The sequence below is a fragment of the Choloepus didactylus genome, chromosome 12 (genome assembly GCF_015220235.1).
Source record: "Choloepus didactylus isolate mChoDid1 chromosome 12, mChoDid1.pri, whole genome shotgun sequence".
Taxonomy (NCBI): Eukaryota; Metazoa; Chordata; class Mammalia; order Pilosa; family Megalonychidae; genus Choloepus; species Choloepus didactylus.
Genome location: NC_051318.1, coordinates 78,614,919 through 78,903,276, shown reverse-complemented (window position 1 = coordinate 78,903,276; position 288,358 = coordinate 78,614,919).

The following is a 288,358-nucleotide window of genomic DNA, read 5'->3' as shown; positions in this document are numbered from 1 at the left end:
AGTACTGCCTTTGCTGCATCCCACAGGTTTTGATATGCTGTGTTCTTGTTTTCATTCATCTCTCTATATACCAATATTTACCAATTTCTCTTGCAATTTCTTCTCTGAGCCACATTTGTTTAGGAGTGTGTTGTTTAACCTCCATATATTCTTGAAAGATCTGGTTCTTTGTTGATTGTTGTTTTCTAGTTGCATTCCATTGTGGTCAGAGAATGTGCTTTGAATAATTTCAATCTTCTTAAGTTTATTAAGACTTATTTTGTGCCCCAGCATATGATCTATCATGGAAAATGTTCCATGGGCACTAGAGAAGACTGTATACCATGGTACTTTGTGATGTAACAATGTTTATATGTCTATTAAGTCTAATTCATTTATCACATTGTTTAGGTTCTCAATTTCCTTATTGGTCCTCTGTCTAGTTCTAGCTATAGAAGACAGTGGTGTATTGAAGTCTCCCACTATATTGTAGACATGTCTATTGCTCCCTTCAGTTTAGCCAATGTTTGTCTCATGTATTTTGGAGTTCTTTGGGTGCATAAACATTTATAATTGTTATTTCTTCTTTGTGAATTATCCCTTTTATTAATGCATAGTGTCCTTCTTTATCTCTTATGACATCTTTGCATTTAATATTTTGTCCAATATTAGTATAGGTACCCTAGCTTTCTTTTGATTGCAGTTTGCATGGAATACTTTTTCCATTCTTTGACTTTCAGTCTCTTTGTGTCACAGGGTCTAAGAAGTGTCTCTTGTAAACAGCATATTGCTGGGTCATATTTTTTGATCCATTATACCAGTCTATATCTTTTAATTGGAGAGTTTAATCCATTCACATTCAAAGTTATTACTGTGAAGGGAGTTTAAACCAGCCATTTTATCCTTTGGTTTTAGTTGTTAGATCTCTATACATTTTTTCCTTCTCTCCTTTTTTCCTTTAAGTTACCCTTACTAATAACTCTCCAGTTCTGTGCTCTTCTCCAGACCTCTCTCTCCTTTCTTTTTTTCTCAGTGGGTAGAGCTCCCTTTAGTATTTCTTGCAGAGTAGGTCTATTGTTAACAAATTCTCTCAGCATTTGTGTGTGAAAATTTTAAACCCTTTCTCAATTTTGAAGGACAGCTTTGCTGGATAAAGAATTCTTGGCTGGCAATTATTTTTCTTTCTGAACTGAAATATATCATACCACTGCCTTCTTGCCTCCATGGTGTCCACTGAGTAGTCAGTATTTAGTCTTCTATTTCCCGTGTATGTGGTGAATTGCTTCTCTCATGCTGCTTTCAGAAGTTTTTCCTTCTTTTCAGCATTTGACAATCTAATCAGTATGTGTTACAGAGTAGGTTTATTTGGATTTATCTTATTTGGAGTTCACTGGGCATCTTTAATTTGCATATTTGTCATTTAGAAGGGTTGAGAAGTTTTCCCCAACAATTTCTTCATATAATCTTCCTAGCCCTTTTCTCTTCCCCTTCTGGAACACCAATGATTCTTATATGTATGCACTTCATGTTGTCCATCATTTCCCTGAGCTCCATTTTAAATTTTTTGATTTTTTTCACCATTCTTTTGTGCTTTCACTTTCCTTGAGGTCGCTAATTCATATCTCTGCTTCTTCAAATCTAGTGTTATGTGTCTCAAGAATATTTTTTATTTGATCAACAGTATCTTTTATTTCCAAAAGATTTGCTATTTTTTTTTGTTTACTCTTGCAAATTATTCTTTTTGCTCTTATAGGATCTTCTTCATGTTCTTTTATCCTGAGCCACAATATTGATGTTTGTGTGTAATTCTTTTATTAATTGCTCCAAATTTTTTGTCTCTTCTGGCTCTTTAATTTGTTCATTTGGCTTGTCCATATCTTCTAGATCTTTCAAGTGCTTTGTAATTTTCTGCTGGCTGATATTTGCGTGTCTTGATAGGGTTATTTTGGGAAGTGCAGAATTAATTGAGCATTCATATATAATTTGGTTTGCTGGAGTGCAGTTTCCCAATCATACCAGCCAGTGGCACTCTTGAGGTACAGCTTGCTGGATTGCTGTTTCCCTAACCTACAGCAGGTGGTGCTCTTGAGGTACCACTTGCTGGAGTACAGTTTCCCTAACCTGCCAGCAGGTGGCACTCTCAAGAAGGTCTTCCCCAAACTTCTCCTGTGTGGTAGGTGGAGTCCAAATTGGGTGGGGAACCAAAAAGTGCACCGGCTCTCTGTGCACTCTGGGGAATCCCTGTCCTGGGGCTGCAACATGGGCCCTGAGCAGGTAGGCAGGGAGCCTGATTAAGGGCACCCTGCAGATGGAATGTAGGCCCTGCCTGCTGGTTCTCTGCCTGCCTTGGGCCCACGAGTCTGTGTGGTATGGAAGGGCCTCCTAATCACTGGTATGGTGCCTCTCCCTTCCCCACTTCTTGCTGCTGCACCCCCACCCCGACTTCTGCGGGGAGAGAGCAATTGCAGCCTGCCGGGTTCCTCATGGGAACTCCCCACTGTCTGGCTGTGAAGGATCACCCCCAGCAAACTGTCAAGGTAGATGCATGGGAGCGGAGAGCCACTGCTCACTCCCTTGCCCAGTGGCAATTTTGTTCCTGCTGGCCTGGGGGGCAGGGAGTGGCAGTCCAAACAGGGAACACACTCACTGTGTCTCTCAAGCTACCATGTCTCCTCCATTTTTGTCGGTGTCCCCTCCATGTACTGTGGGACGCTCTGTGGCCAGTCACATCCTGGAACTGCAGTCCCTGGTGTCCTCCAGCCCCTTTCTAGTTACTCTGACAAAGGATAAGCCTGTTCCATCTCACCTACTTCTCCATCTTTCAATAGGCTTTTAATATAAGCTAAATAAAAAGCAGTGTCTGGAGAATGGACAAATTGTCTTGATATGAAAAAGGGATCAGTGGAAGTGGAGAGTGAGGAGAAATGTGGGTTGCTAGACTTCATAAAAATAGGGAGAAGATGCAGGGTAAATTGCCTGGGCAGGCAGGGCACTCGTGATCTGAAAAGAGCCTGATGATGCTCAGCCCAACCCTGGCTTGGTCCCTGTCTGGTAATCTATTGGGAGAGCTCTCATGTAGCACACCAGGAATGGGGAAACCCTATGTTTGGGAGTTCTAGTATTTACACGGTGGAGACAGAGCAGTCTTTGTTTTTAATTTGGTCTTTTGGACTGCAAAGGGCTGAGATTGATTTGTGATCTGGCCATTTCAGTTTCCTTGACATTCAGTACATTTTTCACCACTGACTTTATCCCAGGGAACTTCCCATTGATTACTGAAGTGTCCAAAATGATTAAATTGGTCATTTAAGATGCTTCAACTCAGTAATTTATTTGATTTTCTTGAGATGAGAAAGTGGTCAATAACTTATTGGGCAGAGGTTAAGGACTGCATTTTATCTTTATCCTTCCATTAAACCATCTACCATCACTACTATTATAGAAACAATTAAAAGTCATTTTCTTTAATAAACTGTCATATTTTCCATGAAACATGTTTCTGAAGAAATAATCAAAAATTGACTAGATTTAAGAAAAGTGTTTAGTTTCAAAAGAGTTTTAGAACAACATAGAGTCTAATGTTTTCTGTCAATATTTATTTGTGGCCTGACTGGGGAACCTAGAGTTTAGAGTGTTTTTTTGTTTGTTTGTTTGTTTTCACATATTAATCTATTTATCTAAATGGTAACAATATGTAAACTAAAAAGATGTAAACAATTTAGGGACTATTTGGGATTTTAGGTAGTCCAGTTAGAAAATATGAGTATTGTTTCTATTTAATTCACTTGCTTGTATGGAAATACGTGCTTTTTTTTTTTTAAAAAAAAAATCAGTTTTACTGAGATATATGCACATACCATACAGTCATCCACTGTGTACAATCACCTGTTCACAGTACCATCATATAGTTGTGTATTCATAACCCCAATCAATTTTGAACATTTTCCTTACTCCAAAAAGAATAAAAATAAAAGTAAAAAAGAATACCAAAAGCATTCCACCTCCCCATCCTACCCTATTTTTCATTTAGTTTTTGTCCCCATTTTTCTACTCATCTGGATAAAGGGAGTGTGAGACACAAGGTTTTCACAGTCACACTGTCACATTATATAAGCTACATAGTTACACAATCATCAAGAATCAAAGCTACTGGGTTGCAGTCTGACAGTTTCAGGTATTTCCTTATAGCCATTCCAATACACTAAAAACCAAAAAGGGATACCTATATAAGTGCATAAGAATGCCCTCCAGAGGGACCTCTCAATTCCATTTGAAATCTCTCTGCTACTGAAGCTTTATGTTGTTTCATTTTGCTTCCCCTTTTGGTCAAGAATATTTTCTCAATCCCATAATGCCAGGTCCAGGCTCATCCCCTGGAGTCATGTCCCACACTGCCAGGGATATTTACACCCCTGGAAGTCATGTCCCACATAAGGGAGAGGGCAGTGAGTTCACCTGTGGAGTAAGATGAGAGAGAGAGAGAGAGAGGGCCACATCTGAACAACAAAGAGGTTCTCTGGGGGATACTCTTAGGCGCAATTATAAGTAGGCTTAGACTCCCCTTTGCAGTAACAAGCTCCATAAGGGCAAGCTCTCAGTTTTGTGAGAGTATCAGAAATAACCCAGGTAGAGAAGTCCAACATTTCCGTATTTTTCCCCAGTTCCTCGGGGGGGGGGGGGGGGGCTGCAAATATATTTTTATTTTCTGCCCAAATTACTTTGGGATTTGTGCAAGTTAGGGATTTCACAGTAACCTGTACAAACCTACCAGATCTCACTTCCTATCTAAAGTTCCATGTAATTATGGTATTAGAAGAATCTGACCATACAAGTTAAATTATTTAGTGTACTGCAGAAAATATAGATCCTGTGCCAAATAAATATCTCTTCCCTTGGTCTCACACAGAAGTTGAAGTTTTAAAACACAGTCATTATCATCCTTTACCCTTTGGCCTGATTTGCCTTAGTCCTAACCAGATCTGCTGCATTAATATCTCTAATTGAAGTCTGAACTCTTTTTCATCTTTTTTAACAGTTGCTCTGTGAGGTAAAACTGACCTTCATAGCTGCTAAGCTCTAACTTTGAGTTTCAGGTGTCACACAGATACTCAAAGTTCCAGACACTGACCAGTTTATAGACAAAGAGCTCAGCATCTCAGAATTTGGAGATAACCATTACAACTCAGGAATAGATGTGACTGCTGTAAGAGCTTATAATTTAGGGACCATTACAATAAGCATTCCCCTGATAAGAAGGTATGCTCTAAGATTCAATTCTCAGAGTTTCCACATGATAGTCCATATTAGTGGGGCATTATAATGTTTGTCTTTTAGTTTCTGGCATACTTCACTCAAAATGCCATCCTCAAGATCCATTCACCTAGTGTTTCTCACAGTTTCATTCATTCTTGCAGCTGCCCAATATTCTATTGTACACATACACCACAGCTCACCATTCTGTTCTTCAGTTAATGTATACTTAGGCCACCTCCATCCATTGCAAATTGTGAATATGGCTGCCATAAACACCAGTGTGCAAATGTCCATTTGTGCCCCTGCTCTAAGATCTTCCAAGTGTATACCCCATAATGAGCTAGCAGGACCTTAGGGCACCCACATAGCTTCTTGTGGAACCACCACACTGTTCTCCAGATAGCCTACCCCATTCTACTTCCCCACCAACAGTGAATAGGTACATCCCTCTCTCCATGTGTTCTCCAACACTTGTATCCCTCTGTTTCTATTTTTCCCTGCAATTTTTACAGAGCTATATACACATACCATATAATCATCCATAGTAAACAATCAGTTGTTCACCGTATTATCATATAGTCATACATTCATCACCACAGTCAGCACTTGAACATATTCATTACTCCAAAACAATTTTAAAAAAGAATAATAAAAAAGATAAAAAATTAAAATACCATACAATACAATATAACAAGGTCAGACAAACAACATCCCCAAGAATCCCGTATCTCTCCCTTATTATCCCTTTCTCAGACATTTAGCTTTGGTATATTGCCTTTGTTACATTTAATGGAAGCATATCACAATGTTACTGTTAACCATAGACTCCAGTTTGCTTTGATTATATTTTACCCCAATACCATCCCTTTACAACACCTTGCAAGGATGACATTCATTTGTACTCCCATGTGTAAAAACATTCTTATATTTGTACATTTAGTTACCATCATTGACCACTCTAGGATTCACTAAGTTATACAGTCCCAGTCTTTATCGTCTATCTTTCCTTCTGGTGTCATACTTGCCCCTAGCCCTCCTCTTTCAGCTTTACTCACAGACATTTTTGTTCAGTGTACTTACAATATTGTGCTACCATCACACAGTGTTACGCTATCCGTTTCTGGATTATACAATCAATCCTGTTGAACAGTCTATACTCCTTCAGCATCAAATGCCTGATCTCTAACCTCTTTCTATCAACTGATAACCTGTGTTCTCAGCTTTTAACTCTCAAAGTTTGCTCATTAAGGTTAGTTCATATTAGTGAGACCATATAGTATTTGTCCTTATGTTTCTGGCTGACTTTGCTCAACGTGACATCCCCAAGGTTCATCCAAGTTATTATATATTCCGTGACTTTGTTGTCTCTTACAGCTGCATAATATTCCATCATGTGTAAATACCACAGTTTATTTATCCACTCATCCATTGATGGATATCTGGGTTGTTTCCATCTCTTGACAATAATGAATAATGCTGCTATAAACATCAGTTTACAAATGTCCGTTCCTGTCTTAGCTTTCATTTCCTCTGATTACATACCTTGTAATGGAATTTCTGGATCATATGGCAGTTGTATACTCAGCTTCCTGAGGAACTGCCACACTGTCCTCCAGAGTGGCTGCACCATTCTACATTCCCACCAACAATGAATAAGTGTGCCTCTTTCTCCACATTCTCTCCAGCACTTGTAATTTTCTGTTTGTTGTTGTTGTTGTTGTTTTTCATAATGGCCATTCTGGTAGGTGTGTGATGATTTCTCATGGTTTTGATTTGCATTTCTCTATTAGCCAGTGAAGTTGAGCATCCTTTCATTTGTTTTTGAGCCATATGTATTTCCTCTTCAGGAAAGTGTCTACCCATGCCTTTTGCCCATTTTAGAAACTGAGTTGTTTGTCTTTCTGTTGTTTATTTGTAGGATCTCTTTATATATTCTGGATATTAAACCATTATCTGATATGTGGTTTCCAAATATTGTCTCCCATTGCATATCTACCTTTTTATTTTTCTGACCAAGTCCTTTGATGTACAAAAGGGTTTAATTTTGAGAAGACCCTTTTTATCTATTTCTTCTTTGATTGCTCATGCTTTGGGTATAAGGTCTAGGAAACCACCTCCTATCACAAGATCTTTAAGGTATTTTCCTACCTTATCTTTTATCTTCTAAAATCTTATTTTATCTTCTAAAATCTTAGGTCTTCTAAAAATCTTAGGTCTTAGTTCTAATGTTTAGGTCTTTGATCTATTTGAGTTAATTTTTGTATAAGGTGTGAGACAGGAGTCCTCTTTCGTTCTCTCGGATATGGATATCCAGTTCTCCAAACATCCTTTATTGAAGGCTGTTCTGTCCCAGTTGCTTTGGCTTGACTACCTTACCAAAGATCAGTTTCTGTAGATGAAAGGGTCTAATTCTGAACACTTAATTTGATTCCATTGGTTGGTATATGTATTTTTATGCCATTACCTTGCTGTTTTGACCACTGTAACTTTGTAGGATGCTTTTTAGTCAGGTAGCATGTAGACCTCCCACTTTTGTTCCTCTTTCTCAAGGTATTTTTAGCTTGGGCACCTGCTCTTCCAAATAAATTTAGTTATTGGTTTTTCCGTTTCGCAAAGTAAGTTGTTGGGGCTTTAATTGCTATTTCATTGAATCTATAAAACAATTTATGTAGAATGGACAAGCTAACTATATTAGTCTTCCAATCCATGAACATGGTATGTTTTCCATTTTTAGGTCCTGTTCAATTTCTTTTAGCAGTTTCTTGTAGTTTTCTCTATATAGGTCTTTTATGACCTTGTTAAGTTTATTCCTAAATACCTGATTCTTTTCTTGCTGTTGTAAATGGGACTTTTTACCTGATTTTCTCCTCATTACTTGTGTATAGGAACACTACTGATTTTTGCATGTTGATCTTGTAGCCTGCCGCTTTTCTGTATTCAATGATTCACTCTAATAGCTTTACTGTAGATTTTTCTGGATTTTCTACATATAGAATCATGTCATCTGCAAACAGTGAAAGTTTTACTTCTTCCTCTCCAATTTGGATGCCTTTTATTTCTTTTCTTGCCTAACTGCTCTAGCTAGAAATTCCAGCACAATGTTGAATAACAGTGGTAACATTGGGCATCCCTGTCTTGTTCCTGATCTACAGGGAAAGCTTTCAGTCTTTACCCATTGAGTATGATGTTAGCTGTGGGTTTCTCATATACTGGCCTTTTTCATATTGAGAAAGTTCCCTTCTATTCTTATTCTTTGAAGTGTTTTCATCAAGTTAAAGATGTTGACTTTGTCAAATGCCTTTTCTAAATTGATCAAGATGATCATGTGTTTTCTTCTGCTTTGATTTATTGATGTGGTGTATGATTTTCTTGTGTTGACCAGCCTTGCATACCTGGAATAAATCCTACCTTGTCGTGGTATATAATTCTTTCAATGTACCAGCAGGTGGTGCTTGTCAGCCTACTGCTCCCCACCAGTGTAAAGAGTTGCCAGAGGTGTCTTTAATTCTCTGCAAACCCTGTCCTGCCAGTGGGTGTGGCTGACACAAGCTGGTTTCTGTTTTCTAGCCCCTGGGGTCTGAGTTCTTCGAAGGAGGGCCACCACTTGAGCCTGGGCCCTAGCCCCCCTTTCTTGGGGGAAGTTATGCTCTTTAGGGAATTTTCTCCCTGACTAGACTCATTGCTTTATCTCTAGACCTGTCTTAGCTCTGCCCTTGCCTGGGTCCAGCAGCCAATTGCAAAAGCTGAGGCTTTCTGTAAAGAGCTATTAGAATAGGTATTTTTTAAAAAATCCCTTTTCCAGGCCTTTTTCCCAGTCTCCTAAGTTTTTCAGCACCAGTATAGACTATTTAAGATATGCCCTTTAGGCTATTCTTTTTTTTACCTGAATAGTTACTCTCAGCTTTAATTCCTTCCTTGCCTGGGGCAGGTGCTGAAGCAGGATCTCTAGGGGCTTTGAAGAGTAAAAAGATAGAGTTGGAAAGCAAGAAAAGAGAAGAGAAGGAGGAGGAGGGGGACCGAGGGGGAGGAGGAGGGGGAAGGGTGGAGTAGGGTAGGGGGAGGGGGGAGGACAAAGAAGGAGGATAAAGAAGAAGAAACTCTTTTCAGAGCCAGACCCCAGGTCCCCGGGTTTGCAAAACAATAGTCCGAGTTGGTACCTATCTGTGTGTGCCCCTTTTTCTTGGAGCCCAGCCCTTTTCCAGTCTTCTGAACACCCTGAACTCCCAAAGTCTCTTTTTTCCCTGTTGTTTTTAGCCCTGCCTCCTCTCTGCCATCCCAAATCCCTTGCGTTACTTTTGTGCCTGCCCTTGGTTTATCTGCACTTGGAACTTTTACTCAGCAGTCCTAATTTGTTAAAATTCTGCATTTGGTGCTGATGCTGTGCTTGTGTTGGCTGTGCTGTGCATGGTCTCCAGTTGGTTTCCATTGTTCCATACTGGCTGTGCTGCAGCTCTACACTCAGAGCTGCAAGTCTGAGGCACTGACCACGGTGGGGATAGGGGGTGGATTCTGCATTTGGTTCTGGTTTGAGCCCCCCTCCTTGCTCTCAGCACAGATTGTTTTCTTTGTCCCTTGGGGAACCATCTCCAAGACAGTCTGCTGTGCCTGGGGGCCAGGGAAACTTACAGTTCTTGGCTGTGTTCTCAGCCATTCCACCAATTCCAGATTGGTACATGATGCATGACTGGTCACAGAGGACCTCAAAATGGCTGTTTCATACAGTTCCTAGCTATTTACCAGCTGTCCTAGAGGAGTAACTAAATTCCACACCTCACCACTCCGCCATCTTGCCCTGCCCCCTTGAAATATAGTACCTTTTGAACTTGAGTTTACTAATGGTGGTTTGGTGTTAATAATAATTCGGGTAATTTTGTGATTCTGTCAGCTACTTGCAGTATAAAACTGTAAAAACAAACTTAAAATGGTTTTACAAGCTGTTACAAGCATACAAGAGGCATTTATTTTTGTGGTTCATGAGTCTGTGGTTGGTTCTATGGGCTTCTTCAGGGGTTTGCTCTGGTTGCAAGCTGGTTTAGGTGCTGGGTGGAAGAGGCCATGTTCTTCTCATCATGGTGGCAGGCATTCTAGGGCCAAGCCAGGTTATGTAAGTCTCTGCTCACATCAACATCCACTAATGTCTCACTGGTCAAAGCAAGTCGCATGGCCAAGTCTTACTCTGATGGGAGGTCAGCAAAGTCATAGGCAAAGAGCCGTATGTGTTATTCTTCAGTAAAGAGGAAGTGAAGACCTTAGAAATAATGAAAATATATACCACTTTTAGGATAGAGGGCAGTGGGTGCTAGTGCTCCCCAAGTAACTGGCAGCTAAACCTAATCATTGTGTCTTCTCTGAATTGGACTGAACTGGGAGTTACCTGGAGTTGACTAAAAAGAACTCCATGTTCTCTCCAGAAATGGGGAACATCTTGTAGATATCCCCAAGTCTTGTATATAATGCTTATTATGTGTCTGTGTACAAACACACATGCACACACACAGAGACACACATGCTCCCACATACACATGCAACCAAAGCCTAGTACCAGCCATTTTAAATGCCTAGCCTAGTACTCTGCTTTTATAATAAGGAGAATGTTTGGTTTTTAATCCAGAGATTTCATGGAAATATCTTAGCAGAAATAAAGAATGAAGATACCCTGTTTCCCAAAAATGCCTTTAATTTTAGGTAACCTTGACTTGTCTTCCATAATTGACTGTTTCTGAATGCTATTACAGTTGGTTAGCAGCCTGTCCAAGACTGAATCCCTTGCTCCAGCTGGCTTGATCAGCCTCCTCCCTGTTTTTTCTTGGTTGGATGAGCAGTTGTATGACATACTTAGACTAACCAGTGAATAAAAGTCAGGGGTCATTCTGAGTGTCAGTATTTTATTTTTATAAAAACTATGAAACTATGTGAACTGCTAGAGTTGTTGGGGTGAGGGGCTATGGACATCTTTGTTTTTCACTATTAGAGCATGTCTCTGAAATCCTTTATCTCAGCTGCACCCTTAGCATTGGAAATCAGCCCAAGACTGGCTTGAGGAAAATTATTTTAAGTCAAAACCTTTCACCAATATTTACAATCCAAAGCCATAACAGGCTGGACTCCACCTCTGCAGACACTTTTCATATTCTTTTCCTGTTTATATGAGAGGTATGTGGGATATTTAGATTTTGACATCCTTCTAAGAGTAAACCCAAACTTGCATGGTATGGAGAGGAGCGCGTAGGTAAAATCCTAAGTGTGGATTGAATCCCTTGGCTTCCAGGTCTAAAGGAGACTCTTATCTTCTGCCGTAATGAGCAGGAGGCTGGGGGCTCAGTGAAAGGGGTAGGTATTTGTGAATTCCAAGTCTCAAGTCTAGTCCTGTTCAGAAGCAGTGGAATGTTGGTATCACTGTATCACCAGCTTTTTGACAAAGTTCTAATTAATGCTCAGCTGATTTTACAATTGACTCCAACTCCTGGAGATGCTGCCATCAGCAGGAAGACGCAAAGTCCGGGGTATGGAACTGGAGCACATGTTGGGTGGTTGATGTTGTTTTGTGCCTCTGAGATTTTGTCTGTGAGCCTGTTTTCTTGAACCTTTGTACATTTAATCCCCCTCGGAATCTATCTCTTTACATAGATTCTATCTAGAGAATTTGATTCTTTTGAATCAAGAATTTACCCCCAAAGTGAACCTGAATTTATCTAAGCTCATTTTGCAAGTCTAGACTTGAACCCAAATGCTTTTTATTAATTGGAAAATAAGTCAAGGCTTGCTTTCTGAGGCTCCAGAGGGCAGAGCTTTATTATTTCCTTCATGTGTATTTGTAAGATGCAGTTGAGGCAGTCGGGGTAAAATCAGAGATCACGTGCATGGAAAGGACGCCAGAAGGTTTTAGTTTAATATGAATTTTTCCCCTTAACCATTGTTGAGAGCAATTGGCTACTCATTACAATTTTCCATAAATGTACATTTGACTATTTTCCTACGGAACTAGACTACATTATTCATTGAGTTTAGACCTTAAACTGATTTTAACTAAAATTTCCATTTGTGTATGTAGTCAAGGAGGGGGTATTCCAAAACTCCATGCAAAAACCTCCAGTACAAAATCTCCTCAGCTAACAGAAGTATAACCTCTGGCCCCGGATGCTGGGGTACTGGGGTCTGGTTGGAGCTCTCTCTCTCAGGACAGTCTGTCCAGTATTCCAGGCCCCAGCCTCTTGGTGACATTGTGTCTGCCTTTGTTCTAGGGGATTGCTCTAGGATGGTGCCATGGAGGTCATGGGGCTGGCAGGTTTTCTCTGAGATTTAGTTTCTGACTCTGCCATTGATTGGAGCATGTGCAAGGAACACAGACTTGGTTTCCTTAAGGTGACCTCTTGCTTACAATCTGTGGTAGACGTGAAATGGTAGAAGATGACATAAGTAGAGCAGAAATATTTGAAAGTTGAAATGAATTGAAGAATATTAAGACAAAAGACCTCATTTTTCTTTCTTGGATGTAATAGTCTTCTGAGGGGTAGTCTCCTGATTTTAATTTCTTCCTCTTTATTCTCTTCTATTGTATTCAGAAGGCTCCTCCAACAATGTAAATCTTCAACCTTTGATTCTCTGATTTAAAGCTTCAATAGTTTTCATTACCTTTAAGAGGAAATCCAAATTCCTTACCATAGTTTACAAGACTACCCAAGAATCACATCCTATCTAGCACCGTTTCCTGTTCATACCCTTCCTCTTAAATTCTTTGTTAAGTATACTAAGTTTATATCAAGTCCTTGAACAATGCTCTTCTTCTCAACTCTGGAATCTCCTACATAGTTCTCCCTTGTCTTCTATCCCCACACTTGCATCTGTCTAAATCCCACTTATCATTTGGGATAAGTCGCTTTATTAAAAGCATTACGAGCTCCTAGGAATACAGCACCAGGTAGTTCTATCAAAACACACATCACAGTTTACTCTGCCTTTCCTGGCATATTGTAAGATCTGGGAGGTTAGAGTCTATATGTGCCTTGCATACTGCTGTATTTCCTATATTTAGGTCAGTACCTGGCACATTTGAATGAATAATGATGACCTGAGATTGATCTTATAATATCATCTCCTCTTATCTCTAAAATAAGTCTTGAATGAAATGATCTTTAAGTTTATTTCATCTCTAAAATTCTATAATATTAATTGTATTTATGTAGCATGTATGCATTTCACATGCCACAAAATGCAAGTGCAGATAAAAAATACTATTAAAATTAATTTCTGTTCTTGAGCACCCATTCTATCTGATGCAGAATAATATTTGTATTTACCTTAGCATTAGCATACATACTTTTGTAAGCCATATTCTATAATGTTAGCTCATTGACTACTCACATAGTATAAGGAAATCACTGTTATTATTCCCAATTTATCTATGAGGAAATTGAGCACAAGAGGTAATGTGACTTACCTAAGGTCACACATCAAATAAAAAGGCAAAGCTAGGGTTTCCATCCAGACGGTCTGTTCCTAGAGTCAGTGCTCTTAACAATGACCACTTAATTCACTATAGTTAGAAAACTTTATTTAGTCAATTTCAATAAACCCAGTGGAATAATTTCATCAATCATTTAAGTTTAAACTGAATCAAAGTGGGGAAGGAGAGGAATGTGGAAATTCATCATCTGGAGGAGAGAGGCTATCTTCTTTGTTAGAATTGATCTAAGTTGTATAGTGATGTTTTTGCTGTGTTCTGGTTGCTAATGCTGCCCATTATGCAAAATACCAGAAATGGACTGGCATTTATAAAGGGGGTTTTATTGGTTACACAGCTTACAGTCTTATGGCCACTTGCTGAATATCAAAACAAAGGCATCAATGGTAGGTAGTACCTTCACTGAAGAACACAATGGCATCTGAGAAAACCTCTGTTAGCTGGGAAGGCATGTGGGACTGGCTTCTGCCTGCTCCTAGTTGCATTTCAAAATGGACATTCTCCAAATGTCTCTCTAAGCTGCAGCTGCTTTAGGTCCTTCTGTTTGTGAGCTTTTATAGGGCTCCAGTAAACTAATCAAGACCTACGCTGAAGGGGTGGGGCCCATACCTCCATGGAAATAATCTAATCAAAGGGACTGCCCCACAGTAGGGTGGGTCACATCTCCATGGAACAAACCTAATCCAAAGATCCAACCTAATCGACACTAATATGTCTGCCCCCACGAGATTCATTTAAGATTGTGGTGTTTTGGGGTACATAATACATCCAAACCGGCATAGCTTGGTAAAGCTGATGAAATGCAATGTACCGATGGACTGGCTTGTAACTGGATTTATTAGTTTACAAGTTTACAATTCTAAGGCTTGAAAATGTCCAAATTAAGGCATCCACAGGATGATACCTTCTCTGAACTGTTACTGGTGAGCTTTGGCTTTCTGTCAAATAGCAAGGCACATGGCGACCGTCTGCTGGTCCTTCTCTTCCGGATTTCATTGCTTCCAGCTTGTGGCTTTGAGTGGTATATCCTCTCTCACCCTCTGTGGGGGTGTCCTTGCTCTCTCAGCTTCTCTGGGGCTTTTTCCATGTGTTTCTTTATCCTCTTTGTAAAGGACTCCAGTAAGAAGATTAAGACCCACCCTGAATGAGGCTGGGTCAACATCTCACATTGAAATAACCTAATTGAAAGGTCCCACCTATAATAGGTCTATACCCACAGGATTTGATTAAAAGAACATGATCCTTTCTGGGGTACATCCTGCCTCTAAACTACCATGGGTGAGATGAAGTTCATTTGTGTGGATCCTCCTCTATTATGCCATTGTGTCGTAGTACCTTCGCATCTGACCTCGGCAGAGGTCAAAACTGCATCATCCAGTGCTAAATCTATGACAGCCTTTGGGGACCTGAGGGCTCTGTTTCCAGATAACTTTCATACTCCTTTGGAGGAGCCATGGAGACTTTCAGATGCTCTCTCATTCCACTCAGGCACCATAGGATTCAGGGGTTGTCTCTAGCTCTCTAATTCCTAGACAATCAGCCATGCTACCAATTTTACTCTACTTCTACCATACTGTGACAGCTTGAGTGGCTTCCACAGGAAGGTGCAGCCCCCCTGGGATTGACTAGGAAACAAGGCACAGGACTACCCAACTACAGTTTTTCAACATTGAGAAAGTTCAATGGTTCCCACCTCATCCATGACTTGACCTGGGTTTGTTAATTCCACGGCACAGCCTCTCAAACCCAACTCACTTCCTTTCTAAACTCTCTTTCTACTCCTCTAAACTGAGCCTTCAGCTGGAGGAGGGTGCCAGAGACTGGTTTATCAAAATTTCTCCCCAACATCTTTATCTAACGCTAGTATTGTGACTTTTGAATTTGAAACCAAGACTGAAATATCTTGAAAACCAAGATATTGTCCCTCTACCTGCTTGTGATAATGCCAGTCTTTAGTTTATCAGATTTACAATTGAGATTCAGAGTTGGAAAAATAAAAACTCAAGTGGATTTCTAAGCCAAATGTGGGATGTGTTACCCATGCATCCTTGTATTTTCAAAGTCAGTCTTGGTATCCGGTGAAGATGGTTAGTTTCCATATTTTCTGGAATCAACTCCATTGATGTCAATCTAAAAGCATTTTTGAGCAGTCACTTTTGCTACTGCTGGGATCATAGAGCAACTATGGGGCCTGTAGCCCCAGCTCTTGACCCCCTGGCAATGCTTCTTAGATGTTAAGGCCTACTCTAGTTTGTAAAAACAAACTGCTATGTAGAAGCACATTGCCAATTCCATGCAATATTTAAAGTAAGGTCTAAAGTATATCTTAAGCATAAAAATAAAAACATTGCATAAAGCAGACATGTAGTTCGTGTACAGAGAGGCCTAAGGCTGATAAGAACTAAATATCTGATCTCTGAAATGATATAAACTGAAGTGTTTGGGGAAGCTTCCAATCTATGAAAGATGGACTTGGGAAGACAAATGGGAAAGTCAGTCACAAATCAATATGCAAGATAGCAAATACATCAATCAGAGGCCCTGGGAACTTACTGCTCCAGAAGAAAAAAAAGCACACATTGTCAATAAGCAATGCAAATGAAAAATAAAGCCATGCATATTTCTGTAATATGCTGATTTAAAGACGAAAAATTGAATCTCAAGGTTTTTATAAAGGCCATCAGGATTCAGAATATGCAACTAATCTAAAGCTGAAAACCAAATATGTATATATATATATATATAAATATATATATACATAAACACACACATATATGTGTGTGTGTATATATGTGCTTGTGTTTATTTGTGTGTATAAAAGACCAAACATTTTTCAAGTCAAAAAGAATGCAAACCAGTAATAACTTGTTTTGAAACATTAAAGCCAAGAGATTTGCATTCATCCATTGTGAAATGAAAATAGAATTTGTCAACTGTTCATGAATAGGACATAAATCTTTATGCCACCTACATGGCAATGATATACAATGCCATGTCAAGTAATATCATCTGGTGGTGGGCAGATGTAAATAGAAAACTAGAGAAGGGAGAAGAGAAATTCTTATGGGCTTTTAGGTATAAACTTGGGAAATGGGATATGAGCTTTAACATTATATGACCAATACTCTATTATATTGTGAAATATAATTTGGAGTAATGATTTGCCACCAGGCACAGAGAATGATTGTTTATTTTGAAGAAATCAGGAGGAACGAGCTATACTCAAACTTATTTTTAAAAACTAGCAAAAGCTTCTGAGAACGTTTCATTTCCTGACAAATATTTTGGAAATAAACACTAAGATTATATAACTGCCAAAACACTTGTGGGCATATTATCTATATTCCTGTAGAGGAAAACTGTGATTCTCAAATGTCAAAACATCCTGTGTATTTCACTGGAAAACAGATGTCCTGAAATATTCCCTGTTGTTTATGACACAGGAGAATAGGGTCTAAACATTCTAGAATCAGTTAGTACCCCTCACCTGGTTCAGCAATATGTGTGAATGGCAGGCAGATCACACCATTATTTAATTTCTCCTGCCAGAGGACATCTGCTGGAAAGAAGGAAACTGATTTGAACAGATTAAAATAGACAAAGAGTATTAAGGGTCAGTCCTGTTTTGTCACCCTCACATTTATCTTGCTTTTTGTATGAGGACCAAATGTGGACAATTGTCTTAATGGTGAGAAGGGCAATCTGTCCTACTTTTTAGGTCACAGATATTAGGGTTTCACACAACCACTTTGTCATTTGAGGTGAGCTGCTTAGTGCTATTGAGCTGGTTTCCTTTTCCATTAGCCACTCTGATGAGAGGCTAGTCCAAATGCATCCCTGCATAAAATCTCCCGGTGGTGGCAGCTGGAGTTTTGAAAACTGTGGTCATTAGCCACCCTGGTCTAAAAGGCCCAGCTGGCAGCTTACTAATTACTTGGCAGTTCTGATCTGTCCCATTTTCCTCAAATTAAAATTGTGTTTATATGATTAGATTCTATTAAGTGCTTTAAAAATTAACTATTGCTGCTGCCTTGAAAACTCCTCAAAAGGCCTTGATTTTAGTTAGCTCCCTTTATTTCCACCTTATGTTCCTTTGGATGACGGAGACCTTTCTTCAAACCGAGCTGTTAAGACTGTTCCTTCCCACTACTTCGTTAAGTAGCAGTAGGTTAGGATCTGTGGGGTCCACTGAACTGAAAACTCTATGGTCTGTACTATATTTTATGACACTTTATAAAGATCATATTCATGGCCTCAGATAAGCTGGAGTTTAAAGAACTTTTATGAACATATCAAAGCCTGACATTTATCACATTCTTTTCTCAGTTTGTCTATGAAATAATTTAGGAACCAATTCATGTAACACAAATCCATTATATTGTACTCACTATTGGAAGAGGGGAATCACCAAAGAAAGTGCTAAAGTCACATAACCTCTACATAACTCTACAGAAAAATATTGTGTGCAACCTGGGGCTGTCAGGCACTCACCGGACTGTGGCTTTAGTGTTGTCGTTTTCTGGTGGTGGGTTGTCTGTTTTTCTTTCTTCTTATTCCAATTCTCTCTCTTTTTCTCTAAGTCCCTTTCTTAAACAAATACAATGTCAAAATACATAAATAGAAAACTATACAAATTGTGAAGTCATACTCCCCTTGAATTTATCCCTGGTTGGAAGCTTTTTAGAGTAGGTCTTCTTGACCTTTTTGACCAGTGATCAGCAGCACTGATGACATTCACTTTATGGATTTAGGACATCGTAGGCAAGATTGCATTTGGTGTGGGTTTATGCATATGTGTCTATGCTCCATTTCTCATAGAGGGTTCATTTATTCATCCTTTCATCCAAAATATTAAATGAGTGCCTATTATAAGCCAGGTGCTGTCCAAGCACTGGGCATGGAGCAATGGCAAGATGCTGTTTCTTCTCCATGATGTGGTTTACATTCTGGTGGAAATTACAGCTCCTATCAGATATTCAAAGGGGGTTTGTAATACATACCCCCAGACCGTAACTGCTATGGTTTATAGTATTATGCCCATTCCAAGTAAAGAATGTTTAGCAGAACGACACCTTTGGGATTTGCCTTCAATGTATATATTTTCAGGCTAAAAAAAATGCACTCCGTTAATCCAAGGACATGTTTATAGTGTATAAAATATCTCAGAGGGATCACAAATTCAACTCTGAAATTGAACTCAACCTGTTTACTCTACAAACCTGCTTTTCAAGGGTAGATCCAGGTTTTGTGAGGCTTAAACCTTATACAATTGTTGGGAGCCCTCTTTAAGAAAAACAATACAGAATTAGGTGTGGAATTGAATATTGGTTGTAACTTTTCAATTGTTAACTTTTGCAATTTCTTTTCTCATTCTAAATAAATATCACAAATGCAGAAAAATATCGGTCTTTTTTATTAAGTTTCTGATGGGCCTATATAATAAATTTTCCCATCTTTATTAGTACCCACACTCTGGTGACTTCTTCCTATGACAATGATTTTGTAATATAATTTTTATAGAGAGAATAGAAAGATAATTCAATCTTTCCTTTAGCCTGGTGGAGTGATAATTTACAAAATTTATTTGGTTCCAATTGTTATTGAAAAGCTCATGTGAATTTTTAAACTTGTTGACAAATTTTGAAATCTTCTCTCAAATTCTTTTCATATATTAATTGTACAATTTCTGAGCATTTAAAATTTTGTTATGCAGTGATTAATCTTAATACTCCTTGAATCGGCAACACTCATTAGCTGGTGTGGTTGTGAGTATCTATGTCGGAATACTGAATCATGGATTTATATTATCTTTGTCAATAGCAATATTTCATGTCAAATCAACCAGAAATTTAATATCCTTTCCATGTATTCAGATGACTAACTCTTCTACATTATTTGTTTATCAAGTAAAGCCTATCCATTACCTTTATTTATACTTTATATCTTCTTCTTACTGAATTTACGCTTTGGGTATGATCCAAATTTTTCTGTTACGTCACTTCTCAATGTTAGAACAATATATATTATCTGTTGATTTCATTAATCAACTTTAGCACTTTCATTTATATTCCATGATTATTTACCTAAATTTTAATAAATTTAAAGATGAAAAAGTACAATTCATAGATGTCCAAATAAGGAGACTGTTTTTACTGAAATGTTTCCAAACATCTTTCCAAGTTCTGAATAAATAACATATTCTCAACTCAACTTCCTCTTAGCAGAAATGCTCACATCAACACCATTTGACACCAGGAAAAAAAGGTGACAGGGCGGTTATAACAGAAAGAAATCAGTAAATGTTCTTACTGATTACAGTTAAAATATCTTTATTTCACAAAGTTTTAAACCATATGATTATGTGAACATTTTTCAAGGCCCCTACTTGAGCCTTGTAGGGGACTGAGGAAATGGGGGCTCTGAAGCTAAACGTCACTGGCTTTATGTTTAATCTCCCTTTGCAGCATTTCTTTCTCTTACTGCAACCTCAGAGAAGGATGGCATCATCCCAAACTTTAGATGCAGTTATCAGGTCACCTTAACTCATTATTTCCCATCTGGGGTGCTGCAATGACCTCCTTAATTGTCTGTCTTACCTTCACTCTGCCTGTGAGACTAAAGTCCATATTCCTTTGCATCCCATGCAAATACTTAGTTGATCCATGAGTTGGGATATGTTAGGTGTAGAACAGTAACAAACAACCCAGAATCTTAGCAGCTAAAGGCAACACAGGTACATTTCTAGCTCATGCTACCTCTTAGATGAGTGCATGTATGGAGGGGTGGGGGATGCTAACCAAATCCTCTACTAACTCTTAAAGTCTTCCACCACAAGAAGGATAAAAGCACGTCTACTCTCACTTCACTGCCTAAAACAAATCACTAGTTATGTTTTATCACAAAAGAGGCAGGGAAGTGCAATCCTACAATGCTCCTGGAAGAAGGAAAACTGGCATATTAAGTGAACAGCATTAAGGACTGTGGCAGATAACCTTCAGTGATCTCCGTGGACAGGCTAGTGATCCCCAAGCCGGTCACCTCTAAGAATGGAGACAGTTTATCTGAAGCGGGATTTTTAGTTGTGTACCAGGACTGGACCTTCGAGTTGTAAAATATTGAACTATATCTGTGTCAGTTGTAAGAAAGCAAGTACCTTGATCTTCAGAGTGAACCCTTTAGTTCCCAGACCATCATTAACCTTCTCTGCACTGTTTACATCTCTCCACGATGCTGTTACTACAGGGTTAAAGGTGGGAGAGGGGCTCTAGGACCTGCTGTCTGGTTCCACAGCAGATCTCTATCTTGATAGGTTGGTGGCCATGCTAGAGCAATTATAATATTTTACATATTCTATTGTAATATTATTGTACTGTCTGCATGCCTTTCTTCTTTAGATTTTTAGTTTTATTGAGGACTAGGATTTTAACTTTCATTTCTAAATCTTTGTTATTTAGTAATAATTCTGAAACTTAGGAGTTGTTCAATAAATGCTCAGTAAATGAATGTCCATCTGATTTATCTCTTCAATGAGGAAAAGTAAAACCCAAAGCAGTCTTATTAGAATGTGAGGATCTACAGATTCTACAGTTATTAGGGGGGATGTTGGCCTCATTATGACTTAGGAAACATCTCCTCTTCAATTCTTTGGAACAGTTTAATCAAGATCGGTATTAATTCTTGTAATGTTTGGTAAAAGTCACCAGTGAAAGCCATATGTCCTAGAATTTCTTATTGGGAGGTATTTTATTACAGATTCAATCTCTTCACTTGTTATTAGTCTGCTGAGATCTGTGTTTCTAGGATTTTTTCCATTTCATCTAGGTTATCTAATTTGTTGGCATTCAGTTGTTCATAGTATCCTCATGTAATCTATTTTATTTCTGTGGGGTCGGCAGTAATGCCCCCTCTTATTTCTGATTTTAGTTATTTATGTCCCTTCTCTTTTCTGTTTGTCAGCCAAACTATTGTCAATTTTATTGATCTTTTCCAAGAACCAACTTTCAGTTTTATTGATTCTCTCCGTTGTTTTAATATTCTCCATTTCATTTATCTCCACTCTGGTCTTTGTTATTTTCTTCCTTTTGCTCACTTTGGGATTAGTTTTGCTCTTCTTTTTCTAGATCTTCAGTTGTGAGGTTAAATTTCTGATTTGAGAACTTTCTTCTCTTTTTTAATGTAAGCAGTTAGAGCTATGAATTTCCACTCTCAGCTCTGCCTTTGCTGTGCTCCATAAGTTTTGATATGTGTTTCCACTTTCCTTTGTCTCAAAATATTTCCTAATTTCTCTTATGACTTCTTTGTCCTATTGGTTGTTTCATATTGCATTGTTTAATATCCACACATTTGATAATTTTCCAGTTTCCCTTTGTTCTTGATTTCCAGTTTCCTTCCATTGTGGTCCACAAAGATAGGTTGTATGATTTCAGTATTTTTTTTTAATTTATTGAGACTTGCTTTGTGACATAGAGAACAGTATTCTTGAGATTGACCCATGTAAACTAGAGAAGAATGGTCTTTTTGCTACAGTTGGGTGAAGAGTTGTATACATGTTTGTTGGTTTAGTTGGTTTATAGTATCATGAAAATCTTATATTTCCTATCCATTATTGAAAGAGGCATATTGAAGTATCCTACTTAATGTATAAATTTGTTAATATGTACCTCATATATTTTGGGGCTATGCCATTCAGTGCATGCATATTTATAATTGTTTATGTCTTCTTGTTAAATTCACCCCTTTATCACTATATAGTGACCTTCTTTGTCTATTGTAACTATTTTGGCTTAAGGTCTATTTTATCTGATATTAGGATAACTACCTCAGTTCTCTTTTGGCTACTATTTGTATGGTAAAATTTTTTCCATCCTTTCATTTTCAACCTACTTGTATCTTTGAATTTAAGGTGACTCTCTTGTAAACAACATATAGTGGGTCATTGCGTTTTTTATTCATTCTGCCCAATCTTTTGCTTCTGACTGGAGAAATTAATCCATTTACACTTAAAGTAACTACTGAATAATGCATGACTTTCTTCTGCCACTTTGCTATTTGGTTTTGTAAATCATACTGTTTTATTCCTCAATTCTTTGTTAATGCCTAATTGCATACTTACTTGATTATATTGTAACATTTTGAGTCCTTTTTCATTTCTTTCTGTATATACTTTTCATTTATTTTCATTTTGGTTATCATGGGGCTTAAATTTAACACCCTATGTCTAAACAATATTATTTGATTTGATACCAACAAAACTTCAATAGCCTACACATATACTGTTCCTATAACCCTTTGTCTCCCCATATTTTCTGTACTTAGCACAAATTATATCTTTGCACACTGTATCCAAAACCATAGAGTAATCATTACTTTTTATGAATTTGTATTTTAGCAACTGTAGGAAATAAAATACGGAGTTACATACCAAAATACTATAGTACAAAAGTATTGGCATTTTTAATTATCTATGTAGACTATAAAGACCTTTACTGGAGGTCTTCATTTGACACTTTGATCCAATGTCTCGAGTCCTTTTCTTTCCATCTGAAGAACCCCCTTTAGTAATGTTATAGGGCAGGCCTACTGGTGGTGAACTCCTTCAGCTTTTGTTTTCCTGAGTATATCTTAACCTCTCCCTCATTTTTGAAAGACAATCTCACTGCATACAAAATTCTAGAGTGGCAACTTTTTAATTTCAACTTTAAGTATTTTTGTTTCACACCCTTCTTGCCTCCATGGTTTATGTTGAGAAAGTGGAAATTAATCCTTATTGGCACTACTTTGTACATAACACATTGCTTTTTTCTTGCAGCTTTTAGAAATCTCTCCTTGTCCTTGACAGTTTGGCAGTTTGAATACTACATGTCTGGACATGGTTCTCCTGGAGTTTAACCTGTTTGGGGTTTTTTGGAGGGCTTCTTGAATGTGCATATTTGTGTTTTTCATTAAATTTGGGAAGTTTTCTATCATTATTTTTCTGTCCCTTTCTTCTCCTTGTGGGGCTCCCATAATGCATATCTTGGCATGCTCCATGGTATCCTGCATGTCTTTTAGGTGCTGTTCACTTTTTTTTTTCCACAAATAACTTATTTTTAATAAAATACATCATTCTGTTCACATGAGCTAAACAATCTAAACCTTCTAGATATTAGGTAGTGCAGGTAGAGGGGAATGTTTGATTCAATAAAATGTGTGTTAATGAAAAACAGATTCATAGTGAAAAATCATGAATCTGTTCTCACTGTACTTCATAAGACTATCATTTAAACAAGATCAGCCTAGAGGAAACAAAAAACTCCCAAACTCAGTAAAAAAAACCTTAATTTTAAAATTTGTTTAGGGAAGTTTAGGAAAAAGACTTGGTTCCATGTAAGTTAGCTCACTTAACTAAACTTTTAAATTGGTTTCTCAATTTTCTTACATATAAAATTATTACATAAGGAGGCAAAATGTGAAAAGGGGTGCATAAGGGGTGTTTACAGTAAAAATTATTATTATATATAACTTCTTAGATTACTTTCTTTTTACCTTGCACCTTATTGAAGTATTACACCCAAAGTCAATTTTTCTGTGTCTCTTATATTTCTTTGTTTTGCATTGCAGTTGTCTTTTAAATATTAATTATATAAGTAATACATGCTGATGGTAAAAATCTTTTACAATCTGTAAGTAAAACAGACAGGCAGTCTGCTTTAACCCCTGATTACACTCTCCTCTCCAAAGGCAGTCACTTTTAACATTTTAGAATGTGTTTTTCTCTAAAAAGTTGTATGCATTTTTGAACAAAGATCTGTGATGTGATTGGTAAGTGATTTTTTTAGTCATTCATTATATTTCATGCTTGAACATAATTTTCAATTGCTCAAAAACATGACCTGCTAGATTTTGTCTGTAAATAGATATAATTTTTCAAATATGTAGTCAATTCCCCAACTGTTACGTGATTCTTCAAAAGTGTCAACCTCCTCAAGACAATATTGCATTTTGTGCCAAACAACCTGCTAATTTGAGTGTCTGGAATATAAAATGGTGGGCCTGCATGCTTACTTGGATCATAAGAAACAACAGATGTTAGGTAGTGGGACCTACCTTGTTCTTGTTTAGGAACAACATTATATCAACATAATGTTTTCAATCACCTGGATTAACAGCGACTAAGGCTCCTCTATCCCAAATTCTGTCAAACTTGCCAATAGTTACTCTGAAAAGATAAAAAATGCTGCAACAGTACAGTGAAATATTCCCTGAAGAACTCTTAAATACTTTGGCTCCAGGATTTTCAGCAATTGGTTCTGAGTAAGAAAGATTATGTTCTGTAAAAAAAATTCTCGAATCCCAAGTTCACTGATCTCCACACCAACTACACTGTGTCCCAGGTCTGCAAACCTTCTCATCTCAACTGCTTTTCCACAAAGGAAAAAATATCCCGAGTTGACTCTTGCCATTAAGAAAAGTATCCAAATACTACTTTAATAGCTGATGCCCTTGTTCTTGATGAAATGCAATGTTGTAGCTCACCCACTTTTCTTTCCATTCTTCCAGAGTTAGTACTCAGTTTTTCTGTAACTCATTATCAGGGTACTCTTTAATTTCAAGTAAAGTTCTTGCATCATTCATAGTTTTGTAGACAACTTTGCCTCACAAGCAGATATCTCCAATGCCTCTTCAGCTACCTGCCGCTCAGGTGCTGTTCACTTTTTTAAATTTTGTTTTCTTTCTCTTCCTCAGCCTGAATCATTTCAATTCTCTTGTCTTTGAGTTCACTGATTCTCTCTTCTGCCAGCTCTAATCTGCTGTTGAAACCCTCTAGGAAGTTTTTCATTTCAGTTATTGTGGTCTTCAACTCCAATTTTTCCATTTGGTTTCTTTTTAAAATTTTTATCTCTTTAATGAGATTCTCCTATTGTTCATTCATTGCTTCCCTGATATCCTATGTTTTCCTTTATCTCCTTTAGCATAGTGAGGATTTTTTAATGTCTTTGTTCCGTATGTTCAAAATCAGTTCCTCTTTCTTGATGGTATCTGGATTTCTATCTTGTTCCTTTGGAGGGGCCATCATTTCCTGTTTCTTTGTTTGTCTTGCAGTCTTTTGATGTGTAGCATACATTTTAATATTTTAAAGTGTTCACTCTGGGATTTGGTCCCTGAGCTTTCGGTTCCTTAAGTTTGTACACAACTGGTAATATGACAGAGATTTCTGTAAGTGCCAAGACCTAACAAATGCAAACCAACCAAAGCAAAAACCCACCTTCCACAGTCTTTGCAAATTTGCCCTGCTTTAGCCTGTACTGCCCTTCAGACTTAACCTTTCCTATCAAGAAGATCAGCCTGAGGTGAATGTGAAGTGCAGAGTCCTCTCCATCTTTCATGAGCCTACATCTTGTCCTAGGCCTGTGCTCATTCATGGCCTTAGGAATTCCCCCATTCACAGGAATTCATATGCCCCCTCGACTCTCTATCAAATATACTCCCCCCTCACTTAGGTGCTCTATTGTATGTCTTAAAGCATGCAGTCCTTTCCTCCAAGGCCACTTTGACGTTTTAATTTTTTTTTTATACTGCTTTAGCTGCCTGCAAGTTGCTTCTGCTTGCAGGGCGAGTTCCATGAGGGTGAGCCAGAGTTTCCTGCTTCAGCTTTTCAAGCTGCCATTTAATAGGCTGAAACCCAAGTATGTGCATAGTGCTTACTCTGCTCCCACCAGAACAGGGCCAGGGACCCACAGTGGGAGTGCATGGTAGGTCTACACCATGCTGGGGAGGTGGGGGACAGTTCAGTCAGGGTACTCCAAGTCTCTCCTAATATATTTAAAGCTGCATTTTCTTGATTCAGCACTTGCCAGTTACTGCAACCTTTAATTCTTTTCTGGTGTTTTGAGGAAGATGGTTTTGCCAGTTTTTGCTTATTGTTCTAAGATTCTGTGGGTAAATAGCACCCTAGAACATCTTATGCTGCTATCTTGGTCTACTAGAAGCCCCTTTCCACTGTCTTCATTTTTTATTTCTTTTTAAAAATCTATATGTTATTTATATTTTTTTCTTTGTAACATGAAGATTTGTAGATTTTTCTAGATATCTTTCTATTATTTCTGAACTTATTTTATATTCAGGAGACATCCGGTACCACTTAAATTCTTTTAAATTTAATGAGATTGAATTTATTATTTTATGGTCTATCTTGATGAATGTATATTCTTCAGTTGTTGAGTGGAGTGCTGTATAAATGCCAATTAAATCAAGAAATCTGAATGTACTGTTTAAATTTTTTGTATTCTTATTAATTTTCTATCTCTTATTCAATGAGTACCAAGAGAGGAATGTTGAACTCTCAAATTCTAATTGTGGATTTATTTATTTCTCCTTTCTGTTCTGAAGTCAACTTTGTCTGATATTAATATAACCATGCAACTTTTCTTAATATCAGTATTTGCATGGTATACATTTTTCCATGCTTTGTCATCTGTCTCTTTGTGTTTTTTTGTAGAAGGCATAGGGTTGAATTTTTCTTACCTCTTTCAATTTAATGCAATTATGATATGATTGATACAACTGTATCATCGGCTCTTTGTTTACTAATGGTATCATCTGGTATTTGTACCTTTTCTCTCCTTCCTGATATCTTTTATTTTTTAAAACTCCATATTATGTACACTCTTGGCTTATTAGCTATATCTGTTCTATTTTTTATTAATATCTCTAGGGTTTATAATAGCCATCTTTACATTATCAAAGTCAACCTTTGATTATATTAGGCCACATTATTTATAATATATCCCCTTTTCCATCTTTTATGCCTTTGTGATCATACATTGTTTTTGGTATATGTTATAAACCCCATAATATATTGTTACTTTTGCTTTAAATAGTCAAGTGTTTTTGAAAAGGCACTTTAAAAAAGTTAAAGGATAAGAACACACTAAAAAACAATTATCTATATATTCACCATTTTCAGGACTCTTTGTTTCCTTCTGACATTTTCCGTCTCTCACACTTTTTTGCATGAAAAAAATATCTTATTTTACCTTTACATTTGAATGATCATTTTACTGGTATAGAACACTACACCAACATATTTTTTTTTTTTGTCATTAAGTTGTCATCCCTTTGTCTTCTGGCTTTCAATTGGTGATAACTCTATTGCAGTTGTCTTTGTAACTGTATAGGTATTATGCTTTTTTATCTGGCTCATTTTAAGTGTTTCCCTTTATTCATAGTTTTCAGAAATCTGATTATGATGTGCTTGGGGTAGTTTCCTTGTGTTTATTCTGCTTTGGGTTCATTGAAATTCTTGTATCTATGGGTTTAAAATTTTCATCAAACTTGGAAAAAAAATTTCAACCCTTTGTTCCTTTGAGACTCCAATTATTCATATGTTAAACTGCTTGATATATTTGATATATTCCTACAGATCACTGAAGCTTTGCTCAGTTTTTTAGTGTTTTACTCTGTGCTTTGTTTAGCATAATTATGTTGCTATTTCTTCAAATTCATTTACATTTTCTTCTCCAGTGTCTAATCTGCTTGTTAAATTAATCCAGTGAAATTTTCATTTTTTTTTCATTTCTAGAAACTCCTTTTTTGTTAATATTTTACTATAAATCCTGAGCATATTAAGTATGTTATATTTAACTGCTTTTTTCAATATCTTTCTTGCTAATTCTATTATCTCTGTAATTTCTGTTTCTCCTGGTTTGTGAGTCACAATTTCCTGCTTCTTTATATGCCTGGGAACTTTTAATGGATATCAGACATTTTGAGTTTTATGTTGTTGAGTGCTAGATATTGTTACATTTTAAATGCGTATTAGAATTTTTTCTGGCAGGTGATTAAGTTACTCATAAATCAATTTAATCCACTTCAACCTTGATTTTTTTAATTTTAAAGTGTGAATTTTGAATAATCTTCCCTATAGTGTTATTTCAGTCTCACTACTAAAGGGTGACTCTCCTGGGATCTCCATTGCAAATTTTAATGAGATCTCTTCCATCTGACTCAAACAAATATCAGCCCTGAGTGAAGTCTAGTAATTTTTCACCTTACAGTTCCCTGGATGCATGAAGCTTAACCTATGCAGATTTGTGCATCTCCAGATACAAGATTTTTCAAGCTCTTTCTCTGTGTATCTCCCTCTAACCAGTATTCTACTCCACAAATTTTAGCCACGTTGCCCTCCCCAGACTTTGTATCTATCCTCTCAACTCAACCAAGTCACTTGGCTCTCTCTGGGACATCCTTCCCAAGAAGATGGTGGCACTCACATCATTTGTTTCCCTTTCCTCAGGAATCATGCCTTCTGCTGCCTATTATCCAATCATTTCATATATTTTGTCCAGTTTTTGGTTTTGTTTGTAGTGGAGGGAAAATTCAGACTCTATTACTCCCTGAAGTTTGGAGAAGGAAGTCCTTATTTTTTAGGATAATGGTTTCTTTTTAAACTTGAATATCATCATTACATCAATTTAAAAGAGGATTTAAATTTTCCTAATGACTGGTAGAGATAAAGGCAAAAACAGAATATTATATAATTATAAACAAAGCACAGTCTATATTTAGGAAAAAAGGATGAAAATCATGTAGAAAATATCAATGAAAACAAAGTATAAAGTTAGCAAATGAATAAAAACCATGAAAGTAACTGGTTCTTTCCTGAACAATCCTGACTCTGTGTGTATCTGTGTGTGTGTGTGTACCAGGTGGTGGTGGTACCAGGGTCTGTGTTTGTTTGAATGCACATAAAGAAATAAAGACTAGAAAAATATACAGTGAAACAAAGTGAAATTACCTCACTCCAGTACAAAGTCACTGAATACCTGTTTCAGGGTCTTTTGATGTTCTTCACAGACTGCTGGGCTGGAAGAGTTTCCAGATCTGCGCCAAGTTTCTTTTTGCATTCCTAAGCATAGGTGAATAAAATAGAGTGCATAAAACTTGGATTTTAAACAGTCCTGTTTCACTTCCTTATTGATAAAAATTGACTTAGACACTTAGTCTCCAACCTGAACCAACCTAGCACATTCTGATGGTTCTTCTTATTAAAATAAGCTCTGGATGAACACATGTATTTAAGAAATTCTAACTAATATAATGATATGTATTTGTAAGTCCAGTGATTTACTAATTATATCCCTATACCTTTTACCGCATACTGTCTCAGATTTTGCCTTCAGCTTTTATTTGTGCTTATTTTATATCCCCAACTAGATTATAAGTTCTTTGAAGTTAGTATAGTTCAGTCTGTTGATTTGAATTCTGTTTTTAGGTTTGATACTTTTGATTCTAACTAAAGTTGTGATTTTGAGCAAGACAACTTCCCTGACCTCAATTTCCTCATCTCTACATCATGCATATATTTTTTCTGTTTTTCTTTTTCAATGTATTACATAGAATTTGGTACCATGCAATAAGAATAGATCCAGGAAAATGGGGGTGGGGGGGATCCTCAATTTCTTTGGAATGCTAGTACAGTCCAGATATCAACACCTGACATGCACACATGGAGAAAGAATATCAAATCTAATACATTTACATAAAATCTTACATATAATTAGTAATAAATGAGAATAAGTATGAATATATGAAGATCAGAAAATAATTCTTAGATGGATATGCGTAAATATTCTTGAATGGAAAGATTTCTTATAAATTCTAGTGCCCATATACATTAATTTATAAATATAGTGATTACAAATAAAACTCACAGAACAATATTAATTAAACAGAAAAAGTATTCATTTATCAGAAAGAATAATCACAGGACAATAGTCACAAACTACCTGAAAAGGAAAAATTTCTGTTGCTAGGGCTAAAATAATTGAAACTCATACTACTGTCACAAGAAACTGGTAAAAAACAGAGAACAAATAGGTAATAGATAATTCAGGAACAGATACAAATAAAGCATGATATCAAATGATTGGGTAGTGGATAGACAAAGCAATAAATGGTATTTTGTCAATTAAACATTTGGGGACAAAATAATAAATTACTTCCATATCAAATATCATACAACAAAATTATTTCAGATGAATTAAAGCATTAAAGAAAAACATAAAATTTTAAATACTGGATAAAATTTTGGGTGGCTAATTATCCAAGCTGTATGAGGGTGCCTTAAAGCCTCTGAAAGAAACCATAAGGAAAAAAAATTTAGGGATTGATCTACATAAAAAATCTAAACCTCTGTAATTAAAAACAGAGTCATACCAAAAACAAAATGGTGAAAATAAACTGGGAAATATTACTTGTAACATATTTGACAGAAAAAGGTGCCTTTAATAAATTCTTTTTTATCAATAAGAAAATATATCATCAGAAAAAAAAAAAAATGGGCAAAGGAAAATAACTAGGCAATCCCAAGAGAAGAAATAGTTAACAGATTTAACAAATGTTCAGTCTTTTCTAAATAGATACAGCTATAGGAATTTTGCCAAATTGTCAAATATTAGAAGCATAATTCCCATTGCAAATAAACATTATTATATGTAATTTTACATTTTGCTATTGGGGATGTTAGATGTATAACCTTCTGCATAAAATATGGTAATATACATCTAAAACTCCAGGAAACGCGTATCTTTCCACACAGTGATTGTTAGAATTCTCTATAAAGCAATGGCTTAGAAAGTGTTTCAAAGACAGGGTGGTGGGAGCAAATGCTCAGTGTGCTGGCAGTAAGGAGATATATTGTGTGTAGAGAATTTACAACAATACTAAAACTGACTAAGTCAGTTTGCTTTTTGTTCTCACCATGCACAGGCAATTTTAAACAATATCAGGGATTTAAATACCCCTCCCCATCAGGTTGTGCTGCTTCCACTGCCTGACCTTGGTTCTCCACTGTTCTAAGGCAATAAGAATACAAGTGTGCAAAAATATTTAATAGCATTCATGCTAAAATAAAAAAAAAAAAAATCTATCCTTAATGCCTAATATTACAGGATAGTAAAATACACCATGGAACATTTATATTTCACATCACTGAAAATGATGATGCGATTCTGTACTTATTCACCCATGGTGTTTTGTTAAATGAAATGAAGTACAGAACACAATTTCTGCTCATGATCTATTCTTAAACATATTATTTATATTATATGATGTCCAGTAGATTGTAGAATAATTTTAGTCACAATCTGATTTTAAATTATTTTTAAATGGTGTAGGAGAAAGATACCAGGAAAGTTTAACAAGGATCTATAACATCTGACCCCCCCCCCCCCCCCACCGCCAACACACATAATGACATACTTATTTTCACTGGAGCAGTTGTTCTCAAATTCGGCTACTAATTAGAATTTCCTGTGGAGGTTTAAAAATCCTAATACCCAGACTACAACCCTACCAATTTAATCAGAATCCCCTGAGATGGAGGAGGAGACACAAGGTACAGTCTTTTAAAACATTCCCTGATGGTTTTAATGTGGAGCCAAGTTTGGAACCATCCCCTAAACCCTGCTGCTCAAATGCAGTCCACGAACCTGCTGCCGCAGCAACCAGGGGAGAAGAAATGTAGTAGCTGGGTTCCAGGCCAGACCATTCTACATTTTAACTAGATCCTCAGGTTAAGAAGGTCTTTAAAGGTCAAGAATCACTGATAGAGTGCTTCTGCTTCTGTCTCTTCAATACTAGATTTCACGGAAGGAAAGAATCTTGAGGTACAAAAGAAGTTTGAAAAATACTGGATTGCTAAAGTCCTCTATCTACAAATTCTGTGACTTCTAATCATTTCTCCTTCCTTTGTCTAGAAGTGAGAGAGGATCATTTTTATTAATTCATATTCAATAAGAAAGTAAAGCAACTAGCAATTCATTGGAAACGGGTTTGGAAGGCACTGTTTCTCCTTGTTCTCTGTTTAAAAGTAAAAGACATTTCTGGACTTTGATTTCAGTATTAATTCATACTATTGTTTTTTTGTAGAGCCTTATGAGGCAACTAACTTTGTAAGCTGAACATTAATAAATCTGTCAAATCGCTGGAGAAATTAGGTGATATGTCGCTGGCCCAAATCAAAAGAACATCTGAATCACTTAATGTCATTCTAATCCCAGCCATTATTTAAGTAACAAACTGCAAATGTGTAAAGTTCATAAAAGAAAAAAAAAAAAATCCAAGCTTGGGAATGGTATTAAACTGAGACAAATATTTCAATTGAAAAAGGAATTGCCAAATAAAGTTTTTCGTGTTGGGAGTAAATTTACATAATGGAAATTCAAGGCAACCAGAATCAATGCAAATAACCCCAATGCAATAACAACTTTTAAGATAACAGCTTTATATATATTGAAAATAAAGGTATTTCCCTCAGCTTTGAAATAGTATTCTCCTAATAGAAACCAGCATTATCAACTGTTCAGTAGCAGAAGAAAATAGCTGATATACTGATGTGTCTTGTATTAACATATTAATGCAAAACTAGTTTCTTAGCAGTTCCTGCTATAAATATCACTACTGTTCTATATGATGAATGAAAGTTTAAATTGAATGCTGTACTAGAAATTTGATTAGTGCTTTAGAGCTTTTGAAGAAGTTTCATTGAATCCTCATCACAATTCTATAATTCAATGTTGTCTGCATATTAGAGATAGAGAAAATAAAATTTGGAGTTCCAAAACATATCCATGTACTCATCAGGAAGTGGTAGAGCTTACAGTCAAACCTAAATCTTTCAGTCTAAGTTTCTGCCTTATCATAGCTTTTGATTTAATTTGATTTCTTGCAATACTTAATTTTGTTCATTATGTTTTGAGCAAGTTTACACACACAATGCACACACATATATACCTATGCATACATACACCCCCCACACACAATTTCAACTAATCATCACCAAAATCCAGGACATGGGTGACATGTTAAATAAACACACTCAAGGAAGTTGACTTTTTCAGATTCCAATGGTAGTCACAGATCTCCAGGCATATAGAATATAAAGGAATAGGGTCTTGGTTTCTCCCGTTGTTCTGAGAGTCGGAGCTAACTTCCAGCTCGTATTCAGATTATTCTCAGTCACTCTTGCTCAGACTAGCTAAGAAATAGTTAAGAAGAAAGTGTTATTGATCATTATGCAATGTAAAGTTAATTCTTCACTAAATTTTACCTTTTTTTTTTTTAATAGGCCACATCTCTTCATACATACCTGAACACTCCTCAATACACACCCTGTTTTAATTTGAATGTGATTTTATTAGTTTAGAAGCTGCCTGGCAAGTATATTTTCACAGTACAAATACAACACTCTGAATTGATTATAAATATTGAGAAAGCAGATTTGAGTTTATTTAAATAATAGTCATAAAATTTCTCATTTTACTTTCCTGTAAGTCATTTGGATAGTCTTCTAATACATTAGTTCACTTTATTTGCTTCCTTTTATGCCTGTGTTAAGCATTTTCAAACATATCAAAATGAAAGAAAATTTTTAGAAATTCTAACAAATCTTGATATCAATATTCATTTATTTAATAGTTTTGTATTTAATGAGATCTTAACAAAAGTAAGAGATAGCAAGGAGAAAATAATGGGAAATAGATACTAAAACATTTTCTGAATTGATGCCAAATACAACGTAAACAATTGAACTTCAATTCCAACTAATTTCTATTCTAAAGAATTCATTAGGAGTCATCCAATCCCATTTTATTTTTATTCAGCAAGCAGTAAAATTTCCAATTTTAATAGGGATACCTTTGGGATGTTATCATTATTAGTAGAGTACATTGTATCTTCCCTATTCTTTAAAAGTAAATGTTCACCAACTCAATATATAACTGAAAATTAAGTAAACAAACTTTAACATATCTAGCTATTTGAATATTTGGATGTTTTTCTTAACTACACATTTATGCTGCTGATATGGATGTATTTGATTCAATGGCAGATCAAACTAAATTTTGAATCTAGCTCATGCTTAATAACATATCTTAGAAAGAACAATAAATAATTTTCCCATGTACATTGTGAGGCTTAGAAAATCACATATTAATCAACTTAAAAAAAAAAAAGGAAAAGCCGAAGTATTAAGCAAGCCACATTCATTAAATTTAAGGAAACCTATTAATTGCAACAGGAAGAAATTTAATTCTGTTGTAGTTACTTTTTAAATAATGACCCCCCCCCCCCCAATGAACCATGACTCCTTGTATTCACTCTCATATGTAGCCCTGCCTCCTTGAATATGGGCCAACATTATGACCCACCATGTTGTAAGAAACTCAAGATAGCTACATGGAGCACAATAAAATGACTTGTGTTTTCTGCAACTAAATTTTGAAGTGATTTTTTATGTAGCAGCAATAAGTAATAGAAACAACTTAAATTATTTCTTAACATTCAAAACCAGATGTAAAACTAATTAGCTTGAGATAAAAAGTTATTCTACTTTAATGCATAGATACTATGGTCCAAGTCTGCAAATGGTAAAGTTCCTGAAAAAATACTATTCTTCATGGTTCATCATATTCTTTGAACAACATTATGAGATAAGATATTTTAATAAGTAGAAGGAGCAATTTTCCTAACATAAAATTTAACCGCTATTAATATGCAATATAAAGTCACAACCACAAGCAATCTTGTCCATCAAAGAAAAAAAAGCAGTTCCGGAACTAATCAACTGTTCCTAAATTGTTAACATTAATGTTCCTTTCTTGTTTTCCTTTTCATGCGTTAAAATTTATTAGCAAATAAGTGTAGCTGAAGCTGAAAGTTTATGGAAAATATCAGGGCAAAAACAAAATTTGAAAAATTAGCAACTTATATCTGTAAACTTTCATAAATAAGAGATAACTTCTTTATACCTATTTGAGAATTAGAAAAGACTGGTGTTTGTTTTTGGCAGTGTAACACCCTGTCTACTTGCCGAACTGATGTATAAATGTTCTAATTAATGAATTTTTGTCTTGCCAGTAGAGCGTAAGGGAGAATTAAATAATAAGTCACCTGTTATCCAATCTATTTGACAAAATTATGTCTGGATTTAAAGAGTGGTTTCTATATGCTTTTATGAGAACTAAGTAAATCTTCGCAGTCACCATACTATGAAAAGCCCACTAATTTGTAGGTGTATGCTGTATGCTTAAACTCCACTATTTTCTCAGCTGAATGAGAAACATTCAAATAAGCAGAGAAATTGGACAGAGAAAAACCTGGTTTTATTTCTGGCTTTGCCACTTGTTGTGTGGTTTCAGGCAAATTGTATAACCAAATGGAGCCTTTATTTATACATTTATAAAATCATATCTGTCTCAAAGAATCATTTTTGAGGATGAGCTGTTATAATGAATGTAAAAATTTTATATTCAGTAATTTAGCAAGCTATTATTTCATGGATTGTTATACAAAGTCAGTTCAATACTACATGAGCTTGAGGGAAAACCAAATCTCTTTCTATTCCAATTACCGGGAATGTTCTTTGCATGATCTAAGTCCTTAAGGAGTAGTAAGAAGTCACTATTTTCAGTACATTCAGTTACTCATATGCCATAAAATGCAAAGATGTACTGACTGACAAAGAAATTGGAAACCAAGTAGACTTAGATGTCCATTTGGAAGCTGGCAAAGAAAACATAATACCAACAAGGCATAAAGTACCATACCAAATCAAAATTATCCAATTCCTATTCAAATTTCACATAATAATATTAATTAGGGGTTATATTAATGGTTGAAAAATCCCTTACACATATTTTCTTTCAATTAATTTTCTTAACCAAAGGAATATTTCTTTTCTTCATTTTACCAATAGTGATATTGAGGTAGCAAAGAAGGGAAGAGTAAAGTTTCAAAACCCTTTTCACCATCTCCCTTGGTAAAAATTAGATTTATGTATGTCAACTCATGAAGAAAGAGACAGTCAGCTAGCTTTCATTTGAAAAAGGGAAATGAAGTTGCATGAAAGTGGTAATTCTTGATAGGCTTAATATCTTACCACTTGTAGAGACACATTAACTTTTGAGAAAAAAAAGTTGCTTACTTAAAGTTATTAAACACTAACTGTGGAATGTCAAACATTAGCAAAAGCCTAGTTGTGCACTTACATGTCTCACCTGGTGTGTCTCCAGGAAAGCTGGGAGGTCACTGTGCATGATCGATGAGTTCAATAAGTTCAAGGCATGAAAAACAGAAGCTGAAAGTAGCTCCAACTGAGATTGGATGCACAAATGTACAAGATAACAACCAAATAGTGAAACCAAGTAACAAGAGTTAAACTGGAGTGGAGGGACAGACTCATAGGCAGACACGATGGCAAGGATTAGTTGTAGTGTGACCATTGAAAGTATGCATGGGGGGAGTGAGAGGAAGTATGAGGATGCAAGGTGAAGTTAGAGAGACTATAGGAATAGAATCAAACACGTAAACCTATTGTGTAAATTAGCACCATAAAAGTTTTAGTTATTATTAGCTATTTTTAGCTAATTGAATTTCACAATATGGTCCAAATTCATCTCAGCTTTTTTCAAAAATATCTTTTTTAATTCCTATTTACACCAATATCTTCTCACCCAAATTCTTTTTTTCTTTATTGAACATTTCAATTCCTGCTCACTTCTCAACCCACTCCTGCCTAGCTTGCAACCCGATTACCCTATATGACGAATCTCCATCAGGTCCACAGTGACTTTCAAGTGATTTAAACCTATGGGTAGTTTTTAGTAATGATCTTACTTAGGTTTCCACAATATTCACTCCCTTTGAACACTCCATCTTTGTTCAAACACTCACACCCTGACTTCTGTGATATCACTTCTGGAATTTCCACTATTTTTCTGGATGCTCCTTCTTTCTCCTTTACTGACTCAACTTTCTCTACATGGTCCTTACGTGTCAAATCCCTTCAATCCTTTTCTTTATCACCCCTTGTGGGGTTTCATTCATCCTCAGTTCCTAGTCATATTCCAGGGACTTCTACAAGTAGTCCAGACGCTTCTCAGCTTCAGGCAGATATAACGACTTCACGGAAATCTTCACTTGTATCTTCCAGAGATACCCTTGAACAGCCAGTTCAAAGCCAAATTCCAGAGATTTTCATCAATCCTGTAGCTTCATGTAATTTATTCTCCACACTGCCGTGAAAGCGTTTTTTTTTTTTGTTGTTGTTTTTTTTTTTAATAGAGTAAGCTGACCAGCTATTTTCTCTACTTAAATCTCTTGAGAAAATGTTTGGCATCTTTAACTTAATGTACAGGGCCCCAAATGATCTGTGGCCATCTCTCTCTTTTCTTTCACACTCTTCCCTGATGAGTTCTTTGCTCCAGACACCCTGCATTGCTTCAGGTGCACAAAATCACTGGGCAGCCTCCTGCCACAACTTTGTATGTGCTGCCCCCGGTGCCTGGTGCTTTCTTCCTTCTCCACTTGCTGCTGCTGCCTAAATTAGCTCCAATTTATCCTTTCAATTTGGCCCCTAAGCTATTCCCTCTATCCCCAAACACACAATGCCTAGTCACCTGCACACTCGCACAGCACCCTGAAGCCTCCATATATAGCACATGCCACAGCGTGCAATTATATAGCTATTTGTGTGACTGCAAAACGGAGGAAGGGACGATGCTCATCTTTGCTCATCATTGCAATCCCAGCGCCAAATACAGCAGCTGTCACAGGGTAGGAGTGCAGCACTATTTGTTGAGTGAATAAGTGAATGAACTAGACTGATGGGGAGAATACCTTCTCATCTCAAGGCTCTCTAAGGCCTCTGCAAATGAAATAGTTCCTCCTCCAGGCTCATGACTAACTGCTTATGTTCCTTTCACATTTATCACATTCATGCTTTGAAAAGTGTCTTTCTTCCAACACAGGTTGTGAGTTGCTTAGAGGCCTTGAGGTTAGAAATCATGTCTGTTCACGGTTGCATTCTGGGGTCTCACAGCACTGGGCAAGTCACAGACTCTCATAAGAGGAGGGAATTGAAGTATTGAAAAAAAGATGAACTCTGCTGACTTTACGATTTCACTTGGCCTTGCTTCAGCCACAAACCCATTTACAGACAGGAGGTGAAGCCAGGTATTACTGAGGAAAATTGCTTAATCTGCTCTATATATTACAGCTAATGCCCAGAATCTGCTACCAGGTCCTGCCAATCTGCTGAGTTTGGAATAACTCAAAGCTTGCTGCTGCTGCTTTTTAACTTTTAAACATAATCCATGTATTAAAACATCATTGCCCTTTCAGGACAAACAACACACCTCATGACAATTTCATATACCTTAGGAAAGGGTAGACTTTAAACCCAAAATAGGTAGGGGTTTTTTACATTTAAAATAAAATATTAGTTTACATGACAGGTGATCAACTTTTAAAGCTCATTATCCACATGATTGTGCTAGAGACAGAAAATAAGAATGAATTTTATTTTTGAAGGGGTTGATTATATTTATGAGTAATAGAATCTTGAACTATTACTAGGACAAACTATATGCAGTTAACCTTTAAAAATCATGTTAAAAAGAAATACTGTGTCCTCTCATGACCTGTCTCTTGAGGAATTTGTTGTCATCATAACACTTGACACAGTGGGCCCTTGGCTCTCACCTAGTTTGTCAATTGCTACTTTATATACTGTGTTAAATATAACTGATACATGTATTTTGAATTTTATTTTTAATAACTAACAATCACAAAGTTTAGAAAAGAAAAAAAAGAACATTAGCTTATTCTTCACTTTTCAGACTTGAAGGATTACCATTATGCAAATTAAGTGTTTTCAATATGCAGAGCAATATGGGGCACCACCAGTGACACAGATAATGGGATTATCATGAAAAAGATAGGAATAGGAGGCTTTGAAGTTTTTAGATAATGGTCTCCTAGATAAGGAAACAGTGACTAACTTTAGTACCTAAGCAAATCATCAAAGCAAGAACACACTAGAAGGAATGCCTTGCGTATGATTCAATGAGTAACATTTTAAAATAGACATTACACCAACATCTCATCCATATGTATCAGCTGATATGCTTATTAGGTGTTACTAAGCTTATTGGAAAGAATATTTCCCAAAGATCTTTGTCTACTGGTTTAGGTTAACAGATTTCTCACACCTAACTGCAGAGTAAGATAATAATAGAACATATTAACAGATGGATGTTATTTCCTATAATTTTACACTTGTTAAAACTAGTTATAGAAAATTACATTTTTTTTACTTTTAAAACAATTTATTGAAATATTCATACAATAAAATGCACCCAACTTTTAAGTGTAAAGTTTTAGGAGTTTTGACAAATATATACAACTATTAAACAATCACTTCAATCAAGATAGACAATATGTGAGACGTGGATGTACAATTTGCTGGTAGACACACAGGTTTTCAGTTTGGGGCTATTATGATTAAAGCTGTGATGGACATTCATATGCAAGTATTTTTTGTGGAGTTTTTTTCCATTTACCTTAATAAATTGGAGAGAAACTGAGTGATAAGGTAGGTATCTATTAAATTTTATAAGAAACCACCAAACTCAAAGTACAGTTTAATTAATAATATTCATAGGTATCAAGAGGAAATAAATGTATATCCAACATGCATTCAGTCAATGAATATTAAGTAAGCAATCATCTATTATGTGCCAGCACATAGGTTTGGGCATTGGGTATTCAGAAATTAAAAAGACCCAGTCTCTGCTCTGAAAAAATTCAGATAATATGGGAAGCAACTCCTCTTTATGTTATGTATAGAGAGACGTCACTGTGCGCAGTGTAGTAGAGAAAGGAACTGTTGTACAATCGGATATGCTAAATCCCAGGTCTGCTCTGCTATCATATTGTTATTTGAGAAGACACTTAATCTTTCTAGGATTAAGAGATCTCTAAAAAGAGATAGGATTGAAATAATCACTAAATTCTTTTCAGTCTCTAAAATCTGGAAATTTGCTGTTTCCTTTCACCTTCATTAAAAATTATAAAGTTGATAATGGAAAGTTTCTGATATTGGAGTATTTTCTAGTTTTGTTAGAAATTTATGAATAGTGTGAGTCTAAAAAATATGAGCAACATAATCATTTCTTAAAACATAATAGTTTCATTGACTCAGCAATTGTATGTGAAATCCCATCAATAGCAAGCCTGAAACCCTACTCGCCACTTGATCCCAACCAATCTGAATTTTTAAAATGAAGTTAAATTGCAGCAAACGTAACAGAAAATGGAATTGAAAAAGAAAAGCACTAAGCTCCCACTGGCTTCTGACATCATAATTTCCAGTTGTCACATTTTAATGCTCTGGATACCAAATAAACTGAAAACTGGTTTGCCCAGCAGCTGTTAGTGAGCTCTCTCCCAGCAAGCAGTTCACAAAATGATGTCTTTTTTTTTTTTTTTTTGGAAAAATCAAAAGTCAAGTATCCAAACTTCTGTAGGAAATAGGAATATAACAGTCCCTGTTATCATTAAGGGAGATATTCTATTTAAACTTAGAGTTTTATAAGGAAGGAATTTTTATTTCTTTCAAGACAATTTAAAGACCTTGAATGAAGAGAGTTTGGTCTTATTTTGTTTTGCTTTGTGGTGCTGATAATATTCTCATCTGGCATTAACTCTGGCATCTTGTCACACTAACTCTCTAATTGCTAGAGGCCCTCAGCAGTTGGTACTGCAACCCCATACTCAAATAACAAAGACTTCAAACACACAATTCTTTTAGGGACTTGAGGATTCAGTCAACAGTACAAAGTAGTAAGTAGAAAAGATTCCTTAGGGGAAAAGAATGAAACTGTCTTCTCCGAGTATTGAATAAGCATGGAGCTCGACACTTGAGTCACAAGTTACCAGACAATGAATATATTAAAATGATGAGGGCCTGCTTTGGAGGTATTGGAGAGGCAGTTTATATCATGGTACAATCAGAACTGGACCCAGATTCAAAACTAAATGAATTATCGGTCTACCTTAACCTCCCATAACCAAGTCAGTTATGATTTTTCTATGCCCCATTTCCTCTATCAGAACAGTGTTGTTTTTTAAAACAGATTTATAATACTCTATTATATCCTTATGTAATAGAGAAGTTTAGCAAATGATAAAGTGAGGTATTTTAAAAATTAAATACTGTGTAAATATAAAATAATTATTTTATTGTCATATGCTTCTTAGGGTTATAGGAATTTCCCTGAAATTTCTGAACTTCAAATTTGAGCCTAGGAGTGAGGCTAAGTTTTCCGTCATCCCTGGGACTCATAAAATGGTCCCAAACTTTACTATCTGTATCAATCATGAAAGGCTTAGGGGCGATATTACATGCATATCATAACCTGAATCCTTAACTTCACACCTATTTCCCTTGTGATCAGCACAGCACCCTTCCTATCATGAGCCTTTCTATTAAGAGGCTTTAAATGGGAACTTGGTGTTCATATAATCAGTTGGGAATCATAGCAGAATGCTTAGGAGGCTGGAGAGGCAGCTGAAGAGCCTGGCTCTGGCTTTCAGTTTTTTATTGAAGTACTGAAGGACTGATTTACCTTAGCCTATTGTTGCCCATCCTCTGTCATTGATGTTGTAGTTCTCTGACATGGTGGGAGCTAGGAGAGAGGAGGCAATACTAGAATAAATGCCCAGTGACATAAGGCTACCAAAAAATAACTAACATTGTCTGGGTTGAAAACAAAAACAGTCTGGAGTAAACTTGACTCTGATGGCATTTGGTCTCTTCCGTACATTCAGAACCAACATTAAGCCTATGGCTTATTAGGGTTAGCTGAGGTCAGTAGAGTCACACAACCTTTCCCTATCCACTAGCCTTTCCTAAACAATAGCCAATCCTGCCCGCAGCCCTCTCACATATGTATAAAGCCATTTCTCTTTTGTTTTAATCTGCCTTGACTTTTCCTCCTAAGAGAAACATAAAAAATGACCATTCCTTTAATAGTAAGCCATGGTAGGTAGTTAGTTATTGGGCTAAGTGAAATAGTTGGCTCCTTAAAATTTTTTTTTTTTTTTAAATCAGGTTGACACTTGCAGAAACCTTGCCTTTTACAGTTTGCTGCAACCCTTTGGTCAATAAAGGAGTGAAGGTGGTCACTGGCTTTCAAACACCAAAATTATGAACTGTAAAAATAGTAAATGAGGCTTAAAAACGTGTTCCTGTAGTATCTACAAACAGTGTGCAGTCCAAATGGTTTCTAAAAAAGACTTCTTGTTTCTTAAGATGTTGGAAGATGTTCTTAAAAGGAAAACAGCATCTTACTGTTTTATCTCTTTCTGCAAGAATGCTGAATTAGTTGGTTGATTTGGGATGTTTCTGAATTCAGTTGTTGGACTTCTCTTTCATTGTTAGATAATTTCTTACATCGGTTTTATGCACTATACAGATTTCACAGAATCCAGTGAAATTTAAATAGTAATGTTACATAAATTTAGAGACCTTTAGAAATACTGGCCTATTTCTTTCCATTTTGATATACATAAAAATGAGAGTAAGAATATATATAAACATAGTATGATACAAAGCATCCTATTTAAATGTATAGTTGAACATTATTCTTCAGAATTAAATCTCACAAATAGGAACATGGCCATATAATTACACAAACTACTTTATTTTGGAAAAGGACATAGTCTATTTTTACTCCTTCAAGAGCTTTCTGGCAGTCATCACCAAAATTGCATCTGTTTCATTTGATAAGGACATGGTTAAAAGGTGGATTACTGAGAAAGAGTGAGTCATGAACGGATGGCTTTATGCTTAAAACACAGAAAATCTGAACAAAAGCAAGAACAATGGAATCTGGCTTCTTTGGTTTAAGTCCTGGATCTCTTCTAGCAAGAAATAGCCTGACCTCAGAATAAATTACCTGGGAGCAAGTTGAGGAAAAATAGGACAATGGATATGAGATACCAAGAAAAGAAAATAAAAGCTAAAAGGGACTGTGATCTGTAAATATTCTGTACATATTAAAAATTCACTTTTCCTTTACCTACTAGAAGAGAAACTTAGACAATCAAAATGCCATAATTTAGAGAATTTCCTTATACTTAAAATACTTTGAAAATCAAATGTTTAATTCTAGTTCAGTATGCCAACTATATGTCTTAGTTTCTAAATTCTCTATAAAGTGAGTAAGAAATAAGTAAATAAATAACTGTGGTGAGTGGGGTAAAGGAAGAAGCATGGCAAGTTGGCTAAAGATGACTGTGGTACCTTAATTTTGCTGCTCCAGTATTTAAAAAAAAATAGAACTCAAAGTTCTAGAAACAGAACTTAGTCTGGATATAGATTAAACACTTAAAAATGCATAGGCAAAAACTGTAGAAATCTCTTTAAGGAAGCCATTAACTTACTTGGTAGACTAATATGACCCAAAACAATTGCTAGGAGATGATAGGGTTTTTGATTGAAAAACGAGATGGAGCCAAAGGCTGAAGTTTTTCACTAAAGTTATATTCATGGTCCAACTCAAATCCCAGAGATGAGGCTCACAGCCAATATTGAAATAAATGACATTCTATCAAAAATCTGTTTTCAACCTTATGCCCCTTTTGCTACATCCTGTATAAATGAGTTTGAATATCTTGAAGACCCAAAACGGATGTGGAAAACAGAATTCTCTGAAGGAATAAGGAGAAGGTCGTGAAGTGGAAGGACAAACTGACACTTTCCTCAAGAATCTTAATCTGTCATACCATATTTCAATGCTAAAATGTTTCAAAGTAATCTATTGTATCCCCTTTTCTCTTTCTTCTTTTTTTCTAGAGCCCCTCTCATCTTCTCTGCTTGGCTGTTCTGCATCAGCATTGAAGTGTTGTTTGGCATTGCAGGGGATTTTCAAAGTTAGTGCTAAAGCTTGAGTAGTAAAGTGTGATCATGGAAACTGGGCTTTTTGTTGAATCAGCAGCAGCACTAACATTATCATCATATCATAGTACCTTCAACATCATAGTACCTTATTATATGTAATATTTTAATACAATCATAGTATACGTAGACTCTTCAACATATACAATATCTGAGTATCAGGATAGTACTGTACTAAATAGCATAAATAGATAGCTCTAAGTATGTTTATAAATGTACTGTACTGGAAATATCCATGTTTCAAGTGAAGGACAGAAAGTTTTAAATTCCCTATATGCTGATCAATATTTGAAATGAACAATTAGCTATAACCCAAAAATAAATATCTTGGCTTTTTACATAATGTCTTTCCTTTGTACCCAGCTAATTGCTTTAAAATGCATCTGTAGTTTCCCTATCACTGGGGATCCAATTTTGCTTATCTCACACATAAATTATCGGCAACTTGGAATCAGCAAGACACAATGTAGGACTTAAATTGTGGAAAATGAGAGCAGTGTGGGAGACCATGGAAAAGCTAAACGACTAATTGGCTTAATTGTAGTGTAATATATCACTAAACATGAGTTGGATGAAAGAGAATAGTCAAGAGCCACCCTTCTAGATATTTCATATGGAATGGGTAGAGTAGGCCCAATTGAGAGAAAATTGTAAAAGCCATCATGCTTTATGGCTTTATAAAACATTTGAAAAGTTTGATACCTTCAGTCAGACTTGGGAAGCTGTATTGTGTGCTTTGCTCTCACAGTAAGAAGTCTTGATATTTTCCCCATTTGTTGATTCCCTATCTGAGTAAATGGCATTATCGTTCTCCAAGTCAAAAAAACTAAAAGTCACCGTTGATTTTTGCCTTTATGTCAACCCTCATATCTAATCCTTACTAAATTCTGTCAGTTCTACTTTCAAAATATATCTCAAATCTATATTCTTTTCTCCAACTCCATTACCACCATCCTAGTCCAAACTCATATTGTCTCTCTAGGAGTTCCACATTAGCCAACGAATTATTCGTAAGTACTCTATTCTTGTCCACAATGAAGTGGTTCTCCTCAGAGTAGCCCAATTCATTTTTTTAAAAAAGAAATCAGAACATGTCAGTCTCCTCACTGAAATCCTCCAGGAGTTTTTTTTACTGCAGCTAGATTAAAAACATTTTCCTAACCTTGGCCTCAACACCCTCAGTAATGTCATTTCTACCTGCTTCTCCCACGTCGTATGACTCAACAATCTGAGAACACCCACTTGTTTAACTGCTTATTTTTTATCCCTGTTGGAATGGTGTCATAAGACAGCACAGTTAGAGGATTAATGCCAAGCAGGGGTCTTGACTGTCTTGTTCACCACTGTGTCTCAGTTCCTAGTAAATTTATTGAATAAATGATAAAATGAATGAGTGCAAGTCAGACTGCTCTCTGCCTGCCCTACAGACCCTCATGATACCAAAACAACTCCAAGGGAAGTGCTCAGAAACCACATTTGAGTGAAAATCCCTTGTCCACAACTCCACTCCAACCCACAACTCTGTAGACAAGATTTGACTGAGTTCTGTACCCATTCCACTTCTCTACTGAAGTGTTTTATCATCACAGTTGGCCTGCAATATAACAGAGACTAAATACCATTCTTTTATTTTGACAGATGAGGAAACAAATCTAAAGCATGTGTTAGTTAAAGCTACATATTTGAGAAATTTGGAGATAATATATCTTTGAGAGTATATTCATTCATTCCACAGAAATTGATGAGTTGCTAACATGGGGTACTTCCAAATTTTTATGGGACCTGAAGCTAACAAAATTGGAGTAAAGGGTCCTTAGGAAAAGTAATAACAGAAATAGCCTTACTTTTTCAAGTTTAAAAGATATGATCATGTGAGCACATATCTAGGTTTCCTCCCAGGGCCTTGGAAAAGGCCTATGCAAGTGAGGAAGCCTGAGAGTTAATTTTAATGCACTTGGTGGTAAAATGGTGCTCTGAGAACCTATAAAACATTGGACACAGTCATGAAAGACATTGCCCCTGCTCCAAAGGATAGGGTGGATATGGTCAAAGAAGCAGAAGTATAATAAATATCACAATTTCTGAGATCAAGCTAAGCCCCAGATGTTTGGGAAGCACTTGCAAGGTGTGGTGGTGGTGGCAGCAACTCAGGAAAGGCATCTTGGAAGAGGTAATACTATGGCTAAGTGTTGAAAGGAAATTGAGACTTGGCCAGGTTAGGGGAGCTATCCTGAGTGGTGAGGGAAGTGGATGGAGAGTGATGAAAATGAGGTTGGGACAGCAGCAGATTGGGGCAATAGCCTTGCAGAGGCATAGAGAGAGAGTAACAGGCATATTGGGCTGTCAGTATTTGGATGGTACTGGATGAAAGCACCAAGCAGAGATGAGGCAGAAATAAGTTCAGAAAAAGCCTTTGGAGTCACATTAAGGAGACTGTGAGTTCTCCTGAAAGCTGTTGAAGGTGTTTAAAGAGGGAAATGGTGTATGAAATACATGTCTTAGTAAGATTATTTTCTTGGTAATGTAGAAAATGGAGTGGAGTGGACAAGATTGGAAGCAAGGGGCAAGACAGAATGCTATTTGTGTAACCAATGAGGAGGAAAATGATGAGGGCCTGAAATTAGAGGTTGGTAGGATGCCTGCTTCCGGCCCGTTTCTCATTCAAAGATGAACCATTTAAAGAATACAATGTATGCAATGGAGATTTTACAGGTGTCCTGGCTAGTTGTCCCTGGCATGCTATTGCTGGCTGTTCAGGCCTTGACAATTGATTAAACCTCAGTTTGCTCATCTGAGAAATGGGGAAACTGGCCCAGATAATCTTTAAGGCTCCTTCATGATTCTAAAATTCTTTGGAAAACACAGTCTCTCCATTTCTATCATAGAGCTGTTACTTACTCCTTGTTTTGGCAAGTAAGGGGAAAAAGTGAGCTCATTAACGTGGAATTAATCCTCCAATGGCACTTTCTTATATCTAGAATGCCAAACATTGATATGGACTTTTTAAAACTAGTTATTAAAACACAGTTATCTTTATGAGAAAAGGTTCATTAAAGGAAGAGTCTAATTTAAATATAAATTCTAAATTAAAAGTTAGATTTTTCTGCTGTTATTTATGTCACAGGAGAAAAAATGTATCTTTCAACCTATCATATAGTCTTTATTTTGAAGTAGCATAAATTAATAATTATGTACCACCAGGCACCTCAAAAGCCCATGCTTGTGGTTAAAAACTAAGTTTAGGCTGTCTTAAATAATTTTACTAGTTAATTTAATTACAGTTGTGCTAGTATGCCCCAGTTTCTACATTTGAGTCAGGACCCTGGAACCAAGCAAGTCCTTGCCTGCCGTTTGCCACATGGTCACAAGTAAGTAAACCATTTAAGCCCTCTAACACATACACTCAAATATAAGGGCATTTTATTTTACTTGGTAGGTGGAACCATTTGGAACTGCTTACATTTGAACATATTTGACCCCCAAAGGTGTAATTTTATATGGTTCATCTTACTACTAATATGAGTCATTAAAAATTGACCTCTTTTTCCAGGAATTTCAATTCATCACACACCTTTTATGGGATATTAAGATGTTAAACCAAAGCAAAGCAACTACATTGTGAAAAGGGCACATTTTCAAATTTACCAGAAGCAAACTTGAAATTTAAAACTTGAGCCCACATCATTTTTGGAATTTTGGACTGAGTTGTTCACTCTGCCTAAAGCTTCATGAGCACTAGATGCTCTACACTGGGTGTTTCCAAATCCTGTATATGGAAGGGGAGAGCAATCCACACATGCCAGAGACTTGACAGAAGTGGCCTGGAACTCCAGAGTGCATGTCTTCAAAGCAGTCAGAATGGAAAAAGAGTGGTTTCTGTTTACTCACAGGTGGCAGCAATGTCAATCAGATGATTTTGTTAATTAGGGGAAGTTAAGTATTTTTACAAACAAGTTTTCAAAAGCTGCTCTGAGGCACTCAAGTTAAACTGTATTAGCAAGAGACAGATGGAGGACCAGAAGTGACACGGTACCGTGAGCTGACCTTGTTCTAATAGTTGACCTTGTTGTGGAAGGATATTGGGGAGAGTAAAGTAAGATAAAGAGGGGAAGCCTTCAGGACTTTAGAGAAGAGTGGATCCTTTCTTATCATATAGTTCCTTGGCTATATGCCCCTGCAAAGTACTATTTCAAAACTACAGGCCCTCAGAGGCTGGATTTTCAGTGCTAAGCTTAGTGTTTGCTCCAATAACAACCACCACCACCACCCTGCCCTATGGCATATTGAAAAGGTAATCATGAGAAGGTAAACTCCACCATAGACTAGTGTGAGCCAAAGGAAAACTTGAGAAAATAGATGGGGAAATGAAACGCTCACCTGTGCTATCTTGGAACAAAATGAAATTAGGCAGAGATTCGTGTTGCTTTGGAGTTATTGAGGGAAGATATTTAGAGGCTCGTTTTAAATTTTATTTACTCTGATTAAGATCTAAAACTACCAGGAATGCCTGACAATCAACAGGATGTAGACAAGAAACCTAATAAAATAACAATTAAAAGATAGGATTAAGCTAATCACAGAAGAGGAAATGACAATGCAACAACACATGTCCAATATCACTAGTAATTAAAGAACATCAATTAAAACAACATACTCCTTTACACTCACAGATTGGCAAAAATTAGAAATTCAAGTAACTTCAAGTGGGTAAGGATGTGAGGAAATTGGAACCCTCTTGATCTGGAGACAGGAGCATAAACTACTGCAGCCATTTGAGAAAGAGATCTGGAAGTTTTTTGTAAAATTTAGTACACTATAGCCTATCATTTGTGACCTATGATCCATTCCAGTCCTTGATATAGTGCACAGATGCTTTAGAAAAGATATAAAGAGACCCTAAAAGAATATGTTACTGGAGGCAAATCCCTAGACATCCATCATTTGGAAAATGGAGACTCAATATGGTAGAGGTATAAGCTAAAATACCACATCATGCAGCAGTCAGAAGGACTGAATTATCTCTTTCTAGAGTAACATGGATAAAGCTTAAGACTTAATACTGAGCAAAAATAACAAGAAACAGAACAAGATTTATAGCTCAATGTTATTTATTTTTAAAACACACGTAACAATACTATATATTTTTCACGGAAAGAGCATAAAAGCGAAGGATTGTATGGAAGGGGACTTGAAAGACTAACTGAAAACCCAGAAGTGAACGCCTGGGGTACTGAAGGGATGAAGGGATTGGAGAATGATGGCTGCAGAGGAAATTAAACAAACACATACAAATAGACTTTACACAAGGAGTCCACAACTGAGGAGCAGAGTTAGTTCTATGTACTTCTGGCAATAAATAAATAAAAAAAAAAAAAGAGCACCTCCCTTTGAAACTGACTTGGGTTATATTTGTAAATTCTCTTCCTCAAGCCCATGCATATTTTTATCCTTATCTCTATTCTACCATGAACATTCCTAGGTTATTTTCTCCTAACAAACTGTCATGTTTAGCCTTAGACATTTTTCTAGTGGTTCCAAAGTTTCTAAACTTCAGTTTGCTACCTATACTAAGGGGATAGTAGAACTCAGACTAAATGAAAGAACATGGGTACAACAATATTTGGTGCATAGAAGGTGCTTAGGTTTTAATAGCGATTAGCTCTGCCTCCTCCTCTGTTGTGTTAGTCTCCTAGAGCTGCCCTAACAAATTATCACAAACTCTTTGGCTTAAAACAACAGACACTTATTCTCTCACAGTTCTGGAGGTCAAAAGTCTGCAATCAAGGTGCAGCAACGCCAACCCCCCTCTGAAATCTCTAGGGGAGAATCCTTCCTTCTCTCTCCTAGCTTCCAGTGGCCCTTGACTTTCCTTGGATGGTGGCAACATCACTCCCATCTGTGCCCGTCTTCACATGGCTGTCCTTCCTCTGTCTTCCTTATGTATCTGTGTGTCAAGTCTTCCTCTCCTTTCTCTTATAAGGCCCCCACTGGATTTAGACCCACCCTAAGTCCAGGATGCGCTCCTCTCAAGATCCTTCACTTAATTATATCTACAAAGACCCTTTTCCCAAGTAAAGACACATACCCAGCTACCAGGGTAGGGCCTTGGATGTATCCTTTTGGGGACACAATTAAACCTATTACATACTTTGTCCTTCATTTTTCATCCTCTTCCATTTACCACCAAAGTGTCTCCAGATTTTTAACTACTCTCCCTGCGATATGACTTTGCAAATAATTATTTTTACACTGCCTAATATGTTCTCACGTGTTTGTGTCACTCATCACTGATCTTATCAAATTTTCTCTCTTTTTCTAGTAACTACTATTGCTTCTAACAAAAGCTACACTCTGGTTTACAAGTTCGGTAAAGGATATTTTAAGTAACTCATGACACAAGTAATTATTACTCTTCTCCTTGGTAGAGAAAGGTAGAGAAAGGAGATACTGGTTGGCTTTAGGTAACAATAGAAAATTATAAACTTAACTAAGTATTTTAAATATTGAAGGGCAAAGACCAAATGAATAAATATGGACTACAGAACTTCAAGCTGTTAGAAGGAAATAAGGAGAATGAGGTATTCTTGACTAATATAACAGGAGTAGTCAAGAAAAGAGAAAAAGAAACAGTTATGAAAAATACAAAACAATATAAAGATAGATATAAGTAAATTTAAAGGTAGAAATAAATCTTATACTAGTGACAAAAATAAATACAAGCAAGTTAAAGTCATCTATTGAAAGATAAAAGATACTCCAATTGAAAAAACAAATGAGATTCAACAGAGAAACACTGAGGAGGGAATACTTAAAAGAGATTGAAAATAAAGTGGTGTCAAAAGCTCAGGCAAATTTAGAACAAAAAAAGTCAAATATTAATGGCAGAATAAGTAAAATTTAAGTTGAATAGCATGTTATATGTTAAAAAGGTAACAGTGTTATTCTGTTAACAGAATTTACTAAAATAAAACACAAATGTATGAAATTAACATCATGTCTTTCAGTACAACTAACCAATATGTTGAACAAGCAATGCACCTTGATTGTGTTACCAAGTGTTAAGAAGTAACAAATAATTGTAGTCACTGAATTTAAATCTATATACATGCCTTAACTTCTAATATATTGTAGAATAGCTAAACTGCTAAAATTTGCTCAACTGTAACCTAGATGTATGTTAACCATTTAATGTAGCCAAAAGGCAAACACTTATAACTATTGTAAACTGCTGAACAATAGTCTTGATGTCTGTTAACCATTTGGAGTAGCCAAAAGCAAATATTTGCAATGGGTAAAACTCACTGCACTGTAACCCAGATACCTTGATGCTTTGGTGATGGTGCCTTATTGAGTAACTCTATAATCTTTACCTTGTAACTGTAAAGCCTCTTGATAACTCGTGACTGGCTCTGCCTGTACCCTCTTATCTTGTTTTATAATGTTGAAGTCTTGCGATCATGGAGACAGCCCCTTAATGTTTTTTAATGAAGTAACTTGAATCAGCCCAGTGCTAGTCCACCTCAATTCCTAAGCTATCTTACTAGAAAAAGTTAGTTCCAGCTGGAATTGGCCCACCTGACATGTACAGTAGCTTAAACTTTAAGCTAGAGGTAGCCTATACCTCATTATAATACTAAAAATCATGCCCATCATCAAGCTAAAGACGCCATTTTCTTACATACATTCTGTGACTAAGCATGTAATCAATCTGCGAATGCCCAATAATTAGACTATCTTTAACTTTGTCATCTCGAGCCATTATACTCAATATCCTAAACCTGCCTGCCTTTGTTTGAATACTATAAAACTCAGAGTTTCTGCAGTTTGGAGAGAAAGATCTGAGGTCTTAACTTCCTGTTTTCCTTGCTTCTTGCATTGCAATAAAATCTCTTTCTCTCTTTGAACTATTGGTGTCTTAGGATTGAACACTGGAATGCATCAGGGAGTGTACCTGTATTTTGGCCAGCGTCAATTTGGTGACCCAGCTGGGACCGGAAGGCCCGTAAAGAGTCTGACTGCCTGAGGTTCTGGAGCCCTGGCTGGACGGGTGGGCATGCTGAGTGAGTCTGTGGTGGCCGCCAAGACCCGTGAGTCTAGAGCCTCCACGGTTGAGTTTGCCCTACCAGCTCTCCAGACTCGTTGGTGCTTCAACATTTCAAAAGGGAAAACAGTTCCAAGACCAGATGTCAAATTGGGTGAGTAGGTTACCAAGGCACAAGGAGACTGGAAAGAAAGAAAAAGGGTTAGAATTCCTGGACCAGGTTTGAGACTTAGGGTCCTGCGACCAGATTCCCCCTTGCTCTAACCACTGTATGCAACAAGAGGGTTATTAATATCAGTTTTATCTTTAGTTTGTGCTAAAAGATTATTTCATCAGGAAATCTAGCACTATTCCTGAACATAGCCCATTAGGCTGCATCTTGAAAATTTTGGGAGGTTTTTTGCTTATGCACCTATGAAAAAGCAGACAATGGTTCATTACTGTAACACTGTTTGGTCTGAATACGAGTTAGAATCAGGAGAGAAATGGCCTGAGAATGGGACTGTGGAGAAGGTCACTCTATTGCAATTAGAACTATTCTATAAAGGGAAAAAGAAATGGGAGGAATTGATGTTTGTTGACTCTTTTGTCTTTTACAAGCTGTGCACTTAAGAAGTGGTAGCATCTTGCCTATAATGCCAAAAAGGAAGAAAAAAGTGTCCTCCCTGATTCAAATCCAGAGGACCCAATAGAATCTCTATTAAGTCTCCCATCCTCTCCTCCACCGCCACCTTGCAACTAGGAAACTGAGGGACCAGGAGAAGGGGGAGTTCCTCCTCTACCTCCTTCCCCTCCTTCGTCTCCTTCCCCTCATTACCTCCTCCTCCCCCACCACCATTGTACCCCGCTTCCCCCTTTACCAGAGGTAAAGAAATCGGAAATAGAGATGATCTGCCTCTCCGATACCTGCCAGGGTACCTCTCTAAAACCGGCAGCTGAGATAACAAGAAAACTTCTTCCCCTCATGCAAGTAACCACAGAAACAGATGAACAAGGGAGCCCGAGGGGATGTGTATATGTACATACCCCATTCTCCACCTCAGACTTATACAATTGGAAGAATAACACCCCTCTATAAAGAGAAGACCCAAGGAAGATGGGAAGTTTAGTCTTCTCAATATTTTCAACACATAATCCTAACTGGGCAGATAGACAGACTTTACTAATAAATACACTAATAACCTTTTTGGAAAGGATTTATAATACCAACAGTATACTGACATAGATCTGGAAAGTCCAGAAAATGCCAGAAGTATAAACATGACTTTTACTACTCTAGCTTCCCTGGTAGAAGAAAGAAACTGCAAAAACTAGACAGTGGACTAGGATTACCGAACTCCAGGTTGGTAGAAATTGCTTTTAAAGTCTCTAGTAACCGAGATCAAGTCCATGAAGAGTGATACCTTAAGAAACAGTCAGCATTAGAGGACCAACCCCTCCAAAGGCAAGCAGCCCTCATTGGAGCTGTGATCGACTCACGGTGAGCAAGACAGGTAAGACCCACAAAACTGAAGTCCCTAAGAGGTTAGGGATCAACCAATGTGCATCTTGTAAAGAGAAAGGGCACTGGAAGATTCACTGTCCATTTCCCTCAGGGGAAGACCCAGAGGAAGACAGGACAGCCCAAATTTCAGATGCCCCAACAGGACCACAGACAAGACAGCAACCAGGAATGAAGAGGTCCAGGGGCTCCACTAGAGGAAAGGACCCTCCTCTCCATTTCCCACCTGGAGCCTTGGGTCACCATACAGGTGTGAAAACAATTAATTGACTTTCGTGTTGATATAGGAGCCACATATTCAGGCTGAATAAGAGACCTAATGCTATAACCAGAGTATCTGGTAAAAGCACATGGAACCCGTTTCTATAGCCTCTAGACTTTTTATTGGAACAAGAATTTAAAACATAGTTTCTTATACATGCCTGAATGTCCAGTTCCCTTATTAGGAAGAGACTTGTTAACCAAGCTTAATGTTCAAATAACTTTTTCTCCAGAGTGTTTATCATTAGAAGTGTCTCCTGGACAAGGCTGTGTATTGCAAGCTGCCCTGATTGTTCACAGAAGAAGAGAGGATCATCATCCTTTTACCAAATGAGATCCATAAAACTGTAAATCCTGACGTTGGTGGCAATGGGAGGCCTGGACAGGCAAAGACTACAGTAGCAGTTCTGGTAAAACTTCAACAACCAGGTACTGCAAGGAAAGTTAAACAATATCCATTAAAATTGGAAGTCAGAGAAGGGATTGCTCCACTAAACAAAATCTTCCTAAAATATCAGCTAATACAGCCTTGTTATTCTCCTTACAATACACCAATATTTACCAACACAGGAAACTGGTATGTTAGATAAGTTACAATTTGTCCAAGATCTCCGAGCTATTAACCAGATAGAAGATATCCATCTTATAGTGCCTAATCCATACACTTTACTTACAACTTGATCTGGAGATCTCTATTTGGAGAAGCTTTAGCTAAAGATGTAAGAGAATTACAATTACAGGAAGGAATATTATCATAATATGTGGATAATATTTTAATTGCAATTATACTAAAGAAGCATCCAACAGGAATATAATCCAAACTCTAAATTTTCTAGCAGATCGAGGCTATAAAGTTTCCAAAAAGAAAACCCAGATTTCAGAACCATTAGTAAAATACTTGGGCTTTAGATCATTAACAGGACAAAGGGATGTATTGCCTGATAGAAAAGAAGATTTAGCCCATCTAGCAGAACCAATTACTGAGAGACAGCTTGAGAATCTCTAGGAATGACAGGATTTTGCAGAATCTGGATCCCTAATTTTTGACTCACAGCAAAACCATTATTTGAAGCTCTAAAGAGATCTGAACAGGAACCCTTAGAATGGACTGCAGAATGTAAAATGCCACAGCTTTAGGGCTCCCTGATCCAAGAAAACCCTTTTATTCCTGAGAGAAAAGGGATCAGATTAGGTGTACTTACTCAAAACCTGGGAAACATCAAATGCTGTGTAGCTTACTTCTCTAAATACCTAGACAGTACCATGCAAGGATTGTCAGTATGCCTCAAGCTGTAGCAGCCACATTTGACATCCTTAAAGAAGCTGTAAAAAATTCCTCAGGACAACCCACCACTGTGTGCCACCTTTATTAGAACAAAAAGATGCATGTTGGCTCACTACTGGCTAATTTGGTGAATACCAAGCCATTTGATTAGATAATCCAAATGTTATTTTAAAAGCCTCCTCCTGTTTAAAAGTTGTGAAGAGGAACCTAAATATGATTGCATACAAATAACTGATGAAGTTTATTCCAGCTGACTAGATTTAATTGTTCAACCTACAGAACATCCTGATGTGGAAATGTACACTGATGGAAGGAGTTTTATAGATCAAGGACTTCAAAAAGCAGGGAAGGCAGTTGTAAATCTTCGAACAGTATAAGAAAGCAGAGCTCTTTCAACAGGTATGTCAGCACAATAGGCAGAACTTACTGCACTCACCAGAGCCCTGCACTGTGGAGAAGGGCGATGAGTGAATATATACTGATTTTAACTATGACTTCAATAAAGTACACGTTCAGGGAGCCATTTGGAAAGAAAGAAGAATTTTGATATCTGGAAGAAAGGAAATCAAACATGTAGACATAAATTTACCCTTATTAAAAGCTGTAATGCTGCCTAAAGAAGCAGATATAATGTATTGCTACAGTCACCAGAAAGAGGAAATAGAGTCCATCAGAGGAAATCAAAAGGCTGATTTAGAATCCAAAGCAGCAGCTAAATAAAGAATTCAAGAATCGTCATTAATACTTTCCCTTATATCAGATATAGAATTAAAGGATTTTAAACCCCACTACTCAACTTATGATTTACTTAGAGCAAATGAGTGGGGCTTTGCTTTAGAAGTAACAGGTTCTAATTATCAACCCTGTTCTCCATACAATGAAACAAAGGAGGGATGGATTTTTAACAAAGAGGGGATAATTCTCATCCTGAGCATCTGATGGAAAATGTCCTCACTTACTTACATCAAAGAACCCACCATGGAAGACATGACACATATCAGTGGCTAAAAAATATCCAAAGACCAGGCTTCCACCCCCTAAAAAAGAGTGCAAGCAAGAGGTGTTACTTAGGCGAGGACTGATAGATAGATTTTACGGTTATGCCTAAAGCTCGTGGAAACTAAATACTTTATAGATACATGTACAGGACAGATAGAAAATTTCCCTTTCAGGACAAAATGAATTTCAGAAGTTGCCAAGCCACTCCTAAAAGAAATAATCCCATGTTTTGGACCCCCGTTTTCAATACAAAGTGACAATGGTAGAGCTTTTGTATCAAAAATTTCACAATTCCTATCAGGAGTCTTAAGTATATGCTGGAATTTACATGTGTTGTGGAGACCCCAGTCTACAGGGAAAACAGAGAGAGTGAATCACACTTCAAAAAAGACAATAGTGAGAGGGTGGGGCAAGATGGCAGATTGGTGAGGTGTAGGTTTTAGTTACTTCTCCAGGGCAGTAGGTAGAAAGCCAGGAAGTATGGGGACTGGACACTGCAGACCAATTTGACTTTGGGCATACAACATACAACACTCACGAACACATGGAACAGCTGAGAGCAGCGAAATCTGGAAGTTCTTGCAGCCAGGGGACCTGTGCCCCTCCCTGCCAGGCTCAGTCCCATGGGAAGAGGGGCTGTTGGTGCTGGGAACAAGGAGGGAGCTCTGATTGAAAACTCAGACTGTGAATCAAAAATTCCAAACATAGTTAGACTGAGACCAGACATAGTTAGACTGAGACCAGACAGACCAGTCAGCCTGGCAGAGGGGAGAAAGGGCTAGCAAAAACAGCAAAACAAACAAACCAAAAACACCCCAAATAAAAACAGAGACTTTTTGGAGTTCCCCTGAACATAAAACAGAGATGAGCAGGGCTCAAACAGAATCAGAAGCATATGTAAACCCAGAGGGCCAGGACCCTTGTCTGAAGAGCTGGTTTCTCTGCTTTCTTGATTGTTCTTTAATAGCCCTAAACTCCTTATCTTTTAGCATTTCAATCACCTATTATATCTTCAAGGAGGGCCCTTCTTTTTCTTTTTTTAATCTTTTTCTCTTTTTCTAAAACAATTACTCTAAGAAGCCCATTACAGAAAGCCTCAAAGACTTGCAATTTGGGCCCAGGCAAGAGCAGAGCTAAGACAGCTCTGATAGACAAAGCAATAAGTCTAGTGTCTGAGAAAATTTGCTAAACACCATAACTTCCCAAGGAAAGGGGGGCATCCCCTTACAGCTGTCTTCCAAGGGGGCTGGGAACACTCCTGCCTGGTGCCAGCACCAGAGCCACCCCAAACAACCCAGTGTGATGGAAAGTGTTCCCAGCAACACGCTCACATGCCACAATATCTTTTACGAATGAGTGACTTTCGCGCACCCTCAGCTAATTGTCCTAGAGCTGGGAAGGTGGAGATATGTGAAAAGGGAGAAATTAACATGCCCCATACAGCCATCCTTTCAGCAGGCTGGGAAGGCCTTCACCTGGCCCTGTGGCCCAGAACTTCCCTTGGGGGACGGCACTCACTTGTGACATAGCACAGTCTTCCTTCAGCAGAGGCCCTGGGAGGGCATGGCTTGGAAAAGGGACCCACTTGGAAGTCCCAGGAACCATACACCAATACCAAGGATTTGTGGGTCAGTGGGTCAGTGGCAGAGACGAGCTGTGATGAAATGGAACTGAAGGATTAGACTCTTGCAACAGCTTTAAATCTCTAGGAACACCTGGCGGATTTGATTACTAAAGCCGCCCTACCTCCCTAATTGCTCAGACACATGCCCCACATTCAGGGCAGGCAGCACCAACTACACATGCAAAATTGGTGCACCAATGGGACCCCCCCCAAGACTCAGACCCCCACTCACCACAAAGACAAAGTTGGGGAGAACTGGCTTGAGGGGAATAGGTGGCTTGTGGATGCCACCTGCTGGTTACTTAGAGACAGTGTACTCCACCAAGTTGTAGATCTGACAAATTAGAGATAAGTGTTTGAATCAGTCTACATATCCTAAAAGAACCCTATCAAGTTAAGACATGCCAAGAGGCCAAAAACAACAGAAAATTTGAAAGCATATGAAAAAACCAGATGATATGGATTAACCCAAGCCCAAACACCCAAATCAAAAGATCAGAGAAGACACAGTACTTGCAGCAAAGAAATAAAGGCAAAGAATGAGAGCATGGCACAGGATATAAAGGACATGAAGAAGACCCTAGAAGGGTATAAAGAAGGAATTGCAAGAGTAAATAAAAAAAATAGATGATCTTATGGAAATAAAAGAAACTGTTGACCAAATTAAAAAGATTCTGGATACTCATAGAACAAGACTAAAGGAAGCTGAACAGCAAATCAGTGACCTCAAGGATGACAGAATGGAAAAATGAAAGAACAAAAGAAAGAATGGGGAAAAAATTGAAAAAATCAAAATGGACACCAGGGATATAATAGATAATACAAAACATCTAAACATAAGACCCATTGGTGTTCCAGAAGGGGAAAAGAAGGGTAAAGGTCTAGAAAGAGTATTCAAAGAAATTGTTGGGGAAAACTTCCCAAACTCTCTAAACAACATAAAAACACAAATCATAAATGTCCAGTGAACTCCAAGTAGAATAAATCCAAATAAACCCACTCCAAGACATATTCTGATCAGACAGTCAAATACTGAAGAGAAGGAGCAAGTTCTGAAAGCAGCAAGAGAAAAGCAATTCACCACTTACAAAGGAAACGACATAAGACTAAGTAGTGACTACTCAGCGGCCACCATGGAGGCGAGAAGGCAGTGGCATGACATATTTAAAATTCTGAGAGAGAAAAATTGCCAACCAAGAATTATTTATCCAGCAAAGCTCTCCTTCAAATTTAAGGGAGAGCTTAAAATTTTTTACAGACAAACAAATGCTGAGAGAATTTACTAACAGGAGACTTGCCCTACTTGAGATAATTAAAGGGAGCCCTACCAACAGAGAAATGAAGAAAGGAGAGAGAGATATGGAGAAAGGTTCAGTACAAAGAGATTCAGTAGGGGTATGTTAAAGGACATTAAGAGAGAGAGGGAAAAAAATATATCTGACAAACATAAACCAAAGGATACAATGGCTGATTCAAGAAATGTCTATACAATAACAACATTGATGTAAATGGATTAAACTCCCCAATTAAAAGATATAGGTTGGCAGAATGGATCAAAAAATATGAACCATCAATATGTTGCATACAAGAGACTCACCTTAGACACAGGGACACAAAGAATTTGAAAGTGAAAGGATGGAAAAAAATATTTCATGAAAGCTACAGCCAAGAGAAAGCAGGAGTAACAATATTAATCTCAGATAAAATAGACTTTAAATACAAGGATATTATAAGGATAAAGAAGGCCACTGCATACTAGTAAAAGGGGCATTTTAACAAGAAGAAATAACAATCATAAATTTTAAAGCACCCAATCAAGGTGCCACAAAATACATGAGACAAACACTGGCAAAACTAAAGGGAGCAATTGATGTTTCCACAATAATTGTGGGAGACTTCAACACATCACTCTCTCCTATAGATAGATCAACCAGACAGAAGACCAATAAGGAAACTGAAAACCTAAACAATCTGATGAATGAATTTGATTTAACAGACAAATATAGAACATTACATCCCAAATCATCAGGATACACATTCTTCTCTAGTGCTCATGGAACTTTCTCCAGAATAAATCATATGCTGGAACATAAAACAAGGCTCCATAAATTAAAAAAAAAAAATGAAATTATTCAAAGCACATTCTCTGATCACAATGGAATACAATTAGAAGTCAATAACCATCAGAGACTTAGAAAATTCACAAATACCTGGAGGTTAAACAGCACACTCCTAAACAATCAGTGGGTTAAAGAAGAAATAGCAAGAGAAATTGCTAAATATATAGAGATGAATGAAAATGAGAACACAACATATCAAAACCTATGGGATGCAGCAAAAGCGGTACTGAGGAGGAAATTTATAGCACTAAATGCATACATTAAAAAGGAAGAAAGAGCTAAAATCAAAGAACTAATGGATCAACTGAAGAAGCTAGAAAATGAACAGCAAATCAATCCTAAGCCAAGTAGAAGAAAAGAAATAACAAGGATTAAAGCAGAAATAAATGACCTAGAGAACAAAAAAACTAGAGAGAATAACACCAAAAGTTGGTTCTTTGAGAAGATCAACAAGATTGACAAGCCCCTAGCTAGAGTGACAAAAATCAAAAAGAGAGAAGACCCAAATAAACAAAATAATGAGAAGGGTGACATTACTGTGGATCCTGAAGAAATTAAAAAAAATTATAAGAGGATACTATGAACAACTGTATGCCAACAAACTGGATAATGTAGAGGAAATGGACAATTTCCTGGAAACATATGAACAACCTAGACTGACCAGAAAAGAAACAGAAGACCTCAACCAATCACAAGCAAAGAGATCCAATCAGTCATCAAAAACTTCCCACAAATAAATGCCCATGGCCAGATGGCTTCACAGGGGAATTCTACCAAACTCTCCAAAAAGAACTGACACCAATCTTACTTAAACTCTTTCAAAACATCAAAGAAAATGGAATACTACCTAACATATTTTTTGAAGCTAACAAATCTCTTCCAGTTTGCTAATGCTGCAGAATGCAAAACATCAGAGATGGATTGGTTTTTATAAAAAGGGCGTTTATTTGGCTACACAGTTACAGTCTTAAGGCCATAAAGTGCCCAAGGTAACACATCAGTAATTGGGTAACTTCACTGGAGGATGGCCAATGGCGTCTGGAAAACCTCTGTTAGCTGGGAAGGCACGTGGCTGGCATCTGCTCCAAAGTTCTGCATTCAAAATGGCTTTCTCCCAGGACGTTCCTCTCTAGCAAGCTTGCTCCTCTTCAAAACATCACTCACAGCTACACTGAGTTCCTTCTCTTTGAGTCAGCTCATTTATATGGCTCCACTGATCAAGGCCCACCCTGAATGGGTGGGGCCATGCCTCCATGGGAATATCTCATTAGAGTCATCACCCACAGCTGGGTGGGGCACATTCCAAGCAAATCTAATCAGCACCAAAACGTCTGCCCCACAAGACTACATCAAAGATAATGGCATTTGGGGGGACACAATACATTCAAACTGGCACACAATCTAATACCCAAACCAGGCAAAGATGCTACAAAAAAAGAAAACTACAGGCCAATCTCCCTAAAGAATATAGATACAAAAATTCTCAACAAAATGCTTGGAAATCAAATCCAAAGACACATTAAAAAAAAATCATACACCATGACCAAGTGGAGTTCATTCCAGGCATGCAAGGATGGTTCAACATAAGAAAATCAATGTATTACAACACATTAACAAATCACAAGAGGAAAATCAAATGATCATCTCAATTGCTAAAAAAGCATTTGACAAAATCCAACATCCCTTTTTGATAACAACACTTCAAAAGGTAGGAATTGAGGGAAACTTCCTCAATATGATAAAGAGCATATATGAAAAACCCACAGCCAGCATAGTACTCAATGGTGAGAGACTGAAAGCCTTCCCTCTAAGATCAGGAACAAGACAAGGATGCCCACTATCACCACTGTTATTCAACATTGTGCTAGAAGTGCTAGCCAGGGCAATCTGGCAAGATAAAGAAATAAAAGGCATCCAAATTGGACAGGAAGAAGTAAAAGTGTCATTATTTGCAGATGATATGATCTTATATCTGGAAAACCCCAAGAAATTGATGATACAGCTACTACAGCTAATAAACAAATTTAGCAAAGTAGCCAGATACATGATTAATACACAAAAGTCAGTAATGTTTCTATATGCTAGAAATGAACAAACTGAAGAGACACTCAAGAAAAAGATACCATTTTCAATAGCAACTAAAAAAATCAACCAAAGATGTAAAAGACCTATACAAAGAAAACTACATAACTCTACTAAAAGAAATAGAAGGGGACCTTAAAAGATGGAAAAATATTCCAGTTCATGGATAGGAAGGCTAAATGTCATTAAGATGTCAATTCTACCCAAACTCATCTACAGGTTCAATGCAATTCCAATCAAAAATTCCAACAACCTACTTTTCAGACTTGGAAAAGCTAGTTATCAAATTTATTTGGAAAGGGAAGATAACTTGAGTTGCTAAAAACTGTCTAAAAAAGAAAAACGAAGTGGGAGGACTTACACTCCCTGACTTTGAAGACTATTATAAAGCCACAGTAGTCAAAACAGCATGGTTCTGGCACAGAGATAGACATACTGATCATTGGAATAGAATTGAGAATTCGGAGATAGATCCCCCCAGATCTATGACCAGCTGATCTCTGATACTTCCCCCAAAGCCACTGAACTGGGACATGACAGTCTTTTCAACAAATAGGGCTGGGAGAGTTGGAAATCCATATCCAAAAGAATGAAAGAGGACCCCTACCTCACACTGTACGTAAAAATTAACTCAAAGTGCATCAAAGATCTCAATATAAAAGACAGTACCATAAAACTCCTAGAAGATAATGTAGGGAGACCTCTTCAAGACTTTGTATTAGGAGGTCACTTCCTAGACCTTACACCCAAAGCACAAGCAACAAAAGAAAAAATAGATACATGGGAACTCATCAAGCTTAGAAGTTTCTGTACCTCAAAGGAATTTATCAAAAAGGTGAAGAGGCAGCCCACTCAACGGGAAAAAATTTTTGGAAACCATGTATCTGACAAAAGACTGATATCTTGCATATATAAAGAAATCCTACAACTCAATGACAATAGTACAGATAGCCCAATTATAAAATGGGCAAAAGATATGAAAAGACAGTTCTCTGAAGAGGAAATACAAATAGCCAAGAAACACATGAAAAAATGCTCAGCTTCACTAGCTATTAGAGGGATGCAAATTAAGACCACAGTGAGATAACATCTCTCACCAATTAGAATCTCTGCCATTAAACAAACAGGAAACTACAAATGCTGGTGAGGATGTGGAGAAACTGGAACTCGTATTCATTGTTGGTGGGACTGTATAATGGTTCAGCCACTCTGGAAGTCAGTCTGGCACTTCCTTAGAAAACTAGATATAGAGTTACCCTTCAATCCAGCAATTGCACTTCTCTATATACCAGAAGGTTTGAAAGCAGTGACATGAACAGATATCTGCACACCAATGTTCACAGAAGCATTATTCACAATTGCCAAGAGATGGAAACAACCATCTTCAGCAGATGAGTGGATAAATAAATGTGGTATATACACACTATGGAATACTACGCGGCTGTAAGAAGGAACAATGTCGTGAAACATATGAGAACATGGATGAACCTTGAAGACAAAATGCTGAGCGAAATAAGCCAGGCACACACAAAAAAGAAATATTATATGGTACCACTAATGTGAACATTGAATAATGTAAAATAAATGGTTTATAATGTAGAATGTAGGGGAACTAGCGATAGAAGGCATTTAATGAAAGGGAAACGGTAATCCAATAAGAACAGATAAGCTATCATGGGTAAGTAAGTTTAATGTTCTGGGAATGCCCAGGAATGACTATGGTTTCTTAATTTCTGGTGGGTATGGCAGGGACAAGTTCACAGAAATGTTGCTATATTAGGTTATTTTCTTGGGGTAGAGTAGGAACATGTTGGAAGTAGTTATTTTAGGTTAGTTGTCTTTTTCTTACTCCCTTGTTATGGTTTCTTTGAAATGTTTTTTGCATGTTTAAAAAATTTTTTTGATATAGTTAATAGTTAATTTTACAAAAAAGTTAATTAAAAAAAAACAAAAACAATGGAAAAAAATATGCAGAGCCCCCTGAGGAGCTGGGGGAGAATGCAGGGGTGTTGGGCTTCCAGACCTTGATGGTTGCTGATGTGCTCACAGACATAGGGGACTGGTGGTCTGATGGGCTGGGCCCTCTACCACAGGACTTGCCCTTGGGAAGACTGCTGCTGCAAAGGAGAGACTAGGCCTGCCTATAATTGTGCCTAAGTGTCTCCTCTTGAATGCCCCTTTGTTGCTCAGACATGGCCCTCTCTCTCTAGCTAAGCCAACTTGGCAGGTGAAATCTCTGCCCTCCCCACTACGTGGGATCTGACACCCAGAGGAGTAAATACCGCTGGCAATGTGGAATATGACTCCTAGGGAGGAATCTAGACCCAGCATTGTGGGATGGAGAACATCTTCTTGACCAAAAGGGGGATGTGAAATGAAATAAGTTTCAGTGGCAGAGAGATTCCAAAAGGAGCCAAGAGGTCACTCTGGTGGGCACTCTTATGCACAATATGGACAACTCTTTTTAGGTTCTAATAAATTGGAATAGCTAGCAGTAAATACCTGAAACTATCAAACTACAACCCAGAACCCTTGAATCTTGAAGAGCACTGTATAAAAATGTAGCTAAGGGGTGACAATGTGATTGGGAAAGCCATATTACACTCCCCTTTGTCCGGTGTATGGATGGATGAGTCAAAAAATGGGGGCAAAAAAAAAAAAAAGGCTCCCAGTGTTCTTTTTTACTTTAATTTTTATTCTTCTTATTTTTGTGTGTGTGGTAATGAAAATGTTCAAAAATTAATTTTGGTGATGAACTCACAACTATATAATAGTACTGTGAACAACTGAATATATGCTTTGTATGACTGCATGGTATGTGAATATACCTCAATAAAACTGAATTAAGAAAAAATAATTTTTTTTTTTTTTAAAGACAATAGCTAAGCTCTGTCAAGAAACAAATTTTTCTTGGGATAAGGTGCTTCCTTTGATGTGGTAACATCAGTGCTCTTTTTGAGCCCCTTTGAAATGATATATGGGAGATCATTTCTAAAACAAGGAAATATATATTCCAGGACCGAATAAAGTATATTTGATCATTATGAGCTAAAAGAAGCAATTCACAAATATGTCTCCAGCAGGCTCTCTCTTCCTACTGATGTCCCTTTACATCATTTTAAGCCAGAGAACTGGGTTCTTCTAAAGAAATGGAAATATCGACATCCAATCAACCAATTAGAACCAAAATGGGAGGGTCCATATGAAATCCTACTGATCACCCACTCTTCTGTTAAACTTTATTAGCATGTATTTCTGGCAATATATATTCATTCTATATCTCTAATACAATATAGTCCAGGAAGCTATATAGTCCAGAAAGACTAATGTCTTTCTGCATACTCTTATGCAAACTCTATGAATCAATCAGATTGTTGGGAATATTGTCCACTACCTATTTCTAGTATCTCTGCATTACCCTGGTAGATACCCCCTTTCCAGGGAACTGATTGGACAGAACTAAGAAAATTTATTAAAAAGAAACCAGAACAGAATGGGATTTGTATACACTATAGATATTACAAATGCTGGTGCCCAGAAATGGCCCGATTTAAAGACCCCAGGGCACCGAATTTCTTTTTCTTATAACGCAACCATAGAAAAATCCATCCAATATGTAAAGATGATTAAGCAGAACATTTAACTACTAGAAGAAAGGAAGGACACTCACAACTTTGGGATGGCATTGTATGGTTAACACCAGAATAGGGGCAATTAAATTAATCTGGGAATAAAGAAACCATTCCCAACAACATAATTCGTATAAAACAAGAAACACGGCATAGTTAATAACTAAGCAGTGCCTCCAAACTATAATTTTAAAAGACACTGGTTTGGAACAGACTGACATAACAGACCTGGTATTTACTGGGTTGCTCCTAAGGGAACCCAGTGGATATGTGGCACCAGTTTGTGGTCTTGGTTGCTGCTGGGCTGGAGGGGCCAATGTACTCTAGGCCTACCCTGGACCCAAGGATGTACATGTAAAACTTATCATCAGCACCAAACCTAGTATTATTAAAAGCCCAGTGGGCCCAATCAGTGTTTCACTTGTATTATCATCTAGCTGCTACATTTTTATCTTCACCAGGCATTTAAGATGTTATACATAGAAGTTTTAAATGTATTTACACAACATGCTTTAAATGATAGTATATGTAGTATATGTCTCCTTAACACTGAAATGACCTTGCTGCAAAAATCTATACTTCAAAATAAAATGGTTTTGGAGGATCTAAGATGGTGGCATAGAGAGGAGTGGAAGCTAAGTAGTCCCCCTGGAACAACTAAAAAAAACCAGAAACAACTAGTAAATAATCCGGAATAACTTCAGGGGGACAGACGTGACTGTCCACTCATCATACACCAACCTGAATTGGGAGGAATGCCCGAGAACACAGCATAAAATCTGTAAGTAAGAACTGCAGATCCAAATCAGGAGACCCCTCTCCCAGAGCCCAAGTTACAAAGCCTCATGGTGCCAGAGAGAAGTTTTCTCCCAGCCAGCGAATATAGCTCAGGTGAGCTCCAACTGGGGTTTTAATTAGCAAGTGTGAACTGCTCACTACGAGGTACGAATCCCCAACAAGTAGACAGAGGCTTTGGGTGACTACTGACCTTGGAGAGCCAGAGGGTCGCCTCTGACTAGCTCTGTTCCTTTTTCGACTCAGTGGAGAAAGCCTCAGCCATTTTCAGTGCTCAGTTCTGTGACCCAGACAGGGGTGTTGCACAGGCAGAGAGAGACCATTGAAATGCTAATGACCTCCCCCTAAGGCGTCTATCTTCTCTAAGAGGAAAGGGGTGGGGCCCAGCTCTACTACCTGCCTTTCATTCAGAACTTATACCAGTCAAGAATTATAGGCTAATCTTTGCATCAGGCAGAGAGTGCCCCTGCACGGCCAGGGGCTTCCCTTGAGGGACGACATGCACTAGTGATGTAGCACAGCCTTCCTTAGCAGAGGTCCTGGAAGATCACAGCTGAGAAGGGGGGCCCGCTCGGAAAACCCAGGGACGCTACATCAATGCCGGTGGTTTGTGGGTCAGCAACAGAGAAAATCTGGGGCAAAACTGAAATGAAGGCTTAGATTCTTGCAACAGCCTTGAATCTCTGGGAACACCTGGGAGGTTTGAATATTAAAGTGGCCCTGCCTCCCTGACCACCCAGACACATGCACCACGTTCAGGGCGGACAGCTCCAACAACAAACCCAAACTGAGTTCATCAACTGAACCCCACAAAAATCATTCCCCCACACACCACAGAGACAGAGTTGGGGAGAACTGACTTGAGGAATATAGGTGTCTCGTACACTCCATCTGCTGGTTAGTTGGAGAAAGTGTACGCCACCAAATTGTATTTCTGAAAAATTAGACTGGTATATATATATTTTTTTTTACAACTTGAACTAACCCTATGAAGCAAAGCAAATGCCAAGAGGCCAAAAACAACAGAAAATCTTAATGCATATGATGCAACCAGATGATATGGAGAACCCGAGCCCAAACACCCAAATCAAAATATCAGAAGAGACACAGTACTTGGCACAATTAATGAAACAATCACAATCGAGTAATGAAAACATGGCATAGGATATAAAAGACATGAAGAAGACCATGAAGCAGGACAAAAGGGACATAAAGAAGACCCTAGAAGAGCATAAAGAAAAAATTGCAAGATTAAATAAAAAAATAGAAGATCTTATGGAAATAAAAGAAATTGTAGGCCAAATTAAAAAGTCTCTGGATACTCATAATACAAGATTAGAGGAAGGTGAGCAACGACTCAGTGTCCTAGAGGTCCACAGAACAGAAAATGAAAGAACAAAAGAAAGAATGGAGAAAAAAATCGAAAAAATCGAAATGGATCTCAGGGATATGATAGATAAAATAAAATGTCCAAATTTAAGACTTATTGGAGTCCCAGAAGGGGAAGAGAAGGGTAAAGGTCTAGAAAGAGTATTCAAAGAAATTGTTGAGGAAAACTTCCCAAACCTTCTACACATGGATGGAGGACAGGAGGCTCAAAGGGACACAGTTGAGACATAAGGAAAAGGAAACATAGAATGTAAGCTTTGTATCGTTGTTGAATCTCTTGTACTCCTTAGCTGTGCTTAATGGGATTGCATAAAAGAATGTTCTTGTTCATGGGAATTGTATATGTGAATTATAGTGTTTGTTCAAGGATGTGTGCAGCTAGCTCTCATAGGTTCAGAAGACAGAGCAATAGATGATGGATGATAGATAGGGAGAGAGGGAGAGAAGAGAGGGAAAGAAATAGTGGTGTGACAATGTTAAAGTAAGTGGATCGGGGTATTGGGGGGGTCAGGGAATGCTGGAGTTCTGTGTATGTGGTTTGTATTCTTTTTGCAACTGTTCTTATAATTTTGAATATATTTCAAAATAAAATGTAAAAAAAATAAAAAATAAAATAAAATGGTTTCATATATTCTAACAACTTTGCAAGAAGGAACCTGTGCCATAATAAAAACTGAATGCTGCCCATACATGTCAGATGACTCTGGATATGCAACAAGAAACTAGATCATATGAAAAATTAAATCAATGCACTAGACTCTAGCCCTCCCTCCTTTGAAATAGTTGATATATTTAGCTGGCTTCCTTCAGGATTGCATCGTGGTTCCATATTAGAAATAGAACTAATAATCATTAAGTTAAGTATACTTATCTTTAAAACCTGTCTTTGCCATTTATTTCAGCCCTGTAGAAACAAAGTACCAGAAAAAGAACTATTCCTCCAATCAGCACCAGCATTCCAGCTGAAGCTTGCAATAAAAGAATATATACAACTATGATCAGAAAAGTTCCATTCCTCATATTCTTAAAATCAATGCACCTTTGTCAGACCGAAGAAACTAAAGAGGTCACCCAAATATTCCTCAAGCTTGAGAAATGGACAAACAAAAGGGGTAATTCTTACTGAGTATTAAGAATTAACAAATAATTACAGTCACTGAATTTATATCTAGATAGATGCTTTCTTAATTTTTAGCATATTATAGAATAGCTAAACTGCTGAAACTTGTTGACTGTAACCTAGATGTATGTTAGCCATTTAATGTAGCCAACTATTATAAACTGCTGAACAATAGTCTTGATGTCTGTTAACCATTTGGAGTAGCCAAAAGCAAATACTTGCAACGGGTAAAACTCACTGAACTGTAACCCATATACCTTGATGCTTTGGTGATGGTGCCTTATTGAGTAACTCTATAATCTTTACCTTGTAACTGTAAAGCCTCTTGATAACTCGTGACTGGCTCTGCCTGTACCCCCTTATCTTGTTTTATAATGTTGAAGTCTTGTGATCATGGAGACAGCCCCTTAATGTTTTTTAATGAGGTAACTTGAATCAGCCCAGCGCTAGCCCACCTCAATTCCTAAGCTATCTTACTAGAAAAAGCTAGTTCCAGCTGGAATTGGCCCACCTGACATGTGCAGTAGCTTAAACCTTAAGCTAGAGGTGGCCTATACCTCATTATAATACTAAAAATTATGCCCATCATCAAGCTAAATTCACCATTTTCTTACCTACATTCTGTGACTAAGTATGTAATCAGTCTGTGCAAGCTCGATAATTAGACTATCTTTAACTTTGTCATCTCAAGCCATTATACACAATATCCTAAACCTGCTTGCATTTGTTCGAATACTATAAAACTCTCAGACTTTCTACAGTTTGGAGAGAGAGATCTGAGGATTTAACCTTCTGTTTTCCTTGCTTTGTGCATCACAACAAAAGCTCTTTCTCTCTTTGAAATCCCAGTGTCTCACGATTGAACACCAAGTGCATCAGGCAGTATTCCTGTGTTTTTTCCAGCATCAATTGTGATCATAATGCAATTTTCTTTCACTGTCCCACTTTCCCTTTAGACTTTTTCAATAATAAATTTTACTCTTGCTTCTGGATAAAGAATTGTGCTTACTTCTTTCCTCAATCATAAGCAATAGATATATTGCCACCTTATATAGCAATCATGGTCTTCAGAAATTAAAATGCATATAAACACTAGTCAAAATTCTAAATTTGCTTTAGTATTACTCTCTCCCTTCCCCCAAACTTGGGGGTTGGAAACCTGCCGTGGGAAAAGCGGGGCTTCAACTCTACTCTGTCCTTGTTTACCGTTCTTCCAGACTCCAACTGTTTTTTTTTTTTTTACCCTCTGCAGGAGGCCTAAGAGAGAAAGGGAGTTAAGGGCCTGGAAAAATTCTCACTTGGTTGCTGGAAACTCCCTAGCCCCTAGAAACCTGGCACTTCGTGTCACTTCTGCTGATTAGATTGGACCTTGATGATTCCTGCCTTTCCCCCAACTCAGGCTTTTTCTCATTCTTGGTGATCAGGAAACCTCCACTGCATACCTTGGGAGAGCTGCCCAATCCAATACACAACATCACGCTTCTGGCCTTGCCATCAGAGCAATTATACATCACCCTCACACCCTCCATATTTTCTGGACAGGAGTCAGATCTGATTACATAATCCATCAAGGTTCCTCCGGCATCAGCCCTCTGTATCTCTCAAATGCCCAGAAAGTTTCAAAATTACTGCGTGGGCTATGTAAGTCCCTCCACCAGACTTGAGATGAGGGACAGGAAGCCCCTCACCCTGCCCGCCGTCACCAGCCTCAGAGCTGGGGAAGGACTCCGAGCACTCTCCAAGACAGGCCCCCCCAAAACCCCCTCTTCTCCACTTTCTAAGCCCTCGTGGGTCCTAGAAGGGGATGAAGAGGTTCAAAAGTCCTAGGACAGATTCTGAAACACTGTCTTTCAAAATTCTCATATTGTAACTTAGAATTAACATTTTATAACTCTCTTTTGCACCTACTCATCGCTTAAATTATAACATATTACATATAGAAAAAGAAAACAAAATAAAGAGAAATTGATCATTATGGGATATTTTGAAATTCTTAGAACATAAAGTGACTAAACAAGGATATAATAGATTTTTAAAAAAACATTAACAGTTTCAAACTAACAGCTAAATAGAAAAACAGGTAATACAAAGGCTACACATTCTTTTGAAATTCACTGGGGACATTTATAAAGTGTCCACGTGTTATTTAGGCCACTAAGGAGATCTCAACAAATTCCACATTCTCTGATCACAATGTAATAAAATTAAAAGGCAATAACAAAGGTATAGTTAAGAAAAACCTATGCATTTAGAAATCAAACTCTACTTTTAAATCACTTGTGGGCTAAATAGGAAATAATAATGGAAACTACAAATTTAGGACTGATCAACAATCACAATGAAAACAATATATATTAAAAGATGCATTATGGCTAGGGAATAAAATTTATAGCCCAAATACTACTTTTTTTTAATATTTAAAAGAATATATTCAAGCATTTGATTTGAAAAGATTAAAAACAAGGTAATAAAAGGAAATAAAGATTAATGATGAAATAAGAAATTACTGAAGTATAAAACTACTAAAAAATAAAGATGATCAACCAAAACCAAAAATGTTTCTCTAAAAAGACTAATAAAATATAACAAGCCTCAAGGATGAACTATATTAACAATGAAAAAGGCATAGCCTAGAGATGCACTAAAGATATTTTAAATTCTTAAGTAATTTAAACATTTTCTTACTAAATTTGGAAAATGTAAATGAAATGAACAACAAATACAAAAGGACTAATTTGTAAATTTATAGAAGTCCAGTCAGAAGTGCCCCTGCCCCACAAAAGATACAGGCCAAATGATTTTACAACTGACTTCTCACAGCCTTTAAAGTACAAAGAATGCTTAAATTCCTCCAAGTGCTCTAGAAACTGGGAAAATAAAGAAACTTGCCCAATCCTCTTATGCATCATCTTAAACCTGATTCAAAATAAGGACAGAAACAAGACAAGGAAAGAAATTTGTGAGTTAATCTCTCTTTTGCTGTGAAATGCAAAATTATTAATCTTCCTCTTAGAAAGTCCAACAAATTTTCTATAAGGAAAGTTTCTTGGTAAGACAAAATGCTCAGGATATTTGTTAGTTTCTCGAATCTCGCTTTTAAAAATTCCCAGGGATGTGAAACGCAAATATCAGTCTTTATATCTAAGATATAAAACAAATTCTTTGCCTTTGGCTCTTTATATGCAAGTTATACTGTAATGTTCAGATTTTAAAAGGTTCTTATGTAGATTTATGTGAGTCTATTTAGCAACTTTTTGAAGGCCTTGGAAGATAATTTAATGGCAATAAGAAAACACAGTCTCGAGGGAAGAGAAGGAGGAAGTTTCGGGTTTAGGGTAATGAATGAGATAATTACATTATAAGTATTATAATAATCTCCATAGATATCCGGAAATAGTTTAATAAAATTCAATTTTTATTCTAAATAAACTCTTAGCGGTCTAATAAGAGAAAAAAGCTTTCCTGACTTCAGAAAGTGCATCTGTCAGAAAGCAACAGCAAAACATCATATTTTGCAAAAAGAGTAGACACATTTCCTTTAAAAGCAAGAACAAAAATATACTATCACCACCATTATTCAATATTTTTCTGGAGATCCCAGCTACAGTATGTAGGTAAAAAAATGAAATGTGCTATGAATATTTGCAGAAAGAGACTAAATTGTCCTTATTTTTTGACAAATTATTTTTTTCCTATAAAATCCAAGCAAATCAACTGAAAAATTGTTAGGATTAGGCTGTCAAAATAATATTGCTGAGTATTTCATGTTTGGAACTGAGACCTGAAAGATAAGAGGCTCTTTCTAACAAAGACCAGGGGTGCGTGTATGTGTGAGTGTGCATCTCTATGTGTGTGCTTGTGTGTTGTATATGTGTATTTGTGTATACATGCATGTCTGTGTGTATGCCTATACATATGTATTTCTATGAGTCTGCGTATGTATGTGTTTCAAATGTGTGCCTATGTTTGTGTGCGTGTGTGTGTGTGTGTCTGTGTATAGGCCTGTGTTTCTTTAAATATGTGTACCTGTGTCTGCGTTGATGGATACAGAGAGTGAGAGAAATCCCCTGGAGAAACTCAGCTGGCCTTTCTCATTGTTGCTTGTAGCCTCATGGTTCTCTTTCTCCATCTTTCTACCTTATGCTCCTGCAAACAATTAGGATAGGGACAAAGTGCATCTTGTATGTTGCATATTGAAACTACTCCTTGCGTATGATAAGTACTTAACAGATACTAAATCACTGGCTTCTGTATATTACAAGAAATGAAGAACTAAGCCTGAGTTCCTGTCAGATCCTAATCTCCTCTGATCTCAGGCCCATCTTTTTTCACCTTTTCACCAACATAAACCTTTATTAAGAACAATAATATAAACCTTATGACATGTTTATTCAACTTGCATACCACTTTCACTGGGCAACATGTACCAAGTCCTCAGACGGAAAATTCTTCCTCTCATTGAACCAACCTGGACAACTCCAATTTCGATCTGAGGTGCTAATCAATCAAAGGAAAGTGACGTTGGTCCATCAAAATATTTGTCGTCCTAGTATTTCTGATTCTCCTTGAGGGTTGACTAGAAAAAAGGCACTCCCAGTGGAAAAAGCATAGTAGTTACTTAACTCTTTGCTGAGCTCTTTCTTGCCTTCATTTTTCCTCTCCCTGACTACCCTGCCTTGTTTTGAGTCTCCTGTAACTTTTTTTCTTCTAAAGGGAGGGTTCCTGTCCCTGCTTACAACATTTCTGTACCTGTGTCAGGAAATTAAACCAAAGGTTCACAAAGTGACAGTGGCAGAAAAATGACCCAATGAAGAGATACCTTTGGGTAAAGATGGTGAATAAAATGAAGTCTATCATTACATAGGAAATAATGCACTAGAGGATTTACCACACCATCATACCATTCAATAATTTCTAATGGTAAAAGAGGAAGACACAAAACAGCTTCAAAATTCAAAATTAATAAAACAGTATACTGATGTCTGTGGCTTAAAATTACCTTGGTTTTGGATTTGAGAAATATAGTAATGTAATGGAAAAATTAACATAAAAATACACTTAAGTCAATAGAAAGTACGGTTTCAAAAGTAGCAATCATCTATCAGGAAGTGAATGCTTAAATAAATAAACAACATGCATTATATGGACTATTATTCAATCATTAAAGTGTCAAATCTATATGTACTAATGTGGAAAGATGCTCACAAATGAAAAAGCAAGCTACAGAACACAAGACATAAAAGCATTTGTTTACACACACACACGTATATGTTTATATATATGTATTAAAAAACAAGGAAGAATACACAATAAATTTAACAGCAATTTCCAATTATCTTTGGAAAGTAGGATTGCCTGGTGTCTAGAGAGGTCAGATGGACTTATGCATTTTTCATTTTTCACACTTTTGTTTTAAATTAGGGAGGAAGGCTGGAAAAACACATTTCCACACATGGATGTATTTTATTTTAGTTAAGCTGGGTTAAGAATATTAATAAAAGGTTACCTGATGCTTCCCCTACTATAAGAAAATGTTATCATACCACTGACGCCTCAACTATATAAGAATTATTTTTGGCACTCTCTTCTGTATTATTTTTACCCTTTTAATGTATTATTCCCATAGGCATACTAACATGACAAAATATACACCATATATAAAAAATTCTCTCTCTCACATTCTTCCAGTGATCATCCCCATTTCTCTGCTCATTGTTTACTACTTCTTTACCTCTCATTATCTCTTTAATCCCTTCCAATCAGGTTTTTACTCTCATCACTTCTTTTGTGCATATCTCCAAAGACCACCATCTTGCCAATCCAGTGGTTACTTCTCTGTCCTTCTCTTTCCTGACTGTTCAATAGACTATTATAGAATTGACCATTTCCTTGTATTTGAGATTTTTTCCCCTTGGTTTCCATGTCATTATATACTTGATTTTAAGGCACTGGCCACTCCCTTTTGGCCTCCTTCCTTGGGTGTCCTAGCTGAGCAGTGATCACACTATCTTTTAATGATTGTGTTCCTTGCACTTCAGACCTTTTCTCTACTTATGCTTACTCCATATGTGATGACATCCTTCTCTATGAATCTAAATACTACTGGCCATAATTTAGAGTAATGCTAGCTCTATAGCAAGCAAACCTCCAAATTATAGTAACTAAACAAACTAAAAAGTTACTTCTTAATCACTTTGCAATTCCATGCAAATCTTCCTGACATGTGGTCTATTATCACCAAAGAACCAAAAATCTTATGATCAAAAGATTTTTTTTATGACCTCCATCCTCTCTCCGTCTTCAACACCCAATCTTACTCTAGGAACTTGATGTTTTTAGTCATTCTTTGGAAATTACAGCATTATTATTGGCATTAAGGCTATCATTATAGAGGGGTATGTTTCCACAGGAACACGTGCTTACCAGCAGACGGTGTATGTGCAACATATGAAGGTTTGGTGGCTGGTGAATTGGACAGAGCTCACAGAAATAAGTAAATTCACTGGGAAGGATGTAGTTTGTTTAGGGATACCATGTTAGTATATCATCACTGAGAAGCTACTTTTATTTAAGACAAGGCCAAAGCTCTTGTGAATGAATATTCAAATCCATCTGATATACTCACAATTTTTGCCAATTTCATAGGTATAATTGGAATAGAAATAGCATATGAATTTCAAACACATTTGTCAGGAAAGTAGAGAATGTGTATTATTTGGGAAAATCACTGAAGTTCAGATGGTATAAATTGAAAAGGCATCTCAGCAGCTGAAAAACTGTTTAATCAACTTATTCCATGGCAAAACAACACTAATCATGGTAATAATACTTAGCATTTAATATATGCCAGACAGTAGGTGCTATTTATCCATGAACACATTTAATCCTGTTAATATCCCCCTTACACAGATAAGGGAATGAAGGACGGAGAGGTTACGGGGCTTGTTCAAGTTCCACAGCAAGCAACTGACATCCCAATTCAAATCCAGGCAATGTTCGTCCAAAGTCTGTTATCCTAACTACCATGGCAACTGCCTCAAAAACATTAGAACCATGCATTTCCAAAATAGGAAAGAAGAGGATTGAAACTTATAGCAGCTACAGTCAGTATTACACTCTTTCTGAACTTTACAAAACTAATTTTTAATACTTATGTCACTACACATCAGATTGCAGATAGTTAAGAAAAAAATGCCTCAAATGAAAATTAAGATTTAAAGAAAAAGAAACTCAGTTTCTCTTCTTGGTAATGGAAATAGTTGGAAATATTTTCAGTTGCTATGTTAATAAACCAAAAAATTATTTGAAACCATTGAATATGGACTGGTTAGTTATAGATTAATCATGGAATCCTAACATTATCTATTACTATTATTACTATTAAGACAACTCAATGAAGAAAATATCTTTTCTATCCAAGTTAATATATCTTACCAGGGAAAGAACACGTATAAATTCTTGTTTCTAACACAGAGTGAAAGCATAACTATGAGGCAGCATAACAGAATGGTTAAAATAGCGAAATGAAATCAAACCACCATCATCTTCTTAGCCAATGATGCTGCTACCAGCACAAATTCTACTGCAGGTGTTGTCCCTGAGACAGTCCTGCTGTCTGCTTGCTCTACCTCCCCCAAGGAAATTAAAGAGAAAAGAAAAAATTCCTTGAGTTATCTCACTTTAATTGTAGACTCCTTATTACAGGACTGAGTTCCTGAGTCAAGAAGACACTCTGACTAGCAAATGAGTGTTTCTATCCTGACACATCCTTTTTCTCCATTGTTGTAAAACTTCCTGCCTCAGTATTTTTCAGAAGGCTTGTGAATGCCAGTGGATTCTTGGTGAGCCATTCCCAGCTCTGCAGACAAGTCCATATGGATCGCATCCTGGCGTGATCACTGCTTGGCTAGGACACACTACTGTTTCTCACCTCACTATCACTGGATCTATTATAGCAAACACCTCATGTGCAGTGTCCAGAGTGTAATTTTGGGTCTTCTCTGATTATAGAAAAATTTGAAAAACACAGACTCCATTGAATATTTCTTCCTCAAAATAAAAAAGCTGTCAATAATTCTTATTGAGAAAATTTGGAAAAATACTGAAAAAGTGAAAAGAAAATAAATTTCATTGCTCATTATTTACCAGTTATAAACTATTCCATATGGTTTTCTTCTAAAACTACTGTAATACTTGAAATCTCAGTTTATTTTTTTATTCTATTCTTTCACTCAATTATTAAACTTAGCTGAGAAAATAATCTTAATGCCATTATCATATTCAATTGCTGGATATACTATATCTTACTTAGTTCTTCCATTGTTGGGCATTGATCTCATTTTCATTGGTGTAAATAAAACTGTGTGAACATCTTTGAGTATCAATAATGGTCTTCCTTTCCTTTAGTGTAAACTAATAGTGTGGAATTAATAAGCCAAGGAGATAAACATTTTTACTTTTGTAAACCTTTTGATACATATCATAAACCTGTGCTCTGGATAGGTGGTATATACTGCTGTGTGCTCTCACTTGTAGGAATGTGCAAGTGTCCACCTACCAAAGCATCATCACCATTATGCATATCCGCTTTTACATTTTGGTGATTTGATAAGGGAACGTGGTATCTCATTCCATGATCTCAAATCTATTTGATTACCCCTGGTGAGAAATGATTTTTCCTTTTCTATTATTTTTTTTTTTTAATTTTGGTGTATTCTGTTCATAAAATACAGCCTACATAATTTCTACTTATCATTTCTAGAAATATTTCCTGAGTGCTACAGGTCAACTCCTTATTGAGATAAAAAATAGCCACTCCATTTCCTCTCATATAATGTTTTTACTTCAGAGCATTTAACACCTGTTAGTATTTACATATTTCTTAGCTTATTAAATTGTTTATAATGTCTCCCCTAATGCTGTTTGCTCCATAAGGATAGCAATCAGGGTGTCTATTTTGTTCATCAATGCATTCCCAGAAACCATGTTTTCATTTGGAGAATGAAATAAATGAAGAAAATGCCTATGTCTATGGGGCAGCGGTGGGGAGGCTGGGAGGAGGTCACGGAGAGAGGGGAGTGATGAAAGGGCTAATGCTAATAGTAAACACACTCAAGGGGCTGAGTTGAGGAAAAAGTCAATGTGAGTCATGAAAGCGAAATTGGTGTTGCTTGAATTGCACTCTTGGTCCAGACAAGCCAGGGGAATAAGGCAGAAAGCTGCAGGCTCTCCACACCAACTTCCTGACTGGGTATGCTCTTGCATTTCATACGGCAAATTGTATATAGAACATGGATTGATTTTTTTGGTTTGTGTGCCTGTTTGCTTTGTGTATGTTATTGATGATGACAATGTTTCATTTTATAGTGCTCGCTCGCTCTCTTTCTGTCTCCTCTCTAAATATATTCACTAGCCTATAAACCTTCCTTCAGGACTGTCAATCAGTAACCTATAATAGTAGGTCTCATTGTTTCAAGTTTTTTTTTTATCCTTTTATGTAGGTTTTCACCAGCTTTCATGAGGCCTTAATGAAAATTTTGGAGAGGCTGCATTTGGGATATCTAGTCAAACCCTGTTTTGATTTGAAATCTAGTTGCTACTTCTTGTAATTGTTAGGCTCTTGAGATAAGATTTCAGTTAATGTGTTTTTCTCATAAGCACACACATCAGTTAGAGCACAATGTCTCTTTATTCAGCAGCTTGCACAAACACTTTATTATCAATGAAAATAGAAAAATTCATTTTAATTTGATCCGTGAAAAAAATTTCTATAGTAGAGGAGGTGTCATTGCTTGTTATCACCCTTTATTTGTGAAGTACAACAGGGAAGGGGTTGATCTAGGAATGGAATTTTCAAACCTTTCTATAAAGAATCACCACATTTACTACCGATTATGACAAGACAAACCTTTTAATGATAGATTTGTTTTCTGAGGGCACATTTTTCTTCTAGTGTAGGCTGACATTCTCACCCTTCTTTTCCTGAAGAATTATCACCTCAGCTTCAAGATCAATCATAAACATTACCCTCTCAGTTTTCCATTTCTCAAGATAGGGTAGGATTTCTTCTCTTCTGTTCTACTCAGAAAGCTTTTTATATCTATTTATATCACTATAACCTACTTTCCACATTACAATGTATTTAATTGTATGATTTCTCCAACTGGATTTTGAACTCTTTGATAACAAGGAACATTATTATTTATTTGTACAACCTCAGTGGTAACCAAAATGCCTTAGTACATAGGAACACTCAATAAATATTTGTAATTGGAGGGAAGGGAGAAAGGAAGGGGCAGAGGAAGTGAAGGAAGAAGAGAGGAAGTGAAGAAAAGATGGTTGAAATAAAAATAGTCTGAGAATTTGATATTGTAAGAACGGGCACATGTGTGTGTGCGTGTGTATGGCAAGCAGGGATGGACTCACAGAACAAGTTGAGATATGAAAAGATTGATGTCTTCTCATTCTCCTTCAATTCTTTTGAAAAGGTAATAATCTTCACCAAAGTACTCTCGTCCTTTCTAGAGGAGCAGTTTTTGCTATATCTACCTCATTACTCCTCACAATTAAACCTTATTCACTTTCTTTTTCTGTCTTATCATCCCTCTGAAGAAAGGCATAGAAGAATGAATACATATTTAATATTAGTAACTGCACAATAAATATCTGCTGAATAAATCAGTGAGTAAATGAAGGAATACCTAGGAATGAATGAATAAATAAATACCTAAGGCAGGAAGTTAAAAATAAAACCTTGTGTAACTCCTCAGAATTTTTTTTGGAATGTGCTTGAAATACTTTAATTGCTTAGTGAAGTGATTATTTATGCTGCAATATAGAGAGGTACATTTTCTAAGCTTTGTTAATTAGATGGGGACAAACTCACTATAATTGTCCTTTGTGTTCAAAGTGGAGGCTGTTGACAGCCATGTCCATATCTATTCTAGACCAATAACTTTCTAGTCACTGTTTTGGCTCCACTGTCTTAAAAGCAGAGGAGTTGTTAATTAGCAAGTGAGAATAATACTTGATTGACTCCACTAAATTACATTTTGTTGACCTGCCAAAGTGAATTTGTCATTAGCGTTTATTAGAAACACACACACACACACACACACACACACACAAATCCTCCTAAAGGGTTTAAGCATCTTAGATTGTTAGTGGTATTTTCACTAAATATTAGTGTAACTGAAAAGACAGACCTTTGGAGTCAGAGGCCTGTGGAAAATTTTCAGCTGTTTATCTTTCAACTACAGGATCTTGGCCACATTGTTCAGCCTCTCTGAGCTGCAATGTTCCAATCTATAAAAAAGGTGATAATAATGCCTTCTTATAAAATTGTTATGAGAATAGAAAGAAATAATAATTTGGAAAGCCTGCCTGTACTTAATATCATGCCTGATGTTTACTGGGTGGGTACAGGTTAATCTTTTTAAACAGAATCTTTTAGGATTAATCCTGTCATTACCATAGCTTTGAAGTTGAAGCAAGTTTCCTTGCTAGTACCGTGAATTCATTTACTCAGTGTATATTTATCCACACAATTTTGTATGAAAGATCTGTAGCTGATAGACAGTGAGATATTATAATTTCTGTCTTCAAGAGACTTATGGCTCATTCAGGGAGATAAAATATATGCACACATACCTAAAGAACATGTAGGATATGATAAATGGTTTCGGTGTTTTTTCTTTGTTTTTTGGATACTTATTTCTACAGCTGGGTCTAAATGTCTCCCCCAAATTAGTCTAGTAGATTAATTGAATGCAATTACTTAAATTAAGGGAACAATATTTGATTAAAAAATAATTTAACAGAATTGACAAGCCAAGTCAGTCTAACAGCACATATAATAGTTCTCCATTGTAGCAATAACCTTCCTTTCCAATCCTTTTTCTATGTAAAAATCCAAAATTTGTAAGCATATTTTAGATAGCTATCATTAGTTTGTTGGTAAAGTTGTCTTCCAATTCATAAAAAAATTGCCATTGTGGTAAATAAGTAAAAAGGTCTCCAAGTAGCTTTGCTTACTGTGTTTTTGTTTTCGTGTTCTTTTCTCCTGGAGCCAAATTAGTACCATGGTGCATAAAGAAAAGAGATGCACATTACTGCTGGGATGTCAGATTGTGTTTTGTGAATTGGACCCTTTGCTACCAAAAAAAAATGAAATGGAAACTAAAGACTAGGGATTGGGAAATGATAAGTATGAATAGAAGCCTGAGGGTGTTGGATAAACTAAGACTAAGTGGTGTCAGCTGAAGACACGGATGAGGGATAAACATATTAACTCATATTTGGGAGCTTATGGCACTGATCTTTCTGTAGGAATTGCAGTATGTCAAATTAACAAAATGTTAAAGTTCTGTAAGACCTAAATATTTGTCCCAAGAAAGACTGCTTCATGCTTTAGGTGTAACACTATCATTCAGAGATATTTTGCTAATAAATTCAGTATTAATTATGATGAATCATATTTATCTCTCTATTAACTGAACAAGTGAAAGCTATGCATTTATGTGGACTTTTTTTCTAAAAATGAATAATATGCTTCTTAAGCAGAAATTAGACTATCATTATATCTGGACAGGCTCCCATGCTTTATTTAGGAGTGTAATATTTTAGTTATTCTCTTTACCATCCTCTATAACACAACTCACTAATGCTGTGCACTTTTAGGAGTTATTTAACTTACTGAGTCTCAGTGTCCTCATTTGTAAACTTGGCTTGTTCAGCATGAGATAATATGAAGTATTGCTGTCATTAATATTACCCTTGTTTGCTGTTCCTTTACTCTTTTCTCTACTTGCCATTAGTAACAGCTGTCTGATCCAAATCCAGTACTCCGCAGAATATCAAATTGAATAAGTATGATTATAAACCAGAGCTCCAGAGGAGAACTCATTATAAAATTAGAAGTTTGAAAAAATAGAAAATACAAAATGGGACAGGAACTATTTTTTATTAAACTTTGGTACTCTCTGGTTCTTTGATAATAAATAATTAAAGTCAAAATTTAAAAAAAGATATGCAGGGCAGAGCCATATCAGTTTTAATGTTTGGGTGTGAATCTACTCTGGAGCTATAGAAGATAAAATCATTAGTGTAATACATGTTCTAAGGCCAAAATACACATTCTGTACTCTAGGGGGACAGTAGCAAGTGATTTCAAGCTATGAAGTTAGCTTGTAGTCAAGGAAAATATAACTTTAAAAAATATAGAAAATGAGATTTAACGAGTAGAAAAAAGTGCTTGATAAAATGTTTACAATTTTTTTAGCAAACGGAGTAAGAACTGTTCTAGGGATGAAGAAAAGTATTTTTGCTTATGTAATACCTACAAGTTTGTGTAATGATATTAGTGATCTTACTTGTGATAGTTCCCTCAGAGAATCAATAGTTTTATTTACATTATCAAAGGATACTGTTAGTCTTTTAACTGCAATTGATACAAATGGAGGTCTATTCCTCTGTGGAATAGTTCTAAAAGTCTTTCAGCTTTATTTGCCTTTTAACTTCATACAATCTTGTGAACTGAGAGGCAGCTTTAGGCAAGATACAGGCATATTGTTAAAAAGCAAAAAATAAAGTTGGGAGGCAATAGGAGCATATGTATGTTTTAGAGCTTGAACCAGGCTTATCCACAAAGCAATAATAATCAAGTGTTCATGGCCATTATTGCTAGAATGCAAAGTATGGCATGGGCTAAGGAATAGCACCACATAAATAAACCAACCCTTTGCAATCACAAGCACAGTTCACAAGAAATATCCAACCCTCAAATATGCAATGGACACAACAAAATATGACAAAGAGATCATATGTATTCTGATTACTGAGGTCGGCTAAAGTATCACTTAACTGGTACAATCTCAAAGATTCTCCTCCAGAGTGAGGAAGCAATTTTAGCCTGTATAATCAGCACTTCATTTAAGTGCAGAGCTTAAGAGGGGCCTCCCAGTGGAGCACCTCACATGCCCTGGGAGGCCTTGCTCTCCCTCTGCTGCTGGCCCCAACCAATGACGAAGGAAGAGAGGCAGGAGTCAGTTTCAGTCAAGGTTTGCTATCTCCTCAACACCCCTTTAGCCCTCCTGAGATGGCTGCAAGAGCCAGAAGCATCACAGGAAAAAAGTAGCAGCAGCAGTAAAATAAGATCCCTAACTGCTCTGGTCTACAGTGTACTCTGCAAGGAACTGATTCGATATCCAAAGAGGAAAACATGTCTTCTATTTAGAAATGAACCTGCACTAGCACCTTATCCTGAAGAAACTAATTTCCATTGAGCACGTCCCTAAAAATCCTCAAACAGAAAATGGTTGCATATTTTCAACACTATATATAATGGCTATCCATTTATCCATTTATATGATTCCTAATCATTATTGCTGTAATTGTACGGCTCTGAAGAAAGCACAGGCATGTACATACATACAAAATCCAGTAAAAAAATTGGCTTCCATTATTATATGTCTGTAATTACTATTAAGGAAGTGCTATCATTATTACCATATGTTAAGATATAGATAAAATTGGGCCAGTCATGTAAAAGACATAATTCACTGTGACAAGAGCTAATTTCATTCATTCATTAAAAATTATATTTATTGAGAGCCACTCATGTGCAAAGAATGCCAGAATCTATCACTGGTATTGTTCAGCTCTAAGTAAAACACATGCATAAACACACATACAATGCCCTGTGAGAAAACAGCCTCCATTATTATATGTGTGCATTCTCTTATTATTGGAATAATACTGGTATCATTATTCTATTATATTAAAAATTGGCATATGTGGGCCTTTTAGGGTAAAGATATAATTCACTGTGAAGAAAGACAGATCTTTCATTCATTCATTCATCCATTAAAAAACTGGTTAATGAGAGCCTCTAATGAGCCCAGAGCAGCATGCGGTCCTAGAGAAAAAGACAACATAGAGATAAAAGCAGCCCCTGCTTGTATGGAGCTAACAGTGCAGAGGGATGGCCAGAATTAAACCAGCATCTGCTCTTCGTGGGGTTGAGTGTCAGACAGAGGAAGCAATGGATGATTTGGAAGTACTAAGGCTAGTGAGGATGTATCAGAAAAGATGTCCCCATTGGGCTTGATATCTGGTTTACCAGGCAGGTGGGACAGGTTTTAGGTAGAGGGAGCAGCATGTGTGAAAGCCTTAAGGAAAGAGAGAGTGGCTCCTTTTAGGAACAGGAGAAAATGTGGATTTGGTTAGAACAGAAAGTGGTCAGAAATGAGGCAGAACAGATCAGCAGGGGCCAAATTGGGAAATTCAGTTATTCTATGATAGGGGGTTTGAATTTTATCCCAAAGGCTAGTGGACTCAAGAAACTCAAGCATTCTAACTAGTTGAGGGACAAGATTAGATTGTTATTTTATTTCTCTGATTATGAGTAGAGAGTAGATTTTAGGAAGGTGGCCCTAGAATCATGGAGATCCCAGGTGAGGAGTCTTTTAACATATTTTCATCAGTAAACAAGAGTGACCTGACTTAGAGTAGCTATAGAGTGGATGAGAGAGGTATATGGAAAGGAAATTAGAAGGCAAAATCAACAAGACATGGATAAAATGCACACAGAAGATAAAGGAAGAGAAAGAGTCAAGGATGGTACCCGTGTGAATTGGAAAACTGGGTGGACTGTGGTGCGAATTGATGAGACAGAAACACGGGAGAAGATGTAGGTCTGGGGGACCAAGGAACATAATAAGTTGTATTTTAAATGTGTTGAATGAATATGAATAGAAGACATCTAAATAGAGTTATTGAAAAGGCTGGTAGTTATATGGGTCTGGAGTCAGGAAAAGAGGTCTAGGTTTGAAATATAAAATTGAGAACAGTCAGTGCAATCAGCTATGTGATATCACAGAGGGAGAGTTTGAAGGCACAAGAAAAGAATACTAAGGAACACCAAAGCTTTCAAGAGAAGAGAAAGACTCAGAAGCAAATGCAAAAAGCAAGAGACATGGTATAGCAGGAGGAGAGAGGTGCAGTTTTACAGAAGCCAAGAAAAGACATTGTTTCAAAAAAGGAGGAAGTCATTTACATGTTCAAATCTGCTCAGAGACCACAAAATCTGCAAGAAGCTGAATATGTCCACTGTCAAGGACGTAATTTCTGGTGTCAGTGAAATCACTTCCAGGGAGTGGCTAAATATAAGCCAGAGACAAGGGTTGAGGAGTAAGTTGAATATGGGGAAATGAAGGGTGGGTTCTTTTGTCATGTGCTATTTAAAAGAAGAGGTGTTTTTCTCAGACAAGATACTGGAACTGAGAAACAAAACTAGGTAAGAAGCATAAGCTCTTTTAGATAAGGGTCCTTGGTCTTATCTTTGAAGGTGCCAATAGGTTTTATAAAGAACTCCTAGGGACAGATTTTTAGATGAAGTCCAACCCCCCCCCCCTGCCCTGGCCCTGGCAAAAGACCATGAGTTAAGATATTAGAAGCTCAAGCAAAGCTTTTGGAAGTTTTGCATTCTCTTTGGAATGATACATTTCAGGAGGGAAAGTGGGTAGGATGGAAAATGGGACATTGTTTATGTTTCCTCTATCCTTTATATTCTTTATCCTTTTACTATTTTATGGTTTTTTTTTTTTTAATTTCAGTTTGTTGAGTCAAACTGAATATTAATGGTATAGAGGAATTTTAAGAAAAAAAAAATTATCTTCTTGGGACAGAGCTCTGAGGAACAAAAGTACCTTCAGTGGAACCCCCCATGTTGGAGGTAAGAGGAATTGTAGTGAAAGCGAGGGAAGGGAGAAGTGAGCCCTAAGAAGAGAGGGTTTCTTTTCTTTGATAGTCTGTTCTCTCTCCACCTGTAGATACTCCTTCTTGTGATAAAACCTGGGAGTTTTAGATTGGTTTTTGTTAAAGAACTAACATTGGCATCGTCAATTTTCACATCTTATTTCCTGTTTTGCATTTGAGACTAGTATTTCTACCTCATTCTCTCTAACTTGCTTCCAATGCCCCCTTCCTTAGGTTGATATATCAAACAGGAACGATTTAGTAATAGGAGAAAAATATTTTGGAAGAGGAGAAAATTCTCCACGGATCTCTTGCATTTCTACATATCTTACACTCAGAGGTGCTGACTGTCCTACGTTCTAGGCATTGCCAGGATGTTTGTATAGAAACAACCTCTGATAATAGGAAGAGTCTCTCCCTCCACAGCAAAGGACAGTCACGCTTACCGATCATTCTGAGACTTGGGTTGATGAAGCTCAGGACATCTCTCCTGTAACACAAGAGACTGCATGTGTAGGTGTCATCTGCCCTCTTCACATTATATTCTCCTTGCAGGAATTGGGGCTCAGGGAACTGGCACAAGAAAATGCTGATAATTTTGCTACTGCTGTTATCATGAATATAGAGTCCTTTGGCTCTGACTTAAGAGTCTTAGGTCTTCTGTCAGCGTCCATGGAACTGTGGTAGGTTAACTTATTACTTTCCAATGATAATAAAAATCTCAGATCCTTTTGAGATTCTTTAGAGGTCTTAGGAACTCAAAATTTGCACCTTTGTTATGGCTTTGCTTAGAACTTTGACTTTTTTATGACTTATGCTACCTAAAAAGCCAGAATGAAATCGCAACTGTAAAGAGAAAGGGCTTAGTGTTTTATGTTGAATTCTCTCAAATATATAGTCAACTTCAATGTAAGCTATAGAGCAGCAGCATAAATTAGGAAAATAAGACTGTCTCCTGTACACTACTGACAAGCTTACAGTGTGAATATTTCCTAGTTCTGCATTTCGGCATGTCACTTAGAGTACATATTTCCTGGTTATGTTCACTCTGCACAGATATATACAGGGAGGGCTGCAGTGCTGTCATTTTAATGCCAAGTTACCTATATGACACAGACATATGATTTTGGTAAAACGCCGCTGGGTGAATAAATTCTGAATGATGGAATCTCTTTGGAAATGCCTTATAATTCTTTAAAGAATGGTGCCTAATCTAAAGAGGTTTATTCTTTTTTTTTTAAATTGAGATATAATGGACTTCTTCAAGGGATCCACTAGATTCCAAGTATGTCTTGTGTTACATTCAATACTGGGTGAATTAAAGATGGCCTGAATTGAAGCTCTTTATGCTGACTGGGAGCCTAGTTAGTTAAAGCCAGTTAAAGTCTCCTTTCAATTCATTTTAATATATAGATCTCTCAATACCTTTCCATACATAGTGTTCCCTTAGAAAAGTATAGACCCCATCAGGTTCAAAATAACAGAAAGCAAAAAGAGCATGTCACCCTATATGTAACCAAATATTAAACAAACCAAAAGTCATTGAAAACAAAATGAAGCAAAAGGAACAAATGCAGAAGGGGCACGTGAGTATATATTTAGACAAACAGAACATAATCATCAAAAGAAGAAACTGTCTTATTGAAATCGTAAATAGCAGAGCAGATACTCCCAGGCAAAAACTCACAAAAAGATGAAATATTTGTATTCCTTATTATCTACTGAGATAATCATTAAGCATGTTCTTCTCTTTCTAACAGATAGGATGTATATCAGATTTGACAAGGAGGGATAAGTAATGAATGAAATATTTCAGATTAAGATTTGGGTGGGGGAGAACCTAAGATTGCGGCTAGGGGAGACAGGGCAAAAAAACACCTTCATGAAAAAACACTAGATAAAAGCAAGAAAGTGACCCAGAACACCAGTTCCAGTGATGCACAAGCTGGACAAGGTCTGCTAAATCCACAGGGACCATGCATTTCATGAAACCGGAAGTCTGCATTCTGAAACAAGTGAGTGAGCCAGCTAAAAGTCCGGCGGCTGAGCTGCAGTGTGGGGAAACCATGGGTTGGCATTTGGAGATGGACTATCTTTTTCTAAAAAAAAACCCAGGAGCGGCTGTGGTTATGATGGTGAGAACCGCGCAGTGAAGCATGGCAGGAGCGGGCTGTGCCAATGTCTCAGTGTCTGGGTGGAGGATAGCCCACTGCTGATTGTCTCGAGGCCAGGGGGGCAGAGGGGAGCCAAGAGGAGAAAGAAACCATGCCCCTTGCAGCCATCTCCCGGGTGGGCTGGGAATGCTCCTGCCTGGGGCCGGAGCTATAGCCCAGAGCGGCGCCAAGGATCCCAGTGTGACAGGGAATGTTTCCCGCAGCACCGTGCACATGCCACAATATTGGCTGTGGACAGTGGCCATTAGTGCACCCACAGCTAACTGTCCCAGAGCTGGGAAGGCGGAGTTGTGCAAAAAGGGGGAAATTAACACGCCCCATTCAACCATCTTCACAGCAGGCTGGGAATGCCCCTGCACGGCCAGGTGGCCCAGGGCTTCCCTGGAGGGCCGGCGCGCACTTGTGACATGGCACAACCTTCCCTCAGCAGCGGTCCTGAAAGAGCACGGCTGAGAAGGGGGACCTGCTCGGAAACCCCAGGGACCCAACGCCAATACCAAGGACTTGTGGGTCAGCGGCAGAGACAATCTGTGGCAAGACTGAAATGAAGGCTTAGACTCTTACAACAGCCTTAAATCTCCAGGAACACCTGGGAGGTTTGATTATTAAAGCTGCCCTGCCCCCCTAACCACCCAGACACACGCCCCACATTCAGGGCGGACAGCACCAACAACACACCCAAACTTAATGCACCAATTGAACTCCACAAGAATCAGATCCCCGCACACCACAAAGACAAAGTTGGGGAGAACTGACTCGAGGGGAATAGGTGACTTGCAGACGCCATCTGCTGGTTAGTTAGAGAAAGTGTATGCCACCAAGCTGTAGATCTGACAAATTAGAGATTGGTGTTTTTCATATCCTGAAAGACCCTATCAAGTAAAGCAAATGCCAAGAGGCCAAAAACAACAGAAAATCTTAAAGCATATGATAAAACCAGATGATATGGAGAACCTGAACCCAAATACCCAAATCAAAAGATCAGAAGAGACACAGTACTTGGCACAATTAATCAAAGAACTAAAGACAAACAATGAGAGCATGGCACAGGATATAAAGGACATAAAGAAGACCCTAGAAGAACATAAAGAAGAAATTGCAAAAATAAATAAAAAATAGAAGATCTTATGGAAATAAAAGAAACTGTTGGCCAAATTAAAAAGACTCTGGATACTCATAATATAAGATTAGAGGAAGTTGAACAAAAACTCAGCCTACTCGAGGACCACATAACAGAAAATGAAAGAACAAAAGAAAGAATGGGGAAAAATTGAAAAAATAGAAATGGATCTCAGGGATATGATAGATAAAATAAAACATCCAAATTTAAGACTCATTGGTGTCCCAGAAGGGGAAGAGAAGGGTAAAGGTCTAGAAAGACTATTCAAAGGAATTGTTGAGGAAAACTTCCCAAACCTTCAACACAATATAAGTACGCAAAGCATAAATGGCCAGTGAACTCCAAATAGAATAAATCCAAATAAACCCACTCTGAGACATATTCTGATCAGACTCTCAAATACTGAAGAAAAGGAACAAGTTCTGAAAGCAGCAAGAGAAAAGCAATTCACCACATACAAAGGAAACAACATAAGACTAAGCAGTGACTACTCAGTGGCCACTATGGAGGTGAGAAGGCAGTGGCATGACATATTTAAAATTCTGAGAGAGAAAAATTTCCAGCCAAGAATACTTTATCCAGAAAAACTCTCCTTCAAATTTGAGGGAGAGCTTAAATTTTTCACAGACAAATAAGTGCGGAGAGATTTTGCCAATAAAAGACTTGCCCTACTTCAGATACTAAAGGAAGCCCTACCGACAGAAAAACAAAGAAAGGAGAGAGAGATACAGAGAAATTTAACAGACATAAATAAAACATTACATCCCAAATCACCAGGACACACATTCTTCCCTAGTGATCACAGATCTTTCTCCAGAATAGACCATATGCTGGGACATAAAACAAGCCTCAATAAATTAAAAAAAAAAAAATGAATTTATTCAAAGCACATTCCCTGACCACAATGGAATACAAATAGAAGTCAATAACCATCAGAGACTTAGAAAATTCACAAACACCTGGAGGGTAAAAATGAGGGGGAGATGAAAACATTCCCAGATAATCAAAAGCTGAAGGACTTCATTACCAGTAGATCAGTCCTATAAGAAATGCTAAAGGGAATTGAGCAGGCTGAAAGGAAGGGACACTAAACAATTGACTGAAACCACATGAATAAAGATTTCCAGTAAAGATCACATGGTAAATATAAATACCAATACTACTGTATTTTTGATTTGTAACTCCACTATTTACTTCCTACAGGATCTAAAATACATAAACTGTAATGATAAATCAGTGGTTTTGGACTCAGTGTAAACTATGTAATTTTTGACAAGAACTACATAAAGTTGGGGGAACGGAGGAGTATAGGAACATAGTTTACCTGTCCTATTGAACTTAAGTTGGTATCAAAGAAAAACAGGATTGTCATAGATTGAAGAGGTTAAATTTAAGCCTCGCAGTAAACACAAAGAAAGTATCAGAGAATATGACCATAGAGCTGAAAAGTAGAGTATGGGTTATGAGAAGTGGGGGAAGGGGCAATGGGGAGTTAAGAAATGAGGGTAGGGTTTCTGTTTGGGGTGAATGGAAATTTCTAGTAATGGATGGTGGGAAGGTGATAGCATTTCAACATTCTAAATGTGATTAATCCCACTATTGGAATGCTAGGGAGGGGTTGGAATGGGAAGATTCAGGCTGTATATATGTTTCCACAATTAAAAAAAAAAAGACAGTCTAAATAGATAATGACAATTAAATGCCAAGGATGATGCTGGATGGGATCTGAGGATGGAGGACAGGAGGCTCAAAGGGACATAGTTGGGACATAAGAAAAAAAAAAAGGAAATATAGAATGTAAGCTTTGTATCAATGTTGAATCTCTTGAACTTCTTAGCTGTGCTTAATGGGATTGCATGAAAGAATGTTCTTGTTCATGGGAAATGTATATGTGAATTATATTGTTTGTTCAAAGATATGTACAGCTTGCTCTCATATGTTCAGAAGACAGAGCAATAGATGATGGATGATAGGGAGGGAGGGAGGGAGGGAAAGAAAGAAATGGTGGTGTGACAGGATGTTAAAGTTGGTGGATCGGGGTATAGGGGGAGGGGGGTCGGGATATGCTGGAGTTCTGTGTATGGGGTTTGTATTGTTTTTGCAATTGTTCCTGTAAGTTTGAATTTATGTCAAAATAAAATTAAAAAAAAAAAGAGGAGGGAACATTTAAAAAATCATATGAAGCTCCAGGAAATTCTAGGCATAATCACTACTGGAAGCATTGTCCTGAATTATAAGTAAATTCTCAAAGATAGTACTAAACACAGGTAATGTGAACAGCCCCTATACAGGGAAGTCACAACTCTGGAACAGACACATTTAGGACATCCAAGGGTTCCAGTGTTTACTTTTATAAACATTCTTTTTGGAATGAAGTAGTTAAGTGGGATAAATTTCTACTCAATAGGATCTGAGCATTTCCTATAGATGCTGAGAATACCAGAATCCTGGAATATCTCTGTTGGTCATCTGAACAGAAAATAGCATTTAATACACAATATTGCCAGATAATTACTCATCTTCAGATTTGATAATTTTCCTTTATTATTAAAAATCTACTGTTGTGGCCATATATGGAAATTTTTTTCTAGGAAATCAAATAACACCTCCAAAATGCCCACAGTCCTTTCTAAACTCCCAAATAGTAACTTCCAAAGGAATGAATCAGTAAGAGAAACATTTAATGATCAAACTTAAGGTAGGTAACAAGTTGAAAACTGATTCTAGACATAAGACAAGTTATCAAGGAAGTGATAGCTATTCTGGCATCTTTTAGAAAATTATTGGCTTCAGTCTACAGGTTGCAGAGAAAAGGACAACCTAAGGATGACATTGATAGAAGCTTCCACTTCATTTCACCTGTGACAGTCTCAAGTGGTTCAATTACTTAGTATGTGTGTGCCAGGAAGTTAAAATCTCTGCCTTACTGTATTGAACAGACAAGCAAAGTATTCAACTGCTGCTTCAGCTGATAGTGCAGTCTGCAGAATCACACCAAAAAGTATTAGGCTTGCTAAAATCATAAGAAACTGAGTAGTGCAATTTGTTTCTGTCCCCCTTGCCCATCACTGAGCACTGTTCTGAGTAATAGGCAAGCATCACCCACCCAGAACTAGCAATCAGGGAACTGCTACGGTTTACCATCATCCATTAAAAAACGCTGTGCTAAACGTTCTGTTTGCATGTATCTGTGTGAGAGTTTGGGTGGTATAGGTGTGAAGGAAGGAGCAAAAACAAAAATCTATTTTCATGGGTGTGGAGAGAAGTGTATGGGAAAGCAGTTAACACACCTGAAAAATCATCTGACAATCTTGAAGCCTGGACTATATCTTGGATCATACCATCCTCCAAACATAGTGTATTTTTTTCCTGTATTTTTAAATCTTCAGAGAATAACCATCAATGCTTCCACTATGATGTTTTCCATCTGGTAAATGTAAGATTTTTATCCCCAACTCTAAAATCCTCTATTATTTTATAGGCTGTGCCAATTTGGATATATTATGTCACCCACAAAAGCCATAGTCTTTAATGCAATCTTGTGGGGGCAGATTGATTAGTCTGTTGATTAAGGTGGAACCTTTGATTGGGTTATTTCCATGGAGGTGTGGTTCTGCCCATTCAGTGTGAGTCTTAATTAGATCACTGGAGTCCTTTAAAGAGAGCTCACACAGTGAGCAGAGAGGACAAAATGCCCCAAGATAAGCTGAGAGAGACATTTTGGAGAGAAGCTAAGCGCCAACGCAGACTCTGACACTTGAGATGCTAAGCTAAGAGGTGAAGCCCAGACTTTGCCCTGCAGAGGCTAACAGAGGACCTCCCCCTCCCCCCCACTCACTCAGATGCATAGAGAGAAATGCCCTGGGAGAACAAGCAAGGATGCACAGGAGCTGAAACACAAACTGTGACAAACATGGCTTCCCAGCTGGCAGAGGTGTTCTAGACACCATCGGCCTTTCTTCAGTGAAGGTATCCTCTTCTTGATGCATTAGTTTGGACACTTTTATGGCCATAGAACTGTAAATTTTAACCTAATAAATCCCCTTTGTAAATTTTAACCTAATAAATCCCCTTTATAAAAGCCAATCCATTTCTGGTATTTTGCATAATGGCAGCATTAGCAAACCAGAACATAGGCATACCCTCTTGTCCTGACCTCCAGAAAACTAGAGAAAAATTATTCAGCATTGCCATTAAAATATACTTGTACATTTACTCATATCTAAGTTATCATTGACATGGAGAGACAGTATGTTATAATGGAAAGAATACTGGAGTTGAAGGTAAAAAAAGCTGGGTTTAAATCACAACTCTGACACTTACTAAGAGAACTGGGGAAGTCACAATCTAATTGAGTCTTTATTTTCTCAGCTATGACTTGGGACTGCTAAAATCTCTATTTAGTTACTATGAATAAAAATGATTTCAAATGAGATAGAGGTAATGATAAAGTTCCTAGAGTCCTATAAAATTCAGTCTTTCAGCATAGAGGCTATAGCACTATTCCAGGCAAAGCTGGCTTTCTCATTACATAATTAAATTAAAAATACTCTTTCTTACAAAGTTGTTTTAAAATTGTAGCGAATATAATATAAAGTAGCTTTCCTCAATACTAGTGACATAGCAGGATCCAATAAGCATGTGGAAAGCAGTTGTCCTGATACTGATCAGAAGTTGTGGGTTCTCTGCCTGAAATGCTCAAAGGACCAATTCCTGAGACACTGGGGTTTCAAAGAAAGAATGACTTTATTGCTGAGCATGAAGCAAATCAGACAGCCTATTGACCTAAAAATCTGTCTCCCCAACCTGCAGGAACTCTGAAGGTTTTATAGTATCAAAAGATGGGCAGGTTTTAGGATAATGAGCACAATAGCTTGAGATGACAAAGTTAGAGATGATTTAATTATTGAGCAAGGACAGATTGATTACATGCTTTGTCACAGAACCATATGTAAGAAAATGGTAGCCGTAATATGATGATGGGCATGATTTTTAGCATTATAATGAGGTATAGGTCATTTATAGGTTAAAGTTTAAGCTACTGTGCATGTCAGGCGGGTCCATTTTGGTTAGATTCAGCTTTGTTTATCAAGATAGCTTTGGAATTGAGGTGGTTTGGTTCTGGGCTGACTCAAGGTCCTTCATTAATAAACATTAGGGGCTGTCATTAGGGATCATAAGACTCTAAAGTTGAAAAACCAAATAAAGGGGTACAAGTGAGGGTCAGTCACAAGGTTTTTACAATCACAAGGGCACAAGTTAAAGGCTATACAGTCATTTTCAGAGATCAAGGCAGCTGAATTACAGTTCAGAGACTTCAGTTATTTACCTCTGTCTATTCTAATATACCAGAAAGTAGAAGGAATATCTATATAATGATTCAGTAATCATAATCATTCCCTAAATTCTAACTTCTCAGCTACAGTCCCAAAACAAACACATAATAGATGCTCAATAAACAGAAATTATAGCTTAAAAAGTAGTACTAGAAGTAGTAGTAGTGTGTCTACTCAATCATTTGTTTGCTTTATTTATAGGAGAAAGTATGGGAACAAAAGATATACTGAGTGCCCTGTGTGGTGGTCACTTTATATCTGATATCACAGCTGTGAATCACCATAACACCAAGAATCAGATATTGGTTTTCCTTCTTCTGTATATGTATGAAGAAATGGAGATTCAGGATGGTTACATAACTTTCCAAAGGCTCAAAGCTCAAATTAAGTCATGTTTAATTCCAAAGTTGTTTGCATTCAAGTACAATCTATTACCTCCTAAAAGTTCAGAGTTAAGCCTCATGCTCTTAGAAAAGCATAGCTCTTGCTGAAAAAATATGCATACCAGATGGAAATCCCCTTCCTGCAAACTTTTTACCTATTTGCATAGGCTTTAAAATTTTTAACAGCTATTCTCAGTTTCTGATAACACAGGAAGGGATGAGAAAAAAAATGTTACTTTTTGTTGAATAGAGCTCTAAGAGTTTGATTTCTCTAATAAATATGAAGAATTATAGTAATGCATGTAATTAAAATATCTTTTCTTAAATTATTCAATTACTGTAATACATTACTTTCATTACGGAGCACTACATTTTCTTCTACATTTTGGCATATGTGACCCTATCTGTGTTTTGCCATATCCTCATTGTTACTATTACCCTACTAATTATATTTAAAAAAATATTTCTCCCCCTAAATAGCCCACATTTTAAGAATTAAATAGCAACATCCTTGGAGTCTTGCATCTTAGGATATTGCTGGTCATTTAAATTTGAAGAAATACTGAGATTGTGATGCACATTGAAAGCTGTGAAGATTATGTCAGGACCACTTCCAACAAAGACAACAGACTTGATTCTGGTAATTCTAATTCTCCTAGTATCATATTTCTGGAGATCTTGAAGTATATCTGTTTTATAAATGTTTTATGTTTGTGACTAACATAATGATATTTGTATTTATCCTTTATCCTTATTATTTTATCAAGCCTCCATGGCTGTAGATTGTTTTCAACTTTCTTTATAAACCAGCTCAGTTCTTTTTACATTTTACATACCATATTTGAACTCCCAAGCTTCTAATATGTATTTTGACTAGCAACTTACCATTGCAATTCCTGAATAAAACATATACTTTCAGACCATTCAAATGTAGTCTTGCTGCAAATAGCAATGGAAATGCATTTATTGAAAACAGTATGTTAGCAAATTCAATTCAAAACAATTCCTTTGAAATCTAACCAAGGAATCTAATTACTTATTTTAATATTGATTCTATAAGAAAACTTGTAAAAGAAAAAAAAAATCCTCTATTTCTACTCTCTCTTGTTGGTCCAATCCATACTAGCTTGAACTCAAAATCATTATAGCTTCCCCTGCCCAACTATTTCACCAATATGCACTATTTCTTACCACTGGACCCGTTTTGATTTTGTTTTATGTTCCATTACAGAATCCTGTGATCTGAGGTGTCCATTACCCTTCTTTTAGCATCTAACCAGACACACTTAAAGACAGAAGCAGGCCGAGTTTCAGACTACACCACAGAAACTTGAACATTCCCTATGCACTCAGGTCCCTTGAAACTGCTGACTCACATACGTGTATGCATATTTCTAGGGCCAACAGCAATAGGGATTGACTCATGCTCAGGGTTTCAGTGCCCAGGAAATCTGAAGTCAGCTCCCATTACCTCAGGCTATACACCTTCTTCAAAAGGCAGAGACATTAAAATATCAAGTTGAAAATTTTCATGAATAAACATGTAAACATTCTCATTCATGACCTACACAAGTCTCTTCTGGGAAAAGAGGGTAGGTAAGAAAGAGGTAATGTTTATGCAAAAAAAAAAAAAAAAAAAAAGAAAGTAATAAATCAGAATGGGACCACCCAAAGTTATCTGGGGAGAAGTTGGCATACTCAGGATGAATTCTTTTTTTAAATCTGCATAATACTGTGAACATCTTCTATAACATCTGTCATATTGCTTGCATTGTAGTTACTTACGCATTTGTCTTATTTCCAGAATTATCTAAACATTCAACCAAGGTGAGCAGGAGTCTCAGATTCTGTAATGACTGGAGCTCCAGGATCCAATTCTTGCCAGCAGCTTTAGGACATGAAGCAAGAGGAACCAAAATCTATTCAGTGAGAGTGGGCCCAAGATGAAAGGAATGTCCAAAACACCATGTCCAAAGGTTGAGATCAAGACTCAGAAAAAAGAAGAGGTAGACTCAGAAGGCAGAACCAGGCCAAGGTTTCTGGTGCACTGGAGAAGGACACTTTTGCTGAGTTCCACTGATGTTCCTATGGGCAGGCAATCATTTGTTATGGACCTTGATACAATTCAGGTAGTTTGCAGACTGTACACTTTGAAATGCCAGGAATGCTATATGTCTTACTCATCTTTCAAAGACAGCTCAATTGTTACCTCCTTTGTGAAAGCTACTCTGACAGATCCCAATGTTAGAATCAATTTCCTGCGCCTTTGTGCTCCTATAGCATTATGTTTGTACTACTGGAATTGTCCTTACTTCTCTATTTTATGGCTAAATGCTTATTTTCTGTCCCTACAGCAGAGTTTTCTGAATGCTGAGACCATGTTTTATTCATATTTGTATCTACTGAACATTAAAAGGTTAGCATACGGTAGACCCCTAATAGATACTTGTTAAATTGAATTGTGGCTCCTGTCATACAGAGGATTGTGGGAAAATTTAATTACATTAGAATGGAATGAACTAAATAAAGTAAAATAAATTGAACTAAATTGAATGTGTGCCTGAGTCCTGAGAGAATTAAGATACCAATACCAAACAAATGTAGATCAGTTATGGATCTTAAAGAAGTACAGCACACTGTTGAGAGTATTGTATTTGGGGAATGAAGCAAAGGTGGAAAAGATAAAATTAAGACTCTTCCACTTAGAGGTAATGATTTAACCCATGGGAACAAATTAGATCACCAAGGGAAAAATAATGAATTTAATGCAAAGGACAAAACTATGAAGATTGCTCATGGGGTGAAAGGAAGGAAATTTCCAGTGCATGAGGCAAAGACAGAACCGGAGAATTGGGAAACAAAATAGAATAGCACCCAATTAAGGAAGCCTAGAAAGGATTTCTAAGAAACTCCAAGGTCATAAGTGCCATAATGAAAGGCGGTGCCCCTGGAACTCTGATGCTGGAAGGCAACAAGGTGGATTTGAGATTATAAGCTGAAAAGGGAGCAATACAAGTGGAAAAAGTTATTGAGCCTTAGTGGGAGAACAATTATTGTAAAGAGGTATGAACAGTATAAAGTCTATACTGTCTGAACTTGCCATCAAATGAAAGTAAAGAACGAACCTGGAAGATGGCGGACTGGTGAGCTGTATGTTTTAGTTACTCCTCCAGGAAAGTAGGTAGAAAGCCAGAAACTGCGTGGACTGGACACCACAGAGCAATCTGACTTTGGGCATACTTCATACAACACTCATGAAAACGTCGAACTGCTGAGATCAGCAAAATCTGTAAGTTTTTGCGGCCAGGGGACCCGCGCCCCTCCCTGCCAGGCTCAGTCCCATGGGAGGAGGGGCTGTCAGCTCCGGGTAGGAGAAGGGAGAACTGCAGTGGCAGCCCTTATCGGAAACTCATTCTACTGATCCAAACTCCAACCATAGATAGACTGAGACCAGACACCAGAGAATCTGAGAGCAGCCAGCCCAGCAGAGAGGAGACAGGCATAGAAAAAAAACAACACGAAAAACTCCAAAATAAAAGTGGAGGATTTTTGGAGTTCTGGTGAACATAGAAAGGGGAAGGGCAGAGCTCAGGCCCTGAGGCGCATATGCAAATCCCGAAGAAAAGCTGATCTCTCTGCCCTGTGGACCTTTCCTTAATAGCCCTAATTGCTTTGTCTCTTAGCATTTCAATAACCCATTAGATCTCTGAGGAGGGCCCTTTTTTTTAATCCTTTTTTCTTTTTCTAAAACAATTACTCTAAGAAGCCCAATACAGAAAGCTTCAAAGACTTGCAATTTGGGCAGGTCAAGTCAAGAGCAGAACTAAGAGAGCTCTGAGACAAAAGGCAATAATCCAGTGGCTGAGAAAATTCACTAAACACCACAACTTCCCAAGAAAAGGGGGGTGTCCGCTCACAGCCATCATCCTGGTGGACAGGAAACACTCCTGCCCATCGCCAGCCCCATAGCCCAGAGCTGCCCCAGACAACCCAGTGTGACGGAAGTGCTTCAAATAACAGGCACACACCACAAAACTGGGCGTGGACATTAGCCTTCCCTGCAACCTCAGCTGATTGTCCCAGAGTTGGGAAGGTGGAGCAGTGTGAATTAACAAAGCCCCATTCAGCCATCATTTCAGCAGACTGGGAGCCTCCCTACACAGCCCAGCAGCCCAGAACTGCCCTGGGGGGATGGCACTCACCTGTGACATAGCACAGTCATCCCTCAATAGAGGACCCGGGGTGCACGGCCTGGAAGAGGGGCCCACTTGCAAGTCTCAGGAGCCATACGCCAATACCAAGGACTTGTGGGTCAGTGGCAGAGACAAACTGTGGCAGGACTGAACTGAAGGATTAGACTATTGCAGCAGCTTTAAAATTCTAGGATCACCAGGGAGATTTGATTGTTAGGGCCACCCCCCATCCCTGACTGCCCAGAAACACGCCCCATATACAGGGCAGGCAACACCAACTACACACGCAAGCTTGGTACACCAATTGGACCCCACAAGACTCACTCCCCCATTCACCACAAAGGCTAAGCAGGGGAGAACTGGCTTGTGGAGAACAGGTGGCTCGTGGACGCCACCTGCTGGTTAGTTAGAGAAAGTGTACTCCACGAAGCTGTAAATCTGATAAATTAGAGATAAGGACTTCAATTGGTCTACAAATCCTAAAAGAACCCTATCAAGTTCAGCAAATGCCACGAGGCCAAAAAACAACAGAAAATTATAAAGCATATGAAAAAACCAGACGATATGGATAACCCAAGCCCAAGCACCCAAATCAAAAGATCAGAAGAGACACAGCACCTAGAGCAGCTACTCAAAGAACTAAAGCTGAACAATGAGACCATAGTACGGGATACAAAGGAGATCAAGAAGACCCTAGAAGAGCATAAAGAAGACATTGCAAGACTAAATAAAAAAATGGATGATCTTATGGAAATTAAAGAAACTGTTGACCAAATTAAAAAGATTCTGGACACTCATAGTACAAGACTAGAGGAAGTTGAACAACGAATCAGTGACCTGGAAGATGACAGAATGGAAAATGAAAGCATAAAAGAAAGAATGGGGAAAAAAATTGAAAAAATCGAAATGGACCTCAGGGATTTGATAGATAATATGAAACGTCCGAATATAAGACTCATTGGTGTTCCAGAAGGGGAAGAAAAGGGTAAAGGTCTAGGAAGAGTATTCAAAGAAATTGTTGGGGAAAACTTCCCAAATCTTCTAAACAACATAAATACACAAATCATAAATGCTCAGCGAACTCCAAATAGAATAAATCCAAATAAACCCACTCCAAGACATATACTGATCACACTGTCAAACACAGAAGAGAAGGAGCAAGTTCTGAAAGCAGCAAGAGAAAAGCAATTCACCACATACAAAGGAAACAGCATAAGACTAAGTAGTGACTACTCAGCAGCCACCATGGAGGCGAGAAGGCAGTGGCACGATATATTTAAAATTCTGAGTGAGAAAAATTTCCAGCCAAGAATACTTTATCCAGCAAAGCTCTCCTTCAAATTTGAGGGAGAGCTTAAATTTTTCACAGACAAACAAATGCTGAGAGAATTTGCTAACAAGAGACCTGCCCTACTGGAGATACTAAAAGGAGCCCTACAGACAGAGAAACAAAGAAAGGACAGAGAGAGTTGGAGAAAGGTTCAGTACTAAAGAGATTCAGTATGGGTACAATAAAGGATATTAATAGAGAGAGGGAAAAATATGACAAACATAAACCAAAGGATAAGATGGCTGATTCATGAAATGCCTTCACGGTTATAACGTTGAATGTAAATGGATTAAACTGCCCAATTAAAAGATATAGATTCGCAGAATGGATCAAAAAAAATGAACCATCAATATGTTGCATACAAGAGACTCATCTTAGACACAGGAACACAAAGAAACTGAAAGTGAAAGGATGGAAAAAAATATTTCATGCAAGCTACAGCCAAAAGAAAGCAGATGTAGCAATATTAATCTCTGATAAAATAGACTTCAAATGCAGGGATGTTTTGAGAGACAAAGAAGGCCACTACATGCTAATAAAAGGGGCAATTCAGCAAGAAGAAATAACAATCGTAAATGTCTATGCACCCAATCAAGGTGCCACAAAATACATGAGAGAAACACTGGCAAAACTAAAGGAAGCAACTGATGTTTCCACAATAATTGTGGGAGACTTCAACACATCACTCTCTCCTATAGATAGATCAACCAGACAGAAGACCAATTAAGGAAATTGAAAACCTAAACAATCTGATAAATGAATTAGATTTAACAGACATATACAGGACATTACATCCCAAATCACCAGGATACACATACTTTTCTAGTGCTCATGGAACTTTCTCCAGAATAGATCATATGCTGGGACATAAAACAAGCCTCAATAAATTTAAAAAGATTGAAATTATTCAAAGCACATTCTCTGACCACAATGGAATACAATTAGAAGTCAATAACCATCAGAGACTTAGAAAATTCACAAATACCTGGAGGTTAAACAGCACACTCCTAAACAATCAGTGGGTTAAAGAAGAAATAGCAAGAGAAATTGCTAAATATATAGAGACGAATGAAAATGAGAACACAACATACCAAAACCTATGGGATGCAGCAAAAGCAGTGCTAAGGGGGAAATTTATAGCACTAAACGCATATATTAAAAAGGAAGAAAGAGCCAAAATCAAAGAACTAATGGATCAACTGAAGAAGCTAGAAAATGAACAGCAAACCAATCCTAAACCAAGTAGAAGAAAAGAAATAACAAGGATTAAAGCAGGAATAAATGACATAGAGAATAAAAAAACAATAGAGAGAATAAATATCACCAAAAGTTGGTTCTTTGAGAAGATCAACAAGATTGACACGCCCCTAGCTAGACTGACAAAATCAAAAAGAGAGAAGACCCATATAAACAAAATAATGAATGAAAAAGGTGACATAACTGCAGATCCTGAAGAAATTAAAAAAATTATAAGAGGATATTATGAACAACTGTATGGCAACAAACTGGATAATGTAGAAGAAATGGACAATTTCCTGGAAACATATGAACAACCTAGACTGACCAGAGAAGAAATAGAAGACCTCAACCAACCCATCACAAGCAAAGAGATCCAATCAGTCATCAAAAATCTTCTCACAAATAAATGCCCAGGGCCAGATGGCTTCACAGGGGAATTCTACCAAACTTTCCAGAAAGAACTGACACCAATCTTACTCAAACTCTTTCAAAACATTGAAGAAAATGGAACACTACCTAACTCATTTTATGAAGCTAACATCAATCTAATACCAAAACCAGGCAATGATGCTACAAAAAAGGAAAACTACCGGCCAATCTCCCTAATGAATATAGATGCAAAAATCCTCAACAAAATACTTGCAAATCGAATCCAAAGACACATTAAAAAAATCATACACCATGACCAAGTGGGGTTCATTCCAGGCATGCAAGGATGGTTCAACATAAGAAAATCAATCAATGTATTACAACACATTAACAAGTCAAAAGGGAAAAATCAATTGATCATCTCAATAGATGCTGAAAAAGCATTTGACAAAATCCAACATCCCTTTTTGATAAAAACACTTCAAAAGGTAGGAATTGAAGGAAACTTCCTCAACATGGTAAAGAGCATATATGAAAAACCCACAGCCAGCATAGTACTCAATGGTGAGAGACTGAAAGCCTTCCCTCTAAGATCAGGAACAAGACAAGGATGCCCGCTGTCACCACTGTTATTCAACATTGTGCTGGAAGTGCTAGCCAGGGCAATCCGGCAAGACAAAGAAATAAAAGGCATCCAAATTGGAAAAGAAGAAGTAAAACTGTCATTGTTTGCAGATGATATGATCTTATATCTAGAAAACCCTGAGAAATCGACGATACAGCTACTAGAGCTAATAAACAAATTTAGCAAAGTAGCAGGATACAAGATTAATGCACATAAGTCAGTAATGTTTCTATATGCTAGAAATGAACAAACTGAAGAGACACTCAAGAAAAAGGTACCATTTTCAATAGCAACTAAAAAAATCAAGTACCTAGGAATAAACTTAACCAAAGATGTAAAAGACCTATACCAAGAAAACTACATAACTCTACTAAAAGAAATAGAAGGGGACCTTAAAAGATGGAAAAATATTCCATGTTCATGGATAGGAAGACTAAATGTCATCAAGATGTCAATTCTACCCAAACTCATCTACAGATTCAATGCAATCCCAATCAAAATTCCAACAGCCTACTTTGCAGAGTTGGAAAAGCTAGTTATCAAATTTATTTGGAAAGGGAAGATGCCTCGAATTGCTAAAGACACTCTTAAAAAAAAAATGAAGTGGGAGGACTTACACTCCCTGACTTTGAAGCTTATTATAAAGCCACAGTTGCCAAAACAGCATGGTACTGGCACAAAGATAGACATATAGATCAATGGAATCGAATTGAGAATTCAGAGATAGACCCTCAGATCTATGGCTGACTGATCTTTGACAAGGCCCCCAAAGTCACTGAACTGAGCCATAATGGTCTTTTCAACAAATGGGGCTGGGAGAGTTGGATATCCATATCCAAAAGAATGAAAGAGGACCCCTACCTCACCCCCTACACAAAAATTAACTCAAAATGAATGAAAGATCTCAATATAAAAGAAAGTACCATAAAACTCCTAGAAGATAATGTAGGAAAACATCTTCAAGACCTTGTATTAGGCGGCCACTTCCTAGACTTTACACCCAAAGCACAAGCAACAAAAGAAAAAATAGATAAATGGGAACTCCTCAAGCTTAGAAGTTTCTGCACCTCAAAGGAATTTCTCAAAAAGGTAAAGAGGCAGCCAACTCAATGGGAAAAAATTTTTGGAAACCATGTATCTGACAAAAGACTGATATCTTGCATATATAAAGAAATTGTACAACTCAATCACAATAGTACAGACAGCCCAATTATAAAATGGGCAATAGATATAAAAAGACAGTTCTCTGAAGAGGAAATACAAATGGCCAAGAAACACATGAAAAAATCTTCAGGTTCACTAGCTATTAGAGAGATGCAAATTAAGACCACAATGAGATACCATCTAACACCGATTAGATTGGCTGCCATTAAACAAACAGGAAACTACAAATGCTGGAGGGGATGTGGAGAAATTGGAACTCTTATTCATTGTTGGTGGGACTGTATAATGGTTCAGCCACTCTGGAAGTCAGTCTGGCAGTTCCTTAGAAAACTAGATATAGAGTTGCCATTCGATCCAGCGATTGCACTTCTCGGTATATACCCGGAAGGTCGGAAAGCAGTGACACGAACAGATATCTGCACGCCAATGTTCATAGCAGCATTATTCACAATTGCCAAGAGATGGAAACAACCCAAATGTCCTTCAACAGATGAGTGGATAAATAAAACGTGGTATATACACACGATGGAATACTACACGGCACTAAGAAGGAACGACCTCGTGAAACATATGACAGTATGGATGAACCTTGAAGACATAATGCTGAGCGAAATAAGCCAGGCAGAAAAAGAGAAATATTATATGCTACCACTAATGTGAACTTTGAAAAATGTAAAACAAATGGTTTATAATGTAGAATGTAGGGGAAGTAGCAATAGAGAGCAATTAAGGAAGGGGGAACAATAATCCAAGAAGAACAGATAAGCTATTTAACGTTCTGGGGATGCCCAGGAATGACTATGGTCTGTTAATTTCTGATGGATATAGTAGGAACAAGTTCACAGAAATGTTGCTATATTATGTAACTTTCTTGGGGTAAAGTAGGAACAGGTTGGAAGTTAAGCAGTTATCTTAGGTTAGTTGTCTTTTTCTTACTCCCTTGTTATGGTCTCTTTGAAATGTTCTTTTATTGTATGTTTGTTTTCTTTTTAACTTTTTTTTCATACAGTTGATTTAAAAAAGAAGGGAAAGTTAAAAATAAAAAAAGAAAAACAAGGAAAAAAACGATGTAGTGCCCCCTTGAGGAGCCTGTGGAGAATGCAGGGGTATTCGCCTACCCCACCTCCATGGTTGCTAACATGACCACAGACACAGGGGACTGGTGGTTTGATGGGTTGAGCCCTCTACCATAAGTTTTACCCTTGGGAAGACGGCTGCTGCAAAGGAGAGGCTAGGCCTCCCTATATTTGTGCCTAAGAGTCTCCTCCTGAATGCCTCTTTGTTGCTCAGATGTGGCCCTCTCTCTCTGGCTAAGCCAACTTGAAAGGTGAAATCACTGCCCTCCCCCCTACGTGGGATCAGACACCCAGGGAAGTGAATCTCCCTGGCAACGTGGAATATGACTCCCGGGGAGGAATGTAGACCCGGCATCGTGGGATGGAGAACATCTTCTTGACCAAAAGGGGGATGTGAAAGGAAATGAAATAAGCTTCAGTGGCAGAGAGATTCCAAAAGGAGCCGAGAGGTCACTCTGGTGGGCACTCTTATGCACACTTTAGACAACCCTTTCTAGGTTCTAAAGAATTGGGGTAGCTGGTGGTGGATACCTGAAACTACCAAACTACAACCCAGAACCCATGAATCTCGAAGACAGTTGTATAAAAATGTAGCTCATGAGGGGTGACAATGGGATTGGGAAAGCCATAAGGACCACACTCCACTTTGTCTAGTTTATGGATGGATGTGTAGAAAAATAGGGGAAGGAAACAAACAGACAAAGGTACCCAGTGTTCTTTTTTACTTCAATTGCTCTTTTTCACTCTAATTATTATTCTTGTTATTCTTGTGTGTGTGCTAATGAAGGTGTCAGGGATTGATTTAGGTGATGAATGTACAACTATGTAATGGTACTGTGAACAATCGAAAGTACGATTTGTTTTGTATGACTGCGTGGTATGTGAATATATCTCAATAAAATGAAGATATATAAAAAAAAAAAAAAAAAAAAAAGAACGAACCTGGGACAATTTGAAAGGAATTTTCATCATTAGACGGAAACCAAGTTTCAGTTAAAGGGCATCATGTAGGAAGAACTGGTTTGAGTGATGTAAGCAACTATTAGATCAAATTGATGGTCCACGTGGTACAGCAGTGAAAGGGGTTACAAAGGCAGTTACAGGGAGTAGGCATGTGAGTAGGAATGAAGTTATGGAGGGAGAAAGGACCAGAGTGATGTGAATTGTTGTCTTTGGAGGTATGTGAGTGTTCAGATTCCTTAACCTTCTCTATATCCGTGCTCTTTGCTATGGGGCTTTTCAGTTCCTCCCACTAAGATAGTGGAATATATTTCACCAGTCTTGATTTTTTATTTCACCCATTTGACTTCTGCCAGTTGAATGTTGGAAAGTGTAATGGGACCAAAGAGTTGAGAATCATGAGCTGTTGGACTTACTCTCCTGCACTTATGCCATCTTCAGGAGAAGACTATGCCCAGGCAAGCCCTCTGGTTTCTGGAGAAAGACACCAAACTCATGGAGCAGGGGCATCACCAGATGCGTGAGGAGACCCAGCCACGGACAACGGGGGCACTCAGCCAAGCCCAGCTTAGAGCAGCCACCCTCCAGCCAGTCCTGAGCTACATGAACTAAATATACGATCATTGTCATATGATGATCAGCAACTGAGAATTTGTTGTTTTGCCACCATACTGTAGAAATAGCAAACTTATTTAGAAGATTAAAACATAATAGTCAATATTTATTGAGAAACCATGTGTCAGTTGCTGTGTGTCAGGAACCACTTTATATGCATTGTCTCATTTTACCCTAAAACCGACGTAGGAAATAGACATTGTGTCATGACCATTGGACAATGATACACTCAGCTCCATCCTGCTATCAAGGAGAGAGGTTAAGAATCAAATTCAAGCACTCTGACTCCACAAACCATGATTTTTAACCACCATGCTTTCCTAACTAACACTGCTGAAAATATTACTATATAATTAAATATTACTATTGCTATATTAAAATAAATCATGCCATCTACATGAGTATCACTAACTAAATATGAAATGGATTATTGGCTACATTTTCCCTGGCAAGTGCAAGACTTTCTGGCAAATGGTGGAATATGGAGAAAGTGACTTAGATTCAAGGTCAGAGTTGGATATTATATATCCTACCCTAAATCTCAATCTTGAAATGCTCATGCTTAGGTTTGCATGCACAGTGAGAGATGACTAGTTTTATAGAGCAGGCTTAGAATCCTTCTACCTGACAAAACAAACAAAACAAAACAACACAAAAACATAGAAAATTTGACAGATTCGAGTCACTCTTCCAGTCATAGATGGAAATAGCAAGAGACAGGAGAATGACAGGCCAACCCCTTGTAGAGCAGCACTGATGTACTGGATGATGTGGTTTGCTGCCAAGATTCCCCTTAAGATCCAAGGTACTCACTGTCTTCACCAACAGTAGCATTTCTGGCAGTTTACAGCTGAGTCCCTCTCTGAGAATTGCTCTTGGTCAAAGGGAGTTGGCTTGCTCAAGATTGTGCCATCCTCCCAGTAGCCCACATCCAATGACTTGCTGATACAGAAGTACAAAGGTCCACCTCATTGCCTGGATGGGAGACAATTCTGAAAGGCCATTCCAGCTCTAGCTCTGCCAGAGGATCAGCTGAGGCTTCTGCAGCAACCATATCATAGTTTCCGCATTTCCCTCAGCCCCGTCCTGCTTCCCTCACTCCCTCGCAGATGTGGTTTCCAATGAAACTCCTTTGTCTTGCAGTCTATTTTTCTAGAAATCTAAAACACCAGGGCACACTTAACACATGGAGGTGACAAGAGTCTGGGAAGAGCATAGGACCCAGTCTTTAAGTTAAAAGAACCTTCTGCTATAAGCACATCCCAACAAATAACATGTTCTTTCCAGATTAGCAACTGTCTACCAAAGAGAGCGATCACTATGGGGGGCATACGATAAATGACTAAAACCCAAGAAAACAAGGAAGGTCTTCCAGCTAGCAGTTAAAAATCAGGATACATGAAGTACACAATCAATAAAAGAATTAAGTTCCAAAAGTATAAGTGTAAATCCAATGTTTAAAATTGAAAACACTTTCCTAGGGGAGCTCGCTAAAGCCTTTTTAAACTCATAATGTGTAGAGAGTATGTTGCTGCCCCAAGTGTTAAAGAACCCAATTAATAAATGGAACAAAGTTTCAGTAGGGAACACATTCAAAAATTTCTAATTTGGGACACCAGATACATATCTCCCAGTCCATGATGTTGGAGCTGGCCCTTCCCATCAGCCCAACCCCTGCCTGTCTGAGAGTGGGGGTGGAACCTCTTCTAGAGCTAAGCCTGTAGGTGTGGCTTTAGACAAAGGATGGGGTTGGGGTCAGAAAATTTTCAGGTATTTTTACCAATGTTACTTCTTGGGGGAAGGCAACTAATTCTCAGCCACCTCTGTTATTTTGGCAAATGCAGAAAATGGCTTTTCTTCTTCATGTTTCGTGCCATACACTGTTCCGTCTTTGTAGACTTCAGGTCACCTCAACAAACATTCCCTGAGAACTTATAAAGGACAAAGTCCTGTAACAGATTCTGTTTCTGTTTCTTTCCTTTTTTGAAGCACTGGTAAATAAAATGTAGCTTCCCATCGTTACATATATTTTCATATCCTTGAAGAACCACATAGTATTTTTGAAGTTTTCTAAGATATTTTGTTATTACCAAAAGAAGAAATAGACAAATAGATGAGGGGTAAAACAGAAATGTGATTAGGATCAGATAAGGATCCTGATACAATTACGATTAGGTAAGGAGACACAGGAAGATGAGGATTTTGAGGCAAAGGATTTGAAAAATCTTAAGGCACAAACTGTCCATTGATGCTTTCCATGGAAAAACTATGGCTCTTCAGAAAGTTCCTGTAATGAACAATCAAGCCATTTATCTGAACAGGAAACTCCTGGAAGATGTTAAGTCTTTAATGAAGAGAGTGGAGTAGCGAAGTCATGTTAGTGCAGACAGTAATGTGTTGTTTTTGGTTCTCAGTGTCCAGGTTTGAAGATTGCTTCAGTCTTCATAATCAATATGCTAATAACCCTTTTGGGGGCTCAGACTATATAAAATATATCTTTGTACCCTGAAAGCCTAGCATGGTAGGTGCTGCATAAATGCCTATCAAATAAATAAAATTATTTATTGCTACAGATGATAGTTTAGCTTAAATAGAAGGGAAGCATGTTAACATCATGTTGACATGTTGTTTCTTCCATAAAAGACAGAACTTAAATCAGCCTGGTTAAATACTGATCAGTTTCTTATAGAAATAACTTTTAAAAAAATTTTTCAATTTGTATCAGGAGGCATGTCTTTCCTTCATGTCAATGCTTTCAAAAAGTTAACTACTTTTTTCATAAAAATATGTCTTTTTAATAAAATTAAGAAAGGGAATTTGAGTGAGTCTCTTAATTTCTAATAAATGTGATCCATGAATAAGTTTTAGAATGTTAAAAACAAAACGAACAAAAAACCATCTGCAACTACCTAGTTACAATTAAGTCAGCTGATTTACAGATACAGTTAGAGCCAAGAAGATTTAGACCAGTGACTTGTCCAACTCGAGTTCCTTTTATATGACTGTGTGAAGTATAAATGGTCGGCCTTCAGGGTCCAGCCATGTTTCTCCAGTCGTTAATTCCTTCTATTTGGCTCTCCCTAACCCCTCACCTCTGCTTTAAACAGCCTTAACTTCTAGCACTTCCTTCTTTCTCCCTCCCCTCCACCCTTCCAGGCCAGCTTTTAGAAGAAAAGGAAAGAAGTAATATTGGTCATCCTTGCAATAAAATATGACTTTTTTTTCCAGTTATTATTTCTCCAAGAGTATATGCAGTTAAATCATATCATAATAGTCAATGAAAAATACTATCTTTTGGGTGAGGTTTTGGCATACTGAGTGGCCTTTCTTAAATTCCTAATGTCATACCCACTTTGCTATGGTTGACCCTGGTCTTCCTTCAATCTACTTTTTTAATACAACTGTATATAGAGAAACAAGGAGAAGAAATCAGAAACGTACTCAGGAAATGGACCGTTACTCTCACTGCTTAGGATATTTCCAAATCTGTAGATGGTAAAATAATGATAATGACACCACTGAAAACAGTGATGGCAATAACATGACTAATATTATTCAGTACTCACTATATTTCAGGCAGTGTAGAATGTGCTTAATATCAATTATCTCATTTACTTCTCACCACAATCCTATAAGATAGGTGTCATTAGTATCTACATTTGATAGGAAATTAGGGTTCAGAAAAATTAGATAACTTGATGTGGCTAGTATGTCACTGAACCAGAATTTGAACAGAAGGATTTTATCAGACTCTGGTGACTGTGAGATCCTGAGATCAAATATTTACATCTCATTATGTCTATATCTTAAGAATTAGAACAGTATTTAACATGTGTTAAAAATTTAGCATGTGTTTGTGAAATAAAGGCTATTTTTAAAGGAATCACCAATAATATTATAATACAAAAATAAATTTGCAAATAGAAGAATTAAAATACTGGTAAATACAGAAATGCTTATTTCTCATATAAGTGCTGGAAGAGATTTCTAGAAGAGTTTTGCCATCTTCCCTGCCACAATATCAGGTTAGGTTGGCTAAAATATTTTGTGTGTGATATAGTAGTATCATATCAGTTATATTTTCCCCTAATATTTATCACAAAAGGTGGCACTGTGTGTGTGTGTGTGTGTGTGTGTGTGTGTGTGTGTTTTCATATAATGGGAACATATAAATCAATGAAACACATCAAGACAGGGTTGGTCTTATCTCAAGGCAAAATGAGTCCCTCTGGTTGTAAAGGCTGTTTTGTGCTCAGAACGTCTCATGGTGAGTTGAGATTATTCCCTTTGCATTTGGAGATTATGGAAAATGAAAAACTTATCAAATAAGTTGAAATATCTTGTCAGATATGTAAAGCTCCTTCTAAAGTAAAACGACAACCACCCACACAAACTGTGAAGTAAAAAATAACCCCTATCCCAGGCTGGGCCCAGGACATATCACACCCATGCAATCTTTCAGCAAATATCAAGCAATGTTCAAATAACAGACTTATCAAGAAAACAAATATCCCAACAGACCAAAACAGATACCTTGTTAATAATGGTCAAACTGCCACATCTGTAAATTTTATCCTTAGGTTTCACTAAGCTTATGACAGTTCTCATTCCATTCTTTGTTGCCTTAAATGTAGTAGACCATACTGGGAGGTTATGAGGAATTATATAAATATTAAACATCCTTGTCAAATTAAAAGAAAAGAAAGTTGAAGAGTTACTATCCATAGTGGTTTGGAACTGTATACACCCCAGAAAATCATGTTCTTGAAGCTAATTCATTCTTGTGGGTATAAACCTATTGATAAGTAAGACCTTTGATGAGGTTACTTCAGTTAAGGTGTGGCCCAGGGTTAGTCTTAATCCTCTTACTGGAGATCTTTATAAATGGGACGCACACAGAGAAAGAGAGAAAGCCACAGGAGCAAGAAACTGAAATCAATGGGACCCAGAAGAGATGGGTGAGACCAGCAGATGCCGCCATGTGCCTTGCCACGTGGCAGAGGAGCCAAGGATCACTGGCAGCTGGTTTGGGAAGAAAGCATCTCCTTGATGCTGTCTTGACTTGGACATTTTCACAGCCTCAAAATGAAAGCTAATAAATTCCCATTGTTTAAAGCCAACTTGTTTCATGGTATCTGCTTTGAGCGGATTGGGAAGCCAAACCACTATCTCTTATTAATGGTTTTTAACTATCTTTTCTCTCTCTGTGCTGAATGAAGAGGGTTGGCTGCACAACGTTTTATTGCTGTAACTGTTTGCCTCTTATAATCATTTTACAATTATTGAAAATAGGCTAATAGTAAGTAGTAATAATTTAAAATATGATATAATCTGTCTTTACAAATTTTTCCATGGCATCTCTTTTTGGCAAATTATACAAATAGAAGTGTCAGGACACGGTACATCAGTCTTTGAAATACATTATAGACAAGGGCCAGCCTTAAGAAGCCTTGGCAATGACTAACCATTGGCAGTGGCATATTTAACAGAAAGCTTCAGGGCCATAGCCCTGTAGCAAAGGAAGGAGAAAAAACCCTCATTGCCTCCCATCTCTAATGTAGTAACTTTGATTCATTCATTCAGATCATTTATTCAGTTCTTGCAATAAATTCTTTCATTTGTTCAGTTCTTACAACAAATATATATTTGTTATATTTATTGGTTACTAGATGCCAAGATATAATGGTGAACAAAGAAATAATAATAAATAAGTAAATTGAGGTTATCCCTACAGTCAAGAAGCTTAGTTTTCTGTGTGGAGTGGGAGAGGGAGAGAGAATTGATGGTCAGGCATCTATTAAACACAAACAAATATAAGAGAAGAGCTGTGATTAGGGGGGAGGATTCAGGGTAGTAGGAGAACATCTGATAAGGTGAGTGAGTGTCAGGGGGTCAGGCATGGTGCCCTGAGGGGGTCACGATTGACGTGAGATCTGAAGGAAGAGGAGGCGCCAACTAAACAAAGTTGTCTGTGTGTTCACAATAAAAAAAAGCATTCAAGGCAGAAGGAAGAGCATTTGTGAGGGTTCTATGTTAGAGGAAGTAGGCAATGTTCTAGGAACTGACAGGAAAGGAGGCTGGTGGGGCTTGTGCATAGAAAATTGGAGGGGAATGGAGCTGCATGATGTTGAAGGGGCAGTTAGAAGCCAGCCCTCACACTGCCTTGGAGTTACAGGAATTTTCTTTTAATCCTAACAACAATGGACATCCACTGATGTGTTCTAAGTTGGAGGGAAGGGACATGCTTGAGTGTATGACATGATCCAACCACATTTTTAAGATTGCTCTGCAGCAATGTGAAGAATAGATTGTATTGAGCACAAGTAGATGCAGAGAGAACGCTTAAAAGATTAGTGTAGTAGTCAAGTGGATGAAATGACTACCCCTACTTAGAATGGTGACAGAAGAGATAGATAGATATGAATAGATTTTAGACCATCTATGTATTTATCTATTTTAGATGATATAAGAGATAGGACATAGCCTGAATATGGAGATAAGGGAGCAAAAGGTGGAGAAGTTGCTCAGTAGGTGTCCAGATTTCATTAATGAGGGAATGGCTGTACTGTTAACTTAGATAGTGAGATGTAGGACCCTGGAGAGGACCAGATTGGAATTTGGATGTTTAAGTGTGGAGCTGACTTGCCTTTAAGACATGCAGTGGAGACTTCAGGTAGGAAATTAGTTATGTGCATCTCTAGCTCAGAGGGGCAGAGGTCTGGGATGGAATATACTTTAAGCAGTCATTTGTGTACAAATAAGAATTTGGGGGAATATTCCGTGCTTTGTGTTCTGGGTAATGATCAATAGGCAGGTTTTTTTTTTTTTTAAATAGCTTCAGTTATTATACACAATTTATAAGTCTAACATTTATCATTTATGTACAGTTAATTTTACTTTAATCTAGAAAAAGCTAACTCTTTCTCTTCTTGTGCAACTCCTTTCAAACACCATTAAGTGAATCCAAGCAGATAGGCATTTGCAGGCCTGGGGGGTGGGGAAGCTGTAGAGCTGCACTGGCCCAGAGCAGGTACTGGAGCCCAAGGGAGTAAGGAAAGCATCTAGTGTGAGGGATAGTGGTAGTTGTGGCCCTTATGGGGATATCAGAACACACCATGGTGGAGAGGATGTGGCCCTAGAATGGATGTCAGACCCCAAGAGGGATGAGAAGGATGTCTGCATGTAGAGGGGCAGAGTGGCCCTGTGTGGGGTACTAGAGCAAGACAGTAGTAAGGAGGGTGTCATCATAGATGAGGGGTGTGGGCAGCCCAACACAAGTTTACGGAGCTGAGTGGAATGCAGTGAGTGAGCACACCAGGAAAGGGGCTCAATGGGACACCCTAATAGCAAAGGAGGGCTCCTTCAAAGGATTGCTCGTTCCAGGTAGGGGCAAAAAGTGTCTACAATGAACCTGGAACATAGTACGATGCCAGAAAATAAGGAAGCGCACGCAAAATGATGAAAATGCCAAAGGACAAAGAAGAGATCTTGAAAGAAGACTTGGCCAAATCTGGGATAATTTGATCATCAGAAGAAATAATTACGCTATTATTCAGAATAAATGTTATAGAATAAGTACATTAATTTTCAATTCACTCTGACAGAAATAAATTAATACATTGAAAGTTGAATAAGGAATGGACCATATGCACAGTCTCAAGTTTCTTCCCACAAAATGCTTGTTAATTACTGAAGGACTCAAAGTAACTTTACCACGGAAAACCCTCCTAGATGTCACCTTAAATCAAGTGAGCAACATTAACATCACCAGTAAGGAAGCAGATAGAAATCATGTACCAGTGATATGATTAAAAGTAAAGAACAAAATGTTACCTCTGTGATACTCTGATATTCCTAAAAAAGATGCATAATTTCAATTGTAATGTGAGGAACTATCAGAGAATCCCAAATTGAGGGTCATTTACAAGATAACCGTACTGAAATTTTCAAAAGTGTTGACATCATGAAAATGAAGGAAAGACTGAAGAATTGTTCCAGATTGAAGATGATTAAAGAGACATTACAGCTAAATGCAACATGTATATTAATTAACTTGTTTATTCTGCTTTATAAAGGATATTATTATTATTGGTGTAAGTGGCAAACAATGAATGGGGTCTGAGTATCAAATAGTAGTAATGTATTAGCATTAATATCCTAATTTGTTGGTTGTATTGATACCATGTAAGAGAATGCCCTTGTTTGTAAGAAATATACAATAGCATAGTCAGGGTGATAATCATATCAGCAAATAACTTCAAATGGTTCAGGAAAAATAAATTGGTACAATAGTTCCAACTTTTCTCTAAGTTTGAGCTTATGTTTAGTAAAAAGTACCAAATCTCCCGCAATCTATATGAAACCAGTTGTGAAAGACAGATTTCTGTTTATTCTCAAAGGAGAACAGAAAATTCATCAAACATTATCTGCATGAAATAAAAAAGTATTGTGCTTCTATACTTTATTTGTCCTACCTTTTAATCAACAGTGCTCTTGAATTAATTTTAAAACACAAGATTTGAAATTAAGAAGATGATGGATAAAGGAACAAGACAGTCAAGTCATAGAAACACAATCCAAAGGCAATAAAACATAATGTACTTGAATCTATCCTTGTGATCTCAAAAAGTTGCTATTAGCATTTCTTAAAACTGAAAATCAATAATACCATGTTACAGAAATCCCTACCCATCTAAAACTTTGCCCTCCCCTTTTGAGAGCCTCTGAAGAAAATAGGTTAGCCTCTTCCAAAGACAGATTATTCATGATCTGAAAAAAGTATTTACTAATCCGTGCTGCCTTTAAACCACTGAATGAAACATTAGGCTTTAGTAACTTGAAAGCTCTTCAATATAATCTCTTAAAAATGTAATGTGCCATTTCCTTTTTTTTAACCCAAGTTTTACTATTGGAAATTTGACTTTCTAAAAGATAGACTGTAAATATTTTGAGGTACTTTTCTCTTCTCATAAATATTGATTACTTGATTTCTACCATTACCCTCAGGTAAACAATAAGTTCAACAGGGTTAGGATCCTGAAGCTTCTGTTGGAACTTTACGTACCACCAAAGAACTTACGGGCTGGAAAAAAATGATGAAGTAGTTGGCTACCCAGTAAAACGTTACTCTCTAACTCTTCACAGCATAATCCTAACACTTCACTTCATTTCACTACAGAAAAGGAAGGCATGGAGGGAGGAAACAGAGCAGGGAAAAAAAGACTTAGATGGAATTCTTAAAAAAAAAATCCACTAACAATTTTAAAATGTAAAATATATGCTAATCATGGTACAGCTCAATTACCATAATTAGATCAATAAATCTGCCTGTGGCTTTTTGATTTCACAGACAGCATTAAAATAACCAGGTATATAACTTCTTTCTGACATTAAATAATGAATAGCACAGAGAGAAAGGAAGAAGCTCAATGTGTAAATTGTGTTTCCTTACACCACAGCAATGTTATCACGATTAATGGTATCATCAATAGTTATCTGTCTCTGGTCAAAGCCACTAAATTACTAGAGATTGAATAGCCCCTTTCCCCTCCTTAGCCCCCACAATTACATTAGATGTCCATGAGTCCACATAAACAAATCCACTCTGCTTCCATGTGGTACCCATCATTTTCCCCAGAGTTCTGCTTGAACTCTCTTTCTTGATGCCTACCATCTTCAAAGACCAAGAGGCCCCTGGTCATTCCCTCCCCTAAAGCCTAGAGTTCAGTGCACCCCTACAGGCTTTAACTCTCACAAGTAATGAAGCCTTGGATCCTTCTAAGGCCCTGAAGTCCCCAGAAGTTTGCTAGGACTATTGCTACCTCCTGCACTGAAGGTTTGCTATGCCTTTAAGATGACACCCTGGCTGAAACTGCAGCGTGATCATGGCAAGAGCCCTTGAGATGTCAGGAAACCACTCATGCTTTCTTATCAAGGAGGAGGGAAGCTCTTTTGTCTTACCTTTGTGTTACTGCATCACTTGGATCTCATTAAATGTCTGCCATGTACTTCAGATGCCAATCAAAGTGGTTTAGTGAAATTGCGTTTTAAGGTTGTATTCACCACCCTCATTCCCTGAGGACAGGAGGAGGGCTATTAGGATCAATCTGAATGATGGTGTTCTGCTATCACAGCTATCCCTCTTCTCTGAATACTGAACACTGTGATTGGAATAACTGTGCATGTGTCCAATCTGACCCATCCTTCCTTTTGGATGATTTTTTTTCCAAGAAAGTTCTGTTTTAGCCAGCTTACTTACTTTCCTAGTCAAATTCACACATGTATTAACCCTAAGCAAGCAAAGCTTAGTCTCGAACTGAAGACTTCCTTTATGCACAAACGCATACAAAGGTAATCATTACCTGCCAAAACCTTATAATTAAATTAAAATTAGCAAACTTTGATGGAGAGCTGTGGTAATTAGTGTTTCCTGCCACAAGAGGATGATGTTTTATGGTTTCAGGGCATTCATTCATTTATTCGTTCATTTATTCACTCAACAACATATGTTATTATATGCTCATTATGTTCCAGCCAGACATGTATAATAATTGCAGTATAGTGGGTTATAGGCAGTAGTGGTTTGGGCCAGGCCATGGAAGTACAAAGGAGAGCATCATCAGTTGTGCTTGGTTGAGTTAGGAAAGCATAAGAGAGAACACATGTCAGACTTGTCCTTGCAGGATGAAAGTCATACAATCTATCAGGAACAACAAGGAAGAACGTCACAGGCAGAATGGGAGTTTGTGCAAGGTGTGAAAAAATGAGGCTTGTTTAGGGAACTATAAATAGTTTCATATACTCAGAGAGTCCAGACACTGGTGTCAGAAAAGCTGGATTTGATCCTCAGCTGTGGCACTTGCTATGTGTGTGACTTAGGGCAAGGCAAGTAACCTTTCAACTCATCAGTTTTATTCGGTTGAAAAATGGGGATAATAATAGTATTCATCTCCTAGATTCTTTGTAAAGAAACTAAAATGTGGCCTATAGAGCACTTGGCAATGTTGCTGGCACATGCAAAATACACTATAACTGCAAGCAGTTGTAGAGGACGTTGTCATCATGCTTGTTGTTTCTGTTAGAAGAGAGGAGGGAGGAGGAGATAAAATTGAAGAGGTGAGAAGGGCTCAAGGAATAGAAGACTGGATGTTCTGCTAAAAAATATAACCAACGGATTTTTAAGTGGTAATTGCATTAATGATAATGTTTTACAAAACTGAATGAAATTCATCCTTAAATCTTAACAACCTTTACCTGCACAGTTTAACCCTCTGGTATATTTCTATATCAATTTTCAATCCCTTTACTGAACCCTTCCTTGTCATACATTCTTTCAACTGTCATTTTCCTGTTATGGTTAGCCATGTAATTTTAGGTATTTTCCAAAGATGCAAAAATTTAATTTTCATTTGCATCTTCACTTGTAATGATTTCTGTGAATGAGAAATTAAACTTGTAACTTGACACTTATATCTTAAAATATTCCAAACCTCTTTCCATCCATCTCCATTTTCTCATTAAACTCACTAGCGTAGATGATTGGCAGCTAAGAAAAGGGAAACATACTCTCCACATGCTTTAATGGAACCACAAGATTGACATCACTATATTAATCATGGACTATTAATAGAGCTTGCATTATATATAATCAAAAACTTGTTATTTAAAAATTATTTATAAATTAAAAACATAGATCACTTGGTTCAGATCTGTTGGTTCGAACAAAAAAAAGAGAAGCTATGTATGGAAGCTATCAGAAAGATATGTATATGTGAAAATGAATTTGGGTCTGAATAGCACCCTGTAAAAGTATATGATTTCCTCCATATTTCAGTGTAGTCATTTCCATAACTCTCACCCATGATACACTTACAATGCCAAATCCCTCCTACTGAACTAGCAAAAGCTGAAACATTCATCAGCCATAAAGATGTTTGGAGAAAAATATATCATCTCAAGCAGTTACACTATGAAAGCTGAATGTGCCAGAATTCTACCTTTAAATTTTTCTCATAGTAAAATCATTTTTAAAATGTTTTTTTGAAAATAGCATTTATGTGTGCTTAAGAGGAATGTGAATATTAAGGAATTTGTAAAGTAGGGAAAATGTTAACATCTTTATTGAGATTTAATTCACATGCCATAAAATTCATCCATTTATAATTCTACCATAAGAATTGTGCAACTACCATCACAATCTAAGTTTAGACATTTCTATCACTCCAAAAGCAACCCTGTACCAATTATAGTCACTCTTCATACTCCTACCCCAAGCCATGGCATCACTAATTCACATCTGTCTCTATGAATTTGCCTATTTTGAACATTTTATGTAAATGGAATCATACAATATGCGGTCTTTCATGACTGGCTTCTTTTATTTAGTACAGCTTTTCAAAGTTCATTCATTTTGTGTCATGTATCAGTAATATATTACTTTTAATTGCCAAATGATATTCCATTGTATGGGTATACCACAGTTTGTTAACCCATTCATCAGTTGATGAACAGTTTGGTCATTTCCACTTTTTGCATATTACCATAAATGTTACTATTAACATGCAAGTATAAATTTGTGTCTATATATGTTTTTATTTAACTTTGATATGTACCTAAGAGATAAATTCCTTGGTCATAGAGTAATTCTATGTTTAACATTTTGAGGGACTGTCAAACTGTTTTCAAAATTGACTGCACTACTCTATATTTCCACCACCAATGTATGTAGCTTCCAATTTATTTGCATGCTTGTTATCATCTGTCTTTTTGATTACAGCCATCATAGTGGGTGTGAAGTGGTGCCTATGATGGTTTTTAATTGGCATATCCCTTATGTCTAATGATGATGAGCATCTTTCATGTGTTTGTTGACCATTTGTATATCTTCTTTGGAGAAACATCCATTCAGGCCCTTGGCCCATTTTAAAAATTGGGTAATTTATCTTTTTATTATTGAATCTTAAGAGTTCTTTACATATTCCAATACCAATCTCTTATCAGACACATGATTTGCAAATATTTTCTCACTTTCTGTGGGATGTCTGTCACTTTCTTGATGATATCATTTGCAGCACAAAACTTTAATTGTGATGCAGCCCAATTCATTTTATCTTTTGTCATTTATGCTTTTGGTTCATATCCAAGGAATCATTGTCTAATAGAAAGTCACAAAGATCTACTCCTATGTTTTCATCTATGAGTTTTATAGATTTATCTCATAATATTGTATCTATGACCTATATTTGAATTAATTTTTGCATGGTCTGAGGAAGGCATCAAACTTCATTTTTTTTACATATGGATATTCAGTTAACACAGCACCATTTGTTGAAAATACTTCTTTCTTCATTGAATTTTTGGTACATTTCTCAAAAATTAATTGAGCATAAATGTAAGGTTTTATTTCTGGACTCCAAATTCTATCCCATTGATCTGTATGTCTATGCTTATGCCAATACCATGCTGCTGTCTTAACTACTGTAGCTTTGTAGTAAGTTTTGAAATCAGGAAGTATGCATCCTCTAACTTTGTTCTTCTTTGTCAAGTTTGTCTTGTCTATTCTGGGTTCCTTGAATTTCTATATGAAGTTTAGGATAAGCTTGTCAATTTCTGCAAAAGAAAAAAAAGGCAGCTGGGATTTTGATAGAGGTGGTATTGAACCTTTAGATAAATTTGGGGAGTACTGCCCTTATAACAATATTAAGTCTTCTGATCCATGAACATAGGATGTCTTTCCATTTATTTAGAATTATAATTTCTTTCAACAATTTAATATTCAGAGTACAAATCTAGTACTTCTTTTGTTAAGGTCTTCTTAGGGATTTCATAATTTTTGAGGCTATTTTAACTAAAATTATTTTCTTAATTTCCTTTTGATTATTAATTGCTAGTGTGTATAAAATGACTGATTTTTATATATTGATCTTATATTCTGAAACAGTGCTGAACATGCTTATTGGTTCTAAAAGGTTTTAGTGAATTCTATATAACTTCCCATATACAAGATCATGTCATCCATGAATGGAGATAATTTTAGTTTCTCCTTTGTCATATGGGTGTCTTTTATTTCTATTTCTTACCTAATTATCGCTGGATAAATCCTCCAGTACAATGTCAAACAGAGATGGCTAGAGAGGACAGCCTTGTCTTGTTACTGATGTTAGGGGGAAAATATTCAGTCTTTCACCATCAAGTATGATGTTAGCTGTGGGGTTTTTGTGAACACTTGTGCTGGTTTGTATATTTATGTCCCCCAGAAAAAGCCATATTCTTTAATGCATTCTTGTGGGGGCACACGTATTAGTGTGGACTGGATTGGAACCTATTTGTTCAGTGTTCATGGAGATGTGACCCACCCAGTTGTAGGTGATAACTCTGACTGGATTAATTTCCATGGAGGTGTGGCCCCGCCCATTCAGTGAGGGCATTGTTTAGTTTACTGGAGCACTATAAGCTCAGACAGAAGGAGCTCATAGCTGACTGGAGCTGAGACACATTTTGAAGATGGCCATTGGAAGCTGATGTGCATTTTGGAGAACGCCATTTTGAAATGCAACCTGGGAGCAAGCAGATGTACAGTACGTGCTTTCCCAGCTAACTGATTTTCTGGATGCCAATGGCCTTTCTCCAGTGAAGGTACCCTTTGTTGATGGACACTTTATGGCCTTAAGACTGGAACTGTGTAACCAAATAAACCCCCTGTTCTAGTTTGCTAATGCTGCCAGAAAGCAAAACACCAGAGATGGATTGGCTTTTATAAAAGGGGGTTTATTTGGATACACAGTTACTGTCTTAAGGCCATAAAGTGTCCAAGGTAACGAAATCAGCAATTGGCTACCTTCATGGGAGGATGGCCAATGGTGTCTGGAAAACCTCTGTTAGCTGGGAAGGCATGTGGCTGGCATCTGCTCCGAAGTTCTGGTTTCAAAATAGCTTTCTCCCAGGACGTTTCTCTCTAGGCTGCAGTTCCTCAAAAATATCACTCTTAGTTGCTCTTGGGGTATTTGTCCTCTCTTAGCTTCTCTGGAACAAGAGTCTGCCTTCAATGGCCATCTTCAAACTGTCTCTTATCTGCAGCTCCTGTGCTTTCTTCAAAGTGTCCCTCTTGGCTGTAGCGCCTCTTCAAAATGTCAGTCTCAGTTGCAATGAGTTCCCTATGCCTGTCAGCTGATTTATATGGCTCCACTGATCAAGGCCCACCCTGAATGGGAGTCACGCCTCCATGGAAATATTGCTTCAGAGTTATCACCTCCAGTTGGGTGGGGTGCATTTCCATGCAAACAACTTAATCCAAACGTTCCAACTTAATCCCCACTAATATGTCTGCCCCACAAGATTGCATCAAGGAATACGGCTTTTTTCTGGGGGACATAATACACTCAAACCAGCACACCCCATTTTATAAAAGCCAATCCATTTCTGTTGTTTTGCATTCCGGCAGCATTGGCAAACTAGAACAATACTCTTCATCATATTGAGTAAGTTCCCTCGTATTTCTAGTTTGTTGAATGTATTTTTCTGAATGGGTGTTGGATTTTGTCAAGTGCCTTTCATGCATGCATTGAGATGATGTTTGGTTTTTTTGTACTCTTTTCTATTAATTCAGAGCGTTAGATTGATATAGCATCAGATGTTAAACCAACCTGTATTCCTGGGACAAATCCCACTTATTCATGATGTATAATCCTTTTTATATATTGCTGGGTTAGTATTTTGTTGAATATTTTTACATCTATATTGATAAGGACTATTGGCCTGTAGTTTTCTTTTCTTGCTTCTTTTCTTGTCTTTGCCTAGTTTTGGTGTCAGGGTAATACTAGCCTCATAAAATAAGTTGAGAGATTCCCTCCTCTTATATTTCTTTCTTAGTCAGTTTTGGCATTCAGTGTTTGTGCTGGTTTCGATATATTATGTCCCCAGAAAAAGCCGTATTCTTTAATGCAATCTTGTGGTGGCAGATTGATTAATCTTTTTGATTAGGGTGTGACCTCTTGATTAAATATTTCCATGGAGATTTGGCCCTGCCCATTTGGGGTGGGGGGGGGTCTTGATTAGTTTACTGGAGTCCTTTAAAGGGACCATACAGGCCCAGACACTTGCTGACACTGATGCTTAGAGATGCCTGGAGATGTAGACAGCAGGACGTTTAGCTAAGAGATGAAGTCAAGTTTGCCCCAGGATATGCTGAGACAGGACCCCCAGGTGCTTGGAGAGAAATGTCCTGGGAGAAAGAACCAAGAACTCACAGGAACTGAGAGAGAAGCTGGAACACAATTCGGGATCAACAGATGCCAGCCATGTGCCTTCCCAGCTAACAGGTTTTCCAGACACCATTGGCCATCCTTCAGTGAAGGTATCATCTTGTTGATGCCTTAGTTTGGACACTTTTTATGGCATTAGAACTATAAATTTGTAACTTAATAAATCCCCTTTATAAATGCCAATCCATTTCTGGTATTTTGCATAGCAGGAGCATTAGCAAACTGGTTCAGAGTTTTCCAAGGATTTGGCTATTTCCTCTAAGTTATCTGCATGTATGGCAAACAGTTGTCCATAATATGTCCTTATAAATCTGTTTTATTTCTGTAAGGACAGTAGTGATGTTCCCTCTTTCATTCCCAGTTTTGGTCACTTGAGTGTCCTCTCATTTTCTTGGTCAGTTTAGTAAAAGGTTTGTCAATTTTTGATCTTAAGGAACTAACTTTTGACTTCACTGATTTCCTCTATTATTTTTCTATTCTTTCATTTATTTCTTCTCTAAATGTTATTATTTACTTCATTCTGGTTGTTTGGGATTATTTTGTTCATTTTCTATTTTATTAAGGTGGAAAATTATTAATTTATAATATTTCTTCTTTTTTAATATAGGGGTTTACAGCAATAAATTTCCCTCTGAGCACTGTTCTCACTGCATCCCATAAGTTATGGTATGTTGTGCTTTCATTTTCATCCATCTGAAAATATTTTCTATTTCCCCTTATGATTTCTTCTTTACTCCATTGGTTATGCAGGAGTGTGTTGTTTAATTTCCACATATTTCTGTACTTGCCAAGTTTCCTTCTTTCTATTTTCACTCCATTGTAGTTAGAGAACATACTTTGTATTATTTCAGTCATTTAAAATTTATTGAGGCTTGTTTTATGGACTAACATGGTATATCATGGAAAATGCTCCAAGTGCACTTGAGAAAAATGTGAATTTTGCTAGTTGGTTGGAGTTCTACATGTATTTGTTAAGTCTAGTTGATTTATAGTGTTGTTGAAGTCTTCTATTTCCTCATTGTTCTCCTGCTTAGTTGTTTTACATGTTATTTTTAGTGAGGTAGTGAAGACTCCAATTACTATGGTTGAATTATCTATTTCTCCCATCAATTCTTTTAGTGTTTGTTTCTTGTATTTTGGTGCTCTGTTGTTAGGTGCGTCTATGTTTATAACTGTCATATCTTCCTGATTGATAGGCGCTTTTATCATTATGAAATGTCCCTCTTTATATTTAATAAAGTTTTAATTGCATACCCTCTCCAGCTATCTTTTGGTTGCTGTTTGCATGGTATATCTCTTTTGACCCTTTTACTTTCAATCTTTTTTGTTGGATTTAAAGCTTTTAGTTGCAGTGTGTTGTTTTAATCCAATGTGATAATTTCTGCCTTTTGATTAGATTGTTTAATCCATTCACATTCAATGTTATTATTGATAAGGTTTGGTTTATAGCTGCCATTTTTCTTTTAGTTGTCTATATATCTTATGTGATTTTATTCATCTGTTCCTCCTTTGTTGCCTTCCTTTGTATTAGTGAATAGTCTAGTGTAACATTTTAAGTCCTTCAGGTTTTTTTGCTAATTTTAAAGCTTATTTTCTTAGTGGTTACTCCAGGGCTTACAATACAATCTTACTTTATCAAAATCCACTTCAGATTTTTAGTAAACTTAATTCCAGTGAAATAAGGAAATTTTAGCCATACAATAGCTCCATTCCCTCACCTCTCCACACCTTTTTGGTGCTATTTTTGTTATACATATTATCTCTACATATGTTCAATACCTAATATTACATTGTTATAATTATGACTTTATATAATTTCATGCTTTTTTAAAACTTTATCAAAAAATTAAAACAAACAAAAAAACATTTAAAAAAACAAAGGATTAAGAAAAACAAATAACCTAAAATAACTGCTTTGCTTCCAACATATTCCTACCATGCCCTAAGAAAATTAATAAGCCATATTGAAACAGGAATAAGAAAAAAATAATCTAAAATAACTACATTGCTTCAAACATGTTCCTACCATATCCCAAGAAAATTAACAAACCATAATCAAACAAAGGTATAAGAAAAACCAAATAACCTAAATTAACTATGTTGAAGCTAATTTTTTAATGCAATAGCTTTTTTATACTTTATCAAAAAATTAAAAAAAATTCAAACAAAACAAAACAAAGGATTAAGGAAAACAAATAACCTACAATAACTGTATTGCTTCCAATATATCCCTACCATACCCCAAGAAAGTTAACAAATCCTAACAAAACAAAAGAATAAGAAAAACAATTAACCCAAAATAACTACATTGCTTCCAACATGATCCTACCATACCCAAGAAAGTTTGCAAACCATAATCATTCCTGAGTATTCCCGTAACATTGAGATTACCCTCAGTAGTTTATCTGTTCTTATTAGATTATCATTCCCCCTTCACTAGTTGCTGTTTATCTCTATGTCTGTTACATTCTATAATATAAAATATTTATTTTACATTTTTTCAGAGAGTTCACATTAGTGATAACATACACTATCTCTCTTTCTGTGTCTGGCTCATTCATTCAGTATTATGTCTTCAAGGTTCATCCATGTTGTCATATGTTTCATGACCTCGTTCCTTCTTACTGCTACATAATATTCCATTGTGTGTATATACCACATTTTGTTTATCTAGTCATCTGTTGAAGGGCATTTGGATTATTTCCATTTCTTAGCAATTGTGAATAATGCCACTATGAACATCGGTGGGCAAATATCTGGGTATATACCAAGAAGTGAAATTGCTGGATCGAAGGGTAACTCAATATCTAGTTTTCTAAAGAACTGCCAAACTGTCTTCCAGAGTGGCTGTACCATTATACAGTCCCACCAGCAATGAGTAAGAGTTCCAATTTCTCCACATCCTCTCCAGCATTGGTAGACTCCTGTTTGTTTGTTGGCACCCATTCTAATTGGTGTGAGATGATATCTCATTGAGGTCTTAATTTGCATCTCCCTAATAACTAATGAAGATGAACTTTTTTTCATGTGTTTTTTAGACATTTGTATTTCCTCAATGAAATGTCTTTTCATATCTTTTGCCCATTTTACAATTGGACTGTTTATAGTACTGTCATTGACTTGTAGGATTTCTTTATATGTGCAAGATATCAGTCTTTTGTCAGATACATGGTTTCCAAATATTTTTTCCCATTGACTTGGCTGCCTCTGCACTTGTTTGACAAATTCCTTCAAGGTACAGAAGCTTTTAATTTTGAGGAGTTCCCATTTATCTATTTTTTTCTTTCATTGCTTGTGCTTTGGGTGTAAGGTCTAAGAAGTGAACTCCTAATACAAGATCTTGAAGATGATTCCCTACATTATCCTCTAGGGGTTTTATTGTGCTGTCTCTTATATTGAGGTCTTTAATCCATTTTGAGTTAGTTTTTGTATAGGGTGTGAGGTAGGGATCCTCTTTCATTCTTTTAGATGTGGATATCCAGTTCTCCCAGCCCCATTTGTTGAATAGACTGTTATGTCCCAGATTAGTGGTTTTGGGGGCCTTATCAAAGATCAGTCAACCATAGATCTGGGGGTCTATCTCTGAATTCTCAGTTCAATTCCATTGGTCAATATGTCTATCTTTGTGCCAGTACAATGCTGTTTTGAGTACTGTGGCTTTATAGTAAGTTTCAAAGTCAGGAAGTGTAAGTCTACCTGCTTTGTTTTTCTTTTTTAGAATGTTTTTAGCAATTTGAGCCATCTTTCCCTTTCAAATAAATTTGATCACTAGCTTTTCCAAGTCTGCAAAATAGGTTGTTAGAATTTTTATTGGGATTACATTGAATCTGTAGATGAGTTTGGGTAGAACTGACATCTTAATGACACTTAGCCTTCCTATCCATGAACACAGAATATTTTTCCATCTTTTTAGGTCCTCTTCTATTTCTTTTAGTAAAGTTATATAATTTGCTATGTATATGTCTTTTACATCTTTAGTTAAGTTTATTCTGAGGTACTTGATTTTTTAGTTTCTATTGAGAATGGAATCTTTTTCTTGAGTGTCTCTTCAGTTAGTGCATTTCTAGTGTATAGGAACATTACTGACTTCTGTGCATTGATTTTGTATCCCACTACTTTGCTAAATTTGTTTACTAGTTCAAGGAGCTGTATCATTGATTTCTTAGGGTTTTCCAAATATAAGATCATATCATCTGCAAATAATGACAGTTTTACTTCTTCCTTTCCAATTTGGATGCCTTTTATTTCTTTGTCTTGCCAGATTTCTCTGGCCAGCACTTCGAGCACAATGTTGAATAACAGCGGTGACAGTGGGCATCCTTGTCTCTTTCCTGATCTTAGAGGGAAGGCTTGCAGTCTCTCACCATTGGGTACTATGCTTGCTGTGGGTTTTTCATATATTCCCATTAACATATTGAGGAAGTTTCCTTCAATTCCTACTTTTGAAGTGTTTTTATCAGAAAAGTTTGCTGGATTTTGTTGAATGCCTTTTCAGCATCTATTCAGATGATCATTTGATTTTTTATCTTTTAATTTGTTAATGTTTTGTATTATGATGATTGATTTTCTTATGTTGAACCCTCCTTGCATGCCTGGAATGAATCCCACTTGGTAATGGTTTATGATTTTTTTAATGTCTTTGGATTTGATTTGCAAGTATTTTGTTGAGAATTTTTGAGTCTACATCATGAGGGAGATTGGCTGGTAGTTTTCCTTTCTTGTAGCATCTTTACCTGGTTTTGGTATTAGAGTGATGTTAGCTTCATAACATGAGTTAGGTAATGTTCCATTTTCTTCAATGTTTTGAAAGAGTTTAAGTAAGATTGGTGTCAGTTCTTTCTGGAAAGTTTGGTAGAATTCCCCTGTGAAGCCATCTGGCCCTGGGCATTTATTTGTGGGAAGCTTTTTGATGACTGAGTGGATCTCTTTGCTTGTGGTTGGTTTGTTGAGGTCTTCTATTTCTTCTCTGGTCAGTCTAGGTCATTCATGTGCTTCCAAGAAATTGTCCATTTCCTCTACATTATCTTGTTTGTTGGCATACAGTTGTTCCTAGTAACCTCTTATGATTTTTTAAATTTCTTCAGAATCTGCAGTAATGTCCCCTCTCTCATTTATTATTTTGTTTATTTGGGTTTTCTCTCTTTTTTATTTTGTCAGTCTAGCTAAGGGCTTGTTAATCTTGTTGATCTTCTGAAAGAACAAACTTTTGGTTTTATTTATTCTCTGTATTGTTTTTTTGTTCTCTATGTCATTTATTTCTGCATTAATACTTGTTATTTCTTTTCATCTGCTTGGTTTAGGATTAGTTTATTGTTCATTTTCTAGCTTCTTCAATTGTTCCATTAGTTCATTGACTTTAGCTCTTTCTTCCTTTTTAATGTATGCATTTAGAGCTATAAATTTCCTCCTCTATAACCGCCTTCATTACATCCCATAAATTTTGATATGTTGTGCTCTCATTTTCATTCATCTCTTGATATTTAGCAATTTCTTTTGCCATTTCCTCTTTAGGATGTGTTGTTTAACCTCCAGATATTTGTGAATGTTCTAAATCTTTTATAGTTATTGACTTCCAGTTATATTTCATTGTGATCAGAGAATGTGCTTTGAATAATTTCAGTCTTTTCAAATTTATTAAGGGTTGTTTTGTGGGCCAGCATATGATCTATTCTGGAGAAAGTTCTGTGGGCACTAGAGAAGAATGCATATCCTGGAGATTTGGGATGTAATGCTCTATATATGTCTGTTAAGTTGAAATAATTTTCACATGGTTTAGTTTTTCAATTTCCTTATTGTTCTTCTGTCTGGTTGGTCTATCTATAGAAGAGAGTGATGTATTGATGTCTCCCACAATTAATGTGGAAACATTTTTTTGCTTCCTTCAGTTTTGCCAGTGTTTGTCTCATGTAATTTGGGGCACCTTGATTGAGTGCATAGACGTTTATGATTGTTATTTCTTCTTGTTGAATTGTCCCTTTTTTTAGTATATAATGTCCTTCTTTCTCTTATGACATCCTTACATTTAAAGTCTATTTTATCTGAGAATTAATATTGCTACTCCTGCTTTCTTTTGGCTGTAGCTTGCATAGAATATTTTTTCCACCTTTCACTTTCAAATCTTCGTGTCTATAGGTCTGAGATGAGTCTCTTATAAGCAACATATTGATGGTTTGTATTTTTTAATCCATTCTGCCAATCTGTATCTTTTAATTGGGGAGTTTAATCTATTCACATTCAATGTTATTACTGTGAAGTTAGTTTTTAATCCACCATCATATACTTTCATTTTTATTTGTCAGAAATATTCCCCTCTTCTCTATTTCCTTTAATGTACCTTTATGAAAACTCTTTTGTTCTGTTCCCTTCTCCATACCTCTCTCTCCTTTTCTTTCTTTCTCAGCTGGTAGGGCTCCCTTTAGTATTTCTTGTAGGGCAGGTTTCTTGTTAGCAAATTCTCTCAGCATTTGTTTGTCTGTGAAGATTTTAAACTCTCCCTCAAACTTGAAGGAGTGCTTTGTTGGATAAAGGATTCTTGGTTGGCAATTTTTCTCTTTCAGAATTTTAAATATGTCATACCACTGCTTTCTCACCTCCATGGTGGCTGCTGAGTAGTCACTACTTAGTCTTATGTTGTTTCCCTTGTATGCGGTGAATTGCTCCTCTCTTGCTGCTTTCAGAACTTGCTGCTGCTCTTTAGCATTTGACAATCTGATCAGAATATGTCTCAGAGTGGGTTTATTTGGATTTATTCTGTTTGGAGTTCATTGGGCATCTATGATTTACGTATTTATGTCATTTAGAAGGGTTGGGAAGTTCTGTCCAACAATGTCTTTGAATACTCTTCCTAGTCCTTTATCCTTCTCTTCCCCTTCTGGAACACCAATGATTCTTATATTTGTGCACTTCATGTTGTCCATCATATCCCTGAGATCCATTTCAAATTTTTCAATTTTTTCTCCATTCTGTCTTTTTTACTTTCACTTTCAAGCCTGCACTCTTCCAATTTGCTTATTCTTTCCTCAGCTTCCTCTAATCTAGTACTGTGCATGTCCAGAATCTTTTTAATTTGATCAAGTTTCTTTTATTTCCATAAGATCATCTGTTTTTAAATTTATTCTTGCAAATTCTTCTTTATGCTCTTCTAGGCTCTTCTTGATGTCCTTTATTTCCTGAGCCCATGGTATTGGTGTTTGTGATTACTTCTTTAAGTTCTCCGGGTGCTGTATCACCTCTGATTTTTTAATTTGGGTATTTGGGTTATCCATATCTTCTGGTTTCTTCATATGCTTTATAATTTTCTGTTGTTTTGGCCTCTTGGCATTTGTTTATCTTGATACATTTCTTTTTAGGATAGGCAGAGTTATTTAAACAATTATCTATAATTTGACAGTGCTACAGATTGATGCAGTGTATTTTCCCTGACCTACCAGCAGATGGTGCTCCCAAGCCTCCTCATCCTCAATCCAGATCTCCTCAACTTCATTTATACAGTGAGTGGGGGTACAAATCATGTGGATGCCCAGTCAGTGCACCAATTTTCCGTGTGCAATGGAGACTAACGGCCCTGCGTTTGGGGGTTGTGCCCTGTGCAGTTTGGCAGGGAAGAGGGCTTTAAGACCCAGAACTCCCAGCTGTTCCCAGGTTTGCAGCTGTGATACCCTAGGGCTGCAGCAGGCATCCTCCCCTTCAGCTCAGACTCCCTTCAGTCTCTCTCTTCTGTGGACCCTCAAGTCCCTGGGCTTGGTGTAGGGCTCCTGTCACTTCCAGAGCATCTTCCCTGCCTCTTGGCTATGTACCCCACAGGCTTCTGTGGGGGAGGAATTGTGCTGCCACAAGCCAGCTGAATCCCAAATTCCCTTGAGGAGGCTCTCAGCCACAGCACTGTGAAGGGGTGGCTTCCAGCCCACTTCAAAGATGGTTGTCTGGGGCATGGAAAATAACCCACTTCTGCAGTCATCCCCTTGCTGCAACAGCTTGTCCTTATCTCAGGGGCCTTCAGCTGCAGGTGTGTAAAGGGCTATCCACCATGCCAGTTACCTAGGTATGTGCCTGGGGTGTTGAAGGCACTCCCCGCTGTGCTTGGCCTCAGCATCCACCGCTGTCTCCCTGGCTGCTCTCCAGGTCTCACTCCGACCCACCTCCAACTGCAGTGTGAGTCTGGCTGCCTTTCCCAGCAGCTTTCTGGCTTGAAGACTTACACGATTCTGAATGCAGGCTCTTTACATCTCCAATTGCTTAATCACTGTGGAAATGTAAGCCCTTGCCCAGCCGGTGGGATCTTGAAACCAGTATTCTGGAGCACTTTCTGCCTTTTATCTAGTGTTTTTCACAGAGAATTTTCCTCTGTCTCTCCTAATCTGACATTTTCTTCTCTCCTCCAGCCCTTTTCTTAATTCTCTGAAGTATCTGACCCTACTGACCACTCTTCTTCCATGAGACACCTCTCTTCCCAAGGCTTCTCTGATTCCACACTTCCTTGATTGTTCTTCTGCCAATTGCATGCCTTTTAAAGACACTTAGAGAAGGAAGGAGAGCAAGCATATTTTTATAGAGTTTGCTACATTAATCTTATTTACCATTTTTGGTTCCCAACAAAACGCGTTTCTATTGCCTGTTTTTGGTTTTATTTTCAAGTATTTATGGATACTATCCCATTTATTTGTATGTATCATCCTTTTTCATTGTAAACTGCACTTTTTAGATGAAACATTGTAGCAGTTCTGGGTTCTGACACCCACCCCAGGATAGATGTTGCTATTGATTTTGCTTGGTTTCTTTCCCTCACAGTGTGTAGCCTCTGGTGTGATGGCTCAGATTCTTTCTCTTGTTTTTATTTTTCCATGTGACTACCTCTGGTTCATCTTGGGATAAACATAAGCTACTCATTCGTCAGAGGTAGTGCTTAAGACCCCCTCGGCTGTTAGATTATTGTCCTTTACCATTGGATATGTATGTGAGGCTTAGACATTGCTGTCACAATTCAGGGACTTTATGTGTTTTCCCCTATTTTCAGCCAGAAACTATTAGATTAGATGTTCCCTCTGCAAGTAATCCTGAGAAGGTGATGTTTGGGTTACACACACAGCTTGGGGAATGTTCTCAGAAGTGCCCACAGCCTGCGCTGATTGCTCCTGAGCAGGTACAGCCAAGCACTTGTGCACAGGATTCCTGACCCCAGGGCTGACTGTGATTCCACAAGGCCTTTCTTGGCTCTTTTTCCCGTTTCTTTCTGTTAACCTTTGATTACTCTGCCATTTCACCTATTGCTGTTAGTATCATGGATCAATGAATGCCCTCTTAATTGCTCTTCACCAACATCTCCATTGTTTTTTACTTTATGATCAAAAGAGAAGAAAACGCTTAGTAATTGTTTACTTAAAAATCAAAGGCTAAAACTCAATTAGCAATTTACTGTATTTCTTTATATTGTCCACTAGCCACCTTTTATAATTGTTTTAATATTAGTATTTATATTTATAGATGTTTTAAAATTTCCAAAATTAAGTTTTGGTTGAAAGACTACATATGACAATTGCTACAAAGCAGAAACCAGACAAATGTTGATCTGATCCACAAATCTAAACACAACCTCAAGAAGTATTTGGTTAGGAGAGAAACACCACTATTTAGTATATATTTATATATTATCACCTAAAAAAGCTCAAAGCATAGTCAAGAATCTTTAATATTTAAACATTAAATATATCAAAATTTTAAAATGTGCAATGTAGGAGGACTAAGAGGTCAAAATATAAGAAAGCAAGTGAAACTACCCGGGTTATAGTCACTTGAAAACTTGTATAAATAAAAATATATTTAACAATTTAAAACAATGAAGTGTTACTATTTACAACATTGTAAAGTATTATTGCTGCCTTTGATAACTTTAGAATGCATTAATCCCTTTGTATAAATAAACTATGATATAAATCTATGAAGAACTATCCTTTCTAAATCTTAGGTTCATACCACCTTTTTCTTCTAATTGAGATTATCTCTATTATCTCTTATATTCTCACTTCACCAGAAGCAGGCACTAAACACCAGAGAATTCATTGTTTTTAAAAATAATGCTGACTTTTCTTCCAAATTTTTCCACATGCGTTAAAGATTTTCAAAGATTAGTGGTGAAAGGAAGGCTGTGAGAAGGATATTGCATTCTCTATGATCCACTGGTGGTGTAGAATTAGCTTCAGCCGTATTTGTAGCTCCTTCTACCCACACCCTCTCTCCATGTCCCCCAAACACAGGCACGCCCCTGCTTAGCACAGAGGGTTTGTCTACTAAAAGCATGCAGATTTGACTTTTTAGAGAGTTGAGGTCTTACTATAACCTCCTTGGGAACATGTGGAATACCTAGAGGTTTCCTCATACAAAAGAGAGCTCTCTGGTCAGGCACTTCCCTGCAGAAACCATTGGAGAATTGGAATTCCAAACAAACGCAGCATTTTGAAGTGAACTATAACAATGCAATAAGCTTTGGCCGAAGAGAGGGAAAAGGAGAACAAATGATAAATAACTGAAGGGCCAGGGGAGGTCACAAGGTAAAAGGTGAGATTAATAAAGAACTAGTCAAAAATCAAGATGGTGCTTATTTTAGAACATAAAGAATAACAGCAACTTTACAGCACAAAGCCAGTAACCCTTATAGAAAATGTAAGGAGTATAGGAAAATGAATTCACACAAAGCAAGATGTATCAGATGAGACACATCATTCTAGCAAATATTAATAGTTTTTAATAAGAGGTATCTATTCTACGTGCAGTGCTAAATATTGTAACATATTTCTTAGGTTATGCATTTTTCAAATTTATTTCAGTTTGTTGATTGTTCATATAGTATTTTTCTATTTGATTAGTCTGAAGATATTTCATTCTCTCTGTTTCTAATCATTTTTCTCTTCTTTTAGTTCTGCAACTAACTTTGTATTCCATTTGCTATCTCCTCTCAATTTTATTTGTATATTCTTCAATGGTTTCTCAAAATTCTTTTTGTGGTTCAGCACTTTTTACACTTCATGAAATTACAAACTCTTGATATGTAAATAAATACTCAAAAACACATTAAATTATTTAACAAAATAAGCACTAAGAAATATACATTATACTTTTATAAATACTTTAATACTCCATATTAACATTAAAATGGATAGCATATTAGCATAACAGGCTTTGGATGTCCCAACCATAGCTTCAGAAAGATTAAGAAACACTCAAAGATTTACACAAGTATTGTATTTCTGTTAGCTTTGGCAATATTTATAAATTATGGTTTTTACCTATTCATTAGACTCACTTGTGATTATCGGCTAAAACAATGAAAGAAAAATATTCTCATCTAACCTTAAGTAGAAAATTATAGGCTAATTCTGTGCTTTATGGGGGGATGGAGGTGAGATTAGAAGCAAAATGGTGGCACAAACACCATTTTGGGATTATGGCACATGGGATTATACCAGATACACAAAGCTATAGAAAAGCAATTTGGTAAGTTTAGAGCATGATAATATGTAAACATAATAAAAGAGGTTTTTAAAAGCAGACAATTGGTATAATTGTAAAGTCAATATACAATTGTTATTGTCTTACAGAAGGTTTTGCTAGAAGGGAGATAACAGGTTTCAACAGCCATTCAGAAGAATAAATGCAAGGGTCTTTGCTGCTATCTATGAATAGGCTCAATCCTATTAAGAAGGGAACTAGACTGACCTCTATCTCCTGCCTGCTCTCCCAGGTAAATTCTTAGAGGATATGGCAGTGGGGGTGGAGGATAGCTGGGTTGTCTCCTCAATAACAGTGTTTCTCAACCTGAGCACCCATTGGGATCACCAGATGCCTGCTTCCCACTCCCCACAGATTCTGATAGAACTGATCTGGGGTGCAGACTAGGACTTTTTAAAAGTTTCCCTGCTGATTCTAGTGCATCCAAGTTTGGGACCCATTGCTCCATAGAAACTATACACATACATACACACAATAGTGAGAGTTCCAGAATACTTTGTGGGAGCTACTTAGAGGTGGCTATTCTGTTTGCAAGGGAATGTAGAGATATGCCTTGAAGCTGCATTTGCTCCTCAAGTACCCTATTTACTTACATTATATTTTACTATTTATTTATGTTAAATTTTATTTAGCGTGGCTGTTTGGGGGGGTGGGTTGGGGGTGGTGGTGGGAGAGGGCTGGATACTGAAAACATCCAGAAGCCTCCCCTTGGCACCTCTGTGGATGAATGCACAAACTGACATCCCTGGGTTATACCGTTCTCTCAAAGTCCCTCATTCCTCCCTAACAGTAAACACATCAATGTCATCCTTAATCACAATCCAGGAAAGATGACTTGAGGTTCTCCGTCCTCTGACAGACTAGAGAGAGGGAGGAAGAATCACGTGGGAAAGCAAAGGAGTAAGGGAGAGAATGAGAGCGAAAGAGAGGGGGAGAGAGAAACAGGGGGATAGAGGTGGGGAAATAGTGTGTGTGTGTGTCTTTGTGTGTGTGTGTGTGTTTGTGTGTAGGGGGAGGGGGAGAGACAGAGATAGAGAGGCAGAGATTGAGAGACACAGCGAGACTGATTTGCTTGTATTATGTGATATAGGAGTAATTTTCATTTTCTATGGTCTAATAGGATAAGAATCAGGGAGAATACTAAAAGAATCCAGAATCTATGGGTCTGTTTACTATCTCTTAAACATTTATACTTTTTTTTCGTAAAATGGGATCTCTTTAAAGCTATAGATCCTTCTCTTCCTGTTACACATCTATGTTTTGTCAATTTGTATACCTTACCAAATTCAGAATGTCCTCAGTCATGTACATTTCAAAACTACTTTCGGACTACCTGTGGTGAATTTAACTACTTTGTCCTAAACACTTTATCAATAAACAGCACACTTTTCTCTTCAGGTCTTTAATATGCAAAGGGGAGAAAAAATTTTCTTTTGCAGTAACATTTCTCAGCTCTGGAGTCCTTTAACTCTAGCTAAATATTTAACTTTCACCTTCTAGTCTCATAATCCTAGTTATAGCAATCAAAAATGCCACCCATTACAATTTGCTTTCTGTAATTGAAAGTTTCAATTTAGGTATTTCTAATCTCTAAATTTTCAAAGAAAGAAAAGCAGAGTTTTAACTACAAAAGACTTTTATCTGTTTCAAGGGAGATCAGTTCAGCCAGCAGTTTCCATGGAGCTTTGAAAATGTAGGAGACAGTTCATGACTATTTTCTTACTTCTTAAATGTATTTTCTTCAAATGCTGGTGATGATTTCTTTTCTATGATTTCATGCTGACTGTCCCTAATTAAATTACAAGTGGCTGGGTCTTCTCCTGGAGTATCCTTTGATTAGCATTAACACTTGAGTTTTTTTCTCAATTGCCAAAAATTAATTTTTTGCAGTTTTCCAAAAACTTACTTCAATGATTCACAATTGAATGTCTTATACTCAGTAGTGATACTTGTTTTAAAAGATATTAGATGTATATATTTATGTATTTTTAACAATTTTCTTCTAACCTTCAGATCTTAGGCTTCAAATCAAATTTGTACCTAGTGTCTGTTGAAATTTAGTGAAATTAGTGAAAACCATAAGGAATTGGGCACTGGGCAATCTATGTTTCTATCTCGTATCACCCCCTTACGAGCTGTTGTACCTTGGGAAGGTTACACAACTTCCAAATTCATGGTAATTTCCTCAACTATACCTTATGGTCCCATCAATAAAATTGTAAGGAGATTCATAGGTAAAAGCATTTTGTGTGCTGTGAAACACTATACAAATATTATGAATTTTATTATGAACTCATAATGTAAATATTAGGTATTTATTTATGATAACTGTTATCAGTGCTGAGCTTCCCTTCAAAAATAATAGGTAGCTGTAACATTCTATAATTTGAGCAGTCTTTTTGAAAGACTGACAAACCCCCCTACTTCCTACCAAAAACAAATAATTTCCCTCATCAGCTTGAACTCCAGGTCAAAATTCCACCACCAGAGGCCATTTCCTGGTTAAAATATGTACATCCCTAGAAACTTGACAGACATTCAAAGGCAACGTTGTGTTGAGATTAAAAGCTTGGGCACTGGGACCCTAATGCCTGGTTTTCAATCCTGGCTCTGTTATTTACTAACTTTGTGACCTTGACCAAATTTAACTCCCTCATGCTTCAATTTCCTTGAACACAAAACGGGGATAATTCTAGTATCTGTCTCGTAGGGTTTCTACGAAGACTAAATGAATTAACAACCATTAAGAGTTTACAACAGGGCCTGGCACATAGCAGACATTAAATGAATGTTGTTGTAGCTATTTGTATTGCTGTGATCATTATTAGCTTACCCTTCTGCCTTACACTAGCTGCTCCTTCTCTCCTGATTGTTGCTCCTCTGATAATATCCAGCTCTCCCACTATTATTATATTCAAGCATTAATACTCCCAGGAAGCCTTCCCCAATTTTTCTCCCTCTTTCTCTTTCCTTGGAGTGAAAACAAGAGAAGAGTAAAATAAAAGAGTAAAAATGGGTGGACACTAAAGAAAAATATTTTCCTCATAATTTTACTCAAGACTTACCCTATCTATGGGAACTATGAAATGCCTGAGAAGAGTTGAAAAAAGCTCAGTGCATTCCTTACCTCTGCCTACTCGTATCCCAAAGTAACACGGAGAGCAGGGAGTGAGGGATTATTTCCACCCACGAACTCTCTCCTGACAGTTGAATGCTATTATCATCCCTTTACCACCTGCCCCCTGTACTGACCCACATAGGAATGAAAATATTGACTCTATCAGATCCTTCAGTGTCATCCTTATTTCAGTCTCTACCTCCTCTTGTTGTCTTACCATTTTGAGATTTCAAGATTTTAATTCCATTCAAGGGTTAACTTTTCTTCAAGGTCTTCCTGCACAGAGGAGTTTCTAAGAATATCAATGAACTGAAGTTTAAAATTACTGACCTACAAGATTTGCAAATATTTGAAAATAAATAATATAAAGCAAATAATACAACAAGCCTGTGTGTGTGTGTGTGTGTGTGTGTGTGTGTGTGTAAAAGAGTCAGTGAACAAACAAAAAAGTGTTAATAAACAGAAATTAACAGGAATGGTTTAAAAAAAATTTTAAGTTTATCCTGTTGACATGTTGTGAATATTTATTATATCAAGCAAGGACAGATTCCTTATCTCATGGATCAAATCTTTCAAAGTGTGATTGGGTTTAGCAAATCAGTGCCTCTGATGTTCATTTGAAAAAACTATTTATTTTGGTTTCTAATCAAAACAAGAACACTGGGACCTTGGTTCACATGTATCAGCTCTGTTAAATAAGCTAGCAATAAATAGAATAGAAGTTCATGCAACATGCATTTGCAAAATTCAACTAAATCTCTCTTGATGTTTGTCAAATTATACGGAAACTATCGCATCAAGTTCACAAGCAGACAGCAGTTGAGGATTGAACCAGCTTTGAATATGAATAAGCAGCTTCTGAAAATTTGAGAAATTATCATTAGTTCTATTTGTGGAGAAATAACTTTTTGCAAGGTGACTTTCTTTTCCTTGAAAGTACACATTGAGTTCACTTAAGCAATGTATTGCCAGAAAGTCTAAATGTCACTACTTTTCATTCTTCTGCAAAAAAAAAACAAAGCAGCCACACTGCCTTTGAAATATTCAATGAGCTGTAAAGGTATCGAGGTTAAAAATATTGACTTTATAAGCCCTTGTTAAGTCTGCGAGTGGAGGGAAGCCGACATTAGTTCTGAAGTAAACAATGTAGTAAAGCACAGTCAAAACCATCATAAAAAAATTAAAAAGATGAAAACGTACTGAAGAAAACACTGAAATGAAATACATGATAATCCAAAAGTGGTGAAGGTGTAAATGAGGCTCATTTTAAGACGCTGTGCTTGGTTAGCCTATTTTCAAGTTTTAAAACATCAGCTTTCCCCCTGCTATTTGAGGACACTCTGGTGGAGGAACAAGTTTGCTACTTATTTGCAAGAATCAGAATCTCCTTAGAGAAACCAAGAGGATGAAAAACTCATTAACAAGTTGTCTTTGATAGTTCTTTTTTAATTCCAATCATGTGGAAGAAAAGACCAAATAAATTCACAGCTGATGCTACATTAGGCTAGAGAAAGGGCAAGGAAATTTAATCTATGCCAGGATGGAAAATATTGACCCCACCATCCAACATGACTACAGAGCCCTCTAGTCAAGTTTCCCCAGCATCTTACCTGAATCTGAGCTTTGCTCATCACTGTAGTTACACTGAAGTGTAGACTTATTTTAGAGACTATTTTGACTATCTGTTAAATTATGTTTATTCACAAAATCTTAATACTGCACTTCTTAGTCATTCCCCTCTCTAGCTAAACCAACTCAGCAGATGAACTTACTGCCCCCGCCCCCGCTACGTGAGACCTGACACCTAGGGGTGTGTATCTCCCTGGCAACTTGGGATATGACTCCTGGGGATGAATCTGGTCCCGACATCGTGGGATTGAGAACATCTTGACCAAAAGGGGAATGCGAAATGAAATGAAATAAAGTTTCAGTGGCTGAGAGATTCCAAATGGGGTGGAGAAGGCACTCTGGTGGGCACTCTTATGCACTATATAGATAACCCTTTTCAGGTTTTAGTGTATTGGAATAGCTAGAAGTAAATACCGGAAACTATCAAACTGCAACCCAGTAGCCTTGACTCTTGACGATTGTATAACAATGTAGCTTACAAAGGGTGACAGTGTGATTGTGAAAGCCTTGTGGATCACACTCCCTTTATCCAGTGTATGGGTGGATGCGTAGATAAATGGGGACAAAAAATAAATGAAAAATAGGGTGGAAGGAGGGGGATGATTTGGGTGTTCTTTTTTACTTTTATTTTTTGTTCTTATTTTTAATTTTTCTGGTATAAGGAAAATGTTCAAAAAATAGATTGGAGTGATGAATGCACAACTATATGATGGTACCATGAACAGTTGATTATACACCACGGGTGATTGTATGATATGTGAATATATCTCAATATAATGGAATTTAGAAAAAAAACTGGCCATTCACCTGAAGATGAATGCAAATCTATGCTAATTAACATTCATGAAAAAGAAGAAACGAGTAAGTGTTCATTTATGGTCCTACAGGGTCTATAAGGTACAAATGCAATCTAGTTATAGCCCAATACACCTGACTAATATAAACTAGGACTTTATTAATCCTATTGTGTTTGGATTGGTGAGCAGAAAGGAAAAGCAATTGTACTAAAAAATTAGGGAGTTAAAGAAGGGGTTTTCATAGAAAGATGGAGATGATGTTCTTATAAAGCTCTTCTCTTCAGGAAAACATAAACTCTTGAGCTTTGGACCACTGATTCAAGCCAACCTCAATTTATTTGGTATATATTTTGTATTGGTATATACAAATGCCTAAAGTGTACCTGTGAACTTCACCATCATGTAAACAAGATTAGAAAGAAATATTTCTTGTCCTCAGGGATGAAACAGAAGTAGAATATCATCAGTAACTTCACTCTTATTAGCTTAAACATGCCATGAAACATAATACCTTTAAATAGTGTGCAAAGCTTGCTAATTACTTTTATTATCTTGTTATCCATGTTTTACAACAGGTAGGAGATAACTTATAATTGGCACATCCCTAAAGACTGTAGATTAAGGAATAAACATACTAGAAAAAATATATCTCCACTGATTGCCTTCAAAATCCTTAATAATATAGTTAAGAAGTGGTTTAAAAACCTTCCCTCTGACAGTAATGAATCATTTGTCAGTTGTTACCGGAAAGTGATGATGGAGTTACTGTGTAGCAAAGTGCTCCTGTTTATCACCTGATGCTGATTTTTTTGGAGTTGTTTACACTAGGCAAACATTGGATATAACTTGGAATTGGCACTGAAAGAAAGACTTAGCTCCATTGGGAATAGGCTATTTAATTCTGAAATATTTTTCACTGAGTAGCACAAATCCAACAATAAATATTATCTAAAAATCTAAGACTTGGGTGAACTCCTGCTGGTTTCTTTTCAGGAACCACAGCAAAGGAAAAGAAACCACAGAAGAATACTAAGATATTTACCTTTCAAACTATTTTGTATTACAAGGAATATTTTATTTATTCTGTATTTATGTGAACATTTAAAATCAAGAATAAATATTCCTTTAAGGTTTGGATGGTGTTCAAAGTTGGTCCTTTGATAAGAAGGTTCTCATTATTTCTTACATATATGGAATTTATAATAGGACAAAATGGGTGTAGTTTCCTTTATATTATTTTTGCATATTTCCTTAATATGCTGATTTGAAACTGTTATGGACCCAGAAGAACCATGGTCTTCTAACCAAATCTTGTTGGGAGGAAACTTTTGATTGAGTGTTTTCATGGAGATCTGACCCACTCACTGTGGGTGAGAACTCTGATTATATTATTTCCATGGAGGTGTGGCCCCACCCATTCAGGGTGAGTCTTGATTAGTTCACTGGAGTACTTAAGAGAGTTCAAGAGCTGACACAGAGGCTAATGCTTGGAGATGCAGACAAAAGGACGTTTGGAGATGCTATGTTAAGAGATGAAGCCCAGAGTTTGCCCTGGTGAAGCTAAGAGAGGACCAACAGATGCTTAGAGAGAAATGCCCTGGGAGAAAGAAGCAAGGATATACAAGAGCTGAGAGAGAGGAATGAAGACAGAAGCCCAGAGACATTCTGTAGAAGGCCATTTTGAAATACAACCCAGGAGCAAAGGACCAGCAGACGCCAGCCACGTGTCTTCCCAGCTGACAGAGGTGTTCCGGACGCCATTCACCATTGTCAGTGAAGGTATCTTTTTGGTGATGCCTTAGCTTGGACACTTTAATGGCCTTAGGACTGTAAATTTGTAACCTAATAAATCCCCTTTACAAAAGCCAATCCATTTCTGGTATTTTGCATACTGGCAGCTCTAGCAAACCGGAATGCTCAATGTCAAGTTAACAACTTGATATTTTCATATGAAGTGACCTAGAAGATATGCAGGTCTGAAATGTACCTCCTGAAATGTACCTTATCAACCACATAGGCCAAAAGGATCATTTTATTTTTGGTGACTTGATCAGAAGTCCAGAAGCAAATTATAGCTTTATTAAGGAGAAAGATGAAACAAGTAAAACATGTATGAGTACATTCAGACCTTCCAACAAAATAGGTAATGTCAATCCCAAATAGTACACCAGGCCCACTTGTTCTGAATTCACCCTAAATTGTCCCAGCCCACGGGACGTTCAACGGAGGCTCCGAGTCCTGTGAGGGAGGAATGGTATGGGACAAGAGACACGAGGAATGACAGCAAGACAGGTTTCTGATCAAGCTGCAAAACTTTATTGAAAAGGCAGGGTATATATGCCCTGGAGGGAGAGGGGGTGGCTAATAAGGACAGGTAGCGGTCTGGGATTGGTGACTGCTGTTGCTAGGGTGGATGGCAGATGTGGGGTTAGCATTCTAGGGGCGAACTAGCACTTTTGGCGCGAACTACTTCCGTAAAGAAGGCTGAGGGTAACTTAAGCTATTGTTGTATCAGCCCTGGCGGCCATGTTGCACATCTCTGGCATAGCTGAAGGTGGGCTTCATGCATGCTACCTTAATCGCCCTCTACATCTCCTCCCTTTGTTTTTCAAAAGGATGGAGGAAGAATGCTGATTGAGCATTCTTTTGGCATTAACCTGCTGGGGGAAGTAGAGGCCTCATTCCCCAAGTTGTTTGTGGCTTCTGTTTTTCTGGGGAGGGGAATTTGTGCAGAGCGAACCCCTATGCAAATGAGGCATACTTCTCAAGGAGCTCGAAAATGGCCTTTGTTTTGGCCCTCCTTTGCAGTGCTTTGCCTCGCACCGAGTGGTACCAATCATAGCATAAGCTAGAAGCATACTTTCGAGTTATATGCTGCTCCCGTAGGAGGGGGCTTTCTTACCCGAAAGGGTGGGTAGCAGGCAGATTTTCTGGATCCACACCTTGGTCAGCGAGGTGAAGCTGGTGATAATGCACTTGAATAGGCTTGCCTAGGGCAGAATCAACTTGGTCCTTAACTAGCTGTATTATTCTTTTTATGGCCCAAGGTGCAAAAGATATTATAAGGAGTATGGTTATCAAGGGGCCTAATATAGGGAGGAGGTAAGGGAGGATTCCATTAAGTCCCCAGGAGGGGCCTCCTTGGGCTTCCCGCTCACGCTTGCGGTTTGCAATTCCTTCTCTAAGTTTGGTCATGGAATCTCTAACTACGCCAGAATGGTCAGCGTAAAAGCAACATTCTTCACCTAGTGCAGCACAAAGCCCTCCCTGCTTAAGGAAAAGCAGATCCAAACCTCTCCTGTTTTGGAGAACAACCTCCGATAGGGATGTAAGGGATTTTTCAAGATGGGTGATGGAGGTTTCAATGTGGGCTAAATCTTCATCTATAGCAGCTCTTAGGTGGGAGAGGCCCCGGTTTTGGAGAACGATAGAGGTGGTTCCGGTGGCTAGGCCAGCAATACCTAAAAGAGAAGCAATAGTAACAGCCGTAACAAATTCTCTTTTTTTTCTCAACGTGACTGGAGGTTGCGCGGTTAAGTGGTGATAAAGGTCTTCCTCTGCATGGAAGAGGACATGGGGTAGCACAGCCACTAAGAGGCACATTTCCCCTGTTTCAGTGAGGGCTTTTGCTGATACGCAAGGAGTAAGCCCCGTGGAAGAGCACAGACATTTTGCCCCTATTGGGGGAATATAGAATTTACCTTCTGGGAAGGACGACTGTGCACAGACCTTTTTTAAGGAGGAGGAGGAAATGTTACCAACACAATGCCCAGAGTGAAGAACGGATTGCATAGTAAAGCCGATTTTTCTGTTTGCATTCCAAGGACATTGTGGAGGATTGTCCTCATTAGAAATATTAAATGTGACATTAAGAGCTATAGCATCATAATAAGGGGGTCTGACAGAGAAGCACAGCCAACAACTGCGAGTAAGGTTAGGTTGGGAGGAGTTTAGAGAGAGAAAGGCGGTTTGGAGTATTGGCCAAAGTGGTGTATTAAGCGACATGGGAGGGGTTGGGAACGACAATATTGAAATGTAATATTGGGCTTGGTTAAGACTGGTAGGAAAGTGACCTGGGGTGAATAGATTGGAGGCGTTAATGGAAAAGGAGGCTTGTATAGTGATATTGGTTCGTATAATTGTGGAATCTTCCCACCGCGCTAGAGTCCATTTCCAGGGCTGATGGGGGTTGGAATTGCTGAAGGTGGCACGCACACTTTGCAGGAGAAAATATAAGGTGGCAACTTTAAATGGCAGTAGGCTTAACAAAGCCATACTAATAGAGGCTATTGGTTCTTTCTATTAAGGGAAGCAAGCTAGCAGAGTGATACACCCTATGACGCACAAATATGTTATAGCAAGCAGGATTTTTTCTAACGGGTTCCAATCTTTTGGGGCAACGGTTGCTAATCCAGCTGCAAACAGCAAGGCCAAAAGACCAATTAGTAAAAGCCAATAGTAATTCAAGTGGTAATTCATGTGATTAGTGATGGAATAAACCTGTAAGCAGGACTTCTTTCCACTTCCGGTTGTGTGCGGGCTGGTCGTCTCCGGATGGGTTATAGCAGGAGTTATTGATGCGCTGGAAGAGAGAAGAAAGATATTTTTCTCAGGGAGAGGCTTCTACCCTGGAAAGGTTATCATTAAGAGGAGGGGAGGGAAGTGTCTCAGGGGTTTGTTTTGGCAATGAGGAATTAATATGTTTTATTAGCCTTTCTGGAAGCCAGCGAGGACCTTCCCTCTTTTGGTCGTATATGCAAGCAGAGCCTCGTCCCCAAATAATCACGGGGTCAAGCCCATTCCATTCTGACGTTAAGGGGTCACGCCACATAACAGTGGCTTGTTGCATCTGTGTTTTGGGATGCCAATGTCTGTCGGCTGCAGATTGCCCTTTATCATCCAGAGTTAGGAAGTTAAGAACAAAAAGAGCATGATGTAAAAGGTCTCGGGGACGTTGTTTTGTGAGGTTGAGAGTGCTTTCGGCTAGGCGACACAAAGCATTTTTTAGGGTGCGATGTGTTCGTTCTACTATTTCCTGGCCCTGGGGGTTATATGGTATTCCTGTAATATGCTTAATTTGTAATTGCTGACAAAAGGTTTGAAAATTTTTGCCAGTATATCCAGGCCCATTGTCTGTTTTAATGAGTTTAGGCTGGCCTAAAATGGTGAAACAATGCAGCAAGTGAGAAATAACATGTTTTGAAGCTTCTCCTGTTTGCAAACTAGCTTTAATAAATCTACTATATGTGTCAACGCAAACATGAATATATTTGAGTTGCCCAAAGCTGGCAAAGTGGGTGACATCCATTTGCCAGATTTCATTTGGGATAAGCCCTTTTGGGTTAACTCCCAAATGAGGGACTGGCAGTTGGGTTACACAGTTTTTGCAGGCTTTAACAATTTCCCTTGCTTGTTCCCTTGTAATATTGAAGTTTAGGCGGAGGGTGTTTGCATTTAGGTGGTGTTGGGCATGGGCTTGGGAAGCTAAGGTTAGAGAATTAGAAAGATTGGGACATATTAATTGGGTGGCAGCATCTGCTAGCGCATTGCCTTCCGCTAGAGGGCCTGGCAGGTTCTGATGGGCACGGAGGTGTCCTATGAAGAAAGGGAGCTGTCGTTTGAGAATTAATTTTTGTAGCTTTGAGAATAAGGGGACTGCATTGGTGGACGGTTTGATAAATGGAGTTGTTTCTAATAGCGGTATGGACTGAGCTATATATGCACTATCCGTGTATAAATTAAAAGGTTGGTTTTGAAGGTGGGAAAAAAACCTGTAAGACTGCATAGAGCTCGACAAGTTGAGCTGAAGTATAGGGAGAGTGCACGGAAAATGCTTGACCCTGGATGACGTATGCTGCGGTCCCATTTGCTGAACCATCAGTAAAGACTAAGGTAGCAGAGTCTATGGGTTTTGCTTTAGTGATTTTTGGGAAGGTGAATTGATGGATTTTGGCGAACTGAATTAATGGATCGCTTGGGTAATGATTATCAATATTGCCTAGGAATGAAGAGCATGTGATAGCCCATTCGTTGTCGGTTTGAAAACGCCAATGGATTTGATCTTGGGTGTATGGGACGATAAGGGAATCAGGGTCTTTTCCAAACAATTGGCAACTAGTTTGTTGGCCTTTAGTTATGAGGGCAGCTATAAGAGAAATATACGGTGAGAGCACCTTTGTTGGAGTAGCTGGGAGATGAACCCAGAGTAGTGGGTGGCCTCGCCCGTTTGGTTGTTTTAAATTGGATTGCCAGAATACACCTGTAGGTGTGTGGGTTGTAGCAAGAATTATAAAAATTAAGGGTTGGTGGTAATTTATTTGATAGCAAGTTTGATTTTGGATAGCTTGGTTTACGATGGTAAGTGCCTGCATTGCCTCTGGAGTTACGCTTCGGGGAGAGGAGGGGTTTGCGTCTCCTTTTAAGATATTATTGAGTGGCAGAAGAGCTTCAGTGGGTAGCTTTAGGTAGGGGCGAAGCCATTGAATGTCCCCTAAGAGTTTTTGAAAATCATTCAACGTTAGCAAATGGGAGGTTCGCAATTGAATGAGGGGTGTTAAAACTTGCTGGTGCCAAAGCTCGAACCCTAGATAAGAAAAGGGGTCTGAAGTTTGTACTTTGTTAGGGACTATTTGAAGACCTTTTGCTGATAAATTTTTAAGAAGGTCTTGAAAACAAGAATGTAGGTTGGACATGTCCTGACTCGCTAACAGGATATCATCCATGTAATGGAGAATGTAGATCTGTGGCCATAGTTGTCTGACAGGGTTAACGGCGTCAGCAACAAATTTTTGGCATAAAGTTGGACTATTGGCCATGCCCTGTGGCAAGACTTTCCATTGAAATCGGGGCATAGGGCCTTGAAAATTGATTTGAGGAACACTAAAGGCAAAATGTTGCCTGTCTTCCGGGTGAAGAGGTATGGAGAAAAAACAATCTTTTAAATCTATGACTATTTTATGAAAATTAATAGGGATAGCAACTGGTGAAGGGAGGCCAGGTTGCAGTGCTCCCATGGGCAACATTGCTTTGTTTATAGCTCGTAAATCTTGCAAAAGTCTCCATTTGCCTGATTTCTTTTTTATAACAAAAATAGGAGTGTTCCAAGGGGACTGAGTAGGTTCAATATGTCCGGCATTAAGTTGTTCCTGTACTAACTCTATAGCCACTAAGGTTTTTTCCTGAGTTAGGGGCCATTGATCAACCCATACTGGTTCTATGGATTTCCAAGAGATTTTTTCAGCATGGGGTACAGGGATGTCAATGGCCGTTAGGGTAAATTTTGGGAGAACCCAAGTCCTGTTCTAGCTGTATTAGGTGTTATAGAGATGGGCAGTTTTATTCCTTGATTAGCTTTGCCTAGGCCTTTGCCAGGGAGAAAATTCATTTTTAGCATTTGAGCAGTAACTGTATCACTAGGACTGCACATAAAAACTTTCATTTGAGTTAAGATATCTCTGCCCCATAGATTGACAGGGAGATGGGGGATAACATATGGTATAACTGTACCAGTGTTTCCTTCCTCATCCTCCCATTTAAGGGTTTGTGAACTCTGTAGGGGATTTGTGGTTTCGCCTATTCCTTGTAAGTGGGTGGAAGCGGCCGTGAGAGGCCAGGATTTAGGCCAGTGATTTGAGGATATAATTGTGGCGTCAGCCCGTGTCTAAAATTCCTTCAAACGGTTTATCATTTAACTTTAATCGTAAGATGGGCCGATTATGGGATATTGGTTGTTCCCAAAAAATATCGGAGGATCCAGGGGCCTCTGTAGGGCGCTGGAGTTTTTTGAAGTTTGAGTTGATATGCTGAATGGGGAGTATTATAAGTTGGGCTATTCGAGAGCCACAAGTAATAGGGATAATATTGTTTGAGGTGGCTGCAATTATTTGTATTTCACCTTTAAAGTCATTATCTAGCACACCTGGGGTGATTTGAATCCCGTGAAGGGCGGTACTGGCTCTTCCTAAGATGAGGCCAAAGGTATTTGGGGGCAGTGGTCCATAAACTCCCGTTGGTATGAGGAGAGGACTGTTTTCTGGGGTTAATATTGATTTGGAGGTGGTACAGAGGTCCATCCCTGCACTTCCTGCTGTTGCTCTCCATAAGTCTGCGACACGGCAGCATGGTTTATGGTGGGGAGAGCTGGTATTGTGACTGAGGATGGTCGAACGAACCGTACTGCCCCTGGGTTCATTCTGGTTGGGGCCTGGGGCTGGCCCCATTGGAAGTTTCCCTGGGGCTTAGGCTTAAGGGGTTGGCCATTTATGTCTGCTCAAGAATGGCATTCAGACGCCCAATGGAACCCCTTTTTACAGCGGGGACAAATAGAGGGTGGCAATGGGGGTTTATTAGTAATGGGTAAAGAGGAACTGGTTTGTGGCACAGGGCAATTTTTTGAAAAATGGCCAGGTTGTTTACAGTTATAGCACGTTGGAGGCTTTGCTTGTGCCGTAAAATTTTTATGCTGCGCTGCAAAATTTTGAAGGGCAGCACCAATGGCTATTCCAAGAGTTTGAGTGGGCCCAATGCCAGAACAGAGCTTTATGTAATTATTAAGGTTGGTATTACAAAAGGGGCGGATTGCTGCTTGGCAGGCAGCGTTAGCATTTTCATAGGCCAGGTGTTTAATAAAATCACTTTCGTTTTCGCTGGCCCCAAATAGGTGCTCAGCCATGTTTTGCAGGCGGCTAAGGAATTCGCTATACGGTTCATCAGGCCCCTGTCTGAATTTAGCAAGAGAGTCAGTGGCGGCACCCTTTTGCGGAAATTTTTTCCATGCTCTGAGCGCGGCCGTTTGTATTTGCGCTAGGAGACCTGGGGGGAATTGAGCTTGTTTGTCATTTTGATGGTAGGGGCTTTGACCTAAAAATTTGTTTAATGTCCAGGTTTTAGAGGTGGCTTTACGGGCATTACAGGTGGCATACTTTTTACAATGCTCTTCATAATCGGATTTCCACAACAGGAAATCACCACCGGACAGGGCAGCTCTGGCTAATTGGGACCAATCGTTAGGAGTGAGTTCTTTTTCACTGAGACTCTCTAATAGGGTGAGCGTGAAGGGGGCGGTAGCGCCATAATCACTCACTGCATTTTTTAATTTTTCTAAATATTTTAAACTGAGTTTTTTATATTTAACTGTTGAGGTAGTACTAGCTTCTTCCTGCTCTTCTTCGTTAGAACTAGGGGGATTTGATTGTTCATTTTCCTCGCTTTCGCTACTAGAATCGCCATGTTGGGAGCTGGCAGCGCCATTTTGGGTTTGACTATGTGTAACTGGAAAGGCGTAGGTGTGGTGAGCGCAATGGGGACGTGATGAGTGGGCGTTTTCTGGAAGCACAAGGGCTGCAATGCTTTGAGTTGCCGACCGGAGGTCGGCGAGCAAATTGGCGGCTCGCAGCCGCTCTTGATTAAAAGTTTCTCTAAAGTTATCGGCATGTAGCCGGAGGTTTTCTGTGGCCTCTTCCAAAGCGAGAAACTGAGGTAAGGACATGACTGGATAAAAATGAGAATATGGTTTTGGAAAATCGGGTGCGTAAGGGGGTGGCCGAAACAGAGGAAGGGAGTTGATCTCCAAAGAGGGAGAGATTTTAGCCTCCAGTTCCTCCAAAGGGGGAGAAATTTTAGCCTCTGGTTCGATATTGTGCTGATCAGGCGATAGACTAGCTTGACTGGTTGGGGTATTTGGCCTATCCCTGTTGGAGTTTTTGTTTAGGGGGTTTTCAGGTATGTTAATAATTACTGAGCTGCATGCTGAAGCGGGACGAGAGTGCTCTCTTAAAGCTTCCTCTCCTTTTTTGCAGAGGTTTTGAATGTCTGGAGCTAAAGAATGGACTCTTAGGATTTCATTAATTAGATTCCAATAAGAAAAGGCAGTAACCGGGACCTTTTCAGGATCAAAGGTCCGGGAATAATCTTTTAAATAGTCGCCGACTCTTAGCCAGCATTGGTGGTCTATAGTACCTTCTTGAGGGAACCAAGGGCAGGTTTGTAACAAAAAATCAAAAAAGCGCGTGAGATCCTTTTTCTTAACCCTAGTTCCTCGTGCCTTGAGCGATTGTTTGACCTGACTAATATATAATTCATGTTGGGAGATTGCTTGTCCCATGTTGGGGATGGGGGCTTACCTTTTGTTGCTTTCTTTTCTTCTTTCCGTTTCTTCCTTTCGCCGGCACTGATCAACTGGTGAACGGATCTGTCTCGCGAGCGCGCTTCCTCGGGGCGATCCCGGGTGCGGTGAGTGTGAGGTACCTCTCTCCTTGAGTGCGGCATTCCGTCTCTCACAGAACTCAGGGCCCCACGTTGGGCGCCAGTTTGTCCCGGCCCGCGTGACGTTCAACCGAGGCTCTGACTCCTGCGAGGGAAGAATGGTATGGGACAAGAGACACGAGGAATGACAGCAAGACAGGTTTCTGATCAAGCTGCAAAACTTTATTGAAGAGGCAGGGTATATATGCCCTGGAGGGAGAGGGGGTGGCTAATAAGGACAGGTAGCGGTCTGGGATTGGTGATTGCTGTTGCTAGGGTGGATGGCAGATGTGGGGTTAGCATTTTAGGCGCGAACTAGCACTTTTGGCGCGAACTACTTCCTTAAAGAAGGCTGAGGGTAACTTAAGCTATTGTTGTATCAGCCCTGGCGGCCATGTTGCACATCTCCGGCATAGCTGAAGGTGGGCTTCATGCATGCTACCTTAATCGCCCTCTACACTAAATATCAGCATTTTAATATGGTTTAAATAAAATACAGAACGAACCTTAAACAACATCTGGTTAAAGTAAGGATTCCCATGGGTTAGTAAGAAAAAGATATTTCAATGAATTTCAATATTTCACCTGACTTTTAAATACTGAAATTACTACCAAGAGACATGGCAGTTATTTCTTAAGCCCTAAAACATAACATTAAAGAAACATGAAACTCAAAATTCTAGATAAACAGTTAACCTTTGGGAATTCTCTAGTAAGATTTTAAATATCAGTGTCTAAATTATTTATCTTTATCCCTGGATGAAAAGACAGGCTTCCTCTGAAGGGTACATGTTATGCAGAGGCAGAATAGCAGGATGATATACTAATCTGAGGTTAGTTTGCTTGATTATAAAAGATGGAGACTTCCAAATTATTTTACAAAGTTAATATAGCTTTGATACCCAAACTTAGCAAATATAGTACAAGAAAGAAAACTGTAAAGCAATTTCATTAAAAAATACAGACACAAGTGCCAAATAAAATATCTTGCATATTAAATCTGGCAGTTTATTAAATAGATAACATGCCACAACCAAGTACATGACTTGAAACGATGAATGGATGCCTCAAAATTAGGAAATCAATTCAGAAAACACATTTTAAAATAGGTCAAAGGATTTAAAAAGCATATAATTATCTCAATACCTGACCAAATGGACTTTATTAAGGCTCAGTATTAACCCTGATTATTTTTAAGCCCTTAATAAAATAGAAAGAGAAGGTATTCTCTTAGAATAATTGTGTCTGGCTAAAATTCAATAGTAATCATAATACAGAATATTAAGAGAGTTATACTAATAAATGGATCAAGCAAAATTGCTAGCCACTGCCACTGTTGTTATTTAAAATAATTCCAGCCAAAGCAATAAATAAAAAGTTGGAGAGGTGATAAAGCTATAATTATCGGAAAAGATGGCAGACTCTCATTATTTGTAGATGCTACTATTGTCAACCTAAAAAAATCCCATAAAGTGATTGAAAAACTACATTTTTATTTTAAAAGACTATTTAGAAATCAGTAGCTCTTCCATAAACCTCAAATTATCCACTAGGATATATAAAAAAATCAATCACATAATGATTTCACATTTAAAATTGTTTGCAATAACCTTAACAAGAAACGTGAAAGAAAGAAAAGAAAAAATTTACTTTGGAACCCAAACTAAAAAAAGGATTGAGAAGCACACTATTCCTGCACAGAAGCACAGAATATTTTAAATATCTTAATGCTCCTCAAAATATATATAGAGAATTCAAGAGGTACTTGCTTACAGAAAACTAAAGTTCATGAGACATATACACACACACACACACACACACACACACACACACACACATATATATATATATGGCAGGATAACCAGAATATTTTTGAAACAGAAAACTGATATTTGGCTGTGGTATTTCAAATTATTAAAAATTAATTTTAAACATGAACAAGAAAATAAATTCCTGCTAATGCCACTACTATTCTATATTCTATTGTTCTTCCTAGTCAATACAGTAAGATGAGAAAAAAAGAGGAATAAATATTGGATATAGTCAAACATATCACTATTTGAATGTATTATGATTATTTAGCTATAAAATCTGAGAGATCACCTAGAAAGCTGTTACAAATTATTATATCTAGTAAAGAAATTTAGTACACTAGCCAAACACAAAATGGAAAGAAATAGTTTCCCATAAAAAATATGAATAACCAATATAAGAATATACAATGAGGGAAAAAAATCCCATTCACAATAGCAAAACCAAAAAAACCTATAAAGTAATAAAAAATAATCCTTTGAAGAAAAGGGAAAAGAGTCATAGGGCCCTCTACTAGATCCAAAATATATCAAAAACTCATGTAACTATTTTATTAACCAAGGAATTGATAAATAGATTAATACAATAGAGTTTCCAGAAATAGATGCTTGTTTATAGGAGAATATAGTATACTAAAAAAGGGAGAAATTTCAAATCAATGTAGGGAGATAGGGTTTTAATAAACAGGGTTGGCTCATTTGGGTATCTATAGGGAAAAAAGATAAATTAGAGCTCTAATTTCATGCACTCAAGTAAATTATAGCTGGATCAAAATGTTCAATGCAAAACTACTGGAAAAATTATAGGAAAATATTTGCATAATCTTGTCGAGGGAAAGATTCAAAACCTAGAAATAAAACATGTGACAGATTTGCCTAAAAAATTTTAAGTGACTTTATGATAAAAAGTACTATAAACAAGAGACAAGCAATAGGGTAGGACAGGTCTGCAAACTATGGTCCACGACTGGCTGCCAGATTTTGTAAATAAAGTTTCACTGTAACACAGCCACACCATTCCTTTACATATTATTTACAGCTGCTTTTGTGATACAATGGAAGATGAGAGTAACATGACAGAGGCCACATGGTCCTCCAACCCTAAAACATTGCCAACCCTAAAAGATTGCCAATCCTAAAACATTGCCAACCCTAGTCTAGGAGAAAATATTTGCAATTTACATACCAGATAAAAGATTATTCCTCAAAACGAACACCAGAATAAGCTGCTGATCATATAAAGCTGAGTTTACTACTTATAACACTAAAGGAAAATACTACCTTGATAGAGAAAGAGTCTCAGTGTTGTCTCATAGGGAACAGTGAAAGGTTGATATTTATAGGATTTTGAAGTGTGATCTTCAGGCTTAAAGGCAAGTCTTTCAGTGCAGAGTTCAGTTGTAATTCAGCAAAATAACAACAACAACAATAAAGAACAAACAATAGTAACCCCATCTGTGATTTATGTGTTAATTTATGCCTCAAATTGGCGAGATTATGGTGTCCACTTGTTTGGTCAAACCCTGGCCTAGATGTTGCTGTGGAGGTTTTCTGTAGACGTGGTTAGCATCTATAATCAGTTAACCTGAAGTAAAGGAGATCATCTTCCATAAGTTAGGTGGGCCTCATCCAATCAGTAGGAGGCCTTAAAAAGTAAAGAGCTGAGGATTTCTGAATAAGAAAGAATTCTGCCTCAAGACCACACACTCTAATCTGGCCACTCACAGCGATGTAAGACAACATCAGTCCTCCTAGAATCTCCAGCTTCTGAGCTGCCCTAAAGAATACCGAGTTACCAGCCCCCACAATTGTGGGAGCCAATTCCTTATAATAAATCTTTAAATACACACACACACCCTGTTAGGTCAGTTTCTCTGGAGAACCTCAAATAATACAATATTATGAAATTAAAATAGGCACAGAATAACCTAGATATATTTAAACATACAGTTTGATATTTTCATATATGCATGCACCCATGAAACTGTCACCACAATCAAATAGTGAACATATCCACCACCCCAGAAGATTCCTCACAATCCCCCTGACAAGCCACCCCATCCCCACCTTCCTCAGATAACCATAAGGGATGCTTCTTTTTAGTTTCTCTCAGAAAGGTTTTGTAGTTTTCAGTTGTAGTCATGCACACTTTTTGTTATATTTATCTCTAAGTATTTCATAACTTTAATGTTATTGTAAACGGTATTGTTTGTTTAATTATGATTTCCAATTGTTCATTAGCAGTATACAGAAATATAATTGACTTTTGTATATTGATCTATACCCTGAAACTTTGGACATTTTCATGGCCTCAAAACTGTAAGCTTGTGTGCTAATAGATTCCCACTGTTAAAAGTCAACCCATTTCATAGTATTTGCCGGAGTGGCCTAGGAAACTAAAAACTCACTTATTCATTCTAGTAGGTTTTTTGCAAATTCCATCAGATTTTTCTACATAGACAATCATGTCATCAGCAAATAAAGACCATATAAGTTCTTCCTTTCTAATTTGAATGCTTTTCTTTTTCTTGTCTTATTGCACCACCTATAACTTCCACTACCATGTTGATTAAAAGTAGTGTAAGTGGATATCTTTATCTTGTTCCTGATTTTATGGGGAAAGCATTAGTCTTTCATCATCACCTGTAGTGGTTTGAAACTATCCTACCCCAGAGAATCATGTTCTTATTTCTAATCCATTTTTGTGGGTATAAGCCTATTGTAAGTAGGACCTTTTAATTTAGGTTACTTCAGCTGATACATGGCCCAAAGTGGAGTCCTCTATAAATGGATGAATACAGAGAGAGAAAGAGGAAGCCATAGAAGCAAGAAGCTGAAATGAACAAAACCTGGAAGAGATGGGAAAGATCAGCAGACGCCACCATGTGCCTTGCCAAGTGACAGAGGAGTTCAGGATCACCAGCAGCCTGCCTTAGGAAGAAAGCATTGTCTCAATGATGCCTTGATTTGGAGATTTTCATGGCCTCAAAACTGTAAGCTTGCATGCTAATAAATTCCCATTGCTAACAGTAAACACATTTCATAGTATTTGCTGGAGCAGCCTAGGAAACTAAAACAATCATCTATAATATTAGCTGAAGGGTTTTTATAGCTTTCCATCCTTTATGAGATTAAGGAAGTTCCCTTTTACTTCTAGTCTGATCAGAGTTTCATCAGGAATAGATGTTGCATTTTATAAAATGTTTCTCTTTTCTGTGTCTATTTAGATGATTATGTGCCATATTTAATACCTGAAAGATTTATTTGTTAGAAAGTCATCCTATGGACCATGAGTCTCAAAAAAAAGAGTTAAAATGTAGATTTCCTACATGTATCAGAAATCAGAAGTCTATATTGAGCTCATACAATACAATCTGATCATGGCCAATGTCTGTCCCCAGAGTCCATGGCACAGGAAGCCTACACTATAAATTCTCTCCTTTCTCTTGAATCATTTATTCCCATTAATATTTCTAAAAATGTTGAAGATTCTGTGAGAGAGACAAAGAGCAAGAGAGCAAGAGAGAGCGAGAGATCAGTTAGGAAGACAAAAATGATATAATGAAATACAAGTGATGCCCAGAAAAAAATATAAATATCTAAGAATCTAAAACATGAAATTATTATCAATATTTTTAGCAATTACCTGTTGGAGTCTTATCTAAATTTTTTATTATGTTTCATTAATCTATTTGTTCTGAGCCAAAATTGCAGTACCGTATTTATTTTATCTTTCAAAAATTTTATTTTAATACCTGGTAAAATGAATCCCCTTTCATTATTCCTCTTTCAGAAAAGTCTTGAATATATCTGCTCAATTTACTTTACTAAATCTTTTACAATTTTTAACTAATTATACTTTTGCTATCTTTTAATTTTTAAAACTCCACAATGTGGATGTATGTCCTATAACATGTTTATTATTTTGGCCAGTGTGGGAATTAAGTATCCACTGGTGGTGAATTAGGTCTCTAATCCCATTAGACACTTTCATTCAGGAGGTGTTTCCCTGGCTTTGTGCTTTATTTAAGAATAGTTCTTTGATATCTATGGGTACTAATTTTCGATCTGAGCAGATGAGATGAGGCAACCCATTGAACTAGCAAAACAGCAAAGAGAGCAACCTGCAACCTAAACAAAAATTCTTTTGGGCAAGAGAATTCAAGAGAATATTTAATAGTTAGGGATGCTCAAAATAAAACTCAAGTCAATTATACAAAACAGCTGTAGCTCACAGATCTAATATACCTTAAATACCAATACATGAGAACTGAAGAGAGTTCATATAGAGACTAACATAGAGACTCTTTGAGCACTTTAAAGAAATTTTGAGATGTTCAGACATGGTGGGCCCATTCATTCCAGATCTCTCAGTGATTCCTACACATACACTCCCTCCTTGGAGGCTAGGACCAACTATATTTCAATGTCATATATAAATTAAATGGTTTCTGATTCTGTATCTCATTTTTTATTTCCCAGTATCTGCAATCATAGGCTCCAAGATTTAAATCATTTTATCATCAAACCATTTGTTCTAACTTGCCTGTTATACTTACTGCCACAGGGTTACTCCAATTACCCAAGACAATAAACATGAGATATTTATTTTTTAATCTACTTTTTCATTGTTCGTAATGTATCTCAACCTTCCTTTAATTTTCAAAACCACAAAATAATCATGAGCTTCCTGCTATTATTAATCATAAAACAGCTATCATTCAACATCAAGTATGTGTCAAGTTCTAATTCTCATCCTGCAGAGTAGACGTTATCCCCATTTAAACTGATGAAGATACTGAAACACATGGAAGTTGCTTCTCCCTCCCACAAAGGACCTTAGCTAGAAAGTGGCTAGCTGGGATTTGAACCAAGGTCTCTCCAATTCCACAGTCCCTGATGTGTCCAAAATAACTGCTCTCTGTGTTTCTGGACTCTTCTTTCCAAATATAAATATACCAATAACGAAAGTCACTTTCTCTAATTGCCCTTGATGTGCTCATTCCCTGTGACAGAATTTCATCTTGGTTTTCTATCATCATTTTCCCAAACATTCTGCTTTCCCCAAATTGCCCTGCTCTTACCTAAGTATGCTTATGTGAATCTTCTAGTGTCCACTATTGTCAGACAAATCTGTAACATTAGTAGATTTAACAATATGTATTGATTTATGTGCTAAATTCATTTATTACTAGTCTCAGTACCTCTAGTTCATGAAAGTATTTATCTCCTTTATGAAAGTTGTCTTAATGTATCCTAACAAGTCTAAAGGTCATGCTAAATACTCCAAAAATTATTTGGGATTCAGGAATATAATATCTGTACAGCTGTACTTGTTATATCCATGTGCTCAGTTTACAGAGATGCATCCATTTGTTTGTTCACTTGTGTTTATTCTGCCTTGCTTATCTGTCAGTGCTGCTATGCACATACTTTGGAATTGTCCATAGGACATGATGCAGTGGCCAATCAATGCAAGCTTATGCTTGACTTTACCATTGCTACATGCTATGAAAAAGATGGAACAGGACAGCCATAAATACAGAGGACAGTTAAGTGTATGAAAAATGTTGCATTTTCAAACCTTCATCACCCATCTGTCATCAGAAGGCGGTATATTAGGATGTAAAAGGATATATGGTCTCAAATACATTAGAGTCTGTATGCAAGCAAGCCCCAGATATTCTGATCACCAAAATTGTACTTCTCCCCTGGGTGTGTGTAGAAGCCCATAATACTCAATTTAAAAATAACAATAACCTATAGTACACATGAGACATAAACAAGATCAGCACAGAGTTAAAATATGAGTATAGTGGCTACCTCTTGAGAGGCTTTCAAGAAATACTTATTAATTGAAGAAATACCTAAAATATTGCTGCATTTTAATTTTAATGCTATGATTCTGTATATCCAAATAATTATCTCTCAAAGTTGCAATATCTAAATAAGGCAAAAATCCAAACTTAAAAATTTGGTCATACACAAACCAGCAAGAACCTTCATGTTATGTAACAAAACAGCATATTATAAATATGTCCTCATTAATATTGCATTGATTCATGAGGCAAGTATAATATTCTGCTCTTATGAAATATAAATAAATTCAACAAAACATCAGTGAGGTATAGAATTGAAAGAAATATATGATTTCCTTGCTTTTAATTATAAACAATGAAAATAATAAAAATATTAATATAACCTTATTCTAAGAAATACTAAAATCCTAGTAACTGTGTAGTATTTTGCCCAACCTCCAATACTTTCAGTACTTTATTTTTAGACAAAAACTTGACATTTCAAAAGACAAAAATTTAATTGCATATGGTTAAGTTTCCTTCAAAATTCATGAAAAAGGAAAAAAATTAAAAAATGTTTTTAGTATGCATATGAAAAGTAGCTACTTTTTTAGTTAGTACAAAGCATTATTAATTTAAAATAGAAGTTTTAGCTTTTTCTGTTGCTAAATAACCATCTTTTTATTTTGTAATTTTTTATATTCCTTAGTGTGCTTTTTGAAATTACCATGTTACAAGATTACCAGTATCTTTAACATGATAATCATTTTTCTTTACAGTGACTAAAACTAAAACTCCTCAACTCTTGCACTAATTCTTTTATTCTTCTCTTCATCTAACAATGAGTGAACATCAGGTACCGAGCTAGGTAAAGGAGTTACAAAAATCAGAGACACTCAATGATCCCATTATTACCTAATGGTTTTAGATTGCTTTCTTCTTCTAACTGGAAACACTGACTATCCCTAAATTTCATTACATCTAGTTAAGACAGCTTCACAGGAGAATCTATAAAGATCAAATAAGAATCCCCTTAAAGTTGTCTTTTAAAGTGTTTATCAGCTTCAATAGTCATTAATCCATCCAGTCTTAATAGGCTAGTACACCATGTTAACATTTTTCTTAAAAAGTGGGGATAAAGACTGAGGTCCTAAAATATGACCCCTCTAATAGCCCTGATAATACATTTTGAGAGCTGTCTCCAGATGGATACCCTCCTGGTCAGATGGTTACACAACCTCCCGACAGTCAGGGGCCAACAACACTGACATGCTACCACTGTGACTCCTGCAAGAGCACTGCTTGAATAAACCTGCTTAAGCATCATATGGTGCCTGAGACTCATCTCTGATGCAGAACAAACCCAAAGGACAGATGTCACCCCTAGGGACTTTGCCATTGATCAACACCCCCAGATACCACAAATATATGTACCGTGAGTATATGACTGATAAAGGAAGACACCAGTAACTGAAGTGAGACAGTTGGTAAATGAATTATTTAAGGACCCAGTTAATCACAACTTGGGCAAATTATCTTAGCAATGGACAGCTCAAGAACAATAGCCCAGGCAAACAGATTTGCACACAGCAATCAGAGACAGAGCAGATCTACTGGAGTATGGCTCCAAGCAGATCATGGACACAAGGGGCAAACAAGAAAAGAGTAAAATTATACCGAAGCGTGGAGTAGATAAATTTTCTTCAGTTGCAACCTTTCTATACCCCGTTTGTTTCTCTTGGTATTTTGCCCTACCCTTATTTCTGTTCCAGGCAATCAATCCGACCATGTACATCTGATTTCCCCCAAAGTCCCCAGGTATATTCCCATCATCACTGTACATTGCTTTACCTCCCTGGAATTTAACATACATCCAAATGATCTCCTAAACTCCATTCAAAACCTTACATTTCAATGATCTGTACATGAAAACAGCACCGTAAATACATCCACTCTAAACTGCTAACTTGTGGGAGAAAAAGTATTATTTCACTCAGCAGCATCTATTTGCATTTTTTAAATACTCTAACAACCAATGTCTAAATATTAAATTTCTGGGGAAATAATGTTATAAATAAGGGTAAAACTTTGCGCATTCCAGAACCATTTCAATATTTTCATGTTTGCTATTCAGATCATCATTTTTTTTTTATTTATATATTAAAGGCCAAGTCTTCTACTGAAATCACCTGCCATCATAAGCAAATATACACAGTGTGGGAGGTATGGGAGGGACTAATAACTTATCTGTCTTTTCAGATATATATATAAAGGCAGATGTAAATGTAATTATGTATTATATATATATCTCCATATCATATCACTCAATATGAAGGTTAACCACTTTTTTAGTGTACTAGCTGCTAAAACAATACCATGCAATGGGATGGCTTAAACATCAGGAATTTTGGCTCACTGTTTTCAGGCCAGTAGAACCCAAAATTGAGGCATCAGCAGGGCAATGCTTCCTCTCCAAAGACTGTAGCATTCCAGGGCTGGCTGCCAGGAATCCCTGGTGCAATGGCACATGGCAATGAACATGGCAGCATCTTCTTTCTCTCCCAAGCTCCATTGATTTCCAGCTTCTGGCTGCTCCCTGTGGCTTCTCTTTGTCTGACTCACACTCTGCTTATGAAAGACTCCAGTAATCTGGATTAAAGCCCAACCTGATTTAGTTGAACCAAACTTTAACTGAAATAACATCTTGAATAGCTCTTATTTACAATGGGTCCACACCCACCAGAATGTGGACCAAAACCAAGAACATGTCCAACCGGGGGTACACAATTCAATCCACTACAACCCCTGTATAGAAAAACAACCATGAAGAGTTACTGAGGACTTGGTACTGCCCACTGCTATATTTCCTGAGATCCATAAGAGTCAAAAAAGAAAATGTGATCCAACATAAAGGAACTTAGAATATTTTGGTGAAGGAAAAGAAATGTAAAAGATAACATTTTACTTAAGTGCTAAGTCATAATGAATATGAATATATGAGCTAGTGCAGCCTGAATTAGGATGATTCTGCATGTACCAACCCTTAGATAACTGAAGTATTCTTAGAGCTTGTTATTGGCCGTAGAGGACTTAGAACTCTTGGATCATGTAAAAGTCTACTTCTTTAATTATGATTCTTTCTAAAGTAATTGCCATAACCATTCTTTTATCTCATCCCTGGAAAAAGTAATTACTCTATTATTTTCAAATCTGGGAATATTGGGCAGCAGAATATGCAATGGATTCCAAAATCAAGGTACCAGTGAGGTTTGCTTTCTCCTGCTTGCTGTAGTATGCTGGTGCTGCCTGCCAGCAATCCTTGGGTTTCCTTGACTTGAATCTCTGTTGCCTGCCTTATTACGTTATCTCTCCTTTCTGTCTGCTCTTTCAGTTTCTGCTAACTTCTGGCTGCTTCCTGTGGCCTTCTCTGATTTCTGGCTTCAAGTTTCTTCTCTTCATAAGGCCTTCAGTAATATGGATGAAGACCCACCCTGATTCAGTTGGCCATCCCTTAACCAACAAACAACATCTTCATAAGGTCCTGTTTACAACGGGTTCATACCCACTGAGTAGAGATTAAGATTAAAAGCGTGTGTTTGTTGGGGTACATAACTTAACCTAAAAATGGGATAACTGGTGTCTAGAGTTGATCCGAAGAAACTCTCTGTGGAATCAATTATTAGAGTTTGACAAGTATTTGTCCTTACTAGTCAGATCAACATTAAGAACATTTTACAGCATTTGTAAGTCTGGCATGATTATTCATATGTTTTAAAATAGCATTACAGCATTACAAAAACCAGAGAGGGAAAATTTTAATCTCTATGAAACACAGGGTAGTTATTAAAGAATTACAAAGATAAGAAAACATCTTATCAGTCATCAATATAGAGAGATTAATTTGATAAATTTTGTACACACAGTACTATAGGAACAGTGCTCCTACAACATGTATTCATCATCGATCAGGATCACCTATTCTACAACACCTCGGTGGGTTCATTAGAATACCTGCTTTGAAAAAAAGGAAGGGGGGATAATTTTATACTACTTTACTTGTCTGATCATCTTTACCCTAACAAGTGACAGAATATTAAGCCCACTAGTCACCCCAGGTACAGAAGAGGTAAAGTCAGACTAGAGACTAGAATCTGCTAATATTCCAATAGAACATTTGCCAGAAAATGTAGTGATTGGAGTACAATAAAATATACACATGGTGAAGTCACTTGCAGAACTGAAGAGACACTTGTTCCAATTTAACCTTTGTATTCATATAATTTCACTATTTCCAATTACACGTATAACAAAACTCTTGAAAATTAATATCGAGGGATAGATTAAATTGAAGAGGGGAATGGACTTTTTCTACCTAATCTAAAATATTTGCCTTATGATTTTCTAGTTGACTATTTAAGTGTAATTCACCTAGGTTTGATCCATGTCTTTTTATTTAATATTAATATTATTAGGCTGTGATGATGAAAGAGTAGACATTTTTTCTTTTGCTTTCAATAGTGTCCCAGAGAAATAATCCATATTGACAAAATGCTTTGAGCCCACATTTACTATGGACAAATTTTGGATGTAACATAACCACTCCTGGTATTCACATTCTCTAAACTATTTCCAGTTAACAGATATTAAAACAAAAACTATGGAATGCTGTCAAATTGGTGCCAGAGAGCTGAAGGACCAAAATTAATTTCTGAAAGTTATATTTCTATACAAATACATAGACATAGACAATAAAATATCTAGTTTACACTGTTTAGAAACTGATTAAGTATTAAGAGAAATAAATTTTCATCATGCATATCAGGTGGATCAGAAGTTGATCCTCTAATATTAAGGCATTAATTAGGTTATTCTAGTTTCACCTTTATCAAAATTGTTTTGCTGCAAATCTGAATAAGGAAAGGTTAGAAAGCCCTAGGAAATCAGGAATTTATTTTTTAAAATTCAGGGCTCTCTCAATCAAATGTCAGTAAAACCTGGGCAGGAAGATCTTTGTATTTACTTCCCAGTCTAAACCCACTTTGGCCATTCTCTTAGGGAGGCAGTCACCTTAATATTGGCAGAGAGTTAAATACTTTCTTAAAAATACTCATCATTATAGTAAAAAGTTAAAAGCTATTTACAACTTCCCAGGAAATGTGGGGATGAAACTAGAATGCCCTTAATTAGAACCTTGTTTGATTCCTTGTCCCAAACCAAGTGAATTCAGCCTTTCAAGCTTTTTCTGGGGGAGAGTATTGGCCCATGTATTATATTCTTTGTGACTTTTTCACATGCTCCCTCCATCATTGCTAACGTTGACTTCTTTCTACTTAGTAAGATTGAAAAGTGTTCACTCCTTTAAAAGATAGTCTTGACCTTTCAGGTGTTTTATAGCCACTTATGTTAAATAATTGATTGGGGTTTGCCTGAAACTGGGTGAGAGTGGAATTGATTGGCATTTTTCAGTGTCCCACCGTGCTAATGACAGATGATTTTCTGAACTGAGCCTGAACTTTTGAACTCTCTCCTCACTCAGAATAGGCTACCTGCACAGTGGTACTCTCTTCTCCTGTTTAGCCCTCTGTGCCAGTTTGAATGTATTCTGTCTCCCCAAACGCCATTATCTTTGATGCAGTCTTGTGGGTCCAGTCATATTAGTGGTGATTAGATTTTGAAAGTCTCTGATTGAGCGTTTCCATGGAGATAATAACTGATTAGATAATTTCCATGGAAGTGTGGCCCTGCCCGTTCAGCGTGGGCATTGATTAGTTTACTAGAGCTATATATAAGCTCAGATAGATGGAGCAAGCTTGCTGCAGCCAAGAGGGACACTTTGAAGAGTGCACAGGAGCTGAGAGAGGAGCTGTAACTTACAGAGACATTTTGGAGATGGCCTTTGAAAGCAAACTTTTGCTCCCGAGAAGCTAAGAGAGGACAAACACCCCGAGAGCAACTGAGAGCGACATTTTGAAGAGAAGCTGCAGCCTAGAAAGGAATGTCCTGGGAGAAAGCCATTTTGAAATCAGAACTCCAGAGCACACACCAGCCACGTGCCTTCCCAGCTAACAGAGGGTTTTTGGATGTCATTGGCCATTCTCCAGTGAAGGTACCTGATTGTTGATGCGTTACCTTGGATACTTTATGGCCTTAAGACAGTAACTGTGTAACCAAGTAAACCTCCTTTTATAAAAGTCAATCCATTTCTGGTGTTTTGCATTCTGGCAGCATTAGCAAACCAGAACACCTTCCTCATTATTCAAGGATTTTCAGCTCTGTACCCCAAAACCAGCCATGAATCTGACAGTCCTCTTCATTTTCTCACTCAAGAACTCTCTGGCAAAATAGGATTCCCATTGTCCATTACAGAATTCCAGACCTTCTCAAGTAGCAATGAAACTGAAGAAACCCCAGGACTCTTGATATCTTAAATATATACACATTTAGTGGATATTCTAGCAGCCTAGAACTTTCCACATTGGTTAAGTTCAGCTAATGTTCAAACTCAGTTATAATTTTTCATTTTTTTCTGATCTTTAAATTTTTGTAGAAAATTTTAAGTTTCTCAAAACTTTATTATTATTAAATGATTATTATTAAAACTGTGATCTATTAAATGATTATTATTAAAACTGTGATCTACACCTAATTAAATATAGACACAAATAATTTTTTAAGTTCTCATAGTGAGATTATCTTCTCAATTTTTCTACTTTAGCAGAAGAAAATTAGGAAAAACATCCAAGGAATATTTTTTTGGTGAGATTTTCTTAGGAAACTTGGATAAATATTTCAACATAGGTTCCATGAAATTCAACTTAAGTCTGCAAAATTCCAATTTTAGTGAGCAAGTTTAAGCAGTTATCATTGTGCCTTTTCTATTGTCTGAGGACTTTGGCTGGAACAGCTGCACACCAAGAATTTTCCCCTGGGTCAAGGATCAGCAACGAAGGCTGCTGTGAATATTGATCTGCTATGACATGGGGGCAGTGAAATTTATTTTGCCTACCCCAGAAACTTGATCTTGTCTGCTTTATAGTACTTCACCTGGGAACAGCTATCCAAGTATTTCACTTTGGAGACTTTCATCTTAACTCTCTACCTGAAGAAGTTTTTTTTCCTGTATTGAATCTCAACATATCATTCAAATCTTCTCTTGAGACAGTTTGATCACTAAAAATACCAGAGAGGGCAAAAAGGATTGAGTCAGATTCTTGTACATACTGAAGTTGGTGAAGCTGAAATACACTTCATGAGACACTGTTCTGGTTTGCTAATGCTGCTGTTTTACTCCACCAGAAATGGACTGGCTCTTACAAAGGGAGTTTATTTGGTTACAAAGTTACAGTCTTAAGTCCATAAAGTGTCCAAGGTAAGGCATCAACAATAGGGTACCTTCACTGGAGAAAGGCCAATGGTGTCTGGAAAACCTCTGTTTGCTCAGAAGGCACATGGCTGGTGTCTACTTATTCCCAGATTGTGTTTCAAAATGGCATTCTCCAAAATGTTGCTCTTGGAGTGTTTTGTCCTCTCTTAGCTGCAGTTCCTTCTCAAAATATCATTCTTAGTTGCTCTGAGGTCCTTCTGTCTGTGAATTCCTTTATACGACTCCAGTGATCTAATTAACACCTACCCTTAATGTTGGGGTAACTCCATGGAAATTATCCAATCAAACATTTCACTCACAGTTGATTGAGTCACATCTCCATGGAAACACTCAAAGAATTCCAATCTAATCAACACTAACACATCTGCCCCCACATGATCGCATCAAAGAACCATGATATTTTGGGGACCATAATACATCCAAGCTGGCACAGACATTATTCCTTACAAGTAAGGAAACAGTATGCACTGAATTTAAGAAATATAGTAAAATTCTAGAAATGGCTAATTTCTAATGCTCCCAATCAGGTGAATGGATCAGTGTGACAGGGAATAGAGCTGGCAGTCAATTGTCAGGAATTGAGTAACCGGGCCAAGTGAGACCCGAGAATCTAAGAACATCAAGTGGGTATGAGATAACCTCCCAAAAAGGAAATGATAAGAGTAATTTAGGACAAACTAATTCTATAAGGAAGAAGCAACTAGGCGCATCACATGATTATATTTAAAAGTGAAAACCAAGACAGAAGCCTAGTTCTTTAAATATTCTATAATGACAGGGTGTACTAGGAAAATGTTTGCCGGCAGATAACAGATACTCCAACTAATAAAGGCTTAAATGAATAAGAGTTGCTTTATCTCACATAAGAAGTTTAGAGTGGACAGCCATTGGAATGATGTTATCTGTTTGCTGAAATGCTACTTAACCCAGGGAGATACTGTTCTGTTCTTCTTTCTGATGTTGGCTCTCATCCTCATTGTTGCCACATGTTGTGAGATGTCACTACAGCTTCAGAAAACATATCTATGCCCAAAGCCAGATAAGTGGGGTGAATGGTTGCAACAGCTTCATATTTCCCTTTGGAATGCAAAAACTCCCAGAAACCAGCAGCAGAAATCCACTTATGTCCCATTGGACAGAACTGGCATGCGGCCACTCCCTAGTTTGGAAAGTTAGAATGTTCTGCTTTGCTATGAGTATTTCTGTAACAAGAATTCGCTAATACATGATTAGGAAATAGGGGAATGATGTCATTACAATGCAATAATTATGTTGTATCTTGTGATTTGTCTTACACAAAAGGAGCCAGAACAGCAGTAATAAATTTAATTTTTTGATTGAAATATGAATTTTTTTTTCACATTTTAACCTTTCTGAAATCAATGACACAATGTTGTTGTGTGTCAGGCGTAAGTCATAACAAATTGCCATTATTTGAGCACACACGTGCAAACTTGGTCGTAATAGCATAAATTGTCATCTCTTCAAATGAATTGTGTGCACTGTTGATACTGTCAAGCAGTACAACTAAAGGCAGGACAAATGCAAAATCTCTCAAAATAGATGAAAGAAATTTCAAAACAATAAGGAGGTGGCATGACCAATATATGTATCAATCATGTAAAGCCCTCATTAAGACAGAAAACACTAGTTTGTCAGAAACTTAATGCTGATTTTGAACAGAAGTTCATTCCAGTGATACGTGATTCAGTGAGAATAAAAATAATACAAATTAGTCAAATAGAGAACATCAGCCTCAAAAGTTGTTATCAGTAACTTGGAAGAAAACTTCAAGTTTTAAGAAATATTACAATATTCTTAATGGCATAAAGTATCACATGGAAAAATATAAATGCCATTCCTGAGTTGAAAAGTTATCCAAAAAAGTTGGATCCAAATGTAAAGAAGTTTTAGAAATTCTTAACCAACTTTCTGTACGTTTAATTTTCATGTTTAGGTGCACACATGTGATATATTAAAAAAAACAAAACAAAACAAAACACAACTACAACCAAATGAGTTTACAATTGCTCTTTCAATGAATAAACCAAAATTCTAACTCTGGGGGAAAAAAACCACCATTATGTCATTGTTTAATTAACATGCAATTTCTTTCTTATCAGTATATAAAATAATGGCATGCCTTGTCTCATAATGAAGTCACCTTAATGAAACGGGGCAGGAAATGGGGGGGGGTGCTTTAGATTGGCAAGTATACAGGAAGCAGCAACCCTCTCTACATAATTTTAAGAAATTTAAAAATGAATTTCATGTCCCAAAGAAGAACACCCCCAACGCTGTATGGCTTTTGGTTCACAGCAGGTTGTACTACATTCCTTGTTCTTGAAAATGGCAGCCCCTCTGGCTTAGTTTCATTTCTAATTTCTCAGCCAAGCACCTGCCCCGTGTGCTCCGGATGGAATGTTGCCAACATCTCCTCTCTTTGTTTTTTGTGAATTTTTAATATTCCCTACGGTAGGCTCTGTTGGCTTCTGGCATTCAGAAATAAAATTGATTTGTGAATATTGACCTCGTAGTCCTTGCAACCTTGCTAAATTCCCTTACTTGTTCTAATAATTTATTTGTAGATTATTTTGGATTATGTATATGCACAATCATTTAATCTTCAATAATGTTAGTTTTACTACTTCTATTCCAATCCTAATAACTGCTGTTTCTTACATTACTATACTAAAGACTAAGTACAGTTATGATTTAAAGCAGTGTTAGTGGGCATCCTTGACTTTTTCCTAATCTCAGTGGGAGATTATTCATTATTTTACCATTAACTGTGATGTCTTCAGTCTTGAGTATCTTTTTGGTTGATACCCTTCATTAGGTAAAGGAAATTCTCTTGTATTAGTAGTTTGGTAAGAAATTTTTGCTTGAATAGATATTTAATTTGTTTTCTACATCTATTGATATGATTATAAAACTTTTTTCTCTTTTATTTTATTAAGGTGACAAATTACTTTGACTATTTTTCTAACATTAAACTATCCTTGCATCCATAAAATAAAATCAATTTGATCATAATTATTCTGTTTATATATTGCTATATTCTATTAGCTAATATTCTGTTTAAGATATTTAAATCGGTATTCATGAGAGATTGGATTATATATTTTCATGTAGCATATTGATTATGTTTTAGAATCAAGATTATTACTATCTTCCTAAAGTAGGTTAGTAATAGTTGCCTATTTTCTGGAAAAATTTGTGTAATATTGTCTTTATCTCTTCCTTAAATGTTAATACTACTCACTAGTTATGCTATTTCTATATAAAGACTTTTTGTGCATTTGTTTTCAATGAGATATTCTATTTCTTTATTATAGAAATATTCTTCTTTTTAATATTCTTATTTCTCTAACTTCATCTAAATTTTCAAGTTGATGACAAAAGTATACATAATATCCTCATTATCTTTTAATATCTGCAGTGATACCACTATTTTCATTCCAAATTTTGGTAATTTACCCTTATTTTTGTTGTTGTTCAGTGTCTCTCCAAACTTGTCAATATTTTTATAGTCTTTTCAAAGTACAACATGTCTTTGTTCAACTTTTCCAGTGTAGGTTTCTTTTCAATTTCTTTAATTTCTTCTCTTTTATCATTTCCTTCTATTTTTCTGGACTTACTTCTCTGTTCTTTCCTCCAATTTTAAAAGTTGATGCTTAGCTAATAATTTTAGCCTTTTCTCTTTTTCTAATATATGTTTTTCAGGTTATAAGTTCCATGAAGAAGAGACAGGAGAGCTTTGTCTCCAACATTCATGAAGACTTGCTTTTTCTTTTTCTTTTTATCGAGCTCTCCAATGGCCTCAATCTCAATCCAATATTGCCTTCTCTTTCTATTTTCTTGACCTCCATAATTTGGGACATATTTGGTTCCCTTTTGGCTCACATCACTGACTCCTCCATCTCCGCCTTGTGCTGATTCTTCTTTCATCTCTGCTTGAATTCCAAATGTCAGAGTGCCCAGTTCTCTTTTCCGGATACATTATCCTTTTGTTGTTGTTGTTGTTGTTCCTAGGATACCTTCTCTATTCCCATGGTTTGAAACACCATCTCTAGCCTGATGTCTCCCAAATTTTTCTCTTGGGTCCTAGCATCTTCATATAAATCCAGGCTCATTTTTCTAAGTTGGATTTTAACAGGCATGTCCCACACTAAAATCTTAATTGCCTCCCTCTACCACTTGCCTCTATGTTCCCCATGTAATAAATGGTGCTACCAGCTTCCCAATTGTTCAAACTGAAAATACAGGAATTATCTTTGTTCAATTTATAACTGTATCCTCCCAACATGGTGTGTGTGTGTGCATGCTACCTACCTCCCCACCCCCCACACACACCATGTAATACACTGGCAAATCCTATCAATTCAACCTCAGAGGTATATCAGAACCCATATACATACCTTCATCCTTTCCACTACCATTCTAATTCAAGTCACCATTATGTCTTGGCTGAACTATTAACAGAACTCCTTAACGGGTTTCTGTTTCCTTGTTGCTTCCCTATAATCCATCCACCAAAGCATCAGAGTGACTTTTTGAAAATACTATATTTCAAATCGTGACATGATTCTATTTTAAACACTCCAAGAAATTCCCACTGCACCAGAATAAAATCCAGTTTTCTTATTCTGGTTGTTAAGCCCCACATGAGCTGGTCCCTGCCTACCAGCCAAGCTAATCTTGCTGCCTGCTTCCCCAAAACCCACTGTGCTCAAGCCTTCTTACTGTTCCTTAAACACAACCAGTTTTTTTTCTGTTTAAGTGCCTTATACTAGCTATTCCCTCTGCCTGAAACACTTTTCCCCCCAAGTCCTTGGGTGGCTGGTTTCTTAATTTAAGTCACCCTTTCAGAGAAGGGTAATAGCCTATTTTAGCCATGCAGTCACTCTATTATATTGGGCAACTATAATTCTATGAAAACACAATATTTATCTTTTATTATATATTTGTCTCCTCTTCCACCAGAATTTAAAGTTTTTGACAAAAAAGATGCTGTTTATCTTTGTTCATTGCTTTATCCTCAACATTAAAATGCCTGTTACATATAAGAACTTAATGAGTGAATGAACAAATCAATATCCAAGACAAAATATAGGAAACGTTAAAATTAGTCCCTAAAGCAGCTCAGAAGACGTACTGTATTAATATTCTTACCTTAATTCCAGAATGGTTTGAAGTCTCAGAAAACAAACTAGAAAACCAAAACATATGCCCCTGACACAAAATCACCTCGACAATTTTTCTGAGTACAAACGCCATAGGCAATTTAGAAGACTTCGAACCATAATGTAATATCAAGAAATGCCCCTCATCAATTCTTTAATTTTTGTGAAGAACATTTAAGGTCTTTCTCTAAAATCAGTTGAAAATGGCTTTGCCAGACAAATTAATGTTTCTCTCTCTTTTAAAATTCTTTTGATTCTGCTCCAAGTTGACATGTCCATTCGTTCTTTTTCACTTATGCTCTGATAAAACCAACCATGGGCTGACATCATTCCTAGGAAAAGTTAAAGTTCCTATGCTAGCCCTGGGACAAGGAAACTTGGGGGGATAAGCAGAATCTAGGCAAGGTGACTTCTGCCCTGAGCTAGGTAGAAACTGTCGTGACTCTTCATTTGACTTCAATGCAGGACGGCAGGTGGGACTGAGGGAAGCTCCCAGAGCTGCCTTTGGCCAGAACACGTAGCATGAACCTGACCACCTGCAGTGCTGCGCAGAGAAGGGACAGACGAAACCTGACCTTTGAGACCACTTCCATTTTAGCTCATCCCTTCCTTTGAAAGAGAAGCTTTAAGAAAACCTTTGGGCTACAAATGAATAAAGTCAACATCCTGATTGTGCAACCTTTTTTATTGCACCTTGGATCTAACCAAATAACTTTGGACTACAAAAAAGCTGTCTGGGTGTTCTCATTGGGCCTGTTGAATCTTGTCCCCCAAACAGCCACTGCACAGACAGAAAAGGAACTGGGAATTTTACCAAGGGAGACCATCTCCCATGCCCCGGGTGCTCTGGTAAGGTGGAATCCCTTATGATTTCACAACAAGGAGAACAACAGAGCTACTATGGCTATTAAGTGTTCCAGAAACACTTTGATTAAACTGACTTTCCTCCTATGGAAGCAGAAAATTCCAAGAATTGCCTAAGTGTGATGGTATCCCTGTATTTATCAGCAGCAGCATTCCCACAACAGGAACACCTCTGCCCTTGTTAGATGTCCTTCCTTCTCAAGGTCAGGGCTCTGGGTGTATGACCTGCTAAAAAGCTCCCAGATTCCCCACATATTGGAATGTGCTGTATGTCTGCCCTGTGCTCTTTAGAAACCCATTAAAACTGGCTCTCTTAATTTTCCAGGGCTTTTGTAACAAATTCCCACAAAGGAAGTGGCTTAAAGCAACAGAAATGTATTGTCTCATATTCTGAAGGCCAGAAATCTGAAGTCAAGGTGTCAGGAGGGCCAGGCCTCCACAGGGAAGGATCTCTCTCCTGACTTCTGGCAGTGGCTTGCAGTGATCCATTGCATTCTCTGTCTCAGCCACCACAGCATGTTCTCCCCCTTGGCTTTCTGTTTGTGTTCAAATCCCCTCCTACAAGGACATTGGTCCTAATGGACTAAGGGCCCAGCCTACTCCAGGATGACGTCATGTTAGCTTGCTTAATTTTATCTCTAATGACCCTATTTCCAAATACGGTCACATTCTGGGGTACTGAGTAGGACCTCAACATATCATTTTGGGGGAGAGGATTCAATCCATAACTCTCGCTTAAGCTTAAAAATGGAAATTTGGTGTAAAGATACAGGATTTCATTACACAATCTAAGCACAGAATGCATCTGGTCTCCAGAAAAAAATAGAACCAGGGTCTTAGGCCAGCTCTCCCTCTCCCAACTCTTCCATTCTGCATGTCTGCTTAATTGTCCGTCCCCCCCCCCACCTCTCTGCAGACTTGCCTCCTCTGCTTCTCCAGTCACCGAGGTCAAGAGCACGGTCCTAAGTTTATATATATTGCATTTTCTGCTACCACATCAGAGACTGATCTTTCTCAGTTCTAATTTCAAATTCCTAACACAAATATGTGTTCTGCTTTGACCTTAGTGGATGAATGAAACAACCCTCCCTGCCCACGGAATGCCCCCCCAGGGGCAGCGTCACTCTATTCCCCACACTGGCTGATCATTTCTCTCACATCAGGAAACTGGTCAGCTGTGCAAGCACTGGAACCAGTGGTCATATATCAGGGTCTGAAGAAGGAATCTCATGTTTACTCAATGTGCAGACTCTCATTTAAATCCCACAACAAATATGGGAGATGGGTATGGTCAGATCATTTTATAAATGAGGACAATGGATGCCAAGAGAACCTACACATGTCCAGTCACCAGACAGCATGTTCTGTAAAATTCTGAAACTCCCTTCACCACACTCCTGATGTCTCTCTTTTTCTGTCTCCTCCCCTCACTTCCTCCTTTTCTCTCTTTTCCTTTCTCTCTTTATCTATCATCATAAAAAAAGTACTCAAAGTCTGTCTTTATGGCCATTTTTCTGAGATTATTGGTTTATAGAAAATGTGGATTTCCTTAGTCTCCCCAGGCTCTGGATACTAATGAGCATGTACTACTTTGAATAACCCAGATTGCACTGGCTCAGTCTCCCATTTGCTATGCAAATCCTGTCACTGATTCTGATCCACTTTTTCCCGAGAATCCTCAAGGGCCTCTCACGTGAATTCACAAGCATTTTTCCTAGGATTGCTTCTGCCCACCGCCATAGCTCGTCTCTGTGGCCTGAGGAGTCATTTGAGAATGGGACCTTCACACTCACTGCTTCAGATGCCCATAATGAAATGCTGCTCTCTGTTTCCTGGATCCTACTGCTCACTTTTTCCAAAGCAGCAAAACCTCAAGGTAGCCTAGAAGATCTGTTTTCTCTTGAGACCTAAAGGCAGTGAGACATCCATCACCTTGTGAGAAGTGGATGGGAGACTCCTCCTTCTTACTTTGCCTGTTGTTTTCAAATGTCTTCCAGGGAAGATGCTGTGCCTTACTTATCTTTGATGCTCATTAGTTGAACACATAAAGTGGGTACTAAATAAATGTTTGGTGAATAAATAAAAATTTTCATGGGTTTTAAATGCCTCATCCTAACTTTTTTTTTTAAATTTTATTTTCAATATGTAACATATCTTGTCATTGCTGCATGAAATATAAATTTGATGATAGGAATCCTCAACCGCAGGAAACCTGTCCTGGAAACAAGATCGCTATGGACCAAGTATTTCCCAAAACATGTTCCATGGAACGTGATTCTGATGAGTTGCTCAGCAGGGAAAAGTTCTAGGATCCAATAAGAGTTGACTTCAAGCAAAGATTATATGCCATATTCCTCTCTTGGAGAGCAATATTTTACATTAGCCTATGTGGTGGTTTGGACCTATATGTATACCCAGAAAATCATGTTCTTAATGATAATCCATTCCTGTGGGTATAAATTTATTGTAAGTAGGATCTATTGATGAGGCTACTTCAGTAAAGCACTGGCATGGCCCAAGGTGGGTCTTAATCATCTAACAGAGTTCTTTATAAATGGGATGAATACAGAGAGGGGGAGAGAAAGTCATGAAAGCAAGAAGCTGAAATCAACAAAACCTGGAAGAGAAGGGAGAGACCAGAAGATGCTGCCATTTGCCTTGCCATGGGGCAGAGGAGCCAAGGATCACCGGCAGCCAGTCTTTGGGAAGAAGGCATCATCCTGAAGATGCCTTGATTTGCACATTTTCCTGGACTCTTACCATAAGTGAATAAATTCACATTGTTTAAGCCAATGCAGTTCATGGTATCTGCTTTAAGCAGCCTAGGAAACTAGAACAACCTATTAATAACTGTTTAACTTTGATTAACAGGTTCTTTTCCAAATTTACATGGCTACAGAAATATTTGGTCACTTAACGCTTATCAGCATTGTTCAGAACAAAAGGAAATGTTAATAGGTAAATATTCATCTAATTGTGGTGGTCTTAAAGAGGAAGTTATTTTACCAAAATCATCTGGATTAAGAACCTTAATGCAAGACTGCAAAAGGCAGAGTTTAGGATAATCATAAGGAAAATTTCACTCACATTCCCCAACATATGACCACCTATTACTGGTTATTTAATATGTGGGCCCTTCTCAAATATTACCTCCAACAAACGGACAATGCAGACAGACCTGTAAGTAATCACTTGCCCTTAAACTCCCACTCTCATGTTCTAGTACCCTTAGCACGCCACACTCATGACTGACTATTCAAATACAACATGGTGCAATTAATGCAATTAAAAGGTAAAAGAGGGCCAATTGACCCAGAAGGAGGTGTAAGATGCTCTAGGGATCCAGCAAAAGCAAAATCTGGCAGAATCATCTTCCTCAAAACTCCAGAAAACAAGAAAAAAGTTGTAGTAACTAGAGGAGAACTGAATCAAGAAAACGCAACTTTAAAACTAGTAGGAGGCGCTCACAGTTCCCTTGCTGGTTCCTTCCTTTGCCAGAGAGGTGTGGAGCTGACCTGGGTTCTCACTGTGGGTTCCTGGCCCTATTCCAGAAGAAGCAGAGTAACCCTGTTTGAGAGTGTCTGAGATGACAGAAACGTTTTAGCAATGGATTGTGATGATTGTAGCACAACATTGTGAATGTAAGTAACACCACTGAGTTGTATATTTGAAAGTGGTAAAAATGGGAAATTTTAACTTGTATACATGTTACAAGAATAAAAGTCTTTAAAAACTATAGAACTGCATGACACAGGGAACCCTAATATAAAGTATTGATTATAGTTAATAGTATAATTGTTATAATAATGTTTGATCAAGTTTAACAATGTTACCACACCAATGCAAATTGTTAATAATAGGGAAAACTGTATGTGAGGCAGATATATGGGAACCCTATACTTTCTGCATGATTTTTATATAAACCTACAGCTTCTCTAATAAAATACATAACACACACACACACACACATACACACACACACAGAGAAGGACCTAAAAAAAAAGTAAAGCGGTAAAGAAAAACTGAGGGTTAAGGTCTGGTTTGCATTCAGCACTTTTTATGGTCCAAGATATTTTCCAGTCCTTGGCTCTATATTGAAGCTTTCCTTAATCATGGGTCACATTATTTACTGATCATACAAATAAAGTCAAGAAGAAATCAAGAATCTTGGCAAAACCATTGTTGTATCTTAACCAGAGACTTAAAGTAACTTTTACACTCAAGTGTGTAATTTTAAGCTTCTAGAAAGAAAAAAAGGATGATTACAGATCTGCATTTAGCCATATAGTAATACAAAGGCAAATTCTGGGATTTTTAAAAATCATCTAGAATAGTGAAAAAATGAGCTGGTGAATCTAAAGCAGTGACCTCTAAAATGGGGTGCATTTACCTTAGGGATTTTCAAGCTGATGCCTTGGCTTGCTGAAAAGAAACCTAATGCTGGAAGAAAATATACGAAGTTTAACTTTTATCTTTCCCTGTTAAAATTTCTATTTTGCTTTTGTCTTATAATGTACTTAGAGCCATTTAATGAGTTCATTTTTTTCAGACTAGCGAGTTTTCTTTTTATTACATAAATAGCTTTAATGACAAAGAACTAGAAATTGGACTAACATCTGGACTGTCCCAATCCACAATGAACAAAGAATCAAGTTCTAAAAATAAAGTACTGCCAGTTAATTTCAAAGCAGATATTCTATGGTACACTGACCACTATTCCTTTTATGGATTATTATGCAGAATGCTCAGTATTCCAAATATCTTTATAAACTTTATCTTGTAATTTTTTAATCTGTTAATGATCTTCATTTCCATGTTGTTGAACAGGAGATGTTCAGTTCTATTGACTTCAAATACTGCCTGTTGTTTCTCTGACAATAAATACAGGCCTGGGACCCCCAAGGCATTTTCACAGGAGAGCTGCCAACTGCAAATGGCTATAAATAACTTATTTATTAAGAAAAATAATTTTAAGGAGACAATAATTGCTAATTATAAATCCATTCATAGTCTTCTTCAAATTAAGTTATGATTCAACATTAAGATGATAAACTGTGAGTGGGAAACATTATTATTTACTTTTCCATAATGGAAAAGAGGGTTAATTTTCAAAAAAGATCTGTATTTTTTATCATCATAATAGGAAAGCTATGTAGTCTCAACTATTATTATAAACCTTCTAGAATAAAATTGGAAATCAAGGCAATGTTAGTCTCTATAGTTTCCTCAGTGCAAGGAAAAGGCAAACCAAAGGTTTCATGGAATTGATGGGTGAGTTGGTATTTCTACAGAGCATTCATAGCTTGTGTGTGTATGTGTATGTTAGTGTTTTTTCCTCCATTTTTGATCATTCTGCATGTAAGATGGATCTGTGAGTACATCTGTAATAACATTGCTGGTACTTTAATAAAAATAAACAAGTAAATTAAATCAGGTAAAAATTCAGTCCACAAAAATGGATTTTGCCCTGCATCCTAAAGGCTTAGCACTTTGTGGGAGCTCAATAAGTATTAAATCAAGGTCATAAGATTCAAGGGCTACTGAATCATAAGGAAAAACTAATTTCAAAGTCTTAGACTATCTATAAAGGACTCCCTACTTCCAGGTTCTGAATTCCAATTTTGAGGTCCCTAGCAGGTAGGCTTTGACAGATAAGGCTTACAGCAGGCTGCACAGGAAGAGAGACTATTTGTGAGGCAAAGAAGGATGAAACCTCATAGAATGTAATGAAAGAAAGTTTGCACTGTACTGCTTAGTAAATAATTGGAGCAGACCGAAGACCCAGGGGCCAAAATGAGTCATTAGGTAAACTGTTGAATGATTTCCTCTACTCTTGAATTGTAAAAATGCTTTGAAAATTAATTAAATCTTAAGCCAAGGTTCAAAAATTTCCTAAGTGAATCAGGGCCTCTACAGGCTAGAAATTCTAAAACCAGTGAGCACAAATTAGCTCTGTATAATGAGTCCACATCTTTCTATAGCTTCCCCCTAGGAAATCTAAGCCTAGCTTTGATGATGATGATGATGATGATGATGATGTAGTGTAAAGGTGTTCCAAAACATCCTGTATACGTTGGAGTAACTTTTAGGCAAGTTGCAAAGGAATCTTGAATGAGACCAGGTTTCTACTGAAAGTTCCTAAAGATTTAGTATAAAGAGATAAAGTCAAAATCCCAAGCCCAGTCACTTAGCAGCTATGTGACTGGAGTATGTCATTTGACCTCCGTGGTTCTCAGTTCTAGCATCAGAAAAATGGGAATAATAATACTAATGTCAATAACATGTTTGAGCAGATAAAGAGAGAAAATATGTGAAGAAGAAACCGACATGTAAGAAGTATTGGATAAGCATTTGTTAAGTCTAAAAGAGACCTGTATGTTTCCCCAGAGGGAGCAGAAATGGGCCCTGGAAGCCTTTGGCTGCTCTTTTGGCTTGCTTCAGGATGCTGGAGGATGTCAGCAAATAGTGTTGGGCTACTGGGTGCCTCCTGCCTGTCCCTCTCTGTGAACAGGAGGACGATTTTGGAGGTGTTCTGGGATGGCTTCAGAAGTTTAAGTCAAGCCAGGCAAGAACACACTCTGTTATGCCTTTAAAGGTTCCCTACTATGTCAACACTACACTCACTTATTTCTCCACAATGGTAAGGCTTTTGATAGATGAATCAATTCTACAATATCCACAAAGACTCAGATTATTTGGACTATTTCTTCATCTCCATGATAGTTGTGCCTGTTGAAGTTGTTCAAGGTCCAGCTCAAACATTTGCTGATTCCACAAAGGCATGCTTTCCCACAGCTGAAAATCTTTTATACCCATATCTCAATGCACCTTACATTAATTTGTGTGCTTGTCTTGCTGCCTATATTAATCAGCGATTGCTGTAATAATTCTGCATGAATATCAGCAGCTTACAACCACAAACATGGGTTTTTCTCCTCGATGTGTTTTTCATCATTCTACTTTCAACCAATGGCTATTGGGGGAATGTTCTCCTGATGGAGGATCACAGGAATGCAAGAGGACAAGCCAACCTGCATGAGTACATCTGCAGCCTCAGCTTCATCACACCCACCATCATTCCAGTGGGCGAAGCAAGTCGTGCAGTCAAGCCCAAAGCCAATGAGGCAGTGGTGTATTCTCCACATACTCTAGTGGGAGGCACACCAACGGTACAAGGAAGAGGAATGAAAAAGCAGGAACAGTTATTCAGGACCATGTTATGCAAACTGTAGGGCAAACCCCATGGTGGCCAATGTGCATTGTTCATTGACACAGTCCAAAAGCCCAAGTAAGGGCTTTAAAAACATTCACTTCATCAATTCAGAGTTGAGTCCTGGAAACCCAAAGCAATCCCACGCTTAGCATAGTGCCTGGCACACAGGACACACTCAGCAAATATTCACTGAATTAATTTCTTGAATGAAGACAAGTTCAGGACCGCCTTACATGATCCATTAAAGCATATCAGACACCTGAGTGGGGACTTCCTTACATGACTGGTGTGCTTCTTGAAACCACTTCAGGTCTAACCTCAAGACCCAGTCAATGATGGTACCTCCATGTCCCAAACTGGGCTGTATGGATCAAGCAGTGCCTGGAGCAATTAAATAAGGGATGATTGCCCTCATAGACTTTCCTAAATGCACTAGAGTTCTGCCATTTATCATACAAAGAAGTACCTTATACCAAGGACAGAGGTAAAATTTCAGCTTTGCCTTTCCCAAGCCACATCTGGGGAAGTCACAGAAAGCCTATGGAGATCCACATGTGTATCTATGAATTTATTTTGGGGGTTACATGTATACCTTTTCCCTGTCTTAAGTATGGTTACCAGATTTAGCAAATATAAATACAAGGTGCCCAGTTACATTTGAATTTCAGATAAATGATGACTAATTTTACGGTGTAAGTATATCCCAAAGACTGTACACTTCCCATAAAAACTGGATTTTGCACCAAGCCACATCTGCCCCTGAAGGGCCACTTTTATTTTGCTTTTCTTCGTATTTTGTGTAAATGTTGTTCCTTTACTATTCTTCTACCCAACTACACATATTGCTAGTGATAGTACTTCATCCATAAGGGGATGATATAGGGATTCCTTAAGGGAATAGTATCCATATTATCTGAATATTTGAAACCATTTGAAAAGGTGTGGTGTAAAAGCTAATTAGCTTTATCATTTAATTGCTTTGATAACTAAATTTTTATGTAACATTTCACTTAGGCATTAAACTCTACAATATCTGAAGAGTTTAATTAGTTTGGGGAGTGGAAAAGAAATTGTTGATTTCTCGTTTGCTGATTCATTCCACAGAAAAAGAAATTTTACTAAATTTCTAAGAGCATTTGGATTTCGCATTCTCTGGTTATATCAACACTCAATGTAAAATACATTCCTTGTCTTTTGCATACATAATGACAGTAGATTTCAACTACAAAGATGTCCCAAGGCCCAGTGATTATTTAATTATCTCCTAGAAAACAATTTCCAAATGTGACAAAGTCATCAACCATTCTCTTGAGCCTACTAAATTTACTTCTTCCTTCACCTTGTCTACTTTCTCTCCTCATATGGCTCTCTTACAGGCAGTTCCTGGTTTTGTGGAGCCTGTGGCTTACATAAGAGGAGAGAATGCTCTTTAAAGAAAAAACTATAAAATTATGTACACAAAATTAAAAACCTGTGAGATGAGTTATAAAATAAAGATATATATATATATATATATATACACATATATATTTATATGGGGATAAGGGATACGAGATGTTTTGGGTGTTTTTTTATTTTGGAGTAATGAAAATGTTCTAAAATTGATTGTAGTGATGAATGCACAACTGTATGATGACACTGTGATTGCATACTTTGGATGGATTATATGGTGTGTGAATATATTTCAATAAAATTGCATTTACAGAAAACACACACACACACACACACACACACACACACACACACAAACCCTGCAAGTAAGGAGCCCTGAAAATAAGCTTTATTCACTACAGGATTAATCCACCTTTGCTCCCTTATAATTAGGGTTGCAAATAAACTACAGGATGCCCAGTGAAATCTGAACTTGAGATAAACGATGAATAAGTTTTGGTTGTAAGTGTACAGTCTTTGGGATACAGTTACTCTGTAAAATTAGTCATTGTTTATCTGAAATTCAAATTTAACTGGGAACTTTGCATTTTTATTTGCTAAATCTGGTAACCATATTTAAAACAAGACAGGGAAAAGGTATATATGTAACCCCCAAAATAAATCCATAGATACCTGTGTGGATCTCCCTAGGCTTTCTCTGACTTCCCCAGGCAATTAGATCATGTGTTAATTAATATTTTAGAATTGAATTTCATTCATCCTGTGTAAACAGTATGGATTGTAAATTAATACATTTTTAAATTATATATGGAAGAGATGTGCAATGCATAAATGCTTCTCACTCAAAGATAACTTCTGTAGCAAAGGGACTAGGATGCTTTGAAATAAATGCCAACATATTGCCATATTAAAGAAAACTAACTTTGTTCCACTCAAATTCCCCCAATAACATATTCTAGCCTCTCACAGCCTTTACAGTCAAGATGCCCTTGGTAATTTGTAACTCAAACCCTTCTGCTGGATTTTATCCCTCGTCCTCTGCTTAGTTGAACAGGAAATATCACTCATTAATATGTGACTTTCTAGACTTGAACACTATTAACTATTTCTCAGGCTACTTGTCTACAAGTAAAATAAACTCTATTGCTTTAGTGTTTGCTTCCAGGAATGTCTCCCAACACCTTAATACATTTAACTCTTCTACACATACACAGCCCTTTCCCTACATCTCAAGACACTTCAGTTTTGAGGCTTGAGCACAGGTTTGAATGTTAAGGAAGACCTAAAATCAGTATTGGATATAATTTAAGGATACGCTCATAGTCCCGGGCTTCTGCACTATTTTTGAAGATGTTTTGGAAATTGCAGGTATATACTGAATTTGTTCCCATATGGGGCAGAGAATGGAAACCCTTGTCAGATAAACAAGGGAGTGTGGTTTTATAAACTGAATGGTCACTGAAGAATTAAACTCTTCATGGTTGAGTTGCATGCCTACATGGTTGGGTGCAAATAAACAGGGTGAACATTTCACTCTGTCAAAGTGACACTGAAGGCAATTCTAGAAATCTGTGGAGGATTGACAATATGACTGGAATAAATGCAAAATTCAATACATACTTCCAAAGTGACAACTTTGAAGGCAGAAACACTATACTTTTAAATTCTACTAGTTTAAAAGAAAAAGGCTTATTTCTTTGTAATTATAATTTTTTCTTCATATGTAAATAGGAAAAGTACCTATTTCATTGAGGTGTTTAAAGGATTAAATAAGAATACATTTAAAGCACAACACAATGGCTGCAATATAGTAAGCATCATTTTTACTACTCATTCAAAAAAGTTACTACATATAAAAAAGAGATAGATTATTTTCTTTCTCTTAGTTTTCTTTCTTTCTTATGCCTCTGTCTGCCTGCTTTATTTTCAATTATTTAAGAACAGTGTAAATATAGACAATATTTAAATAGGCAAAATCTATTTAAAGTCTTGTATTTAACCATATATGTGTCTTACAAATTTATATAATATATCCCAGAATCCTAGCAGTATTGTAGTGACATTTTTATTACATAATCTTCTCACTTCAATATTAACAGTAAAGGTGATTTTGAAATACCTTGGTGCTAATTAGTATAATATTGTTTAAAAATGGACCTTCAAGTAAGGTGAAATCTATGCCTCCATAATTTTACCAATTGTTATTAGTTTTGTCCTCTGAAGAAGTATTCCATTCTCTCTTCTGTAGAAAAATCCAGTATGAACTTTCTTCTGGAAGCTCTTCAAGTATCTAAAAAATGTCTCTATTGTGTCTCTTTAGTATCTGTCCAGGTCAGGTCATTTATTCTCTAGATTAGTTCATTTCAGCTTATAGAATATTGAGTATCTATGGTATACCAGGAGCTATTCTAGGTGCTAAGAACCAAAACAAAAGAATGAAACACAATCTCTGCCTGCAGACATCTCAGTTTAACAGGATGACAGATTATAAAAGGCAGAGAAATATAAAACAAAATAAAATTATGGAGTTGGTATAGTACTAGGAATGGGGGGCGCCTAGCTTCACCAATCCCCTTGGTTACACTTTATCAACCCTGCACTTTCCTTACAACGATCTGTTCAGTTTTCTCTAGCACAGCGGTTCTCCAGCAGGGGTGATTTTGTTCCCCAGAGGACATCTGACTATGTCTGGAGATACTCTGGTTACGACAACTTGAGAGGGTGGGTTCTCCTGGCATTTGGTGAGTAGAGTCTAGGCATACCCCTGAATAACTTATAATGCCAAGGGCACCTCTTTTCCCTAACAAAGAATGATCTGATCCAAGTTGCTAATAGTGCCTAAGTTGAGAAACCCTGCCTAGCTTTTAACTGCCCTCAGTAAAAATGTTCAACCCCATTTAAAAAAAGCCAAGTTCCTGATGTGGTCTGAGCAATTTGAATACAGAGAACATTTGTATTCACTTTATACCTCAATTAATGAATCTAAAATAGGATAAATTATTTTGAATATCCCATCACAGCGTTGGTTCGTATGGAACCTAGAATCATCTAAAACTACTGTGTTTATCATTTTTCCTATATACATTTGTCTTGTTAGTTTAAGCCTATAGCTCTAATCTGCTGAGAACATCCCAAGTCTAAATACAGCTATTTTCCAGTTTGATATACATGCTCTCTACATCTTTATCCAAACAGCAGCAAAAAATATCAAGAAAACTAAGCCCCAAATCATTAATATGCCAAAGTACCTCAAGATCTCAAAACTAGTCAGTTGGAATCTCCTGGAAACAGATTTTCAATAAGTTGTTAGGGATCTATATATTAGGAATCAACAACATTATTTCCAACTTCCAAAGACAATGCTGTGGGAGTAGATATTATTAGACTCATTGACTAGGCAAGTGACCTGAGTTTCTGTGCAATTGAGAGACTTGTCCAAGGGCACCCAGTGTGTAAGTCGGCTGGAGGGAGGGAGATGTTGTACACCACCTCCTTTTGACTTCAAATCTCATGAATGAGCTTTTCATGCTAGTGTTTTTTTTTTTGTTTTTTTTTTTTTAATCTGCCATTACTAAGTACTTACAACATAATCTTTTTCTATGCAACCAGTCCCCACAATTCTGCACTGTAGGTAGACATTGTCACATTCATGCTATAGATGTGGAGACACTAGAGTTTTGTGGAAACTGGGATTTGCCTGAAGGCACAGGATCACTAAGAAGGAGACCCAGGACTCTTGCCTCATCCAAATGGCCCAAACATTGCCACATTTCCCTCCAACAAGTCTATAAATCCACTTCACTGCACAGTCTGTCGGCCATCATCTCCCTTTTTGTACACAAAATTGTCACCATGTCTCATTGCCAAGTGCTTTCCTACAACAGCGGTGTAGGGTGTTTCCGCTTATTGAGACCCTGACCGTATTTACCCGTTTGGGAAGAATGTAACTTTATGGATATGTGATTGGAGAAATCTCCAGAGAAAACCACAGGAGCAGTCCAGTTCCTTACTAAAATCACTTACAAGTAGCGAAAAGGCTACCAACTTCCATATGCTGATCAACTTTGGTGGGCTTTTATCTCTTTCTAGAACCCTGCCTTTAGACCCCAAGGCATCTGTTTTAGTTTGTTAATGCTGCCAGAACGTAAAACACCAGAGATGGATTGGCTTTTATAAAAGGGGGTTTATTTGGTTACACAGTTACAGTCTTAAGGCCATAAAGTGTCCAAGGTAACACATCAGCAATCAGGTACCTTCACTGGAGGATGGCCAATGGTGTCCGGAAAACCTCTGTTAGCTGGGAAAGCACACGGCTGGTGTCTGCTCCAAAGTTCTGGTTTCAAAATGGCTTTCTCCCAGGACATTCCTCTCTAGGCCACAGCTCCTCTTCAAAATGTCACTCTCAGTTGCTCTTGGGGCATTTGTTCTCTCTCAGCTTCTCTGGAGCAAGAGTCTGCTTTCAATGGCCATCTTCAAACTGTCTCTCATCTGCAGCTCCTGTGCTTTCTTCAAAGTGTCCCTCTTGGCTGTGGCAGCTTGCTCCTTCTGTCTGATCTCATATAGTGCTCTGGTAATTTAATTCAGACCCACCCAATGGGAGGGCCAACACCACCATGGAAATTATCCAATCAGAGTCATCACCCACAGTTGGGTGGGGTGCATCTCCATGGAAACACTCAAAGAATTACAATCTAATTAACACTGATAGGTCCACCCACACAAGATTACATCAAAGACAATGGCATTTGGGGGACATAATACATTCAAACTGGCACAGCATCTGTACCTGAAGCTTGTGTTACAACAGAGCTTTCCTTGAGTACCAGGAGTTTAGGATTAAAAAGAAAAAAAAAAGGAAATAAAGAAAACAGTTTTTCCAGTCTTTGCAAATGGAGGTGTTCTTTTCAGAACTTATCTATACAATAAATTTACAGACTAGCTCAAGGCCAAAGTGTGCCTCCCCCCCCCCCATCCTTTCCACATATGCCTTATGTTGGGCATGTGCATAAGGCCCTAGGAATTCCCCCATTTATACAGTTCCAAATGTCCCCTCTTCCCTAGGAAATAGTTTCCTAACAGCATGGGCACTGCACTGATGTCCCACAGCCAGCAATCCCTTGCCCCAAGAAGCCGGACTTAACTGCTTTCCCACTGAATTCTGTAGGAGGGTTCTGTGAGCTGCCATCCACACACAGGGCAAGTTCTGGGACAGTGAGCTTGCAAAAAGTGTCTTACGTCAGCCCCTTATGCCCCTGCCAGCCAGAATAGCATGTATATATATATGCTTCCAGTATGCGCACGAGGGTTACCCTTCCCCCCTCTGGAACCAGACTGGGGACCTGCACTGAAAGGGAGAGCTGCTCTACACCAAGCTGGTGATGGGAATGGGAGAGGCCAGCCAGGGTGCCATGAGATCCTACTGTAACAGAACCCCCAAATTCTAACTGAGAATTAACAAATACAATTACAGCCTACTGAACTTTACTTAGACGTTTACTAACCTTTTGATATACCGTAACATAGCCAGAAGGCAAACACTTGTAACTATTGTAATTTACTGAACTATAGTCTTAATGTCTGTTAACCTTTTAAAGTAGTCAGGAACAAATACTTGCAACAGTTATAACTCACTGAACTGTAACCCAGATGCCTTGATGCTTTGATGATGGTGCTTTAGTGTGTAACTGTAAATTCTTTACTTTGTAACTATAAAGCCTCATGCTAGCTCGTGACTGGCCTGGCTTAAACCCCCTTACCTTATTTTGCAGCTTGGAAGTCTTGTGATCTCATATGTAGCCCCCTTAATGTTTATTAATGAAGGAACCTGAGTCAGCCCAGAGCTAACCTACCCCAATTCCTAAACTATCCTTTTGGAGAAAGCTACCTCCAACAGAATTGGCCTGCCTAACAAGCAGTAGCTCAAACCTTAAACAACAGGTGATCTATACCTCATTATATTATTTAAAATCACACCCATCGCTATGTTAGGCCTGCCATTTTCTTACATACTTTCTGTGGCTAAGCATGTGAACAATATGTGCATGCTCAATAATTAGACTGTCTCTAACTTCCTCATCTCAAGCCATTATACTCATTATCCTAAACCTGTCTGCCTTTGTTTGAATACTATAAAACTCTCAGAGTTACCATAGTTCCTGGGGACATATCTGAGGTTTCTAACCTCCTGTTCTCCTTGCACTGCACTTTGCAATAAAAGCTCTTTCTCTCTTTGAAATCCGAGTGTCTTAGGATTGGTGTCTCGGAATTGGTTGCTGAGTGTATCGGGCAGTACACCCATGTGTTGTCTGGCATCACTACTGCTCTTAAGTTGCCTTTTTCTTGATTTTGGAGGCCTTGTTACTGCAATCCTTTAAGTCTTCTCTGGAGCTCTGAGAAAGATGTTTCTGCTAGTTCTTGCTGGTTGTTCAAAGCTTCTGCAGGGTGACAGCCCTGAAGCTTCTTGCTCCACTACCTTGATCAGATAGGACCGCTAGAACCTTGCCTTTAAATGTTTCACACTTCCAGCAATGTACTGGGAAAGAGTAGGATTTCTTTTGTACCAAATTAAAATGATTCTTTAAAAATACAAACAGAAGATAAGCTTCAAATTCAAGTTTTAAAAAATGTAGACATGGCAAATATTCAAAAATATATCAATATATTTAATGTGTTGGTGATGAGAATATGGCTGTTATATTATTCTTTCTACCCTTTGTATGGTTGAAAATTTTCATAAAAAAGTAAAACAAATGTAAGTTTCATGATTTGTTAACACTTGTTTTCCCTCTAGAAAGTAATTTTCCTTTGAACTATTTTCATCATTCATTAATGAAGTTCAATGTAATTTTCTTTAAAAATGCTGATATAATTCTTAAAAATCATTAGATCTCAACCTTTAAAAGATAGTCAGAATCCCAATCAAATCCTCACCACTGTCAAAGCATAAAATCTGTTATTTTTACCTCCAAGCCTTACTAATGATGCTGGCTTTGAGTGCAGTACTAAATTCATATTTGATTTATTATCAAACACAGGATGCTTCAATTTCATTTTAGATCCCTCACATTTAAACAACATTTAACAGAGCTGAAAGCTGTTGCTGAGGTTGACAAGTGTTGGCGTAACAAGCAAATGAGACAACTTCCATTTGTACAGGAATGAAGTATTTGGCAGTGCTTTGAGCTGGTCTTACCCTGAGATGACAGTTAATTATTGAGTTCACTCTAAGTCAGATGAACTACCCAGCAACTAGTTCAAAAGAGAAGGAAAAAAAAAAAAAAAAAAAAAAAAATCTACATTTCAGTCTTACTCAAACCTTTCCAAACTGTGTAAAATGTTTGTTAGAAAAGGAAACACTCTAGAAAAGATCACAAGAATCAGACACCTTTATGACTATTTCATCACAGTAGGCTTATCCACATGGCAGCTAGTCATCTTATTTGATTCCTTTGCCTCACACATGTGAGGCAGAAACCAAGATTTCATGGAGCTCTGAAACAGATGCTGGCAGATAAATAATAACTATTAGCTAACCTTACCCTACATGAGCACGACTGCTTCCCAAGACCAACTAGCAAATGGAGTCTTACTCCAGCAGACTGCCACAACTACTGTTTCAGCATTAGGGAGCTGAGCTATTATTCCTTTCTTAATCCTGAAGAGGTGATTTGGAAAAGTATTTCATGCAAATAGTAAAAGGTTTCATTTCTTGAGAGCTCCCTATGTTAAGCCCTCTATGTAAAATAGCTCCTATAACCCTCATGGCCATTTGGTTATCCCATTTTTAAGTTAAGAAAATGAAAGTTTGGAGAGCATACATGATTTTGCTAAGGTTTCTTTCCTGCTAGAATATAAATTCCTCATAGATAAACTTTTTGTCCATTTCTTTACTTTTGTCTTTCAAGTGCCTAGAATGAATGAATTCAGCAGGAAAGTGGCAGAGCTAGGGCTGGAAATCAGGTCTGGCTGCTACCCGGATCTGTTCTTTTAACCTCTATGATGAACTGTCTCTTGAAGTTCCTTGATGTTTTCAGAAGGCAGTCTTTAAAAGAATAGTGCTTAAAAGAACATTACTGGCCTATTTGAGCTCAGTTCTAAATCTATTAATTCATGAAAAATGGTAGAATCAGGATCCAAAATGATCTGAACAGGTGGAACAACGAACTTGTTAACATGAAATTTAATTAGAAAAAATGGAGAATCCTTCCCTTTGTTCCAAACAGCAACTGAACTTACATAGATGGCTGAGGCATAGTTTAGCAAAAGCATATATAAAAAAGTACCAGGAGGACTAAATTGACAGGAAGTCTCTATACATCAGCACCGAATATAGGCTGCCAAAAGAGCTAATGCAATTCTTGGCTGGATTAATAGAATATTTTGTCCAGAAATAATAATCCCATTCTATTATATCCCTTTATCAAACCACACGTAAGCCATGTACTTCAAGAGAGAGAGGTAAACTGGAGTACATTCAAAGGAGAGTCACCAAGAAGTTGAGAATCAAAGCTGTGTTATACAAAGATTAGCGGGAGGAACAGAAGATGATTGACAGGAGGAAAGGAAATTTAGCAAACCTCTTCAATGCCTTCAAAAAATTGTTAAGGTTTTCATATCTAAAAGAGCTGTTTTTTGTTTTGTTTTGTTTTGTTTTTTTTCTTTTTTCCTGACTAGTCCCAGGAGATTGGCTTTGGGTTAATGAATGAAAAATTAGTGCTATGGTGTAGCATAAATTAGTGCTATGTATGTGTAGCATAAATTAGTGCTATGGTGGAAATCAGGTCTGCCACTTAGATCTGCTCTTTTAACCTTTATGATGAACTGTCTCTTGAAGTTCCCTGATATTTTCAGAAGGCAGTTCAAGTTCTCAAAAGTGAGATGAACCAACATCACAAAGTTACTCAGTTCTTAATCCTTGGTGTTGTTCAAAGCTTGCAAAACTGCAACTTGTATTTAGTTGGTGTACTGGATTAAATAGTGCCCCCTTGAAGTCACATCCACCCGGTACCTCATAATGTTCTCATGTTTGAAAATAGGGTCTTTTGAGATGTAATTAAATTAAAATAAGGATCAAGATGAGACCATACTGGCTTAGGATAGGCCCTACGTCCAATAAGAGTGGCCATATATGAGATAGACAAAGACAAACAGAGGAAACACAGCCATGTGAAGAGGGAGACAGAGATTGGCATTATTTTGCCACAAGCCAAGGGATGCCTGGGGCCACCAGAAGCCGGAGGACATGGAGAAGATCCTGGCCTAAGCAGCCTCAGGGAGAGCATGGCCTTTCAGATACCTTGATTTCAGACTCCAGCCTCCCGAACTGTGGGAGAATAAATTTCTGTGGTTTTAAGCCACCTGGGCTATGGTGCTTTGTTCTGGCAGCTCTAGGAGATGAATACGGTTCAAATATAAGCTTCAGATGGGTTGTTGAAATAGAAAATCTTACATCTGTTTCCTTCCAGATGTAAGATGCCATGTGGCCTAAACAGCATGTGAAAGGAAAAGGATGAAGTTCAGGATAGAAAGAGGAAATAGGCTGCAACCCATCAAATGCAAGAAGTTTCCATTTGTATTGACTTATTGAAACTTCACAGCATAATGAAATAAATTATCATTTCCACTTCAGAGATGAGAAATCTGTAATTCAAGGAGGTTAAGAAATTTGCTTATTGTCAGATTTATTGAGAAGCATATAGATTCCTATAATTCCAAAGATCTTTCCTTCAGAATGGTAAACTTCTGATTTGACGACTGCCCACATTTTTCAGCTGCTATTATCAAATCATGAGTAATCGTTTTTTTACAAATAGCTGTTGATGCTGATATCCACACAGTCACCAGAGAAAGAAAACACGCTTCCACCTGAGGCTGTGAGAGTTACCTGAACAGAGAAAGAGTCCACCTCACGCTACTGAGGTGTTTTGATCTGTATCATGTCTGTTAAATTGTTATAACAATATTATAAGATTATCAGAATATATCACTCTTTTATAATTTCATTGCATCTAAGTTTTGCATACAATGAAAGGGATTCCATATAACCTATTTCTAACAGTAATGCCAGGGGAAATTTATAATAATGCATCATTTTCAAAGAATTCCAAAGAATTAAGATTGTGCTTCCAAACATTCCTCACTTCTTGAATACAGGTCTTGGAAAAGCTATATGATTGTCTAGAATGTTTGTCCCCCAGAGAGCTGAATGATGAGCTCCCTCACCCCCTTGAGGCCTTACTTAAATCCTGTCTTCTCAATAAAACCTTCTTTGACAACTTTACTTAAGATTGCAGTGCCTCCACCTGAAATTCCCTATCGCCCTTAACTGCTTCATATTTTTTCCACAGCAATTACCCTAATTAACATTTGATGTATTTTATTTATTTTGGTTATTTTCTGTCTCCTCCCCACTAACATATAAGTTCCATAAGGGGAAGGAGCGCTTTTATTCATTGCTACAGCCCCCAGAGCTTAGAATGAATGCATAATGAATGAATGAATGAGTTAACAGTGGCTTTTATGCAATGATTATTCTTAAAATAAATCTCATGTAGTTCCATTACATAAAGATGGTATAATACATTGTGTGTTTACTATCCCTGTATAAATATCTGTCAGAACATTATATAAAGACTTCTATAAAAAATGTTTTAAAAACACTAAAAACATTATTAAAATATAGTAATTTATATGAACACTTAAAGAAACAATATAATTTAGGCCTTTTCTATATGCCTAAAGAACATGATTGCAGAGAAATATGTTGGCTTTTCTTTCTGCTAAAAGCATTGCTAAGAGATAGAAGTATTAGATTAGCTAATGCATACTATAGTCTTTGGAGCATAGTCTTTCCAAAGCATAAAAGAAAAGTGTCTTCTTACTCATTCCCTTATGCACACTGTGTGTCCTCAGAAATATTTCCACCAGCATCACCAATTGCCTTTGCAAATCCCTCTCTGTAGAGCCCTGTGCCAGGTACCAGGGATGCAGGTGAAGCAAGTGAGCAAGGAGGCCTGCCCTGGAAGGGCTTCCGACTCAAGTTGGAAAGAGAAACGAAGGAGAGACTGATATTGATCCAGCAGCCCCCTTGGAATAGGCAGAAGCACTGCCAACACTCTTACAGATGAGTGATACACAAGAGGATCTGGAAGCTTTTAGTTGAAAAGAAACCTCTTGAACAATAGAGAAGAGATTACAATTGGCAGAAACCTATCCGTATTAATTATGGCTTGCTCTCAGTTGTAAGCCGTCTCCTCTAGTGCCTCCAAAGGATTAATAAGGTTATCAAGACCAAGTGTCATAACTGGTAGTGTTTTAACTCTTACTGTGACCTGCCTGGCAACAACTGTGAATCCTTAATAGTGTCTAAATTGTTCCGTGCTGTAACATGACGCTGATTCACATCTGAGCTCCCTATTTGCTTCTTTTATTCCCATGACTGAAGAACTTGACAATATTTTTGACTGGTGTCACTGCAGTGATATTAGCTGCTGCAACATTCAGAAGGTTTATTTTACATAATTTTCAGCTCTCTACTTTTCTTTTAGTCATTCTTTTAGATCTTCATCTAAAATTCTCACCTTCTCAAGTTCATTTCCTAGTCAATCCAGTTATAGAAAACACATATCTAAAAAAACATTCAATAAAGGCGAGGCAGACATTGGTTTTAAGTTACATCTGCTTCTACAAGAATTATCAAAAGCATTAAATCAACATATATTCCTTTTACTCATAAGTTTAGGTTTGCTGGATTTTGTAATATTTTCAAATGCTTAATTAGACCATGCCAACAAATTGACCTGGTTATTTTAGGCTGATTCTTAAAATGTGAATGGTCTGAGAAAAACAACAACAACAACATGGCTATCTTATTCCTTCATGTCTTAGAATGAGAATAGAAAGGTTTACTTGTTTGGAATATTCTTTAAGACATTCTGTATCTAGAAAACCATAGTTACAGGATCTTATAAGATACAACTAAGACAGTGGAGAGAGTAAAGCCAGCTATGGCTGCTTAACACCACCTGTCAGGAAACATTACGTTGCTGGCATATATCCACCTTCCCTGCATTAACAATGCTTGTTGACATGGATGCAACCTAAGCTGCAAAAGTAATAGATGTTGCGATTTGATAAAGTTTAAATGGACACGGACATTTCAGCGTAGCTATAACGGGTGACAGTTTAATTCAGTTTTTGAGAAGGCCTTTAATTAAGATTTATAAGGCCAGCTATTGGAGGCAAAGATAAAATGATGGTTAGACATGGGAAAACAGGGAGATGCCTGATAGTTCTAGTGGCTCATAACTAACCCTCATTCTAACCTCAATGATATAATAAAAATCCCAATTCTGGAGAGCTGTGTAATGCAGTGTCACAGGAGATGAAAAGCGGCAATTCTGGAATTGCTCACCCTGGACCCAGAGAGCTAACAAGTGGCTAAGTTCTTTGCCTGGGTGATGATGACCAATATCATAGTGTCTGCTGGCTTCTGATGATCAGAAATTATTTCCAGCACCAGCAGTGCCATGTGGAGCTTCAGTCACATCCCCTTTAATGCCAAACAGGTGCATAAAACTTTTCCTCATCCTCTCTCACCCAAAAGCAGGGTCAAAAATGAGTGTGCAGTCCTCAGTGAGAATATAACTCCTATGGAACTGTGCTGATAACCTCCATGAGAGATTCTCCAAAGGAGGTGCCCACAGCCCGACTCAGAGATCATGTGCAGTGCACTGTCAGCAACATCCACAGTCATCCACAAGCTTCCACAGCTGGGAAATGAGAAGGGAAAAGCATAATGTGAACACTTCAGAAAAGATTGTGTTGACCAAGTGGTTTTATTTCAACCTAAAAGAAGCCAATACCAAGGAGGCAAAATAATTGTAAGATTTAAGAAACAGAAGCACCGAAAAACATTTGTGCACTAACTCCTATGATCATCAAGCTGGTCTCAACGTTTGTGTACCTTAGAATCACAGAATCTCCGAGTCGGAAGGACACTGACAGGATATCAAGTTCAATGAATTTTTGAATCCTACAAAATCCTACAGATGGAAATCAAGTAAAATATATTAAACCCACTTGCCATTTTAGGTCTTTCCCTGACACGGTGCCTTTTTATTTTTATTCAAGTAAAATGCGACACTGTGGAGAGGCTAGTACAGCCACATGTAACACAGAATCAGGCATAAAATGTTAAATTGCTATTTTTATTTCATCTTGAAGTATTAAAGGAAAAGAGTTAGATGTCAGAATTATAATGCTTAATTTGGACAGAAATAGGAATTTGTAAATCTAAAGATTAACATGTGGTTCTTCAATTTATTTTCATATATGAAATGAAGATAAAAAGATACTGTTATGGGTTGAATTGCAGCTCCCCAAAAGATATGTTCAAGTCATAATCATTGGTCTTATGAATGTGATCCTACTTGGAAATAGAATCGTGGAAGATGTTGTTAGTTAAGAGGAACCCAAACTGGATTGGGGTGGGACCTCATCCGATATGACTGGTATCCTCAGAAGGAGGGGAAATCAGACACGGTCAGGAGGATAGAGAGAGAGAGAAGATGGCCATGCGAAGGAGGCAGAGACTGAGTTATGCCATGGTTGCCAGCAAGCCACTACCACATTCCCACAGACTTCGGGGGAAGCATGGCCCTATGAACCCCTTGATTTCAGATGTCCAGAACTGTGACACAGTAAATTGTTGCTGTTTGAAGCCATTCCGTCTGTGGTACTTTGTTACAGCAAATGCCACCTAATGTCCAAAGCCACCTAACCTCCCTTGGCCCCTGCCCACCTCCAGTCCTGTAGATGTGAACCCATTTGTACAGGAGAGCTTTGTATATGCTCTTAGTTAAGGTAAGTCAGGTGTGGGTGTGAACCCATTTGTAAATAGGACCTTTGAAGGTGTGCCCAAACCGAAAGAAGGTGAGCCTTAAACCAATATGGCTGACATCCTTACAGGCAAAGGAAACAGACATGGAAGAAGCAGCCAGTGAAGGAGACCTCACCATGGCAAAGGCAGAGAAACTCAAGGTTTGCTGGCAAGCCAGCATCGAAATGCTATGGACTCCTCGATTTCAGACTTCTAGCCTCCAAAACTATGAGTCAATAAATTCCTGTTGTTTAAGCCAACCATCCTGTGGTATTTATCAAGTCAGTCCTGGCAAAGTAAGACACTTACCAAAAGCAGAAATCTTCCTTAGCTATTTTTGGATTCCTTGTGCCTAAAAAGCACCCAGACCATATCAGCCACTTAATAGATGCTTTTTGGATGAAGGAGAGATAAGTGGAAGAATGAATGAACGCCAAGAACTGGTTTGGGCTTCCAGCAGAACAAGACGGATGACAGCGATCCTGCCCTCACTTATCTTATAGTTTGGTTGGGGAGACAGCAATGTAAAAAGGAAATTATACTCATACAGTAGGGAAAATATTTTAATAGAGAATCAAAAGAAATGTAATGAGTGTGCTAAGATCAACAATCAGGTCCAGGGAAACACAAGAAAGTTTATTTATTCTTTTTCATTCATTCAACATATATTTATCAAGTGTCAAATATATACAGTCATTTTTCTCTAGGCTCTAGGGAGACACACTAGTCTCTGCCCTAACGGGGAGTAAGTGGAGATAATACTGTAAAAAACTATGGGTTCCTGGGGATAAGCCTGGATCCAGCACTGTGGGATTGAGAAAGCCTTCTTGACCAAAAGGGGGAAGTGAAATGAAACAAAATATAGTCTCAGTGGCTGAGAGATTTCAAATGGAGTCAAGAGGTCACTCTGGTGGGCGCCTTATGCACTGTATAGATAGCCCTTTTTGGTTTTAGTGTATTGGAATAGCTAGAAATAAATACCTGAAACTGTCAAACTCCAACCCAATAGCCTTGATTCTTGAAGATGATTGTATAACTATGTAGCTTATATGGGGTAATGGGGTGATGGTGTGATTGTGAAAACCCTGTGGCTCACACTCCCTTTATCCAGTGTATGGATGGATGAGTAGAAAAATGGGGACAAAAACTAAATGAAAAATAGGGTGGGATGCAGGGGATTATTTGGGTGTTCTTTTTTACTTTTACTTTTTATTCTTTCTGGTATAAGGAAAATGTTCAAAAATTGATTTTGATGATGAATGCACAACTATAGGATGGTTATACACCATGGATGACTGTATGGTATGTGAACATCTCTCAATAAAACTGAATTAAAAAAAATGTAAAACAAAAACTATGAGTCATCCTTGAGGTGCTTTCTCACTCCCTTGTTCTCTCCCTATTTCCACCATTGGAGTTCAGTACATGTCAGGAAGAGACCTAAATTTTACCTTGGGTTGGTTTTACAAAGTCTAAATTGAGGAATATCTTCGAAACACCTTTTTTTTTTTTTTTTTTTTTTTTTTTTTTGGCTCCATATCTAAGCCAATATTTTCAATCAGCTTTTTAAAGCAGCAAAGATGATATTTTGATCTCCATTAGATTATCTCCCATATCTTATTTCTCAGTTGGCTCTAAATTCTAGATCCTTAAGTTCCATAAGGACTAGTTGTGAAGAGGGATAGAAGTGGAAATATTTAGGTCATTTTCTCGATATAATTCTTACTGATTAGCTGAATTGAGGAAAGAAAAGAAAGGAATCCAAGAAGCTGTCTTGATTTTTTACTTCAACAACTTGGTGGATGTTGATGTAGGAGTGAGGTGGAAGACTGGGGAGTGGGTTAAGAGGATGGTAGTTCCATTAGCAAAGAGAGAGAATAAGGAGAAGGAAGAGATGTGTGGGAAAGAAACAATTTTACTTTCAAGCATGTTAAGAATGAGATATTGGGGGGATTTCTATGCAGAATTTTCCAGTAGAATTTTCCAGGATACTATCAGATAAAGTGCCCTGGAGCTCTTAATACTGATTTGTGAGTCTTCTATTTACAGGGTGAATTTGAAAACACCAGGTAAGGTAAGATTGGCCAGGGATAACAGATGAAGTGAGAACTGAAAGTCAGAACTTAGGAGAGGTCAACACTAAGAACTGGATGGAAAGAAAGAAGCAAACGGAAGAAAATGAAGAGGTTCTCTCAGAGAGGAATGGAAAGAGTTGTTAAAGAAGAATGCCTTGGAAGTTAAGGGGGGAGAAACTATTGAGAAAAATAGGCTTGGTTGGCACCACTGATTGATGGGACAAACCACTCACTATAGGAACCAAAAGCTTCTGCTTGATTGTGAATTAGGAAACCATTGGTGACCTTAATAAGGGGAGAAAAAATAATTGAAGAGAAAATGGGCAGTGTTAAAACAACAGTTCAAGAAGTTTGGTCGCAGATGGAAAAAAAATAAGGGCTAGGCATAAGCATTGAATTATAAAGAGTGTTCTTTTTAAGGATACCACTAAAATATCAAATTAAAAAAATATTTTAAATATATTTGCATCAGTAAAAATTTTGGTATTTTATATTCCCTAAATAATTAGTAGTATATTTCAAGTTATTTCCATAATTTGATTTCTTTTGGAAAATTCTTTATGTTAGGGATTTTCTTTTCCTTTTCTTTTCTTTGTCCACTTACCATAGCACAAGGCACTTTTGGAAAACAAACCTATTTAGTTTGCAGAAAGCTTGAGGCAGAATAAACAAAGCCAATCATAAAAATTATAGATAAGGAGAAACATCATTGCAAAATGGAATATAGCTATAATTAACATCAGTGAGACTTGCATGAACATTTTGGTTCAGAATAGCTACAACTGAAGTAGTTGCAATTCAAAAAGAAAATGTAAGTAAGATCTCTTTTAAGGATAAGTTAATATTACAAATAGACTGGAAAGAAGCAGGTTTAAAATTCTTTCCAACTGCGTCTCCATGGTGAAATTCTCATCACAAGATATGCCAATTTTCTCCCATGAGCAAGTGGTTCAGTGCTGCCAATTACTACAGACTACCTTTTCATTACAAAAGTGTCTCATTTTGCTCTAATTAAAAACCTTCTTTATTTTATAAACTCATTCTCTAGGCATATGTATTTCTACCTTCATCCTTCTGGGTTTTTAGTTGCTATATGGTTTTTGTTAGATACTACTTACTGTTCATTTTAAAGCAAAATTATAGAGAGAGTTAGAAAAAATAACCACGAATTCATGAACCATGAAATTGGTGCATTGAAATAAATTGCACTAATTTGGCGGAAGAATCGAACACTGTCGAATTCTCTTAACATAAACTATACGATAATAAAACCTTCATTTTTGACACTGTTCAAAAATATAAGGAATCAGTCTTTGGAAAAGAGGTGACACCATAAAAAGTATGCATACTGTAGGCAAGGAAGTGAGCCTTGGCCTTGGGGGAGACAGGTAGGAGAGCCACTCCCTCGAAAGCAGGTTATGACCTTCTTTTAAAGAAGGTAGAAAGCAGTAACCCCTTGGAGAGATTTGTACCTCTCCAAGTAAATCTTGGAAAGACACTCTCATTTCTCTCTCTCTCTCTCTCTCTCTCTCTCTCTCTCTCTCTCGCACACACACACATACACATGCACACACAATAGAACTACCACCTGGTTTTTGATGACCATTCAAGAAGAGAGTTTTGATTTAAATTGTCACAAAAGTGAAATATACTTTCCCTACTTTGAGTTTGCTTTAAAGAATATTAATAAAGCCTCAGGGGAAGTTAGATTTGTGGTAGCTGGACCTGTAGTTGCCCCCCAGATAAATTATTAATTTCATTTTGGGGGCTTAACACATATATGCTGTACTGAAATACGTGTCATTATTGTAAGTGGTGGCTTTCCGTTTTGCAAAGAGAATAAAAACGTCTAATGTAGATATAGAACATTTTTTCCTTTTAAAAACACATAAAATGTGCTGCTGAAGCCATCTGTCCCTGCTGTTTTTACTGATTTAAAATCAGCTCTAAGCCATTCGGTCTCCTAAGATGTTAAATTACCAGCTACCATTCTCTCTCTCCATTCTTAAGCTGGGGTCATATAACTGATTCTCTTTTCAAGCCTGGATTGATATTTAAACTGGTTCAGCCATGTGGGGAATATACTTTCCTTTTTAAAAATGATATAATATGTATTTACTAGTTGAATATTTGAAGGTCCCAAGGTAAGTTAAACTGATTTCATATAACTCTCCTGAGCATTTGCTACAGCTCTGTCAGTGCAGAGAAGTGTGGCATCCTTCAAGTCTGCCACAAAAATGCCACACAATTGATAGCAATGCAGTGGGTTCCCAATTAGGGCTACGTCTCACACCCACCTGGTGAGCTACTTTTAAATGTGGACTTTTAGACCCCACTCCAGACCTATGGGTTAAGAAAATCCAGAATTCTGTATTAAAAAAAATTTTTTTTTCCATTGAAGATCCCAATGCAACTAGCCTGGCAAAGTCTTTAAACTGCTCTGGGCTAATAGAAGATTCTTGGAAACCTGAGAGGAGGAAAGTCATCCATATCATGTTAGGCTTTGATGACATTTTAAAAACCATGGACTAAAATACAGAACTATCATTTTTACAGAAAAGGAAACTGAGGCCAAAGGAAGGTGAATGATTTTCTCACAGCAATAAGCCCAGTTCATGGCCAAATGGATGACTGAAACCCAAGCCTGGTTGATAAAGTGAACTGGGGAATGATAAAAGTTAGTTGAGATAAAAGAGATGAACTGAGGCATTCTGGTTCTTTTGGATATTCCAGTTAATGGGGTTCATTGCTTAATATCCAAATGTCAAGATAATTTTAATCTTAACTCTGCATGAAGTAGTTTGACAGGAGCTATTCAAGTTAAAGGGCAAAATTTTAAAGGATAACATGATATTGACAGATTACTATTCATTTCAAAGCATTTCAAATTGGAGCAAAATGCCAGCAGGGTCCCATGGACAAATCAGGAGGTGACACCAGATGCTCACCTCTTCTTACCCTTACTCTGCAGAGAGAGGCTTGGACTGGCATCTGCTTCCCCCTCTGACCTGTTATCCATCCTGATCCCAGCTCCACCACTCACGTCATCATCATTCAACTCCAAAGTGAAAAGGAGAGGAGGGAACCTGGTCAGCCATTGGGAGATGAGTGGAAATACTATCTTAACCAGAATGAAATTTTTTTCCAAAAGGAAATGAAAATATATGAGAACCCTAACTACATTACTCCCTCTAAACATTTATTTTGACCCACCAAAACCTATGTTAGCCCCAGGGCTTGTTACAGCCTTTTCCTCGAAAAATGCTTTATCCAGTCTGTAATGAAGCCAAGACTTAGGGAAGGAGGACGTGAGTATCAAATTCTGCAAGTCTCCCCTATTTCATAAATTTAAAAAATGCCAGTTATTAAGATATGTTTTTAAGCAGCCCACCATCAACAGAGCTATATAAATACTTATAATTATTAATAGCAGGAAGATCAGTGAATATAATGTGAATATCTTTAGCTAAAGAGCAATTCTGCTAATTTTGCTATTAGTATCAAGGACAATTATATACAACCAGGTGTGCTGCAGATTTTTTTTTCCTTTTAATATGTGACTGTGTAGCAAGGAATTTCAATAATGATACATTCTAATGAGGTAAGACGTTCTAAAATAAGTAAGTGATTTTCACTCGAAGCAGCTTGGTATGTTGAACCTACGCCTCAAAATACTCATTGCAAACTCTACCTCTATGGAAACCTCAAATCATAAGAGTGCTGCTTTTTATAAACCTTGCCTTGGGCATTACATGTGTTCATTTTCAAACCATTCCCTTTACTCACCTTAGACTCCACCAAATAAACATAATCTGAATTGCTGATAAGACCTGATATTGTGGTTTAGACATGTCAAAATTTGAGTGATCAAATATAAAAGTACTCAGTATAGTTTTAATTTGTTTAATCAGTTTTTATATAACATAAAACCTCCATTATCAGTTTCTATAGTCCCTTTGAATTTCTTTCTCTCATATACTTTTGTTAGTTACAAACACACTATTTCTAGTCTTCATGCACAGCCAGATAAATATGGATCATTAAAAAAAAAGATGAAAACAAGAAAAGAAGTAAAAGATGTGATAATTCTGTATAGGGATAGTGTCTCACTCATTTTTTAATATCCCACTTGCAATTGTTGAAGAAATATTTGCAAATAGGTGCTTAGTATAGATTTGTTGAATTAATAAATCAACTTTCAAACCAAATTCTACAGAAATTTCAGGAAGAAACTATTTCACCAATTTTCAAAATGGATTACAACATTCAAGTCTAAAATTCTAGTTCACACAATGCAGAGCCAGGATCTGTCTATCTCCAAGGCACAGGTCCTTTATGTCATTCTGTTTTGACTTAAGAAGCTGATCCTTCTGAATCTAAATGTAAATCATAAAATATTATCCTCTTTCTCTTCCAGTACTTTCTTGTGGGACTGCCCTCTGTAGTGTGATATCATTTGTTGTATCAGCCTGAGAGTCAGCTAAGCTAAAGTCTGCCACAAAATTGCTGTGTATCTTCGGATAAGTCATTTAACTGCTCTGAGCTTTAAAATTCTACAAAAAATTATTACGTAGATAGGTCTATTTTAATTTATAATAGAACAAGCAATTAAGTCAAACTATCTTCATAACATGTCCAGAAACTGTTTCTTACCAGATAGTTTCATTCACCATATAGTTCAATTACTTATAAATTTCTTCCAACACACCAAGTAAATTCTCTTTTCTCCAGCTGTCATCTGGAAAGAGCTGTCTTTAGTGAAAACAGAGTTTATAAGATTGCACAGTAAATAGGCTTGCTAATTCCTTGGTATATGTAATACTAAACCTTTTCACAGGAAGTTATTTCATGGAAAAAAAAAAAAAGAAAAGAAGAAATGGGGAAGTGAAAATAACTTTTCACCGGATACAAACACGAATGTAATTCTATTAAATTCTATTCCTCCATGAATGCATTGTTACAAGCATTACTTAATTCTGTTTCCAGTGTTAAAATCCAAATCTCTAGTAAAATATTATGAGTCCACCACTGGTACTATTAAATTCATCAGGTGTCTGAGCGTGACTAATCCAAATGTGTAAAAATTTGAACAAAATAAGAAAAAGGAAAATGATAGGGATAGCATTTTCCTTCTTCCTTGAGCCCCCCAAAGAGAAAGGCTCCCAGAGAACCTCATCTTTCTAGAATTGTTTTCTATAGCCTCTGGTTATTTACCTCAAACTGTGTTAAGTAATGGAGGATTTACGTCTTAAAGGAATACAACCTCTCCAATTGTGGCTGGAACTGACAAATACGTGTAGAGGCTTGATCATATTCTCACCTAATGGGGAAAAATGTCTGGTTGTTCATGTCACTGTTCATATTTTTCTAATGCAAAACAAAGGTATGATGAGAGTTAATAAAGGAAAAGATGCAACCTTGGCTAGAGCTGTCTTGACAAATAAAGATAACAAGAGGACTGAGTTCCTGCGCCTTGATGAGTCAGACTAAAACCATCAGCACCATCACATGCTAAGCACAGTATCTCTGCGTTAGAGGGCAAAGGCTAGTGTTGCTGTTCAGCTGGTTACTTGATTTTTAACTTGCCTCATTTACTAGGAGAAATTATGGTGCAACTTCATTCATTTGTTTTTTTTTCAACAAGTATTAACTGAGTATATACAATATGCCAGCATTGTGCCAAAACGCTTATTTCCCCGGAACCACCAGATTATCAGTTCCCTATTAGGTGCGGGCATTGCCCTGCTTTCAAAAATAATGTACCAAACACATCTCAGAAAAGGTACATAAAAGTCTAATGATCAATTTTCATATTAAAAGACTCAGTCCCAAGGAGCTAAAAGAATTTTGTGAAATCCCTAATTAAATATGTTTTTGGTCCAAGTATTTGACAAGATATCCTGCAGTTCATTTGTGCTGTTATATTACTCTCTTCTTTCCTAATTTAAGGCCAAGGAGCTTTTGAGTGAGGCTAAAGATTTTCTGTTCTCAACCAGGCTTATTACTTTTACCCTTTTCTCCATTATAGTATATTTATGAGAAGAAAGGTAAATGCAATTAAAATATTCAAACAATTGTGCAAACATGCTATTTGGACTAAAGACTCAAGACTAAACTGTTGGTTGGCAGGCAGTACCATGTCTCAATATTCAAATGTTTACTTTTCAGCTGTCATACAAATGTCTAAATTCAGCATAAAAGAGATGACTCCATATTTGATGCATGAAAATGTGGGTTTTAAGGAAGTCAAATCTGTGCAGGCCAGTGTTTGCTTGTACCTGTAATCACATTTTAGAGGAAATTGCTGGTGATTAATGAAGTAGGTTTTAGCTCTAATAATAATACAAATGTATTTCTAGAAACAATTTGGCTCTTTTGGCCATTCCCATTCTTGTCAGCTATTTATTTATCAAGTCATTGTGATTCAGCTTCTAGAGCCCATTGAAGCCATATTGCTGCTTTTTATTCTTTCTGTATTTGTCTATCTAATCTTTTTTTTCTTTCTTTTCTGACTCCTCCTCATTCAATCATGTAGCTCTTTGCAAGTCATTATCTGCAATCAGAATTCATCTCTCTTCTCTCCCTAGTCTTGATAGGTTCTAGACACAGATGTCTCCACATCCTAACACTCTATCTTCTATTTCCATCCTGCACCGTTCACTAAGAAACAAATCTAATCGGAAGGAAAAGAGAAGCTAATTGCAAGCATTGACAATTCCTAAGGCACCAAAATGAAGAATGTTTCCTCCTTTAATTGCAGGGAATTTTGAATTCTCTGTATATTTAATTCAACATCCTTCCTTTGCTTTATGGTGTGGAAGAGTGCCTATAGTCAGTTGACAGCTACTAACATGACATGATCTGGAAGAATAAGAATTGCTATTCCTTCTTATGCATTAAACCTGCAGTGAGGACTAAAATTATTGTCCATGGTTAAATGACATTAATTAACTCATGAGGTGTGTGTGATGCACCACTGTTGAAATTCCTACCATCAGAAATCCTCCTCTGTTATAAGGCAGAAGACTTAACATAACGTGGGTATCACAAGAATCAATACTCTAGAAAGTGTGAGTGGACAAGGAAGCTTCATACTATGAAAAAAAAGCAGGGAATGGAAAAAAGTTAAATTGAAAATATCAGTGAAACCCATAACCATAAATAGAGATACCTTTCTAAGCTCTCTCATTAAAAGTGCCTCAATTATAGCATCAATGTTACTTTGGCTTCTCATTAACTTTCATATGTATTCTTATTTTGTGGATTTAGTCACAATATGATCCTCCATTGCAGGGAACCAGCACTCCTTGGAGGGTAACTGATTCCATGATAAGAATAGAACATCCCAGTGGTGCCAGCAAGCAAGAATGAGTCATGGCTAAAAGGGAATGGAGTAAACTTAAAAGTGATCCCACCACCAAGTAAGGGCCATATGCATCAAAATAAATTCTGGAACAAGATGAATCTGCAAAAGGCTGGAAATACATGGAGATGTTCAAAAGGCCAAGGTTAATATAAATTTTACAGATACAAAAGACAAGCGAATAAGTTAGAATGAATTCAATTATTTCAATAAAGGAGTTTCATGTATGTGTGTGTGCATTTCTTCTGAGAATTATACATTGCTAAAGTATAGACAGATTTCTCTCTGCATAAGAAGGAAAGAAGAAGTAAGAGCAAGCCAAAAAATTCTGTAAAGGGTAGGAATTTACTAGAAACAGAAAAGAAGCGATCAATTCTGTTGGCCACATATGATAGGCAGATGGAAAGGGGCATTCAACAGTTAATCAGTCCAATGACCAAGTAGAAAGAATTTCAATCATGTGTCCCATGATGATCAATAACCAAATGTCCTATGAAATATAACAAAAGCTCTAAAAGGTATGACTATTAATAAGCCCCACATATGATTTTGGTAATGCTGTCAGTCAGCTTATAATGATTAAACAAGGGAGACAGCAGGTTGCAGACAATTAAAACCTATGTCAAAGGTATGAACTTAAAAAAAAAAAAAAAAAAAAGTCTGTATGGATCCAACAGTGGAATTCTAACAATAAAGAGGAAGCTCAGCTTGAAGATCAATGGCTCAAGTTTGCTTCACCTTGGGACAAGCAAGCAGATACAGGTCCCAACCAAGAATTTATTGACCAATAAATCAAGTCAACTTAACTTGACTCTTTAGAGAAGGTATTTTTTATTCTTTTGGGTCAAGCAAGATTACTATGACCTTGGAAAGATATTAAAATAATATCACTAAAACCTTAAAAAGATACCCAAATAACTATCACTATGATGCTTGAAAGATAGACAAATATAGAACTAATAAAAATTGATTTAATCTCAGAATGTTTGAGTGTAAATGAAGTAATTAGTTAAGCAGTAATTGTGTTTGTATGTCCTTTGCCTTCTGTTTAAGGCATCTGAGTCAGTCATAATAATTTCATAATTATAATTTAATTTTTAAATGGAATCTAAAATATATAATCCATTTTAAAAAATAAATATGATTTAAAATGTTTTGTTTATTATATTTATGTTTAACACACTGATCATTAAACAAAGAATAATTATGAACAAGTCTCTCCATGTGCAAAAGCCTCTCAAGCATAAAAGAACCTTTTAATGGGAAGTAGAGTATGCCCATCAGCAACGATTGTCACATTAGCAGAGATCATTTTCTCCATAATAGGAGAGGACAACATTGTCAGAACCACCATTCTCAGGAAAACTTTAATGAAAACTGAGAGGTGAGTGGCAGAGGCATTAGCCAAAGACGGCTGGTGAAGTGGGGTCCTTGCCTCGATCAATAATACAAATAAGATGGGGGAGGGGTAAGGGGAGTTGGGAGGTCAAACATAAAATACTGTTTTCTTCATTGTCGTGATAGGTCAGCCATGCCCGTGATTTCTGACCTGTCATTTAATATTTTTACCTCCTGGCCTCTTCGCATGATAACCTAGGCAGTATAATTCCACAGCAAGAGCTGGCAATTTCTAGTCAGAGAAATCTGTATTCCAATCCCCCTCCGATTTTTAACTTTGTGTTTTGGGGCATATGATTTAATATCCCTCAGCCTCAACTTCTCGTCATTAATATGGGTATATTGACATCTATCTTAGAATTGAGGAAGGATTAAATATACAAAAGTTCCTGATAATACGGTAAAAAGTGTTAGTTGTCCCTATTTCATAAGGATGAGGTGGAAATAACATAAATAATAAGTTGAGCTCTCCCTGTCAATAGAGAGAAGCTGTTTCACCTTAGGTGACAGTGGTGGTCATGAAAACATGCCTCTTGAATCTCTAACTGGGAGATAATTGACCTATAGCCCTAGTTACTGTGCTCTGACATCTATTTCCACTTGTGCACTTGGGCCACGCTTCTCAGGGCCACTCCCAGCCAATGACTGAGCAAGGCATGCCCACTAAGGCAGGACTACTCCTGGGAGATAGAGGATTCATCTAAAGGGAAGTTATGGCTTATGGACTCCCCATCAGCCTTGCTGAAACTTCCTAGAACTGTGCTGCAGTCTGAGACTCTAGCACCCAATTTTCCTTCCTTCTCTCTCTCCTTCACAAGGGCCCTACTGCATCATGGTCCCATGACTCTCCCAGACAATCCTGTTCCCTCCCCACTTCTCTCACAAGCATTTCCCCTAGGAAATCTCTTACATGTCTATCCTTCCTTGGCATTTGCTTCTTGAAGGACAGGACAGTAGTGCTGAAAATCCTAAAACTCTTAGTGGACTCTTAGTTTACTCTCTTCTGAAAGATTCTCACTTACAGGTAGAAGTAGGGCCAATAGATTTAAGGACTTTAAGTTCCTAACATTAAAAAACTGTGTTAAATCCATTAAAATAACCCATTTACAAAGGCTAATGCTGCAACTAGTGAAAATATGACAAATGCTTGTGGAAATACAAGTTTGGAATTTGAAGATAATCCTTGGTCAAGGCCATTTGGCCCATATTTTAAAATCAATTCTAGAATGTACTTTCTGAAATATGTGTTTCTCCTTGAAAGCAAGTGCCCCCAAAAGACCATGGGACAGATCAATAAAGTGTTATATAATGGGGTTAAAACTATATAATCTTTAATAGTATGTTAGTAATGAAATAGGCTCCTGAACTGAAACTGACACCAAAAAAACATTCAGATTCTCATCCAATCCATGGGCCAGAACCTCAAAATATCTATTACTGAAAAGGGTTCCCACTGTACACCAACTTAAACATTTTCTATGTCTCCTTGAAGGCTAGCAATATAGATCATGTTTGCAATTCAATACCTTATCTGTTCTTTGCCTTCATTCTTTTTTTTTTTAATTAATAATGTTTTTAATTCTTGTAAGCATTATGGTAACTCCTTTCAATGTCCAGATTCCTAAGAGGCCAAAAATTAACCAAATTGAACTAGAAAAAAAATTTAAACCTTTCTCAAAATTCCTGCTGTTGATTAACTCAATTCTCTACTTTGTGCTATTTGGTCAAGTCCAAATATAAACTCAGAGAAAATGGATGCCCTATCCCAAAATAGTCAATTAATCAAATACTTATTGAGCGCCGAATATAGGAAATACACCATACCAAAAAGGAAAATGTCTTTCTTCTCAGTTACTCCTCTACCATCTATATTACAATATATCTAAATGCTAGAATATTCCGTCCCTCCTGAGATTGAGCAGGCACAATAAATTACTCAGTTGGGCTTCTTTCCTGACATTCAACATTTTTCTTGGTTCAATTTACCTTACTGACTTTGTCCATTTACCTACCAGAGGCAATTCTTTTACAGAAATATTTAGCTCTCCAAAGCCATTTTGCCCTTACCTTTTAAAATGTTCTCTCTTGGGTGGGTATTTTCTATTGCACTTTATTTTCAGAGCAGTTTTAGTTTTATAGAAAAGTTGCAGAGAAAGTACAAAGAGTTCCCATGTGCATCTTTCCCCCAACCCTGTACAGAGTTTCTCCTATTATTAACATCTTGCTTTTCGTTATTATCAACCGAAGCTCACAGTTTACGTACAGTAGGATTCACTCTGTGTTGTACAGGTCTATGGATTTTGACAATGCATAATGTCATGTATCCACATTACATTATCACAGATAATAGTTTGCTGCCTAAAACATGTTCTGTGCTCCATCTATTCATCTCCCCACCATCCCTCAGAAGCTCAGATATATTAGTCAGGGTTCTCCAGAGAAACAGAATCAACAGGATGTGGATGTGTGTGTTTGTGTGTGTGTGTGTGTGTACACATGTGTGTATGTGTAAATATTAAAAGATTTCTAGGATTAAAATATTCTAGGAATTAGCTCATGTGACCATGGGGATTGGGAGATCCAAATTCCATAGGGCAGGCTGCCAGCTGGGAACCTGATGGTGAAGTTGAATTCCCGGGAGAAGATGGATGGCTGAAATAAAGATGGAAATTCTCCCTTTTGACTACTGATATCATCATTTCTCCCTATAAGGCTTCCAACTGATTAGATGAGAGTTCTGTCATTGCTGAAGGCAATCTCCTTTGTTGACTGCAGATGTAAGAACCCAATGATTATTTAAATCCACAAAATACCCTCACAGTAACAATCAGGCCAGTGTTTGACTGACCAAGCAACTGGACACCACAACCTAGCCCAGTTGACACATGAAATTAAACACTGCACCTGGCAACCACTCATCTTTTTACTGTCTTTAGTTTTGCCTTTTCCAAACTGTCATGTAGTTGGAATCATAGAGTATGTAGCTTTTTCAGACTGTCTTCTTTTACTTAGCTACATGCATTCAGGGTCTTTTTGTAGTTTGACAGTTTATTTCTCTTTATTGCTGAATGACATATCATTTTATGGATGTGCCAGAGTTTGTTCATCCACTCAACTACTGAAAGACATCCGAGTTAGTTTAAAAACCTGGAAAGTGGTGTCCCAGGAGCTGGCAGCATGAGCTGCAGTTGAGCAAGGCAGGGAATGCCTTCCATACCCCGGGCACCCACCTCGGTATCTGGTGTGGGTGACAGCCCTTCGCACACCCACAGCTAACAGCCCCTAAGCCAGGAATGGGCCACTGCAGCAGGCAGAGGACTGCAGAAGTGGGTAGCTTCCATGCCCTGTACAGTCATCTTTTCAGCAGGCTAGAAGACCCCCCTCCACAGTGCCATGGCCAAGAGCTTCCATAGGGATTCCGTTTGCCTGTGACAGCACACAATCCTCCTCTGCAGAAGCCTGTGGAGTGCACAGCCTAGAGGCAGGGGTGCCGCATGGAAGTGCCAAGAGCCTACACCAATCCCAGGGACTCGTGGGCCCACGGCAGAGAGGGACTGTAGGGAATCTGAGATGAAGGGTTAGACACATGCTACAGTCCCAAGGTATTCCAGCTGCAGCCCTGGGAAGGGATGGAAGTACTGAGTCTTAAAGCCGTCTTCTCTGCCAAATTGCACAGGGCACACCCCTCACCCACAAAGCTGGTAGTCCCCACTGCACACAGAAAATTGGTGCACTGATTGGACCTTCACAAGGTTTGTACCCTCACTTGCTACACAGACAAAGTTGAGAACTGGCTTGAAGGTAAGAGGTGGCTCAGGAGCACCACTTGCTATTAGGCCAGGGAAAGTGTACTCCACCAAGCTGTAGCTCTGCGAAATTATAGATAATTGTTTAAATAAGTCTGTGTATCCTAAAACAAACCTGTCAAGATAAACAAATGCCAAGAGGCAAAAAACAACAGAAAATTTTAAAACATATGAAGAAACCAGAATATATGGATAACCCAAATACCCTGTGCCAGTTTGAATGTATTATGTCCCCCAAACGCCATTATCTTTGATGTAATCTTGTGTGGGCAGACCTATCAGTGTTAATTAGATTGAAATTCTTTGAGTGTTTCCATGAAAATGTGCCCCACCCAACTGTAGGTGATAACTCTGATGAGATAATTTCCATGGAGGTGTGGCCCCACCCATTCAGGGTGGGACTTGATCACTGGAGCCATATAAATGAGCTGACGGGCAGAGGGAACTCAGTGCAGCCATTGAAAGCAGACTCTTGCTCTGGAGAAGCTAAGAGAGGACAAATACCCCAAGTGCAACTAAGAGTGACATTTTTGAGGAACTGCAGCCTAGAGAGGAACGTCCTGGGAGAAAGCCATTTTGAAACCAGAACTTTGGAGCAGATGCCAGCCACGTGCCTTCCCATTTAACAGAGGTTTTCCAGACACTATTGGCCATTCTCCAGTGAAGGTAGCCAATTGCTGATGTGTTACCTTGGACACTTCATGGCCTTAAGACTGTAACTGCGTAACCAAATAAACCCCCTTTTATAAAAGCCAATCCATTCCTGGTGTTTTGCATTCCAGCAGCATTAGCAAACTGGAACACACCCAAATCAAAAAAAAAAAAAAACAGTGGAGACATAGAACTTGGAGCAATTAATCAAAGAAGTAATCACAAACACCAATATCATGGCTCAAAATATAAAGGACATCAAGAAGACCCTAGAAGAGCATAAAGAAGAATTTGCAAGAGTAAATAAAAAAATAGAGGAGCTTATGGAAAAAAATAAACTGCTGATCAAATTAAAAAGATTCTAGAAACACACAGCGGCAGATTAGATGAAGCAGAGGAAAGAATAAGAGAACTTGAAGAAAGTGTTTTGGAGAGTGAAAGCACAAAAGAATGAATGGAGAAAAAAATCAAAAATTTGAAATGGATCTCAGGGATATGATGGACAACATGAAGTGCACAAATATAAGACTCACAGGTGTTCCAGAAGGGGAAAAGAATGGTAAAGGACTAGGAAGAGTATTCAAAGACATTGTTGGGGAAAACTTCCCAAACCTTCTAAATGACATAAATGTGCAAATCATAGATGCCCAACAAACTCCAAATAGAATGAATCCAAATAAACCCACTCCGAGACATATTCTGATCAGACTGTCAAATGCTGAAGAGAGGAGCAAGTTTTGAAAGCAGCAAGAGAGAAGCAATTCACCACATACAAGGGAAACAATATAAGATGAAGTAATGACTATCCAGCAGCCACTAAGGAGGTGAGAAGGCAGTGGTATGACATATTTAAAATTCTGAAAGAGAAAAATTGCCAACCAAGAATACTTTATCCAGCAAAGCTCTCCTTCAAATTTGAGGGAGAGCTTAAGAGCTTCACAAACAAATGCTGAGAGAATTTGCTAATAGGAGACCTGCCCTTTAAGAAATACTAAAGGGAGCCCTACTGGCAGAGAAAAAAAGAAAGGAGAGAGAGGTATGGAGAAGGGCTCAAGACCAAAGAGTTTTAAAAACTGTCTGTTAAAAGAAATAAAGAGAGAAAGGGAAAAATATATCTAACAAACAAAACCAAAGGATATGATGGCTGATTAAAGAACTGCCTTCACAGTAATAACATTGAATGTGAATGGATTAAACTCCCCAATTAAAAGATATAGATTGGCAGAATAGATTAAAAATTATGAACCATCAATATGTTGCTTACAAGAGACTCATCTTTGACACAGGGACACAAAGAAATTGAAAGTGAAAGGATGGAAAAAAATATTTCATGCAAGCTACAGCCAAAAGAAAGCAGGAGTAGCTATATTAATCTCAGAAAAAAATAGATTTTAAATGGAAGGATATTATAAGAGACAAACAAGGTCACTATATACTAATAAAAGGGACAATTCAACAAGAAGAAATAACAATCATAAATGTCTATGCACCCAATCAATTGCCTCACAGTACATGAGACAAACATTGGCAAAACTGAAGGAAGCAATGGGTGTTTCCACAATAACTGTGGGGGGCTTCAACACATTACTCTCTTCTATAGCTAGATCAACCAGACAGAGAACCAATAAGGAAACTGAAAACCTAAACAATGTGATAAATGAATTGGACTTAACAAACATATATAGAGCATTACATCCCAAATCAACAAGATATACATCCTTCTCTAGTGCTCATGGAACCTTCTTCAGAATTGATCATATGCTGGGCCATAAAACAAGCCTTAATAAATTTAAAAAGATTGTAATTATTCAAAGCACATTCTCTGATCACAATGGAATACAATTACAAACCAATAACCATCAAAGATTTAGAACCTTCACAAATATCTGGAGGTTAAACAACACACTCCTAAACAATAAGTGGGTTAAAGAAGAAATAGCAAGAGAAATTGCTAAATATCTAGAGATGAATGAAAACAAGAGCACAACATATCAAAACTTATGGGATGCAGTGAAGGTGGTACTGAGGGGAAAATTTATAGCTTTAAATGCATACATAAAAGAGGACGAAAGAGCTAAAATCAAAGAACTAATGGAACAAGTGAAGAAGCTAGAAAATGAACAGCAAACTAATCCTAAACCAAGTAGAAGAAAAGAAATAGCAAGGATTATAGCAGAAATAAATGACATAGAGAACAACAACAAAACAAAAAACAATAGAGAGGATAAATAAAACCAAAAGTTGATTCTTTTAGAACAAGATTGACAAGCTCCTAGCTAGACTGAGGAAATAAAAAAGAGAGAAAACCCAAATAAACAAAATAATAAACGAGAGAGGTGACTGCAGATCCCAAAGAAATTTAAAAATTATAAGAGGATACTATGAACCGTATACACCAACAAACCTGATAACATAGAAGAAATGGACAATTTCCTGGAAACTCATGAACAACCTAAACTGACCATAGAAGAAATAGAAGACTTCAACAAACCAATCACAAGCAAAGAGATCCAATCAGTCATCAAAGAGCTTCCACAAATAAATGTCCAGGGCCAGATGGCTTCGCAGGAGAATTTTACCAAATGTTTCAAAAAAAGTGAAGAAAATGGAACACTACCTGTGCTAGTTTGTATATATTATGTCCCCCAGAAAAAGCCATATTCTTTAATGCAATCTTGTGGGGACAAATGTATTTGTGCTGATTAGATTGGAATTTTTGATTGAGTGTTTCCATGGAGATGTGATTCAATCAACTGTGGGCGAGATCTTTCATTGGATTATTTCCATGGATATGCTGTCCACCCATTCAGGGTGGGTCTTAATTGGATCACTGGAGTACTTTAAAAAGAGCCACATAGGTCCAGATGTTTGCTGCAGATGAGAGACAGTTTGAAGATGGTCATTGAAAGCAGACTTTTGCTCTGGAGAAGATAAGAGAGGACAAACACTCCAAGAGCAACTGAGAGTGACATTTTGGAGAAGCTACAGCTTACAGAGACATTTTGGAGAACACAACCCAGGAACAAGCAGATGCCTAGAGAGGAAAGTCATGAGACAAAGCCATTTTGAAACCAGAACTCCAGAGCAGATGCCAACCACATGTCTTCCCAGCTAACAGAGGTTTTCCAGATGCCACTGGCCATACCTTCACTGAAGGTACCCGATTCTTGATGCCTTACCTTGGACACTTTATGGCCTTCAAACTGTAACGGAAGCCAATCCATTTCTGGTATTTTGCATAATGGCAGCAGTAGCAAACCGGAACATTACCTAACTCATTTTACGAAGCTAACATCACTTTAATACCAAAACCAGGTAAAGATGCTATAAGAAAGGAAAACTACAGGTCAATCTCCCTCATGAATATAGACACAAAAATTCTCAACAAAATACTTGCAAATCGAATCCAAATGCACATTAACAAAATCATACACCATGACCAAGTAGGGTTTATTCAAGGCATGCAAGGATGGTTCAACATAAGAAAATCAGTCACCATAATACAACACATTAAAAAATCAAAAGGGAAAAATTAAATGATCATCTCAATAGATGTTGAAAAAGCATTTGACAAAATCCAGTATCTTTTTTTGATAAAACCCTTCAAAAGGTAGGAATTGAAGGAAACTTCCTCATTATGATAAAGGGAATATATGAAAAACCCACAGCCAGCATAGTACTCAATGGCAAGAGACTGAAAGCCTTCCCTCTAAGATCAGGAATGAGACAAGGATGCCTGCTATCACCACTGTTATTCAACATTGTGCTAGAAATGTTAGCCGGAATAATCCATCAAGACAAAAAAAAAGGTATCCAAATTGGAAAGAAAGAAGTAAAACTGTCATTATTTGCAGACAATATGATCTTATACTTGGAAAATCCTGAGAAATCAATGACACAGCTACTTGAGCTAATAAACAAAATTAGCAAAGTAGGGGGATACAAGATTAATGCACAGAAGTCAGTAATGTTCTTTTACACTAGAAATGACCTAACTGAAGAGACACTCAAGAAAAAGATTCCATTCTCAAGAGCAACTAAAAAAATCAAGTACCTAGGAATAAACTTAACTAAAGATGTAAAAGACCTATACATAGAAAATTATATAACTTTACTAAAAGAAATAGAAGGGGACATAAACAGATGGAAAAATATTCCATGCTCATGGATAGGAAGGCTAAATATTATTAAGATGACAATTCTACCAAACTCATCTACAGATTCAATGCAATTCCAATCCAAATTCTAACAACCTACTTTGCAGACTTGGAAAAGCTAGTGATCAAATTTATTTGAAAGGGAAAGATGCCCCAAATTACTAAAAACATTCTAAAAAAGAAAAACAACGTGGGAGGACTTACACTTCTTGACTTTGAAACTTATTATAAAGCCACAATAGTCAAAATAGCATGGTATTGGCACAAAAATAGATATACTGACCAATGGAATCAAATTGAGAATTTGGAAATAGACCTCCAGATTTACGGTTGTCTCATCTTTGATAAGGTTCCCAAATCCACTAAACTGGGACATAACAGTCTCTTCAACAAACGGGGCTGGGAGAACTGTATATCCATATCCAAAAGAATGAAAGAGGACCCCTACCTCACACCCTGCACAAAAATTAACTCAAAGTGGATCAAAGACCTCAATATAAGAGACAGTACTATAAAACTCCTAGAAGATAATGTAAGAAAACATCTTCAAGACCTAGTATTAGGAGGTAACTTCTTAAATCTTACACCCAAAGCACAAGCAATGAAAGAAAAAATAGATAAATGGGAACTCCTCAAAATTAAAAGCTTCTGTACCTGAAAGGAATTTGTCAAAAAGGTGAAGAGGCAGCCAACTCAATGGGAAAAAATATTTGGAAACCATGTATCTGACAAAAGATGGATATCTTGCATATATAAAGTAATCCTACAACTCAACAATAGTACAAACAGTCCAATTGTAAAATGGGCAAAAAATATGAAAAGACATTTCACTGAAGAGGAAATACAAATGACTAAAAAACACATGAAAAAAATGTTCATCATCACTAGCTATTAGGGAGATGAAAATTAAGACCACAATGTATCATCTCACACCAGTTAAAATGGCTGCCATTAAACAAACAGGAAACTACAAATACTGGAGAGGATGTGGAGAAATTGGAACTCTTACTCATTGCTGGTGGGACTGTATAATGGTACAGCCACTCTGGAAGACAGTCTGGCAGTTCCTTAGAAAATTAGATATCGAGTTACCCTTCAATCCAGCAATTTCACTTCTCAGTATATACCCAGAGATCTGAAAGCAATGACATGAACAGATATTTGCACACAGATGTCCACAGCAGCATTATTCACAATTGCCAAGATATGGAAACAACCCAAATGTCCTTCAACAGATGGGTGGATAAACAAAATGTGGTATATACACACGATGGAATACTACACTGCAGTAAGAAGGAATGAGGTTGTGAAACATATAACATGGATGAACCTTGAAGACATAATGCTGAGTAAAATAAGCCAGACACACAAAAAGAGAGATATTGCATGTTACTATTAATGTGAACTCTGTGAGAAATGTAAAATAAATATTTTATATGTAGAATGTAGGGGACCCAGAGATAGACAGCAACTAGTGATGCGGGAATGATAATCTAATAAGAACCGATAAGCTATTGAGGGTAATCTCAATGTTATGGGAATGCTCAGAAATGACTACGGTTTGCAAATTTTCTTGGGTATAGTAGGAACATGTTGGAAGCAATGCAGTTATTTTAGGTTATTTGTTTTTCTTATTCCTTTGTTTTGTTTGAAATTTAAAAATTTTTTTTGATAAAGTAAAAAAAAAGCTATTGCATTAAAAAATTAGCTTCAATGTAGTTATTTTAGGTTATCCGGTTTTTCGTATGCCTTTGTTTTGTTAGGGTTTGTTAATTTTCTTGGGGTATGGTAGGGATATATTGGAAGCAAGGCAGTTATTTTAGGTTTGTTTTTCTTATTCCTTTGTTTTCTTTTGTTCAAATTGTTTTTTTTCAATTTTTTGATAAAGTAAAAAAAGCTATTGCATTTATAGAAATTATTAGCTTCATTGTAGTTATTTTAGCTAATTGTTTTTCTTAATCCTTTGTTTTGTTTGAAATGTTTTGTTGTTTGTTTAATTTTTCAATAGATAAATTTAAAAAAAAGGAAAGACATCCCAAAGGAAAGTTGCTTCCCAAATGTTGGCAACAACAGACTTTTGTGTGGACATGAATTTTCATTTCCTTTGGGTAAATATCAAGGATTGTGATTGCTGGATTCTATGGTAAGCCAATGTTTAGCTTTGTAAGAAATTCCCAGATTTCCCCAAAGTGGCTGTACCATTTTGCATTCCCACCAGCAAATGAAGAATTTCTCAGTCTTCTCACCAGTATCTGGTGTTGTCAGTGTTTTTGATTTTAGCCATTCTAATAGGTATGTGTTAATATCTCATTGTTTCAATTATCTTTTGATATTTCAAAGTGACACTGGAAGCAGTCTTCTAGTTTCCGATCCAACAAGTTAAGAATTTGAAAGACATAATTTCCATTCCCAAACAAGAAAAACAATCTAAAAAACTGAAAATGAACCCTTCCTGGATCCAAGTCCATCATCTTATCTTATTGTTTATTCAGTCCAATGGTAATTAATTTCAGGAAACTTGGGGAAAGCTTAGAGAGGTCTTAGGAGCTAGAACTACTAATCTTTTTCAGTGTTTACTATGAAAAATATTTCTCTTCTATTTAGAAATATTGATTCATTAAATCCCCCCAGCAGCCCTATGAAGTAAGTGTTATTATTCATCTCAATGTTGCAGATAAAGGGAACTAATCTCCTTAAGTTCATACAACCCATGAGTCACAAACCTAGATTTTAAGCCAGATAGCCTGGATCCAGAGACAGTGCCTTCAGTACAGTCTGTGCTGCCACATCATGAATCTGGTGGCTACAGTGACTCATAACTCGGTGCTACAGGGAAGGAATGGTTAATCTGCATTATGAAGAATTCTGAATATGAAGAATTCTGCACCCAGGGGAGCCCATTCCTAATCCATTCCTAACTCTTCCCCTATCACCTCATATCTGCACAAGCTCCTATGGCAGCCTGGGTGCTCCCTGCTTTGGCACCAGTGGGAAGTTAAGCCATGCAAGCCCTGGCAAACAAGAAAGAACCCTCATCCCCGCCCCAACCCCCACTTCCAAGCCAGTCATGCCACTCTGCTCTCTCAGGCATTTCAGACCCACTTAGGAGCCTGCCCTGGTCTTGCCAGAAAGCCTAGTAATGTGAGTAAAATCCTTTTAATGGCTTCTTGGTGCATGCGTGGCGTCATCAACCTCAACATCCAAACCAAATTTTGATATATCCATCCTGTCTTCATGAATTGACAACACCTAGATGATGATGTTGCTCGAGTGTTCTATATTCTTACTTATATTCTGTCTTCTTGTCTACTAACTACCAAGAAGCAAGAGCTAATCTCTAACTATAACTTTGACTATTTCTCATTTTAGCTTTTTCAGTTTTGTTTCATGTATTTTATATTCTGATATTGTGTGCACACACATTAAGAACCATTATGTCTCCTTGAAGAACTGATTCTTTTATAATTATGAAATATCTACAGTAATATTACCTTTTGAAGTTTCTTTTCTCTGATATTTACACAGCCATTTCAGCTTTTTTATGAATAATTTTTGCACAAATACCTTTTACTATCTTGCTATTTCAAATACCTGTGATTTCATATTTAAATTGAGTTTCTTGTAGACAATTTTTTGGCTAACTCAGTCTAATAACCTGTACCTTTAACTGGAGTGTTAGACCATTTAAAGTAATTATATATGGTAGGTTTTAAACCTAACGTCTTGCTATTTCTTTCCTATTTACTATCTGCCATTTTTCTCTTTTCTTTCCTTTTAATCAATTAACTGAAGATATTTTAGTGTTCAATTTTATCTTCATAATTAGCCGATTGTATATCTTACTTTATCTTACAGGGTTGCTTTAAGTTTTATAGCTTTAACTTATTACAGTCTACCTGCAAATAATATTACACTATCTCACATGTAATACAAATAATGCAAGAACTTTTGAAAGTATACTTCTATTTGACCACTTCTGATGTTTCGTGCACTTTTTTGTTTTGTTTTTTTCTTTCTATGTATGTGTGGGGAAAGAAAACTTACCTGGATTTTTTCGTGTTCCTGCAAAAAGCCCTGGCCTCCTGAGACCCTACAAACCAGGATAAGTAAATCTGTAGCCATCTTTCTATTTTCTATTTTCAATTACTCTGATCCAAAGGATGATAACTCGTATTTATCTTCCTGAGAAGACAGAATGGTACAGCCTGGACAAGACCCCTAGGTTAAGCTCCTAGAAAGACTAGAGTATTTTCTTCCTAGGTATTTACATTTCAAGAAGGAATGAGGCCTTGGAAACTGGAGCCATCTCTAGGTCATAACAGACAAGACAACAGGGCTGTATGGCTTCTGGAGAGATTTTACATACATATCAAAGGACTGGAATAAGGAGGAGACCCATTCAGGAAGGGAGACTGTAAGCTTCTTCCCCCCTCTTAATAAACAGGAGAAAAACCATTTTTCCTCATCCCTTGCCTAGAGAAGCGAGCTACTCATTGGACAGTTGACCTGGTTTTCTTCATATTGTAACTTGCCTAAGGCATGGGACGAGGGAGTGGGGTACAGCACCCTTACTTTCTACTGGGAGGTGATTAATAAGAACTAGGTCTCTGATTCAGAAGACCTGAAGTGCACATTCAGGATAAAATAAATTAAGATATTAAAAACCCAACAGTATGTTAGGAACCCATAATACATTTCTATTATTCATGATTTTAACTGTCAATTATCATTTGAAGACACTTTTACAGTAAGCAAGAGTCTCTTTTATTTACCCATATATTTACCATTTCATGCTCTTCATGCCTTTGTGTAAACCCAACTTTCTATCTGGGTATTATTCTCCTTCTTCTTGAAGAACTTTTTCTTTCTTTTTGCATTTCTTATCAATTACTCTGCTACCAGTGAATTTTCTCAGCTTCTTTTTGCATGGAAAAAAAAATGTATTTCAATTTCAGTTTTGAAAAATACTTCTCTGTGTATAGAATTCCAGATTGACAGGTTTCTTCAGTGATCTTTTTATCTGCAGAGTCTACTCTTAATCCCATCCAGGGAAATTTTTCAACATATACCTCTCCCCCCAATAATCGTTCTTTCCCTGGAGGTTGTCTGGCTTTATGGAATTTTACCTTAGGCATGCATAGATTCAGAAGACATGCAAACATTAGTCCTCAGCTAAAACAGATTAAAACCTGCAGAGAATATTAAAACTGATGTAAAACTATTCATTTAATCCCAGAGTTTAAAAATTCCATGAATATAGTAATAAAATGATTTCAAATCAGGTACAAAAATCTTTCATGTCAATCAAAAGCAGTGTTATATATGGATCTGACATAAAATCTGTGTATAACTAGGCACTTGACAGATGTTTGAGGCACTGCAGAAGATATTAAAATGCTAGTTTTTAGCAAATTTAGTTTTTAAAATGCACATTACAATCCAGAATATCAGAATATCAATATATAAAAAATTAATATGATAAAATCAAAGGTTAAGCAATATGCACTGTTCTATAACAGAATGAGTGGGGAAGGTGAAAATGGAAACAACAGGAGACATATTTTACGAATACCAGCATGTTTCTTAATTTTAAAACATGTCAGAGCATTTTAATTTAATGTTTAACAAAAAGATATTACTCTTATACATACTAAAACTTGAGAATCTAATGATAAAAATGAGTACTAAATTTGTTTACATATGCTAAATAAATTAAAATATTTTAAATTTTCTTACCCACTTTCTGTTACTAAATGTGTATATAGATGTCTATATAGATGTGATGGCTAATTTCATGTGTCAAATTGGCTAGGTTCTGTCAAGCAAGCACTAGCCTGATTGTTACTGTGAGGGTATTTTGTAGATGGTTTTACATCATTAGTCAGTTGACTGCATCTATGGCTGATTGCATCTATAATCAATAAAGGAGCTTGCCCTTATTAATGAGGGGAGTCTCCTCATACAATCAATTGGAGGTCTTAAAGTGAAATTTAGGATTTCAGAAGTCAGAAGAATTTCTGTCTCTACTTCAGCCAGCCAGCTTCTCCTGGAGCATTCAACCTCACCTTCATCGAGTTTCTAACTTGCAACTTACCCTACAGAATTTGGACTTGCCAATTCTTCAGGGTTGCACGAGCCAATTTCTATGATAAATACTCTGTTGATTTGGTTTCTTTGCAGAACACCATACAAGACAATTATAAAATACCAAAATATCTATGGATATTTAGAGTTCCTTCTTTGAATGTTCCCCTTGGGGTTCCCTAGGAAATCTGAGGACAGAGCATTGCTGAAGGGCATGGCTACCACAACACTTATAGAGGTTCATAAAGTCACTGTCTTGATCATCTGGAAAGTTCTATTGCAGAATTTAACATGCTAAAGGCCACATTCTAGGGAGCACTGGTGAGGATGAGAATAGAATTAAGACAAAGCACCCTTTTACTCACTCATCTGAATTACAATATATATTTTTTAAATTATCTGTGCCTCTGAATTCTTCTTCAATAATTATGAGTGTTATGTAAATGGGAAAAAGAAACTAGAGGAAAAACACTGAACTGGTTGAGTTTGTAGAGATGTTCTCTTAGGTCCTTTCAATTTCAAAGATTCTTTTATTCTTGGAATGCCAAAAAAATAAAATCCAAAACTATTTTGGTCAATGTAAGCCTCCCTGGAAAGGAAATAAAGCAACCCAAGATAATTACATTGTAGCCTATAACATTCATTTGAAGGTAAATGTTACAGTATATTAAAATATTGGTAAGTTATTTTTATTAACACATTATACTTGGAATTTACATGTTGTAATTAGAAATTCTCCAATAATTTCGCTGAAAGAGATGCTTATACTCACTGTCTCCTATTCTTTTCCTCCCCTTCTCTCTCTCTCTCTGTTTTAAACAACTTTAGCTATTGCCATTATTGTAAAATATATCGTACATACAGAAAGGTGTTAACTTTTGATGTATAACTCAACAAGCAGTTATATGGGTAATTTCAAAAACTGTTATGGGTTACAGTTCCACAGTTTCTTTCCTTATTATGCAATATAAGGTATATAGAAAAAGGTGAAGACTTTCAAAGCACAATTCAGTGAGTAGCTGTAGAGCAAATTTCAAAGGATGTTATAGGTTACAGTTCCACCGTGTCATTTACCTCCTTCCAGCTATTCCAACACACCAGTATATATATATATGTGTGTGTGTGTGTATACACACACACACACATATATATACACACACACACACATATATATACACACACACACACATATATATATACACACACACACACATATATATACACACACACACACATATATATACACACACACACACATATATATATACACACACACACACATATATATATACACACACACATACATACATATATTTATATAAAGTTTTGGTATACATAGACCTTTGTTCAATCTTATTTGTTGCTACCTCTTCCTCTCACTTAATCTCTTTCTCCATCTTCAGGGGTGTCTAGGCAGTGACTACCCTAACTTGTTCATATTGAAACCTCCCCTTCTCTCTTAAACCAACTCCACTCATAACATCTGTCTCACCATCACTCTACCATAGACCTCTCCATTATAAGTCCAGTGTCAATACTTAGGCTCATCTTACTTGACCTAGCAGCACATTTAAAATCCTCAAAATACTTGATTCTCCACTTTGCTTCCAGGAACCTTAATTCTCCTGGCCTTCATTCTTTGTTGATTCCTTCTAATCTTCTGAACTTTTCAAAGTTAGAGTGCCTCAAAGGTCAGTCCTTTGATCTCTGCTCTTTTCTACCATATTCATTCCTTTGGTGATCCTATCCATTCTCGTGGTCATCAGTCTGTACCATCCAAATGCATAGTCAATTATCTCCATCTGGATTAGTCTAACAAACATCTCAAACATGCATATATTCAAAACTGAGCTCTTAATCTCCATCCCTCCACTCCTACCCTGTACTGCTTTTCTCTCAGTCTTCCCCACCTCAATTAATGGTAGCTCTATCCTTCCAGTTGTTCAAGGCAAAAATCTTGGTATCATCCTTGGCCATTTTCATTCTCTTGCACCACATTAAGTCCATCACATTCAGTTGGCTTCACCTTCAAAATATATCCAAAATTCTGCAACTTCTCACAACCTCCACTCTACCAATCTAGTTAAAGTACCCTCACTTCTGGCCTATATTATTATATTACTGTCCTAGCTGGTGTTCCTACTTTTACCCTTTCCCAGATACAGTTCTCTCCAACACAGCAGTGACAATAATCCTAGTAAAATTCAAGTCAGATCATTTCATTGCTCTGCTCAAATCTATCCAGTAGTCTCATCTCACTTCAAATTAAAACCAAATTCTCTACAATGGCTAAAAGCTCTCCCTTGGTTTGTCCTTAATTCAATTCTTCTCCAAAGTTATTTCTTACTACTTTCCAAAAATGTGCTCCTTCAGGAACACACCAGGCATGTTTCTGCCTGAGAGTCTTTTGCCCTTGCAAGAACTTATGTCTCACATGCTTTTTCCAAGTATCCACAGATCTCTCTTCTTCTACCTCCTGTCATCTTTTTATTGAAGCCTTTAATGACCACCCTAGTTAATATATCAATAAAAACGAAATATTGTTTAATTTCTTTAAAACACCTATCATCTTTTTTAAAATTCAATTTTATTGAGATATAGGCACATACCAAACAATCCAAAGTGTACAATCAATTGTTCACAGTACCATTATATAGTTGTGCATTCATTATCACACACAAAAAAGAATAAGAATTAAAGTTAAAGTAAAAATAAACACCCAAAACATCCCATATCCCCCATTCCTCCCTATTATTCATTTACTTTTTCCTCATTTTTCTATTCATCTGTCCATACACTGTATAAAGGGAATGGGAGACACAAAGTTTTCACAATCACACAGTCACACAGCGTAAGCTATATAGTTATACAATTGTCTTCAAGAATAAAAGCTACTGGGTTGCAGTTCAACAATTTCAGGTATTTCCCTCCAGCTATTCCAACACACTAAAAACTAAACAGGGATCTCTATAAAATGCATAAGAACAACCTCCAGAATGACCTCTTGACTCTATTCGAGATCTTTCAGCCACTGAAACTTTATTTTGTTTCCTTTCTCTTCTCCCTTTTGGTCCAAGAAGGCTTTCTCAATTCCATGATGCTAGGGCCAAGCTCATCCCTGTGAGTCAGGGAGAGAACTACACCCCTGGGAATCACATCCCATGGGTGGGGTTGGGGGGGGGTTGGTGGTACAGTGAGTTCACCTACAGAGTTGGCTTAGAGAGAGAGGCCACATCTGAGCAACAAAAGAGGTTCTCTTCGGGTGACCCTCAGGCACCATTTTAAGTAGGCTTAGCTTCTCCTTTGCAGCAACAAACTTCATAAGGGCAAGCCCCAAGACTGAGGGCTTAGCCTTCCAAATTGGTAGTCCCTAATGCTTGTGAGAATATCATCAGTTCCCCAGGTGGGGAAATTTAATATTTCCACATTTCCCCCCAGTCCCTCAAGGGGGCTTTTTATTCTCTGCCCAAATTACTCTGGGATGTATTGGGGCTTCACAATAGCCTGTGCAAACCAACCAGATTTCACTCCCTTTTCAACATTCCATGTAATTATGTTGTTTGAATAAACTGACGATACAAGTTAAATCATATAGTGGGCTACAAACAATATACATTTTGCACCTAATAAATATCTCTTCGTTTGGTCTCTCATAGAAGTTGAAGTTTTAAAAACACTGCCAATATCATCCTTTACCCTTTAGTCTGATTTACCTTAGTCCTAATCAAGTCCATTTTGTTTATATCTCTAACTGAAGTCTGATCTTTTTTTTTTTCAGACTCCTTAACATTTGCTGTATGGGCTAATGCTGACATTCATAGCTGCCGGACTCAGGCTCTGAGTCTCAGGTGTCACACAGATACCCAAAGTTCCAGGGACTGACCAGGTTATAGACAAAGAGCTCAGCATCTCAGAATTTAGAAATAACCATTACTACTTACGAATAGATGTAACTGTTGTAAAAGCTTTCAGTCTAAGAACCTTTACCATAAGCCTTCCCCTGATAACCTATGCTCTCAGGCTCAGGTCTCAGGGTTTGCACATTATAGTTAGGCCATATTAGTGAGGTGTTATAATGTTTTTCTTTTCATTTCACTCGACATACTGTCCTCAATGTCCATGCATCTCACAACTTCACTCCTTCTTGTAGCATATCAATACTCCATTGTATATATACACCACAGTTCGCTATTGCAGTCATCAGTTGATGTACCCTTAGGCCACATCCATCCACTGCAAATGGTGAATACTGACACCATAAACCCCACTGTGCAAATGTCCATTCATGTCCCTCTTTTCAGTTCTTCCAAGTAAATACCCAATAACCGGGTTGCAGGATCATATGGCACCCCCATGCTTAGTTTCCTGTGGAACTACCACACTACCCTCCAGATGGGCTACACCATTCTACTTCCCCACCAATGGTACATCCCTTTATCCACATTTTCTCCAGCACTTGTATCCCTGTTTATTTTTTAGACTGTTTTATTCACACATCACATATTCCATCCTAAATAAACAATCAATGGATCCCTGTATATTCACAGTTGTACATTCACCACCACTATCTATATGAGAACATTTCCATTTCTTCCACAAAGAGGAAAAAAAAAGTAAAAAGACAAAAGAAAAAGAAAGGAAAGAAAAAAATGACAACTGAAAAGCAATGAAAGAAAAGATAAAATAAAATACAATAAAAATATCAGACAACACCACCAATGCCAAGGATCCCATTAACTCCTCCCTTATATCCCCCTCTTACAGGCATTTAGCTTTGGTATATTGCCTTTGTTACAATTAAAGGAAACATATTACATTGTTACTGTTAACTATAGACTCTAGTTCCCATTGATTGTATTTTTCCCCAATAACACCCCCTTTTTAACACCTTGCAAAGTTGACATTCATTTATCCTCCCTCATATAAAAACATATTTGTATATTTTATCGCAGTTATTGACCACTCTAGGTTTCACTAAGTTATACAGTCCCAGTCTTTCAATCACAGATCTATATAATTTAGGCACGGTGTTTGTATTTGCCGAGTTCGCCATTTCCACGCACAACACAAACAAGAGGGGGGAACCCTGAGAAAAGAAAATCTAAGCAACCCTCCCCCCACCCCCTACCCCCAAAAAAGCCAAGACACTCAGAGGAGGGTGACCCAAGCTACCGCAAGATTAGAGAAAAAATTTAAACAAAATCAAATCCTGAGGGAGTAGGGAGGGCAGCAGTGAGAGGAGGAGGAGGCACTTACTCCTCGCAGAGCCCAAAACCTTGAGAATCCACCCTACCAAAAAAAAAAAAAAAAAAAAAAAGAAAGAAAGAAGAAGAAAAAAAGAAAAGAAAAGAAAAGAATCATGACCCTTCAGGGGTCTGGGGGGCGTCTCTGGTCTCCCACTCCCTACCCTACGTGAAGGAGGAGGGAAACCACCACCAGTGGCCACTCCCTGTGCCACCACTGCTGCCACCAGCTGCAGCTCCAGCCCAACACCTATTATCTTTTAACTTTAACTTTTCAAAATATTTTACTTATTTTTGTTTTCATTGTCTTCCCTCTGGAATATAAGCTCCAGGAGATATAAGCTCCAGGAGAGCAGAAATTTTTCCACGTTAATGACTGTCTCTAGAACTTTAAAAAATGCCTATAGACACTTAATAAATACTTCTGAATAGATGAATATTAATTGACCAGAAAATAAGTAATATACCTGAACTAATAACATGACTAGCATTACAGATAAAGCAGGTTGACAAACTAAACAACAAAAAAACCCTTCTCTTCATTAGAATTTTATTCCAGTGCCAGAATAAAATGACTTGTTCGATAGTCCTTTCAAACAATGATTTAAAATGTAAAAAGTTTTAAGGAAGAAAAAAGAAAATGTTGTATTTCTACCTATTGGATGATATATATATGCTTACATATACACACACAGAAATGCTGACTATAATTATGTTCTTGGAAAAAAATGAAAACTATAAATCTCACATAAAATTAAGGCAGTGAAAGTTTGAAGGAGGCTTTCTAAACTCTCTTTTATAGTATTTTGGTTTATGCACAACTCAAGTTTCAAAGACATTAAAAAGTATAGACCCTTCTTCATACAACTGACCATGGCAAATGTTTCCAATTGGGGAAATTCACGTTTTTCACGGGGTATCTCGTGAAACTTTTTAATGTACATTTTAATTGTGGAAACATATACATAACCTAAAATTTCCCACTTCAACCATTCAACTACAAAAGTACATATCCATTCAGAGATGGAAACTTGAGACCCAACAAAGAGAGAAAATAAGATGATGGTTCAAGGTCAAAAAACTAGTTGAAGGCAAATCTAGCATCTTGCATACCTTAATTAAAGTAGTCAATACTGTCCCTAAAATCTATCTCCATAATGTTTGATTTTTGTTACTCTTATTTCATTCCATTTCAGCAATTTACTTCAGACAGGAAAGATCTCAAATTAGTTTACCCACATAAATATCTTACATATAGGAATTTAACATACAACATCTTTAATACCTTAATACAACAGCTGTTGTCCCCACTTTTAGGTGAGACACAGAGAAATTAAATATTTATTGTATAAGAAGTCAGAGGGAAGTACATGACTTTTTAAAACCTTTAATTAACATACATAAATATGAAGGGTGTCTTTTAAAATGAAAGAGTGATCAAGACATTACCAGATAAATAAAAGCTGAGAGAGTTCATTACCACTAAAATGGCCCTACAAGAGATGCTAAAGAGAGTTCTGCTGGTTGAAAGGAAAGATTAGTAGACAATAGAAAGAAGCTGCTTGAAGAAATAAGAAACTCCAGTAAGGGTAATGACATGGGTAAATAGAAATGCCAACACTACTGTCTTTTTGGTTTGTAACTCCACTTTTTTTCTTCCTACAGTATCTAAAAAGCAAATGCAAAAACAATGTAATGATGTCAGTAGTTTCGGACTAATAATGCACAAACATGCAATTTGTGACAAGAGCTACATAAAGATGGGGGAATGGAGAGGTGTGGGGACATAGTTTGTTCGTATCATTGAAATTAAGTCGGTATTAAAACAAACAAGACTGTTAGAGATTTAGGATGTTAAATTTAATCATCATGGTAACTACAAAGAAAATGTTACAGAATAGACAAACTCACAGAGACAGAAATTAGAGTCCAGGTTGCCAGGGGCAGAGTGACAGGGGGAATGGGAAGTTAATGCATAAAGGGTATGAGATTTCTGTTTGGGGAGACGGGAAAGTTTTCATAATGGAAGTTGGTGAGGTTCTGGAGCAGTGTAAATATGAGTAATCCCACTGAATAATATGCTTGGGAGTGGTTGAGATGGGAAATTTTAGGTTATATATATGTTTCCATTATTTAAAAAAATAGAATGAGGAACTAAATAGACAATGACAATTAAATGCAGTACATGATCCTGGATGGGTTCTAACAATGGAGAAGAAAAGGCCCACAAGGACACCTTGGGGACTGTGCCAATTTGGATTTTTATGTCCCCCAAGAAAATGCCACGATCTTTTAATCCAATCTCATAGGATATTGGGATTAGGTTGTTTACATGGAGATGTGACCTACCCAACTGTGAGTGACACCTTTGATTAGGGTGTGACCTCTTGATTGAATGTTTCCATGGAAGTGTTACCCCACCCATTTAGCCTGGGTCTTGATTAGTTCACCTGAGCACTATAAGAGCTCACACAGAAGGAACTCGGAGTGCTGCATCTTACAAGGATATTTTAAAGATGGCCATTGAAATCTGACGCTGACATTTTAGAGAACGCCATTTTGAAACGCCACCTGGGAGCAAACAGACACCATCCTTCCAAGCTAACAGAGGTTTCCTGGATGTCAATGGCCTTTCTCCACTGAAGGTGCCTGTTGTTGATGCCTTACCTTGGACACTTTAGGGCCTTAAGACTGTAACTTTGTAACCAAATAAACCCCCTTTATAAAAGCCAATCTATTTCGGGTATTTTGCATAATAGCAGCATTAGCAAACCAGAACAGGGACATATGAAAAAATTGGAATATAGGCTATAATCTTTATATCAATGTTAAATTTCTGGAATTTGATAACTGCACTTAGGTAGTTACATAAGAGAATACCCTTGTTCTTAAGAAATGTATATGACAGTATTGAGTGTTCAAGGATCATGATGTATATACACATACACTCAAGTGGTCAGAAAATGGAATGATAAGTGGAGAGACAGACAGATGGATAGATAGAACATTGATAGATTTAAAAAACAATGATGTGGCAAAATGTTAAAATGGTAGATCTGGGTATCTGAGTGAATCGGAGTATGTTAGAGTTCTCTGTACAGGGTTTGTCTTATTTTTGTAACTGTTCTGACAGTTTGAAAGTATTTCAAAATAAATGTTAAAAAAACACATGTTGTCTCTGCAGCATTTTCCTAAACATGGTCACTTTACACACACCATAGGCTCCTATACTAGGGATTACATCAAACAGTTATTTTGTATTTTCTATAATACCTAGTTCATAGGAAGTATCCAGAAAAAAAAAATAAAGTGACTTAAACAGAAATAAAAGTGTACATGAGATTAAAATTTAAGATGAAATAGTTTCTCTTTATTCCCATCTCTTTATGTTTCAAGAAAGACTGACAATATAAAAGGTTGTACTTGAGTTCTGAGATTCAAATGGCATTTCTCATAGATTTTTATTTAAACTTAAAAATGAAATGACTTTAAAGGTTGATACGTGCACTAGATGGCCGCATATCTTTAAAGAACATAATCCTTCAGAGGTTTCCCAGCATTTCATCAAAATGCCTCTTTTGGAAAGTAGCCTACTATTTTACTATTTTTTTCTGGAGTATAATCAAGACATTTTCCAATGCATCCTTCTTTGCAACAGAATTGTCTTTTAAATAATATAGAACTAACCAAACTAACTAAATAAACTTTAAATAAATAAATCATGACTTAATTGTATACAGTGTTGTTAAATAATCTAGTAGTTTTGGAAACTATGACTAGTTATGGACATAAGCATGCTATATGGCATGGGTTTGAGATATAGAAAAATGTTGGTTAATCTGAACCAATACTCTGGCTCATCAATCAAGTAAAACTAAGTTTCAACCATTGTTCCGAAGTATTCTGTCCTTCTTTGACCCCATTTCCAAGCTGCCTTCTCCTAAGTCATTGTTTAGACAGAGAAAATTAATGCTCATGGCCTTGGGCAAATAGTTCAAAATAATGAAACAATTTGGTCCAATATATTAACTTTCTGTCAATTTTATGGAAAGGAAAGTTAAAAGTGTTGAAATATGGTCAAAAGATAGCTTTAGGGTATTAAAAGACAAATACATGCACTCACACACACTCACATATGTATACATTCCCATTCATAAGAAGAAATGAATATTGGAAACAAACATGGAAAACAATGTATAGAATGTTACCCCAGCATACCTCTCACACAGAATAAGCTCATTTATTTCCCAAATAATTATTTAGTGCTTTTATTCTCTATACCATGATAAATTTAAAACATATATGAATGAATGAATGAGTGAATGACCTTCTTAGCCACAGCATATATATTTTTTTACTATTAAGGGACATACAACTTCCCTTTTAATTTTCCCTCTCATGATCAGATTCATGGGAAAATCTCTGGATCTGTTACCTCTCTGACATCTCTAGAACTCTTCTGGGCCAAATGAGCTTTTCCTTCCCTCTGTCTCAAAGAACCCCACTTCGAAAGCCAACAGCCAAATGATTCATTGGTTTTGGCCCCTCCTGACTAGAACTTAAAATTTCCCCCATAGCCAGCATGATTTTCTTGCATGCATGATTATCTTTTCTTTACCATGTTATCTATCTAGGGCTCTGTTCTAGTTTGCTAATGCTGCCAGGATGCAAAACACCAGAAATGGATTGGCTTTTTTAAAGGGGTTTATTTGGTTACACAGTTACAGTCTTAAGGCTCCAAAGTGTCCAAGGTAACACATCAACAATTGGGTACCTTCACTGGAGGATGGTCAATGGTATCTGGAAAACCTCTGTCATCTGGAAAGGTACGTGGCTGGTGTCTGCTCTGGAGTTCTGGTTTCAAAATGGCTTTCTCTCAGGATGTACCTCTCTAGGCTTCAGCTTCTTTCCAAACTGTCACTCTCAGTTGCTCGTGGGGTGTTTGTCCTCTCTTAGTTTCTCCGGAGCAAAAGTCTGCTTTCAACAGCCATCTTCAAACTGTCTCTCATCTGCAACTCCTCTCTCAGTTCCTGTGCATTCCTCCAAGTGTCCCTCTTCACTGTAGCAAGCTCGCTCCTTCTGTCTGAGCTTATATAGTGCTCCAGTAAACTAATCAAGGCCCACGCTGAATGGGCAGGGCCACACCTCCATGGAAATTATCCAATGAAAGATCTCGCCCACAGTTGAGTGATCACATCTCCACGGAAATATCCAATCAAAAGTCTCCAACCCAATCAACACCACTACGTTTCCTGCCCACATGTCCTAGTTTGCTAATGCTGCAGAATGCAAAACACCAGAGATGGATAGGCTTTTATAAAATGGGGGTTTATTTCACTACACAGTTACAGTCTTAAAGCCACAAAGCATCCAAGGTAACACCTCAGCAATCGGGTACCTTCACCGGAGGATGGCCAATGGCATCCAGAAAACCTCTGTTAGCTAGGAAGGCAGCTGGCATCTGCTCCAAAGCTCCGGCTTTCTCCCAGGACGTTCCTCTCTAGCAGGCTTGCTCCTCTTCAAAACATCACTCCCAGCTGTACTCTCTTTTCTCTCTTTGAGTCAGCTCATTTATATAGCTCCACCAATCAAGGCCCACCCCGAATGGGTGGGGCCATGCCTCCATGGGAACATCTCATCAAAATTATCTCCCACAGCTGGGTGGGGCACACTCCAAGCAAATCTAACCAACACCAAAACTTCTGCCCCACACAAGACTACAAAGATAATGGCATTTGGGGGACACAATACACTCAAACCGGCACATTCCACCCCCTGGACCCCAAAATGACACTATCTTTCCAAATACAAAATACATTCATTTCATCACAATATCAGAAAAACTTAAATCATTTCAGTAACAAAAGTTAAGTACAAAACCCCATCAAAATCAATTTAGGCATGGTCAGTCCCAAGGCACAATCTTTCTTTAGCTGTGGATCTGTGAACTTAGAACAAGTTATGTGCTTCCAATATACAAAGGAAGAACATTCATAGGATAAACATTTCCATTGCCATAAGGAGAAACAGTAAGGAAAACAGGGTTAACAGGAGCAAAAAGGTTATGTGCTCCCAATATACAAAGGAGAGACATTCATAGGATAAACATTTCCATTGCCATAAGGAGAAACAGTAAGGAAAACAGGGTTAACAGGAGCAAAACAGTTCCTAAAACCCACAGGACAAACTCCATTAGATTTCAAAGTCTGAGAGTCATTTACAGAACAATGTTGCATCCTTGGGGCTTGAGAGAGCGGGAGCCTAACCCTTCCCAAGGGCCTTTTTGACAGCTGTTTCCTCTCCAAATGCTTGGGTGAGTGCTCCAACATATCCACACATTAGGGAGACCACCTTCTCAGCCCCACCCTCCTCAAACATCGGGGCAGCTCCCGGATTCCCTTCCATCTCCGGGGCACACGCTCAACCCCTTCAGAACAGTGTGGTGGCAGCCAGGCTCTCCCCAATTCCCTGGGAATGTGCTCCAACCTCTTTGGGACCTGAGGTGGCAAAACTCTTCCAGAGCATCGAGGCAGAAAGCCCGCCCTCGACCTCCAGGGCAAACTCACCCTTTCCATGCATGTGGGCTGCTCTGCTCTCCCAGCCTGAGACCTCTTGACTCCAAGACCTCAACCTCCATGGCTCCGTCTTTGAAGAAATTTTTCCTTCAGTTTGTTCCTTGTCTGTCTCCTCCAGTCCAGACCGGCAATGGCTCCGTCTATAAAGATCTTGCAAAAATTCTGTTGGCTTTGCATGAAGCATGCAGGGGTCAAAGCCATCAGACAACAGGAGTTTCCACAAATCCTTTCTGCTTAACTCCTTATCCAATCTTGGCTTGTCCTCACGTTGGGCTGTAGCTTCTGGGATTCTACCCACTGGAAGCCTGTAATTTTCCAAGCCATCAACTTCTGGTTTCTTTGAACCCAAGAGTTCAGTTCCAAGTTTATCTCTCTCTGCTCTCATTTTACTATAAGCTGCAAGAAGACGCCAGGGTATCTCCTCCACATGTAGTCTGGAGATCTCCGCAGCTAAGTATTCCAGGTTGTCACTTTCAAATTCTTCCTTCCATCTGACACGAGGATTCAATTTTGCCAAATTCTGTGCCACTTTAAAACAAGGATCGCCTTTCTTCCAGTTTACAACAACATATTCATCATTTCTGTTCAAGGCCTCATCAGAAGTGTCTTTAGAGTCCATATTTCCACTAACAGTCTCTTTAAAGCAGTTTTGGCCTTTTCTATCAAGCTCCTCACAACTCTTCCAGAAACTCCCCATTATCCATTTAAAAAGCCGTTCCAACATGTTTGGTATTCGCAAACTCAGCAGCAAAAGCACCCCACTTCTCTGGTACCAAAATCTGTCCTAGTTTGCTAATGCTGCAGAATGCAAAACACCAGAGATGGATAGGCTTTTATAAAATGGGGGTTTATTTCACTACACAGTTACAGTCTTAAGGCCACAAAGCATCCAAGGTAACACCTCAGCAATCGGGTACCTTCACCGGAGGATGGCCAATGGCATCCGGAAAACCTCTGTTAGCTAGGAAGGCAGCTGGCTCCTGCTCCAAAGCTCCGGCCTCAAAACGGCTTTCTCCCAGGATGTTCCTCTCTAGCAAGCTTGCTCCTCTTCAAAACATCACTCCCAGCTGCACTCTCTTTTCTCTCTTAGTCAGCTCATTTATATAGCTCCACCAATCAAGGCCCACCCCGAATGGGTGGGGCCACGCCTCCATGGGAATATCTCATCAAAATTATCTCCCACAGCTGGGTGGGGCACACTCCAAGCAAATGTAACCAACATTGAAACTTCTGCCCCACACAAGACTACAAAGATAATGGCATTTGGGGGACACAATACACTCAAACCGGCACACCACACAAGACTGCATCAAAGATAATGGTGTTTTGTGGGACATAATACTTCCAAACCAGCACAGGCTCTTTACCAGTATTCCAAATTACATATGCTCTAACATTTCTTCACGCTATAGAATGTAAGAGGAAAATATGTGTAAGAGAAGACTGTAACCTCAGAGAAAAGTCTTGAAATCACATAGGATCAATAAACTATAAGGTGAAGATCATCCCTAATGTAGGAAGGTTCTAGCTCATGTGCATATCAGGATCATGTGGAACAATTTTAAACCCCTTGCATAGGTGGTACCCCAAAGTGATTACACCTGCTCCCTAGGTGATTCCAATGCACAGCCAGGGGCAGCAGTCACTGCACTAATACCAACCAGGTGGTAAGAACTCACATGAAATGCTTCCTGTTGAGTGAAAGAAGCCGGACACAAAAGGACAAATATTGTATGACTTCACTCATATGAGCTACTTAGAAGAGGTAAATTCATAGAGACAGAAAGCAGAATAGTGGTTACCAGGGGTGGTGGGAGTGGGGAATGGGGAGTTCTTGCTGAGTGAGTTTCTGTTTGAGATGATGAAAACTCTCTGGAAATAGAGGGTGGTGAAAGTTACACAGTCTTGTCAATATACTTACTGTCAAAGAATTGTCCACTTAAAATGGTTAAAATGATTTTATGTTATGTACATTTTACCACAATTAAAAATAAATAATTATTAAAAAGCAAGAGGCTGGGTTTGGAGTCAGACAGACCTCTGTTCAGATTCTGCTCCTCTTCCCAGGCAGTGGCTTGCTGGAGCTGGCTAGGAGAGGTGACTTAAAATGCCAGGGTACTGCCAGCCAGTTGTTAAATAAACCCAGCTGTGATGAAAGGTTAAATTATATTTAAAATAAAGGCAATAATTCCTTAAAAGTCCTTACTTCCTAATTGTTTCGCCGCTCTGTCTGCTATTGCAGATCTTTGCTTCTGTTGGATGTGTGTGGTGGAAATAGGGCGTGTCCGTGTGGGGCTCCCAGCTCCCCCTGCCCTCCTGTGATGGGATGCCACACTGACTGTCAGAAGAGGGCTGTGGTGGGAGTATTTACACCATGGGAAGGGGCAGATGCTGTCAGTCAGGGCTTGATTTGTTTATTATACTTAAGGACGTGATGAGACAATGTTAATTATGTAGATGAAACTTAAAACGGTATCAAAAAAGTGATGGATTACAATTCAATAAAAAGTTCATTTTAAATGAAAAGAATTCACATGAAATAGCTGAAGGAAATCTCTAGTCCCTTACTAGAATGAAAGAGGAGCTAAGTGGGGAAGCCAAGCCATGTGCCATCCTTTTTTCAGTTAGGAGGAAGGTTGGGAGAGAGAGGAAGAGGACCCCATTAACTCTAAAGGTAAAATTCCAAAGGGTAGAATGTGAATTTCTGCATTTGGAGAAAGTTTGCAGTGGTTCAAGAAGAATATTCAAGGGGTGAAAGAGATATAAAATAACATCAAAGTCTGCAGTCTTTTAATAGCTGGGGTTGGCTGACATGTTTATTGGTGACTGACAATGGGTGATACATTTTCCTTTTCTTCAAAATGAATCTAGTTATTATTAATATATCACAACATGCAACAAGCCTAGATATTTTTCCTTTCAAAAATGTTTTCTGAACCATTAATCAGATCAGCACATCTTTTGTCTAAGACAAATCAAAACACTAGAACAACCGCTTTTGATCTGATGCTTTTCATTGCAGAGAAGCACAATTCATTGGGCATAAGCATCTGCAACATTTTTTTTCAGTAAATGTGAACATTTCCACTTTATCAAAAATAGAAAATAACTATTTTAGAAACAGTCAAAAACAAAATCTAAGCACTGACAATGTGAAAGTGAGTGATAAAGATAAAACCTGGCAATGTTTAGTTCTTGTTTGACTATTGAATTTTATGCCTACTATTTTGATGTAAATACATGTGAGGATGTAAGTATGTAAATATATATTTTATATAAATGGACATGATTGATATGATGCCCTCTGTCTTAAAACATTAACATTAAATACCTTGAGATAAATGTGCTATAATGAATTTTAAGTGATCAAAAGTTAAAGTTAAAAAAAAAGATTGTTGTACTATGTAATAATCAATTCTTGCTTTACTAAAATATTAAATTCTTCTCCTAACCTCTTATGATGGTTCAGAATAACAGGCTCATTATTTTCAGCTTAGATAAGATCCTTACTAAATTAAGCATCTCTATGACAGGAATAGAAACACCTGTGGATAAAACTGCTGCCGATTCCTATATGATTTATAACCCATGCCATGGTGCTCAGCACTGATATTTACAGCACCCTGTATCTTGGCCATAAGTTCCGCGAGGGCAAGAACCTCATAGAGGACTGTGTGCATAAGAGAATGTTGACAGGGCATAGTGGGGTAAGTGCTAAATGAGCAGGAGTCAAAAGGCCAATGATGGAGGTCACTGACACTCATTAGCTGCTTGATTTCAGACATATCACAACCTTCCTGAGTTTTTACTACTCATTAAGAAAAAAAGTTTTAGTAGAAATGCCAATAGCAATAATGTGAAAAAGACAGAGTAGCATCATCCATCAAAGAATTGGAGGTTAACATTTTTTCAAACATGTTTGAGAAATGCTGGGTTATACAAGGTTAAATAAGCTTCTTTACTGAAGGAATTTTTAGTCTTTAATGAATCAGTAGACAGTGTGAATCTTCAAATGGTGGAGGAGTTGTAATGTACAACATTTTCCAAACTTATGTGTCCATGAAACCCTCTTCTGGGGAGCACCTCCCAGAAAAAATATTCATCGGAGCATATTTGGATTAGCTCGGGTATAGCAGGCCAAGGGGAATCCCTGACTCTGCCAAGCTCTGTGATCTTGACAGAATGCCCACACTTCTGGGGACCTGCTTCACCTTTCCACAAGGAGGAAAGTGGACTCCAGAAGAGTAAGTTTTTTACATTAAAATAGTTCCTAATAGTTTTTTATTAAAATGATTGACCCCAACTATTTCATTTGCAATTCTATAAGGTATAATTATCTCTGTTTTACAAAGAAGCAAAGGGTGTCCAGAGATTAAATATTTTCTCAACGAACACAGCTACAAAGTGACAGAGTTAATAATTTAAATTTTGTTCTTATAATAATCAGGCTAATATTCTTACCCTTGTATTAAATTTCTGTAATTTAGGATTGTTAGCATGGAAGAAGTTGAATGAATTAGAAAGTATGGGAAAGATTGCCCATTTGTACTGAGTTAAATGTTAAATTAAGGAAAAGTAAAAAATAGATACCTTCAAAGAAAAGCAGTTTTGTTTCCTACTATTTTAAGTACATACAGTGACTAGAACAAGCAAACTTTTAAAATTCTACTTTTATGGCTACATTAGAATAATTTACAATAAAAATAACTATTTTATACCATCTTCAAAGTTTATGAATATAGAGTTTTTTCTTAGATTTTCTTTATATTACTAATTGTTTTAAAGAAAGTTTTACATTATGAGTGAACTTCAGCCACAATTAATTTTGTACAGTAATGATAATGATACTATCTAATATTTATCATGGGATTACTATTGTCATATACCATAGAGAAGTCCTTACAGGCATTATTTTATTTAATCCTCAGAACCAACATCTGAGGTTAGTTATTTTTATCCCATGGTACAGAGAAGTACACAGTGAGTCTTGGAGAAACCAAGCCACAAGCTAACAGGCAGAACTGAACAAACCTCTGACCATCTGGCTTTAGCATCTGATTCCTAACCAACACACTAGGGTAATTTCCAAGTAAAATGACAATAAATTTAAGCCACAGCATTAGTAATTTAGAAAGAATATCTGAGACGGGAGCTTGTTATATATTTCTCAAAAAAATCTAGATTTGTGCATTTTAGAAATGAGTTAAAAATCCTTTTTGAGGGCTCTCCCCCAAAATGAACAAGGTCAGGATCACACCTGTCTGTTGATGTGACAGATCTCACAAAGCCTGCTCACTAACAAGACAGGGTCTTTTGACAACTTGACAGGTTCCATCCAGAATTGCCCCAGGAATACTTCCCTGGTCAAACAGAGGAAGAGAACAAGATTTTAAGAGGATCCCAAGACTTTGTAGGGGCTGCCTCTGGGAGTCAAGCTATATGTAGTATGCCTGTCTTCCCTGTATAACTCTGGCCAAAACTCCTTCAAACTCTGCTACTGTTTGAGTCTACCAGGTAAGTGAACTACTCCCTAGGTATGCAATTACAACTCTCGAGGAGAGACATTACTGCTTCAAGCTCCCTAATTACCAGTTAGTGTACTGGAGATGAAATGTAATATCTGGAAAGCCTTAGTGTTCCAAAGAGCCAAGAAGGTTGTTTCTTATTCACCTTGAAGACTGGCTGGTGGAAGTTATCTAAAAACCAGTACACCATTTTGAAATATGTATCCTGAGAATAAATTTGGGTTCACTTGCCTTTGTCTAAATCGACAGGAAAACTACACACGAAAAATGAAATACAGCACAGAGTGTTTATGAGGGAAAGTGACATTATCTGAAGAAAACTAATTGAAAAACTTTTACGTTGCCTGAAAATTCCCTGAAGATATCATTTATCAAACAAATCTGCGTCCTGAGCTGCTATATATGATGCTCTCCAAACAGTGAGTTGTTAATTCACTGCCTTATTTCCCTGAACTCACTAATCTTTTTTCTCATATTTTACTTTCTCCCAAATCATGTGGTGAAATGTGAGACTATGGGGGTTATGTGTACTGCACATAACCCAGGTGCTCCTAGGACCATCCCCTGATGAACTTAGGGTTCCCTCTATCTTCACCACACTTACTCCCATGTAAAGTAGGACCGTGCTCCTGGATTCAGTTACTCTTTCATTTACTTCTCCAACTCTGGTGGTCCTGTCTCTAACTCACACCACTCTTAGACACACACATAGGTAAAGGGCATGGTTAAACTTGACTTCAAGGTGAGGGAATTTAAATGTTACAATTAATGGCTGCTAAGGGACATGGCTGTTGTAATGTCTGAGTTTTCATCTTGGTTTATAATTTTTCAGATGCCCAATTACTATCAAGGTTGTTAAAACTCAGGCCATAAGTGTATCACATGACTTCATCAGGTTGTGTTTCCCAATCTTTCAGCAAGTATTTGTTGAGGAATTTCTGTATGTCAGCACTGGGGATACAACAATCCTCAAGAATGATATATGCCCCCTTTCCCTGATCTTCGGGATATAATGGAGGTACATACTAGTTGATATAATTCCCTGTGCTGCTCAAGCAAATACCATTGAAATGGGCCGGTTAAAACAATGGGGATTTATTTGCTTATGGTTTTGAGGCTAAAAGAAATTCCAAATCAAGGCATCATCTAGGCAATGCTTTCCCTGAAGACCGTGGTGTTCCGGGGCTGGCTGCTGGTGATTCTTGGTTGGCTTGTCACATGGCAGTGCCACACGCTGGCCTCTCCTAGCCTCTCCATTTCATTGCTTCCATCTTCTTAGTTGGCTTTTCCTTTCTCTGTCTGAATTTCACTCCACTTATAAAAGACTCCAGTAATAGGATTAAGTCCCATCTTGATTGAGGTGGGCTACACCTTCTTCACTGAAATAATCTCATTAGAAGGTCTTATTGACTATTGGTTCACATCCACAGGAATGGATTAAATTTAAGAACATGTTTTTCTGGGGTACATACAGCTTCAAACCACCCACACTAGTCAACACAAAATTTCAAAATGGTGAGTTCAATACTATGATGAGGAAAATCACTGTCAAGGATACAGATACAGTGTCAAGGATACCCTTCTCCTTCCTAGATCCACCTTTCAGTGCTCTTCATGAGTCTTGATTAGATCCAGAATTTTGCCATCTTGAATGATATTAACAGTACTGAGTACTTACTAGGTCTCAGGACTCTCTTAAGCACTCAACATGTTTTACCTCATTTAATCCTTCCAGCAAACCAATGAAGCCAACATTATTACTCTCTTCTTTAAAAAATGAGAGAGCCAGCAGAAAAGCTTATGCTACTTGCCCAATATCTCTCAGTAAGTAACAGCGATAGATTTCCAACCCAGTCAGTCAGGTTTCAGAACCCACACTCTTTAGAAGTTGTGGATTTACAGAACAATCATGCATAAAATACAGGATTTCCATACACCACCCCACACTAACACTTACATTGGTGTGGAAAATTTGTTACAATTGATGATAGCACTTTTTTGTAATTCTACTATTTTTTTTTTTTTTTTTTTTTGTGGAGATAAACTACTTTTTGTTTGCTTTGTTTTTATTTTTTATTTTTTTGTTGAGATAATCTACTTTTTTTTTTTTTTGTGTGGTTTTTCTTTTGACTTTTTTTTTTTTTTTTAATCATCATTATATTGAGATATATTCACATACCACGCAGTCATACAAAACAAATTGTACTTTCGATTGTTTACAGTACCATTACATAGTTGTACATTCATCACCTAAATCAATCCCTGACACCTTCATTAGCACACACACAAAAATAACAAGAGTAATAATTAGAGTGAAAAAGAGCAATTGAAGTAAAAAAGAACACTATGTACCTTTGTCTGTTTGTTTGCTTCCCCTACTTTTCTACACATCGATCCATAAACTAGACAAAGTGGAGTTTGGTCCTTATGGCATTCCCAATCCCACTGTCACCCCTCATAAGCTACATTTTTATACAACTGTCTTCGAGATTCATGGGTTCTGGGTTGTAGTTTAATAGTTTCAGGTATCCACCACCAGCTACCCCAATTCTTTAGAACCTAAAAAAGGTTGTCTAAAGTGTGCGTAAGAGTGCCCACCAGAGTGATCTCTCGGCTCGTTTTGGAATCTCTCTGCCACTGAAGCTTATTTCATTTCCTTTCACATCCCCCTTTTGGTCAAGAAGATGTTCTCCATCCCACGATGCCGGGTCTACATTCCTCCCCGGGAGTCATATTCCACGTTGCCAGGGAGATTCACTTCCCTGGGTGTCTGATCCCACGTAGGGGGGAGGGCAGTGATTTCACCTTTCAAGTTGGCTTAGCCAGAGAGAGAGGGACACATCTGAGCAACAAAGAGGCATTCAGGAGGAGACTCTTAGGCACAAATACAGGGAGGCCTAGCCTCTCCTTTGCAGCAACCGTCTTCCCAAGGGTAAAACTTATGGTAGAGGGCTCAACCCATCAAACCACCAGTCCCCTATGTCTGTGGTCATGTTAGCAACCATGGAGGTGGGGTAGGCGAATACCCCTGCATTCTCCACAGGCTCCTCAAGGGGGCACTACATCGTTTTTTTTTTTTTTTTTTTTTTCCTTGTTTGTCTTTTTTCTTTTTTTTTTTTTTTAACTTTCCCTTCTTTTTTCAAATCAACTGTATGAAAAAAAAAGTTAAAAAGAAAACAAACATACAATAAAAGAACATTTCAAAGAGACCATAGCAAGGGAGTAAGAAAAAGACAACTAACCTAAGATAACTGCTTAACTTCCAACATGTTCCTACTTTACCCCAAGAAAGTTACATACTATAGCAACATTTCAGTGAACTTGTTCCTACTACATCCATCAGAAATTAACAGACCATAGTCATTTCTGGGCATCCCCAGAACGTTAAATAGCTTATCTGTTCTTCTTGGATTATTGTTCCCCCTTCCTTAATTGCTCTCTACTGCTAGTTCCCCTACATTCTACATTATAAACCATTAGTTTTACATTTTTCAAAGTTCACATTAGTGGTAGCATATAATATTTCTCTTTTTGTGCCTGGCTTATTTCGCTCAGCATTATGTCTTCAAGGTTCATCCATGTTGTCATATGTTTCACCAGATCGTTCCTTCTTACTGCCGCGTAGTATTCCATCGTGTGTATATACCACATTTTATTTATCCACTCATCTGTTGATGGACATTTGGGTTGTTTCCATCTCTTGGCAATTGTGAATAATGCTGCTATGAACATTGGCGTGCAGATATCTGTTCGTGTCACTGCTTTCCGATCTTCCGGGTATATCCCGAGAAGTGCAATCGCTGGATCGAATGGTAGCTCTATCTCTAGTTTTCTAAGGAACTGCCAGACTGACTTCCAGAGTGGCTGAACCATTATACAGTCCCACCAACAATGAATAAGAGTTCCAATTTCTCCACATCCCCTCCAGCATTTGTAGTTTCCTGTTTGTTTAATGGCAGCCATTCTAACCGGTGTTAGATGGTATCTCATTGTGGTCTTAATTTGCATCTCTCTAATAGCTAGTGAAGCTGAACATTTTTTCATGTGTTTCTTGGCCATTTGTATTTCCTCTTCAGAGAACTGTCTTTTCATATCTTTTGCCCATTTTATAATTGGGCTGTCTGTACTATTGTCATTGAGTTGTAGGATTTCTTTGTATATGCAAGATATCAGTCTTTTGTCAGATACATGGTTTCCAAAAATTTTTTCCCATTGAGTTGGCTGCCTCTTTACCTTTTTGAGAAATTCCTTTGAGGTGCAGAAACTTCTAAGCTTGAGGAGTTCCCATTTATCTATTTTCTCTTTTGTTGCTTGTGCTTTGGGTGTAAAGTCTAGGAAGTGGCCTCCTAATACAAGGTCTTGAAGATGTTTTCCTACATTATCTTCTAGGAGTTTAATGGTACTTTCTTTTATATTGAGATCTTTGGTCCATTTTGAGTTAATTTTTGTGTAGGGGGTGAGGTAGGGGTCCTCTTTCATTCTTTTGGATATGGATATCCAACTCTCCCAGCCCCATTTGTTGAAAAGACCATTATGGCTCAGTTCGGTGACTTTGGGGGCCTTATCAAAGATCAGTCGGCCATAGATCTGAGGGTCTATCTCTGAATTCTCAATTCGATTCCATTGATCTATATGTCTATCTTTGTGCCAGTACCATGCTGTTTTGGCAACTGTGGCTTTATAATAAGCTTCAAAGTCAGGGAGTGTAAGTCCTCCCACTTCGTTTTTCTTTTTTAAAGTGTCTTTAGCAATTCGAGGCATCTTCCCTTTCCAAATAAATTTGATAACTAGCTTTTCCAAGTCTGCAAAGTAGGTTGTTGGAATTTTGATTGGGATTGCATTGAATCTGTAGATGAGTTTGGGTAGAATTGACATCTTAATGACATTTAGCCTTCCTATCCATGAACATGGAATATTTTTCCATCTTTTAAGGTCCCCTTCTATTTCTTTTAGTAGAGTTATGTAGTTTTCTTTGTATAGGTCTTTTACATCTTTGGTTAAGTTTATTCCTAGGTACTTGATTTTTTTAGTTGCTATTGAAAATGGTATCTTTTTCTTGAGTGTCTCTTCAGTTTGTTCATTTCTAGCATATAGAAACATTACTGACTTATGTGCATTAATCTTGTATCCCGCTACTTTGCTAAATTTGTTTATTAGCTCTAGTAGGTGTATCGTCGATTTCTCAGGGTTTTCTAGATATAAGATCATATCATCTGCAAACAATGACAGTTTTACTTCTTCTTTTCCAATTTGGATGCCTTTTATTTCTTTGTCTTGCCGGATTGCCCTGGCTAGCACTTCCAGCACAATGTTGAATAACAGTGGTGACAGCGGGCATCCTTGTCTTGTTCCTGATCTTAGAGGGAAGGCTTTCAGTCTCTCACCATTGAGTACTATGCTGGCTGTGGGTTTTTCATATATGCTCTTTATCATGTTGAGGAAGTTTCCTTCAATTCCTACCTTTTGAAGTGTTTTTATCAAAAAGGGATGTTGGATTTTGTCAAATGCTTTTTCAGCATCTATTGAGATGATCAATTGATTTTTCCCTTTCGAGTTTTTAATGTGTTGTAATACATTGATTGTTTTTCTTATGTTGAACCATCCTTGCATGCCTGGAATGAACCCCACTTGGTCATGGTGTATGATTTTTTTAATGTGTCTTTGGATTCGATTTGCAAGTATTTTGTTGCGGATTTTTGCATCTATATTCATTAGGGAGATTGGCCGGTAGTTTTCCTTTTTTGTAGCATCTTTGCCTGGTTTTGGTATTAGATTGATGTTAGCTTCATAAAATGAGTTAGGTAGTGTTCCATTTTTTTCAATGTTTTGAAAGAGTTTGAGTAAGATTGGTGTCAGTTCTTTCTGGAAAGTTTGGTAGAATTCCCCTGTGAAGCCATCTGGCCCTGGGCATTTATTTGTGGGAAGATTTTTGATGACTGATTGGATCTCTTTGCTTGTGATGGGTTGGTTGAGGTCTTCTATTTCTTCTCTGGTCAGTCTAGGTTGTTCATATGTTTCCAGGAAATTGTCCATTTCTTCTACATTATCCAGTTTGTTGCCATACAGTTGTTCATAATATCCTCTTATAATTTTTTTAATTTCTTCAGGATCTGCAGTTATGTCACCTTTTTCATTCATTATTTTGTTTATATGGGTCTTCTCTCTTTTTGATTTTGTCAGTCTAGCTAGGGGCTTGTCAATCTTGTTGATCTTCTCAAAGAACCAACTTTTGGTGATATTTATCCTTTCTATTGTTTTTTTGTTCTCTATGTCATTTATTTCTGCTTTAATCCTTGTTATTTCTTTTCTTGTACTTGGTTTAGGATTGGTTTGCTGTTCATTTTCTAGCTTCTTCAGTTGATCCATTAGTTCTTTGATTTTGGCTCTTTCTTCCTTTTTAATATATGCGTTTAGTGCTATAAATTTCCCCCTTAGCACTGCTTTTGCTGCATCCCATAGGTTTTGGTATGTTGTGTTCTCATTTTCATTCGTCTCTATATATTTAGCAATTTCTCTTGCTATTTCTTCTTTAACCCACTGATTGTTTAGGAGTGTGTTGTTTAACCTCCAGGTATTTGTGAATTTTCTAAGTCTCTGATGGTTATTGCCTTCTAATTGTATTCCATTGTGGTCAGAGAATGTGCTTTGAATAATTTCAATCTTTTTAAATTTATTGAGGCTTGTTTTATGTCCCAGCATATGATCTATTCTGGAGAAAGTTCCGTGAGCACTAGAAAAGTATGTGTATCCTGTTGATTTGGGATGTAATGTCCTGTAGATGTCTGTTAAATCTAATTCATTTATCAGATTGTTTAGGTTTTCAATTTCCTTATTGGTCTTCTGTCTGGTTGATCTATCTATAGGAGAGAGTGATGTGTTGAAGTCTCCCACAATTATTGTGGAAACATCAATTGCTTCCTTTAGTTTTGCCAATGTTTCTCTCATGTATTTTGTGGCACCTTGATTGGGTGCATAGACATTTACGATTGTTATTTCTTCTTGCTGAATTGCCCCTTTTATTAGTATGTAGTGGCCTTCTTTGTCTCTCAAAACATCCCTGCATTTGAAGTCTATTTTATCTGAGATTAATATTGCTACACCTGCTTTCTTTTGGCTGTAGCTTGCATGAAATATTTTTTTCCATCCTTTCACTTTCAGTTTCTTTGTGTCCCTGTGTCTAAGATGAGTCTCTTGTATGCAACATATTGATGGTTCATTTTTTTTTGATCCATTCTGCGAATCTATATCTTTTAATTGGGGAGTTTAATCCATTTACATTCAACGTTAAAACCGTGAAGGCATTTCTTGAATCGGCCATCTTATCCTTTGGATTATGTTTGCCATATTTTTCCCTCTCTCTATTAATATCCTTTATTGTACCCATACCGAATCTCTTTAGTACTGAACCTTTCTCCAAGTCTCTCTGTCCTGTCTTTGTTTCTCTGTCTGTAGGGCTCCCTTTAGTATCTCCAGTAGGGCAGGTCTCTTGTTAGCAAATTCTCTCAGCATTTCTTTGTCTGTGAAAAGTTTAAGCTCTCCCTCAAATTTGAAGGAGAGCTTTGCTGGATAAAGTATTCTTGGCTGGAAATTCCTCTCACTCAGAATTTTAAATATATCGTGCCACTGCCTTCTCGCCTCCATGGTGGCTGCTGAGTAGTCACTACTTAGTCTTATGCTGTTTCCTTTGTATGTGGTGAATTGCTTTTCTCTTGCTGCTTTCAGAACTTGCTCCTTCTCTTCTATGTTTGACAGTGTGATCAGTATATGTCTCGGAGTGGGTTTTTTTGGATTTATTCTATTTGGAGTTCGCTGAGCATTTATGATTTGTGTATTTATGTTGTTTAGAAGATTTGGGAAGTTTTCCCCAACAATTTCTTTGAATACTCTTCCTAGACCTTTACCCTTTTCTTCCCCTTCTGGGACACCAATGAGTCTTATATTCGGACGTTTCATATTATCTATCATATCCCTGAGGTCCATTTCGAGTTTTTCAATTTTTTTCCCCATTCTTTCTTTTATGTTTTCATTTTCCATTCTGTCATCTTCCAGGTCACTGATTCGTTGTTCAACTTCCTCTAGTCTTGTACTATGAGTGTCCAGAATCTTTTTAATTTGGTCAACAGTTTCTTTAATTTCCATAAGATCATCCATTTTTTTATTTAGTCTTGCAATGTCTTCTTTATGCTCTTCTAGGGTCTTCTTGATTTCCTTCATATCCCGTACTAGGGTCTCATTGTTCATCTTTAGTTCTTTGAGTAGCTGCTCTAGGTGTGTCTCTTCTGGTCTTTTGATTTGGGTGCTTGGGCTTGGGTTATCCATATCGTCTGGTTTTTTCATATGCTTTATAATTTTCTGTTGTTTTTGGCCTCGTGGCATTTGCTGACCTTGATAGGGTTCTTTTAGGGTTTGTAGACCAGTTGAAGTCCTTATCTCTAATTTATCAGATCTACAGCTTCGTGGAGTACACTTTCTCTAACTAACCAGCAGGTGGCGTCCACGAGCCACCTGTTCTCCACAAGCCAGATCTCCCCTGCTTAGCCTTTTTGGTGAGTGGGGGAGTGAGTCTTGTGGGGCCCAATTGGTGTCCCAAGCTTGTGTGTGTAGTTGGTGTTGCCTGCCCTGTATGTGGGGCGTGTTTCTGGGCAGTCGGGGAGGGGGGGGTGGCCCTAACAATCAAATCTCCCTGATGATCCTAGAGTTTTAAAGCTACTGCAATAGTCTAATCCTTCAGTTCAGTCCTGCCACAGTTTGTCTCTGCCACTGACCCACAAGTCTTTGGTATTGGCGTATGGCTCCTGAGACTTGCAAGTGGGCCCCTCTTCCAGGCTGTGCACCCCGGGTCCTCTGTTGAGGGATGACTGTGCTATGTCGCAGGTGAGTGCCGTCCCCCCAGGGCAGTTCTGGGCTGCTGGGCTGTGTTGGGAGGCTCCCAGTCTGCTCAAATGATGGCTGAATGGGGCTCTGTTAATTCACACTGCTCCCCCTTCCCAGCTCTGGGACATTCAGCTGAGGTTGCAGGGAAGGCTAATGTCCACGCCCAGTTTTGTGGTGTGTGCCTGTTATTTGAAGCACTTCCGTCACACTGGGTTGTCTGGGGCAGCTCTGGGCTATGGGGCTGGCGATGGGCAGGAGTGTTTCCTGTCCACCAGGATGGTGGCTGTGAGTGGACACCCCCCTTTTCTTGGGAAGTTGTGTTGTTTAGTGAATTTTCTCAGCCACTGGATTATTGCCTTTTGTCTCAGAGCTCTCTTAGTTCTGCTCTTGACTTGACGTGCCCAAATTTCAATTCTTTGAAGCTTTCTGTATTGAGCTTCTTAGAGTAATTGTTTTAGAAAAAGCAAAAAGGATTTAAAAAAAAAAAAAAAACAAAAAAAAAAAACAAAAAAAAAAAACGGCCCTCCTCAGAGATCTAATGGGTTATTGAAATGCTAATAGACAAAGCAACCAGGGCCATTAAGGAAAGGTGCCCAGGGCAGAGAGATCAGCCTTGCTTCGGGATTTGCATATGCGCCTCAAGGCCTGATCTCCGCCCTTCCCCTTTCTGTGTTCACCAGAACTCCAAAAATCCTCTGCTTTTATTTTGGAGTTTTTCGTGTTGTTTTTTTTCTATGCCTGTCTCCTCTCTGCTGGGCTGGCTGCTCTCAGAGTCTCTGGTGTCTGGCCTCAGTCTATCTATGGTTGGAGTTTGAATCAGTAGAATGAGTTTCCGGTAAGAGCAGCCACTGCAATTCTCCCTTCTCCTTCCTGGAGCTGACAGCCCCTCCTCCCCCGGGACTGAGCCTGGCAGGGAGGGGCGCGGGTCCCCTGGCCGCAAAAACTTACAGATTTCGCTGATCTCAGCAGTTCCACGTTTTCATGAGTGTTGTATGAAGTATGCCCAAAGACAGATTGCTCTGTGGTGTCCAGTCCACGCAGTTCCTGGCTTTTTACCTACTTTCCTGGAGGAGTAACTAAAACATACAGCTCACCAGTCTGCCATCTTGCCCCGCCTTCTACTATTTTTTAATAGTGGTTACATGTTACAATTGATGAAAGATTTTTAAAGTAGTACTATTAACTATTGCCCATAATTTACGTAGGAGTATTTTCCTCCCATATTCCCAACCTATTATTTATTACTTTTTTCATATCTGCCTTTATTTTATTACTCATCTACACATTCACTGGATAAAAGGGGTGTCAGAACTCACACTCTTAACCTCTCAACTAAGCTCTGTGTTTATTTTTCTGTACCTTCTTCATTGGGATAGTCTCCAAATCGGTCTAGTCATTTACTAAATGCATTCATATATTTTATAGGGGTTTATAGGTATCTACCTGAAAGGTATTGTAAGGTCATAAAGATTAAACTATAAAGATGACACTGCCCTTGCCCTCAAGGGAATTTATAGCCAAATTTGGGAAACAAAGAATTTAGGGAGCAAGGTCAACATAATTCCATCAGAAACAACACCTAACTACATCCAACCTTGGGGAGAGAAGAAAATTTTCTCAGTATTTAATCCTTCTCCCGCAGATAAAGTGTGAGCAAGCATTAGCCAATGAAGGGTCTTGCAGAGAGAGAGATCATATCCATGAGTTTGAAGAGAGAGGGGGAGCTTGGCATATTCCTGAAAGGCACTGAGCTGGTGGGTTGTAGAACACAATTATGTTGGGGAGAGTGGGGATTACAAGAAATGGAGAGGAAAGCAGGTGTTAAATCATGGGGACTGTGTGTACCTTTTACTCTGAGCAAATGAGGAGCCACTGACAGACCAAACAATTTTAATCAAAAGAGTGACATAACCAGATCCTTGTTTTATAAAGATAACTTGGACTACATGTCATTTCCTCTCTTTATAATATCACCAAGTTTCCTATTTGAACATAGAAAACAGCAGTCCACTCCCCACTTTCTACCTTATTAAGTCTGTAGAAGTTCACCAAGAATGAAGAATAATTGCTCTTGAAAAGGATATTTCCTTAAAATTCTGCAATAAAATTTAAGTTTGGTTCTTGCCCTCAAGCTCCCTTTCTCACCTTTTTCCTTTGATTTCACAAAGTAGAAATGGAATACGTAAATGAATAGAATAAGAAAACTCTTGCTTTGGATGAGATGAATGGAAGTATTAATATTGTTAATATATTTCCCTTGAAACATTTTGTTTTAGGAAAAAGATTAAATAACTAACAAAACATACCAAAAGGTAAAACATACTAATTTAACTCAGCTCAATCACCTAGTACCCATTTATAATTCAAGCTTTTAGTGACATTATCATTTCACCCTCTGACAATATTTTTAAACACAGTTTCAGGTACAATATTCCTGTGCCTTCTTTGTGTTTCAGAAACCACTCCTCTACTGCATGTTAGTGGTGACACTTTTTTCTTTTTTGCTCTTTTGTATGAAATCATGTATATAGAACAGTTTATAGGATATATATACACACGAACATATATATATCTTAATAAAAATATGAAACAGACACTAGTGTACCCATTATTAGCATAGTGTATAAGAAATTGAAATTTACTTTAAAGCCCCCATGTGCTCCTCTCCAGACCCCTTCCCCTTTTCCAAGGTGAGGCAACTCTTCTAATGTTTTTGTTAATGCCTCCTTTGCTTTTCTATTTGGTTTTGGGGGGTTGAATCAGGTTCCCCACAAAAGATGTGTTCAAGTCTTAATCCGTGTTTCTGTGGGTGGGAACCATTAGTAAATAAGACCTTTGAAGATCTTATAAGTTAAGGTGTGGACTCAATTGTGAATGTGATCTTTGAAGATCCTATTTAGACAAAGCCAAACTGAATCCGAGTGGGCCTTCATCTGTATGACCAGAGCCCTTTAAAGAGAGGACACTTGGACACAGGCCATCAGAAACAGCCAGAAGCCAAAAGAAGTGGAAGCCAGAGTCAGAAAAACCCAGAAAGAAGTGAGAGTTCACCATGTGACAGAGGATTGCCATCACCAAAACACTACCAACTCCAGGAAAAGCATCTTGATTTTGGACTTCCAGCCCTCAAAACTATGAGATAAATTCTCATCATTTAAGCCAACCCACCATGTGGTGTTTGTCATAGCAGCCTGGACAAATTAAGAAATGGTTAATAGTATTTATGGACTCTCAGAATAATAGTTTAGCTTGGACCATTTTGAACTTTGTAGAAATGAAATGAAAGCGAGTAAGGGTGTGCCTCACAGATCCTGTCAATCATACAACAGGGTTTCCAGGAAGCTCAAAGGTATTTCCACTCAACTGTTGCAGTAGAAGGGTTTATCTGGAAGAGGTTTGTGGGTGTGGCCTTTGTTTAATGAGATGAATACTAAGAAGGTCCATAGGAGACTTAAAAAGTCCTTAAAAGAGTTATATGTGTAGCAACATCCTAGCTTGGCCTGAGGGGGATGGAAATAGTCTGGAATGAGGAGAGGCCTTAGACACTAAGAATTCTACTGGCAGGAAGCAGGTGGAGAGAGCTGCTCAGCTACAAATGCATGCTCCCTTTTATGGAAAATGAAAGATGAGTCAGGGGTGGAAATAAGAGCCCAGATGGGAGAGCTACCAACCGTGGATAATTATTCCCAGGCTTTGAGATCTAATCAAGAAACTTGCAATATTTGCCTGGCCAAATTTCAGAATTCTTATGGAACAGTGACTCCTCTGAGGCTCCCTCATACCCCTTTTGGACAGGAATGTGTACAGCAGTCATCCTTTGCATGTATCTACCATTGTATGCTTGGCGCATGGGGGAAGACAACTTGTCTGTTTGGTTTCACACATCTGTAGACCAAGTGTAACTGCACTAAGGAGCCATACCCAAGGAACTGCCCTGAGAAGCCTCATTTTCACCTGGACCTGGTTTAGAGGATGAGATGCTGGTAACCTCTAGACGGTTCCTATCAACACCTGCATTTTAGTATTTAAACCCTTGTACATCCCCTTTGAGTACAGATTAGATTAGGTGGCTCTCTTCTAATGAATAGAACACGGTAGAAGTGATGAACTGCTACTGCCAAGATTAGGTTATAAAATAACTGTGGCTTCCGTCCTGGGTTGGTTCTCCCTCTTTTTTTTCTCTCTCTCTCTCTCTACATGTACACACACACACACACACACACACACACACCAGGGTTGATTTCCTCAGTAACAACTGCTTAAAGAAAAGGGATTATAGCAGTAACAATGAAGTGATAGTTATAATGATACTTTACATTTATGTTAGGTTTTAGAATTTACAGAGCAATTTCAGATAAATGACCTTTTTTATTCTCAGAAATAACTCTATGAATGTGGCTATCATTTCAATTATAAAGATGAAGAAATTGGATAACAGAACAAGTTAGATAGGCCCAAATGCATCCTGTATAAGTGGCAAAATAGGCATTGAACTCTTGCCTTTTCACTCCACAAGTTACCCTCTCTGGAGTTGTCTGGGTTTGATACAGAAGTGTGGCACCCTATGTTTGTACTGACCTAGAGAATAATTCTAAAATGCCAGCTCTTACTCAGTATTGTGTAAATAACAACTGTATCAGCTCTGAGAATGTTCTAACTTGCATAGGTTAAAATAGCTGATAATTAAATGATTCTATTGCTGGAAAACATAATTATTGGGTTTTTTTAACAGCCCAAATTATATTAGATGAACCTTTATTTCTCTTTAGATAGTCTTCATATAAAAGAAAGCAATTCAAATTCAGAGCCATGATGTTTGCCTATGACTATAAAACTAGTAGTTATCTTAAAATAAAAAATCTGATCACATCTTCTCTCAATTTTTACCACTACATTCATTCTAAAATATTCAGGGCTCCAATTTGCCTCAACTTGCAGAAGGCATTGAAAGTAATTTCCTATAAAGAAAGTCTGTTGCAGATTATTGCTATCACATATATCAAAATAATGTAGCATTCCATTCTCAAGTCAAAATAGACCTAAGGGACCCTGTGGTTTTGCATAGGAGGGATTCGAAAAAATCAACAGAATACACCTCAGGACACATGCACACACACACACACGGTGTGTTCTCAAAGGAAACATTCTAAATACTACTGTTAAGTTTTTAGACCCTCACAAAATGGGTAAGCAAAAAATGTCTACATTTGTTTTACATCTCCTATCCACCAAAAACTTTCTTAAAATTTATTTTTAAAAGGGTTTTTAAATCGTAATTTTGGAATAGAGGTGTAAATGTAATTTTCATTTTTCCATATCAAAGATTTTGGATTTTTTCATTTTGCATTCTTAAGGCAAAAAAATTGGTATTTTTAACATTTTAAGTTTCTCAAGTCAGAGAAGTTTACTCCTAGTAAGGTTTCAGATGCTTAGTGGAAACTTGAAAATTCATTAAGTTAAGCAATTTCTACTTTACATAGTACTTTCAATGGACAAATTTGTGTCTTTTTCTTTGAGTTCTTTTATCATTAAAGATATTTGCATAAAAATAGAATCTGCATTTTTAAGAGTTCGTCTGTTCCTCATTCTTCTTTACTCAAAATCATAACATTTTGTTTATAACATCATAATTCCTTCCCCTAGAACAAAATCTTATGTCATAAACAACCATTATGATTTCAAGTAAGTAACAAGTACAGGCAGCAAATAAACCCTTCCATGGAAAGCAGCTCCATTTACAAAAGGATCTCACAGGATTTGACAGAAGAGTCAACATCTTACACCTGTGTTTTTTTCAGTAGCTATCCAACACATTTCACGCTTTTAAAGGCATTATGTAATGTCTAATTACATGGAAACTATTTCACTTTTACATCTTATAAGGAAAAGCCTTCATTTCTGGTTCTCTAACAAAATCATCTTTCCCTTTCAGGGATGAAAAGGAGAATTTGTTTTAACTCTTAGGGAAAAAGTTCTGCTGAAGGTGTTGTCTCTCTGGAAGCTCTTTAAAGGGTCACATACTTCGTTAATTGCAGTTTTAAGCATAAAGATCAGATTGGATTTTTCTGCACATCTTTCTAAAACACACATGAGATCACATCAGTTCTTTTCTTAAAACTTTCCAAACCTCTCCCCTACCTCCACCCTTAAGACAAAGTATGAGTCTTTTTGCATGAGCCCTTCATAATGTGGTCCCTGAGTATCTAGCACCATCTCAAATTTCCACCCTCCTCCTCCTCCCAGCTTCTTCACTGTTCACATACTGATTTACAGTTTATTGAACATGGAAATTCTATTGCCTCTTCAATATCATTTAAAGTATTTATTACCGGGTGAAATGGTAACTTGGAAAATGTCTTCCAAGACTTAGTAGCTGTGTTAGTTTGCTAGGACTGTTGAGGTCAAGAACAAACTGGATGGCTTCAAACAACAGAAATGTATTTTCTCAGTTATGGAGGCTACAACTCTGAAATCAGGGTGTTGACAGGAATATGCTCCATTTGAAGCCTGTGGGGGCCTCCTTTCTGGCCTCTTCTACTTTGGGAGTTTGCCTGCAATCATTGGCATTCCTTGGCTTGCAGATGTATCTCTGTCTCCGTCTGCACTTGGCCTTCTCCCCTGTCCTTGTCTGTGTCTCCTCTCCCCTTCTCATAAGGACACTAGGCATTTTTCATTAAGGCCCACCCTAATCCAATTTGGTCTCATCTCAACCTATAGCATCTTCAAAGATCCTATTTTCAAGTAAGGTGTCATTCACAAGACTGAAGTTTAGGACTTCAAGACGTATTTTTGGGGAACACAATTCAATCCATAACAGTGGGAATGCTATCTTTTTCCTTAAGCATTTCCTGTCCTTAAGGCAGAATATATTATTCCCTCTTCTGTGTTCTCAGAACACTTTGTTCAATGATAGTACTGAAAAAGCCAGGTTTTAATTATTTGTTTCTCTATTCTCTCTCCTTTTTAGAAAGTGTTTTCCTTAAAATCTGTGTTTCCAGGACAGAACAAATGGAAGATAATAAGGCAAATGTTTATTGATGGATGGATGGGTGGAAGAAAGGAAAAAGGGAAGATGGAAGGAAAGAAGGAATGTCTGACTTTATGGTTAAATGTATCTATTTATAAACGGAGAGCATACTTGTGACCAAAACTCTGATACAGATAAGGAAGAATAGATGCTGTATGATTTTTCCCTTTGTAAAAATTAAAATGATTACATAAAATTTTCTTGTAAAAGAGAAAGAGTACATAAACTGGCTGGAACAAAGTGGCCAAGATTATCATTGCTAACAATTATTGAACTTGTTTTATGTACAAGGCACAATCAGTACTATCTCACTTAAACATCACAGAAATGTTATGAGGTAGATTATCGCTAGTCCTATTTCACAGATGATAAAATTGATGCCCAGGAAAAGGGTCGCTGCTAATAACTGAAAGGAACTGTGACTAGACTTAAGTCTGTCAGTCTCCAAGAGCTGAGTACTCACTTCTATGCTAGAAATCATCAGATAAGTCAGAAAATATAAAGCATCAACTATAGTGCATATATCATAAAAATGGTTTTATGAATATTACATTATAAAAATGATGTAAAATAAAATTCTCCCAAACATTGGGTTATCCGAGCCATGTTTTTCTTTGATAAATTGGAAAGAAACACAGGAAGCAGCAGGCAGCAAGAGAGGGCCTTCTAAACACTCGATTATAGTGTTACTTAAAGCAAGTCTTTCTGTCCCGAAGTATTTCCATGAAAAAGCATGCATCATTTTATTTGCTAATTAGCTGGCCTCATAGAAATATTGAGCAAAACACTGAGTTCATTTTCATGATACTTTTTAGATATTCAGATTAAATATTTAGATTCAGATAAACATAAACTATAATTATTATTAGCAATACTACTATTTCGTCTTGCAAAAGAAAACGTTTGCTACTTTAACCGGAGTTAAAATCCCAAGTATTACTTCCCTATGATTCCATTCAGGTGAATATTTCTTCCAAATGACTTGCACATAGACAAACCTTCTAAAGTTCAACTCAAATTTATGCATCTCTGACATACATAAACAGACCCAATAGCTGCCATTAGATGACAGCCTTAAACATCACTCAGAAATTCCCTGCACACATATATCCTCCAGGCAGATAAATGGTTTTTGCAGAATTTCTTTTCCAGCAAGAAAACTACAGAGCTTATTTTGTCTCATTATGCTCATAGCATGCAAGTATAAAGGAAACCAAAAACACCATCTTACCTGATCGTTCTCGAGGTGTGGTCTCTGGATTATCAACAACAGCATGGTCTGAGAACCTGTATAAAATACAATTTCTTGGGCCTCACTCCCAGATGCAATGAATCAGAAACTCGGGGGTGAAACCCAGCAGTCTGTGTTTTAGCAAGCTCTCAAGGTGATTCTAATGCAGGTTGAATTTTGAGAACCATTGGCCTACTCTTTGCTCTTGTGGGGAAAGAGCAAAGATTGGAGACACTGAGTTCCCAGCTTCGGTAACTAATCTAAGTAATTATAATTCTACATCATAATTTCTTGTCCAAAAGCCAATAGTGTCTCCCAGTCTTCATTTCCCCCTTCACGGATTACCATGGGAGTCAAGCCTTTAGGGTCAGTAATACAAAGATATCACTGCTGGTTTTCTGGATCCCACTGCATTGAAAGACTTAAAATCTGGACATACAAACAGAAAACAACACATTTGAACACTATATTCCACCATTAAGAATCAACAATTCCAAAAACTGCCCTCAGACATCATCTCTACTACTGATTTACTATTCAAAATGAGCCTATTTTTACTTCCCTATAGAGTCAAGAAGCTAAAGACAAAATTTCCCCTTTCTTAAAGCAATCCTTAAATTTGGCCATTTCCACTTGCCACATCCATCTGGAAGACTCCTATACAATAGAGGTACAGAAGTTGAACCACGGCATGTGTGGGAATTTAAATGGGTTGGGACAATTTGGAAAAACTGGATATTTGGGTTGTCTAATCTGAGCCCTTATCATCCTTGAATTCCCTTTACAGTGTGGTCCTAACCCTACTAAATCCATTAACTGAACTGTTACTAAGTCTCTTAAGGCTAATAAACATTTCCTCATCACCAGGATTTATTTGTTTACAGTATTTTAAATTACTAGAGATCATAAAGGATAACCTTTCATCTCCCTTATTGCCATGACCTTTCAGAATGAAGAAAGATATAAAATAATAGTAATAAAAAACCCCTCTGCTGCAGCATTTCAAATCTTTATGACAGTGTCTGGCTCACAGTTTTCTCAACAGCTTGCTGCTTTCCTAATGATCCCTTTTTCTGTTTTATTTCCTCAGACTCATTTGTTTTCAGATCTGCCAAGGGCATACACTTTTTCTCTGTCTCTAGACACAATATACCTGTTTCCAGAGATTAAATAAAGTCTAATAACAAACTGAAAGAATTTAGGAAAGGGACGCCTGTTAAAAAGCACTTACCCAGCAGCTCTGCCTCACACACCTCAGAAGTCATCAAGTGCAGAGGCCTCTCCTTGCTGGGCCAGTGGTCAGATGAGGCTCATTAAGCAGAAAAAGCCGACGATAGTTCATTCTGGAAACAGTGGTTTGTTAACGTGCTTTTATATAATAAAAACTATTAGTGGCAGCCTATATTATCATGCTCAGTGAATTATCCACATATTATGGGGTTGTCATGGCTTCATTTGCTAAAAGTTACTGAAAAAATAGAAAGGAAGGCTACCAAAAGAAAAACCTCAGACTGATAGTCAACCAGGTTAGCTTTTAAAAAAAGTAAGATCCTGATAAAATTGTACGGAAAAAGCCATGGGGACCCTCATAGTCAAAATAATAATAATAATAATAATAGTAATAATAATAATAAAAATAAAAATAAGAAAAAATAAGAAAAGCCCATGCCCTACATTCAAAATTCTCTTTGGATTCCGTCTTGTTGAGTTTTCTCTTTATCTTTTGAAATTTGAAATCCCTAACAAGGCAGCTGAACCATATAGCTAATCAAGCCCCTAATTCATTAGAGTTGACCCAATACAAAATAAGGCACACCTGTCCTAAACCTGGCCCTGTAGGATGGACAAACCCTTGTCCAATCAATAGGAGTCAAACTACCTTCCTTTTCATGTCTAGAAAAATTGTTTGCTTTCCCTAGAACCCTGAAGCTACTTCCATGCTTGCAAGTGATCAGGCTTCCTTTCCTGCAGCAAAACTTTGGTGTCCCGAATAAAATGCTGTAGTCTGCAAACTCGACTCCATTTTGTCTTTTGACAATCCCCTAATATTTACCTGGGCTTTATATTTTGTGTGTTTGTTTATTGGAATTTCCACCTTTTTTTAAAAAGCAGTTCTATTGAGATATATTCACCATACAATCCATCCAAAGTGCACAGTCAATGGCTCACAGTATCACCACAGAGTTGTACATTCATCACCACAATCAGTTTTAGAACATTTTCATTGCTTCAAAAAGCAACACCCCACACCCCTATACACCCCTATTATTGACACAGCATTAGCATGTTACCTTTGTTACAACTGAGGAAAGAATATCAAAATATTACTGTTGGCTATAGTCCATAGTATGCATTAGGTGTATTTTTTATTAACACCTTGCATTAGTGACAGAAATTTGTTCTAGTTGATAAAAGAACATTCTTATATTTGTACAATTAACCACTATTCTCATCCTCAACAGGGCTCACTGTGTTATACAGTCCCATGTTTTATCTTCTAGCTTTCCTTTTAGTGACATAATAACCCTAAACTTCCTCTTTCAACCACAATCACACTCATAATTCAGCAGTTAATTACTCTCATAATAATGTACTTTCATCACTCTACCCAATTTCAAATATTTACAATCAACCTCATTAAAAATCCTGATAAATTGTCAGCTCCTCATTCTCTGCCCTCATTTTATCTCCTGGGAACCTATATTCTGGATTTGAACTCTATGAGTTTGCTTATTTATAATTAGTTCATATGCATGAGATCATACAATATTTGCCTTTTATGTCTAGCTTATTTTACTCAACATAATGTCCTCAAGGTTCATCCATGTTGTCACATGCATCAGGACTTCATTCCTTCTTACAGCTGAATAATATTCCATCATATGTATATACCACATTTTGTTCATCCATTCATAGGTTGATGGACATTTGGGTTGTTGTCATCTACTAGTAATTGTGAACAATGCCACTATGAACACTGGTGTACAAATATCTATTTGTGTTCCTGCTTTCAGTTCTTCTGAGTATATACCTGGTAATGGGGTTGCCAGATCATATGGGAATTCTATACTTAGCTTCTTGAGGAACTGCAAAACCACCTTCTAGAGTGACTACACTATTCTACATTCCCACCAACAGTGAATAATGTGCCTATTTCTCCATATCCTCTCCAGAACTTGTAGTTTTCTGATTTTTTGATTATGGCCATTCTAGTAGGTGTGAGATGGTATCTCATTATGATTTTGATTTGCATTTCCCTTGATGTTGTGTTTTTCATGTGCTTTTCAACCGTCTGTATTTCCTTTTTGGAAAAATGACTGTTTAAGTCTTTTGCCCATTTTTAAATTGGGTTGTTTGTCTTTTTATTGTGAAGTTGTAGGACTTCTATGTATATTCTGGATATTAAACCCTTAATGGATATGTGGTTTCCAAATATTTTCTCCCATTGAGTAGTTGCTTTTTCATTTCTTGACAAAGTCCTTGGGAGCACAAAAGTATTTAATTTTGAGGAGGGCCCATTTATCTATTTTTTTCTCATGCTTGTGCTTTTTAAAGTCTAAGAAAACATCACTTACCATAAGATATTGAAGATGCTTACCTACATTTTCTTCTAGGAGTTTTATGGTCCTGAAACTTCTGTTTAGATCTTTGAACCACTTTGAGTTAATTTTTGAAAAAGGTGTGAGATAGGGATCCTCTTTTGTTCTTTTGGATATGGATATCCAGTTCTCCCAGCACCATTTTTTGAAGAGATTGTTCTGTACCAGTTGAGTGGACTTGACAGCCTTGTCAAAAATCAATTTATCACACATGTGTGGGTCTATTTTTGAACTCTCAGTTTGATTCCATTGCTCAAAATATCTATCTTTATGCCAGTACCATTCTGTTTTGACCACTGTAGCTTTGTAATATGTTTTAAAGTCAGGAAGTGTGAGTCCTCCCACTTTGTTCCTCTTTCTCAAGATGTTTTTGGCTATTTGGGGCCCCTTACCTTCCAATAAATTTTGTAATTGGCTTTTCCATTTCTGCAAAGTAGGCTGTTGGGATTTTGATTGGGATTGTTTTGAATCTGTAAATCAATTTGGGTAGAATTGACATGTTTACAACATTTAGTCACCCCAATCCACAAACACAGAATGTCCTTCCATTTATTTAGGTCTTCTTTGATTTCTTTTGGTAATGTTTTTTTAGTTTTCTGTGTACAAGTCTTTTACATCCTTGGTTGAATTTATTCCTAGATATTTCATTCTTTTAGTTACTATTGTAAATGGATTTCTTTTTCTTGATTTCCTCCTCAGATTGCTCATTACTAGTGTATAAAAACACTACTGATTTTTTTTGCATGTTGATCTTGTATGTCTTTCCTTCTTATCATGTCTGTTATGTTTCTTTTTATATATTCAAATTAGACACTTCTAAGAGGACACAGTGTCTTCTTAATATCCTGTATGTCTTTAGCCATACTTTTCTTCATCTCCTTGAATTGGTTTATGAGATTTATTTGAACATCATTGACTAGTTCCAAATTCTCTGTCTCCCCTGAAGTTTTAATTTGTTCCTCTGACTGGGCCACATCTTCCTGCTTCTTAATAAGACTTGTAATTTTTTGCTGGTGTCTAGGCATCTGACTATCTTGATGAGTTTATTCTGAAGGTCAGTTTCTCTCTCTTGCCTAATGTTTTCTCTTTGATTGGCTTTGTGCTAAGGCTCTTTTTTGACACTTAGTTCAACGTATTCTAGACATTTTGAATAGCTCATTTTTTACTGTTCAGGTTTTTTCAGCTCTTATTCATCTAATTCTTGCTCTGGATATACAGTACAATTTTTGAGATTGCACTATTTGTGCAATTGTTTCATCCCCAGGAGAAAGCTTCCTTTCCCCTATTCCTCCTTCAGGAATGTTGATCTGTTCTGTTTGTTTTTTATTTGCCTCTTTATTTTTTAACACTCCTTTCATTGTCTCTAGCTGCTTTTGCCTGGAAGGCAAATTCTGGGATGCAAGTTGCCCCAGTGAGGACTTTCTCAACTCAGTATTTCTCAGTCAAAACAAGTCCAAGGACTCACAAAGAGGGCATAGACTGATTCCAAAGTGCCCTGGGGAGGAGCCCAGGAATGATGCAAATGTCTCTTTGACTGCTCCCTGAATCTGTGCTTTCCCGACCTGTCCAGTAGATGGCACTCTTCAGCAAACTGTTCCCTGCAGTCATAAGGTAGTACTGTGCCTTTAAGTCTCAAACAACTCCACCCTTGCTAGGTATGGCATTGAAACGGAGGCTGTCAGCTGCTTTTTGTCCTGGGTGGGTTGAAACTACAGCTGCCCTCAGAGCTGGGACCCAGTGATCTGAGTTTGGTAAACAAAATCCATGATCGGTGTTCAGCCTTGCCCCCCACCCAGCTCCATTCTTGGGGAAGAGGACTTTTATTTTTAGCAAGGGGCTGGATTCTGAGGCTGCCTATCACAGGAGGGGGTGTGTGGGCACCCCCTCTACAGCTTGGAGAGCTTTACTCACAGCTCTTCCCAACAGTTTATCAGTCTCTTCTTTCTGCTCTTCCCTGGATTGTGTACAGTGTTTTTCTGGTCTCTGGAGTTCCTGATCAGTTGTCTCTGACAGTTCCTGGCTGTTTACTAGCTGTCCTGGGGGGTGACCTGTGTCCTGGCTCTTCCTACTCTGCCATCTTGAAACTCCAAACTGTTTCCCCACCTTGTTTGATCCATGAATTTCCCATTTTGGATCTCCCTGGAGTTTTCTGTAATAATCACACTGGCTCCCATTTCTGCCAAATGGATCTTCAGTCTTTGCTGAACATATTTCCATGTTACAAGCAGACTTGAGAAAGGTTTTAGAATGCCAAGTCTCTCAGAAGCACAATAAATTATTCAAGTTCACAAAATGAGATATTCATTATACTGGAGACTCTCACAGTGAATACAGTTCTTTTCATTCCTTTATAAATATTTTTGAGGACTTATAATATGCCACTTGCTGGACTAAACAGTTGGGGATTTAACCATGGGATCTATTTTACTCTATCAGCTACATTTTGAAGGAGAATCAAATTTAATATATTTTTCATGCTAATTGGCTACAGAGATTTGTTTTATTACCTAGAAATAAATACCTTTCCAAAGGAAATAGATTTCTAGAAATATAAGAACATTCAGAAGTGAATGACCCCTCAAAATATCCTCAAAACCGTCAACAATTTGAGCTTTTATTAAATGAATAAATCACTAGTATCTGTTTTTAAGGATGTCATAAATATAGGAAGTGGTCCTTCTGGAATGAAAGTGCTGGTCTTTGCTGCCCCAATTCTCAACTCTACTTCCTTCACCTTCTCAGTGGTCCCCACTATGTCTGTGAAATGGAGGCACCTCTGGGAAGCCCCACTCCGGCCTCCCCAACTGTTCTTCAGAGAAACTTCCACATTCCCCTTTTTAAGCCAAACTATTAAAACCTGTTTAAAGTTTCCTGCTTAGGTTAGAACACACCATCTGTGCTAATGAGGCAATAACTTTAAATATGAAAATTAGTCACCCCTCCAAAATAGTTTATTTGTAATTTAAAGAGACATTTCCTTAACCAAAAGGCTTGCACCAAAATACCCATGTCATTCATACATACATTCATTCATTCATTCAACAATATTTATTTAGCCACTCATGTATGTTAGGCACTAAAACATATGCTTGAGTTTTAATACTATAATATGTGTCCTCATGGAGTTTTCAGTCAAGTAAAGTTAATAAGAATGAAATCTATGAAAAGTTAGAGACTAAGGGTCTGTAATTCCAAGATGTGTTAATCATACTTCATAAAAAATTTCATGCTATATTACCACCATAGAATTAAGTAGCCTTATTAAAATTTTTAGTTACAAATTAAAATGCTATAAAACTAACTGAAAGTTGGCCAAATGAATTTTAAGTTAAATCCTGCAAGAAATAATGCATGGAAACTACTTAGGTCTATGCCTGACTTATAGTAATCTATCATAGTTGCAGTTCTTGTGTTTATTTTTGACCTGACTCTAAATTTCTAAAATTCTCTAGAAATTGCTTAAATAATTACTGCTAACTTGCTGGATGATCACTAAACTCAACAGCATGCCAGGATCCATCTTCTAACTCAGGGATAAAGATAGATTTTCAAAACTTTAATTCATGCATTTATTAGCAAAACAAAACCATATGCCAGGCATTTGGAATATGAAGATGATTATTACATCCTTGCCCTCAAGGATTTCATAGTCTAGTGGGAAGACAGATAAGGGAACACATGATTTCAAAACAATGAGGTAGTTGTTAAACTGGTTGTCTTTTGTGAGTGCATAGAAGAGAGACTGCCTACAGCTAACCTATGTGTTGTGCTCATGGACATTCTAGGCAGATGGAGTAATAAAGGCATGGAAGAATGAGAAAATCAGTCAGGAATGACTATGACCGATTTACACTGATAGTAAATTTGAAACTTAGGCTACATGTGACTAAGTTGTCTATAAAATATAGCTTCCAAAGACTCAACAAGTGGGAGAGTGTCAGATGACGAAGTGCCCATATGCTATGCTCAGGGACTTCCTGGAGGCAATAAAAATCAATTAAGAATCCTTGTCTTAAGATGGGAGATAAAGGTATCTCCACCCCTTCTCTTCTCAAAAATTGCCCCCAAAAATTAAGAAAAAGAGAAAAAATACTACCGTATCTCTAATGAAACTAGAAATAATTTTAACACAAAATCACGATATATAAAGACTAAATTAAATTAATATACACTCAGCATTTAAAAATGAGAGATGAATACTTGAAGACATACTTCAAAATGTCAAAAGTAACTGCTCTTTATTAGGGGAATAGGAGTAAAGCAGGAAGGAAAAGGCACCTGCTATTTTGTGGGTTTTTAAAAAAATTTTAAGATTATTTGACTTTGTTAGCTGTGCATGCATATTTCTTTAATAAAAATAAAAATCAACTGAAAATATACAAATAAATTTGCCTAGGAGCTATATGAAACAAAGATGAGATCACGGGAGCAATATAATCTTACTACAACTTTATAAAGAACAATCTGGCAATACTATAGAGAATGGATTGGTGTGTAAGGAGACCACAGTTTCAGAGAGAGATGTTGAGGGCCAAATTAAGGCAATGACAAAGGAGATGGGGAAACAGAGTATAATGAAGAGATGTTATAAAAATATAATTTGTAGGCTTAGATCACTGATTTGATGTCAGACATATGGGAAAGAAAGGAGTCTACCATCCTGCAGTGTACATTTGTTGTTGAGTGGGTCATCTGCTTTGCTTGTTTAGCTTGCATGCTTGGGTACTTTGTTGTTTGGCTGCCATTACATCTGAACTCACTTCTCATGGTCTATACTACATGTCCTTGGGGAAAGCACAGTCCACCTCTCACCTCTGGCATAACAAATCATACCAAAACTTAGAAGCTTAAAACAACAATCTTTTAATTTTTTTTTCTGCGGGTCAGCAACTTGGGCTGATCTCTGCCAGCACGGCATATGCAGCTGCAATCATCTGGCTACTTGACTTGGCTGGACGGCCTCGGTCTCCCTCACATCTGGCAACCAGCTCTGGCCATCATCCGGGCCACATGTGAGCAGGCCAGCCCAGGCTCCTTTACATGCAGATGAGTTCCTAGCATTAAGAGAGGACAAGCCCCAATGTGCAAGTAGTTGTCAAGGCTCTGTTTGTCATTGTGCCCCATTGACCAAAGCAAGTCTCACCAGTCAATGTCGGAGGGCTTGCACAAGGGTATAATAAAGAAAGAAATGATTCACTGGGGATATGTCTGTAACAATCTATCATTTTAGGGCAATCAAACCGGGGTACCCTGGACTTTGATCTAGACTGACTTAAAGGAGAAAGGGCAGTGGAAAATTTTTTATGATGTCAGCTTGGCTTTCATAAACACTGCACTTACCACCATTTAAAATTATATACTTATTTATGCACTTATTATTTTAATGTCTCTCTCCTGCTCTAGATTAGAAGCCTCATGAAGACAGAAACCACGCCTCTTTTAAAATTTCATCTCCTTTATCCCAAGAAGTAGCAAAGTTCCTAGCCCAGACTTTTAAATGAAGGAATGAAGGGAGTGACAAATGAGCAGCAAATGTCCACAGAAACAGGCCAAGTTCAGGATCCAGGAGAGCACTGAAGACAGGGATGGGCCAGCAGGCAGCTATTTTAGCACATTGGTGGCTGTGAGGAATAAATCACGTTCTCTGTGTTTCTCACACATTTGGCAGTTCAGTAAACCTTTGTTACTGATGAATAACACAGAACAGTATGATGCTAGGTAGGGCTTTGCTCTCTGCCTTGTTTAGATGCTTCTGTAAGTGTGTGAAAGTCTCTGCATTCAAAGATGTTTGATTATAGCAGCAGTCCTCAAACTTGTTGGTTCAGAAACACTATACACTTTCAAATGTCACTGAGGACACCAAAGACCCTTTATTGACATGGGTTATATCCATCAATATTTTTCATATTAGAAATTTAAACTGAGAATTTTTAAAAATATTCATTTAAAAATACCATTCACAAACTCATTACATGTTAACACAAATAACAATTTTTATAAAAAGTTACTTTATATAATTTTCCAAAACAAAAAAATTTAAGGAGAAGAATGGCATTGTTTTACATTTTTAAAAATCTCTTTTAGTGTCTGGCTTAATAAAAGACAGCTGAACTCTCAATTTCTTTCTGTATTCAATGTGTGGCAATATCAAGCTTTTCTAAAATTGGTAGCATTTTCAAGATAATGCAACCCCAGAGTATTTAGAATCCAAGGAAACAAACTGAAATGTTAGGATTTTTGGTACCAAACAAAATACCATTCTAAAAGGTCTATTAATCTTAATAAGTCCACTACTTAACAAAATAAAATTGGACTTTCTTAACAGATTCCTCATCTATAATGTGAGCTGCTTTTCTGTTCTCTGGCCAGTTATATAAACTTAATGTCTAACTGTTTGCATTCTCTCTTCCTTTAACTTTTCAGTAAAACTGAAAACAACTCTACAGACAGTTTTCTTTTTGAGGACAATCATAATCTTGTTATTTATGAAATAATTATCATGAGCTAAGAATAGCTAATGTTTCTTGAGTGTTTAATATGTTCCAGGTATTGTTCAGTGTGCTTTATTGCATTATTTTATTTAATCCTCAAAACAAATCACTGAGGTAGGTCTTATTCTCACAGAGGAGAAAAATGAAATCTAATGGGGTTAAGTAATGTGCCTGATCTCATAGAACTAGATAAAACACATCCCAAGCTTTTGACCACCGTTCCAGGCAACTTCCTAATCATTAGAGTGTTAAAAGCAATATTTTCTAATATTTTCCTTTTAACTGCAGTATTTTTTATTATGGATTTAAATGTCTTTTGAGGTTTAGTCTGAGAAACTAACCTTGTTTTCAGAATCTTTCCAATGTAAAAGTGTATTCCCAATTCTACACGCCCCCACCCCCATCACAGAAAGAGACATTTGGATGTCGGCACATTCCTGTACTCACTACCCAGCTACATTACAAATAATTCCTTCTAGATCATACCTAAAGCCATAACACCTCCACCTCTGTTATTTCTCTGCTCCTCCTTGCCTCTCCTGTTTGAGTTGTTCAGGATCATTAACGACAGAGTGAAACCAGCCTGACAGTGATGGTGAAGAAACTTCCAGTCGTCTAATTGCCAACATCATCGCATCTGGGACAATCCTGTAGCATATATGTCACACCTTTACTCTTCTTTTCAGAAACCCTGTCAGCAACATCTTTCTGCAGATGCCTGTGACTTATAAAACAGCCGCTCTATAAACTGTGTAGAAATGAATAGCAGATGTGTGTTAGCAGTCCTGGGAAATTCAGGTGTCAGTTTAATATCTTGGGTGTTGCTACCTGAACCTGGAAAGTCAATTCAGGTTATAAAAATTTCAGTACATAGCTACAAATCCCTGAATGTTCCCTTCAGTTCAGGTAAAGCAAAGGCAATGGGCCACAGGAGAAAAGCAGGGGGAAGAAAAATGGAGGCCACCTCACTAATTAAAAGCTGGCTCTCAGAAAAAGTATGATGATACTAAAGACCCCATCTCTCCCCATAATCCCTAATTTTAGAGTAGCAAAAATATGCCTGAGTGATCAGACACCACAGTGTAATAGCAGGCAAGTCAGACTGCAATCATCAAAATTTTATTTTCTTCGATTATAGCCTTATTTGTGCCAGGTATTGTACACGATCTTTGCCTCTTCATTTGCCAAGGATGTTAATAATCAATTATTTCTACTACAGATAGGATTGGCACGTATTTAAATTTTGAGAAAATCACAAGGGCAACTTAAATTAAGTAAAAGAACAATGTGCTTTTCTCATACATTTTTCTTTAGCTTACTGCTTGGGGTATATATGTTGTCCTTGTCAGATAAATCATTCACCTTTTAATCTGAATCCATAGGAAGCAGCTTCATTTATTACCAAAAAGAGATCTCCATGTTATTTTGACATGAATGTCCCTACAGAACCTAGCTTTCATGAAGGATACAGGAAAATGGGAATGTCCAAAGCATTTTTCTCTTCTGTTAAGTATGGATACTTAACCATCCTATCACCGAACTGTTATTCATAGTTTTCCAGTTAATGCGGCATTTCACTGATGCCTACATTGAGTATTTAGAATCAGTTTATTCTTTATTTATGACACAACCATTTACTAAGCCAAGACTCTGCCAGATGCTGTAGCTATGAATACTGATTAGTTGTGGTCTCTTGTCCCATAGACTTCACAGTCACATCTGATGGACCCATATGTGGACAAACTGATTGCAATACAGAGTGATGAGCTTTATAATAGAAGTGTGGAGAGATCATCTATGGGAACACTGAAAAAGAGCCTAACTCTGCAGAGAGAGATTAGAAGTTTCAAAACTTTTAAAAAATGTTTTTCTGAACTCAAATCAAGTTGTTTTAATCAATTGGTTTATTATAAAATGCAGTGTCAAGTGTTATCAATATCATTTGGCTATCTATCCATAAATAGATGCACTAGCAATCAAAGCAACACATGAACTCAAAGATTCTGTCCTAACGACAACAGCAACAACAGCTATTATTATTTTCTTTATACTAAGTAAATGCTCTGTGGCAGGTACTCATTTTATCAAACTCCATAATCACAAACACCCTGTACAGAGGTCAGAACTATGACCATTTTACAGATGGGCAAAGGATTAAGTGATTGCAAAAAGATTAAGTGATTGCCAAAGACTGAACTGCTAGTAAGTGGAATATCTGGAATGGAAACTAATTCCCTGGGTTTTCCTGCTCTGCTGGACTATGCAGAATGATCTGCCCAACCATCTATTAGAAATGTGTTCTAGGTACATCCTCAAACATTCGTTTACATGATTTAATTAGAAGCGCAGTGTTGAAATGTTTGGGCATTACATTTGAGCATCTGAAAGGTAATACCACCTTGGTGGGAAGACTGATAGCAAAACGACTCTGGAGGCTAATCATAACAAATAAGATTGGGGACTACAGCAATTCTGCGTGTTGCATTTGCTGCCTTACATGATTGACTTCAAAACTGCTTGTTGCCTGCTATGTTCCTGCCATATTTCTCTACATTCATTTTCATTATGATATACTCTGAAATGAATCTATCCTCCAGGCAGGAAAAAGTAGAATAAGATGTACTGCAATTATAATCACCTGAATATAAATGGGAAATCCATTGGCAAAGTGATCTATTACGGTCAGAAAATTAATGTTGTAAATTACATATACAGTAAACAGATAAGACCCCGTGTACCCAGAGAGGTAGTGGGACATGGAGGTTAAGAGTGTAAGTCCTGGAACCGGACTGACTGTGCTCCAACCTGGCTTCTGGCGTACGCTTGCTGTATAATTTTGGGCAATCTTAATCTCTCTCTAAAGCCTGTGCTTCAGTTTTATCATTTTTAAAAGAGAAATGGTAATAATAGTACTCACATCAAAGGGTGGTTATGAAGATAAAATGAGTTAATACTTGTTAAAGCCTAGAACAGTTCCTGGCTTAACATAGTGTTCCAGAAATGTGTGCTATTATACTAAATCTAAAGTACTTTTTTTATGACTGCAATATCATTATGTGGTATGATGCTATCTTCTTCAGAAAGAATATGTAACAAAGTTTAGCCCTTAGAATAGGCATGCCCGCTTTGAATTAATTTTCAAGGAAACACTGCCAATTCTATTTGGTATTCTATTCAAAGAGGAAAAAAAAGAGCTTATTTTAGTCCGGATAGTCCTTACGACTACTGCCTTACATAATAGTGATTTAACCAACTACACTCTATCCAATGTCAATCTGGAAAGATTCTAAAACACTCTGCTTTGGGTGTGCTGGACTGCATCCAGGTTCCTAGTAAATAATTTCTAAGGCTCCTGCTGTCTTTAAATTCAGGATTAATATGGAAAAGATTCTGAAATGTTATTAAACCATGCAGTTGAGAGTGTTGCTTGTTTCAGCCTTACAGGAGCAGGGAGAGAAGGGATGCTGCAGTGTGACTAGATGATTCCATGGTGCATCTCCCTTTATTTCTTCCTCCAAACAGGTAAAGAGTATGATATTCAAGCCCCTATGCTTCTCTCTTCTCATCAGTGTCACTTCTGTCAATGTCCTCAAAGAGGTAATTAACCTCACACTGAAAGGCAATTTTCTCCCAAGAGCACACTTTACTAGCCTTCTTATGGCCATTATGCCCTGGACAGGGATCGTGTCCACCTCCATGTTCCCTTCAATACCTGTCAAGGCTCTGCAAATATTATTAGGTAATAACTTCTCATTAGCATTCCCTTTGGCTTTAATTGATGATGCTAAATTTAATTTTGCCATGATGCCAGCACATAAAATCAAGATATCACTGGCCAGGTCCAAAGTTCCTTAATAATACAGATACTATTTCTATATTTTCTTAATGTTCCTAGGCAACTCCTGGGATAACTTCTATGGAAGGTGCTTAGACCTACAAGTATGGACAATGAGATGTCCTATCAAGGTTAAGCCCTGCAGTGGTGTGACATTTCCTTCCAACCCCTCCCCCCACCATCGTAATACCCATTATCAATGACAGGACACATATTTCAGTACAAAATGATGAGGACATCAAGCAATTATCTGGAAAACATGCCATATTGAAACTTGACCTCCAAATTTGGCTTCGCCAATTATTGTTTTTTTAGTTATTTCTACCAGCTGCTTTAATTGTTCTGTTAAGAAGTGAGTTATTGGATCTTTGACATTTGCAATCCTTCCAATTTTATAGATGAGATTCAGACAATTTAATAATAACCCTTTGCTTTTACTCCTTTAGGGAGTAGAAGGACAAGAATAGAATTTTAAGAAGACACGGATTTTATTTTGGCTCTACTACCTGTGAGCTGTGAATCCTTAGAAAAGTTATTGAACCTCTCTGAGCTTTAAGCGTCTCACCTGAAAATTTTAAAGAGCAATAAAAATAGCAATAATATCTACCCCACATGGCTGGTATGAAAAGAAAATGGATGATGCATATGGAAAGAGATTTTATAAATGTTAAAGACCTTCCTAGTAAAGGGGAAGAATTCTGACATTGCACTGATTTTCAGAGATGAGTGATGAGTCAAAAACATCTGCCTAAAGCCCAGCCCAAGGCCTAGGATGTAAGACCCAGGACCACAGGAATGTGAATTAATTTCTTCTCTTATTTATCCCACTCTATCTACTGAGAAGAGGGAAGGCCTGTACATTTCTGTTAGAAAATACAAAAAGTGTTATTCCAATTGATGATGTAGAAAAACATTTAGCAGCAAGAGTAAATATATTATTGAATAACGAAAAGGAGGGGTAGATTACAAGAATGTAGGTATAGGAGGCCATTTTGTTAACATATATATGGATAAGATAAAAATCTGGAAATATTAATAGTAGTTCTCTCTAGGTAGAGGATTACAAGTAATTTTTTTCTTTTCTAAACTCCTTCATTTAACATATTTTCTTCCATTGATATATATACTTTAGTCACCAGTTAAAAATTATATTATATCCAAAAGAGAAAGAGAGCAAAATCCTAACACTGTCTGTTTGCATTTTCCTGGGTAGATCTAAGTCCTAACACCAGTTGTCCCCTCAGCTTTCCCACCTACCATTTTCCCTCAGTCACTGTCACATCCCTTCTCAGTACCCTAGCGTCTATCTCCACATTTTCAGCTTTTATGCTCTATGGTCCCTGATGATCAGTAGAATTTGGTGTACGATGTTCTCCTTTGTCTTCTCACTCCTCACCTCACATTCCTATGGAGTTCCCAAACCTGTCTTTGTAAGCCATTGCTTTCCTCACCCCATTCTCCATGATTTAGACCCACACCTGACCTAAACATGTGCACCACCCCAACGTCCAACCATTAACAGCATACCCATCTCATGCCCTAGTTTTCCTCCTTCCATTCTTCCCTCAACACTATTCATATTATTAGGGAAAAAACCCCATGTTATTTTCCAACATATCTATAAACTGTTCACTTTTTCCTCTGCCATTTCGGCAACACAAGCACCCACCTAAAGCTTCCCCAGCTGTACTCACTCACAGACTCACCATTTCCCTCTAACAGTGAAGGGGGTGTATTGGCTCCTTCCTTTCTTTTTCTATATCCTTTGTACTCTCCAGTCTAATGTCTCAAACCAACAACCCTTCTTTCATAAATGTTAAAACAATGTAACTCACACTCAATTTCACCAGGCAATTTCTCTTACACAAGAATCTGCATTTGGTTGCTTTTGCCATATCATATCCTCCTTTACCACTTTTCATCTCCAGCACCACCTCACATCATAACATGGGGCTCTAGAGAGGATGTTTTTATTTTTCTGCATGGTTGCTGCTCTCTGAGCAAGCTTTATTGACACTCCCCTGGAATAAAAGTCAAAGTTAAATTATGACTGAATTGATAGTGAGAAGTCCAGAGAGATTTTCCTACTAGGAAATATATATTTACACTTCCAGTAGGGATAAAACCCCAAACAAACCCAGGGTTGTAAATTTAGGAGTGCTAACCTTGTCTTCCCACTATTGACACATATTTACATTCCAAAGGGTGAAAACTCATAATCTTTCTTAAGGGGAATTTGTTTACATTACGGAGCAATGGTTTCTCTCCAGCTCTCAGGAAGGTGGGGGCACCGCTGTCCCTCTCCCATATAATCTCCCAGATTCTTAATCCAGGCTTTCTCACCTCAAGTGCAGATCCTGGTATGTAGAGGATGACATCTGGATCTCATCCCACTGCCCTGGAAAAGGGAAGCTGGGGCATGAGGAACCGGCCCAGTTATTGTAAGTAATAATTATTTTGTCCCTGCCCCAGAAATCTCCTATCTACCCTTAGAACAATACAAATAGACATAGAAATTAAGCACTTATCACACACTAAATCCATCTAATCAAATTCATTCCCCCATCCCTCCCCAGTCCCTTAAAATGTCTCTTAAAATGTACTATGTACAACACATCCTGCATGTCATGTCATTGGAAATGTTTTTATCCATTTGAAATACCCTCCTTTCTCTTTTTAATCAATATATATTCTTCTTCTCTTTAAAATTTCAGGTGTTTACCCTGAGTAAAACCCTTCACTTTGCTCAATTTATTGAACCATATATTCCAGAGACTTCCATGTAATTAGTAAGGGTAGGGACCAGGATTCAGACCTGTCTGCTTGATGTAAGCCTTGATCCTGTGATTTTCTTTGGCCAATGAAATGTGATTAGAATTGGCAAAAGCCACCTCAGAGCAGAAGAATGAAGAGCTGTTGAGTGGTTCCTTCTGCCACAAGCTCAGCATTGTCCCAGATGGTTCTTCATCACCCAGCATCCTTCATAATGAGACTGTGGATCTGAGCTACAGTCTAAAACCCATGATATACAGGTACCATAATTGAGAAGTAAATCTTTGTTAAAAGTCACTGAAATTTCTTTATTTTTGATACTACAAAACAATTTAGGGTAAGCTAAATTTAGTAAAACCAGACATAGAACCTGTTATAAGGAATGCAGTGCAACCATAGTAAAACCCTAAAATATATGGTAAAATTGTCCTCTGTAATAACCTGATTAGCTTGTGATTCAAACAAAGAAATGCAAAAAACCATATTGTTAACAGGAATTGGCTACTATTGGCTGTCTTGGCAAGGTCCATCTGAGATGACCTCACAAAACATTTGGCCAATTTGCAAGAAGAATCGGGGAGAAGAAAACCCACAAGAAAGTCCAGAAATTGTAGGACTTCCAGAATCAGAAGATGCAACTTATATTCATTCCCAACTGGTAAATAATAAACCTGAGCATCGAATGCTGATTAAAATCCAGTGTCATTTTAAGGCCCCATGACAAAGGGCCTTTTGTGAATAACCTATGAATTGATTAAGATGGCGCACAGTAAATCCCTTAGTTTTACAAAATGGTAAAAAGAAAACAGACTAAGCATATGGCTCCCCCATGAAAACCTGACAATGACAAAGTACACATGGAAAGCAGAATAATGGCCCCCTGAAGATGTTCATGTTTTAATCCCCAGTGAATGTGTATTATTTTACATAGCAATGTGATTAAGTTAAAGATCTTGAGACAGGAAGATTATCCTGGATTATTGGGGGGTGGGGGATGTAATCACAAGAGTCCATATAAGCACAAGAGAGAGGCAGGAGTGAACAGTCAGAGAAGGAAATGTCTCAATGGAAGCAGAGATAAGAGTGATGCAATTTCTAGGTTGGAAGGTGGAAGGGGACCATAAGCCAAGGTATGTAAGCAGCCTCTAAAGGTAGAAAAAGCAAGGAAACAATTTTTCATCTAGAGCCTCCAGAAAGGAACTTGGCCCTGGGAATACTTTGATTTTAGCCCATTGAGACCTGTTTTGGACTTCTGACCTCCAGAACTGCAAGATAATAAATTGGTATTAAGTCACTAAGTTTGTGGTGATTTGTTATAGTGGCCATAGGAAACTGATACAATACCCATAACTAAGTCTAGACAGGCCTATTTCAAAAGAAATTGTGGCTATGGCTATTGATAAATACTGATCTTGTCAATCAAATTTATAAAAAGCTGACTCAGTTCTTGAGAGAGTTGTAATATCAAAAGAGCCATGAGTCTAGACTAAGAGAGACTGTAACTATTTGGGAATTGAAGTGTCCCTTTGATTTCAATGATCAGGAAGCAGACAGAGAAAGCTGCTCAGTCTCCTAGCAGAGGATATTCTCCAATTTCCTCCTTAGACATGTCAAAAGAGAATAAATGGGAATGTTCCTTCCCAGAAGGAAGGAGCCTCTGGAGTGTGGAGCCTAATGTTAGAAGGATTGTGGAAAGCAATGGACTGGGCCTAATCAAGAATATTCTTTGTGTTAGGGGACCCCGCAACACTTCCTACTGGGATTTCATAATTTCTGTGATCCATAACTTCTTGTGCCTCCAATTCATTTTCTCTCCAAATGGAGGTATTTTCCAAATGGAAGTATTATCCTGTCCCTACTCTACTAGTGAATACACAGTAGAATATGGAGGAAGGAGGATGGCCTGGCATTTTTATCTTAAGTCTGCAGATCAAGAGGGACCGCATCCAGACCTGATATGGGACTGTCATGCCATCCTCGGCTTTCAGCCTGGTTGGATGGGACTGTTGGATTGTTTCCCTTGGAAGAGGGTGAGTGCATTTTGGATGCAGAAGGGAGAGACGTCAATTTTTGTGACCAAGACAGTGGACTAAGGAAGAATTTATTATTGTTTCCAAATATTTCCATGACCCTCCCCGTGGGATAATTGTACCTCCTTGCCCCTTTGAGGTTGGGCTTGTTCACGTAACTTGCTTAAACAGTAAAACATGAGTGGAAGTAACATATGCCATGCCTGAGGAGAAGCTGTAAGAGCCATTGCAAATCTAGCCTCTCTCCTTTCTCTCTGCTAAAAGCTCAGTAATGCCACAGAAAGGGGCTGTTCTGACAGCTTAAGCTCAGAGTAAAAACACTGTGAAGCAGGGCAATGAGCAATGACCCACGACTGACATGTAACGAGGAGGCAAGGAAGCTTTATTATTGTAAACCACTGTGGTTGTGATTGTGAGGTTGAATGTTACTGTGGTGTAACAGCCTAAGCTGACTGATACAGGTGAAGTCAAAGAAAAATGACTAGTGACCACTGCTCCTGATAAAATGATCCAAGGGAACGTACTGTCAGATATATTTTGATTACTTTAGCTCAATAAAAAGCTCTGACCATAGAATAATGCAAAACTCATTCTGTGTTCATAAGTGGTTTAAATGTAATGTGATAGGCTCTGAATTTTATATTTGAGAACAGCTGCAAGAAAAAGAATTCCACATGGTACAAGACAAGTCCAGAAGAGAAAGCAATCATTCACTTGGGAAAAAAAAAAAAACAAAAAACATTTAGTAACAAAAGGGTGAGACATAATCTGTGCTCCAATCTGGTGAAATGTTAGAGTTACAATTCTTCCACAACAAATGGTGGGTTTCCAATATGACACAGGGAGAAAATAAATGGGCCTTTGACATCACAGTCACGTATTTCCTGACCATATTGTGTAAAGGGCTGGCATCCACGAACCAACACGACTTACTTGTAATAGCTGCATCACCATGCCATTGAATATGCATCACCACATATTTCTGAAGTGCAACCGCAAAACTAATCCTTACAACCCATTCCTAGAACAGAAGTTTAAACTTGCAACAAAGAAGATCCATATATGTATATGTCAAAAACAAAGCAGTGAATATCTGGCCCAGAGAAAGCAGAGCTGTGGGTTAAATCACAAGAAATGCTCACTCCCCCACTGTAACATTTGAGTAAAAGTAAAATTATGACTCCATGAACATCGAGACTGCCGTGTAAAGGAAAAATTTCCTAAAGTGCCCTCATATGCATGATTACATACAGATAGTCCCATCCTCTCATCTTGTTAGGATTGGGAGGGAAAGGGGGCTGATAATGAGTGTGAGATTGCAAGGCTGCTGCAGATTTTGCTCTCGGAGGCCCAGCTCTCGCTCCTCTAATCACCGTTTTATTGAGTCACTGCCTGTGGTCTGGACAAAGAATATATTTTGAAGATTGTGAATAAGACACAAAGTAGGAACAGCTCTTATACTTTGGATTTTATTTCCCCAAACCTCAGCAACATGCTTTGAGAATTGAGCACTCTGGCCAGAAGGCATGTCTTTAAATGAGCAAAATGATTTCCATGTAGCTCATGCAGCACACCAAGTAGGTGGTAGGGTTGAAGCTTGTCTCCCCATCTAAATGCTCGCCTACAGGGAAGAAACTGACAATGAAGGATACAAAAGCTGCCAAGAATGGGAAGCATAAAAGAGAACAGTTTTTATTAATGGTGAATAAACTTAATTATAGCATTCCTTCCAGCTTAAGATTCCTAAGAATACTATGTTCAACTTGCAATATGCAACAAGATTCCTAAACAAAACACCCAATTTATATTATGCATTTCAATACTATGATACCAATTACCTTAGCTTTAAAATAGGAGTCACAAATTTGATAGCTGTAGGAATAAGACTTGGAAAACCTAAGTGTGGGAAAGAGAATATAAAGCAGTGGGAGCTATGGCAAATCAGAAAACCTACTAAAGGGGGCAGCTACCACAAAGCTTCCACCTACTGCTGCTTTACTGAAAAGTGAGCCTAGGGTAGTCATCTAATTTTTCAAGAGAAGCAAGAAATCTAGAATTGTATATGAAAATTCTTGATTTTTAAAGGCTAGCCACTAATTCATAATAATAATAATTATTATTATTTAAGTCCTGTGCATGGCAACAATTTGTGAGATCAACAAAATACATCCATGTGCTAGACAGATTAGCACAAAGATGCAAGTTCCCAATTTCTAGGCTACTGTGGTTGATCCTCTTCACTCTCAAGCCCTTTATCAAATACCAAAGGAAACCACCAGTGTAAAGGGAGTTTCTTTTTGTTTGACCTAAAACTAAATTTTACATCAAAGGAAATACATACATTTTGTCATTAAGCACCTTGCCTATTAAGATTCCTGGTTTACAATGAGCATGTTTGTGGTGGACCGATCTTTCAAGGTTATTCTTAAATTTCAACCAGGAATCAAATGTAATTTTTACAGAACTATTTCGTGCGGAGCATGAGGTAATTGAAATTACACATAACTAGGATTTAAGAGAGGCGCCACTCTGCTGCTTTGCTCTTAGAGGGCTGGACCCTCTAAGACAAAAGGAAGAGTGATTGATCCTCTAAAATTTGAGGATTTCGCTATATTTACTGGGTAACTGCTGTAAGGGCACTTGATGCAATGAGTGATCTGGCAGGGATGCAGTTGCACTAATGGAACAACTCGGGGCCAGCAGTTTCATAGGGTCCCATCAAACATGAAAGGAGATTAGGAAACTTGTTGCAGATGTGTTACAATAATGTATGGAAATACCTTAATGAATGGGATTGGAGGTGGCTGTCTATAAATATTTGAATGGCTTACTAGGAAATGAAGATGTTAAGGCTACTTATGTGGTTCCCAGGGACAGAAGGAGAAATGGCAGGAAGTTGGCACCATTGAAAGGTGGATCCCAGTAGTCATTGGGCCTCAAGTCGTTCAGTTACTGCTGATGAAAGTATTTAAATAACAATTTGAAAATCTCTTAAGAATGATGTCATTTGGAAATGTTTCACACAGCAGATGAAAGAAATGTGAAGGAGCCATATACAGGCCTTTTCCAGTCTAAAATTCTAGTACTGAGTGGAGCCTCAGATGGTGGTTACATTAAATGATCATTTGGGTCCTTTGAAACCCTTAAATTCCATGATTCCACAGCTTGGTCAGGGGGTTGACTGGGTCTCATTTCCACTTTTATAGAATAAGAATGTTGAAAAAAATAATATCTTAGGTTTCTTCCTGTTCTAAAATTCTATTTTTCAAGGCCAAGCTTTTCATAATATACTGTTCACTTCTAACATCACATTCTCTAATTTTTAAATTTCTGTTCAGTATTTCATCTGTAGAAATTCTCACCTGCTCTATCTCATTCATAATTTTCTTCTTTTTTTAATTTGGTTAGTCTTTCATTTTTGGAAAGAAAAAAAATCTCCCAGAGTTTTCTTGTATATCAAATATTCCATAATTCTAACAAAGGCCCTAAATCCCTTTACCCTCTCATGTCATCTTTATTCAGTCCAAGGAATTGGACCCAGAATGTTGCAATGGACGGCATGCCATGTACATGCCCCTTTAAACCAGATGGATGATAAGCCTATGAAACCCGTATGGAGCACTGCCACCAAGGAAGACAGTCTGAGGTAACAATCTTATTTTCCTGTAACCCTATTTTTCAGGACAGGCAATTTAGCCTCTTGAGTGGTTTTACTAGTAAACGCTCAGAAACGCATCTTTAGACAATTGAGGTCACTTTTGAATCTATTCATAACTGGGCTGGCAGCAGTGGACCGTGAATCTGCCTGAAGTGAGAGAGCACCCAGTCCATCAAGTGATAGTATCTGGGCAGAAACCACCTTAGCCTTTCTCTCTAGTCCTAAAAAAGACAAAAAGGGTGGGGGGGGAGCAGATTTTACCTTGTTTGGTTATTGTCATAATTTAAGATTACATGTTTCATACAAAAAAGAAATGTGTAGATGTGTGTGCCTCTAAGAAAGGCAAAGCAAAAGACCAATGAAGAAAGAGGCCAAAACGAGTAAGACAGAAAAGAAAGACAGAAAGACAGGAAGACAGGAAGGAAGACAGGAGGAAGGAAGGGAGGGAGGGAGGGAGGGAGGGAGGTAGAAAGGAGGAAGGAAGAAGGAAGGTAGGAAGGTAGGAAGGAAGGAGGAGAGAAACAAAGAGATAATGCTATATCATGAGTAAAACAGTATAGAGAAAGAACTGTTATAATAATTCCAATAAAGTAGCTAAAGCATTGCTGCCATATTTTTCTTCTCTATTAAGCTCTATCTTGACAGTAGGTAGCATGATTTAATCATCTTTGAATTCCTGAACACAGTGCCTAGGCTGTAGGTGCCTGTTGAATGTTGCTTTTAATTTAACTGAAGGATGTTATTTATTTTCTTTCGTTACTCATATCAATACTTTTCAAAAAATCATGACACTCTAGAAGGAAGCAGCAAACCGTCTCATACTAGAGCATGAGAGTGGCCTTCATTCAATGTGAGATGTCTTGGGGTGGTAGGAAAGGTGAAAAGCAAAAGCTAAAAATACTAGTGGACATGTAAATAGAAAAGGATCACCCATCCTTCCCTAAAATAAGATTGATTCACCCTTAAATATGTCCAAGTATATTGGCCTTCACCTAACAACTTGAACCGATTGCTGGGAGAACACAAATAAGTTTAATACTAGCAAATGTCTGGATTTACAGCTAGGATTACTTCATTTAATCATGGAGCCAAAAGTGATAGGAAACCTTTCTGTTATACTCATGATCATCAGTAAAGTCCAAATGTGTTGTCTCCCACTTCCCTTACCTCATCTAAAATCAGGTTGTTTTATGATATTAACAGCTATATTGGAATCCTTATTATCAGTTCAACCAATTATTTTATAAATGAAATTGAAAATAGGATGAATATATTGCTGTTTATATTACAAATCTGTCTCATTATATTCAACAGCCAATATTTACTAAACAATAGAAAGATTGGTAAATAACAATTCCTGCCCCAAGGGAGATTATTCTTGTCAGATATATACACAATTAAATAGTGTGCTATAATCTAGTGCCCTGAGCACTATATCAAGGGTAAACAGGGCATGGGGATCAGGGGGGAGGGACAGATGAGTACAAGTGAGGGGAACATAACCCAGATTGGGGTAGCTCTGGGACTGACATGGAATTTTTCCTGAAGACTGCTGACCTTTATATTAAGAATATCATTTATTTCTATTACGCAAATTAGGAAATGTCTTAGATGAAGGAGGTTAGATTTTCATGTAAGTAGGCATCATAGCAAAGTTAACTGTAAGGAACCTCTTTCAATGCTTCTTGGCCCAGCCAAATTTGATCTTCTAATGATCCAGGTAAATGATTCCAGAGAGAATAGAATGCCTCCAAAATTAAGGACTAGTATTGAAATATAGAACTGATCTCCAATCCAGGCTGAAAAAAGACTCATACCCACTGGGTTAGCTGAAGGTGCCACCCACATCAAATCTGCTGACCTTTTCTGCTGTGAAAAGTTGCATTGGTGTTCTGCTTGTAAGGTCAAAGAAGTAAGTTGAAGGTGATGCAAAAAGAAGCATCACCCAGAAAGGGAACAAACTAAAAACAAGGTAAATAATTCCAGAAACTGTCATAGAAGTTTGCATTACCTGATGTCAGGTAGTCGTGAGTGTGATTATATTTAGATGGTCCAGAAGAAGATAACTCCAGGTAATCTATTTGTAGTAAAAGGCAGCATCAGTGGCCACAAGAGTAAAATCAGTTTCCTTTTATTGTCATCTATCCATGATTTGTAGAGATGTTATCTAAAGAGTCTTCATCCAAGATTACTTAGAACAACATGTGTTAGCCACATTTATATTGAAGTAACATTGATGAATATTTTGTATGGGCACTTCACAAAGCTGGGGCCACCAGGAAGCACGTGGCTGTAATATCACTGCCTCTTGTAAAAGAGATGGTTTAAGACCTCAGGAATCAGTCTTTAATGCATATATCCTAAAATACCAGTTCTCAAACTTCAATGTGTATCAAACATTATGTGGAAGGCTTATTAAAATGCAGGTGGCTGAACACCACCCATAGATTTTCTAATTCAGTAGATCTTGGTGGGGCCCAAAGGTTTGCATTTCTAATAAATTCCCAGGTGAGGTGTGTGCTACTCATGGGGGAACACACTTTTTGAGATCAGCTGCTTAAAATAACTCAATTATAGGCTATCATTAACAAATTTACAAATGTAGTCTCAGGAGATTATTGCTGACAAAACAGTAAATTAATGAATTTATTAGAACAGTATGAAAAATATTATAATAGATAGATCCACAGTACTCTTCAGAAAGACAGAGAAAAGTCATCTAAATCATAATGGGAGCAATGTCAGAAAATGTTCCTGAGGGAAGGTGATGTTGAGTTGTGTTTTGAAGAATCACAATGTAGATGAGGAAGGACATTTCAAGTGCAGAGAACTGTGTGTGAGAGGAGACAGAGACCTGGGCTTGGGTCTGCTCTCTGTCACTTATTCTCAAGTACATTATTCCGGTTTGCTAAAGCTGCTGGAATGCAATATACCAGAAGTGGATTGGCTTTTTCAATGGGGATATATTAGGCTGCAAATTTACAGTTCTAAGGCCATGGATATATCCAAATTAAGGCATCAAGAGGTAGATACCTCTCTGAGGAAAGGCTGATGGCATCTGGGGTTCCTCTGTCACATGGGAAGGCACATAGTGATGTCTGCTTGTCCTTCCTCTCCTGGGTTCTGGTTCCAAAATGGCTTTCTTCTGGGGGGTTTTCTTTCTTAGCTTCTCTGAGCTCTCTCCAAAATGTCTCTGCCTTTTATCCTCTCATAGAGGAATCCAGCAAGGGGATTAAGACCCACCTTGAATGGGCAGGATCACATTTCCATGAAACAACCTAATCCAAAGATCTCAGCCACAATAGGTCTGCCCCCACAAGATTGGATTAAAAGAACATAGGCTTTTCTGGGGTACATAATAGGTTCAAACCAGCACATACATCCTTAATCAAGTTTCTTGGCCCTCAGTAAAATGGGTCTGCTAATAGTATCTGTACAACATGGGTCTGTTATTGTGTTTACATGAGATAATATGTGTGAATGTACAAAGCACAATGCTGGGTTCAGAATATGTGCTCAACAAATGCTGGCTACCAGTGATAATGGTGTGATGGTTATTGTTTATACAAAGCTGTAAAATATCATGAGCCATGCCAGATGCTACTTATCAAAAATGCATTTACATTTACTGATGTAAAAAGAAGTGTTGGGGAATAAAAGTTGAGGACAGAGTGGTAAGTTATGATCTATTTCATGTGAGCTTCATGTGCTAAGTTATGTGGTTTGCCAATTATCATGAAGATGGTGAAAATCCATCAAAAGATTTAAAGCAGGGAACCCATAAGAGGCTATAGATACATGATTGATAGATTCATGGGGCTATGTAGGAGCAGGGATATTGGCTGGGGATCCACTGAATAACACAACCTAAGCTAAGGCAGTGGTAGGGATAATGAACATGAAGAGCAGGAGCTAGATTCAAGAGATACTTGTGACAAACATGGAGAGTAAGGATAGAGACTGGGTAAGGTGGAATGGTCAATAATGACTTGCAAGTGTCCCTTGAATCTTTAAAAAAAACAACAAACCTCAAGGTTTTGATCAAAAATACATTTAAATCTATTTATACATACTTCATGAATCATACCAGTTGCATTCAGATTCAAAGCCACAATACAAATGCAGAAGCCTGAGAAAAATCAAACAACTAGAAGTCATTATAAGATCATGAACTGCATAGAAACATCAACATTTCTTGTCCTAGAAATAAATTTTATTAATTACATCTCAAATTGCAAGCAACAAATGAAGTGCTTAAAGAATCACTGTCAATAAATATTGAATAACTACCCTTAAAAGAAAAACCTGTGCAAAAGAAACCAAAGTCATCCTGAGCTCACATCCCCCCTCAACCTTATTGCCCTGTCCCCACTAGCCTCCAATCCCACCATCATGATGAATGCCCTTGGATTATGAATTTCTGCATTTAATCAGCTTGGTCTTTCTCTTTTTACATGTACCAATGGACTACTGCAAAAACACCAGAAGATATTCTGTTTCAAGGCTTCTTAATATATTTTGGGTCATTGACACTTTCGATATTCTGATAGAAACTATAGTTAGACTCTCTCCAGAAAACTCATTGAATATAAAATTTCAGGGAATTCAGAGCTCTAAGGATATATAAATCCCCAGATTTGGAATTACTGCTATAGAGAATACAACATAGACCCATTATAGGGTGGAAGCATTGAGAAAGAGAGAGAGAGAAAGAGAGAGAGAGAGAGAGAGAGAGAGAGAGAGAGAGAGAGAGACTTCAGTTATGTAATTATACTGAAATCCTCTAAGGCAAAGTTATATAAGATCCTCACAATGGATATAAGGGAAATGAATTAGATAATATACTTTAAAAATGTATTTATTTTTTACAACAAAATAGATTATACACTGATATCAAGCAAGAGCCCAAGGAAATATCTTGCAAGAGCCCAAGGAAATAATACCAAGGACAAAACTAAGTCACATGAATCATAGATAACAGAAATTAGATTGTGAATATTTAATACTACCAATTTTCAGAAAAGATGCTACAAATAAGAGAATCATAATTACAACTCTCCATAAAGATTAAATTCTAAAGGCTTTATTCATTGAGGACTCATTTTAAATTATATCTAGAGTAGGAAGGGTATTAGAAAAGAAATTACCATTAGAGGTGTTTCCCTTAGGATAAAATAGAATCACATTTGCTTATATAACTAGAACCATTTCTATTGAACCAGTAAAGTACCATTGGAAATACCCAAGATAAGGGCTGAGGAAGATGTTCAGAGGCATTCATTTAGCTGTGTAATCCTCACCTATTTCCACCTGCTTCACCCCTAGATCATCTTCCAGATGAATGACACTGAAGTTGCACCTCCAGTATTTGTGTTACTCTCCGACATTCCCAGCACTGCAGTGGGTGTCCACTTACTTTTTTGCTGGTCTCTTACCCAGTCTCCTCACTCTAGCACTACTCCCTTTGAATGAGTAACATTGGTGCAATGAGGGTAGACAGGAATAAATGAAGCAGGTCATATTTCCCATATTTCTGTTACTTTATTACCTACAGCACACACACACAAGGATGTTAAGTGCACATTAGATTTTACTGAAGCCTTGGGAATAAATACAGAAGGTCCTCAGAATGGACATAAGGGAAATGAATTAGAAAATATACTTTCCAAATTTATAGGAAATAAAATAAACTGTTACATATAGGGGAAATAAACTGTTAAATATTACTTTTACTATAGTCTATGGGAACAGATCTAAGAAGTGAAATCCTTCAAAAGGTACCCCCTTTGAATATTCCCAATATTCCCGCTCTCCTATCCTCAGGTCTACCTCTCTAATACTCTACCTGCTCCACATATAATAGTCTTTTCTCCTTTCAATCTCTAACCATTTTGAGAAAGCTCCTTGCCCCCCAGAAACAAACAAACAAACAATAAAACAGGTGTGTTAATCTGTATTTTATTTTATTAGGTAGGGATATGTATGGTCCTTTAATCATACTTCTTCAAATTGTGCCCTCTTTGGCTTCATTAGGATAAAATAAGGCCCACTGTCAATCCATAAGCTTCTTAATGACTATTCCCTTGATTTACAATTTCTTAACCAAAATTCTAAAATAATGACTTTCAAGGGACTGATTTTTTAAAAATCTTGAACAAGGCATCATTCTCAGCCCCCATGTCAATTTAGGGATAGGTTTGGAGAGGCACAGGGTGAATGTAGGTTCAGTTAAACTAATTATTTTAAAAATTGTATTTAGCCATTATATCTAATTAAAATCTTGTTTATCTAATGATGTTATCAGCAACATAATTAACATATTCCCCCTAAAATGGGCCACATAATTATAGGGTATCAGTATTCATTAGACCATCCTATTTTATCTTAGTGTCTAAATTTTTCAATATCCTCACCTTTTTTAGGTATTTCACTCTCTCATACTAATTTGTGTATTCTTTCTGTCCTGTGTTTGAAGTGTTTTCCATCATCACCTCCCTCTTCTACTCTTCAACTTCTCAAACAACCCACATTAAAACTAATTTAAATGAAATGATTGGCAGAAGGGCCTTCATATTCCTACTATGGTTTACAGATTCATGAAATTGTATTGTGTCAAGGCAAGGAAAGCAAAAATGAATTTGGTGTTTCCCATCATTTTTAAATTAAAGGAAAACATAAAATTTAGGGTAACATGTTAATTATGTGCATGAATAAATATGGTAAGAAATAAACCCATCACGTAATAATTACTAGGAATAAGTATCATAATGGTTACTAGGAATAAGTATCATAATGGTTACTAGGAATATGTATCATAATAGTTCCTAGAAATTAGTATCATAAAGGTAAGCTTTCAATTGATAGGGATATTATGTTTAGGAGTATTACTTTCCCAGTCAATAAACAAATAGCAGAAACATGAACTTGCAAGCCATGTAAATGAAATGTTATTAACGAAGAAGAATACTGTCAATTGTTGTACAAGCTCTGAAATCCCTTTTTTATATGAGCAGATATTTCCCAAAATATGAAAATACCCAGTTGTTATAACTGTACTCTAATTCCATAAGATCTTACAGTTTATAATGCTTATATTTTATAGAAGAAAAATTGAAGATTCTAATCAGTTTAATAAAAATTCTAATTCTTTTACCTAAATTACAATGGGAAATGGTCAGAAAATAACCAAGATAAAAACTTAACCCCTAGATTCAAATAACTATAACTAAATTTTCATGAAAAATATGTAGCCAAATCATACATTGTGTTAAGGAAAAATATTCATTAAGACAATTTCCAGGTTTTAAACACTAATTACTAAAAATTGACCTATCTCACATAAAAGCAAAGGTATTCATTCCTCTCTTAAAAAGTCAATAACTTGGCTATTTGAACACTTTTAAGTTAAAATAATAATGATTGCAGCAGTATAAGTTAGCATACATATCCAATTCAGCAATAGTATCCTGAAATCATTCTCAATAGAAGAAAAAAAAAAACAACAAAAACCCTGAATGTATAATTTTATCACTTGATTTCAAAGCAAAGTTCCATTCCTGTCTTTAAAGCAAGTAAGTGAAACAGACATGTAGTCTCTGGTGTAGGTAGATTCTCATTTGTAGTTAGTTATGCCTTTGAACTCCTCCATGTTGCCATAACAGTTACATGGGGAGATCACTGAATGATTTGCCAAGTGAATAACCAGCAAAGTGTTTAAGGGAGCTGAGGTAAATTGAATGCTAAGGCAAAATGAGCATTTGAAAGGGATCTGTCAATTTAATCCCAGAAATACATAAGTAAAAGGAAAGCTGCTGATTGGGAAAAAGAGCTGGAGAGAGAAAAGGGGGCTTCTAAACAAGAAGTTCCACAATCCAAAAAAGAAGAGAAATAATGGAAAACAATAAATCTGAATCGCTGCACTCACATGGGTATAAAAGAATTAGCTAAAATTTAAAAAGATGGAAAAGGCCACTCCTGGAGAAACATAAATAGGTGTCACTGTTCTGAGAGGGAGTGTGTTAGGTTTGCTAATCTCAATTCTCTCAAATGCAAGATGAGCTGTTGCACTGAGCCATCAGACAGAGTTCCATTAGTTTACACCAACTGTATAAAAGAATCTGCCTTAATTGTCCTAAAATCACTCAGGTTCCAAAAGTAATCCTTTATCCATGTCTTTGAAGGCTTACTAAATAAATTGGTGCCCACATTATCCATGTGGCAAGTATTTTGGCTATATTTTCTGGGGCCTTCCTAAACCCATTATAAGGGCAGTGTAATACCTGCAAGTGTAGTGTAGATGTATTGTAGTCTTACTGAGGGGTATTATAATGATGTGTTTTCTAATATTATTCTTTTTTTTCTTTGTTAGAGAAGTTGTGTTTACAGAACAATCGTGCATAAAATACAGGATTCCCATATACCACCAGTGCTAGTTTGAATCTATTATGTCCCCCACAAAAGCCATGTTCTTTAAGGCAATCTTGTGGGGGCAGGCTTATTAGTCTTTAGATTAGGGTGGGACATTTTGATTAGGTTGTTCCCATGAGAGATGTGACCCACCCAATTGTAGGTGAGACTTTATGATTAGATCATTTCCATGGAGGTGTGGCCTTGCCCATTCTGTGTGGGTCTTAATTAGACCACAGGAGTCCTTTAAGAGCGCTCAAGGAGAGAAGGAACTCAAAGAAGTTGAGGGAGACATTTTGGAGAGAATCGAAGATATGTAATCCAGAGTTTGCCCTGGGAGAATCTAAGAGCTGACACAGACCCAGATGCTTGGAGATGCTGGGAGATGCAGAGAGGAGGATGTTTGGAGATGCTAAGCTAAGAGATGAAGTCCAGAGTTTGCCCCAGAGAAGCTAAGAGAGGACCCCCAGACACTTAGAGAGAAATGTCCTGGGAGAAGAAGCAAGGATGCACAGAGGCTGAGAGAGAGAAGCTAAGAGAGACAGAAGCCCAGAGACATTTTGGAGAAAGCCATTTTGAAACCAGAACCTGGGAGCAAAGGACCAGCAGATGCTAGCTAAGTGCCTTCCCAGCTGACAGCAGTGTTCCAGATGCCATTGGCATTCCTTCAGTGAAGGTATCCTCTTGTTGATGCCTTAGTTGTGACATTTTTATGGCCTTAGAAACTGTAAATTTGTAACATATTAAATCCGCATTATAAAAGCCAATCCATTTCTCATATTTTTCATAACAGCAGCTCTAGCAAACCGGAACACCACCCATCACCAACACCTTGCATTGGTGTGGAACAATTATTATTACAATTGATGATAATGCATTTTTATAATTACACTATTAATTAAAGTTCATGGTTTAATTTAGGGCTCACTGTTTGTGTAATATAGTTCCATGGATTTTTTTTAAAAAACTTATTCTTTTACCTTATATACAATCTAACATGTCCCCTTTAAATCACATTCAGAAATTTACTTCAGTGAGTGCTGTTAATTGCATTCACAATGTTGTGCTACCATCACCACCATCTATTACCAAAACATTTTCATCATTCCAAGTAGGATTTTTGAAGACATCTCAAGTTTTGTTGGTGTTTTGGACTTTTAGCCAAACTTGACACATTGAATGAAGGCCTTTAAAAATTTCTCAGAGGATCAGGATGGCAGAATGAGAAGCTTCAGGGATTCAAGCCCCCATAAAGGCTTTGAACAACCAGCAAGAACTGGCAGAAACATCTTTCTCAAACTCGAGCAAACTTTTAAAGGATTGCAGTAACAGGGCAAGTGCCAGATCAAGAAAAAGGCTATTTAAAAGTGATCTGTACCTGAAACTATTAAACTACAACCCAGAACCCATGAATCTCGAAGACAGTTGCATAAAAATGTAGCTTATGAGGGGTGACAATGGGATTGGGAATGCCATAAGGACCAAACTCCACTTTGTCTAGTTTATGGATGGATGTGTAGAAAAGTAGGGGAAGGAAACAAACAGAGAAAGGTACCCAGTGTTCTTTTTTACTTCAATTGCTCTTTTTCACTCTAATTATTATTCTTGTTATTTTTGTGTGTGGGCTAATGAAGGTGTCAGGGATTGATTTAGGTGATGAATGTACAACTATGTAATGGTACTGTAAACAATCGAAAGTACGGTTTGTTTTGTATGACTGCGTGGTATGTGAATATATCTCAATAAAATGATGATTAAAAAAAAAAAAAAAAAAAAAAAATAAAAGTGATCTGACGTCATGGTGCCCTGTCTGGCCTCTCTGTCATCCCTCATCAGCTTGGCACAGAGGCCCACCACACTCCCAGTAGAGATTCCTGGTCCCAGTTCTGGAGAGAGCAGAATAAACCTGTGCACATACTAGAAGTCTCTATGTCTGGTCCAATCAGTATAGTGATGGTCTGAGGGACTCACCATCCCAGAACTTTCCCTGTGTGTAGAAGGCGGCTCACAAGCTCTCCTCCAGAACGCTGTGTTAGAGCTGTCAAGTCATGCTGCCTGGGGCAAAGGATTGCTGGCCGTGGCATATTCAGTGCAATGCCTGACACCATGAGGAAACTTTCCTAGGGAAGAGGGGACATTCAGAACTGTGTAAACAGGAGTCTTTCTAGAGACACCTGTGCACATCCAAGAGAAGACACATGCAGAGAGGATCAGGGAGGCCCCTATGCTTTGGCCTTGAGCTATTCTCTAAACTCATTTTTGAATAAACTCTGAAATAGGTCAATCTGCAGTGACTGAGAAAGCTGTTTTCTTTTTTCCCCTCTTTTTTTTGTTAGTTCCTAGCATTCAAGGGAAGCCCTGCCGTAACACTAGCTAGATACAATCTTAAGGAACAGATGCCTCAAGGTCAAAATTCAAGCAACAGCACATTAAAATATCAATATGTCCACATTTGAACAGAAGATTACAAAACATACATAGAAACAGGAATGTATTGCCCAGGCAGATGAGAAGATTAAAGCATTAGAAACCACCAATGAGGAGAATCACACCTGGGACATTCCACACAAAGACATTTTTAAAATTTTCATTTTGGTGATTTGGAGCTGTATACCCCAGAAAAACATGTTCTTAAATTTAATCCATTCCTGTGGGTGTGAACCCATTGTAAACAGGACCTTTTGATGAGGTTACTTCAGTCAGGATGTGACCCAACTGACTTAGGTTGGATCTTAATTCTACTACTGAAGGCTTTATAGGGAAGGCCACACAGAGAGTAAAAGCAACAGGGCAGCAGCCAAAAGCTGGAAGACAACACATCCAGAAAAGAAAGGAGAAGCCAGGGGCAGCCCCTATGTGCATTGCCATGTGACAAAAATGCTAAGGACCAAGGATTGCTGCAGCCAGCTCCAGAACACCACAGTCTTCTGGAAGAAAGCAGCACCTTTATTATGCATTTATTTTTTGGGACTTCTTTTAGCTTTAAAACCATGAGCCAATAAATTCCAGGTTTTTAACCCAGTCCACTGCATGGCATTTGTTTTAGTAGCCAAGAAGTTAAAAAGTCCTAAGTATGCTTAAAAAGCTAAAGGAATATGACAAATAACTCTACACATATACATTTGACAACTTAATGAAGTAGTACAGTCTTCAAAATGCTACAAAATGCTACAACTCACACATACGAAATAGATCCTTTGAATATCCTTATGAATATTAAGAAAATAAATTTGTAACTTAAAAACTAAAAAAAAATCCTCATGCCCAAATGATTTCACTGCAGAATTCTACCAAATGTTTAAAGAATAATTAGCACCAATTCTACACAATCTCATCCAAGAAAATGGAGGAGGAACACTTCCCAATTCATTGTATGAATCCATTATTATCCTGATAGCAAACCCAGATAAAGGCACTACAACTAATAAAACTAAAGATCACTATCCCTCAGGAATATAGACACAAAAAAATCTTTAACAAAATATTCGCAAATTGAATCAAGCAATATTTAAAAATAATTAGAGAACACGACCAAGTGGAGCTTATTACTGGGGTACAAGTCTGTTTTAATATGATAAAGTCAAACAATATAAACCACCACATTAACAGGTTAAAGAAGAAAAATCCCATGATTTTATTAAGTGATGCAGAAAAAGCATTTGACAAAATTAAAACATTTAAAAAGAAACTTATAATAACAACTAAGAAAAATAGGAATAAAGGGGAACTTCCTCAACTTGATATTGAGCATCTATATAAAACCTACAGCTAACATTATATTTAATGGAGAAAGACTTAATGTTTTCCCCTTAAGATCAGAAAGAA